This window comes from Musca autumnalis, unplaced genomic scaffold (assembly GCF_047663935.1).
Source record: "Musca autumnalis isolate F117 unplaced genomic scaffold, ASM4766393v1 scaffold_1, whole genome shotgun sequence".
NCBI lineage: Eukaryota > Metazoa > Arthropoda > Insecta > Diptera > Muscidae > Musca > Musca autumnalis.
The window spans coordinates 207,326,951-207,615,308 of record NW_027411644.1 but is presented as its reverse complement, the minus strand read 5'-3'; the positions used below and the strand labels follow the sequence as shown (position 1 = coordinate 207,615,308).

Here is a 288,358-nt window from a genome sequence, read left to right as displayed (position 1 = left end):
ATTTAAATATATTCTATGGAGAGGTTACCTTTTAGAGGTCTTCTATGGAGAGAACATCTTTTAGGCGTCTTCTATAGAGGGAAGAACTTTTAGAGGTCGTCTATGCAGAGTCTTCTCTCTAGAGGTCTTCGTTTTAGACGTCCTCTGCACAGAGACCACCTTTTAGACGTTTTCTTATATAGACCTTTTAGAGGTATTCTATAGAGAGTAGATCTTTTGTAGGTATTCTGTTTACGGAAGAATTTTTAGAGGCATTCTATAGAGTGAAGACCTTTTAGAGGTCAGAGGAGGCCTTTTAGATGTCTCTATAGTGGTCTTCTTTAGAGATAAGTCCTTTCGGAGGTCCTCTTTAGAGAAAATACCTTTTAGAGGTGTTCTTTAGAGATAAGGCCTTTCGGAGGTCTTGCTCAGAGATAAGGCCTTTCGGAGGTCTTCTTTAGAGAAAAGACCTTTTAGAGGTCTTCTATAGAGGAAATACCTTTTAAATATATTCTATAGAGAGAACACCTCTTAGACGTCTTCTATAGAGAGAAGACCTTTTAGAGGTCTACTTTAGAGAGATGGCCTTTCAGAGGTCTTCTTTAGAGAGAATACCTTTTAGAGGTATTCTATAGAGAAAATACCTTTCAAATATATTTTATGGAGAGGATAGCTTTTAGAGGTCTTCTATAGAGAGAACATCTTTTAGACGTCTTCTATAGGGGGAAGACCGTCTAGAGGTCTTCTATGGAGAGTCTTCTCTCTAAAGTTCTTCTTTGTAGACGTCTTCTACACAGAGACCTTTTAGAGGTCTTCCTTAGAGAGAAGAACTTTTAGAGGTCTACTTTAGAGAGATGGCCTTTCAGAGGTCTTCTTTAGAGAGAATACCTTAAAAGTCTTCTATAGAGAGAAGATCTTTTGGGCCTTTTAAAGGTCTTCTTTAGAGAGAAGACCTTTTAGAGGTCTATTTTAGAGAAAAGGCCTTTCGGTGGTGTTCTTTAGAAGGAATACCTTTTAGAGGTCTTCTATAGAGAAAATACCTTTTAAATATATTCCATGGAGAGGAGACGTTTTGGAGCTCTCCTATAGAGAGAACACCTTTTCGACGTCTTCTATAGAGAGAAGGCCTTTTAGAGGTGTTCTACAGAGAGTCTTCTTCTAGAGGTCTACGTTTTAGACGTCTGCTATACAGAGACCACCTTTTAAACGTCTTCTATGGAGAGAAGACCTTTTATATGTCTTCTGTTTATGGAAGAAACTTTAAGATGCATTCTATAGAGAGAATGCCTTTCAGAGTTCAGAGGAGGCCTTTTAGAGGTATTCTATAGAGGGCTTCAGTACAGAGGGCTTCAGTTTTGAAGTCTTGTATATAGTGAACACCTCTAAGGCGTCTTCTGTAGTAGGAATACCTCTTAGAGATCTTCTACGGAGAGAAGAATTTTTAGAGGTCTTTTATGGAGAGAAGACCTTTTAGAGGCCTTCTTTAGAGAAAAGACCTATCAGAGGTCTTCTATAGAGAAAATACCATTTAAATATTTTCTATAGAGAGGAAACCTTTTAGATGTCTTCTATAGAGAGAACACCTCTTAGACGTCTTCTATAGATGGAAGATCTTTTAGACGTCTTCTATAGAGACAGAAAGCCGTTTAGAGGTCTACTTTAGAGAGAATGCCTTTTGAAGGTCTTCTTTAGAGAGAATACCGTTTAGAGGTATATATAGAGAGAAGACCATATAGAAGTCTTCTGTAGGTAGAAGACCTTGAGACGTGTTCTATAGAGACCACCTTTTAGACGTTATCTATAGAGAGAAGAACTTTTAGAGATCCTTTAGAGGTCTTCTTTAGAGAGAGGGCCTTTTGACGGTCTTCTTTAGAGAGAAGACCTTTTAGAGGTCTATTTTAGAGAAAAGTCTTTTCGGAGGTCTTCTTTAGAGAGAATACCTTTTGGAAGCCTTCTATAGAGAAAAGACCTTTTAGAGGTCTTGTATAGAGAAAATGTCTTCTAAATATGCTCTATGGAGACGAGACCTTTTAGAGGTCTTCTATAGAGAGAACATCTTTTAGACGTCTTCCATAGAGAAGACCTTTTAGAGGTTTCTATAGAGAAAACAACTTTTAAATATATTCTATAGAGAGGAGACAGTTTAGAGGTCTTCTATAGAGAGAGCACCTTTTAAACGTCTTCTATAGAGAAGACCTTTTTGAGTTTTTTTTTAGAGAAAATACCTTTTAAATATATTCTATAGAGAGGATGCCTTTTGGAGGTCTTCTATAGAGAGATCAACTTTTAGACGTCTTCTACAGAGAAGACCTTTCAGAGGTTTTTTTATAGAAAATCTACCTTTTCAATATATTCTATAGAGAAGAGACCTTTTAGAGGACTTCTATAGATAGAACACCTTTTAGACGTCTTCTATAGAGAAGACCTTTCAGAGCTTTTCTATAGAGAAAACACATTTTAAATATATTCTATATATAAAATAAATAAATATATTCTGTGGGGAGGAGATATTTTAGAGGTCTTCTATAGAGATAACACCTCTTAGACGTCTTCAATATAGACGGCTTCAATACAGAGGTATTCAGTTTAAAAGTCTTGTATAGAGTGAATACCTCTAAGAGGTCATCTGTAGTAGGAATACCTATTCGAGATCTTCTACGGAGCGAAGACTTTTTAGATGTTTTTTACGGATATAAGACCGTTTAGAATTCCTCTATAGTGGGAAGACCTTTTGGAGAATTTCTATAGAGAAAATGCCTTTTAGAGATCTTCTACGGAGAGGAGACCTTTTATAGGTTTTAAAAAATCTTACAGATATAGCTTCTTTGAAGCATCAAATCGGCCGATAATATTTGGGTATATGGGAGCTACATATATCCAAATATAATTTGGTGAATTTTTTTCTAGAACAAATTGTCAAATTGTCACCGATGTCAATATAATTAGCAAACTTATTTCTAGACCGAATTCTGTCATATATTCCAAATTTCATCACAAGTGGACATACATATATAGCGTGTTTGTTACAGTGCCTATGCTAAAGATCTCTAGTGGTTTGATAAACGTACATATCCCTTTCACTTTAATCATTTCAGTATTTGTTACTACACTATAACCTACCTACTACACTATAACCTGAAGAATTCACTTCTACCTCATCTCTATCAGAATTGACCTAAAGATTCCCGATTAGAGAAAATACAATTCCAATGTTTGCGTTTTCATTGCAAGGAAGAAACAATAGCATAGATAAAGGTTTTGATGCATACCTCCTACAAGAGTAAGTGTCGAATTAAATCAAGATTTAGTTTCCTGTATTGGTATTCAACATTCTCTTAGCAATGTACTATATATAAATTTCATTCCATGCCTCAGAATGCTTTATATCGGTCAGTAGATCAAATTAATCATTCCCAACACTTTGACCTTAGGGATAATAAATTAATATACCATCAAGTCAAAAGTTATTCTTGTTATTTTAAAAGGCATTGTCTTTAAAATATAATTAGGTGAAATATCATAAATTTATTTTTGATATGTTTTTAATTATGGACAATTTTCTTAAAATTAAACAACATTGTAATTAAATTATTATCTAAGTTTTTCTTGGTTGGCCGCTTAAAGTGTGGGTGTGTCTGTGTCAGCCTGATTAATTCCACAAAAGACCACAATAGAAGCAAAAACACGTTCCGTTTTAAAACAGACAACTCAATTCCTTCCTTAACTCCCGCCTTTATGGTTACCGGGTTCAACAGAATCATAGAAGAAGCTATTAAAAATTTTATTATATTTTTATGGCTGTTTTTACAATAATAACAAAAACAACATTAAAGTAGTCAGTCGTAAGGCTGACAGACTGACTGACAGTCAACATCCTTATTTTATTTGGTACAATGTCAGGGTTGCATCCTGTTTTAGAGAATGTGAATAGTATTAAGCAAGCGAGCGAGAGATGCTTTATGATACTAACTAACAATGCCGGCTATTTCAACATTTGCATTCAGCTTGTCTTCCGTGTTTAGCTTTATATTTATTAAATTTCCTTTTAACAAAACGTTGTCCACCGCAATAGACGTTAAAATGAAAACCACCACACTTGGTTGGGATGCTACCGTGAATGTTTGTGTGTGTATGTGTGTGGGAGGCTGAATGTATATTCTCCATGGAATGTTGCTTGTTGATGGCCTGTTGGCTTATTGCCTTGCCGTAAATGTGTTTTGTGGTGTTTCTTGTTTCGTTGGGAATGGTAGTGGTTGGTCAGTTTACTACTTTGGTATTCATATACTGCTCACATCTTCATCGTCGTTATCGTCAACATCGTCATCGTTATTGTGGTCGTTGTAGTTCTTTGGTTGCACATTACAGTTGGAAGGGCTTCTGTAAAATTTCATCCACTTCGCGTTTGTGCACTTTGCCAATGCCAGTTGCAGATGTTGGCGCTTCAACACGTCCACAGTATACAAGCTGTTGGAGAAAAAAAAATAGGAAAAATAAAGGAAAACAAAATGAAGAAAATCAAAATAATAATTAAATACATGGAGAAAAATCCATTCAAATTGATCTGGTGAAGGTAGAAAAAATATTTAAAAAATCCCCGTCTATTGGTGATGGTAGAAAAAATATTTAAAAAAAAATCCCCGTCTATTGGTGATGGTAGAAAAAATATTTAAAAAAAATCCACGCCTATTGGTGATGGTAGAAAAAATATTTAAAAAATCCACGCCTATTGGTGATGGTAGAAAAAATATTTAAAAAAATCCACGCCTATTGGTGATGGTAGAAAAAATATTTTAAAAAAATCCACGCCTATTGGTGATGGTAGAAAAAATATTTAAAAAAATCCACGCCTATTGGTGATGGTAGAAAAAATATTTAAAAAAATCCACGCCTATTGGTGATGGTAGAAAAAATATTTAAAAAAATCCACGCCTATTGGTGATGGTAGAAAAAATATTTTAAAAAAATCCACGCCTATTGGTGATGGTAGATAAAATATTTAAAAAAATCCACGCCTATTGGTGATGGTAGAAAAAATATTTAAAAAAATCCACGCCTATTGGTGATGGTAGAACAAATATTTAAAAAATCCACGCCTATTGGTGATGGTAGAAAAAATATTTAAAAAAATCCACGCCTATTGGTGATGGTAGAAAAAATATTTAAAAAATCCACGCCTATTGGTGATGGTAGAAAAAATATTTAAAAAAATCCACGCCTATTGGTGATGATAGAAAAAGTATTTATAAAAATCAACGCCTATTGGTGATGGTAGAAAAAATATTTAAAAAAATTCCAAGCCTATTGGTCGTGGTAGATAAAATATTTCAGAAAATCCACGCCTATTGGTGATGGTAGAAAAAATATTTAAAAAAATTCACGCCTATTGGTGATGGTAGAAAAAATATTTAAAAAAATCCACGCCTATTGGTGATGGTAGAAAAAATATTTAAAAAAATCCACGCCTATTGGTGATGGTAGAAAAAATATTTAAAAAAATCCACGCCTATTGGTGATGGTAGAAAAAATATTTAAAAAAATCCACGCCTATTGGTGATGGTAGAAAAAATATTTAAAAAAATCCACGCCTATTGGTGATGGTAGAAAAAATATTTTAAAAAATCCACGCCTATTGGTGATGGTAAAAAAAATATTTTAAAAAATCCACGCCTATTGGTGATGGTAAAAAAAAATATTTAAAAAAATCCACGCCTATTGGTGATGGTAGAAAAAATATTTAAAAAAATCCACGCCTATTGGTGATGGTAGAAAAAATATTTAAAAAAATCCACGCCTATTGGTGATGGTAGAAAAAATATTTAAAAAAAATCCACGCCTATTGGTGATGGTAGAAAAAATATTTAAAAAAATCCACGCCTATTGGTGATGGTAGAAAAAATATTTAAAAAAAATCCACGCCTATTGGTGATGGTAGAAAAAATATTTAAAAAAATCCACGCCTATTGGTGATGGTAGAAAAAATATTTAAAAAAAATCCACGCCTATTGGTGATGGTAGAAAAAATATTTAAAAAAATCCACGCCTATTGGTGATGGTAGAACAAATATTTAAAAAAATCCACGCCTATTGGTGAAGGTAGAAAAAATATTTAAAAAAATCCACGCCTATTGGTGATGGTAGAAAAAATATTTAAAAAAATCCACGCCTATTGGTGATGGTAGAAAAAATATTTAAAAAAATCCCCGCCTATTGGTGATGGTAGAAAAAATATTTAAAAAAATCCACGCCTATTGGTGATGGTAGAAAAAATATTTAAAAAAATCCACGCCTATTGGTGATGGTAGAAAAAATATTTAAATAAAATCCACGCCTATTGGTGATGGTAGAAAAAATATTTAAAAAAATCCACGCCTATTGGTGATGGTAGAAAAAATATTAAAAAAATCGACGCCTATTGGTGATGGTAGAAAAAATATTTAAAAAAAATCCACGCCTATTGGCGATGGTAGAAAAAATATTAAAAAAAATCCACGCCTATTGGTGATGGTAGAAAAAATATTAAAAAAAATCCACGCCTATTGGTGATGGTAGAAAAAATATTAAAAACAAATCCACGCCTATTGGTGATGGTAGAAAAAATATTAAAAAAAAATCCACGCCTATTGGTGATGGTAGAAAAAATATTAAAAAAAAATCCACGCCTATTGGTGATGGTAGAAAAAATATTTAAAAAAATCCACGCCTATTGGTGATGGTAGAAAAAATATTTAAAAAAATCCACGCCTATTGGTGATGGTAGAAAAAATATTTAAAAAAATCCACGCCTATTGGTGATGGTAGAAAAATATTTAAAAAAATCCACGCCTATTGGTGAAGGTAGAAAAAATATTTAAAAAAATCCACGCCTATTGGTGATGATAGAAAAAATATTTAAAGAAATCCACGCCTATTGGTGATGATAGAAAAAATATTTAAAAAAATCCACGCCTATTGGTGATGGTAGAAAAAATATTTAAAAAAATCCACGCCTATTGGTGATGGTAGAAAAAATATTTAAAAAAAATCCACGCCTATTGGTGATGGTAGAAAAAATATTTAAAAAAAATCCACGCCTATTGGTGATGGTAGAAAAAATATTTAGAAAAAATCCACGCCTATTGGTGATGGTAGAAAAATATTTTAAAAAAATCCACGCCTATTGGTGATGGTAGAAAAAATATTTAAAAAAAATCCACGCCTATTGGTGATGGTAGAAAAAATATTTAGAAAAAATCCACGCCTATTGGTGATGGTAGAAAAATATGTTAAAAAAATCCACGCCTATTGGTGATGGTAGAAAAAATATTTTAAAAAAAATCCACGTCTATTGGTGATGGTAGAAAAAATATTTGAAAAATATCCACGCCTATTGGTGATGGTAGAAAAAACATTTAAAAAATCCACGCCTATTGGTTATGGTAGAAAAAATATTTAAAAAAATCCACGCCTATTGGTGATGGTAGAAAAAATATTAAAAAAAAATCTACGCCTATTGGTGATGGTAGAAAAAATATTAAAAAAATCTACGCCTATTGGTGATGGTAGAAAAAATATTTAAAAAAATCCACGCCTATTGGTGATGGTAGAAAAAATATTAAGAAAAATCTACGCCTATTGGTGATGGTAGAAAAAATATTAAAAAAATCTACGCCTATTGGTGATGGTAGAAAAAATATTTAAAAAAATCCACGCCTATTGGTGATGGTAGAAAAAATATTTTGTAAAAAAAATCCACGCCTATTTGTGATGGTAGAAAAAATATTTAAAAAAAATCCACGCCTATTGGTGACGGTAGAAAAAATATTTTAAAAAAATCCACGCCTATTGGTGATGGTAGAAAAAATATTTAAAAAAATCCACGCCTATTGGTGATGGTAGAAAAAATATTTAAAAAAAATCCACGCCTATTGGTGACGGTAGAAAAAATATTTTAAAAAAATCCACGCCTATTGGTGATGGTAGAAAAAATATTTAAAAAAAATCCACGCCTATTGGTGACGGTAGAAAAAATATTTTAAAAAAATCCACGCCTATTGGTGATGGTAGAAAAAATATTTAAAAAAAAATCCAGGCCTATTGGTGGTGGTACACAAAATATTTTAAAAAATCCACGACTATTGGTGATGGTAGAAAAAATATTAAAAAAAATCCACGCCTATTGGTGATGGTAGAAAAAATATTTAAAAAAATCCACGTCTATTGGTGATGATAGAAAATATATTTAAAAAAATCCACGGCTATTGGTGATGGTAGAAAAAATATTTAAAAAAAATCCACGCCTATTGGTGATGGTAGAAAAAAATATTTAAAAAAATCCACGCCTATTGGTGATGGTAGGAAAAATATTTAAAAAAATCCACGCCTATTGGTGACGGTAGAAAATATATTCCTAAAAAAATTCACACCGATTGGTGATGATAGAAAAAAATAAAATTCACGCCTATTGGAGATGGTGGAAAAAATATTTTTAATACTCCACACCCAGCGACATGCTGTGGGTTGCTCCCTTTTCCCAGTGTACCAAAACTATCTAAAGGCTTAACAGATAAAATATTAAATACTTTGGTATAAGTTATTTCTCTGTAAGACAAAGACAGTCGGTCGACTGAGATGCAGTTACCGGAAATGGTAGTGAAAATGTGTTCTCGATGTTGGGCACTGAACATGAGAATGCGTTTACAAGTCTTCAAGTTGTATTCAACAATTAAGAGTGGAAAGTTATTTAAGTTGTAAATGCGATTATGACAAAAGATTAAAAATTGCAATAATTGTTCACTTAAGAGTTTTAAATGTACATGAATGTGAGCAAGTGTGTGTGTGTGCTGTTGAGAATTGCTATACCACTTAAGAAGCAAACATATATCTCCGAATTGACTTTTAATTGAAACACTTGCATTTTGCTAGTTGCTGAAAACTCGTAAATACACTGCAATGCAGTCATAAGAAACATTTACATGAAATATTGAAATGGATGAAATAAGTTTGTTTATATTGGAAGAGAGGAAGATAAATCTAAAGAATGAATATCGAAACATGTCCTCAATATGTTCTTTTGGAAGACCACAACGTTTTTCTTTTTTCGGACCAATTATCACAGCTCTAAACCGTGTATTTTTAAAAATTTGTCCTTCTTTGAAACGCATTTTTAAAAATATTTTCAAACCAAATATCACAGCTTTAAAACGTGGATTTTTAAAAATATTTTTACACCAACTTTCACAGCTTCAAAACGTGGATTTTTACAAATATTTTTACACCAATTTTCACAGCTTCAAAACGTGGATTTTAAAAAAAAAATTCAGACCAACTATCCCAGCTTAAAAAAAATTGATTTTAAAAATATTTTAAGACCGACTGTCACGGCTTCAAAACATGGATTTTTAGAAATATTTTAAGACCAACTATCCCAGATTCAAAACGTGGATTTTTAAAAATATTTTCAGACCAACTATCCCAGCTTCAAAACATTGATTTTTAAAAATATTTTAAGACCAACTATCCCAGATTCAAAACGTGGATTTTCAAAAATATTTTCATACCAAACATTACAGATTCAAAACTTGGATTTTTGAAAATATAATAATAATTAGACCAACGTGGGTCTTATTTAGCAGATCACGAGATCTTCTTATAGCAGACCACGAGACGAGGTCTTCTTAAAGAAGACGTTCTAATAGACGTCTTTCAATTTCTATATACATATGTATGTATGCACATTACCTTTTGTCCCAGCAAATTTTTAAAACGTGGCTGAACAAATGTCCAGGCTCCCATGTTGCGATGTTCCTCTTGGGCCCAAATGAAAGCTGCAATTTAGATATTGTTAAAACAAAAATATTGAAATAGATTTTAGTTTTACTTACTTTTGGCATTTTTATATTTTGCCAATTCCTTTTGCAGTTCATAGGTGGGGAAGGGACACAATGACTCCAGTCTTATAATGGCAGTATCTTGTAAATTCTTTGCTTGTCTTACGTCATCCAGGGCATAGTAGTGTTTGCCGGAACATAGAATAACACGTTTAACAGCATCCGCTTGGAGTGTGCTACTAGTATCACCCAAAACATTCTGGAATTGTGTACCAGGTTCAAAGTCTTTATACGAAGAAGTGGCTGCAGATAAACGTAATAAAATTTTGGGAGCTACCACAATGAGGGGTTTACGGAAGTTGCGGACCATTTGACGACGCAAAACATGGAAATATTGTGCCGGAGTTGTGGGATTAACAATTTGTACGTTGACATTATCGCTATCGGGGGCAGTTTCTCGGGAATCACATAGCTGTAGGAAACGTTCAATGCGACAGGAACTGTGCTCGGAGGCAGCACCATCGTAGCCATGGGGCAAAAGTATTACCAAGCCATTGGAGTCCATCCATTTTGCTGAAAAAATAATCATTTTTAAAAACTTTTAAAAATTTTATATTTTATGTTTTATATTTTATTTCTATATTTTACATTTTAAATTTTAAATTTCAAATTTTAAATTTTAAATTTTAAATTTTAAATTTTAAATTTTAAATTTTAAATTTTAAATTTTAAATTTTAAATTTTAAATTTTAAATTTTAAATTTTAAATTTTAAATTTTAAATTTTAAATTTTAAATTTTAAATTTTAAATTTTAAATTTTAAATTTTAAATTTTAAATTTTAAATTTTAAATTTTAAATTTTAAATTTTAAATTTTAAATTTTAAATTTTAAATTTTAAATTTTAAATTTTAAATTTAAAATTTTAAATTTAAAATTTAAAATTTTAAATTTTAAATTTTAAATTTTAAAATTTATATTTTAAAATTTAAATTTTGAATTTTAAATTTTAAATAATTAATTTTAAATTTTTAATTTTTAATTTTAAATTTTAAATTTTAAATTTTAAATTTTAAATTTTATGTTTTGTATTTTATATTTTAAATTTTTTACATTTTATATTTTTTTTGTATATTTCATATGTGATATTTGATTTTTTCTATTTTATACTTAATATTTCATATTATATATTTTATATATTATATTTTATACTTCATATTTTATATATTTATATTAAAAAACTTTCTGCAATAGCCACCAACAAATTTAACAACCTAAATTTAAAACACTTACATACAAACAAATATATTTAACAATACAATACTCACTTTCACCCGAAATAATAAAATTGTCAATGATTATCTGTGCCCCATTGGCAAAATCACCAAATTGTGCTTCCCATATAATCAGATTATCGGGATTATCAATGGCCATGCCATATTCGTAGGCCAACACCGCCTCCTCGGAGAGAATACTGTGTGCCACTTCCAATTTACCCGATTTCCCTTCGTTTAAACTATTCAATGGAATAAACATTTCATTGCTTTCCTGATCGACCAACATGACATGACGATGTGAAAAGGTACCCCTTCCAACATCTTCCCCACTTATGCGTACATTATAGCCCTGATACATAAGGCTACCCAAAGCCAATGCCTCAGCAGTTGCCCAATCGATTTTTTGGCCTTCATTGAGTTTTTTGCGGCGACCATCGACATGGGTTTTCTTGAGGTGGGGATGGACTTTCTGCAAAAACAATAATAAAGCAAAAACAAAAGAGACGGAGAGCATGAATCAAAAGACGTTTTTAAATATCCATTAATCATTATCATTAATTAGTTCGGTTTTTGTTATGCCAAATCATTGTTGTTACCCAAGTGTCACTTACAAAGCCCTCTGGATATGCCACACTCTGCTGTCCAATGTAATTGAGCAGACCATAATCCAACCCGGTATCCCAATAGGTTATCAAATCACTTGGTGCTGTGGTTATGTGTTTCCATTGTTTTTGGAAATAGCTCGGCTCTGGCTTGTATTTTGGCACCAGCGACAATTCTTCGTTAAGATGGTCCATATATTGTGAACGTATTTTGCCTGCCTCCTCTTGGCTTAGTATTGATTGTTGTATTAATTTTTCTGTGTACATGTCTGGAACGGATCTGGATGGTGGTTTGGGAAGGGGTGGATAGGAGAAAGATTTTAATAAAATAAGAAATTTAGTGAATAACAATATTCAGAATTAAAAATATGCAGTTATAGCATATTTGTCGTATACTTAATATGAAAGTTTTTAATTACTAATACGCCACATGAATCTAACTTGTGACAAACTTGTTCGAAGGGAATGGTGTTATGGATTCCATAAGTCGAAGGTCACAATAGAGTGGTTTCATTGAAACTTTTAGGTATTTATAGATCGAGTTCCCCACTACAACAACTTTATGATATCACTCTACTGTGAAACTCGGCCTAGGAATCCTTGTTTCCATGAAAGACCTTCGACTACGAGGAAAGGAGGATGTTGGAAATAAAACAAATTTATGGTCTAGAATGTAAAAGCTTCAGTGTCGGCGAGTGTCGTTAATCTACACAGTAGCTACGCGTCATTATACAGCGAGCGACATTCTTTCACAGAGATGATTGCCGTTGCTTTTGTGATTTAAATTAATGAACAAGCAAACAATCAGCAAGATAAAGGCAAAAGTTCCACCTAGATCTCTCCCTCAGATTTTGGAGATAAAAACACTGAGTGTTCTTTCACATTTAAAAGGTTTATTGTCGTTAGAAGACCTTTAGAAGGCTTCTATCTATAGACGACCTTTCGAATGGCTTCTTTCGTTAGAAGACCTTTACAAGGTCTTCTGAATATACAAAATTGCTATATGGTTTACTTTCTATAGCATATTTTGAGAAGGTCTTCTGTCTATAGACGACCTTTAGACAATTTTAGAAGGTCATATGCCTACAGAAAACCCTTATAGGTTTTTTGTTTATAGAAGAGGATTAGAAGGTCTTCTGAATATAAAAGATCGTTATATAATATTCTTTTTATAGAAGTCTTTAAGAAAGCCTCCTGTCTATAAAACACATTTGGAAGATATTCTGTCCATAGAAGTCTTTTGTCTACGAAATTACACTTAGAAGGTCTTCAGTCTATAGAAGACTCTTAAAATATCTTTTACCTAAAGAAGACCGGTAGAAGCGGATAAAACCGCTATTAAAATTTGAACCATAAGCAGGATGATAGCGAAAAAGTTTTGAAATTTTGCGGAGGGGGGTACCTAAAAGAATAAACTCAATCCCACGCTGGCGGGTGTTTAGATACCGGATTGACCCAGAACCGGCGAGCTTCTGCCACCTCAGTGTACCCATGTTTGTATTTGTATCGTTTTTCTGTGTTCGGAGCGGCATATCCCGGAATGCCTCGGATTCTGTGTGTCCGTGCCGCGTCTGAGTAATACCCAGGACCAATATGGATGAGCTCAATTTGTCACATCCGCATCCACCACGCTCAAACTTCAGTGAGACGCAATAGATGTCGGGTGCACCTCAGGTGTTGTTCTGGACTCGTCCCTTTGAGGGACTACGACATGGACTATGTTGCAGCATGCTGCGTGAACACAGATCCCAGTGAGTCTTCGTCATCAGGATATGAAGCTGGAACTGGTGAGTAGTTGATTAAGTATACATCCCGAACTTGGAAGAACATAACCGTCTAAGGGGACTTCAATGCTCATCACGAGTCGTGGCATTCTGTACTCGGAAACGACCAGAGGGGTATAGTACTGGCTGAGCATATTGAAAGCTCTTCGTTTTGCACAGTCAACGAGGACTCCCCTACCAGAATTAGCGCAGAGTGTCACAGTTGGCCAGACATAATCGTCGTGTCACATGGTCTGACAAACCGGTCGTTTCTCTTTGGTCAGACCATCTCCCTATAATTGTCCCCATCAGCAGACCCCCCGATTTTTTCACCTCTAAAGACCGCGCTTTCATCAATCATGGCAAAGCTAATTGGCCTGGATTCAGAGAGTTCAGTTAAAAGAAAGGACGTTCCGAGATGTCATCACTGCTGCAGCCGGTCGTCATATACCTGCTGGTCGATTACCCGAAGTGAGACCAAATTTTCCAGCAGAAGCGGTGGGATTAGCAAAAGAGTGTGATGAGCTTCGCAGTATCATCCCCAGTAATAAAAATCAGGGAGCTGACACTGGAAGTTAACAGGATGGTCGGCGGGCAGAAGCAGAACAGGTGTCTAGATCATCCGAAGAGTTGCAACATTGGTGCCGGAATTAGTGAATTGTAGGCAACGTTTAAGTCACACTCGAACCCTGGAAAAAAGGAAGGTAGGACATCAGTCACGTTTGGCGACGCTACCCTGAGTGATCCGAAGAGGTGCGTCCTGTAGTGACAGATTGAAGAGAAGAGAACTACGTTGCACACAATGAATGATATTGCGAATGTCATCAGGAATGCTAAATCACCCAAAACGTGGGGCCTTATTGAATCTTCATGGTAATGCTGAAACAACTGGATGAACCGGGATTTGAGTATCTCACTAAAGTTCCCACCCAAAGTCTGGAAAATGGGCAGGGTGGTCCAGGCTACTGAAGCGAGGCATGGATGTCAGCACAAGTGAATCATACAGACCGATTTAGCTTTTGTCGTCAGTAGCAAAGACCCTTGAGGTTTAATTCTCCCCAGAGTCAGATATAGCTATCCTCTTGCTGATCATTAGCACGGGTTCAGTAAACAGCACAGCACGACAACAGCGCTGCACCCCATCTCCACACATATTAGTCGAGGACTCAACCAGAGCAACCCGTGTGACAGAACAATGATGATGGCGCCCGACTTATAAAAAGCCTTTGATACCGTCAATCACTAAATGCTTTTTGAAACGTTGTATAATAAAATATATGTGTCTGGGCTATAGTCCTATGTGGAATTAACGAACAAAAAGTTGAATGTCCGTAGAGTGAATCCGAGAGTCCCCTAGGTAGGGTAATATCCCGCAACTGTTTAACCTCTGCCTCTCCTGAATTCCGCCTTGCGGATGATTGTACGATCTTGGCGTCAGCTACCTTCCCTGATTACATGTGTGAAAGACTGAACTCCTATTTAACCGAACTTTTTCAACTCGGGGAATGTGCAACTATCCGCGACTATTGTTCACCACATGGACGGCATAGGTGAGTACAGAGTTGAATGTCATTGTCGATGGCAGCAGAATTCCAACTACCAACTACCCCAAGATTCTAGGGGTTACATTCGATAGTATGTTCACTTTGTCAGTGCATGCCAGAGCTATCTGCGACAAGCTGAAATGTAGGAAGAAGGTATTCAAGTCCCTACCCGCTAGCATATGAAACCTTGTTGACCACATATAACGCAATAGGTCGGTCTGTTGTAGTCTATACTGCGCCAGTCTTGTCCGCGAATATACGTGCAACGGAATGGAAAAATATTCAAACCTGTCAGAATTTCGCTCTTAGAACTGCAACAAGGTTCCTGCTTATGTCTCCAGCACAGCATCACAATGACATGCTTCTGTTGCAGTTTTTCTCGGGTGTTACAACGAGAGCCCTCCACCCAGGCATGTCAGGAGGGATCTTCATGATCTAGAAGGAGAGGTCCAACGTTACAAGAGAGGACCCCTAGATCAAACCAGATCTAGTAACTTTGACTCAACTACGTTCGTCTAAATTCGTATAGGGCAAGGATCGATAAAACCGTGGGAAAACACCGGCCCACTTCAACTGCCCTGCCAAACCTACTCATCTAACTCCAGTAGCTTTGTAGCCATCGAAGCAGCCACATTTTTAGAACTGGTTACAGACCCAGAGCCCGTTTAAACAGAAAAACGAACTTACAAACTGTTTCAACAACAACTCTTAAAAAAGTCCGGACATTCCAGGTGCTGATCTTAAAATGGGTTTGTTTTTCGTTTTTTATATCCTCAGCCTTTAGGATAAAGAGGAAATGTATACCTTGATACGACCAAAAATGTGCCTCACTGAAATAATTAGAATCCAAGTATGTTTGGACAAAATCTGTCGCTCTGTCTGTCGTCCGTCTATCTGGCTCCCTGTTGCACACGATAACTCTTGATCGAAGATACCGATCGGGTCCAAAGTTTGGCATTCGTATTATTTTGTCCAAACTCAGTTTAAGTTCAAAGATGGGCCATATCGGTCCATTCCTGCCGTTACCTCCCCCATAAAAATTAAAACATGTAGGTAAAATGGTGTGCACGAGTAATCGAATTGGTCAAAACTTTGAATATGTTAATATTACTTTCAGTCGAAGATCGGGTTCGAATATGGACTACATCGGTGCAATCCTTTGGGTACCTCCCACACAAAATTCGGAAAAAGTGAGCTCCTCTGGGATCTTTCTGCATTTTTATTTCAGCAGATTGTACTTGTGGCCCTCTTTACGACAGTACATTTTTTTCGGGGGCAACTAAAATGGCAAATACGTAAGATAGACTCTCGCAGGGATTTTCTGATTGGTCTAAACTTTGCACATTGTACTATTTCATCTTCTCATGTATCAGGTTGGAATATGGAGTAAGTCGGTCCCGTCCTTCAGATACCTCCCACACAAAATTCGGAAAAGGTGTACTTTAACATCTCATCTCCGATCGTTTTGAAAAATGTTCCAAAAGGTTCTACTTGCGAGCCCTGTTACGACGGTACAATTTTTTTCTGAAGCAAGTGCACACTTCCTGAGATAATGACCGAAAATCTCCGAAAAGCCTGCCGATACCAACTAAATTGGGTAGTACGTAAGGTAACCGTCGAAGGTACGTAAGGTAACCTGTAAAATTGGCCTAAAAACTAAAAAAAAACTATAAACGTAAGTATTGTGTTTGCTTCTTTTCTTTAGGTCCGAGGCTGAGGGCACAACTGACTCATACTTTCGTACTTGTTTTTTCATATATAATATATAATTGATCCATAAACATCCCAGAAAGGGACAAGGGATACTTCTCTCATATCAATCAGTGCCCCCCAATTCATATTAGCTCAAAAATATGGGACCTACTGTTTATCGCCGAGTCCGAAGGGCGTGTCTTACGCGAGAAGTTTTACACACCTGAAATACTCAGGTAATTCGCCAACATTACTGAGGGGTATTTTGCCAACGTTTGATGTTGCCTGGCCGGGGAATCGAACCCACATTGCACCACGGTTGCATATTATAATGTTTTTTAGTGTCCACTTTGGATGAAAGAGGTACCAAGATAAGTTCTGGACTTTGTTAAGTACAGTTACCTTTTATGTAAGATTTTATCTTACCCAGCAAAATTTATTTGAAGTTGTTCCTTGTGAAGTAGTGATTGAATAGCTTTTTAGGAGCAGTCCATGCAGAGTCATGAAAAATACATTTCGTTCTTCACATTTCGACAATGTCCGATTTGAATCCATTTCATAAAATTTTCACATTTTAACAATGTTTTCATTTATAACAACTTTTTGCAAATAAAATACTTAATAACACAAAAACAATTTATTTTACATTTTAATTAACCAGCAAAATGATTTGTATCCAAAAAAATTAATCATGAGTGCAAGTGATTGCGGACTGCATCGTTGTTTTTAGCCAAAAATGTAGTTGAATCATGAGTGCAAGTGACTATATCAGACTATGTGAAAGAAGCAATGATCTTTACAAGGGCATGGTGCAGTGAGGATGCTGTCTATTTTGCATCTTAATCACGTCTGTTGCAGTCCATAAATGTAAATTAAATGTTACCACAACTCTTTAATATAAATTTTCCAAATGGCCCTGATGTCTTCAAATCACTGAAAGTCCTATCCTCATTCAAAATACATTCCATAGAATATAATTAATTATACCCTACACCACTATGTGGGGAGGGTATTATAAGTTGGTTTTGGCCAAAAAGTTTGTAACGCATCGAAATAATGGTCGTAGACCCACACTTATATATATATCAAAATGAATGTCTCGACGAGCTGAGTCGATCTGGCTATGTGCGTCCGTCCGTCAGTCAGTCCGTCCGTCCGTCTGTCCATCTAAACCTTGTAATCACGCTACAGGTCGCAATTTTGATCGGATCGTCACGAAATTTTGGATGTTGATGGGGGTCCCGGAGGGGAAGAAGCCTATTGGTTTTGGTGATGGTCGGATAATATTTAGGGGTCGGAATGGGCAAAAAACTTATGTGGATAAAAAGACAACGTTTTTTTCCAAAGCGAATATCTCAGCTTCTATACGGGGTATACCAAAAGCAGAACCTGACAATAAAAGTAGAAAATATCGCCTTTCTAATGATGTAAAGTAGGTTCTCGTAGGTGATCAAACAACGAAGATATCACAATAGTCGCAAATAAAACCCAAATTTTCATTTTTGCAATTTTAATTATAATGACGAATATCACAGCTTTGGTTGGGGACTTTCCAAAAGTAAAGCCTGGCTGTGAAAGTAGAAGATCCCATCTTTACAATGATGTAAACTAGGTCGGCGTAGGTGACCATATAACGGAGATATCGCAATAGTAGGTAATACATCTCATTTTTCCACTTTTTTGGAAATCACGCTACAGGTCTCAATTTTGATCGGATCGTCACGAAGTTTTGAGGGTTAATGGGGGTCACACAGATGAAGAAGCCTATTGATTTTGGTGATGGTCGGATAATATTTAGGGGTCGTAATGGGCAAAAAACGTATGTGGATAAAAAGACAACTTTTTTTCCAAAGCGAATATCTCAGCTTCTATACGGGGTATACCAAAAGCAAAACCTGACAATAAAAGTAGAAAATATCGCCTTTCTAATGATGTAAAGTAGGTTCTCGTAGGTGATCAAACAACGAAGATATCACAATAGTCGCAAATAAAACCCAAATTTTCATTTTTGCAATTTTAATTATAATGACGAATATCACAGCTTTGGTTGGGGACTTTCCAAAAGCAAAGCCTGGCTGTGAAAGTAGAAGATCCCATCTTTACAATGATGTAAACTAGGTCGGCGTAGGTGACCAAATAACGGAGATATCGCAATAGTAGGTAATACATCTCATTTTTCCACTTTTTTGGAAATCACGCTACAGGTCTCAATTTTGATCGGATCGTCACGAAGTTTTGAGGGTTAATGGGGGTCACACAGATGAAGAAGCCTATTGATTTTGGTGATGGTCGGATAATATTTAGGGGTCGTAATGGGCAAAAACTTATTTGGAGAAAAAGACAACGTTTTTTTCCAAAGCGAATATCTCAGTTTCAATAGGGGGTATACCAAAAGCAGAACCTGGCCATGAAAGTAGAAAATATCGCCTTTCTAATGATGTAAAGTAGGTTCTCGTAGGTGATCAAACAACGAATATATCGCAATAGCCGCTAATAGAACCCAACTTCTTATTTTTGCGATTTTAATAATAATGACGAATATCACAGCTTCGGTTGGGGATCTTCCAAAAACAAAGTCTAACTATGAAAGTAGAAAATCCCATCTGTACAGTGACGCAAAGTAGGTTGGCGTAGGTGGCCACATAACGGAGATATCACAATAGTCGGCAATACATCCCATTTTTTAATTTTTTTGTAATCACGCTACAGGTCGCAATTTTAATCGGATCGTCAAGACAATTTTGGGGGCTAATGGGGATCCTACAGAGAAAGAAGCCTATTGATTTTGGTGATGGTCGGATATTATTCAGAGGTCGGAATGGGCAAACAACTTATTTGGAGAAAAATTCAACGTTTTATTTCAAAGCGAATATCTCTGCTTCTAAAAGGGGTATATCAAAAGCAAAACCTGCTGATGAAAGTAGAAAATATCACCTTTGCAACGATGTTACGTAGGTGGTCAAACAACGAAGATATCGTAAAAGCCGCTAATAGAACAAAACTTTTCATTTTTGCGATTTTAATAATAATGACGAATATCACAGCTTTGGTTCCGGACCTTCGAAAAGCAAAGTCTGACAATGAAAGTAAAAAATCCCATCATTACAATGATGTAAAGCAAGTTGGCGTAGGTATCCAAATAACGGAGATATCGCAATAGTCGGTAATACATCCCATTTTTCCACTTTTTTTGGAAATCACGCTACAGGTCGCAATTTTAATTGGATCGTCACGAAATTTTGGGTGTTATTGGGGGTCCCACAGAGGAAAAAACCTTTTGATTTTTGATAATGGTCGGATATTATTCAGGGGTCGGAATGTGACAAACAAAAATATTTGGAAAAAAGGGCAACGTTTTATTTCAAAGTTAATATCTCCCTTCTGTAGGAGGTATATCGAAAGCAAAACCTGACAAGGAAAGTAGAAAATATCGCCTTTACAACGATGTAAAGTAGGTTGTCATAGGTGGTCAAACAACAGAGATATCGAAATAGTCGGTAATCCATCCCTTTTTTCCATTTTTGTGCAATCACACTACGAAATTTTGATCGGATCCTCACGAAATTTTGGGGGTTGATGCGTTTAAAAAAATTGACCTGTGTTAATGTAGACATTCAGAGCAAAGGCGCTAAGCTATCCCAATTTTAATATTTTGAATTGTATTAGTCAAAAGCTTATGAACAGGGGTAGTGGTGTAGGGTATCACATAGTCGGCGCCGACCCGACAACTTAAGATGTTTATAATAAGGGAGGAGACGAGAGTGAGAAAACTCACGGTGAGATGATGTTTATGATTGGGCTGTATATTTATTCACTACAAAGAACTAATGCAAAAAGTGTGCTTAAGAAGCAAATTAGACAGTATCCTCACTGCACCATGCCCCTGTAAAAATCATGAATTCTTTCACGTAAAAAGATGTAGTGCGAAATCACTTGCACTCATGATTCAACTACTTCTTTGGCTACAAACATTTTGCTGGGTATCTACATAAATAAAAATCAAATGTCCCTTGTTGGTAAAGGTATCAGTTGAGAACGGCTGGATCGATTTTGATATTTCTTTTTTTTTTTTAAATGTTCGTCATAACCCAACTTAGGTTTTTGTGCAAAGACAATTTGACCACGCCCACTTTTTCAATTTTTATCTTTTCTACAAAAACTACTGAACTGATTTTCCTGAAATTGTCAGGGAATGTACAGGGATGGCCCCCGGTTAAAATAGGCTACATATTTAGTTTCGGAGGGGGCGGGGTATTTCCCATATACCCTATTTTTTAAAATGCTATATCTACAGTAATTAGTAATAATGTATCGGTTTGGTAATTAATTTGCCAGGTAATTGTGGTTGTGTCTCCGCCCTTAGCTACTTTTTTAGGATCCAAAAACTTGAGCATGCCTACTTTTTAAAATATGTTACATCTACAAAACTACTGAACAGATTTTCCAGAAATTTTCAGGGATGGCCCCTGGTAAAAATAGGATGCATATTTTCTTGAATTTCGAAGGCGGCGGGGTACTTCCCTTTGTCATATTTAAAAAAAACGCCATATCTTTATGAATAAAAATCAAATGCCGTCATAACACAAATAAGGTTTTTATGGAAAGAAAATTTTCCCACGACTACTTTTTTCAAAAACTACTGAACCGATTTTCCTGAAATTGTCAGGAAATATACAGTGATGGCCCGCGAAAACAGGCTACATATTTTATTGAATTTCAGATGGAGCGGGTACCTCCCCTATGCGATATTTTAAAAAAACTCTATATTTGCAAAAATTACGCATGTATCGGTTTAAACATTTACGGATTACTCTACAATCTTGGTATATCTTTGGGACCTAAAGACCCGACCACGACTTTTTGTTTATACCTCAGTCTTTACTCTACAATCTAGGTATATCTTTGGGACCTAAAGACCCGCCCACGCCTGTTGGTTTATACCCTCAGCCTTTAGGCTACAATATACACTTTGTTACCACCAAAAATGTGCCTCATCGAAATAACGGGTTTAGACCCTAAGTATGCTTAGACGAATTTCGTTTCAGACAATATGCAGTCGATTTAGCCATGTCCGTCCGTCCGTCTGTCTGGCTGGCTGGTGCGCACGATAACTCTCGAACGAATCAACCAATTCGAACCAAATTTTAGCTATCGTAATCATATCGTACCACTCCTTCGGTTACCTCCCCCACAAAAGTTCAAAATTTTTCTGTAAAATGGTGTGAACGATAACTCTCGAAAGGAACACTTGATTTTGTCCAAACTTTGCACATCGTATTGTTCCTTCCAGATATATATGGGACTCGAATCGGTCCACTCCTTCGGGTACCTCCCACACAAAATTCGGATAAAGTACATTTTAAGAGCGCCACTCGGATCGTTTGAATTTTTTTCAGTAGGTTGTCAATGCGACTCTCTTTATGACGGTACAATTTTTTTTTCTTGCGCTAGACCATAATTCTTGAGATGTTTGCCTAAAAGCTCCAACAAACCCTGACGGCACCAACCAAAATGGCAAATCCGCAAGATAATCCTCGCAGGGAATTTCTGATTGGTGCAGGCTTTGCACATCGTATTATTTTATCCAGTCATGTATCAGATTGGAATATGGATTGTATCGGTCCACTCCTTTCGAGTACCTCCCACACAAAATTCGGATAAAGTGAAGTCGAAGAGCTCCTCACGGATCGTTTTGAAATTTTTTTCAGTTAGTTTTTTTGTGGTTCGCTTTACGGCGGTACATTTTTTTGCAAGGAGTAAGTCAATAATTCCTGAGATATTGGCCTAAAAGCTTCAAGAAACCCTGACGGCACCAACCGAAATGGCAAATCCGCAAGATAATCATCGCAGGGAGTTTTTGATTGATGCAGGCTTTGCACATCGCATTATTGCATCCAGTCCAGTATGGGATTGAAATATAGACTATATCGGTCCACTCCTTTGGGTACTGTATTTTTTTCAGTAGGTTGTCCATGTCCATACTTCTTGAGATATTAGCCTAAAAGCTCCATGACCCTTACGGCACCAAACAAAATGGCAAATGCGCAATATTATTTTCGCAGGGAGTTTCTGTTTGGTACAGACTTATCACATCGTATTATTTCATCCAGTTATGTATCAGGTTGGAATAAGGACTATGCCGGTCCACTCCTTCGGGTACCTCCCACATAAAATTCGAATAAAGTGACGTTTAAGAGCTCCTCTAGCATCGTTTTGATTCTTTTTTTCATTAGGTTGTTCTACCGGCCTCATTTACAACGGTAATTTTTTTACGGAGTGAGTCAATATTTCCTGAGATAATGACCCAAAAGCTCCAAAACCCTGCCGGCACATACTAAAATGGCTTTTGTGCAAAATAACTCTAAAACTTTTTCAAATATTTCTTCCAAACTTAGTTTAACGTAATTTAATATTTCGCGTCCTTTATGAAGTAATTTGGAATCCGACAAAGTCCGTAAGAGAAAAAGTTGTCATTTTGAACTCATTACGATGGGCCAGCAACGCGGACCGGGGTCTGCTAGCCTTAAATAAAAATGTATCAGAATATGATACAGGGATGTGAGGCTCTATATATATTATAGGGTGGGTCTCTGACGAATATTTCGATTTGTATTTTTCGTTTGTATTATTAAGTATACCACCTCTGAGCAATGCATATTCGATATAGTTAACTTTTCGTTTATACTTACTTGCGATTATTAATAATACTATAAACTTTGGGATTTGTAAATGTAGGATCATCCAGCTCATTGTGGCCCCAACGACGGAAACAATTCATATCGATGAACACATCTTTGCGGAATTGTCGCTGATAATCGAATGCCAACTTTGTGACTAAGGCAACCATTTCAGGATCATCACCATTAACATGAAAGACTGGAGCTTGTATTGTCTTGGCCAAATCCGATGAATAGTCTGTGGAGCGTCCCCTATCACCGGGTGTGGTGAAACCAACTTGATTATTGACAATCAAATGAATGCTGCCACCAATTTCGAAATGTGGTACATAGGCCATGTTCAGGCATTCTTGATTAATGCCTTGGCCAGCAAAAGCGGCATCACCATGCAATATAACATTCAAGGCCGATGAGGCAAAAGGTTTCTCAGCCTCTTCACTGAAGGCACCATCTTTAAGGGTTTGTTGTTTGGAACGTGTCTTTCCCATTGCCACTGGATTGGCAGCCTACAACAATAGAACGGAAATTGTTAGAAAACATCAATCAAGTTGCTGGGTTTTGTTGTTGTTGACCCACCTCTAAATGTGAAGGATTTCTTACCATACTAAAATGTATGGTCTTACCATCGATTTGTAAATCTTCGGAGATATCTGTTTAAAAATTCCAAACGCATAAAAACACACATACACAGATACAATAATATATCATTATTAGCGATGCATATAACATATTTTTCAAAATAAATTTTTGGGCAATCATAAATCATTTGCTCTACTGTTCGGATAGACTAATAGAAAATAGAAAGAAACGTGTTCATAAAAATACTTACGAAAATGACTTATTACATCGGACATGGCTTGGCAACCATCTGGAAATTCTGACTCGCCACTGAGTTTATGGAAAACTTTTACCGGTCTCATTTGCAGGAGTATGGTTTGCAATGCTGTACGTCCACGATGTGGCATGGCGACCACAATGTGTTCCAGATCATCTGTGTAACGAAATAATATTGTATCGTTGAGGGGGGCTTTTGTGGTGGTGGGGTTTTTGTGGGGGGAATTTCAGGTGAATTTTTAATTTGATGTTTTCGCTACTTAAATGATTAATGTTTGGCGTTATGATGTTCAACTATTAAGCTTGGAATTTGCAAATTTTAATTACGCATTTAGATGTGTGTGTGCGGGATATGCTAAATTAGTTTTACACGAGGTCACATGATATGAAAAGGATAGATGATGGATTGAGATGCATAGCAGTAGAGAGAATTAATGGTGATTGAGGAGAGGAAGAATACAAATATTGTATACATTTCAGAAACAGTGATTTACAGATATGGCAGTCCTATATGAAGCCTTAAGAGGCTATATAAGAATTCCCTTTAGAGGTATCTTTATGAAATCTTCTACAGACCGATAGGATGTATTTTTATACCCTCAGCATTTATGCTAACGATAATATATACATACACTTCAATACGGGCAAAATGTGCCTCATTAAAATAATGGTTTTAGACCCCAAGTATGTTTGGACGAAATCCGTTTCAGACAATTTGGAGTTGATTTAGCCGTGTCCGTCCGTCTGTCTGGCTGGAGCGCACGATAACTCTCGAACGGATCAACCGATTCGGTCCAAAATTTGGCTTTCGTAATATTTTGTCCAAACTTAGTTCAAGTTCGAAGATGGATTATATATGTCCAATCCATCCGGTGCCTCCACCACAAAACTTCCAAAATGTTCGGAAAATTTGTGCGCACGATAACTCTTGAAGGGAGTAACCGATTTGATCCATATTTTGCACATCGTGAAATTTCAACCAGACTTAGATGAGGTTCCAATATGGACTCAATCGGTAAACTTCTTCGGGTACCTCCCACACAAAATTTCGGAAAAGTTAAGTTTAGGACCTGCTCTCGAATCGCCTTGGTAACAACTTGTATTCACTGTCCCCCATACGAAGGTGCAAGTTTCATCAGGGGCAACTCCATATTTCCTGAGAAAATAACCTGAAAGTTGAAAAAACCCCTATGTGTAGTGGTTGGAGCACAAGCTAATTCTCGAACGAATATGCCGATTCCGTCCAAAATTTGGCGTTCGTAATATTGTGTAGTTTAAGTTCAAAGATAAGCCATATCGGTCCACTCCTTCAGATACCTCCCCCACAAAAGTTCAAAAATTTTCGGAAAAATTGTGCGCACGACAACTCTTGAAGGGAGTTGCCGATTTGTTCCATACTTTACACATTCTAATATATCTACCAGATATAGATCAGGTTCGAATATGGACTATATTTGTCCACTCCATCCGGTATCTCCCACACAAAATTTTGTATAAGTTCACTTTAAGACCTGCTATCGAATCACTTTGATTTTTGTTGAAGCAACTTGCATTCGCTGCCGCAATTACGATGGTAAAAGTTTTTTTCCAGGGGCAAGTCCATACTTCTTGAGAAAACAGCCCGAACGGTGTAAAAACCCCTTATGGCACCCCCATGGTCTATGTCGGTCCATGCCTTTAAGTACCTCCTCCGCAAAACTTTTGAACTTTAATCCTAATCAAAATTTTTGTCGGTTCATACGCCCAAAATTTTTAAACCCCCTAAATACATAAGTTTTTTTGGGAAAAAAGTGTTTCAATTTGCACAGGCTGAGGGTATATCTCTGTCGGCTAATCCGACTGAAACATTTTTTGCTTGTCTTTCTGAAGTCTTCTTCTATCTGCAAAAGACCTTTATGTGGTCTTGTTCAATCGGTGGAAGATCTTTACGAAGTCTTCTTTTATCTCTGAAAGACCTTTATAAGGATTCTAGCTTTGGAGGTCTTCTTCTATATGTGGAAAACCTTTATAAGGTCTTCTATCAGTAGAAGACTTTTATGAAGTTTTCTTCTACCAGCGAAAAACCTTTATGGGGTCTTGTTGTATCTGTGGAAGACATCTATGAGCTTCTTCTACCTAAGAAAGACCTTTACGTGGTCTTCTATCTGTGGAAGAACTTTATGAGGTCTTTTCTATCTGTGGAATACCTTTATGAAGTCCTCATCTACCTGTGAAAGACTTTTATGAGGTCTTGTACTATCTGTAACCTTTAAGAAGTTTTCTTCTATTTGTGAAAGACCTTTATAAGGATTCTAGCTGTGGAAGACCTTTATGATGTTTTCTTCTGTCTGTGAAAGACCTTTATGAGGTTTCTTCTATCCGTGGAAGACCTTAATGTAGTATTCTTCTACCTGCGAAAAATCTTTATGAGGTCTTTTTCTTTCTGTGAAAGACCTCTACGGGTTTCTTCTATCTGTGAAAGACTTTTACGAGGTATTCTATATGTAGAAGAACTTTATGAATTCTTTGTATATCTGTGGAAGACCTTTATGACGTCTTCTTCTACCTGCGAAAGACTTTTAAGGCGTCTTGTTCTATCTGAAGAAGACATTTATGAAGTCTTGTTATATCTGTGAAAGGCCTTTATAAGGTATTCTATCTGCGAAATACTCTATGAGGTGTTTTATCCCTGAAAGAACTTCATGAAGTCCTTTACCTGTGAAAGACCTTTATAAGGTCTTGTTACATCTGTGGAAGAGCTTTAGGAGCTTCTCCTACCTGCGTAAAATGATGTATTGTGATGTATTTTACCTGTGAAAAGCTTTTATGAGATCTTTTACCTGCGACAAACCTCCATAAAGGTAAAGCTCTTTTACCCGCGAAATACCTTTGGGAGGTTTTGTTATATCTGTGGAAGATGTCTGTAAGCTTCATCTACCTGTTATACCTGAGGCAGACCTTTATTAGATCCTTCTACCTGCAAAAACCTTTTGAGATCTTCTTCCATATGTGGAAGACCTTTATGAAGTCGTCTTCTTCATGAGAATGATCGATATGAGGCCTTCTTCTATCTATGAAAGACTTTCATGAGGGTTCTTCTATCATTGAAAGACCTTTATGAGGACTTCTATCTGCTAAAGGTCGTTATGAGGTCTTCTTCTATCTACGGAAGACCTTTATGAGGTCTTCTATCGGTGAAAGACCTCTATGAGGCTTTTCTGTCTGTGAAATACCTCTATGAGGTCTTCTTCTATCTGCGGAAGACCTTTATGAGTTCTTCGTCTGTCAGTGATCAGGCTTTTATGATGTCTTCTATATGTGAAAGACTTTTATGATGCCTACCTTTGTAAAACATTTGTGGAAGAAAGACTTTTATGAGGTCTTATTTTGTCTTTGTGGTAGTATTCTGTCTGTGAAAGACCTTTATGAGGTCATCTTCTATCTGTGAAAGACCTTTATGAAGTCTTATATCTGTGAAGACTTTTATGTGCTGGTGCGGCTGCTGTTGAAGGAGTGCGGGGAGTCGCGTATTTGATGACCAGGTCCTCTTTTCCGTGGAAAACCTCTATGAGATCTTCTTCTATTTGTGGAAGGCCTTTATGAGGTCTTCTGTCTGTGGACAAAATTAATGAGGTCTCATTCCGTCTGCGAAAGTCCTTTATGAGTTCTTCGTCTGTCAGTGAAAGATTTTATGGGGTCTTCTATCTGTGGAAGACCTTTACGAGGCTTCATTCTATTTGTGAAAGACATTTATGAGGTCTTCTACTATCGGTGATTGATCTTTATGAAATCTGCTATCTGCGCAGTACATTTATGATGTCTTTTTCTATCTGTGGAAGACCTTTAGGAGGTCTTCTTTTATCTTAGAAATACCATCATGAGGTCTTTTTCTATCTGTGAAAGATTTTTATGAGGTCTTCTATCTGTCGAACACCATTATAAGGTATTCTTCTATCTGTGAAAGACCTTTATGATGTCTTCTATCGATGAAAGGCCTGTATGAGGTCTTTTTCTATCTTTGAAAGAATTCTATCACGTCTTCTTCTATCTGTGAAATACCGTTATGAGGTCTTCTTCTATCTGCGGAAGACCTTTGGGAGATCTTCTATCGGTGAAAGACCTTTATGAGGCATTTTTCTATCTGTGAAAGACCTTTATGAGGTCTTCTTCTATCTGCGGAAGACATTTATGAGGTCTTCTATCGGTGAAATACCTTTATGAGGTCTTCTTTTATCTGCGGATGACCATTATGAGGGTTTCTTCTATCTTTATGAGGTCTTCCTCTATCTCCACAATGTCTTTATGGCGTCTTCCTCTGTATGCGAAAGTCCTTAATGAGGTTTTCTTCTATCTGTGAAATACCTTTATGAGGTCTTCATCTATCTGCGGAATACCTTATGAGGTCTTCTTCTATCTTGATGAGGTCTTCCTCTATCTTCACAATGCCTTTATGGCGTCTCCCTCTGTATGCGAAAGTCCTTTATGAGGTTTTCTTCTATCTACGGAAGACCTTTATGAGGTCTTCTATCGGTGAAAGACCTCTATGAGGCTTTTCTGTCTGTGAAATACCTCTATGAGGTCTTCTTCTATCTGCGGAAGACCTTTATGAGGCCTTTTTCTATCTGCGGAAGACCTTTATGAGGTCTTTTTCTTTCTGCGGAAGATCTTTATGAGGTCTTCTATCGGTGAAAGAGGTGAGGTCTTCTACTATCTGTGAGTGATCTTTATTAAATCTCCCTCTATCTGCGAAAGACCTTTATGACTTTTTCTTCTATCTGTGAAAGATCTTTATGAGGCCTTCTTCTATCTACGAAATACCTTTAGGAGGCCTTCCGCTATATGATGAAGACCTTTATGAGGTTTTCTGTCGGCGAGAGACCTTTATGAGGTCTTCTTCTATCTGCAAAAGACCTTTATGAGATCTTCTTCTATCTGCAAAAGACCTTTATGAGGTCTTCTTCTATTTGCGAAAGACCTTTTTATGAGGTTTTCTATCTATGGAAGACATTTATGTGGTCTTCTCTCTGCAAAAAAACCTTTATGCGACCTTCTATTTGTGAAAGAACTTTTTGAAACCTTCTATCTGCAAATGACCTTTATCAGGCCTTCTAACTAACAAAAGACAATGATGTGGTTTTCTATTTGTGAACGACCTTTATTAGGCCATCTATCTTTAGAAGACCTTTATGAGGTCTGCTATCGGAAGAAGACCTTTATGGTGCCTTCTATCTGCGAAAGACCCTTATGAGGTCTTCTATAGAATCATTTATCCATAGAATACCTATGAAACGCTCTTTTCAAGTCGTCCATCAATAGAACACATTAATTAGTCTCTAGTCTTTTATTACTATGCAATTTTGGATCCACATTATTGTGATGTTGTTTATAATTTGAACACCATGCTCATATTTGCCTCCAAGTTGGAGGTGTTATATTATTGTTGTTGTAAGGATAATTTATTGCACTACACCCTAAAAGAATGCTTAAAAATAATTGCTTAATTGTAATCTACAATCAAACTTTTTGAAAAATTTATTAATCTATAAAACAAGCCTGAGGCCTGGCTATAAACCGGGCTATTATGTTGGCCATAAAATAAACACTTAAAAATAATGAAAGTTCGTTGTTTAACAAAATGTCCACTGAAGAGCAATAATCTTTGACGTTAAAGGATGGATGGAATGTGGAATGACATTATCAGCATCATCATGGCATGGCGATGCTTGAAGCTCAAATGATAGCCATTTTTATAATTAGGCCACTTTGGTGTTAACAAAAAAATTATTCAATTACAGATAACAAATAAGCCAAAGTGGTGGAACTAGAAAACGAAAAGAAGAAAAAAAAACAGAGCAAAATTGCAATGAAATTAAATATTCATACTCTTTGATATGTATTTTTAATGTTTCCTCCGTTGAAAAAAAAAACAAACAGAGACACAAACAAAAAGAAAACGAAATATTTGTATGGACACCATGTTGAAAGGGCTGCAAAGAAACAACAAAAAAATTCGAAACCCAGCATATTCTCTTTTCGGTTTTCTGGGTTCTTATTTTATTTCCCTTATCGCTATGGCAAAAAGTTTGTTTCACTATTTTTTTGTGTTCATTTATCTTCATTAAATTTGTATAAGCAAATACTTGGTTGGACAAAGGACCAAAACGGACTGAAAAGGGATAAGGAGATAAGGAAGCGACCCACGAAAATAAGGGGAATGGAAAAAAGTTTCAATCCCTAACCCATTGGCATTGAATTGAGAATGTGCCGGATATAAGCACAAAATAAAATACAAATTATGAGGTGATGCTAATGCTGAGCTGGCAAATAATGTGAAATGGAATACCAGGTTAAAGGAAAGTGAAAATGGAAAATGGGTTGTCGGAAAAACTTACCTTGCACACTATTGCGCAATAATTGCCAAAAGAATGCTAATAAACTTTCGGCACCCTCACCGCCATAACGTTTAACAGTTGGAAATTTTGTGGCCATAAAATTATCCCATGCCTGCGACTTAATTAATAATTCAGCGATTTGTTTGCGATTGTCATTGCTTAGATGTTGCTGGCACTCAGAACGTAGCCGTTCAAAATGCAAGGCCAACCATTCACGTTCCTCCAAGTTCTGAAAAAATTAAAGAAAAAAGGTCAAGTTTAATGGCATTTAAATTATGAACAACATTTGGTCTTAAAAATTAATTATTATGGAGTTGAGGGTAGCATTTAAAATTTACTTAAAAAATCTATGCTCAAAGAGTTTAAATTTACTTTAAAAATCCACGTTTATGGAGCTGTGGGCCTTTGAAATTCACTTAAAAAATTCATGCTCAAAGAGTTGAAATTTACTTAAAAAATTTACGTCTATGGAGCTGTGGAAGGCCTTAGAAATTCACTTAAAAAACCCACGCCCCAGGGAGTTGTGGAAGGCCTTTGAAATTCACTTAAAAATCCACGCCCCAAGGAGTTGTGGAAGGCCTTTGAATTTTAATTAAAAAAATCCACGCCCCAGGGTGCTGTGGAAGGCCTTTGAAATTTGTTTAAAAAATCCAAGTCTATGGAGCCTTGGAAGGCCTTTGAATTTTTTTTTAAAAAACCCAAGTCTATGGAGCCGTGGAAGGCCTTTGAATTTTTTTTTTAAAAAATCCAAGTCTATGGAGCCGTGGAAGGCCTTTGATTTTTTTAAAAAAAGTCCAAGTCTATGGAGCCGTGGAAGGCCTTTGAAATTGACTTAAAAATCCACGCTTATGGAGCTGTGGAAGGCCTTTAAAATTTACTTAAAAAATCCACGCCTATGGAGTTGTGGGTGGCCTTTGAAATTTATTTAAAAAATCCACGCCTATGGAGTTGTGGGTGGCCTTTGAAATTTACTTAAAAAATCCACGCCTATGGAGTTGTGGAAGGCCTTTGAAATTTACTTAAAAAATCCACGCCTATGGAGTTGTGGGTGGCCTTTGAAATTTATTTAAAAAATCCACGCCTATGGAGTTGTGGGTGGCCTTTGAAATTTACTTAAAAAATCCACGCCTATGGAGCTGTGGAAGGCCTTTGAAATTTACTTAAAAAATCCACGCCTATGGAGCTGTGGAAGGCCTTTGAAATTTACTTAAAAAATCCACGCCTATGGAGCTGTGGAAGGCCTTTGAAATTTACTTAAAAAATCCACGCCTATGGAGCTGTGGAAGGCCTTTGAAATTTACTTAAAAAATCCACGCCTATGGAGCTGTGGAAGGCCTTTGAAATTTACTTAAAAAATCCACGCCTATGGAGCTGTGGAAGGCCTTTGAAATTTACTTAAAAAATCCACGCCTATGGAGCTGTGGAAGGCCTTTGAAATTTACTTAAAAAATCCACGCCTATGGAGCTGTGGAAGGCCTTTGAAATTTACTTAAAAAATCCACGCCTATGGAGCTGTGGAAGGCCTTTGAAATTTACTTAAAAAATCCACGCCTATGGAGCTGTGGAAGGCCTTTGAAATTTACTTAAAAAATCCACGCCTATGGAGCTGTGGAAGGCCTTTGAAATTTACTTAAAAAATCCACGCCTATGGAGCTGTGGAAGGCCTTTGAAATTTACTTAAAAAATCCACGCCTATGGAGCTGTGGAAGGCCTTTGAAATTTACTTAAAAAATCCACGCCTATGGAGCTGTGGAAGGCCTTTGAAATTTACTTAAAAAATCCACGCCTATGGAGCTGTGGAAGGCCTTTGAAATTTACTTAAAAAATCCACGCCTATGGAGCTGTGGAAGGCCTTTGAAATTTACTTAAAAAATCCACGCCTATGGAGCTGTGGAAGGCCTTTGAAATTTACTTAAAAAATCCACGCCTATGGAGCTGTGGAAGGCCTTTGAAATTTACTTAAAAAATCCACGCCTATGGAGCTGTGGAAGGCCTTTGAAATTTACTTAAAAAATCCACGCCTATGGAGCTGTGGAAGGCCTTTGAAATTTACTTAAAAAATCCACGCCTATGGAGCTGTGGAAGGCCTTTGAAATTTACTTAAAAAATCCACGCCTATGGAGCTGTGGAAGGCCTTTGAAATTTACTTAAAAAATCCACGCCTATGGAGCTGTGGAAGGCCTTTGAAATTTACTTAAAAAATCCACGCCTATGGAGCTGTGGAAGGCCTTTGAAATTTACTTAAAAAATCCACGCCTATGGAGCTGTGGAAGGCCTTTGAAATTTACTTAAAAAATCCACGCCTATGGAGCTGTGGAAGGCCTTTGAAATTTACTTAAAAAATCCACGCCTATGGAGCTGTGGAAGGCCTTTGAAATTTACTTAAAAAATCCACGCCTATGGAGCTGTGGAAGGCCTTTGAAATTTACTTAAAAAATCCACGCCTATGGAGCTGTGGAAGGCCTTTGAAATTTACTTAAAAAATCCACGCCTATGGAGCTGTGGAAGGCCTTTGAAATTTACTTAAAAAATCCACGCCTATGGAGCTGTGGAAGGCCTTTGAAATTTACTTAAAAAATCCACGCCTATGGAGCTGTGGAAGGCCTTTGAAATTTACTTAAAAAATCCACGCCTATGGAGCTGTGGAAGGCCTTTGAAATTTACTTAAAAAATCCACGCCTATGGAGCTGTGGAAGGCCTTTGAAATTTACTTAAAAAATCCACGCCTATGGAGCTGTGGAAGGCCTTTGAAATTTACTTAAAAAATCCACGCCTATGGAGCTGTGGAAGGCCTTTGAAATTTACTTAAAAAATCCACGCCTATGGAGCTGTGGAAGGCCTTTGAAATTTACTTAAAAAATCCACGCCTATGGAGCTGTGGAAGGCCTTTGAAATTTACTTAAAAAATCCACGCCTATGGAGCTGTGGAAGGCCTTTGAAATTTACTTAAAAAATCCACGCCTATGGAGCTGTGGAAGGCCTTTGAAATTTACTTAAAAAATCCACGCCTATGGAGCTGTGGAAGGCCTTTGAAATTTACTTAAAAAATCCACGCCTATGGAGCTGTGGAAGGCCTTTGAAATTTACTTAAAAAATCCACGCCTATGGAGCTGTGGAAGGCCTTTGAAATTTACTTAAAAAATCCACGCCTATGGAGCTGTGGAAGGCCTTTGAAATTTACTTAAAAAATCCACGCCTATGGAGCTGTGGAAGGCCTTTGAAATTTACTTAAAAAATCCACGCCTATGGAGCTGTGGAAGGCCTTTGAAATTTACTTAAAAAATCCACGCCTATGGAGCTGTGGAAGGCCTTTGAAATTTACTTAAAAAATCCACGCCTATGGAGCTGTGGAAGGCCTTTGAAATTTACTTAAAAAATCCACGCCTATGGAGCTGTGGAAGGCCTTTGAAATTTACTTAAAAAATCCACGCCTATGGAGCTGTGGAAGGCCTTTGAAATTTACTTAAAAAATCCACGCCTATGGAGCTGTGGAAGGCCTTTGAAATTTACTTAAAAAATCCACGCCTATGGAGCTGTGGAAGGCCTTTGAAATTTACTTAAAAAATCCACGCCTATGGAGCTGTGGAAGGCCTTTGAAATTTACTTAAAAAATCCACGCCTATGGAGCTGTGGAAGGCCTTTGAAATTTACTTAAAAAATCCACGCCTATGGAGCTGTGGAAGGCCTTTGAAATTTACTTAAAAAATCCACGCCTATGGAGCTGTGGAAGGCCTTTGAAATTTACTTAAAAAATCCACGCCTATGGAGCTGTGGAAGGCCTTTGAAATTTACTTAAAAAATCCACGCCTATGGAGCTGTGGAAGGCCTTTGAAATTTACTTAAAAAATCCACGCCTATGGAGCTGTGGAAGGCCTTTGAAATTTACTTAAAAAATCCACGCCTATGGAGCTGTGGAAGGCCTTTGAAATTTACTTAAAAAATCCACGCCTATGGAGCTGTGGAAGGCCTTTGAAATTTACTTAAAAAATCCACGCCTATGGAGCTGTGGAAGGCCTTTGAAATTTACTTAAAAAATCCACGCCTATGGAGCTGTGGAAGGCCTTTGAAATTTACTTAAAAAATCCACGCCTATGGAGCTGTGGAAGGCCTTTGAAATTTACTTAAAAAATCCACGCCTATGGAGCTGTGGAAGGCCTTTGAAATTTACTTAAAAAATCCACGCCTATGGAGCTGTGGAAGGCCTTTGAAATTTACTTAAAAAATCCACGCCTATGGAGCTGTGGAAGGCCTTTGAAATTTACTTAAAAAATCCACGCCTATGGAGCTGTGGAAGGCCTTTGAAATTTACTTAAAAAATCCACGCCTATGGAGCTGTGGAAGGCCTTTGAAATTTACTTAAAAAATCCACGCCTATGGAGCTGTGGAAGGCCTTTGGAATTTACTTAAAAAATCCACGCCTATGGAGCTGTGGAAGGCCTTTGAAATTTACTTAAAAAATCCACGCCTATGGAGCTGTGGAAGGCCTTTGAAATTTACTTAAAAAATCCACGCCTATGGAGCTGTGGAAGACCTTTGAAATTTACTTAAAAAATACACGCCTATGGAGCTGTGGAAGGCCTTTGAAATTTACTTAAAAAATCCACGCCTATGGAGCTGTGGAAGGCCTTTGAAATTTACTTAAAAAATCCACGCCTATGGAGCTGTGGAAGGCCTTTGAAATTTACTTAAAAAATCCACGCCTATGGAGCTGTGGAAGGCCTTTGAAATTTACTTAAAAAATCCACGCCTATGGAGCTGTGGAAGGCCTTTGAAATTTACTTAAAAAATCCATGCCTTTGAAATTTACTTAAAAAATCCACGCCTCTGGAGCTGTGGAAGGCCTTTGAAATTTACTTTAAAAATCCACACCTATGAAGCTGTGGAAGGCCTTTGAAATTTACTTAAAATATCCACGCCGATGGAGCTGTGGACGGCCTTTGAAATTTACTTAAAAAATCCACGCGTATGGAGCTGTGGAAGGCCTTTGAAATTTACTTAAAAAATCCACGCCTATGGAGCTGTGGAAGGCCTTTGAAATTGACTTAAAAAAATCGACGCCCGTGGAGTTGTGGAAGGCCTTTGAAATTTACTTAAAAAATCCACGCCTTTGGAGCTGTGGAAGGCCTTTGAAATTTACTTAAAAAATCCACGCCTATGGAGCTGTGGAAGACCTTTGAAGTTTACTTAAAAAATCCAAGCCTATGGAGCTGTGGAAGGCCTTTGAAATTAACTTAAAAAATCCACGCCTATGGAGCTGGGAAGGCCTTTGAAATTTACTTAGAAAATCCACGCTTAGGGGTAGTTTACACTATATGTAAATGTCATATGACATGAAATTTTCCATCGTTATATATTCGCTAATATGTGTAATATTGGAGATTTTCCTTACGCCATTTATTCTGTGCGTCCACACCAGCCAGAATGTAAAAAACGACGTCTCCACATTGCCTCCGTGGGTAAATATGGAATGTTTTTATTTCGTGTCATATGACATTGATAGATAGTGTAAACTACCTCTTATGGAGCTGTGGAAGGCGTTTGAAATTTACTTAAAAAATACACGCCCATGGATTTGTGGAAGGCCTTTGAAATTAACTTAAAAAACTCAACGGCTATGGAGTTGTAGAAGATATTCATCGTTCAACTGACTGTCATAAATTTATCTCTTATCCTCTATGCCACTTATAGTTCAACAAATTTACGTATAAAGCTATACACAGCCTAAAACACATTCATACAAGCATACAAGAAACAAATAAAACATAAACTTACCTCCACATATCCAAATTCTGCACTCACTGTATTGCCGCAGTATATTTCTTTCAGTAATCTCTCCAATTCTTCTACCGTCGTTGTATGACTAGCCAATTCCGGTGCATTTAATATACCCTGTGGTTTGACCGCCTCTTTATTTTGTAGACCATAAAATACTGGATTTAATTCTTCCAATAAACTGTGGAATAAAATTGGACATAAAAGGAGGGTTAGGTGAATTATTAAAAAATCGTTTGTTTGGGTATAACATGAATCGTTTTGTTTTAATGATAATATACAAAATTCAAATTCCAGTGAAGAACATTTATAAGATGACATTCAAAATAGGAATAGAAATTCGGCTGCCATTTCAGAATACACTTGTTTGGATTTGTATCGTTTTTCTGTGTTGGGGGAAGCATATCCCGGAATGCCTGCTCCGAATTCTTTTTCTCCGTGCCGGAACGGAGGAAAACCTAGGACAAATATGGATGTGATCGGTTTGTCAGATCAGCATCCACCACACTCAAACTTTGGTGAGATGTACGTTGCGTGAACACAGTCGCCAGTAAGTCATCGTCGTCATCAGAATACGAGACTTCCCGGCAGTCCCCCCAAGAGCAGCCGCACAAGCGCCATTTAACACCAGCCGTTGCTGTCCCAGTCAATGAAAATACATACTTTTTAAATTTTGTTGCAATGGACTCTGGAAACCATGCTCAACAACTGCAGTTTACAGCGTTGTGGTGGTAACAACGTTCTGAGGAAGGATCACATCAGAACTGTAGGTGGGGGGATTAGCTTTCTTATTGCACTAGTTTGTTCAATTCAGACCTATCTCGCTTGAGCTTGGCTCTAATGACCCATTCATTCAATGTATGGGGGTAGCAGTCAGTTGTGGAACTGCCAAGGTAGAGTTGCTGAAGGTACCCAACCCGCCGATAAATAGCTGTACTCCAGGTTATAGGCCCAACATTAGTCCGTTTTTGGAAGGTCATAACCGTCTGGTCTAGGGGGACTTTATTGCTCATCATGACATATGGCATTCGGTCCCCTGTCAGAATTAAACGAGATGGCCACACTTTCCCAGATACCGTGTCAAACGGTCTGGCAAATGACGTCAACTGAAAACCCGTTGTTTTCTTCGTTCAAATCAGGTTAGACCATTTTACCTCTGAATGCCGCACTGCCATCAACCATGGAAATGCTAAATGGCTTAGTTTAAGCTCGCCAATCGCCGCTTCAGATATATGTCCAAACCTTTTAATGTAAGGGTAACAGAGATGATGATCCGAGACTAGTTAAATATCCGAAGTGAGACTAAATTTCAAAGCATAGGCGGCGGGATTAGTAAGTGAGCCATCAAGCCTACTCCAGTGACCCCAGGATCAGAGAACTGACACTGGAAGTTAACAGGTTTGTCGGTGAGCCTAAATCATCTGAAGAATTAAAACATTGGAGCCGGAATAACTGAATTGTGAACAACGGTTAAGAGGGGCGCAAGATTTTTTAATCGACAGTTGTCGTGCACCCCGGGAGAGACAAGGCAAAGAGAAGAGTACTAGATCGCATTAGATATCTTCCTGCCGATAAGAAACAACCACAATTTACAATGGATGATGTTGCGAATTCCTTCAGGAATGCTAAATCATCCAAAGCGTTGGGTCCTGATGCCACAGCTATCTGTGACAAGCTGAGATGTAGAAACAAGGTCGTCAAATCCCTAGCCAGCGGTACTTGGGGTACAGATAAAGAAACCTTATTAACAACATATAACGCGATGAGTCTGTGCTAAGCTACGCAGTGCCAGTGTGGTCAGCGAATATAAGTGCAACATGGTGGAAAAATATTCAAACCTGCCAGAATGCGCTCTGACAACCACAAGAGGTGCCTCCTCCTCATATTTTCCTTCAGTGGACCATCTACACGAGGAGACAAAGCTTCTTCCGGTACAGCAACACAATGGCATGCTTTAATTGCAGTAATTGCTCAGGTGATACCGTAAGAGCCATCTTAATCACCATATGCATGTCAAAACTTGGTCAATGGGATAATAAATAATGCAAGTATTTCATGGGTTTTCAGTACTTTTCATCCTTTCAAATCACTTCCACAAAGCTTGGCCATTTATTCGGATGAATTCAAAATGGTAGACGGAACTGCGACGGGACTTCTTTACGAGGAACTCGATTTCAGGCTTTATATATGTTAAATCTGTCCGTCTTCCAAGCGGTAATGCTAGCTAGGGCTGATACAAGTCAACATAAGTGGCTCTGAAAGGCCAGAGTTGGTATATGTCGACAGCCAGGCGGCACTCTTGACACTCAAATCTGATAGGAAGGTTACAGAATGAAATCACTTTCTGCTGGGTACCGCTACACAGTGCCATTGACGGAAAGGATATTGCAGAGGAGGCATCACTGTCTTCAAATATTACAATTGAGGAAGCTGGAATAAACTCGGCAACTTCTATACAAATCTAACTGTTCGTTATTGATAGAACGAACGTGGTTTCAGAGTTTCGAGGCCTCTTTGACGTAGAACTTCTTCCTTATTTCTACTTAACAAGGTCGAGATTAGAATTGCTGTAGGGGTCATTACGGGACACTGCTATGTAAGATTAAGAACATGTTGGTTGGATGAAAGCAATGCCGATGACCGCAGCCAATGTGAGAATGAGGAAGAGACAGAGGCCATCGGGCGCCTAATATACCAATGTCCAATGGTTGGTGATTATGAGCACTCGTCTGTCCCATAGTTATCAGACTTGGACCCAGTACGTAGTGTCCTTTTCTCAAGAAGCCTTATATGGCTATAGGGAAAGTACTCAGAGCGTCTTTGGAATTTAAACTAAATTACAATCAACTGGAGGCTTCCTCTTTGAGGTCCTACCTATCTTTCCTAACTACTTGCCATCTAAACTTTATTTTTTAATACCACGCTTCCATTCTATCTTTTTTTCTTCCACCCACAGGATGAACACATTGGACCCAATGGACCTTTGGTCTCGACCTTAGCATAACCTAACCTAAGTTCGAGATAATAAGTACAAAATTATCAGTCAGCTTTGCTGAAAGAGATATATACGCTCAGCCTATGTGAATTGAATCTTTTATCTACGGGCAGACCGAATATCGAACCAAAATTTCTTTCCGCAAAAATTATGTATTTAGGGGGTTTCAGAATTTTTTCGCCCTTTTCGGTCATTTAACTTGCCGACAAAAATGTGGATTAGGATTAAAGCTGAAAAGTATTGCGGGGGAGGTATTTGAGTGAATGGATCTACGTAGTCCATTTTGGAAGTGTATCTTATTTTGGGTGTCATTTCTTTTCGATAATATCGCGCCCACCAGTCATTTCAGTTGGTCGCCGTATAACTTAGAGCTTTAAAACAAACAAATCGGTCGTACCAAGGATACACGCAGAAAAATATATTTTAGAAATATGTTTGGATCCAAACAAATATATGTTTGGATCCAAAAATCGGAGGTACCTATGGACCTTTTGTTGACAGTTTTTCGAATTACACATAGATCGGTTAAAAAACCGAAAATGGGGAGGTACCGTCTTAGGGAGGCTATACAAAAACATGGACCTATGTCATGGGTGACCAAGAAGAGAACAGACCAAAATGTGAATGTATTCAAACGATTGGCAACTTATGACTGTGTGTTAGTGTGTTTTTATGCACGCACGCTACAAAACAAAAACAAATCAAAACATTATCCCTCATTCGCACGCTCTTTCTATGCATTCGGGTCATATGTGTGTAAATTGCCGAAAATCTTCGGCACCGCCGTGTCAAAGAAGAACACATTTGACCTATGTTGACAATTTATATAGGGGGGCTATACAACAACATGGACCTACGTTGACAGTTTTTGGTGGAGATGTTGCGTGACCACTGGGAACCTCAAATGTTGACTTACAAATAGTTCGGTCGAAAATATTTAGAGAGTTTTGAAAATGTTGGGCGTATGAAACGACAAAAATGTTGATTAGGATTAAAGGGCAAAAGTTTTGCGGAGGAAATACTTAAAGGAATGGATCGACATTGACCATTATGGAAGTGGATCTCCAGCCACTACATATGGTGCCATAGGGGGTTTTTACTCCCATCGGGCTGAAGTGTGGATTTGCCCCTAAAAAACTTTTACCATCGTAATTGAGGCAGACGATGCAAGTTGCCTCAACAAAAATCAAAGTGATTCGATAGCAGGTCTTAAAGTCAACTTATCCGAAATTTTGTTTGGGATGTACTGGATGAAGTGGACAAATATAGTCCATATTTGAACCTGATCTATACCTGGTATATATATTAGGATGTGTAAAGTATGGACCTATTCCGCCACTCCCTTCAAGAGTTACCGTACGAACAATTTTTCCGACAATTTTTGAACTTTTGTGGCGGAGGTACCTGAAGGAGTGGACCGATACGGCTTATCTTCGAACTTAAACTATGTTTGTACAAAATATTACTAAGGCCAAATTTTGGACCGAATCAACAGATCCGTTCGAGAGTTATCATGCGTTCCAACCACCTCACACGGTGTCGTAGGGGTTTTCTTGCAACTTTGGGGCTATTTTCTCAGGAAGTGTGGACTTGCACCTGATGAAACTTGTACCGTTGTATGGGTGACAGTGAATACAAGTTCCTGAAACAAAAGTCAAAGCGATTCGAAAGCAGGTCCTAAACTGAACATAACCCAAATTTTGTGTGGGAGGTACCCGAAGGACTGGACCGATTGAGTCCATATTGGAAATTCATCTAAGTCCGGTAGACATTTCACGAGTTGCAAAGTATGGTTGCTCCCTTCAAGAGTTATCGTACGTACAACTTTTCCGAACATTTTCGAACTTTAGTGGGGGAGGTACCGGAAGGAGTGGACCGATATGGCTTATCTTCGAACTTAAACTAAGTTTGCACAAAATATTACAAAGACCAAAATGTGGACCGAATCGGCAGATCCGTTCGAGATTTATCTTGCGGTGCAAACACTACACACGGTGTGATAGGGTTTTTTGCACCTTTCAGGCTATTTTCTCAGGGAGTATAGACTAGCCCCTGATGAAGCTTGTACCGTTGTATGGGGGACAGTGAATACAAGTTGTTACAACAAAAATCAAAGCGATTCGAGAGCATGTCCTAAACTGAACTTTTCCCAAATTTTGTGTGGGAGATACCCGAAGGAGTGGAACGATTGAGTCCATATGGGAACCTCATCTAAGTCTGCTAGAAATTTCACGATGTACAAATTATGGGCCAAATCGATTACTCCCTTCAAGAGTTATCGTGCTTTTGTGGGGGAGGTACCGGAAGGAGTGGACCAATATAACCCATCTTCGAACTTAAACTAAGTTTGGGCAAAATATTATATATATACAATTGTTCCACAAACATCCCTGAAGGGACAAGGGAGACTTCTCTCATATCAATGAGTGCACCCCGATTCATATTAGCTCAATGATATGGGACCTACTGTTTATCGCCGAGTCCGAACGGCGTGTCTTAAGACACCACTTTGTAGTGAAGTTTTACATGGCTGAAATACTCAGGAAATGTTGCCAACATTACTGAGGGGTATTTTGCCACCGCTGAAAAATGTTTGATGTTGCCTGGCCGGGGAATCAAACCCACGACCTTCAGCGTACCATTGCACCACGGTGGCACCCAAATATTACGAAAGCCAAATTTTGGACCGAATCGATTGATCCGTTCGGGAGCTATCGTGCGCTCCAGCCAGCCAGACAGACAGACATACGGACGGACATGGCTAAATCAACTCCAAATTGTCTGAAACACATTTCGTCCAAACATACTTGGGGTCTAAAACCATTATTTCGATGAGGCACATTTTGCCCGTATGAAAGTGTATATACCCTCGTTAGCATAAATGCTGAGGGTATAAAAAGAGCTACTTATGCTTCCCCGGTCCTACTCCCTAATATATAGTGGGTTTTTGTAGAGAACCACAGTTTCCTACAAAGTTATTTCTTACGGTAAGTTTGTTTGTTAAATAAAGAAATTTTGATGTGCTAGTAGCTAATTGCAGGGGTAGTGGTATAGGGTGTCACATGGTCGGCCCGGCCCGTCCGACTATAACATTTGTTTACTTGTTTTTATTTGTTTTCCTTTCTAAAAGTTTTTGTATTTGGGATTTTGTATGTACCTATGTGTCTGTTGTTGTTTTTGTGTTTGTTATTTCTAATAAAAGAAAAACCACCACCATTTATAAATGTGTGTGTATGTTTTTTGTGGCTTTTGGGTTTGTTTTCACCCAAACATATATTTGTTTGCAGGACCCAAACATATGTTATATTTGGGACTGTTGCAAACATATATATGTTTGCTGCAAGATATGTTTGGGACATATTTTAGCCTAAAGGAATAAGGCTATGTTGTCGTTCTCATCAGTCATTTCATTTGGTGTCAGCATTAGTTTTAGAGCTGTTGAACTATTATCTCTGGAAGTATGGACTTATCCAATACTTTTAGGAAAAATCCAAAACGATTCTATTTGGAAAAATCCATGTTTGGAAAAAATTTAACGATGTACAATGTTAGCACCAAATCGTTGACTCCCTTTAATACTTATTATGTTATCCAGCCAACAGCAGCGACAGATGGATGGAGAGCCATAATTAGATCAATTTCAAAATGTCTGAAGTGGATTTGGTCTTATCATATGTCTTAACATATGTGGTACTTAAACCTTTATATCAATGAGACACATTTCTCGTGAACATGTATCTATACCCTCTGTACCCCCAAGGCTGTCTTCCTCCATATCAATGGGTATTCTGTCCATAATCAACGTTGATTTGAATTAACATAAAAAAGATTAGGAGATTTTTATTTGTAACTCCAATAATTAGTTCTTAAATAAGCTTAAAACATAAATCCGACCAACCCTAATAATGACAAGTGTATAAAGACCACAAATCTCTTCTTTTATTAGCCATTTCAGTTTTGTCCAAATAAATGTAACGGATAACTGAACAAAGCAGAAAGCAATACCTTGTTCAGATGGAAAATGAAAAGAAAAAAAGGGGAAAAGTCTCGTTGTTAGGAAATAATGAATGTTAGTAGAATGCCTGTTAGCAAAGTTGGCGGATGTTGGCCTATTGTTGTAGTTTCGTTTTTGGCGTTGATTCGTCATTTATTCTCTGAATGTTGGGTTATATTTTGAGCTTTGTTAAATAATTCGAGGTTTTTTTGTTTGTGAAATTTCTATTCCCTATTATTCTTTTGTGTTTTTATTTTGTTTTGCTTTGTTTTGTTCTGTTATTTTTGCTTTATTACCTTTGTTGACTTTTAATGCTGATGGGATTTACGGCTGCCAATTTGTGGCCATATTTGCGATAAGCCTCTACCCAACGGTACACATTACCTTGGGCATTTCTTGACTGGACCACTTCCTCTGGAACTACACACACAGATGTAGGTATTATGTGTTTTGTTTAGCCAGTAGCCATCATCCATTCATTCATCCATTGTTGGTTGGTTGGAAAATATGCAAAAACGGGGGAGAAAAAAAAACATGAAAAGAAAAACCATAAAATATATGTTTGTAATCGTAAATTGGTGTAATGTTATGTTACTAACTCTAAGGTTAAATGCTAATAAATATTCGGCTTATGTTGCCCTAGAATTTGCTTAGGATTTTGTATGGTCATGCAATTTGTAAATAATATATACTTTGCTTGTTGTGCAAAGTTCATAAAGCCCAAGCAATTATGTATTGCTATTAAAAAAAGTATAAATTAAAGTTGTTTTGGACTAGAATGGGGGAGTATAATGGTTGTATATGGAGCATACACTTAAATTCAAAGGCAGTTTATTTGTAAGAAATTGTAATGAGAAAATATTTCTTAGAGAAACTTTTCTAAACAATTAGATTTTTCCGAAAATTTGTTTTGGATTACTTTAGGGGTGATTTATAAAACAAAATAAAAACAAGTAAAAAAGTGTTAGGTTCGGCCGGACCGAACATTTCATAGCCTCCATCATGAAATACATATTAGTTAATTTTCCTTCCTGTACACAATTTTAAATAGATATATTTTGTGACCACGGAAACGAAAATGCTCTACAAAGTCAGAAAATGTATCGAAATATTTCTTCAATCGGGCGCCACCTTTTTATGAGGGCTATATCAAAGTATGGACCTATGTTGCCAATTTTGGTGGAGATATTTTGTGACCACTTTGAACGTCAAATGTCAAATAACAGGTGGTTCGATCATAAAGTAGTTAAAATTCTCAAAACACATAAATTCGGAAGATATCGTGATATGAGAGCTATACCAAAAATTTCAGTGTAAAGTTGTTGTGACCACTAGGAACCTCAAATGACAATTTACGGCTAGTTTGGCTAACAATTCTAGCTGAAATTCTCAAAATAAATTCTCAATAACAATTATACCAAAACGTGAACCTATGTTGACAATTTTTGATGGAGAAGATTTTTGAGCACTGGGATCCTCAAATGTCAAATAACAGGTAGTTCTGCCAACAAAAAGTTAAAATTCTCAAAATATCTATAATTGGGAGGTACCGTTACATGGAGGCAATACCAAAACATGGGCCTATGTTGACAATTATGGATGGATACGTTTTGTGACCACTGGGAACCTCAACGGGAAGCCTTAAACGTCAAAATGCAGATACTTCTGTGAAAAATGGTAGCTAAAATTCACAAAATAATAATATCGGGAGGTGCCGTGTCGACAATTTTTGATAGAGTTGTTTTGTGACCTCTGGGAACCTCAAACGTCAAGTTGTAGGTAGTACAACCAAAAATCTTTAGCAGAAAACCCTCAAAACACCGAATATCCGGAGGTACCGTTATACGGGGGCCGTACAGAAAAATGGAACTACGTTGAAAATGTTTGGTGGAAATGCTTTGCAGCAGCTGGGAACCTCAAATATTAAATTGCAGGTAGTTCGGTAAAAAAATAGCTAAAATCCTCGAAATACCGATTATCGGGAGGTACCGTTATATTAGGGCTATACCAAAACATGGACCTATGTTAACAATTGTTGGCGGAGATGTTTTGTGACCTTTGGGAACATTAATCGTCAAATTACAGGTAATTCCACCAAAACATGAAGTTAGAAGCCTCAAAATGCCGAAAATCGGGAGGTACCATTATATGGGGACTATACCGAAACATGAATCTATGTTAACGATATTTGGTGGAGATATTTTGGGACCACTTGGAACCTCAAATGTTAAATTACAGGTAGTTCGACCAAAAAGTGTAGCTTTAGCCCTCAAAATACCGAAAATCGGGAGGTACCGTTATATGGGAGCTTTACCAAAAAATGAACCGATATAGCCCATCTTCGAACTTGACCTGCCTATGGAAAAAATACACTGGGGTGCAAACATATAGCGTTCTAGCTCAATTATTGCGGACGCTAGACTGATTACCACAGACGGACATTGTTATATCGACCAAGGATATATATACTTTATATGGTCGCTAATGATTATTTCAATGCGTTATAAACGGAAAAACAATCTTAATATATCCCCCATACTATGGTGGGCGGTATAAATACTGCACTCAGTAGCTATAATATGTCAAATCCTACGGCTTCGTTGTATGTTTTTATCATGTCACATGGAGAGCTAGTTAGTCGGAAGTTGGAAAAAGTTAGTCTTTAATAAATACAAAAGCCTCTTAGGCATGGCATATGATCACATTATCTTTCGGTCTAATCTAGAGATATCACCTATGACGACTCTGATTCAGAGGATGAAAGATACCAATAAACGGCCCTTATATGCTTTAACATGGCAAAGGCAAGAACTTATCATGGGCCCTTCTTCATCTCATGTAAACACTGACCTAAAACCCAAACTCTCTAAAGTTGACGACTCCATATTAAACACAAGATTTTGAGGTATTTTTGGTTGTTATTTATTTTTGTTTTCAAAAGTTTAAAAAAACATGACGTGCACCTCGAATATTTGTACTCTTTATGGAAAAGGTGAAGTTTACGTACGCTCTATCGAAGTTACTTGAAACTTACAAGGTCGATATTAATGCCATGCAGGAAATACAATGGATTGGGAAAGGTGTCACAACAACACCTTAAACTGACCCACTGTTTGATTGCGGATTTGTAGTTTATCGGATGTTAAACCATCTGGTTTTCTGCGCCTAGAATATGACAGTCGGGAAATTCAGTCTCCACTGTGAAACATCTGACAATGGAGTGAGGCTGATAGGCTAGCAACAACTAAAAAAGTAGCAGTCGACTTTGTCGACAGAGATACGAGTATACCCTCAGACTATGTGAATTGAAACTTTCATTTACGGAGAGATCGAATACCGGAATACCACAATCAAAATCATTTTCACCAAAAAATATGTTTTCAGGGGATTTCCTGAATTTTGTAGCCCTTTTGGACGACGACAAAAATATTGATTTGGATTAAAGCTCAAAAATGTGTTGCGCAGGTGATACCTGACGGAATGTACCACATTGTCTGATTTTATTTTGGGAGTCATTCCTTTCGATAGAAAGCGCGCCCACCAGCCATTACGTTTGGTCATCTTATAACTAGAGGTCTTGGACCACTATGTCGGTAGCAGCGGTATAATTTTCCAACGGATCTTCGAACACTTAAACGAAAATGTTGAACTTTTATTGAAATATTAGGAGATCCAAAGTTCAACAGATATAGCGCATACCATTTAAGTGATATTTTTAACCAAGTTTGGAATATTACGAAGACCAAATTTTGGACCGTAGGTCCACGTAGCCACATTATAAATTATTATATGAGGATCACTCTTGCCTAGTTATACCCTCAGCCTTTAGGCTAACGAGGGTATATACACTTTGATACGATCAAAAGTGTGCCTCATCGAAATAACGGTTCTAGACCCCAATTATGTTTGGACGAAATTCGTTTCAGGCAATTTGCAGTCGATTTAGCTCCGTCCGCCTATCTGTCTGGCGGGTGCGCATTTCGTAATATTTTGTCCAAACTTAGTTTAAGATTTATTATATTAATCAAAGGCTTTAATTGCCAAAAGAAAATTTGAACTGCCCCAATTTTGATGTGGCTTTTGTTTCACACTGTATTTGGTCTTCAAATTTGTTGTAAGCTAAGCCAATATGTTCACCATACACAAAATGTGTTGCTTTATAAAGCAATTGTTAAAGTTATAGCAAACACACGCTTTATCATATTAAGGGGACATATTTACAGGTCACACACTTGTTCATATTAACAGGACATATTGTGCTCAATTTCAACAATAATGCCTTGTGTTCAATAAACAAGGTATGGATTAATCAGAAGCTATTGCAACGCCACAATTGTTATGTCAAGTGTGTTATTAAGATTACTTTGAACATATGTATGTATATGTACCATGTATACATAGATTCTATAATGCATACACACAGACAATATTTAGATTATTGAAAGCTTGTTAAAGATGTCATAAAAAATCATAACATTATTATTTAAAAAACTGATAGTTGGGTCTTAAGGAATAAGTTTAAAATGGATAGTACTAGAATGTAGTTCGTACTTAATTGATATTTTTATAAAGATTGGAGTTTTGGGTGCAATTCGACGACCCACAGGATATACTTATTCCTTTAAGGCATCCAATACCACCCTAACGCAAATACATACATATGTATGTAAATAGGTTTTCCCTCTTTTAATCTCTTCTTGTGTCCACTCAATGTCTAAAGCAAAATGCATTAAAGCAATCTTGTCGACACATGCGGCATGTCATGGTCATTATGTGGACATAAAGAGGCTATCTGTTGTCTATAAAAGAACTCTTGATGTCTTTTGAAGGGAACAGAAACGTCTCTTAGGGGAGAACTTGACATAAGAAGTTTTGAGGACTTCTACAAACAAAAGAAGTCCCATTTAGACCATTTGTATATAACAGAACCCACGGTTAAGTCTTCTGTATACATCAGTAGTGGAATTCTCTAACACATTTTTTGAGTTACCGACAAAAATCAGTAAAATAAAAATCCAAAATTATGAATGAAAAGTGTCAATAAAAGTTGACAAAACTGTTGCTATCGGTAGGACTTTGCGACAGCTTTATGTTGGTGGTTAACCTACCGAAAATTTACGTATATTACCGAAATTATAAGCATTTTAATTTTACCGATTTTTGTCGGTAAGTCAAAAAATGAGTTATAGAATTCCACTACAGATAAACTCTAGAGGTCATCTTTAGACAACAGAAGATCTTTTGAGGTCTTTTGTAGAAAACTGGAGATCTCTTGAGGTTTTCTATTTTTTAAAAAAATATTTTTCAGTTTCCATCAAAATCGTGAATTTAAAAAAAAAGAAACTTCCAATAAAAGCGTGAACTAAAATTATAACTTTCAGCAAAAGCGTGGATTCAAAAAAGAAATCAGCTCCCAGCAAAAGCGGGGATTTTTTAAAAAATATTTTCGATATACCAACACAAGCGTGGATTTTTTAAAAAAATATTTTCGATATTCCAACACAAGCGTGGATTTTTTAAAAAATATTTTCGATGTTCCAATACAAGCGTGGATTTTTTAAAAAATATTTTCGATGTTCCAATACAAGCGTGGATTTTTTAAAAAATATTTTCGATGTTCCAATACAAGCGTGGATTTTTTAAAAAATATTTTCGATGTTCCAATACAAGCGTGGATTTTTTAAAAAATATTTTCGATGTTCCAATACAAGCGTGGATTTTTTAAAAAATATTTTCGATGTTCCAATACAAGCGTGGATTTTTTAAAAAATATTTTCGATGTTCCAATACAAGCGTGGATTTTTTAAAAAATATTTTCGATGATCCAATACAAGCGTGGATTTTTTAAAAAATATTTTCGATGTTCCAATACAAGCGTGGATTTTTTAAAAAATATTTTCGATGTTCCAATACAAGCGTGGATTTTTTAACAAATATTTTCGATGTTCCAATACAAGCGTGGATTTTTTAACAAATATTTTCGATGTTCCAATACAAGCGTGGATTTTTTAACAAATATTTTCGATGTTCCAATACAAGCGTGGATTTTTTAACAAATATTTTCGATGTTCCAATACAAGCGTGGATTTTTTAACAAATATTTTCGATGTTCCAATACAAGCGTGGATTTTTTAACAAATATTTTCGATGTTCCAATACAAGCGTGGATTTTTTAACAAATATTTTCGATGTTCCAATACAAGCGTGGATTTTTTAACAAATATTTTCGATGTTCCAATACAAGCGTGGATTTTTTAACAAATATTTTCGATGTTCCAATACAAGCGTGGATTTTTTAACAAATATTTTCGATGTTCCAATACAAGCGTGGATTTTTTAACAAATATTTTCGATGTTCCAATACAAGCGTGGATTTTTTAACAAATATTTTCGATGTTCCAATACAAGCGTGGATTTTTTAACAAATATTTTCGATGTTCCAATACAAGCGTGGATTTTTTAACAAATATTTTCGATGTTCCAATACAAGCGTGGATTTTTTAACAAATATTTTCGATGTTCCAATACAAGCGTGGATTTTTTAACAAATATTTTCGATGTTCCAATACAAGCGTGGATTTTTTAACAAATATTTTCGATGTTCCAATACAAGCGTGGATTTTTTAACAAATATTTTCGATGTTCCAATACAAGCGTGGATTTTTTAACAAATATTTTCGATGTTCCAATACAAGCGTGGATTTTTTAACAAATATTTTCGATGTTCCAATACAAGCGTGGATTTTTTAACAAATATTTTCGATGTTCCAATACAAGCGTGGATTTTTTAACAAATATTTTCGATGTTCCAATACAAGCGTGGATTTTTTAACAAATATTTTCGATGTTCCAATACAAGCGTGGATTTTTTAACAAATATTTTCGATGTTCCAATACAAGCGTGGATTTTTTAACAAATATTTTCGATGTTCCAATACAAGCGTGGATTTTTTAACAAATATTTTCGATGTTCCAATACAAGCGTGGATTTTTTAACAAATATTTTCGATGTTCCAATACAAGCGTGGATTTTTTAACAAATATTTTCGATGTTCCAATACAAGCGTGGATTTTTTAACAAATATTTTCGATGTTCCAATACAAGCGTGGATTTTTTAACAAATATTTTCGATGTTCCAATACAAGCGTGGATTTTTTAACAAATATTTTCGATGTTCCAATACAAGCGTGGATTTTTTAACAAATATTTTCGATGTTCCAATACAAGCGTGGATTTTTTAACAAATATTTTCGATGTTCCAATACAAGCGTGGATTTTTTAACAAATATTTTCGATGTTCCAATACAAGCGTGGATTTTTTAACAAATATTTTCGATGTTCCAATACAAGCGTGGATTTTTTAACAAATATTTTCGATGTTCCAATACAAGCGTGGATTTTTTAACAAATATTTTCGATGTTCCAATACAAGCGTGGATTTTTTAACAAATATTTTCGATGTTCCAATACAAGCGTGGATTTTTTAACAAATATTTTCGATGTTCCAATACAAGCGTGGATTTTTTAACAAATATTTTCGATGTTCCAATACAAGCGTGGATTTTTTAACAAATATTTTCGATGTTCCAATACAAGCGTGGATTTTTTAACAAATATTTTCGATGTTCCAATACAAGCGTGGATTTTTTAACAAATATTTTCGATGTTCCAATACAAGCGTGGATTTTTTAACAAATATTTTCGATGTTCCAATACAAGCGTGGATTTTTTAACAAATATTTTCGATGTTCCAATACAAGCGTGGATTTTTTAACAAATATTTTCGATGTTCCAATACAAGCGTGGATTTTTTAACAAATATTTTCGATGTTCCAATACAAGCGTGGATTTTTTAACAAATATTTTCGATGTTCCAATACAAGCGTGGATTTTTTAACAAATATTTTCGATGTTCCAATACAAGCGTGGATTTTTTAACAAATATTTTCGATGTTCCAATACAAGCGTGGATTTTTTAACAAATATTTTCGATGTTCCAATACAAGCGTGGATTTTTTAACAAATATTTTCGATGTTCCAATACAAGCGTGGATTTTTTAACAAATATTTTCGATGTTCCAATACAAGCGTGGATTTTTTAACAAATATTTTCGATGTTCCAATACAAGCGTGGATTTTTTAACAAATATTTTCGATGTTCCAATACAAGCGTGGATTTTTTAACAAATATTTTCGATGTTCCAATACAAGCGTGGATTTTTTAACAAATATTTTCGATGTTCCAATACAAGCGTGGATTTTTTAACAAATATTTTCGATGTTCCAATACAAGCGTGGATTTTTTAACAAATATTTTCGATGTTCCAATACAAGCGTGGATTTTTTAACAAATATTTTCGATGTTCCAATACAAGCGTGGATTTTTTAAAAAATATTATCGATGTTCCAACACAAAAGTGGATTTTTTAAAAAATATTTTCGATGTTCCAACACAAAAGTGGATTTTTTAAAAAATATTTTCGATGTTAAAACACAAAAGTGGATTTTTTAAAAAATATTTTCGTTGTTCCAAAACATGCGCCGATTTTTCTAAAAATATTTTCGATGTTCCGACACATTCGTTGATTTATTAAAAAATATGTTCGGTGTCCGAACACAGGCCTGGATTAAAAAAAAATATTTTCGATGTTCCAACACAAGCGTTGATTTTTTAAAAAATATTTTCGGTGTTCGAACACAAGCGTGGATTTTTTAAAAAATATTTTCGATGTTCCAATACAAGCGTGGATTTTTTAACAAATATTTTCGATGTTCCAATACAAGCGTGGATTTTTTAACAAATATTTTCGATGTTCCAATACAAGCGTGGATTTTTTAACAAATATTTTCGATGTTCCAATACAAGCGTGGATTTTTTAACAAATATTTTCGATGTTCCAATACAAGCGTGGATTTTTTAACAAATATTTTCGATGTTCCAATACAAGCGTGGATTTTTTAACAAATATTTTCGATGTTCCAATACAAGCGTGGATTTTTTAACAAATATTTTCGATGTTCCAATACAAGCGTGGATTTTTTAACAAATATTTTCGATGTTCCAATACAAGCGTGGATTTTTTAACAAATATTTTCGATGTTCCAATACAAGCGTGGATTTTTTAACAAATATTTTCGATGTTCCAATACAAGCGTGGATTTTTTAACAAATATTTTCGATGTTCCAATACAAGCGTGGATTTTTTAACAAATATTTTCGATGTTCCAATACAAGCGTGGATTTTTTAACAAATATTTTCGATGTTCCAATACAAGCGTGGATTTTTTAACAAATATTTTCGATGTTCCAATACAAGCGTGGATTTTTTAACAAATATTTTCGATGTTCCAATACAAGCGTGGATTTTTTAACAAATATTTTCGATGTTCCAATACAAGCGTGGATTTTTTAACAAATATTTTCGATGTTCCAATACAAGCGTGGATTTTTTAACAAATATTTTCGATGTTCCAATACAAGCGTGGATTTTTTAACAAATATTTTCGATGTTCCAATACAAGCGTGGATTTTTTAACAAATATTTTCGATGTTCCAATACAAGCGTGGATTTTTTAACAAATATTTTCGATGTTCCAATACAAGCGTGGATTTTTTAACAAATATTTTCGATGTTCCAATACAAGCGTGGATTTTTTAACAAATATTTTCGATGTTCCAATACAAGCGTGGATTTTTTAACAAATATTTTCGATGTTCCAATACAAGCGTGGATTTTTTAACAAATATTTTCGATGTTCCAATACAAGCGTGGATTTTTTAACAAATATTTTCGATGTTCCAACACAAATTGGATTTTTTAAAAAATATTTTCGATGTTCCAACACAAAAGTGGATTTTTTAAAAAATATTTTCGATGTTAAAACACAAAAGTGGATTTTTTAAAAAATATTTTCGTTGTTCCAAAACATGCGCCGATTTTTCTAAAAATATTTTCGATGTTCCGACACATTCGTTGATTTATTAAAAAATATGTTCGGTGTCCGAACACAGGCCTGGATTAAAAAAAAAATATTTTCGATGTTCCAACACAAGCGTTGATTTTTTAAAAAATATTTTCGGTGTTCGAACACAAGCGTGGATTTAAAAAAAATATTTTCGATGTTCCAACACAAGCGTGGATTTTTTAACAAATATTTTCGATGTTCCAATACAAGCGTGGATTTTTTAACAAATATTTTCGATGTTCCAATACAAGCGTGGATTTTTTAACAAATATTTTCGATGTTCCAATACAAGCGTGGATTTTTTAACAAATATTTTCGATGTTCCAATACAAGCGTGGATTTTTTAACAAATATTTTCGATGTTCCAATACAAGCGTGGATTTTTTAACAAATATTTTCGATGTTCCAATACAAGCGTGGATTTTTTAACAAATATTTTCGATGTTCCAATACAAGCGTGGATTTTTTAACAAATATTTTCGATGTTCCAATACAAGCGTGGATTTTTTAACAAATATTTTCGATGTTCCAATACAAGCGTGGATTTTTTAACAAATATTTTCGATGTTCCAATACAAGCGTGGATTTTTTAACAAATATTTTCGATGTTCCAATACAAGCGTGGATTTTTTAACAAATATTTTCGATGTTCCAATACAAGCGTGGATTTTTTAACAAATATTTTCGATGTTCCAATACAAGCGTGGATTTTTTAACAAATATTTTCGATGTTCCAATACAAGCGTGGATTTTTTAACAAATATTTTCGATGTTCCAATACAAGCGTGGATTTTTTAACAAATATTTTCGATGTTCCAATACAAGCGTGGATTTTTTAACAAATATTTTCGATGTTCCAAGACAAGCGTGGATTTTTTAACAAATATTTTCGATGTTCCAATACAAGCGTGGATTTTTTAACAAATATTTTCGATGTTCCAATACAAGCGTGGATTTTTTAACAAATATTTTCGATGTTCCAATACAAGCGTGGATTTTTTAACAAATATTTTCGATGTTCCAATACAAGCGTGGATTTAAAAAAAATATTTTCGATGTTCCAACACAAGCGTGGATTTTTTAACAAATATTTTCGATGTTCCAATACAAGCGTGGATTTTTTAACAAATATTTTCGATGTTCCAATACAAGCGTGGATTTTTTAACAAATATTTTCGATGTTCCAATACAAGCGTGGATTTTTTAACAAATATTTTCGATGTTCCAATACAAGCGTGGATTTTTTAACAAATATTTTCGATGTTCCAATACAAGCGTGGATTTTTTAACAAATATTTTCGATGTTCCAATACAAGCGTGGATTTTTTAACAAATATTTTCGATGTTCCAATACAAGCGTGGATTTTTTAACAAATATTTTCGATGTTCCAATACAAGCGTGGATTTTTTAACAAATATTTTCGATGTTCCAATACAAGCGTGGATTTTTTAACAAATATTTTCGATGTTCCAATACAAGCGTGGATTTTTTAACAAATATTTTCGATGTTCCAATACAAGCGTGGATTTTTTAACAAATATTTTCGATGTTCCAATACAAGCGTGGATTTTTTAACAAATATTTTCGATGTTCCAATACAAGCGTGGATTTTTTAACAAATATTTTCGATGTTCCAATACAAGCGTGGATTTTTTAACAAATATTTTCGATGTTCCAATACAAGCGTGGATTTTTTAACAAATATTTTCGATGTTCCAATACAAGCGTGGATTTTTTAACAAATATTTTCGATGTTCCAATACAAGCGTGGATTTTTTAACAAATATTTTCGATGTTCCAATACAAGCGTGGATTTTTTAACAAATATTTTCGATGTTCCAATACAAGCGTGGATTTTTTAACAAATATTTTCGATGTTCCAATACAAGCGTGGATTTTTTAACAAATATTTTCGATGTTCCAATACAAGCGTGGATTTTTTAACAAATATTTTCGATGTTCCAATACAAGCGTGGATTTTTTAACAAATATTTTCGATGTTCCAATACAAGCGTGGATTTTTTAACAAATATTTTCGATGTTCCAATACAAGCGTGGATTTTTTAACAAATATTTTCGATGTTCCAATACAAGCGTGGATTTTTTAACAAATATTTTCGATGTTCCAATACAAGCGTGGATTTTTTAACAAATATTTTCGATGTTCCAATACAAGCGTGGATTTTTTAACAAATATTTTCGATGTTCCAATACAAGCGTGGATTTTTTAACAAATATTTTCGATGTTCCAATACAAGCGTGGATTTTTTAACAAATATATTCGATGTTCCAATACAAGCGTGGATTTTTTAACAAATATTTTCGATGTTCCAATACAAGCGTGGATTTTTTAACAAATATTTTCGATGTTCCAATACAAGCGTGGATTTTTTAACAAATATTTTCGATGTTCCAATACAAGCGTGGATTTTTTAACAAATATTTTCGATGTTCCAATACAAGCGTGGATTTTTTAACAAATATTTTCGATGTTCCAATACAAGCGTGGATTTTTTAACAAATATTTTCGATGTTCCAATACAAGCGTGGATTTTTTAACAAATATTTTCGATGTTCCAATACAAGCGTGGATTTTTTAACAAATATTTTCGATGTTCCAATACAAGCGTGGATTTTTTAACAAATATTTTCGATGTTCCAATACAAGCGTGGATTTTTTAACAAATATTTTCGATGTTCCAATACAAGCGTGGATTTTTTAACAAATATTTTCGATGTTCCAATACAAGCGTGGATTTTTTAACAAATATTTTCGATGTTCCAATACAAGCGTGGATTTTTTAACAAATATTTTCGATGTTCCAATACAAGCGTGGATTTTTTAACAAATATTTTCGATGTTCCAATACAAGCGTGGATTTTTTAACAAATATTTTCGATGTTCCAATACAAGCGTGGATTTTTTAACAAATATTTTCGATGTTCCAATACAAGCGTGGATTTTTTAACAAATATTTTCGATGTTCCAATACAAGCGTGGATTTTTTAACAAATATTTTCGATGTTCCAATAGAAGCGTGGATTTTTTAACAAATATTTTCGATGTTCCAATACAAGCGTGGATTTTTTAACAAATATTTTCGATGTTCCAATACAAGCGTGGATTTTTTAACAAATATTTTCGATGTTCCAATACAAGCGTGGATTTTTTAACAAATATTTTCGATGTTCCAATACAAGCGTGGATTTTTTAACAAATATTTTCGATGTTCCAATACAAGCGTGGATTTTTTAACAAATATTTTCGATGTTCCAATACAAGCGTGGATTTTTTAACAAATATTTTCGATGTTCCAATACAAGCGTGGATTTTTTAACAAATATTTTCGATGTTCCAATACAAGCGTGGATTTTTTAACAAATATTTTCGATGTTCCAATACAAGCGTGGATTTTTTAACAAATATTTTCGATGTTCCAATACAAGCGTGGATTTTTTAACAAATATTTTCGATGTTCCAATACAAGCGTGGATTTTTTAACAAATATTTTCGATGTTCCAATACAAGCGTGGATTTTTTAACAAATATTTTCGATGTTCCAATACAAGCGTGGATTTTTTAACAAATATTTTCGATGTTCCAATACAAGCGTGGATTTTTTAACAAATATTTTCGATGTTCCAATACAAGCGTGGATTTTTTAACAAATATTTTCGATGTTCCAATACAAGCGTGGATTTTTTAACAAATATTTTCGATGTTCCAATACAAGCGTGGATTTTTTAACAAATATTTTCGATGTTCCAATACAAGCGTGGATTTTTTAACAAATATTTTCGATGTTCCAATACAAGCGTGGATTTTTTAACAAATATTTTCGATGTTCCAATACAAGCGTGGATTTTTTAACAAATATTTTCGATGTTCCAATACAAGCGTGGATTTTTTAACAAATATTTTCGATGTTCCAATACAAGCGTGGATTTTTTAACAAATATTTTCGATGTTCCAATACAAGCGTGGATTTTTTAACAAATATTTTCGATGTTCCAATACAAGCGTGGATTTTTTAACAAATATTTTCGATGTTCCAATACAAGCGTGGATTTTTTAACAAATATTTTCGATGTTCCAATACAAGCGTGGATTTTTTAACAAATATTTTCGATGTTCCAATACAAGCGTGGATTTTTTAACAAATATTTTCGATGTTCCAATACAAGCGTGGATTTTTTAACAAATATTTTCGATGTTCCAATACAAGCGTGGATTTTTTAACAAATATTTTCGATGTTCCAATACAAGCGTGGATTTTTTAACAAATATTTTCGATGTTCCAATACAAGCGTGGATTTTTTAACAAATATTTTCGATGTTCCAATACAAGCGTGGATTTTTTAACAAATATTTTCGATGTTCCAATACAAGCGTGGATTTTTTAACAAATATTTTCGATGTTCCAATACAAGCGTGGATTTTTTAACAAATATTTTCGATGTTCCAATACAAGCGTGGATTTTTTAACAAATATTTTCGATGTTCCAATACAAGCGTGGATTTTTTAACAAATATTTTCGATGTTCCAATACAAGCGTGGATTTTTTAACAAATATTTTCGATGTTCCAATACAAGCGTGGATTTTTTAACAAATATTTTCGATGTTCCAATACATGCGTGGATTTTTTAACAAATATTTTCGATGTTCCAATACAAGCGTGGATTTTTTAACAAATATTTTCGATGTTCCAATACAAGCGTGGATTTTTTAACAAATATTTTCGATGTTCCAATACAAGCGTGGATTTTTTAAAAAATATTATCGATGTTCCAACACAAAAGTGGATTTTTTAAAAAATATTTTCGATGTTCCAACACAAAAGTGGATTTTTTAAAAAATATTTTCGATGTTCCAACACAAAAGTGGATTTTTTAAAAAATATTTTCGATGTTAAAACACAAAAGTGGATTTTTTAAAAAATATTTTCGTTGTTCCAAAACATGCGCCGATTTTTCTAAAAATATTTTCGATGTTCCGACACATTCGTTGATTTATTAAAAAATATGTTCGGTGTCCGAACACAGGCCTGGATTAAAAAAAAATATTTTCGATGTTCCAACACAAGCGTTGATTTTTTAAAAAATATTTTCGGTGTTCGAACACAAGCGTGGATTTTTTAAAAAATATTTTCGATGTTCCAATACAAGCGTGGATTTTTTAACAAATATTTTCGATGTTCCAATACAAGCGTGGATTTTTTAACAAATATTTTCGATGTTCCAATACAAGCGTGGATTTTTTAACAAATATTTTCGATGTTCCAATACAAGCGTGGATTTTTTAACAAATATTTTCGATGTTCCAATACAAGCGTGGATTTTTTAACAAATATTTTCGATGTTCCAATACAAGCGTGGATTTTTTAACAAATATTTTCGATGTTCCAATACAAGCGTGGATTTTTTAACAAATATTTTCGATGTTCCAATACAAGCGTGGATTTTTTAACAAATATTTTCGATGTTCCAATACAAGCGTGGATTTTTTAACAAATATTTTCGATGTTCCAATACAAGCGTGGATTTTTTAACAAATATTTTCGATGTTCCAATACAAGCGTGGATTTTTTAACAAATATTTTCGATGTTCCAATACAAGCGTGGATTTTTTAACAAATATTTTCGATGTTCCAATACAAGCGTGGATTTTTTAACAAATATTTTCGATGTTCCAATACAAGCGTGGATTTTTTAACAAATATTTTCGATGTTCCAATACAAGCGTGGATTTTTTAACAAATATTTTCGATGTTCCAATACAAGCGTGGATTTTTTAACAAATATTTTCGATGTTCCAATACAAGCGTGGATTTTTTAACAAATATTTTCGATGTTCCAATACAAGCGTGGATTTTTTAACAAATATTTTCGATGTTCCAATACAAGCGTGGATTTTTTAACAAATATTTTCGATGTTCCAATACAAGCGTGGATTTTTTAACAAATATTTTCGATGTTCCAATACAAGCGTGGATTTTTTAACAAATATTTTCGATGTTCCAATACAAGCGTGGATTTTTTAACAAATATTTTCGATGTTCCAATACAAGCGTGGATTTTTTAACAAATATTTTCGATGTTCCAATACAAGCGTGGATTTTTTAACAAATATTTTCGATGTTCCAATACAAGCGTGGATTTTTTAACAAATATTTTCGATGTTCCAATACAAGCGTGGATTTTTTAACAAATATTTTCGATGTTCCAATACAAGCGTGGATTTTTTAACAAATATTTTCGATGTTCCAATACAAGCGTGGATTTTTTAACAAATATTTTCGATGTTCCAATACAAGCGTGGATTTTTTAACAAATATTTTCGATGTTCCAATACAAGCGTGGATTTTTTAAAAAACTATTTTCGATGTTCCAACACAAATTGGATTTTTTAAAAAATATTTTCGATGTTCCAACACAAAAGTGGATTTTTTAACAAATATTTTCGATGTTCCAATACAAGCGTGGATTTTTTAACAAATATTTTCGATGTTCCAATACAAGCGTGGATTTTTTAACAAATATTTTCGATGTTCCAACACAAATTGGATTTTTTAAAAAATATTTTCGATGTTCCAACACAAAAGTGGATTTTTTAAAAAATATTTTCGATGTTAAAACACAAAAGTGGATTTTTTAAAAAATATTTTCGTTGTTCCAAAACATGCGCCGATTTTTCTAAAAATATTTTCGATGTTCCGACACATTCGTTGATTTATTAAAAAATATGTTCGGTGTCCGAACACAGGCCTGGATTAAAAAAAAAATATTTTCGATGTTCCAACACAAGCGTTGATTTTTTAAAAAATATTTTCGGTGTTCGAACACAAGCGTGGATTTAAAAAAAATATTTTCGATGTTCCAACACAAGCGTGGATTTTTTAACAAATATTTTCGATGTTCCAATACAAGCGTGGATTTTTTAACAAATATTTTCGATGTTCCAATACAAGCGTGGATTTTTTAACAAATATTTTCGATGTTCCAATACAAGCGTGGATTTTTTAACAAATATTTTCGATGTTCCAATACAAGCGTGGATTTTTTAACAAATATTTTCGATGTTCCAATACAAGCGTGGATTTTTTAACAAATATTTTCGATGTTCCAATACAAGCGTGGATTTTTTAACAAATATTTTCGATGTTCCAATACAAGCGTGGATTTTTTAACAAATATTTTCGATGTTCCAATACAAGCGTGGATTTTTTAACAAATATTTTCGATGTTCCAATACAAGCGTGGATTTTTTAACAAATATTTTCGATGTTCCAATACAAGCGTGGATTTTTTAACAAATATTTTCGATGTTCCAATACAAGCGTGGATTTTTTAACAAATATTTTCGATGTTCCAATACAAGCGTGGATTTTTTAACAAATATTTTCGATGTTCCAATACAAGCGTGGATTTTTTAACAAATATTTTCGATGTTCCAATACAAGCGTGGATTTTTTAACAAATATTTTCGATGTTCCAATACAAGCGTGGATTTTTTAACAAATATTTTCGATGTTCCAATACAAGCGTGGATTTTTTAACAAATATTTTCGATGTTCCAATACAAGCGTGGATTTTTTAACAAATATTTTCGATGTTCCAATACAAGCGTGGATTTTTTAACAAATATTTTCGATGTTCCAATACAAGCGTGGATTTTTTTACAAATATTTTCGATGTTCCAAGACAAGCGTGGATTTTTTAACAAATATTTTCGATGTTCCAATACAAGCGTGGATTTTTTAACAAATATTTTCGATGTTCCAATACAAGCGTGGATTTTTTAACAAATATTTTCGATGTTCCAAGACAAGCGTGGATTTTTTAACAAATATTTTCGATGTTCCAATACAAGCGTGGATTTTTTAACAAATATTTTCGATGTTCCAATACAAGCGTGGATTTTTTAACAAATATTTTCGATGTTCCAATACAAGCGTGGATTTTTTAACAAATATTTTCGATGTTCCAATACAAGCGTGGATTTTTTAACAAATATTTTCGATGTTCCAATACAAGCGTGGATTTTTTAACAAATATTTTCGATGTTCCAATACAAGCGTGGATTTTTTAACAAATATTTTCGATGTTCCAATACAAGCGTGGATTTTTTAACAAATATTTTCGATGTTCCAATACAAGCGTGGATTTTTTAACAAATATTTTCGATGTTCCAATACAAGCGTGGATTTTTTAACAAATATTTTCGATGTTCCAATACAAGCGTGGATTTTTTAACAAATATTTTCGATGTTCCAATACAAGCGTGGATTTTTTAACAAATATTTTCGATGTTCCAATACAAGCGTGGATTTTTTAACAAATATTTTCGATGTTCCAATACAAGCGTGGATTTTTTAACAAATATTTTCGATGTTCCAATACAAGCGTGGATTTTTTAACAAATATTTTCGATGTTCCAATACAAGCGTGGATTTTTTAACAAATATTTTCGATGTTCCAATACAAGCGTGGATTTTTTAACAAATATTTTCGATGTTCCAATACAAGCGTGGATTTTTTAACAAATATTTTCGATGTTCCAATACAAGCGTAGATTTTTTAACAAATATTTTCGATGTTCCAATACAAGCGTGGATTTTTTAACAAATATTTTCGATGTTCCAATACAAGCGTGGATTTTTTAACAAATATCTTCGATGTTCCAATACAAGCGTGGATTTTTTAACAAATATTTTCGATGTTCCAATACAAGCGTGGATTTTTTAACAAATATTTTCGATGTTCCAATACAAGCGTGGATTTTTTAAAAAATATTTTCGATGTTCCAACACAAAAGTGGATTTTTTAAAAAATATTTTCGATGTTCCAACACAAAAGTGGATTTTTTAAAAAATATTTTCGATGTTAAAACACAAAAGTGGATTTTTTAAAAAATATTTTCGTTGTTCCAAAACATGCGCCGATTTTTCTAAAAATATTTTCGATGTTCCGACACATTCGTTGATTTATTAAAAAATATGTTCGGTGTCCGAACACAGGCCTGGATTAAAAAAAAAATATTTTCGATGTTCCAACACAAGCGTTGATTTTTTAAAAAATATTTTCGGTGTTCGAACACAAGCGTGGATTTAAAAAAAATATTTTCGATGTTCCAACACAAGCGTGGATTTTTTAACAAATATTTTCGATGTTCCAACACAAGCGTTGATTTTTTAAAAAATATTTTCGGTGTTCGAACACAAGCGTGGATTTAAAAAAAATATTTTCGATGTTCCAACACAAGCGTGGATTTTTTAACAAATATTTTCGATGTTCCAATACAAGCGTGGATTTTTTAACAAATATTTTCGATGTTCCAATACAAGCGTGGATTTTTTAACAAATATTTTCGATGTTCCAATACAAGCGTGGATTTTTTAACAAATATTTTCGATGTTCCAATACAAGCGTGGATTTTTTAACAAATATTTTCGATGTTCCAATACAAGCGTGGATTTTTTAACAAATATTTTCGATGTTCCAATACAAGCGTGGATTTTTTAACAAATATTTTCGATGTTCCAATACAAGCGTGGATTTTTTAACAAATATTTTCGATGTTCCAATACAAGCGTGGATTTTTTAACAAATATTTTCGATGTTCCAATACAAGCGTGGATTTTTTAACAAATATTTTCGATGTTCCAATACAAGCGTGGATTTTTTAACAAATATTTTCGATGTTCCAATACAAGCGTGGATTTTTTAACAAATATTTTCGATGTTCCAATACAAGCGTGGATTTTTTAACAAATATTTTCGATGTTCCAATACAAGCGTGGATTTTTTAACAAATATTTTCGATGTTCCAATACAAGCGTGGATTTTTTAACAAATATTTTCGATGTTCCAATACAAGCGTGGATTTTTTAACAAATATTTTCGATGTTCCAATACAAGCGTGGATTTTTTAACAAATATTTTCGATGTTCCAATACAAGCGTGGATTTTTTAACAAATATTTTCGATGTTCCAATACAAGCGTGGATTTTTTAACAAATATTTTCGATGTTCCAATACAAGCGTGGATTTTTTAACAAATATTTTCGATGTTCCAATACAAGCGTGGATTTTTTAACAAATATTTTCGATGTTCCAATACAAGCGTGGATTTTTTAACAAATATTTTCGATGTTCCAATACAAGCGTGGATTTTTTAACAAATATTTTCGATGTTCCAATACAAGCGTGGATTTTTTAACAAATATTTTCGATGTTCCAATACCAGCGTGGATTTTTTAACAAATATTTTCGATGTTCCAATACAAGCGTGGATTTTTTAACAAATATTTTCGATGTTCCAATACAAGCGTGGATTTTTTTAACAAATATTTTCGATGTTCCAATACAAGCGTGGATTTTTTAACAAATATTTTCGATGTTCCAATACAAGCGTGGATTTTTTAACAAATATTTTCGATGTTCCAATACAAGCGTGGATTTTTTAACAAATATTTTCGATGTTCCAATACAAGCGTGGATTTTTTAACAAATATTTTCGATGTTCCAATACAAGCGTGGATTTTTTAACAAATATTTTCGATGTTCCAATACAAGCGTGGATTTTTTAACAAATATTTTCGATGTTCCAATACAAGCGTGGATTTTTTAAAAAATATTTTCGATGTTCCAATTCAAGCGTGGATTTTTTAAAAAATATTTTCGATGTTCCAATTCAAGCGTGGATTTTTTAAAAAATATTTTCGATGTTCCAACATCATGGGTTTTTATAAGACAACCGAAGACCTCTTAAGGTCTTATTTAGACAATGGAAGAACCCCTAAGGTCCTCCATTGACAACAGACGGACCTTGAGGTTTTGATGTGTTTCTTTTTGAGGTTTATTTGGACATAAGATAGTCTCTAGAGGTCTTCTCTAGTATCAGAAGGCCGCTTGAGGTGAAAGTCAACGGAAGTCCCTTTTTAAAAAACTGAAGACCTATTGAGATCTTCCATTAACATAGGTGGCCCTTTGAGGTATTCTTTAGACAACAGATTAAGGCATATTTGACAACATAAGCCCTCTTGATGTTTTCTTTAGATAAGAGAAATATCTTCTAAGTAACAGAACTTGTTTAGTTCTTCTAAAGTCAACAGAATTCCCATTTAGATCTTATATATACAAGTTTTTACGTCATCTTTAGACATCAGAAGACCTCTTGAAGTCATCTATACATTACAGAAGACAACAATTGGACTCTTGAGGTTTTCTTTGGACAACACATGGCCTTTTGAGGTCTTCTATAGGCAACAGAAGACTGCTTGAATTTTTCTATAGATCACAGAAGACTTCTTGAGGTATTTTATAGACAACATATAGGCTCTTTTGTCTTCTATAGAAAATTGAAGACCACCTGAGTTCTTCTATAGACAACAGAAGTTCACTACAGGTGACTTATTGAGGTATTCTTAAGAATACCTCCTAAATGCGTCTATAGACAGAGTAACTCTTGTGGTCTTCTATGAACAATAGACTTGTTAAGATCTTCTATAGACAACATAAGACCTCTATAATCATCTAAACCCAGTAAATCTCTTGAGGCCTTCTATAGACAATGAACATCTTGAGGTGTTCTAGGCAGGAGACCTCTTGCCTTAAGATGTCACCTTTTTATAAAAAGACCTTTAGAAGATAACATCATTGTGTCACCTGAAGATCTTAATTTAACACTTGCAACTACAATAAGTGAACATGTGTTTCATTCGTCCACCTTTAAAAAAGTCGAGAAACAAACTGCTGATGTTGATATCCAAGCGCAAAACGTGCACATGGAGCTTTTAAGGGAAAAAGTCTACAGAAAAAATCGAAGTCGTATGAACTGAGAGCTAAGGTTATGCTGCCCAAGTCCTGTCGTGAGATTAGTTGGAATTACTCGACATAAAAAGGTGTTTGAATATGAACTGTTGCTTGTTGCAAACAGGCAGGCGAAAACTCCGATAGAAAGCTAAAGTAAATAGGGATACTACGTAACTTGGTATTAAAGGTTGGGTTAGTGGGTTGGGTTTTCTCCCTGAAGTTCATGAACGTGTTAGTGGATATCATACCATACACCAATTTGAACCAATGATATGCTATGATATCATATGAAAAATTAAAGGTATTTATAGCAAACTTCAACAAAAATGTAATTCCTTCAGTTAGTTATTTATTGATTCCAACTACTATGTTGGCGTACACATCTCTATTTATGTGTGTGTGTGCGATTGTTGCTCCGTTGGTATATAAACAAATGGAATGCTGAAGTATGTCAATGGAATATCTATCTTCAATTGTAGATTGCAGTCTTGGAGTGGTGAAGAGACCAGTATAAGACAAGTGCTGGTGATATTTGTGAAAAGTCGAGGTTAAACAGTTATGCATGCATTTGAATTTCTGATTACACACACAAACACACACTTTTACGTATTAACAACAATCTATTGATATTTCACTTAAACTATTCCAACAAATGCCAAGTGTAGTGTTTGTGGTAGAAAATAAGTCTATGCATTGATTCTACATGTCCTTAAGGACAATGGTATTTACTTTGGGTGTGCTTGTCCGTTTCTATGTAGTAAGCATAACATTATCGGTAAGCATAGAACCACTAACACAAACAAACAATAGATATTTTATAATTCGTACATATGTTGACATAATTTATATTGCATTTTGTAAGATAAGAGAAAAAAAGTTTTTTTCTTTTAGAAGTTTAAACGGGAGAGAAAAGTTAAACTCAATTATCAATTGGAGAAATTAAATTATATTTAAATGTTCCTGTATCGACAGAATACCTTAGAGGGTCTTCTACCCTTAGAATTTCTTTAAGAGGTCTTCTAACCGTAGAAAAGCTTTAAATGGTCTTCTGTATTTAGAAGATATTTTAATTTCTGTCCATAGAAGACATTTAAAGGCATTTAAGGGTAAAGGGACTTCTTTGTAAAAAAAGGGTCTTCTGTAAATAGAAGATTTTTAAAGTGTACATAGGGGAATTTTTAAGGAATAGGAATAATTTTTAAGAACATCCTTTAAAGTTCTTCTATGGACAGAAGAGCTTTCTAAGGTCTTCGATAAACAGAATACCCTTTAAAGGTCTTCTATGGGCAAACCATTAAAAGGTCTTGTGTCCATAGGGTCTTCGGTCCATAGAAGACCTTTAAAGGGTCTTCGGTCCATGGAAGACCTTTAAAGGGTCTTCTGTGCATGGAAGATCTTTAAAGAGTTTGCTATCCGTGAACGATCTATATAGAGTCTGCTGTCCTTTAAATGGTGTTTTGCCCATGGAAGACCTTAAAAGGATCTCTTGTCCATAGAAGACCGTTATAGGGTCTTCTGTCTATGAAAGAATTTAAAAGGGACTTCGGTAGATAGAAATATTTTAAATTGTCATTTGCCCACTGGAAATTTTTAAAGGGTATGATGGCCATGAGAGTCCTTCAAAGGGTCTTCCGTCCATGGATTACCTTAGAAGGGTCTTCTATCCATAGAAGTTAATTAGAGACTTTTTAAGAGTCTTCTGTCCATAGAAGAGTATTAAAACGTCTATAGAGGACATCTAACGACAGAAGATCTTTCAGTGATCTTCTATCCAATCCCATGCGGCAATCCCACGGCTGCGGTTTCTTCGATATGTTATTGAACTGGAACCAAACAACAGCGGCTGCCACCTCAGTGTAGAAATGTTTGTATTTGAATAGTTATTCTGTGTTGGGAGCAGCATATCCCGGAATGCCTGCTCCGGATTCTTTTGGTCCGTACTGGGACAGAGGAAAATCCAGGACCAATATATTTGTGCTCGGTTTGTCACATCAGTATCTTCGCCCAAACTTGATCTTCGGTGAGATGCAATAGATGTTGGGAGTGGGTGCATCTAAGCGGTTGTACTGGACTTGTCCATGCGAGGGACTATGATAAAAACTATTTGCTGCATGCTGCGTGAACACAGCCCCCAGTGAGTCGTCGTCAGATTACTCGACTCCCCCGCAGTCCCCCAACATCAGTCGTTCACGCAGCATTAAACACCAGCCGTTGTTGTTCCAATCCCGAGCTAAAATCGAGGAAATAGTGGACTTCCTGAGTCGGAAGAATATCATGGTGGCGGCGGTGTAGGAAACCAAACAACTGCAGCCTACAGCGTTGTGAAGGTTACAACGTACTGATAGAGGATCGCAACAGAAGTGAAGGTGGGGGATTAGCTTTCCTATTGTATCAGTCTGTTCCATACAGACCTATCTTGCTTGAGCCTGGGTCATACATTGAAAGTATGGGGGTAGAACGTAGTAGCGGAAACTGCCGAGGTGGAGTTGCTGAACCCATACATCTTGCCCATAAATAGCTGTACTCCTTGTTATAGACCCAACATTAGCACACCGTCTGTTCCCGGGGGACTTTAATGTTCATCACGAATTGTGGCTTACTGTCCTCGGAAACGACCAGAGGTGTATAGTAGAAGCCCTTTAGAGGGTCTTCTGGAGACTGGCTGAGCAGATTGATAGCTCTGGAGGAGCAGATTGTATTGGCTGACCAGATTGATAGGTCTACGTTTTGCATGGTCCATTAGGATGTCCCTACCAGAATTAGCGGAGAGTGTTACATTACGCCAGACAGAACAATCGTGTCACCTGGTCTGACAAATGACGTCACCTGGCAACCCGTTGTTTCCCTTGGATCTGGCCATCCTCTCACAATTGTCTTTATAAGCAAACCCCCGATTTCATCACCTTTGAATGCCGCACTTTCATCAATCATCGGACGGCTAATAGGCCACTATTTTCAAAGAGATCTTTAGAGATCTGTCAACCCTTCTGATGTTCGGGTAGCAGAAAGGACGTTCCGAGACATCATCACTGCTGAAGCCGCACGATATATACCTGCTGGTCGAATACCCGAAATGCGACCAAACTTTCCAGCAGAGGCGACGGGACTGACAAATGACGTCACCTGGCAACCCGTTGTTTCCCTTGGATCTGGCCATCCTCTCACAATTGTCTTCATAAGCAAACCCCCGATTTCATCACCTTTGAATGCCGCACTTTCATCAATCATCGGACGGCTAATAGGCCACTATTTTCAAAGAGATCTTTAGAGATCTGTCAACCCTTCTGATGTTCGGGTAGCAGAAAGGACACATTGACATCATCACTGCTGAAGCCGCACGATATATACCTGCTGGTCGAATACCCGAAATGCGACCAAACTTTCCAGCAGAGGCGACGGGACTGTCAAATGACGTCACCTGGTAACTCGTTGTTTCCCTTGGATCTGGCCATCCTCTCACAATTGTCTTCATAAGCAAACCCTCGATTTCATCACCTCTGAACGCCGCACTTTCACCGATCATCGGACGGCTAATAGGCCACTATTTTCAAAGAGATCTTTAGAGATCTGTCAACCCTTCTGATGTTCGGGTAGCAGAAAGGACGTTCCGAGACATCATCACTGCTGAAGCCGCACGATATATACCTGCTGGTCGAATACCCGAAATGCGACCAAACTTCCCAGCAGAGGCGACGGGACTAACAAATGAGCGCGATGAAGTTTCATCACTGCTGAACAAGTGGTTAAATCATCTGAAGATTTGCAACATAGAAGCCGAAATAAATAAATTTGGGGACAACGGTTAAGCCAGTCTCGAACCCTGGAAAGAAGGAAGATAGAACCTCAGCCACGTTTGACGACATTAATTGACAGTTTGTCGAGCATATGGGAAGTGACAGGACGAAGAGAAGAGTACTAGGTCGCATTAGATATCTTCCTGTCGAGAATAAACCACCACCGAATGTCATTAGTAAGTTATGCAAAGAGTTAGTTGCACGAATCTACATACAAAGATTGCGTTGGCTTGGCCACGTCATAAGAATGAGTGCTGATGAATCCGCCTAAAAGGCGTATAAATATGGGCCGCATGGCGGGACACGCAGAACTGGAAGACCAAGGCGTCGTTAGAGCGAACAAGGGAAACGCGACATCAGTAAACTCCATATACCAGATTGGGAAAATACAGCAGGTTTATGGAACAAATGTTCTGTAAAAAGTCATCTAAGCAAGTAAATAAAGATTTTCGTTAGATATAAAGCCATTCAACAGTATTCTAAAGCTCTTCTAAGGGTAGAAGGCCTTTTCTTCTATGGAAAAAAAATTTTAAATTATAGCTCTCTTAAACGGTCTTTAAAAAGTTTTCTCTACATCAAGGCTGCTCAAAGGGCGCCCTTCTGCTGTCTGTGTGTGTCAATTTGCTCACACACACAATTTTAAAAGAGAGCTTTTGTTTTTGAAATGAGAATTTTCAATACACAATTTGTTCCATTACACAAGACAACCCAACAAACCAACATTACTCGAAAAATCATCATATTTGAATTATAAATTCTTGTGTAGCCACTGGAGAATAAACGAAACGTGATTCTTTTCAAAATAATGAATGTTTATGCTAATTATTAGCTTATCCGTGTAATTGAAGAATGTATTTAAACGAATTATTTTTCGTAAATTTTATAAAATCAGGCTGAACGGTATGTTGAGAAACTATCAAAATGTTTGTGTTTCAAAACCAACACAATTACAAAATATGTTTGTAGTTGTATGAGCAGCCCTACTCTACATCAACATTTAAACAGAAATGTTCAATTTTAATAACTTCAATTTGCACAAAATATTTCTTCATATTTTTTTCTTTCTTTTACCAATCAAATTCTTTTGTTTCAATGTTCAGTGTGGGTGTGTTCGAGCTGATAAAAGTTTATGGCTTAAATTGAAATTTCATCTCGGATGTTTTATTTAGTTGAAAGAGTTTTCATTATCCTTGCTTTCCGGTTTGCTTGTTATTGTTCTATAGTGTGTTCTTCAGTTACTTCAGGCTATTTTTGCCCACACAAAATAAACAACAACAACTTAAAACTATGGAAGAAGTCAAAAAGGAAATTGTTGTTATTTTTCTTTGAATTCATCAATAAGAATGTTGTGCTGCTTTCATTCATTTCATGTTTTTGTTGTCCAAATATAGTTTTTGTAGTCCAATGTCTGTTTTACTGTGTGACTGTTGCTGTTGTTCCAGCTACCATTGCTGCAGAGCAAAAGAAATAATCCCAAAAAGGGAATCCATGGTTTGTGGCATCAAAGGTGGTGAATTTATCCTCCAGGCTTTGGTAGATTTTTTTGGGTTTTCTGTTTGTTATTTTTTCTTCAGGGGAGAGGCTTACATTCTGGCTTTCCGTACTAATGGCATTGAACACTTGTCCCCCGGTGCATATTGCAGGATAGTTTTATTGTTGTTTTTTCCAAATATTTATTTAAATCTTTGTTGTTGTTGCTGAATTTTTGCGCTTCCTTCCCAGTTGGAATTTTGTGCAGAATTCTGTTGTATTGAAATATCCTTCAAATGGTTTGTTGTTATAGATTGTTTTAGCCCGGCTATTGAAAGTTTTGTATTCTCCACCGGATATTCAATTTGTTGCTTTATTCGATGTGTGTGTTTACTGTATTGTTCTGAGCCATTTGGTGGTAGGTTTCCAAGGGATTTTATTACAGGGAATTTTCAATAAGCCAAGGATTTCAAGTTTATCGTTTGTTTTTTTTTTGCAGCTTTGACTAACTTTAACGGTAATAAAAATAATCATATTTAAAATTCAATGGATATTAATATGGATTTTCCAAAGCATATTTTTTAACAGAAGTCAAAAACGTAGCTATTGTGGGGTCAGATGTTTTTGGGGGAATATAGTGGACATTTAGTCATCAATATTTTATAAATTATTTCTTCTAATTATATTATATTTTCATTTCCTTTTTTCCGTGATTTAATTTTCGGTTTAGGTTTAGTTCTCGAAATGCAAGGCCATCAACTACTCTGAGGTATTTTTTTCACTTTCATTAATCAGAGGTTCCATATAAAATGCACCACTCATTGTTGACTTTGCAAATGAAGAGATAAAAACACTTTTTATTATTCTAATCATTTGTCACAACAAAATATAACAATATTGCCAACAATGCGGCGATAAGAAAGATTTAGTAATTTAGAGCCGGTAGGTAACAAATGATACAAAGTTACTCGAATCTAATCAAATATTTGTTGCGATATGCCTTTGGTTCAAAACCAGTTAATGAGATTCAGATTTAAGTATATTTTGGTTTAATCTCACGATTTTTAATCTGTTTTTGAAATATTAACGATTATTCAATCGCACCATACCGAATTTTAAAAATCGCAAAATCTTATCGTTTCGATAGGCCAAGTAAAGTGGGCTTGTCCTCCTTGTACTGAAAAACATTGTTATCACTATAACTTAGCCATTTGTTAACCGGTCACTCAAGAGGAAGCTTTTTCGAAAGATATCCCTCTAAAAGGGAAAGGAAAAAAAAGAAATCCGTTGTGAAAAAAGAAGTTATGCGCGTTTAAACTTGAAAATCTTAGAAACTCCGTTTTCACTACATTTCCCGTTATAAAACAAAAAAAAAAAAAATGAACTGACCCAATAGAACCAACCACCTATGAACATTTTCCGAAAATTGTGCACTTTCTCAATGCCAAAACTGCCTGAAGAAGCGTTCCAATTCTTTTGCGATGTACTAGACTGTTCTTAATTATTGCCTTATTGTCACAATGGTTTGGCTGCTATATGCCAAAATATCCACTGTATCGACACCTCCAGCTCCGTTGGCTGAGGTTAGCTCGCGGTCGAATTCGTCACAGAAATGTATTTCTTTCAGTGACAGGAATAAAGAGAGTTAGATTTATAGGGGTAGAGTAACCTGGTTTATTGGAGATTATCATAAGATGTAGACTTAGTCCTGAGCTAGTTGGTTTCCGTCGGGGAGTCTTCTCGGGGCCTCCGGATCCCCGTTCTCCTGTGACATGGCTTACGACAGGCGGCGTGGGAAACTCACCTAGTTGGGATCTATTGAGGGTTCTGATTGAGGATGTAGATTGAGGTGGCGTGGGAAACTCACCTTCGTCTTCTTGTACAAGGGTACTCTAGGTGGCTACTCACAACTCACCGGGTCTCGGGTTGTACTAAGGAGGTGGCTCAAGGAAACTCGTCTTCTTTGTCGGGGTTTGAGGCTCCAGGTTTTCTTCTGATGCTGGCTAATAAAAACTCACCAGTGCTCGGGAGGTTTACGGAAACTCTCTTTATACGCCGTTCGCACTCAGTCCGCACAAATTGTCAGTCGGTTCACTTCGCTTTCCACTCTACTCACCTGGATTTTCTCTGGTTTCTCGTTGTTACTTCTTCACACGAGTTAATCCGAGAGTGTGTTTTCGCGGGCCACTGGCTCCGAACGGTGTGCAAGTTAACCCGAGAGTATGTTTTCAAATGCCACTCGCTCAAAACCCAGTGACTTATTCCGCGAGAGTGTGTCTTCGAAGGCCACTTAGTGACATTCCGGGAAGTAGGTTTCGCGGGAGTGTGTTCCCGAAGACCGCTCGCCGCCAAAAAGGCGTCTAGTGACATCTGTTGTCTATAGAAGACCTCAATAGGTTTCTGCTGTTGTCCTCAAGAGATCTTCTGTTGGCAGATCTAAAGAGGTGTTATCTGTAGAAGGCCTTTATAAGTTTTTTGTTGTCTGTGCAATACCTCAAGATGTTTTCTGTTGTCCGTAAAAACCTTAAAGGTCTTCTGTTATCCATTGAAGACAGCAAGAGGTCTTCTGTTGTTTATAGAGGACCTAAAGAAGTTTCTGTTGTTTATAGAAGACTTCTTCTGTTGTCTACAGAAGTCTTCAAGAGAACTTTTGTTGTCTTTAAAAAAAACTTCAAGATGTTTTTTTTTTTGAAATAGAAGGCCTCAGGAGGTCACCTGCTTCATACAGAAGACCTAAAGAGGTCTTCTCTTGTCTATAGAAGACTACAAGAGGTCTTCTCTTGTCTATAGGAGACTTTAGGAGGTTTTTGTTGTCTAAAGAAGGTCTCAGTTGGTCTTATGTTGCCTACAGAAGGCTCCTAGAAAGTCTCATGTTGGATACAGAAGACATTAAGAGGCCTTCTATTGTCTAGAGAAGACGTCAAGAGGACTTCTGTTGTCTAGAGGAGACCTCAGGAGTTGTCCTGTTGTCTTACTTCATGAGGTCTCCTTTTGAGTATAGAAGACTCAACAGGACATCTGTTGTCCATACTTAAGATGACATTTGTTTTCCGACCTCCAGAGGACTTCTTTTACCCAGTGACTTATTCCGCGAGAGTGTGTCTTCGAAGGCCACTTAGTGACATTCCGGGAAGTAGGTTTCGCGGGAGTGTGTTCCCGAAGACCGCTCGCCGCCAACGGTGGTGAAATATCCCAAGAGTGTGTTTCTCATGCCACTCGGGTGAACCTGAGGATAGATTGTATCCCCACGCAACTTTCGAGGTCTAGTCGCGGCTTCCGATCCCATCCCAGCGTGTTGCCATAGGCCGCTGTTACCCCGGATAGTGATTTCCCGAGTACCACACGTACGGATTGTGTCCGATCAGGCGGTACGAGTGTGTTACCTACGCCACTCCAGAGGACCGTTGGCATTGCGATCTGTAGTGTAGTGTACGGACATCGAACCTGGACTCCAAGCCATGCGGAAAGCTGGCGTGTTTCCCCAGGACGCCGACAGCGACTTAGAACAGACCTAGATTTCCAGGAATTGTATGCCCAGTAACTAAATAAAACGGAAATAGTCTCACAAAACACATCCTGTCCTGAGCTTACGCCAGCGGACGAGCCAAATAGTATCGTTACATAAAAAAACTTCAAACAAAATTGGGAGGCTCGATTTTTACCGTAGACATATACTGCAGTGGACTTTCTTGCTAAGTAGTAACATTGTTTGCTAATTGCGCTCCGTTTAAGGTTTTTTCCTTCCATTGTCTGTTGACTATAAAAGGCCTCAAGAGGTCTTCTGTTGCCTACGGAGGACCTCAAGAAGCCTTCTGTTATATAAAGAATGCCTCAATAAGTTTTATATTGACCTACCCCTGTCTATAGCCTATAGAAGACCACAAGAGGTCTTCTGTTGCCTATAGAAGACCACAAGAGGTTTTTTTGTTGACTATAGAAGACCTGACTTCTGTTGCCCGTAGAAGACTAGAAGGGTTTTCTGTTGTCCGTAGAAGGCCATAAGGGGTCTTCTGTTATCTATACAAGACATTAAGACGACTTCTCTACGTAGAATACCTCAATATGGGTTTCTTGACCTTAAGAGGCCTTTTGTTGTCTTAACTCAGAGACCTTCTGTTTTTTAAGAAGACCTTAAGTTGTTGTTGTCTTCACTTTATAAAAGGTATCTAGTGATATCTGTTGTCTATAGAAGACCTCAAGAGATATTCCGTTGTTTGACCCCAAGAGATCTTCTGTTCTCAGATCTCAAGAGGTGTTATGTTGCTTATAGAAGACCTCAGGAGGTGTTCTGCTGTCTGTAGAAGGCCTCAAAATGTTTTTTGTTGCCTATAGAAGACCTGAAGGGGTCTTCTGACCAGAAAAGGCCTTCTGTGGTATGTAGAAGAACAAAAGTTGTCTTCTGTATCTATACAAGTCATCAAGAAGACTTCTATCCGTAGAAGACCTCAAGAGGGGTTGTTTTACCTTAAGAGCCAATTTATAAAAGGCGTCTAGTGACATCTGTTGTCTATAGAAGACCTCAATAGGTTTCTGCTGTTGTCCTCAGGAGGTGTTCTGCTGTCTGTAGAAGGCCTCAAAATGTTTTTTGTTGCCTATAGAAGACCTGAAGAGGTCTTCTGACCAGAAAAGGTCTTCTGTGGTATGTAGAAGAACAAAAGTTGTCTTCTGTATCTATACAAGTCATCAAGAAGACTTCTATCCGTAGAAGACCTCAAGAGGGGTTGTTTTACCTTAAGAACCAATTTATAAAAGGCGTCTAGTGACATCTGTTGTCTATAGAAGACCTCAATAGGTTTCTGCTGTTGTCCTCAAGAGATCTTCTGTTGGCAGATCTAAAGAGGTGTTGTGCTATCTGTACAAGGCCTTTATAAGTCTTTTGTTGTCTGTGCAATACCTCAAGATGTTTTCTGTTGTCCGTAAAAACCCTTAAAGGTCTTCTGTTATTGATAGAAGACATCAAGAGGCCTTCTGTTGTTTATAGAAGACCTAAAGAAGTTTCATGAAAACTTTTGTTGTCTTTAAAAAAACTGTTTTTTTGCAATAGAAGGCTTCAGGAGGTTACCTGCTTCATACAGAATACTACAAGAGGTCTTCTCTTGTCTATAGGAGACTTTAGAAGGTCTTTTGTTGTCTAAAGAAGGTCTTATGTTGGTCTTATGTTGTCTACAGAAGGCCCCTAGGAAGTCTCATGTTGCATACAGAAGAGCTTAAGAGGCCTTCTGTTGTCTAGAGAAGACCTCAAGAGGACTTTTGTTGTCTAGAGAAGACCTCAGGAGTTGCCCTGTTGTCTGACCTCATGAGGTCTTCTGTTGAATATAGAAGACTCAACAGGTCTTCTGTTGTCCGTACTTAAGACGTCATTTGTTTTCCGACCTCGAGAGAACTTCTGTTACCTGACCTCAAGAGATGTTCTTTTATTCATAGACGACCTCGGGAGGTCTTCTTTTGTCCATAGAAGACCTCAAGTGGTCTTCTGTTGTCTATGGAGAACCCTCCTGATGTTTTTAGAATACTTCAGGAGGCCTTCTGATGTCTTTCGAAGACCTCTGTAGGTATTTTGATGTTTATAGAAGAAGTCTTCTGTTGTCCATAGAATACCTAGAGGTCTTCTGTTACCCATGGAAGAACGCAAGAGGTCTTCGATTGTCCATAGAAGAACTCAAGAGGTCTTCTGTTGTCCATAGAAGACCTCAAGAGGTCTTCTGTTGTCCATGGAAGACCTCAAGTAGTCTTCTGTTGTCCATAGAAGACTTCAAGAGGTCTTCTGTTTTCTATAGAAGACAACAAGGGTCTTTTGTTTTATAGACAACAAGAGAAATTTGTTTGTCTATAAAAGACTTCAAGAGGTCGTTGATGCCAATATAATGCCTCAGGAGGTCTTCTGTTAAGAGGACTTCTGTGGTTTATAGAAAACCTCAGAAGGTTCTGTTGTCTAACTTCATGGGGTCTTCTGTTGAGTATATAAGACTTCAAGAGCCCTTTCTTTGTCTGGCCTCAAGAGGTTTTCTTGTGTCCTCAAGAGACGCTCTATTATCTGACATAAAGAGGAATTGTGTTTTCCAGCCTCAATAGGCCTTCTGTTGTCTGACTCAAGAGGACTTCTGTTGTCCGACCTTAAGAAGACTTCTGTTGTCCGACCTCAAGAGGACTTCTGTTATCTGACTTCTAGAGGTCTTCTGTTGTCCATAAAAGCCCTCAAGAGATCTTCTGTTGTTGAATGAAGTCTTCAAGTGGTCTTCTGTTTTCTATGGAAGACCTTAAAAGTTCTTCTGTTGTCCGGCCTCAAGAGGCCTTCTGTTGTTAACCTCAGGAGGACTTCTGTTGTCCGACTTCAAGACGTATTCTGTCGTTCCACTTTAAGAGGACTTCTGTTGTTCGACCTCAAGAGGCCTTCTGTTGTTAACCTCAGGTGGACTTCTGTTGTCCGACCTCAAGAGGTCTTCTGTCATCTGATCTCAAGAGGACTTCTATTTTCTGGGCATAAGATGCCTTTTGTTTTTCTGACCTCAAAAGACCGTCTGTTTTCTGCCCTCTAAAGACCTTTTTTAGTCTGTAGAAGACCTCAATAGAACTTCTGATATCTGTGAAAGACCTCAAGAGGTCTTCTGTTGTCAATAAAGTGTTCGTGTTGAGACCGTCTGTTGTCTGTAGAAGACTTCAAGAAGTATTTTGTCTATCTGTGGGTCAATAGGGGAACTCACAGGACGTCACTTCTTTATAAACGTTAAGACGTCTTTTGTGTACAGAGATGCCATCTATGCATGCAGGGAGATGTCTTCTATCTATAGGAAACCTCAAAAGGTCTTCTGTTGACTATATAAGACCAAAAAGTTTTTCTGTCTATAGAACTCTTCAAGAGTCTATAGAGAACCTTAGGAGGTCTAATGTTTTCTATAGAATTGTGTAAGGGGTCTTCTGTTGTCTATTGAATACGACAAAAGAACTTCTGTCTATAGATGACTTCATGAAATCTTCTGTGTATAGAACACTTCAAGAAGTCTTATGTATATTGTAGATTTCAAGTGGTCTTCTATCTATAGAAGATCTCTAGACATATTGACGTCTGCTTATATATATGGCCTTAAGACGTCTTCTCTCTGTAAGGTTCGTGCCGATCAAAATTAAATTACCATTGGTGCTCGCTTCCTTACGGTAGCGTAAAAACAAACCACACGTATTCTCCCTTTATTTTTAATTTGCCATTAGCAATGGGGACAGTGTCTTACCACTACTAATACACCAACAATTCTGAGCACCCCTGGTTTATACAAGAACCGCTTAGGAACCCAGTTGGAAGTTGTCTGCTATGTGTCTTCAAAGTTGTCTCAAATCCATTGAAGACGGCTCGACGACAGCCCTTTGCGATCATCGACGAAATTTTCACACAAATGTCGAGAAACTCGTGCACGATAAGTTGAGCGACAAGGTAAGCGAAATTGTCTTCAGAGACGATAGAATGAACGTTTACTCGTATCAAGGCACATTGCAAGACATTTTCGTTCAGAATGTTACACATCGCACATGGAAGAGTGACAAATTTGGTGACACTGTCTTATTTAAAGACAATTTTGAAACTTTTCGTTGATGAAATGGTCATCGCAGATTCAATTTCCTACTGAGAATCTATGTGTTTGCATCATTTCAGATTGCATGCAGTAAATGCCATACACTATTGTCTCTCTGTTAGGTCCGCTTGATATCAAACATGTCAATATTTGTGCTATCGAAAACTAGGCACAACATCGAGACCCAACTCTATATGAGTCTCATTCTCACAATTTCTCCAACTGAAGGCGAATTGTGCAAATATAACATGAAAATAAACCAACAATGCATCAAATCATTGAGAGATAACAATAACAACAATGCAGCCGGCAACAAATTTTTACTTGTTTTGACAAAATAACAACAAATGTGACAGTGGGGGCAAACAATAACTAAGCGCGTAAAACAATCTGATCAAATTGATTATCTTTGAAATACTCGAAAGTCCATGAGGGACTGAGGGACATACAGAGAGAAAAAAATATGTATTTATGATTGCATGTACCTACCCACTTGATTATTTACTGATCTCTTGTTTATTATTAAAACCCCCCTCGCCCCTTCCATCATAAAAACGATAGCTGCTTTGCGTGCAACTAAGTGAAAGATTATGAGTGAAATAAAAATATAGCAGAAGCTTATCTTCGATTAGTTTTTCTTTCTAATGTTTGTTTCTTAGTTGGTTAGTGGTGTTAAAACGATGTTATCTCTCCATTCTCTCTTGAGATGTTTATAGAGGTTCTGATTATTTTGACACTTAGATTAGGTGACACCTGCATAAATCTTATTTTAATATGGGGGATTGGGGATATTGAAGTGGTTCTTTTTCACCATTTCTGTGGAATTTTACCTTTGAATTCTCGTTGCTTTCTTGGCCTATAGCCGAAGACACCTTTTTCACTGTGATAGCAACAACGTTGTTGCCACTGTTGCATGAACAGTGTTGATGCACGACCGGCCGAGGATGGTTTATTTCTTAAATGACGTAGCATTATGTTTTTGATATTTTTTAATGTATTTAGTTAATTTATTTTCTGCGATAAATCTACACAATACTTGAAAAAACCAAAACAAAATTTGTCAATTTATTTAACTCAATTAATATGTGCGTTCGTTCTATTTGTTTGTATATGCAAATTTATACAGCTGATCTCCGCTTGTCACTCCACACCACAACGATCCCCACTGAAACAACTCGTTATAACACTTTCACTATCGTTCCGCAAACCGCACTACGCTAAAGTCAAACGCATACTGGACAGAAATCGCATTCATGGTGACCGTCCCCCCAACGTAGCTGATGTTTATTTTGCTTTGTTGCTTGTTGCTGATAAGGAATCGAGTCGGCGGCCACTTGACAATTGCAAGAGAAATGAGTTCCAAAAACCAAGAAGAGATTCATTCAATATCGATCCAGCGCTAAGAGGAAGGTTTTACTCTTAACAGTGGTGGTATTCTCTTATCAGTGGAATATTGGGGGAATAGCGTTGCCGTTCTGTTTATTTTTAGAAAACAATTTCAGAAATTATTTATTGTTGGAATTTATTTTTTTGTGGAATTTCATAAGAATACATATAGAATATTCGTAAGGACCATTAAGGTGTAGTCTTTTGTAAAAATCATTTTTCAAGGACTACCAATGCGTGTACTATTTGAAGGACTGTTAAAGCGAATATATTAAGAATATTTTTTCAATGATTATCTAGGTGTGGACTATTTTAAAATTACTTTTTCAAATAAAAATAATAATAAATCTATATAAATAAAAATCAAATGTCGTTCGTTGGTAATGGCATCAGTTGAGAACGGGTGGACCGATTTGGATAATTCTTATTTTTTAAATGTTCGTCGTAACCCAACTTATGTTTTTATGCAAAGAAAATTTGACCACACCCACTTTTACGCCCACTTTTTCAATTTTCAATTTTAATCTTTCCTACAAAAACTATTGAACTGATTTTCCTGAAAGTGTCAGGGATGGCCCCCGGTGAAATTTAGTTTGAGTGTGGCCGGCGCACAGTGTTGCCGCTTCCATACAAATGTGGACAAAAATAGAAGGCGTTGACCTAGGTTGATGAATTTTTGCACAAGTACTTATGAGGGTACAGGAATGAAAAATATTAACTTTGGTCCATATCGGTTCAGATTTGGATATAACCCCCATATATATCTTTCCCCGATTTTGCTATAACTCGGTCAATTTTAATCGAATAGCCTTCAAATTTAATATGTAATAAAGGGTGTTTTTTAAGCTAGATAGAACTTTAAATTGTAAAAAGTAACACAAAAAATTAAATTTTGATGAAACTCTTTTTTTATTTGTTTCAGTATACTCTGACAAATCATCATGAATAGACTCACGCTTGAACAACGCTACGAAATTATCCAAATTTACTTTGAAAATCAGTCGTCGATTCGCGCAACTTATAGACGACTTCGTCATTTGTATGTCGTACATAATCGTCCATCTGAACAAGCGCATTTTTGGCTTAACGGGTTTGTTAATAAGCAAAATTGTCGCATATGGAGTGAGACCAATTCACAAGAGACCCTACAGACTCCATTACATCCAGAAAAATGCACCGTATGGTGCGGTTTTCACGCTGGTGGCATCATCGGACCTTATTTCTTCAAAAATGAGGCCGGAGCTCGCGTTACGGTTAATGGAGATCGTTACCGCACCATGATCAATGATTTTTTGTTTGAAAATATGGATGACATTGATCCGGAGGAGATGTGGTTTCAACAGGATGCCGCTACGTGCCATACGGCGAACGCAACCATCGACTTATTGAAATCAAAATTTGGCGATAAGTTGATTTCGAGAAGTGGACCTGTCAATTGGCCTCCAAGTTCGTGCGATTTGACACCTCTCGATTATTTCCTGTGGGGCTACGTGAAGTCACTGGTTTATGCTGATAAACCAGCAACAATTGATGCCTTGGAGGCCAGCATTGTTCGTGTTATTCGTGACATACGGCCAGCAGTGCTCGAAAAAGTGGCCAAAAATTGGACGTCCAGAATGCACTTCGTCAAGAACAGCCGCGGTGCCCATATGCCCGAAATCATTTTCAAATGTTAATGTCACGTATTGATCTTTCGAATAAAAAAAAATTTGATTACAATTTAATTTTTTTTTTACAATTTCAAGTTCTATCGGGCTTAAAAAACACCCTTTATTTTCTTAGGCTCCTGAGTAGTTTCACCGATTTTCGGTTCAAAATCGGTTCAGGTTTGGATATATGTAGCTCCTATATATATCTTTCCCCATTTTTGCTATAAAGCGCTAAATTTTTGATGATTAGTTTTCAAATTTAACATGGGACGTTTGCCCAGGCCCCTGTTCAGTTTTACCGATTTTGATTTGATTTCGTAAAAAGCGGTACATATTTGGATATAGCCTCCACATATATCTTTCACCGATTTTGCTATAAATCGGTAAATTTTTGAAAAATAACCTTCAAATTTAACATGGGATGTTTTCTTAGGCCTGTGCCCCCCTAAGTACTTGTGCAAACATTCATCAACCCTGTTTAACGGTAAAATTGAACAGGGGCCTGAGGAATCCCATGTTAAATTTGAAGGCTATTCATCAAAAATTGAGCGAATTATAGCAAAATCGGAGATTTGTGCCTGAGTGCAGTTTGGGGTCTGTTCGAAGATCCTTTGGAAATGTATACCGATGCTGTTCATTGTGGTTTTGCTTACAGCCATATTATGTTTTTCGTGGACAAGTCCATGTTTCCTGGCATACTGGTCCAAAAGTTATACGATGATCCACTGAAATGATTAGTGGGCGCGATATATATCGAAAAGATATGACTCCCAAAATAAGATCCACTTCCATATTGGACTATGTCAGTCCAATCCTTCAAGTACCTCCTCCGCAACTATTTTGAACTTTAATATTAATCCACATTTTTGTTGGCAAGTTCAAATCTCCAAAAAGGGCCACAAAATTCTGAAAATAGCCTAAATACATTCGTTGATGAAAGTTTCAATTCACATGAGCTGAGGGTATATCTCTCTCGACAAAACCGACTGACACTTTTTTACTTGTTAATATTTTTATTTCACCTTCGAAATTTTGACTTTGACTTCGAATTATACCGCGTTAATCTCATAACAACAAAAGGTAAAATTTAAAAATAAATGGTTTGATAAAGAATGTCTACAGGCAATGCAATGAAATATTTTAATACATATCGTACCACAATGTGACAGAACGAAAACGTAGCTTACGATAAGCAACGGAAAGGAGGTCAATATTTCTGTAAAAGGAAGCAAGTGCAGTACTACAGTGGTTGTCACATAACAGCAGAGTCTTTAAAAGTATATTTTGAGTCGGTACTTAATATGGATATCCAAGCTTTCGTTTTACCTTATGTGCATGTGCATACTATAGATGAAAACCTGGATAGTGAATTTACATTATCGGAACTCAGGAAACAACTTGGCAAATCAAAAGAAAAAATCTCGTGGAGAAGATCGGATAAGCTACGAGTTTTTATCAATGCTCCAGATGATTTTTTATTCGCATTCTGTAGGTGCTTCACACAAATTAAATATTGACTTATTGGCTGATGATATTGATACATTGCAAAAAATTCTAAACAAACAAGTAAAAGAGGGCTATATTCGGGCAGGGCTGACCATGTGATACCCTACACCGCTTCCCCTGGGCACTAGTTTTTCGTGGAATTTATTTATATGATTGCGAAGTCTCCCTTGTTCCTTCGGGGATGTTATTGGAATATAAGTATGATTGGAATATACATGTATGATTGCGACACGTTATATATTATTTTTGTTATTTCGTAATAGACAGATGGTCCATTTTGGCTACATATACAGCTGTGTTCAAAATAATAGGAGTGCTCATTCACACCAAGGGAATGGTCGAATAAACATTGTTAAACTTACCCATTTTGGTTTATTTTGAATTTGTTTAACATTGTTGACATCCCAACAGTTAATTCATCAGCAGAAATGTGGCAATCTGTTTTAAATTATTTACTGTTTACACCAACATTATAAATCGCCTTCAAATTTGTTGTTCAAAAAATAGGAGTGCGGAAGAAAAAGGACAATAAAAATATTTTTAGTTGAGTTTAAGATCAAAATTGTCTATATTTTAGTTGACAGTAGTGAATCCAATAGATTTTATGAGATTTGATGACTGTTTGAAAACAAAAGTTCTTTTGGAGGTAGCCTAAAAACAGGTGATTGTCCTTGCAGCCATTTTTTCCATAAATTGAGCACTTATTGGGTAACTCAATGGATTTTGTAGACATAACTTTTGTGATTAGAGTTTTTTGATGCTCTAGCTGTTATCTCGAACAATATATAATGATCCTTGAGCCAAGTTAAAGCCGGTTTCCATTAACTCTTTACGTAAGGATCGGTTAAAAAAGCGTATCTATAAGGCATTAATTTCTCGATCAAATGATATTTTGAGGTCCTTAGCATCTTAACTGCACGCAGAATTCATTATATGGTTCATTTTTGAATAATTGGATGATTGGCACATATGAGACATTTTTCAAATCGCTTTGTTGAGAAGGAGACTTTAAAGACGAACTTTTGAAGTTGGCCTAAGATTATTTTTATTAGGTTTTGCATCGTATAATAAACAATTTTCTAATGAAACTAACCTAAATTAAGTATTTTTGAGTGAAAAACGTAAGTTTATATTGAAAAATATATTACGGCGTATACCAACCATAGTGCAATCCCAGCATGCCTATCACTAAATGGTTCAAAGTACATTTCAACCGTTCACATTTTAAACATTTTTTTAATAGAAGCGAAATTGATTGCATACACAAGGTTAGCATCCTAAGGACTTCCAAATATTATTTGGTTGGGGAAAACAATTGCTTATAGATACGCTTTTTTGGCCGATCCTTACCTTAAGGACTAATGTAAACTGTCTTAAACTTGGCTCAAGGATCAAAATACACACATTTATGGGATACCAATCATTATATATTGTTAGAGATAACATCCATAGCATCAAACAAATCTAATCGTTAAAGCTTTTGCCTACAAAATCCATTGAGTTGCCCAATAAGTGCTCAATTTATGGAAAAAATTTCTGCAAGGACAATCGCCTGTTTTTTGGCTGCCTCCAAAGGACTTTTGTTTTCAAACAGCAATCAAATCTCACAAAATCTATTGGATTTACTACTGTTAACTAAAATATTGACAATTTTGATCCTAAACTCAACTAAAACTATTTTTATCGTACTTTTTATTCCCCACTCCTATTTTTTTGAACAAAAACATTAAACACGATTTATAATGTTGGTGTAAACAGTAAATAATTTAACACAGATTGCCACATTTCTGCTGATGAATTAACTGTTGGGATATCAACAATGTTAAACAAATTCAATATAAACCAAAATGGGTAAGTTTAACCATATTTTTTGACAATTATCTTTTTTTGTATAGGCGCTCCTATTATTTTGAACGCAACTGTACATACGAGTACATACATATTTCTTAAAAAAATAAATAAAAATTTGTATTAAGAAAGAAAAAATAACAAACACATTTAGAAATGGCTCTTGGTGACTTTATCCGATTCGATCAATGAAAGAGATCAATATTTCGAGGTTTTACAATACTTCTAATGAAAGGTAGCATAAAAACTTCAAAACCCCTTACAGCGTCGTAATTTCCATCAATTAAAAAAAAACTGGGAATTTTAATACTTTTCTATGATGATTGCGAAATTTTGTAGCATGGAAGGTTTTACCTCCAACAAAGGCTAAATGCCAAATTTCAGCCATTTCGGTGGCCACAACCTTCAAGATGTCGAAAATCGGGAGTTACCGTTCTATGGGTGCTATATGAAGGCGTGCACCTATACCGATGAATTTCAGTAAGAAAGGCGTTTACTTCCAACAAAGACTAAATATAAAATGTCAGCCATTTCGGTGTGATAATAAGGCTTAAACCTTCAAAATACCGGAAATGGGGAGGTACCGTTGTATGGGCGTATACTAAGGCGTGGACCTATACCGAAAATTTTCATATAGAACGTTTAATACACCAACTGAGGCCATAACCTTCAAAATACCGGAAATCGGGACGTACGTTCTGTGGGGGCTATATGAAGATGTGAACGTATACCGACAAATTTCTAGCGAAAGTTTTGTACACCCAGTGAAGACTAAGAACCAAATTTCAACCATTTCGGTGTGAAAATGAGGCTAAAACTTTCAAAATACCAAAAATCGAGTGTTACCGTTCTATGGGGGCTATACTAAGGCGTGGACCTGTACCGACAAATTGCTGGAGGAAAGTTTTATATTCCCAACGAAGGTTAAATACCAAATTTTAACCATTTCTGAGGAATATAGAAGTTGAAATTGGGACAATGAACTGATTGTATCGCCTCCTTACAAACAATGTCATGCACGGTGCGTTTAGTCCCATTTCGATAGGGCTTGCGGTTTCCAATTAAAATCCTGAAAGACCTAAAAAGCCCTAAAAATGTGTCCTTTGACCGCGATTTATTTCAAAATCCCTTCGTCGATTTTTTCTTGTTTTTGGATTTTTCACATCTAAGAACATTGTAGATTCAGAATTTTCAAAAACTTCCCGGGTATAAGCAATTTCCACTTAAAGTTAGTTAAGGCGCACCGTGCATGACATTGTTTTATAAGGAGGCGATACAGTATATCTCAAAAATGGTAAAACCTAGGAAAAAGGTCAATCTTGTAGAGAATTTTCATAGCTACAACATTTAATCTAATTCCATTACAATAGGACTTGCGGTTTCCAAGTGAAATCATGAAAGCCTAAAAACCCTAAAAATTTGAACTTTTACCGCGATTTTTTGTAAAAATCCCTTCGTCGATTATTTTTTGGTTGTTTTTTATTTTTCTCATCTATGAACATTGTAGATTCAGAATCTGCAAAAACTTCCCAGGTGTAAGTGAGAGGTCAAGAGTTGGGTTTCCAGTTTAGTTTTCGTAAGTTGTCCGAATATGCCCCATGAATTTAAATTAATGGCTAAAAATTAAATTTTGGTATTTTTCCCAAAAAAGTTACAGTCAAATTTACATGCTAAATACTATCCGATCGTTATCAACAATTATTGGCACTATCGTTAAACAAAACTTTTACCTTTTGCAATAATTTGTCAGTATTGAAACATCTTGTTTTCGCATTCGATTTCAGTGTCAATATATCAATCAAGAACCGTAGCATCACTCACTATTTTTTGGATAAAATGGATACTGCTCTCTCTCTCTCTTATCGGTAAAATTTTTTCAATGTAATTTTTTCATTGTAGTGGATATGATCCGCAGAAAACGCGATTAAATACACGATATTTTCAGAAACAATAGCTTAAATCCCAATGCATAACTTTATGTTAGTCTCAATTACAGAGAGTAATGTTTACAAAACGAATTGACAAGCATTGTAAAATTAGCTTATCGATGATTTCATCCCGCAAAGGGAATTTCAAAACTTTTCAGTTTTTTTATTTGATGGTTTTTGGTGAAAACCGAGCTCTTTATTTTTCCCCCCAAAATTCATGTAAAACCGCATAATATTCGCCGTAGACTCTACTTGTGGTTACCAAAACTCATATCTAGACGACATAAAGCGATTTTGAGATGTGTGTCCGTCCGTCCATTAAAAATTGTAATAAAACTCCAGGCCACAATTATGATCAAATCGTCAATCGAAAGCGATTAGTTTTTGGTGATGATCGTAAAATATTTAGGGGGTGAAATGGACCAAAAACAACAATTTTTTGTAGCGGCTCGACATTTAAAATAAGTTTTAGGTTTACGACGAAGAAGAAGCTTGCAATTTAACATGATGATCAGATAATATTTAGCAAGTAAAATGAACCAAAACTTTTGTGTGAAAATTGTTTAAATTTTTATTATACACTTACAAATTTTATTATGCATTTCTTACCTGAGTTATATTTGGAAGACGATTTCTTGAGCTTTCCATTGATGTCATTTATGTTGATGTACGTGGTCAGATAACCGAGTTACACCCTATTTGCACGAGGTAAGAGCTTTGTTCAAGGGGTAGTGGTATAGTGCCCGACTATAGCCCTCTCTTACTTGTTTTGATACCCTCAGCATTTATGCTAACGATGGTATATACACTTTCATACGACAAAATGTGCCTCATCGAAATAATGGTTTTAGACCCCAAGTATGTTTGGACGAAATCGGTTTCATACAATTTGAAGTCTATTTAGCAATGTCCGTCCGTCCGTCTGTCTGCCTGGCTGGAGCGCACGATAACTTTAGAACGGATTAACCGATTTGGTTCAAAATTTGGCTTTCGTAATATTTTGTCCAAACTTTGTTTAATTTCGGAGATAGGCCATTCGGTCCACTCCCTCGGGTACATCCCCCCAAAAAGTTCAACATTTTTCGCAAAAAATATGTGTATGATAACTCTCGAAGGGGTTTACCGATTTGATCCATGCTTTGTACATCGTAACATTTCTACCAGACATAGATCAAGTTCGAATATGGACTATATCGGTCCACTCCTTCGGGTACCCCCTAAACAACATTTCGGAAATGTGCAGTTTAAGACCTCCTCTCAGATCGTTTTGATTTTTCTTGTAACAAATTGTATTCGTCGCCCCCTTTAATACGGTACAAGTTTTTTTCAGGGCCAAGTCCATACTTCCTCAGAAAATGGCCCGGTTAAGACGCCATGTGTAGTGGAGGTAGCTCACGTTAACTCTCCAACGTATAAACAAATTCGATCCAAAATTTGGCATTTGTAATATTTTGAGCAAAATTAAAATAAGTTCTAAGATGGGTCATATCGGTCCACGCCTTCGTATACCTCCCCCACAAAAGTTCAAAACTTTAGCTAAATTGGTGCGCATGATATCTCTCGAACGCAGTAACCGATTTATACATACTTTATACATACACATCGTAATATTTTTACGAGACATAGATCCGGTTAGAATATGGACCAAATATGTCAACTCCTTCGGGTACCTCTTCTACAAAATAGTTTTAATTTTTCTTGCCGCAGGTTGCACTCAAGGCCTCTATTATGATGGTATAAGTTTTTTAGTGACAAGTCCATACTTATTGAGAAAATACGTCGAAATAAGTCTCCACCAGCCACGCACGACAACTCTCGAATCGAATACTGCGTTGGTCCACACTTTGCATATCGTATTTTTCTTTGTTAAATAAAATTCGAAGGTTGTGCTTATAGGTCCACTTTTCCCACTAAAAAATCGAAAATAATACACGCGATATCTCGTAAACGGAGCAACCGATTTGGTCCAAACTTTGCATTTCGAAATATTTTGTTCAAACTTTATTTATGTTCAAAAGTGGGCCCTATCGGTCCACTCCTTGGGGTACCACATACACAAATGTTCAACATTTTTGTGCGGTTAAGAATCTGTTCGAGGATCCTTTGGTTACAGCGATATTATGTTTTTCGTGGGCAAGTCCATGTTTCCAAAATTCTAAATTATATGGTTACCAACTGAAATAACTGATAGGCGTGATATCTATCAAGAAGAATGTCTCCCACAAAATTGACTATGTCCGTCCATCCCTTTAGGTACCTTCCCCGCAAAACGTTTGCGATTTAATCCAAATCCCGCAAGTTCATACGCCCAAAGTTCAGAAAACCCCGTAAATAAATATGTTTTTTGGGAAAGAAGTATTTCATTCAATTAACACAGGCTGAGGATATACCTCTGTCGGCAAATCCGACTGATACTTTTGACTTGTTTTTTTTTAATTTTTGGATTTCTCGCTACCGGAGTTTTAGTGAATGGATTTATTAGATCGTGAACGCAAAAAAACTAAAATATCTCCGAGTACAAGGTCAATCGAATGTCCATTGTAAATATTAGGCCCGAAAACTCGAATTTAAGAAAAATGTTCGCACAAATTTTCCGTATTTGGATGCAGATTTCTGTGAAGCTGTGCAGTTTACATTCACCATACACATATCAAATAACTCAGAATCGCGAGTTCTACAATCCTATAAATGATTTTTTGAAAGCCCTGTTTGCGTAACGCGACTAGAAAAGATATAAAAAAATAATAAAATCTGGATTCCAAATGTCAGCATCATTTAATTAATTTTGAAAAGTTAAACATTATTGATATGATACTTATTTAGTTTACTTATACTTTTACAGGAAAATCGTGAAAATGTGGTCCAAAGTTTGGCTTTCGTAATATTTTGTCCAAACTTAATTTCAGTTCGAGGTTGGGCAATACGGGTCCACAAATTTCGGTCCACAATATTTAAAAAATGTCACTAAAATCTTGAACGGGGCAACCTAATTGGTCCAAACTTTGGATCTCCTAATATTTTGTCCGAATTTAGTTTAACTTCTAAAATGGCCCATATCGGTCCTCTCCTTAGGGTACCTCCTCCACAAAAGTTCAACATTTGTGTCTAAGCGCAGTTTAGGGTATGTTCGAAGATCCTTTGAAAATGTATACCAATGCTGTTCGTTGTGGTCCGTGGACAAGTCCATTCTTCTTGGCATACTGTTCCAAAAGTTATACGAAAATATATGACACTCAAAATAAGATCCACTTTCATAATGGACTATGTCGTTCAATCCTTCCAGTACCTCAACCGCAACTCTTTTGAAAAGTAATCCTAATCCACATTTTTGTCGGCAAGTTCAAATGTCCAAAAAGGGCCACAACATTCTGAAAAGACTCTAAATACATTCGATCTGTCCGTAGATGAAAGTTTCAATTCAAATTGGCTGAGGGTTTATCTCTGTCTGCAAAGCCGACTGATACTTTCTTACTTGTTTTCTATTCTTCTTATCGTTTAGGTCACTGCCTTTGACGGTTGTAGCTCCTTATACCACATTAATAAATTCAATATAGAATTTCTATGATGATTTTGTGTTGTGATATTCTATGATTTATATGTATATTTAAAACAAAATATTCTTTAAAATAAATCGTTAAATATTTTACGCCTTCAATTTTATGAATGAATTTTAATTTATATGAAATTCATTCACAACTTTTGCAACTGAATTTGGCGCAGCAGGTGATTCACACATCTACTATCTGAAATAAATATGCTTTAAAATCCTCAAAAAGCCGGAAATAAATGCAGGGATAAAGAAAGCAGCAACCCGAGTAAGGGGAAAAAATACTGGGAACAGTTTTCACAGTCAGTACAAAGAAATGCGTACTAAAAAAATATGAAAAATTACGCTGCTTTCATACCATATCATAACGAAGATAAGATATGGAATAAACGAAGCTACAGGTGGACTTGTAGGCTTCTAGCAAAGTTTTCGACAACGCCCCGACTTTAGTCTAAATTGAATGTTGGAACTGTGTTAACGTGTTTTCCGAATAAACGGTAAAGTGCTGAAGTGTGAACAAATAATAACTTGAAAACAAAAACAACACAAACGACCATTTATATTTTTTGGTTGATAACAAAGATATTTTACCAAAACCCCATTAAAGGCAGCCAAATGATAAGAATTTTGTATTGGAGCTAAAACTGATAAGACGATAGATATCGAAGTGAACAAATGGTTTATTGTTCATTGATGTGTTACGAAAATGTTTCGATGAAAACTAAAGAAAAAATAAAAATGATGTCATGAATTTACAACACAGTTTTTCGAGTTTTGTGAAATTAAATTAATTACAACAAAATAATAATAAATTGGTTTTCTTTTATTTCAGTGAAAAAAGTTAGCATCAGTTTAAAAACAAATAACTAAAAACACTTTTTTAACGAAACAAAAACGAAATTTATAAAAACGACAAATCTAAAAATTTAAGTGAAAACAATGCGTTTTAAACTCTTCTTGGCCAGTTTACTGGCATGCGGCTTCATAGCCTTTGTTATTGCCAATGAAAACATCTCCGCAGAAACCGAAAGTGTTTCTCACAAACAAGATAAGAATGTTGTCGCAAGTACAGTGCTGGACAAAAATGAAGCCGTTGAAATGATTGAAATTTTACCGCCACAACAACACCAACAACAACATATTGCTGGTAACATGTCGCAACCTTCTGGCGCTATACAAATGCCCGATTTCTATTTGGGTGAATTGGGTTATGATATTGTCAATGACAATGGTTATAATTGGGGTAAGTTTATACTTTAATATTGTACATAAATGCAAATATACCTATTTATGTATGTAGGTATGCATGATTAATATGAAGCTTTTATCCATCACAGTTGCATACGCATTTATTATTACTGTGTGGACACCAAGGAAACTTAATTTTATTATCAGAATATAAATTAAAAAATATTTCAAAAACCAATTCAAGACTTCCTTCTATGACTTCATGCCGATTGTTTTTTAGGTCAATGATACCACCTATAATCAACCAGCGTGGTTCATATTTTCCACCAACAAAAGATTGGTCCATAGTTGTTTTTGTTGTTAAAGTGCGCTCCGCTCGTGCAAGTAGTTATTAGGGTAATGACTTTTTACAAGCTCATATCTCTGTATCATATTTTGATGACTTTTTATTTAAAATTAGATATAATCTTACATATAAGGGGATTCGAGAAAAAACCAAAGGCAAAAAATAATTTTAAAATGTTTTTTATATTATTTGTGAAATTTGTCACTGTAAGCAAATACATAGAGGGATTTCTGATAGAAATCGGAACTTTTTCAAGACAAGAGTTTTGATTTACTTTATTTATTGCTGTGGTGACGCTGCTCATCAACAAAAAATTTGGTATATTTTCAGAATTTTTTGACTAACGGTTCCAGAGATATCGCTCCCTTGAAAAATTTAGATTCTATAAAAACTATGCGCAAAGAAATACTCATAACTTCTTTAATTTTGGTCCAAATAGATTTTTTGTATTTTTTATTGTTTTATTAGCTAACTAATAAAAAATATAAATATAATTGCACAGTGGGCTTGGGTGCAATTTTCGCGATTTAAAATTTAAAATCAATTTTTATCAATAATTCTACTCTTCGATTTTCTTGAAATTTTTTGGCTAGAATGTCACTGGAGTTCAAGCGTGCATTGCAAATATTTGGCATCTGCTAAAACTTAACAAAAAATGATCTCACTTCTATCACTGACGTGGCGGAAGAGAAAAACAAGTAAAAAGGTATCAGTCGTCTTTGTTTTTATTTATTTATTTTTATTTTATTTATTTATTCATTTATTCAGTCTATGGAAATACAATCCTTACAGACTAGAAATTATTACAGTAATATAAATCTAAACAATCTTTAAATTTATCAAAAGCAAATGTAAAATCCAAGTTTACTCTCATATTTATCACATTAAATTCACTTAATATTCTTGTAATTGGTTCATATTGAGCATAGTTGCTTCTATGAGTTGTTACATTAAAAAATTCAGCATATCTCAAATATCTTGATGACACTTTGAAACCAAGCAATCCAAGTAATTCCGGACAATCTATATATCCACAAATCAATTTATAAAGAAACATAATACCCATTTTTGACCTACGATCATTAAGTAAATCCAGATGTATCAGATTACACCTAGATTCATATGATGGCAATGGATGTGAAAAATCCAATGAATATAAAGCAAAGTTGATAAATTTTTTTTGAAGTCTTTCAATGCGATTTATATGTACAGCGTAATACGGATTCCAAACTACTGACGCATAATCCAGTTTAGATCGAACGAAAGTTGTATACAATATCTTACGAGTATATGGATCGGAAAATTCTCTACAGTTACGTCTCAAAAAGGCTAACGCCGAGTACGCACTAGGCAAAATATAATCAATATGATATTTGAACGTAAGTTCTTCATCAAATACCACACCAAGATCAACTTTAGTACTCACTTTTGTAAGTATAACATTATCAATATGATAATGAGTATTTATCATTTTAAAACGCCTTCCAAATGGAAGGTGTACACATTTAGAAATATTGAAATTAAGCTTGTTTAATTGACACCAGGAAAATAGTCGATCAATATCAGCTTGTAATAACTCAAAGTCATGAAGACTAGAAATTCTAGAGAATAGTTTAATATCATCCGCATAGAGCAGATATTTACCAAAATGAAAACAAGTGTCAATATCATTTATAAACAATATAAAAAGCAATGGACCTAAAATACTTCCCTGTGGAATACCAGAAGTAGCAACAAAATGATCTGATTTATAACTGTCAACAACAACAAAACAAAGCCTATTAGAAATGTATGATTCAATCCATTTTAGAAAGTAGGAATGAATGCCAATTTTATGCAATTTAGCCAATAGAATTTTATGTGAAACTCTATCGAAAGCTTTACAGAGATCAAAGTATATAGAGTCGACTTGAAATCCTTTTTCAAAACTGGAAATGCAGTAGTTTGTAAAAAGTAAGAGATTAGTTATGGTTGATCGTTTTCTAATAAAACCATGTTGAGAATTTGATAAAAATATATGAATTGAATAATAAAGCTTTTCAAAGACAATATGTTCAAAAAGTTTAGAAATATTTGACAGTTTAGAAATAGGTCTATAATTTTTTATATCATTCTTAGGGCCCGACTTATGCACAGGCGTAACAGACGAAATCTTCCATCTATTCAAGAATAAACCCTTGGATAAAGAAAGATTGTAAATATGCAACAAAGGAAAACAAATAGATGCACTGCATTGCTTTAAAAAAAAGGCCGATATTCCATCAATATCAATCTTGGTTGAATCTTTCAACATTTTCAAACCACTAACAATATCGGATTCACATAATTTTATAGAACCCATATTAATAAAAGGCTGTACGGAATCTAAATACAAATTATCAATAACTTCTGTAAGTACAAAGTTTGATTTGAAAAATTCAGCAAAAAAATTAGCTTTATCTTTGAAGGAGGTTGCACGTTTACCATCAAAATACATTGGCGTTGGAAAATCACTTGAAGCCTTTTTCTGCTTTATAAAAGACCAAAAAGACTTCGGATTGTTATTAATTTTCGATTCAAAATCTAGAATATATTGTTTATATAGAAATTTGTTGAGGAATGAGAATTCTCTACTATAATGCATATATAAATTATAGCTGTCAATAGAGTTTGTGGATCTATAGCGTTTATAATATTTATTACGTAAGTTCTTTAACTTTTTCAATCCAGGAGTATACCATGGAATTTTATATGATTTAGGATGCAAAGTAGACACATGAACTGAGCATATCTCTTTTATGTTCATAAGAAATAAATCAAAACATTCGTCAAGAGATTTATTGACGAATGTATTATTCCAATCAAAATTAGCAATAGTTTCATTTAATAGATTGTAATCACATTTTCTGAAATCAAAATGTGTACTATCATCATTAGCAGAATCAAAGGTGTAAAATTCTATTGTAACAACAAGAGCAACATGATTAATATCAACATTACATATCGGACGTTCTATGCTATCAATTTTAAAATAAACATTCTTACTCAAATAAATTAAGTCCAAAAATCTATTTAAAGCATTAGGGAAACAATTCACTTGAACTAAGTCAAGGCTCATCATTGAATCAATAAAATTAATTTCATGAGATAAATTAACATTATTTGCATACATAAATGAAGAATCAGGATATGTGGACCAAACCAGCTTACATAGATTAAAATCACCAGCAATGAAACAACAGTCATCAACTGCGTCAGGAACAATATTAACAATATTTTGAATATGTGCATCATATAAACTATAGGAGGATTTTGGTGGGATATATGAAACCAGAACATATATTGAATTTTTAGCACCAATAATACGAATACACAGCTGATCCAATAAACTATCATTATTAGGCAAGTCTATTAATACTGCATTGAAGCGTTTATTAATAGCGATTAACACACCACCACCACGAGAACAGCCAGTTTTATGTATGTCTCGATCTTTGCGATAAACTTTATAAAGACGTGTATCAAAAAACTCTCCATCATAAAAATCAGCATTAAGCCAGGTTTCTACAAAAATAAAAACATCATAATCGCATTGGGATGTTGCCATAAAAATTTCAGAGGATTTGGTTCGGATACCAGACATATTTTGATAATACATTTTAAGACAGGTAAGATTTTGGCAAGTTACACTGGAGGCCGTTCGTGTTGAACATTGGGAAAATTATGAAATGGCCTCACTTTTACAAAAGAGGGCCATAACATTGGCTTGAAAATTTCACTATACAAATCTGCTGTAACGCCCAATTTAAAATTAACGCTTCGCAGTTCATCAAGATTTGCATCACTTTTTACAAGCTTGTAGCAAACTAAGTTGTTTCTGTTTACATTAGAATGCTTCAACACATACGATATTATATCTTCTGGAACAACCGTTGGCTTAAAAGATGATAAATGAATCCATTTTTTATGAATAACTACATCCAATTCATTGTTGTCATTCTGACCAAAAATTGGTTTATTACGCTTTTTCGATATAACTCCATCAAAATTGTTTGCTGTGTTAACATTATCTGAAGAGACACCTTGCAGAGAGGCACTAGTTGACATACCTGCTCTCTCAGAGCAACCCGCAAAATCAACAACTCCGTCACTACCACCATTGGCATTAGATAAATGAGAAACCTCACTGATATGCACTCCACCAACAACAGGTTTATTCACAGAAACATTTGCATTCTCATTGCTCACAGATAAATGAGACAAAACATTGCTAGGAGCCGCATTAACAACAACAGCATTCGTTGACACGTTATTCTGAATAGGTTGTGAAGAAAAAACAGGAGCATCATTGGCAGCAGCAACAACACCAACAGTTGAGTTGTTAGATGAATGTTGATTATCTAATAGAGAAATAGGCATTCGATCGAGAGCAGCAGTTTGGTTTCCTTTATACAAATCAATTTTGCAAATTGCATCTAACAGCATTTTCTTAAGCTCTCTAACTTCAATAGAGAGCATTGATACAGAAGAGACCAATTCTTTCGATATGGTTATGCATTCGTCACAATTGTAAAATATATTTTTGGATCTTTTAACAACCTCAAATATATTTACATCATCTATTTCGGTGCAAAAATAATGAAATCGAAAACCGCAAATGTTACATCTTATGTACTTATCAGCATTCAACGATTTAAAACACTTAGCACACAGAGATTTGGGCGTAATAGATGCCATTGCAAAAAAAGACGTCAGTTTCGAGCAAAGGTCACTGAGGTCGAGCAAAGGTCTCTTTGCCGGCAGAGATATACTATCAATCTATGTTAATTGAAACTTTCATCTACGACAGATCGAATGTATGTAGGTTCTCTTTGGAATTTTGTGGCCCTTTTTCGACATTTGAACTTGACGACAAAAATGGGGATTAGAATTAAAGTTCAAAAATTTGGCGGAGGAGGTACCTGAAGGAATGGGCCGACATATCCCTGGATATTACTTTGTCATATCTTTCGATAGATATCGCGCCCACTAGTCATTTCAGTGGGTCATCGTATAACTTTTTGACCAGTATACCAAGAAGCATGAACTTGTCCACGGAAAACATAATATCGCTGTTAAGAGGACCACAACGAACAGCATCGGTATACAATTCCAAAGGATCTTAGAACAGGGCTGTTTTAGCGGGCTATTTCTCAAGAAGTATGGAGCTGTAATGGAATTATGTATCTAATTTTTCGAGTTACCGACAAAAGTCGGTAAAATTAAAATGCTTATAATTTCAGTAATTAACGAAATTGTTCGGTAAGTTAACAACCAATATAAAGTTGTCGCTAATTCCTACCGATAGCAACAGTGTCGTCAACTTTTATTAATACTTTTTATTCATAATTTAGCGTTTTAATATTACCGATTTTTGTCAGCAACTCAAAAAATGAGTTACAGAATTCCACTACAGGTCTTAAAGTGAACTAATCCGTAATTTTGTGTGGGAGGTACCCGAAAGAGTGGACAAATATAGTCCATATTCGAACCCGATCTATATCTGGTAGATATATTAGGATGTGTAAAGTATGGACAAAATCGATCCCTTCCTTCAAGGGTTATCGTGCGCACAATTTTTCCGGTCATATTTGAACTTTTGTGGGGGAATTGCCTGAAGGAGTGGACCCATATGGCTTATCTTCAAACTTAAAGTAAGTTTGGACAAAATATTACGAAGGCTAAATTTTTGATAGGTTCGGCAGATCTGTTGGAGAGTTATCTTGCGCTCCAACAACTACACACGGTGTCATAGGGGGTCTTTTTGCACCTTTCAGTCTATTTTCTCAGGAAGTATGGACTTGCCTCTGATTAAACTTGTATTGCCGTAATGGGGGCAGCAAATACAAGTTGTTACAACAAAAATTAAAGCGATTCGAGAGCAGGTCCTAAGCTGAACTTTCCCGAAATTTTGTGTGGGAGGTACCCGAAGCAGTGGACCGATAAAGTCCATATTGGAACCTCATCTATGTCTGATAGAAATTTCACGATGTGTAAAGTATGGACCAAATTGGTTACATCCTTTATGCGTTATCTTTCGCACAATTTTTCCGAACATATACGAAGGGGGGAGGTACCTGAAGGAGTTCAAAATAATGTTTGCGTTTTGCTAATAAATTTGATTCGGATTAAAGAGCAAAAGTGTTTACATTTTGTGGAGTAAGTACCTAAAGGTTGGGCCAACGTAGTCCATTTTGAAAGTGGTCTTATTTTGCGATCCATTCCCTTCTTATTAATCGCGGCCACCAGCCATTTTAGCTGGTTACCGTAGGATTTAGAGCTATTGGATCATATTGGTTGATATGGGTTGCCCACGAAAAACACAATAACGCTGAAAACTAGATCACCAGGAGTATCTTCGGTAAAACATTTCAAAGCGATTTTAGATAGCATTAAACTTCACTAAAGTGAAATATTGAAGGGGGTATTCGAAGATGTCGTCCAATATAGACCTTCTGTGACATTGGTGTACATTTTGAAGAAATTTTACGATATGCAAAGTTTTGTTTTATACAGCTTTTGGTCCGTTATCTAAGGAAGTATGGATTTGCCCTCGAAAAAGAACTGTAACGTCATAATGAGGAATTTTGGGTGGAAGGTAACTGAAGGAATGGACCGATATAGTGCAAAGTTTGGAACAAATGAGTTTTTAACTTTTGTGCAGGAGTTGCCCCAAAGAGTGAACCGATATGGCCCATCTTTGAACGTACACAAAGTTAGGTGAAAATATTTGGAAGTACGAAATATGGACCCAATCGGTTACCCCGTTCGAGAGTTTTCGTTCGCTCCGACCAGCCAGACACACGGACAGACAGGACTAAATCGACTCAAAATTGTCTAAAACTGAATATACATATATGGAATCTAAAACAGTGCAGAACAGCCATTTCTCGCTGGTCACGAAGTTTTTCAGCAATTCACACACACTCGACCCGAACGCAAAGAAAGAGCGTACAAGAGAGAGCAAATGTTTTGATTTGTTCTTGTTTTGTAGCTTGCGTGCGCACAAACTTATTAACACACTGTCATAAATTACCAATGTTTTGAATACGTTCTTCATTATCTAAGATTTGCAAATATATTACTTATGGACCAATGCTTTATATGCTTCGAAAGCTGTCGCGCGCACAAGCCCCTACATATTATGGCAGTATGGCAGCCAAGATCACCCATATACGTTAACGTGACAGTAACAACAATCTATGTTCTCTTTATTCTCTTATGTCGAGGTTTAGCAAAGGATCGCTCAGAGAGATTTTGAGCACCACCGCTTTAGGAGTTTTTAAACAGATTTTGGGTCATTTTCTCAAGAAATTTGGATTTGCGCCCCATAGAAAACTTCGCACCGTCTTAATTATGGCAGAGAATGAGTGGACCGATATAATTCATATTCGAATATGTAGTGCGATTCTGTAACTCATTTTTCAGTTATCGAAAAAAATCGGTAACATTAAAACGCAAAATTATGAATAGTTCAAATAAAAGATGACAACACTGTTGTTACTATTTTTTACTATTTTTATACCCTCCACCATAGTATGGAGGGTATATTAAGTTTGTTTTTCCGTTTGTAACGCATTGAAAAACTCATTTGCGAGCCTTTAAAGTATATATATTCTTGATCAGGGTAAAATTCTGAGTCGATCTGTGCACGTCCGTCCGTCTGTGGTAATCACTCTAGCATCCACAAAAATTGAGACAGATAGCTGAAATTTTGGGAAAATGCATATTTTGTTTGCAGGCAGGTCAAGTTCGATGATGGGCTATGTCGGTCCACGTTTTGGTATAGCCCCCATATAACGGTACCCCCCGATTTACGGTATCTTGCCGTTTTTAGCTACATTTTCAGACCGATTTAGCTATAATTTGACATTTAGGGTTCTTAAGTGTCAATAAACTTATATAACAAAAGTTGTGGACATAGGTCCACGTTTTGGTATAGCCCCCATATAACGGTACCCCCCGATTTATGGTATTTTGACGTTTTTAGCTACATTTTCAGACCGATGTACCTATAATTTGACATTTAGGGTTCTTAAGTGTCAATAAACTTATATAACAAAAGTTGTGGACATAGGTCCACGTTTTGGTATAGCCCCCATATAACGGTACCCCCCGATTTACGGTATTTTGCCGTTTTTAGCTACATTTTCAGACCGATTTAGCTATAATTTGACATTTAGGGTTCTTAAGTGCCAATAAACTTATATAAGAAAAGTTGTGGACATAGGTCCACGTTTTGGTATAGCCCCCATATAACGATACCCCCCGATTTACGGTATTTTGCCGTTTTTAGCTACATTTTCAGACCGATTTAGCTATAATTTGACATTTATGGCTCTTAAGCGTCACTAAACTCATATAACAAAAGTTGTGGACATAGGTCCACGTTTTGGTATAGCCCCCATATAACGTTACCCCCGATTTACGGTATTTTGACGTTTTCAGCTGCATTTTCAGACCGATTTAGCTATAAATTGACATTTAAGGTTCTTAAGTGTCAATAAACTTATATAACAAAACTAGTGGACATAGGTCCATGTTGTGGACTAGCCCCCATATAACGTTACCGCACGATATCAGGTATTTTGACGTTTAAATTCACATTTCTAGACCGAATTAGCTATAATTTGATATTTAGGGTTCTTATTGACCAAAAAACTTATATTCGAAATAATTATGAACGTAGGTCCATGTTTTGGTATAGCCCCATATAACGGTACGTCGATATAATGGATTTCGGTATCCCCATATAACGGATTTTCGGTATTTTGAGAATTTTACCTACAAGTTTTAACCGAATTATCTGTAATTTGAACATTTGACATTTGAAATTCTTAGTGGTCACCACACCTCTCCACCAAAAATTGTCAAGAAAGGTCGATGTATTGATAAAGCTTCCATATAAAAGTACCTCCCGATTTTCAGTAATTTGATGATTTCAGCTACAATATGAAACCGAACTAGCAGTAATTTGGCATTTGATGTTCTTAGTGGTCACAACTCTTCTTCTTCTTTATTTGCGTATCCGATATTCGGATGTAAAGCGATCATACAATAGTATTGTTTACATATTCAAAAATATATTTCAAAATATAGATATTATCTAAGTGTATGTAAGCTCTCGATTTTTAGCGGCATATAGTAAGTTGGTTTCATCTCTGTATCCCGTCCAATCTAGAATATTTTTTAGCCAGTATGTCTCCCTCCTGCCTCTGTTTCGGTTTCCTTCTATTTTGCTTTTTATAATGTTTTGTATAAATTTGTATTTTTCATTTCTCATTAGATGACCTAAGTATGAGATTTTTCGCGATTTAACAGTATGCAGGAGTTGTCTGTCATGGTTCATTCTTCGAAGAACTTCCTGGTTTGTTATATGTGCAGTATATGGTATTCTTAAAATTCGTCGATATATCCATATTTCGAAAGCTTCGAGTTTCTTCTCATCTGCACTTTTAATAGTCCAGGTTTCGACTGCATATAGTAGCACTGACCAAATGTAACATTTCACAAATCTTATCTTTGTTGCTAAGCTTATGTCATGATTTGTTAGCACGGTTTTATATTTGAAAAAGGTATCTCTAGCCATCTCCACTCGACGATTGATTTCATTTGAATTATTCCAGTTGTCGTTTATTAGGACACCAAGGTATTTAAATGTTTTTACACGCTCAATTGTCTCGTTCTTTATTTTTAGTGTTGTATCAAAAATGTTATTATCTTTTCTACTGATCACCATGTATTTTGTCTTTTTTATATTTATATTGAGACCATATATTTCGCTTATTTGTGTCAATATGTTTAGTAGATGTTGTAGATCAGACATACTGCCAGCAACTATGGTGGTATCATCGGCGTATCGTATATTGTTTACCATCTTGCCGTGTATTTTTATACCCATGCGTTCTTTTTCAACTGACTCACAAAATATTCGCTGAGAGTATACATTGAAGAGGAGGGGTGATAATATGCAGCCTTGTCGAACACCTTTGGATATGGGGACTTCGTCTGTAACTTCACCATTTATTTCAAGTCTTGCGGTTTGGTTCCAATATAGATTTCTTATACACCTAATTTCCTTTTCTTCTATCCCAATATCTCTTAGTATGTTTATCAGTTTATCATGTTTGACAGTGTCGAAAGCCTTTTCATAGTCTATGAAACATATGAACACATCCTTATGAACATCTCTACATTTTTGTACAAGTATTTGAAGAGATAGTAGAGCTTCTCGGGTACCCATACCTTCTTTGAAGCCGAATTGGGATTCCCCCATAGCAGTTTCACATTTGCTGTATATTCTCGTATGGATTATTCGAAGGAAGATTTTTAATATATGGCACATGAGACTAATAAGCCTGTATTCACAACACCTTTTTGCATTCGATTTTTTGGGTATCGGAATAAAGGTAGATTTTAACCAATCGTAAGGGTATTGACCAGTATCATATACACAGTTAAATAGGCGGACAATCAATAATACGTTGTCTCCATCTATAAGTTTTAAAATTTCAGATGGAATTTCGTCAGGTCCAGTTGATCTCTTATCTTTTAATGATAAGATCGCACGTTCCACTTCCGATTTCGTGATAGGGGTTCCAGATATATCAGCACTTACATTATGTTGGTATATTGAACGTCGGTCGTCGGTAAATAGTTGTTCAATATAGTTTTTCCATATATTCTTTATATGTTCTGTCTCAAAAATTGGTATATTGTTGTCATCCATGAGCAGTGTTGATGTTGTTCTTCTATATATCCCAGCGGTTTCTTTTAGCTTTTTGTGTAAGTTAAAATCGTCATGGATATGTTGTAAATGCTCGATCTCTTGGCATTTTTGGTTTAGCAGAGAATTTTTGGCAGCCCTGATCGCTGTTCGAATTTCTTTATTTATCTCCCAGTAGCGTTCATAATCAACATTTTTGTATTTTCTTCTTTCCTCTCGAAGTTCCATTATCTCGTTGTTCATCCACTCCTCTTGGGTTCTTCTTGTTTGGTTTCCAATGTAGTTTTTTGTTACTTTGCATATTGCATCTTTCACGTTGTTCCATATATTGTCTGCATCGTTTGTATCAATATCTCCAAGTTTGTTGTTTATTTGTTCTTTTATTTCGTTTCTGATTGTTGTATTTTTTAGTATTTCCGTATTTATTTTATGTGATTTCCTTTTACGTTTTTGGATTCGGGCCAGTTTAATTCCAAGATTGCACATTAAAAGATTATGATCGGACGGCACATCAGCTCCTGGGTATGTTGAACATTTGGTCACACAAGTCTTAAATCTGCTGTTGATCATTATAAAGTCTATTTGATTTCGTACGACATTTCTTCCATTATCCAATGGTGACTTCCATGTGTATAGGCGTCTGGGATGTAGTCGGAATACTGTATTTGTTAAGGTCATCTTAAATTCTTGGCAAAATTGAATTAATCTGTCTCCTCTCTCATTTCTTTCACCAAGCCCATATCTTCCTGTTACACCATTTACTTCTTCATTACCCACTTTGGCGTTGAAATCGCCTTGAATTATTGTTATTTCATGTGATTTCGTCATTTTAAGCAGCTCACATATTTCTTCATAAAACAGTTCAATTTCGTCATTGTTTCCATCACATGTTGGGGCATATACCTGTATTATGTTCATATTTAGGGGCTTTGCTGAGATTTTAATCATCATAGTTCTCTCTGACATCGGGACATATCCAACTACACAATCTGCAATGTTTTTCTTGACAATAATGCATACTCCTCGTCTGCGGATACCTCCCATATTTCCAGAATGGTATACTACTACATTTTGAGATTCAAATTTGCCGCTTTCTGTCCACCAAGTTTCACTGACACCTAGTATATCAATTTTAAGTCGATTCATTTCATTAATTGTGTTGTTTAATTTACCGACTTCGTATAAACTTCGGACGTTCCAGGTTCCGATGTTTAGTTTTTGGTTGTTTTTACCTCCGGGGATTCTTAGCACCCTCGTTTGGCCGGAGACTGAGGGCCGTGTGTTTTGGTTTGTATTGTTCATATTGTATGATTTTCAAGGGAGATTACTTCAGTGGTTTCCCGTTGCCTTGTGGTCACAACACCTCTCCATAAAAAATTGTCAACATAGAACCATGTTCGGATATAGCTCCCATTTAACGGTACCTCCCAATTTTCAGTAATTGGCAATTTTAGCTACAATTTGTAACCGAACTAACTGTAATTTGACATTTGAAGGTTGTAGTGGTCACCACGCATCTGCATCAACAATTTTCAACATAGCCCCAATAAAACGATACTTCCCGATTTTCGGTACTTTGCGGATTTTACGTAAAATGTTTAACCACGTAGGCCCATGTTTTGGTATATCCCCAAAACAAACGTCCCGATTTTCCGTACCTTAGCTTTATTTTTTTGGACGAACTTTCTGTAATTTGAAATTTAAAGGCCAACAAATATTCTGCAACAAAAATTGTTCATTTAAGTTCATATTTTCGTATAGCCCACATACCTTCGAACTAGCTGTTAATGACATTTGAAGTTCCCACGTTATTTACCGATTTTCGGTATTTTGAGAATTCTAGCTACAAATTTTAACCGAATTAGGAGTTATTTGACATTAAAGGCTCCCATCAAAAACTGTCAACATAGGTCCATGTTTTATTATAACCCCTATATAACGGTACCTCCCAATTTCTCGCCCACCAAAAATTGTCAACATACATAGTTATATATAGGCACCATAAAAAAGGGCCTCCCGAATCAAGCATTTTATTTACATTATCTGACATTTTAACGGGACAGGAATGAAAACTAATTATTCCATTTTAGTTCAGAATATTTTATGGTGGAGGGTATGAAAAGTTCGGCCCGGCCGAACTTAACGCTTTTTTACTTGTTTATTGGTAGCTTAATTACAAAATAACATAATTAATTACCGAAATTATGAGTATTTCGATTTTACCGGTTTTAGTCGGTAACTAAAAAAATGAGTTAGAAAATCGCAATACTAGTCTATATCTGGTAGAAATTTTACGATATGCAAAGTTTGGACCAAATGGGTTATTCCCTTCGGGAGTTATGATGCTCACCATTTTAGCGAAAACTTGAACTTGATCTAAGTTTGGACAAAAAATTGGGACCCATTCGAGAGTTATCATGCGGATATTGCTAAATCGACTCCCTATTGCCTGAAACGGATTTCGTTCAAACATACTTGGGTCTGAAACCATTATTTTGATGTGACACATTTTGCCTCTATGAAATTGTATATACACTCGTTAGTCTAAAGACGGCGTTTACAAACGACAATTTTGGACAGGCAATAGCAAAAGTACAAACCTTGGTCACCAATACATTTACAAATTTTTAAATATGTATTGAGAAAAGTATAAATGTATTCGTGAAAAAGGTTTGTAACTATGCTATTGTCTGCTTAAAAGTGGCGGTGTGTAAACGCCAGGTAATGCTACAATATTGGTATTAAATCCTACGATCAATTTAGCGTAACATCAGTACTTCTTCACAATCGATAGGGTCAATTCTGGAAACTTAAATCATATTAAATGGGACAGAAGCGTAAAAAATTATTTTTATGAAACCAAATGACAAAATAATTAACCCCACTTTACAATTTTTTTTTTCGATTTAGCTGATATCGAAAATTAAAACTGCAACACTATCCAATACTTTGATGTGTGCATTATACCACGGATATGGGTTAAAAAAAAAAACATATAAAATAATTCGAAAATTAAAAGTAAAACATTTTTTTGTGGATAGTTTAATACACGAATTTCAAAATGAGTTGATTTTTAGTGTCCCGACTCTCTACTCGATTGAGAAAAATATTTGGAAGCTTAATTTTCCAATATACAGTCAAGTTCATATCCCATAAATAAATTGTCAATTTGCGATAAAAAATGTTTAAAAGTTATACGTAAATGTTATCCAAGAGCAATGTTTAGAATATCAAAAAAAAAAAAAAAAAACAAAAAATACCAACGAAGGCATAAAATTTATTAGAAGAGTGTAGTTTTATAGATGCAACAAGTTCTGTGCGGTTGTAAAGCGGGAAAACTTCTCCAGATGATCTTTTCTTCCAAACATTTTTATGGGGAGCTTTTCAGAACAAGCGGCGACATATTTTGTACCACAGTTGTACAGAACCCGCTAAATATATTCTAAATCGATTGCAGAATTCAGCTGAAACTAGGAATATGCACAAGGATTAATTATATTAACAAATACATTGTCTTTATAATTGCTGTACGACTTTCGGTTGGTGCTAAAATTCGTCGTATTTTAGCTAATTTAATTTTTTAACAATGTAAACGGGGATTATTATTTTCTTATTTCGTGTTTTTAAATTGTCGGCCAAATGGACGCAAAAACTGCGTAGATACTTTCTTCATATCTCCTTTTGTGTCGGAAATATTAGTCAATGAAATAAATTTCTTTCGCTTGCACCCACAGAATATTCCAACCAACAAATTTTAAATCTGTTGGTAGCATTCTATGGGAACAAGAAGTATCGATAAATTAGTCCATATAACATTTAGAAATGCCTGCGATATTATCATTAACAATTTATGGCACGACGCATAAATACATAAGCATATTGATTACATTTTGTAATTGAAATTCCTTAAGATTTCATTAATTTCAATAACACCCTGTATTCAAACAAATAGATTCTTTCTTTTCTGGTTGGAAATGACCTAAATCCAATAAGAAGCACCACTTTTCTTACGAAAAACTACAAAAAACAAACTAAATTGTGAAGTGTGTACATAAAAGTAAACATGCATACATACATCTAACTTTATACATAAATACCGACAACGACGACGAAATTTAACAGAGGAAAGAAAACGAGTCATCGGTGTTATCTTATCATTGGTTCACCTGTTGATATTTAGTTTAGAAGTACACCTACAACATACCTACATACCATACAAGAATGACTATGCCAATAGATGGATGGGTGGTTGGGTTGGACTGGTTGGCTTATACATTACAATGATTGTAGGTAAACATACATACATACAAATATTAAGCTTTGAAGTTGATTCTATGTTGAGACGTTTTGCTATTGTTGTCGCTTTATTTTGGGAGGGTTCTTTGGGTTCTTTACTGTGTAATCAGTTTTTTGGTCATTAGTAATAATACGTTAGGTATCTCGCAATCACTATCACTATCTTATCATAAATTTCTTGTGTATCCGTGTGTGTGTGATAAATAAGAAGTGATTAAATTCTTGTTCAATTTAGCGGCCAGTCAGTAAGTTTATGAATTTGTTTGTCTGTTTATGAATGTAGGTATGTAATTTATGTGTTCGAATTGAATTGCTATTAAAAGAAAATATACAATTGCAATGTTTTGAAATTTCAAGGGATGAGTAATTTTATTTCGTTAATGTGAATCATTCACACACAAAAACAAAACAGGTGAATTGTTTTATTTTTTTATTTATTTATGAGGGGAAGTAATTCTCGGAACACTCTGGCAATTGTAATTGTCATAACAGTAACATCAAAGAATGTTACAGAAGACGAATTACAAATTGTTAAAAAAATGTGGAATTTTCCGATATAAGCTAAATTGTATCCAAACTTTCCAACAAGAAAATACGGGATTAGATGTTTTTGCATCCGAATAACTCAGAGTGTAGCTGATATGGTCAATAGAATTACCCTTTTCTTTGGAAGGGGTCAATAGAATTACCCTTTGCTTTGGAAAGGGTCAATAGAATTACCCTTTCCTTTGGAAAGGGTCAATAGAAGCGCCCTTTCAATTGGAAAGAGTCAATAGAATTACCAATTCCTTTGGAAACAGTCAATAGAAGCACCCTTTCCATTGAAAAGGGCCAATAGAAGCACCCTTTTCATTGGAAAGAGTCAATAGAAGCACCCTTTCCATTGAAAAGGGTCAATAGAAGCACCCTTTCCATTGGAAAAGTTCAATAGAAGCACCCTTTCCATTGGAAAGGTTCAATAGAATCACCCTTTAGATTGGAAAGAGTCAATAGAAGCACCCTTTCCATTGGAAAGAGGCAATAGAAGCACCCTTTCCATTGAAAAGAGTCAATAGAAGCTCCCTTTCCATTGGAAATCGTCAACAGATTTACCATTTCCTTTGGAAAGGGTCAATAGACGCATCCTTTCTATTGGAAAGTGTCAATGGAAGCACCCTTTCCATAGGAAAGGGTCAATGGAAGCACCTTTTCCTTTGGAAAGAGTCAATAGAAGAACCTTTTCCTTTGGAAAGAGTCAATAGAAGCACCCTTCCCATTGGAAAGAGTCAATAGAAGCTCCCTTTCCATTGGAAATCGTCAACAGATTTACCATTTCCTTTGGAAAGGGCCAATAGGCGCATCCTTTCCATTGGAAAGTGTCAATGGAAGCACCCTTTCCATAGGAACGGGTCAATGGAAGCACCTTTTCCTTTGGAAAGAGTCAATAGAAGAACCTTTTCCTTTGGAAAGAGTCAATAGAAGCACCCTTTCCATAGGAAAGGGTCAGTAGAAGTACCCTTTCCTTTGGAAAGAGTCAATAGAAGCACCCTTTCCATAGAAAAATAGAAGCAGCCTTTCGTTTGGAAAGGGTCAATAGAAGCAGCATTTCCTTTGGAAAGGGTCAATAGAGGCAGCTTTTCCTTTGAAAAGGGTCAATAGAAGCAGCCTTTCCTTTGGAAAGGGTCAGTAGAAGCACCAGTTCCTTTGGAAAGCGTCAATAGAAGCAACCTTTCCGTTGGAAAGCGTCAATAGAAGCAACCTTACCGTTAGAAAGCGTCAATAGAAACATCCATAGGAAAGGGTCAATAGAAGCATCACTTCCATTGGAAAGTGTCAATGGAAGCACCTTTTCCTTTGGAAAGAGTCAATAGAAGCACCCTTTCCATTGAAAAGGGTCAATAGAAGCAGCCTTTCCTTTGGAAAGGGTCAATAGAAGCAGCCTTTCCTTTGGAAAGGGTCAAAGAAGTAGCCTTTCCTTTTGAAAAGGTCAGTAGAAGCACCAGTTCCTTTGGAAAGCGTCAATAGAAGCAAACTTTCCATAGGAAAAGTTCAATGGAAGCACCTTTTCCTTGGGAAATAAGCACCCTTTCCATAGGAAAGGGTCAATAGAAGCACCTTTTCCTTGGGAAATAAGCACCCTTTCCATAGGAAAGGGTCAATAGAAGCACCCTTTCTATTGAAAAGGGTCAATAGAAGCACCCTTTCTCTTGGAAAGGGTCAATAGAAGTACCTTTCTATTGGAAAGGGTCAATAGAAGCACACTTTCCATTGGAAAGGGCCAATAGAAGCACACTTTCCATTGGAAAGGGCCAATAGAAGCACACTTTCCATTGGAAAGGGCTAATAGAAGCACTCTTTGAATTGGAAAGAGCTAATAGAAGCTCCCTTTCCAATAAAAAGGGTTCATAGAAGCACCCTTTCTATTGGAAAGGGTCAATAGAAGTAACTTTCTATTGGAAAGGGCCAATAGAAGTAACTTTCTATTGGAAAGGGCCAATAGAAGCACACTTTCCATTGGAAAGGGCCAATAGAAGCACACTTTCCATTGGAAAGAGCCAATAAAAACACCTTTTCCATTGGAAACGGTCAATGAAGGCACCCTTTCCTTTGCAAAGGGCCAATAGAAGCACCCTCTCCTTTGCAAAGGGCCAATAGAAGCACCCTTTCCTTGGAAAGGGTCAATAGAAGCACCCTTTCTTTGGAAAGGGTCAATAGAAGCTCCCTTGCTTTGGAAAGGGTCAATAGAAGCACCCTTTCCTTGGAAAGGGTCAATAGAAACACCCTTTTGTTTGGAAAGGGCAAATAGAAGCACCCTTTCCGTTAAAAAGGGTCAAAGAAGCACCCTTTCCATAAGAAATGGAAGCACCCTTTCCATAAGAAATGGAAGCACCCTTTCCATAAGAAATGGAAGCACCCTTTCCATAAGAAATGGAAGCACCCTTTCCATAAGAAATGGAAGCACCCTTTCTATTGGAAAGGGTCAATAGAAGCACCCTTTCTATTGGAAAGGGTCAATAGAAGCACCCTTTCTATTGGAAAGGGTCAATAGAAGCACCCTTTCTATTGGAAAGGGTCAATAGAAGCACCCTTTCTATTGGAAAGGGTCAATAGAAGCACCCTTTCTATTGGAAAGGGTCAATAGAAGCACCCTTTCTATTGGAAAGGGTCAATAGAAGCACCCTTTCTATTGGAAAGGGTCAATAGAAGCACCCTTTCTATTGGAAAGGGTCAATAGAAGCACCCTTTCTATTGGAAAGGGTCAATAGAAGCACCCTTTCTATTGGAAAGGGTCAATAGAAGCACCCTTTCTATTGGAAAGGGTCAATAGAAGCACCCTTTCTATTGGAAAGGGTCAATAGAAGCACCCTTTCTATTGGAAAGGGTTAATAGAAGCACCCTTTCTATTGGAAAGGGTCAATAGAAGCACCCTTTCTATTGGAAAGGGTCAATAGAAGCACCCTTTCTATTGGAAAGGGTCAATAGAAGCACCCTTTCTATTGGAAAGGGTCAATAGAAGCACCCTTTCTATTGGAAAGGGTCAATAGAAGCACCCTTTCTATTGGAAAGGGTCAATAGAAGCACCCTTTCTATTGGAAAGGGTCAATAGAAGCACCCTTTCTATTGGAAAGGGTCAATAGAAGCACCCTTTCTATTGGAAAGGGTCAATAGAAGCACCCTTTCTATTGGAAAGGGTCAATAGAAGCACCCTTTCTATTGGAAAGGGTCAATAGAAGCACCCTTTCTATTGGAAAGGGTCAATAGAAGCACCCTTTCTATTGGAAAGGGTCAATAGAAGCACCCTTTCTATTGGAAAGGGTCAATAGAAGCACCCTTTCTATTGGAAAGGGTCAATAGAAGCACCCTTTCTATTGGAAAGGGTCAATAGAAGCACCCTTTCTATTGGAAAGGGTCAATAGAAGCACCCTTTCTATTGGAAAGGGTCAATAGAAGCACCCTTTCTATTGGAAAGGGTCAATAGAAGCACCCTTTCTATTGGAAAGGGTCAATAGAAGCACCCTTTCTATTGGAAAGGGTCAATAGAAGCACCCTTTCTATTGGAAAAGGTCAATAGAAGCACCCTTTCTATTGGAAAGGGTCAATAGAAGCACCCTTTCTATTGGAAAGGGTCAATAGAAGCACCCTTTCTATTGGAAAGGGTCAATAGAAGCACCCTTTCTATTGGAAAGGGTCAATAGAAGCACCCTTTCTATTGGAAAGGGTCAATAGAAGCACCCTTTCTATTGGAAAGGGTCAATAGAAGCACCCTTTCTATTGGAAAGGGTCAATAGAAGCACCCTTTCTATTGGAAAAGGTCAATAGAAGCACCCTTTCTATTGGAAAGGGTCAATAGAAGCACCCTTTCTATTGGAAAGGGTCAATAGAAGCACCCTTTCTATTGGAAAGGGTCAATAGAAGCACCCTTTCTATTGGAAAGGGTCAATAGAAGCACCCTTTCTATTGGAAAGGGTCAATAGAAGCACCCTTTCTATTGGAAAGGGTCAATAGAAGCACCCTTTCTATTGGAAAGGGTCAATAGAAGCACCCTTTCTATTGGAAAAGGTCAATAGAAGCACCCTTTCTATTGGAAAGGGTCAATAGAAGCACCCTTTCTATTGGAAAGGGTCAATAGAAGCACCCTTTCTATTGGAAAGGGTCAATAGAAGCACCCTTTCTATTGGAAAGGGTCAATAGAAGCACCCTTTCTATTGGAAAGGGTCAATAGAAGCACCCTTTCTATTGGAAAGGGTCAATAGAAGCACCCTTTCTATTGGAAAGGGTCAATAGAAGCACCCTTTCTATTGGAAAGGGTCAATAGAAGCACCCTTTCTATTGGAAAGGGTCAATAGAAGCACCCTTTCTATTGGAAAGGGTCAATAGAAGCACCCTTTCTATTGGAAAGGGTCAATAGAAGCACCCTTTCTATTGGAAAGGGTCAATAGAAGCACCCTTTCTATTGGAAAGGGTCAATAGAAGCACCCTTTCTATTGGAAAGGGTCAATAGAAGCACCCTTTCTATTGGAAAGGGTCAATAGAAGCACCCTTTCTATTGGAAAGGGTCAATAGAAGCACCCTTTCTATTGGAAAGGGTCAATAGAAGCACCCTTTCTATTGGAAAGGGTCAATAGAAGCACCCTTTCTATTGGAAAGGATCAATAGAAGCACCCTTTCTATTGGAAAGGGTCAATAGAAGCACCCTTTCTATTGGAAAGGGTCAATAGAAGCACCCTTTCTATTGGAAAGGGTCAATAGAAGCACCCTTTCTATTGGAAAGGGTCAATAGAAGAACCCTTTCTATTGGAGAGGGTCAATAGAAGAACCCTTTCTATTGGAGAGGGTCAATAAAAGCACCCTTTCTATTGGAAAGGGTCAATAGAAGCACCATTTCCATTGGAAAGGGCTAATAGAAGCACTCTTTCAATTGGAAAGAGCCAATAGAAGTTCCCTTTCCATTGAAAAGGGTCAATAGAAGCACCCGTTTCATTGGAAAGGGTCAAAGAAGCACCCTTTCCATTGAAAGGGGTCAATAGAGACACCCTTTCCATTGAAAAGGGTCAATAGAGACACCCTTTAGATTGGAAAGGGTCAATAGAGGCACCCTTTCTTTTGGAAACGGTCAATGAAGGCATCCTTTCCATTGGGAAGGGCCAATAGAAGCACCCTTTCTTTGGAAAGGGTCAATAGAAACACCCTTTCTTTGGAAAGGGTTAATAGAAACACCCTTTACATTGAAAAGGGTCAATAGAGACACCCTTTAGATTGGAAAGGGTCAATAGAGGCACCCTTTCCTTTGGAAACGGTCAATGAAGGCATCCTTTCCATTGGGAAGGGCCAATAGAAGCACCCTTTCTTTGGAAAGGGTCAATAGAAGCACCCTTTCTTTGGAAAGGGTTAATAGAAACACCCTTTCCTTGGAAAGGGTCAATAGAAACACCGAATGTTGGGCCTATAGGCTGGAGTAAAGCTTCTTATAGGCGGGGTGTTTAGGTTCAGCAACTGTACCTCGGCAGTTCCACACCTGACAGCTTCCGCCTTACACGCCATGTACGGGTCATTATAGCCAGGCTCAAGCGAATAGGTCTGTATTGCACAGACTGGTGAAATAGGCCAGCTAATATGCCACCTCTACTTCTGGTGCGATCTTTGCTCAGTACGTTGTTGAGCTTGTTTTCCTGCACTGCCACGACCATAATATTCTTCTGACTCATCTAATCCACCATTTCCACGATCTTACCTCGGGGTCCATTGCAATTAAATTTCAAAATGAATAAATTTTCGGGTATTGAAATAGCAGCGGCTAGAGTTAAGTGCTGAGCGATTGCTGTTTGGGGGTATTAAGAAGGAGTCTCGAGTTCTGATGACGAAGACTAAGGCTCACTGGGACTGTGTACACGCAGCATGCAGAAACATGGTCCCTGTCGTAGACCCTCACATTGGAACAACCCCTGAAATGCATCTACTCCCAGCTCCATTGGATCTCACCAAAGTTTGAGTGTGGTGGATGCGGATGTGACAAACCGAGCACATCCCTATTGGTTCCTCCGTCCCGGTACAGACCATAGAATCAGGAGCAGGCATTCTGGAATACACAGCAACCGCTGGCCGGAACACAGGCGTTGTGTAGTTCCAGGTCAATCCGGTATCGAAGAACTCGCCGCTGTGGGATTGATTTCGAGGGGTAGAGTTTATCATTTTGTGTTAATAGCATATTCAAAGTGCCGAATAATATCAAATAAATTTTCATTCACAATTATTTTTCTTCGATTTCGTAACACTGTGCCGAGAAAACTAATTAACACCATGACATGTAACATGCCTGCATTACACAAAAATCGCGCTGAATAACCTAAACCATCAAAATTTTTTGTCGGTAATGGTAACAGTTTGTCTGATACTAAGGAGAAAATGGCATTTGTGTAATGTGTCCTGTGTCGTTGTTGTTGTTGCTTTCGGTTACGTTTAAGCCCATCATCAACTGCCGTCTCATAGAAAATTGTGGCATTGAGACCAACTACCTGACTACTAGAGTGCAGTCAGCAGTAACATGACTATGCTAAGAGAGAGGGGTTTTATGGCCTCTACTTAAGTGTCACCTACAATATAGGCAATTATGCAGGACAACTGTGAATACGTAGAGATACACGCACACAACACCCAACCACCCACATCGGATCATAAAACCATGCGACAGGCAAAAAGTTTTAAATGAGATTTATGTTACATGATAAATGTGACAAAAAAGGATTAGCGAATACTCCCAATTTGCCATTGTGCGCGTGTGAGCATGTGTGTGCATTGTTTGATTCATAAAAAGATTAGCGAACGCTTAACATTATGAGCGGATATTTCAACATTGAATTATTGTCATGTGAAGTAGCAGCAGCAGCATCCTTATGAATTATGTGTTGGTGTGCATGTGTGTGGCGCTGACGCATACCTACCAACGCCTGGTGCACAACAACAAATTGCGTGGGTGTTTAGCGACAGTGGTAAGACCAAATAACGGCAGCAGCTGCAATTTGAAAACTTTTCAAATCCATCGGATTAACGTTTTAAGTAAAAAACAAAAATCCAACAACAAAAAAGGAAATCAACATCGCATAACTTCAAGCAAAAAGGCAACCCAACGAATATGAAAGTGGATTTAATTTTTGCAACAACTTCGTTGTCGTTTTTTTGTTATTTTGTTTTGTCTTCATTTCGAGAAAAACTGTAACGGTTGTTCAATTCCCAGTAATAGGGGTTTTTAAGGCGAAAAAAAAAACAAAACGAAACTAAATCAATGGAAAAATCCACAAATGTTTGCAAGGATTCACATTTGTCATATTACGACCACTTTATTGTTGTTGCTGTTTTTTATTTTTCCCAGATAATCTGAATTTAATTATGGAAATGTTTTGCATTTGTTTTTGTTATTATTTACCATCCATTACAGTGTGTATGGAAGCATGTGCAGGATCGTATCCTTTTCATGAAATTTTGTATAGCCAATAGCATTCGAATTACATCTTGGTGGCCAATTGTGATCACTTTTTCGAGTGATAACACGGTCTGGAAACTTTCTCCGTAAAAGAGTAATGGTTTCGTTGCTTGTGTGGAACGTAGCGCCGTCTTCTTGAAAGTAAACGTTGTCCATAGCAATACCATCTAACTCCGACCAAAAAAAAAAAAAAAAATCAGTAATCATCTGTCAATAGCCACACTAAGTGTTGATGTAACCACATTTTCAAAAAAATAGGGTTGAATGGACCTTCCGGAACATTAACTGCACCAAACAAACACTAGTGGAGGATAGGGAGGCTTCTCAACAATAGCACGGTGCTCTTGAAGCAACTTTATATGAAAGGAGCGCCTTAAGTAGTCCTATCGAAGTGGGACTAAAGAAAAAGTTGAAGGTGTGAAAATTCTCTAGAGGATTGACCGCTATGATTCGTTGCTAGTTCTTTTTTTGAGATACAGAAGTTCAGGTCACATTTTTAAGTTTTTTTTATGTTTTCACGATTTGCTTGAAAACGGTAAGACCTATCAAAATGGGACTAGAGAAAATCTTATAGCTTTGAAAATTTTAAAGAAGGTTGGCTTTTGTAATTTTTCCCAGGTTGTACCATTTTTGAGACATATAAGTTTAATTTGGGAAATTGCAGTCATGACATTGTTTCATAAGGAGACGATACAGTCAGTGTGTACAAGTTCCGATACAGGCGTATGGACTTGTAGGGGTTCTAAATCTACAGAGTAGTTTTAGAGCCGAAATTAATTGTTGTCCAAAGACGAACAACAACAGCACTTCAATGAATATAGACAACACAACAAGTATTCAGGCGATACTTACGTGTTGCTATTAGGAAACTGGTGGTTTAGGTTAAATGAAACACTTAGTTTAATAGACGCAAGCGGTCTGAACTTTGGTTTTATTTATTTTATAATTAATTCTTTTGCGGCAAAGTTGCTGCTTCTGCTTCAAAGGTTAACAGATGATTATTCTCTTTGATTTGACGTTGATGACATTTTATATGGCGCCAATAAATACAAATTGTCGAGGTTTTTGACAGTCATCGGAAGTAATGTCATATAGGCTCCAAACCTCGACACAGTGAATTGTCCCAATTTGAACTTCTATATCTCAAAAATGGTAAAACCTACGAAAATATCATCGAGGACAATCTTGTAGAGAATTTTCACTGCTACAACATTTTCCTTTGTTCCATTTTTAAAAGGGCTTACGGTTTCCAACCAAAATCGTGAATACCTAAAAAACGCTAAATATGTGAACTTTAACCGCTCCGGGGATTTTTTTTGATTTTTCTCATCTATGAAAATTGTAGTTTCAGAATCCGCAAAAACTTCCCAGGTGTAAGCTCCTTTCATTTAAAGTTGGTTCAAGAGCACCGTGATAGTTCTTGTGCTTTTAGGGCCCCAGATGCAACATTTTTGATTGTCGGCATAGCCAACGAATTGGAAATGAGACTCATCAGATAAAAGGATTTTCGATGGAACCCCGGGTCAATGACCCAACGAATCGTTTATCGCTCCATTTCTACTTTAATCGAATTTTCCCTTAGAATATGTCCACCAAAAGCAGACATAACCATATTGAAAAAAATCCACAAATTGATTGACGATCGATTTACCACCCACTGTAACCTATTTTGCATCCTATTTGCATTGTCACCCATTTCTTTTGGATTACTCCTAATAGAAGCGGAAATATTCGCCTGAGAATAAAACGTTCACTTTTTTCCACAAAAGTGTTTTTGCCCATTGCGACCTCTGAGTATTTTCTGACCATCATCAAAATCTAAAAAAAAAGATTTAAATGGACAGGCGGACAAACGGAATGATCGATTCAGTTCTTCGAGAAATTCAATTTGGTATATATAAAGGTCGGCATACAACCATTATTTCGATGTGTTAAAAACTTTTGAGCCAAAGCCAAATTAAAATACCCTCCCCACATAGTGTGGTATAAATATCATTCAGATTAGCCGATCATTCAGATATACTCAGCCTGGAAGATATATCCTGCCACTGTTGAATATGTGATGTTGCTTGGCCTGGAAATCGTATAGGTGTGAAGAGTGCAAGGCGTCTGCTCATACCATTGCACAAAGGTGGCACCATATCGATCCAAAAAATTCCAAAATTTCAATAATTTCCAGTCGTCCATCAATTTCCAAGGAGGTCTATATCGTACAGCAACTTCTGGTGCCTCCCTCAACAAAGTACACAATTTTCCCATATTTTTGAAAATTTTGCCGAAGGTTTTGTTTACCACAACAAAGTATGTTTCGTGGGCAAGTCAATGCTTCCTAAGTCCATATTTACAATTGTCAGTTTGTCGGTGAGAGAGGGTGTTGAGTGACAAAGGGTTTCCATATACCTGACCCCTCTCTCCATCAAACTGACAATTGCCGCAAGGAAAATTGCCTATTATGGACTAACATCCCAGCAAAATTTGAAGGAAGGGGTTCCATACGATGACGTGATTTCATGGCATATTTTGCATTGGTTCAAACGAATTCATGAAAGATCCGATCTTTTCATTAACATTTGAACCAACGCAAAGGAAGTCGTGAAAGATCCGATCTTTTCATTAGCATTTGAACCCATGCAAAGGAAGCCGTGAAAGATCCGATCTTTTCATCAGCATTTGAACCCATTCCATCGATCCAATAGAGATGAATTTTGTGTTTTTATTTATACAGATTTTTCTAAATATATAAGATTAATTATTTACAATAGGTTTGATGTTGTCGGAGACTCGAAATCACAACCAACGTTGTTAAAACTCTCGGCGCAATGATAATTTCATTGCAAAGGGTTGGTGAAAATGACATGCCAAAGCATTGGTGAAAATTACATGTCAAAGCATTGGTGGAAATGACATGCTTTGGATCAAAAACTGAATAGCATCTTTTGGGGTCCACGCTCATATAAAATTCATCGATGAAGATGCTAAAAAAATGACATGCCAGATCACTTGCACCCATGATTGAATTGCATCTTTGGCATCGAACATTTTGCTGGGATAGTGCTCCAAAAGCTTTAAAGAATTTTAGGGTGACCATAATATATTTTGTTTTACTTAACATAAAATTCGAAGATACTCCTTCTGGTACCTAGCTCATAAAACTTCAAAATTTTCGCTTAACTGCAGTTTAAGGACTGCCAAGGATTGTTTTGAAATGTTCATCGAAGGGTTTTCGAGGCTAAACCCTTGCTTCCTGACATAATGACCCAATGCTCTAAAAAACCTTACTAGAGCCAATTAAAATAGATGGTTGGAACGATAGCTGTCAAAAAAAAATTACTCCCAAAATTAGATCCTCTTCCATTTCTTCAGGTACCTCTTCCGCAAAAGTTCAGCACTTTGGAGCTTTAATTTATTAATTTATTAGTAAAACGTGCACATTTATTCGGAACGTCCATAATCCTTAAGATAAATACACCAAAAGTTTCTATATTTTTGTAGTCATGATCACGATAACTTACGAATTGAATATTCGATTATGTCGATACTTTACACATCGTAAACTGGATTTCAAAAGTACATCAAGTTTCAAAAAGGTGTATATGGTACAACAGCTTCAGGTGCCTCCCTCACAAAAGTATACAATTTTCACTTATGTGCAGATTAAGCCAATTTGTGTCCAACCTTACGTACTTATTTGGGAATAAAAGACTTGACCACTCCCACTTTTTAAAATATGTTACATCTACAAAACTACTGAACCGATTTTCCTTAAATTTTCAGGGAATGTACAGGGATAGCCCGCGGTGAAAATAGGATGCATATTTTCTTGAATTTGGAAGGGGCGAGGTATTTCCCTTTGCAATATTTAAAAAACGCCATATCTTTATGTATAAGAATCAAATGCCTTCATAACCCAACTTAGGTTTTTATGGAAAGAAAATTACACCACGTCCCGACCACCATTTTTATAACTTTTATAATTAGATCGCTTTAGGATAAAAACAGGGAACATGGACGATAATTAATCCGAAACAGCATCAATGGGCGAAAAAATCCGACAAAGTCCATAATAGAAAATAAATGTTACAGACAAAATCTGTTGATAAATTTAAAATCCTCCTCGGTTTGACAATGGACCGAAGAATTGTCAAAGTCGATTAAAAGTTGTCACCAAAACTTACTACGTCGGACCAACAACGCGGAGCGGGGTCTGCTAATAACTGATAATTATTACAACAAAATGTGAAAAATAAACGTATGCAAGCTTTAACACTACTGTCAGCTATATTTGTGTAACATTTCATGCCGATATGATAATTTATTATGCCAGAATTTAGGCTTTTTATTTTCAACACAAGTGTAAATCGTCTCTCTTACGGAAAAAATAGTGATGATGTCAACGTTATTTCATTTGTTATAGTAAAGCACAGTCTAAAGAGAACATTGACATGGCAATTATTATAAACTATTTTTAATTTTGCTATTTTTTGGGGACCAACTTTACGAACTACAAAAGTATAGGTGTTCCTATAGTCGGCATGGGTGTGGAAAGCATAAATGTACTCGATTAGTATTAGCTCAACTTGACTTAAAATTGAGAATAGCGTTAAGTAGTTACTCTAAAGGCAGATTAAAAATTAGTTTTGAATAAAAAAGTATTTACCGTGTTTCAATCCAATAGAATGCATGGTTTGGCATTATTCCGTCATAATTGGCCGACTATTGGTGCAATAATTTTTGATAAAATCGGCCACTTAAGAATGTCATTAAGCTAATTAATTGATTTAAGATAAATCTCTATATTCTGTTAGATATTTGACACACTATGAATGGAAACATGTATTGTTTGTGAAAAAATTGTTTACTTTTAAATAAAAATAACGAATTTTATCAAATATAGGTCTAGTGGCCGACTATAGGTATATATCATGGCCGACTTTTGGTATATAGTGGTCGAATATTGGTAAAAGGCACTTTTTTAAAAAATCAATTGTCACAAATATAGGAAAAAAATAATTTCAAATGTACTTATTAAATCTAAGTCCATATTTACATTAGGCAATTTTCCTTGCGGCAATTGTCAGTTTGTAGGAGAGAGAGGTGAGGCATATGGTAATTCTTAGCCTCTCAACACCCTCTCTCACCAACAATTTAAATATGGACTAAAACTACACACAATTTCGAGGCATATCAACCTGGCTTCAAGATAATTGGACACTTTCACTCGGAGAGGTTAAAGATTGAAAGTAAGAAAATGCTTAAGAGGCCGACTATTAGTACACTTACCCTACATAGGATCACATTTTGGTATAACCCCCTTCCCGACCGAAGGTACTGTAATTTCATACAGCGGGTTCTCAGAGTCATAGGTTAAGTCTTTTAAAAAATGTTTCTACTGAAGTGCCTGTAACTTGGTATTTCGGATTCTCAATGTGTAGAAAACCTACACGCATCAATATAGGATCATATTTTGGTATATATCCCATATATACCACAGTATCTTCCGAGTTTACGTATTTTAAAGGTTGTACACTAGGTTGTACACATTTAAATAATTTTTCTACAGAAGTGGCTGTAATTTGGTATTTCATATTCTCATAGGTGAATTTTCAGAAAATCACCATTTTTTTTTTTTGCTAAAAAACTAATTCTATAAAAATTTATGAAAATCGGGCCAAATATCAGGAAAATTCACCTTCGGCCCACACACAAATTATGTCAGGGGGAATCGTTAACCGATTATCATACATTTTCGTAAAAATCGTTTAAAGTCACAACAATGAATTGGTAAAGTCTCTTCAGCGATTGACCCATAAATACGGCCCTTAGAGTATTTTCGTGAAACCTCACTTTTGGTCCTATACAAATTACTATGGAAACAAAGATCGCTCGGGTGGACCGATCTGTAGAAAATTTCATATACCATAAGGTTTTTGAATCAAACGAATAAAAATAGGGGGTAGGCCTTTAAAAAGTTTATTCGTTTTTTGGGCCGCCCTATTGTACACACATCGCCCAAATGTAATGTTTAGAAGAAAATTATATTCTTCAGTTAGCATATTCAACTTCCACTAGGAATAAACCGAAGTAAAATAATTCTATAATATCGGTTGTCAAATAAGATTCGATATTTCGTGATGCACTTATACCAATGGCAAGTGCATATTTAACGGGAATTGCCATAGGACGTTAAGGTATGTGTATATATTAAGTTGGACAATATAAAAAACCAAAAAAAAAATAACTAATAACATATACAAATATTCGGTAACATGTATCGGTCACACCGCTCACACAAAATATCGGATAAGATTTATCCGATAAGTTCACTTTAAGACCTTCTCTCGAATCACTTTGATTTTTATTGAAGCATCATGCATTTGCTGCCTCAAGTTGTAAAAAGCCCCTGTGGCACCATATGTATTGGCTGGAGAGCACGATAACTCTCGAACTGATCAATCGATTTGGTCCAAAATTTGGCCTTCGTCATATTTTGTCCAAATTTAGTTTCCTTCCCCAATATTTAAAAAGTAACGGTTTCAGACCCCAAGTATGTTTGGACGAAATCCGTTTCAGACAATTTGGGGTTGATTTAGCCATGTTCGTACGTCTGTCTTGGTGGTGCGAACGTATTAACCGATTCGAACCAAATTTTGGGTATCGTAATATTTTGTCCAGACTTAGTTTAAGTTCGAATATGAACTATATCGGTCCACTTCTTCGGTTACCTCCCACACAAAATTCGGATAAAGTGAAGTTTAAGAACTCCTCTCGGATAGTTTTGAAAATTTTTCAAAATTTTCCTTGCGGTTCCTTTTACGACGGTACAATTTGTTTCGGGCGCAAGCCAATACTTCCTGAGATAATGGCTTAAAAGCTCCAAGAAACCTTGACGGCACCAACCAAAATGGCAAATTCGCAAGATTACTCTCGCAGGAAAATTCTGGTTGGTTAAAAACTTTGCACTTCGTATTATTTCATTTGAGGTGCCACGGTGGTGCAAATGGTATGCACGCCCGCCTTGCACGAAGATTGTCGTGGGTTCGATTCCCCGACTAGGCAACATCAAATTTTCAACGGTGACAAAGAAAACTCCCTTGTTCTGCCTGGGATGTTTTTGGAACAATTAAAATTAATTAATTATTTCATCTAGAAATGTATCAGGTCGGATTATGGACTATATTTTGCACTTTTATAGCTCGTGTCTGATCATTTTGATTTTTCGCAGAACATTAAAAAAGGCTGCCGGCACCAACTAAACTGGGTAGTACGTAAGATAACGTTCTATTTCGTGTACCTCCCATACAAAGTTTGGAAAGAGTGCAGCTTAAGGACTTGTCTGGTCGTTTTTAAATTTTTGGTAGCATGGTTCCTTTCTTTATGTCCGAGGCTGAGGGTATATCTCAGTCGGCACAGCTGACTGATACTTTCTTACTTGTTCTCTTCTCATAGCTGACTGATACTTTTTTACTTGTTCTCTTCTCATAAACGAAACAATAAAACTAGGATTTTTTAAAGATTTTTTTATTAAAGAACATTTTTCAACGACCTTCAGGTTAAAAAAATATTTGTTTCAAATTCACCCTTTGTCAGAATAAAATTGTTAAAGAATTTTTTTCACCCATCATCAGCCTAACAACGATTTTTAAGGAATTGTTTCATCGACCGCCAACGTATAAAACCTTCAGCTTGAAAAAACGTGGATTTAAACATTTTTTTTTTTTCACCCGATGTTGGCCTAAAACGTGGAGTTTTTTAAGAATTTTTTTTTACCCACCGTTGGCCTTAAAAACGTGGAGTTTTTTAAGAATTATTCGGGTTTTAAAAAGTAGATTTTTTCACGATTATTTCTAACCATTGCCAGCTTAAAAAGTGTGATTTTCTAATGAATTTTTTTACCAACCTTCAACCTATGAAATGCGGATTTTTAACGATTTTTTTGTCATACTCCGTCATTATTGATTTGAATAAATTGATTTGAACCAATTGATTTTTATTAAAAAAGTATGTTTCACCCTTCTCTAATATTTTACAACGCTTAATCCCATGCCTCCTTATAGAAATTTAAACATTTAAGTGAACTTGTCGCCGCTAAATCCGCAAATTTTACAAATCCAACCAAAGTAGGGGAAAATACTAATTAAGCTAATTAACAAAAATTTCCCTACATTAGAAATACCTTAAAGTAAGCATCAATTATATCACCTGGCAAAGGTGACTTAAACCCTGATCAATGTTTGTTAAATATTTGGCAAAAGCCAACATATTTCGTTACACCAAAGAAGAAGCTCAAAGGTCCTGCAGCCATTTATAAACTGTAGTTAATCATATTAAAAATTTAAGGATGGTAATTAAGAATAGACTTTACTTTACAAGAGGAATAAAATCATTGAGTAGTTAGTTAGTTACTAGTGGGTTGAGAAGTTTCACATAGGTGTGTGAGATATTTCATCCTTTCACTACGTGTGTGTGAGTGTATTTGGGTCTCTTAACAGGTATGCAAATTTTTAATAAGAAAGACCCAAAAAGTGTGTCATGCAAGGATTAAAATGTAAAGGACTTAAAAAAAGGTGTTTTTCATTGTTTGCCTACTTAGAATGGAATACGTGAGAATAAGAGAAAGGGACAAGAGACGTAGTAACAGGTAGTTGGCCTAACGGGGATTAGAGTGTCTTATTTTTTAGAGCGGCTTGTTTTGCTATAAAAGGCAACACGACAGCCGTGACAAACTCATTAAACACCTTCTTTCACAACAAGCAGCAACGTGACAAGCATTACAACAAATATTTTTAGTTCAAAACTAAAAAACTCGAAAATTTTCATTATTCGTGGAACCTTTATTTCAAACGAAAAACATTGAAAATGAGTCTGAGTGCCTATACTTTTCAATTTTATTCATACAATATGCCCTCGTATCGACCCGGAGCCATCATACACAATGACAGCATGGATGTTGATGACATTGACTTGTCACATCCCCCACCGAAACCACCAAGAATGGCAGCATTGCAAAATCAATTGGCAAATAATAACTGTAACGGCAAAATCATCAGCAGCAACAACAACATTGGTGGCATTTCAAATATCAATAGCCAGCCGGCCATCTGTTATACACCAACATCGGCAACACAACCCACAACTGCACCCTTAAACTACTTCAGAGATGTTAATGAAACCCCAAAATCAATTTACTCAAGTGGTTTGGGTGGTGCAACAACATCGACGGCACCTGTAACTGGTGAAATGCAATTACATACACGTCGAAGTGTTCCACAAAAGCAACGTTGGTCTCATGAACTACGGGCCAAGGCATTGGAAATGTCAAAACACAGTTCGGGCAGCAGTGGTGATAACTGTTCCTCAGCCAGTGAGGATAGTGAACCAGAAGAAGAGCACACAAAACCACAAACAATGGTTGGCCACAAAAGTTGGTCATGCCAAATCAAGGAAAAAGCATTGGAAATGTCCAAACGGAATTCGATTAGATTTGAGCAAGAGGCCAATGAAGGGGAGGAGGAAGTTGTGCCCAACCCAGCAGACGGCCAAGCAACGGAAATTACCTCAAACAATCTAAGCAATGCAACATTTGCTGCCAACAACACATCCATCATGAGCGGTAATGCCAACAGTACCTTTGGCAGTTCCATGGGTAACATTAGTCTCAACAGCAGCAACAACACCTGCAACACCTATAACAGTAATGATAATTTATCACAAGGCACGTTGAGATCTGTTAAGGAACGCATAAGCTACTTTAATACCCTAACCACGGCTGGCAACAACACCTTTATAAATCTCTTGAAAAATTCCAAAACTCAGGTCAGGGCAACGCTGAATAATACCACCAGCAGCACACAGAGCTTGAATACAAATTTTGCAGCACCAGCTAAACCCAAACGTTGGTCCACCCATATAAATTTGCACCTTGAGCAGCCAACACCAGTGCCGGAGGCATTTGGCGGCAAGTCATCAAAATGGCAGGCAAATGGTTCGTCATTGTCTTTAGCCGGTGTATCATCAGCATCATCATCAAACACTGGATCCGCTTCATTCTCCTTGTTCACACCACAAACACCGCCAACTGGGGAAAGCAGCCAACAATTGTCGGTTGCATCGGCTGCAACATTTTCATTCCAGGAGCCACCAAGCAACACCATCAGTTCGCCATCCTTTGCTGCATTCAATGACTTGGCAGGCAATTGCCCGGCGGCACCACTCTCCACCTCCACTCCCATCTTTAATAATAGCTCCTCAATCCAGCGTAAAAATTCTTTGCGTCGCAAACCCTCCATAGAGAAATCACGACGACCCATACAAAGGCAAAATTCAACGGCTGGCTCGAATGGTGGTACCAAACCGCAAATGCATGCCGTTATGGAAGACTTAAGTTTGGTAATGCCCGTTAAATTACGTGTAGCAGAATACGAGCGTCGAATTATGATGGAAAGCTAAAGAAACAAAACGGGAAATCAAAGGAAGGAAGTTAGTTACATTTTACAAGCGTTTTCTCCCCTCCCCTTGCCATGACAAACGAAAAAGCTGGTGTGACCAGCCAACAGCTACTAACTAAATTGTTTTCCACTTGTGATGTTTTGAGTTAAGCTGCCACGATTTGGTACAAAAAAGAACTAAGAAGCATTTAGCCTAAAGTAGTTTTGGATTTTCATAACTGACAGGCAGGAGCGAGCAGCAGCATCAAACAACGTGGCCAAAATCCCAAAAGCCATACACCGTCAAAAAGATTCTACAGTGCTTTTGTGGTTTCGCTTTCACACAACCCTCTCCTCTCCTCTCCCTCTTCTATCACTTAAACATTACCTTGAGGATAGTCCATACATTGATATAAGTTTGAAACTTTTGCTTTACCTCTTCGTGGGGGAGAGAAAAAAAAACAACGATATCTCTCCCCCAACTTGCCTTTGTGTTAAATACTTTATTATTGCCAGTTAACTTTTTTTATTTAGTATTTAGTTTTAGTTAGCCTTAGTGTTTAAGTAAACTTATAGTCTCTAAATGTTTATGAGTGTGTTAGTATGTAAGCATGTCCATGTGTACTTAGTACATAAATAGTTTAAGAAAAAACAAACCCACTTAAAGTATAACTTTAACAATATCAATAAAATTTTTATATTTTTGAAAACAAAAAGAAAAGCGATGGTTTCTCTGTGGGGAGGATATTTTTTGTGTAAATATTATTTGACGTTTTTGATTTTTATGGGCAAAGTTTGGTGTTTAGTTTAAGATGGGGTCACTACATCGTTTGTTAACATCCACAGGGAAGGAATGCCGAACATAAGAAAAATTAAAAAGGAAAGAACGATCACACAGTGGTGGCACTTACAAGGAAAGGTGCAACAAAAATACTTCTAGATAATATAAAGAACTGACAATGGGTCCTAGTGACCTAAAAACCCTCCCATGTAACGAATCATCCTGAAATAAGGGGTTATCCCTAGTTGTGCAGACCAAAAAACTCATTTTTCATAATTTTTTTTTCAACGAAACTACCAATATATTTAAATCGTTCTTACTTTCATCTGATAGAGCATATCTTATAATACTTTTGGAATTTTTGCTGTTGGAAAATATTGCATAGTCTTGTGGTAAATGGCTACCTTCGAAACCCTTTTTCTGTAAAAGCGTTTTGCGGTGCCAACGATAGCTCGAAAACGGATGGGCTGATCTTGGTATATTTTTGTGGGCGTTAGGTTCTTAAACTAATAATCTTGTCTTTTAGCGAAACAGAATTTGAAAAATTTGATTTAAAAAAAATTGTGAGCTGCAAAGTCAAAATTTCGATTTGAACGAAAAAATTGACCTTTTTTGTCCAAAAATCGGGCAAAAAATGAAAAAAACTGTCTCGCTTAAAGACAAGCTTTTTATTTATATAATGAGCTCACCAAACCATATGAAGATCGGTCGATTCGTTTTCGAGCTATCGTTGGCACTGACATCAAGAATGTCATTTCGAGAAACATGCGTTTAAAGTTTCCATGCTACATGCAAATCACAATAAGTTGTTCAGGCAATTTTGCTCCGATCGACTTGAAATTTTATACTACCTGTACTTCAAAATAAGTCAATAATATTTTTTTCGATTTTTTGAAAGTGACAACTAGAGGTAACCAACCCCTTAAAGTATTTTACCATTGTTCAACCGAATTTGCTGTAATCCGGTACCAGGAGTTCTTATTGCATAGTAAACCTCAGTATTGGTTCATGATTTGGTATACTCTTTATATGAATTATATATTATATTTCGGCAGATGTTAACCAAATATTCAAACCGAATAGGTTTTAATGACAAAATCAAATTAATAACAAAAGCTTGGCAAAATGATCCCTTTTGCCAATTTTAGTTTGTTTAGGCAAAAATTCATGTAACACCTCGAAATATTCGTCGGAGACCCCCCAATGTGGTATACCAATCTTCATATCTCGACAAGATAAAGCGATTTTGAGATATGTGTCCGCCCGTCCGTCTGTCCATTATAAATTGTAATCCAACTCCAGGCCGCAATTATGGACTGATCGTCGCGAAACTTTACATGGAAGTCGGGTTCAGACCAGAATAGACACCTATTGTTATTGGCCCAAAAACATAATTTTTATCCAATTTTGTAGCGGCTCTGTTGGTCACAATAACAGTCCAATCGCCTGGGAATTTTAAATAAGGTAAGAGTATTTGACAAAGAAGAAGCTAGCAAATTGAGATTATGATTAGAGGATTAAATGAACCACAACTTTTGTGTGAAAATTGTTAACATTTTTAATATACAGCTTAAATCTTTATTTCTGCAAGACACATTTCGCCCACATGAGTTATATTTGGAAGACGATCTCTCGACCTTTCCATTGATGCCAATTATGTTGATGTACGAGGTCAGATAACAGAGCTACAGCCTATTATTTATGTTGTTTATGTTATTTGTTTGTAGTGTAATCATAAATCTCTCTATAGTCACGAAATTTTGCACGAGGTAATAGTTCAGCTCGAAGAAGATGCCTACAATTTTGGACGATGATCTGTATTATTTAGCGCGTGAAATTGACCATTATTTTTGAAAGATATAAAAATGTAATTTTGGTCCATATTTTAATTTCTGAAGGGCATACGAGTGCCACTAAAATATCTTCTGGCCTAGGCAACACGCAGTATCGCCAGGCGTCATTTGAAATTTTTTTGGAAAGTTTGACAGTTTCTAGCCTAAGCGTACTTAGGACAGTTTGACATGCGTCCATGTGTTGCGTTGTTTTCAGTGGCTTGATTGAGAATCATCCAAAACATGGTTTTTGAACGCTTTTACAGCATCTTCTGGCGACGAAAGTCGTTGACAACGCCGTTTTTTCTTGATATGCTGAAATCAAATAAAATAGTCAAATCCGAAGTCAGGGCTGTACGGCGCATGGCCCATCAATTCCACGTTTTGTCCGGTCAAACAGGCGCTGGTTTGAATCGATGTGTGAGAGCTCGCATTGTCATAATGCAGAACGATTCGAACGGGTGAACATTTTAACAATTCTTCCCAATTCCAGTTAGGTCAAATACGGTAAACATTCTTGAATCCATCGTCGCCACCAGCCGTCTTTGAATTTCTTCCTAACTTTTCTTTTGCAACGCCACACAAATATTTCGTCGGTAACTCTTTACCGTTTTCTGAGTTTCTATAAAAGGCTGTTTCCACCAATTTTCTTCAATGTCATAATAGAAGTCCGGTATTTTTGCCACGTACCATCCGGGTTGTATTTTGCAGTAACTTTGCTATGGTTGTTTCGTCCGCAGGATTCTCGTTGTAGGGTATCCAATGTCATTGTTCTAATAGTCCGGTCAAAATAGACATTGAAATAGCAAAAATTCCCACAGAGCTGAACTTTGTTGGAGAGCTAGGGTTTGCCATTAGAAGCAATGTCCTAAAAGTCCCCATCGATACCATGTGTGCAAAAAAAATAATTCGAGGTCAAAGGTCAAATTTTAAGGGTTTTTAGGTTTTCGGATTTATATTTTGAAAACGGTTGATCTAATCAAAAAGTGACTAAAGTAAATATTGTAGACAGAAAAATTATCTACAAGTTTGAACTTTATAATTTTTTTTCTAGAAGGAACCATTCTTCAGATATATCTGTTCTAAAAACACATGATTTTTATGCACTTATAAGGGAAATATGCAAATATTCAGACGAACCGGCTAAAATAAACGAAGTAATCGAGTCTGTCCCACAAAAAATATATATTATCTTGAAGAGCGAAATTATAGCTATCTTCTAAAAAAATTTCCAACAAAATCGGAGCGTGTTTAGTAGAGTTATTCAATGTTAGAGTCATTTTATGCAAAAATAGCCCATTCAACCCACATGTATAATCGAAAGCCCAACGGAAACGACCCCAACGAAAACTCTCCGATTTTTTTCAAGTTTTGTCCGAAGGTAATTTTCAACGGTTGCGGATCCGGTTCGCCGGTTATTCAACCAGAAAGGCCAAATTTAAAAAACCGGGTTAGACCTGGTTCTACTGAACCGATTACTGCAAAGTGGATATCGTTTGAAAGCTTACGGAAGTATCTAACACATAGTGTCGTTACTTTAACCGGTTCGCCTCACAATGTACTTACGTGGCTAATTTTTTAGTTGACCTTTAGATCGCGATATCTCGAAAATGGTAAGTCTTTTTTGAAAGTCATAAAGACCACTCTTGTAGACAATTATTAAATCTACAACTTTTACTTTAGCCGGCTTTTGCTAAGTCTTACCGTTTTTGAGAAAAATTAAAAAAACTGAATAATGCCTCCAAAAATGACCTTTGACCCCGAATAACTTGTTTTGCACACATTGGATCGATGGGGACTTTTAGGACGTTGCTTCTAATGGCCAACCCTAGCTCTCCACCAAAATTCAGCTTTGTGGGAATTTTTGCTATTTCCCCCTTATACGCATGTCTATTTTGACCGGACTATAATTCTACTTGACTCCAACATATCAGATGCTCTGTTCGCCACATATGGTATGTAGCAGCGATAGTCGGATCGTATCCAAACCTTTTTTATACCCTTTAGCCTTTAGGCTAAGGAGGGTATATACACTTTGATACGATGAAAATGTGCCTCATCGAAATAATGGTTTTAGACCCCAAGTATGTTTGGACGAAATGTGTTTCAGACAATTTGGAGTCGATCTAGCCATGTCCGTCCGTCTGTCTGTCTGTCCTGCTGGCTGGAGCGCACGATAACTCTCGAACGGATGAACCGATTCGGTTCAAATTTTGGCTTTCGTAATATTTTGCCCAAACTTAGTTTAAGTTCGAAGATGAACTACATCGGTCCACTCCTTCCGGTACCTCCCCCACAAAAGTTCGAAAATGTTCGGAAAGTTTGTGCGCACGATAACTCTTGAAGGGAGTGACCGATTTGGTCCATACTTTGTACAGCGAAAACTTTCTACCAGAGTAATATGAGGTTCCAATATGGTCTCAATAGGTCCACTCCATTGGGTAGCTCCCACACAAAATTTCGGAAAAGTTCAGTTTAGGGCCATCTTTCGAATTGCTTTGATTTTTGTTTTAGCATCTTGTATTTACTGCCCTCCATACGACGGTACAGGTTTTATCAGGGGCAAGTCCATACTTTCTGAGAAAATAGCGTGAAAGTTGCAAAAACCCCCTATGACACCGTGTAAGCGCAAAATAACTCTCGAACGGATCTGCCGATTCGGTCCAAAATATGGCCTTAGTAATATTTTGTCCAAACATAGTTTAAGTTTGAAGATAAGCCATATCGGTCCACTCCTTCAGTTACCTCCCCCATAAAAGTTCAAAAATGTTCGGAAAAATTGTTCGTACCATAACTCTTGAAGGAAATGGCCGAATTGGTATATACCTTATACATCCTAATATATCTACCAGATATAGAACAGGTTCAAATATGGACTATATTTGTCCACTCCATTCGGTACCTCCCACACAAAATTTCGGATAAGTTCTCTTTATGACCTATTAACGAATCACTTTGATTTTTGTTGAAGCAACTTGCATTCGCTGCCTCAATTACGATGGTAAAAGTTTTTTAGGGGCAAGTCCATACTTCTTGAGCAAACAGCCCGTATAGTGTAGTGTGGCTGCAGATCCACTTCCATAACGGTCAATGTCGATCCATTCCTTTTAGTATCTCCTCCGCAAAACTTTTGATCTTTAATCCTTATCAACATTTTTTTCGGTTCAAACGCCCAAAATTTTTAAAACCCCCTAAATACATACGTATTTTGGTAAAAAATTGTTTCAATATAAACAGGCTGAGGGTATATCTCTGTCGGCAAAGCCGACTGATTCTTTTTTACTTGTTCTTTCTTTCTTTCGGACAACCTTTAATCTTTTCATAATGATTTTTCGCATATTCTGGATCATTCAACATCAGTCGTTTACCAGCATTTGGATAACTGTTCGGAATACTCGAAGCACGTCTATCCTCCTCTGACGTAAGCGTTTTAATATCAGATTTCACTCTAACAGTTGCCATAATACTTTTCATACCTTTCTCCAATCGATTAGGCATTAAAACACTTTTAAAGGATGCATATGCGGGCTAATTTTTGGGCCCATAAACGATCCATCCCAATTTTGTGTTCACTCCCATTAGACCAGAATTGGGTGAAGTAACTGGAGTTTCTAAAGGAGTTGTCAGAAATGCGTGATTTAGGCTAATAATAATACGGGGGCTTGCCCCACGATAACTCTCATATGGTATTACTTCAAGATGCGACTTGTCACTCGACCAAGTTTTATCTAAATTTTGTTCTGGTAGCGAAAGGTTCGACGAGGTGCACACATTTGATATCGCATATATTTCTGCTCCTTCATAAGTACCACTTATTCCCAACTTAATATTTTCGCAGTCCTCTCGCGAAGTTTGCTTATTCAACCGCTGGATGTTCAGAGAATCTTTCTCGCCTTTTATGCCAAGTTCATTAACCGATACATCGATAATAGTAGCATCCGCCCCTTCATCCACAAACGCAAATTTTCTTACTATTTTCTTTTTACCATATAAGATAACTGGAACCACTTGAAATAAAATAGCTCCTCGGTCATACCCAACGTGACAGTTGCGCATCTCGGAATTGTCACTTCTATTTGGCTTATCTGGGTGAAGTAAAACATGATGCACCTCGTTGCATTGTTGACATCTTACCTTCTTAAAACACCGTGAAACTCTATGGCCAACCTTGAGACAACTAAAGCACATTCCTAATCGTTTCACTATCTCGGTGCGTTTACCAATGTGGGAATCCAAAAACATTTTACTTAGATCCGCTTGTTTGCAACTTCCTCCAAAAAGGCGCACGCATTGACTGTAGTTAGTGCATGGTGTACTTTCTTAATGTCACTATATCGTTGGCATTTCGAATCTGTTACAGGAAGTGAATCGATGACTACGTGTGCAACTTTGCGGACTGCGATTAACCATGCACTAAAATCTGCAACAGTTGCTGGTTCACTCAATGTTAAACATTTCTCGGCTCATTGTATCTACCGACTTTGTGGTAACTTGGTAACGAGTTCGCTTAACAGTGATGGGTTCGACATATGGTGTTCTGCTTTAGCGTTACGTAAGAACGTTACCATATTTATTACCTTGTTCGCAAAAATCACCAAACCCTCCATATCATCATCAACTGGTCTTATTTTTCTAATATTACAATTTTGGCTCTTTATCAGCAACTCCGGACGACCGAACGTCTCTTTTAACATATCTATTATGTCATCCACATTCGGCGAATTGGTCAAAAGTGCTTCCACAGTTTCCTTGGAGCGACCCTTCAATGAATCACGTAACCGCATTAGGTTCTGCAGTGGTGAATAGCCAAATTCCCGCGTGAAATACTTAAAATACTCTATGAATCAATCAATTCTGGCTTCCAAACCATGACTGATACCAATGTTCGAATTATCGATGGCATCTTGAGCCATACTTACGATTGAATCTTGAATATTCTGTACAGAATCACTATGTTCTTCGGAATTTTCGTTCAACTGATTTGCATTTTCTCTTGATACTTCTTGAATTTGTTCATGAGTTCCTTCAAACGTTTGGTTTGACGTCTTCTTGCCTCCTCTTCCTCTCTTGGGAGTTCGATAGGCTGGCATCTTCAATTATTTATTGATTTAGCTGACAATATCCCGACCTACGAGCAAAATACGGACTCAGGTCCACAGGATCTTAAAAACAGCTCCAAATTGTTTAAATAAAAAAATTTGTTGATTGCCTGCGGGGTCTTGCGTTCACAAAACTCCAGTTTATTGTTAAAAAACTACGTTTTATTCTAAGGAAAGAAAAATTACAATAAAATTGGTATACATATTCAATATATGACAAATAAAACATACGAAACAATTTACCCCGTTCAATACTAAATACAATTCAACAATGAAAAACAAATAAAACTATTTCTAAAGGTACAGTTACATTAGGCAAATATTTGCTCCAGCGACCGGCAGTGTGCGCTTACTGAGAGAAAGGGAGCATAAATTCAATGTATTATAACACTCACTTGATCTCAGTAAGTGCACAATGCCGGTCGCTGGAGCAAATATTTGCCTAATGTGACCTTACCTTAATTACATTCAAATTCAAGGCAAATATTAAATCTCAAAGCATGGTATTACCCAAAGAAGTATTCTACTCGCACATTTTACAGATTTTAGAGAAATAACGGGCTCCTAAGCATATGTCCAAGATTCGTCGTCTGTTACGATCTTATAAATGTCGTTTGAAGCACTGCGATAGTTTTTATTATACACAATTTTTTGGAACAAATCCAAAAGAGCCTTTTTTTTGAGCGATTGACCAATTTTTCTGGATCCAGCGAGAAAAATCCATTTTTGTGGCCAGATGTTCATCAAATCTTACTTGGTGGAAGAAATGCCCAACGATGCCTCTATTTCACGGCATAAAACATGGCGATCTTTCATTATCCGTTCACGCAAGGCTTATTTTTTTCTGGCACAAGGGCCGATTTTGGTCCACCCTCAACGACCTTCGTTTTTGCGAGTGTTAGCCACGATTGAATTCATTAAGCCAGTTTTTCATAGTGCTATAGGATGGCCCTTTATCGACATACACAGATTTAATTTGATCGATGCACTCTTGCCGTGATCATCCATGTCGACATTTGTGAAAAATTATAGGACGAAAATGTTCACAAGAAAATTCCATTTTTTTTTTGCAAAGTGATTTTTTGAAGTCACTGTAAACAACACAACACATGGTCGTATGTCAAACTGTCTTGAGTACACATAGGCTAAAAACTGTCAAACTTTCCAAAAAAATGAAATGATGCTTGTCGACACTGCGTGTTGTCTAAGCCAGAGGGCCCTCGTTTACCGGCAAACTAGCCTACATATGAAAAAAGAGCTACTGACGCTTCCCCTGATGCAAATTGCGATAATGTGTCTGCTAGATAGCGGGCATACTCCCTAATATATATTGGGTTTTTCGTTGAGAACCACAATTTCTTCCCATGCTACAGATTGTCTCTATTATGACAGAGAAATTCCCAATTCTGTCATTATTGCAAATTACGTGGAGCCTCAGCGTATTAATTGTCCAATTGGCGTTTTATACATATATTACAGCATGGGGCCGATTAGCCACTTTTTGCAAATGGCAAAGGCACCCACAGCATCCTGACCTATAATTGAAAATGCATTTTTCCGGCCAGGCAAAATAAAATGTTCAACACACTTAGCGCCAAAAATTTTTTTGCGAGAAAACTTGACATTTTTTATGAAAATTATATTTTTGAGACTTTCTAAGCATTTTCTCAAAAATGCATGCTCTCAAGTCCCTGGGCGGCAGCACTTGTTAACCACATAAAACCCGTTAGGTCGGTCTGTGGTAAAATATGCGGCACCAGTGTGGTTTTCCAACGTAAGTGAAACCGAGAGACTTTTTTATTGAAAAAAGACTTATTAAATATATAAAAAAAAGTAAAAAATTATCAGACAGAAGTATACCCTCAGTCTGTGTGAACTGAAACACATTTTTCCCAAAAAACGTATGTATTTGGGGTCTTCAAAATTTTGGGCGTATGAATTTGCTGATAAAGATATGGATTAGGATAAAATCTCAAAAGTTTTGCGGGGGAGGTACCTAAAGGAATGGACCGACATAGTCCGTTTTGAAAGTGTGTCTTATTTTAGGAGTCATTCCTCTCGATATGACCATTATATCAGGAAACATGGACTTGCCCACGAAAAGCATCATATCGCTGTAAAAATGGCTACTAGGAGTACCTTCGGTAAAAATTTCCAAAGAATTCTCGCACAGACCCTTAACCGCACTTAAACAAAAATGTTGATTCAATCCCATGGAAAGGGGTTCTTTCGTACCGGATTGAGCCGAAAACATAGTGTTTCGGCCAGCGGCTGCCAATCCAGCATCAAACCTATGTTGCTGCGTAGGTTTTTGTGCAGCTACAACAACAACAAAATTTGAAATAAGTGCAGATCTGGATTTAGCTCGTATATTTTTTTGGCCAATTTGAGGTAATTTTGATGACATTTAGAAAATGTGATGCAATTTTGCAAAATTATATTGAAATGATGGCGGTATAGGGTATCATATAATCTGTTCAGCCGACTTTGATCATATCCTTTCTGTTGTTTATTATTTGCTTCTTTTATGTATTTTAAATTATTTTATTTGATACATATGTACTGACATTAACTTCATTTAATCATTTTCTTTTAGATCCCAACAATCGCATGGCACCACCAACAATGCCATCACATGCGTTGACCGGTGGCTATACTATCACCCCACAACGTTTGGCTGAAATCCGTTCATATTTCATGTATTGGTATTTCGATCAGGATTACTATGGCGGACGTGGTGATTATCAATTTGATATTCATGCCTCAACAACACAGATTCATAAAAATTTAAATTTCCAATTGCCATTCTTTGGTTTCCGTTTCAATTACACCAGAGTAAGTTCTAGAATATTCATTGAAATATGTATTCGTTTTATTAAATAACTATTTTCGTTAACAAAATTCCTCCATCTTCCCAGGTGTCACTCAATGGTTATTTGGAATTCTCCGATCCACCAGAGTATTTCACTTATCCTTTGGTGTTTCCCGTTAAGGATTGGCCCAAGAAAAATGATCCCTCATTTATTGGTATTTTCTTTTCGAAATGTCGTGTTGGCCGCATCTATCCCACAGATATTGATCAACGTACACCAGGTGTCTATTTCCGGTAAGTTTTATTCATTTTCCAACACACACAAACAAACTCCCTGGTGAGTTATTGTATTAATTGAGTTTGGGTGTGGCGAGTGTACAAGTGTGCGTGCGTCCGATTGGTCCGGTAATTCATGGTTATAACAGCGTTATGATGACACACACATAAGTGGGCATTGAATTGTATTTTATATGAATTTGTACATTTGTTGCTATTTGTTCATGTTGTATTCGATTTTAAGTAAATAATTGCAATTATATTGGCCAACAATATCAACATTGTGACAATATGTTTGGCATTAAATTGGATTATACATGGACAAACTACGTACGAGTGTGTATGTATCGAATGCATGTGTGAATATTTATTTGAATCAGACATCAATAATGAATGCATTTCATTGTTAGACAAATATTATTTCTCTGTTTTTCAATGTGAAATATGTACGTGAAAAGTCATTTCATAGGCGGCGAGAGAGGAAGAAAAAAAAATACTGAAATTTAATATTCCGATTTAATTTTATGGATTATAATTTTAAGAACATAATAATTCATTGGATTATAATATACATATAACAACATTTATTAAGTTTTAATGAAGTGTTGTATTTAATGTTTGCTATGCAAATAGTTTTAATGGCTTTTTGTGTAATTATTACGTATGTATTTCAAACAATAATGTATAGAAATGGAATTATAATGACGATACAGTGCTAAAAATATTTCTGTAGGGGGTTCTCCCTACACAGAAAAAAATTTAGTCATTTGATAGAAAAATTCAAAGATTCAATCAAAAATTTATCGATTTTCCGCCGATAAAAAAATTGTCGTATTGACAAAATTCGATAAAATTATTTGATCACAAAGTAAAAATACAACTGATAAAATATTGCACATATTGACAAAAATATTTATCAAAATATTCCACATTCTGCTTGATAAAAACCAAATATTTTCTTGATGAAGAAAATTGTTGAATATTTTTTTTTTCAATCAAAAAAAAAAATGTTCATATTTACAAATATTTTGTTGTTTTTGTTAAATACAAACCCAAAAGCCAAATTGGTCGAGCATGGTTCCATATTGATTTTAAATTAGATTAAATTCCGTAATAAGTTATTACGGAAAGCGTATATGTAGGGTTTTGGGTAGGGAAATCCCGCACCGGGAATTCCCGGGAATTCTCGGTTTTTTGATTACGGGATTTTCCCGGGAAACAAAATCATATTTCCCGGAAAATCAGGAAATATCTTTTTACATTTATCACAACTAATATTGAATTAATGAATAAACTATGCCCTTCAATTTTATACCATAGAATCAGAATTCGATTAGATTTTACAGAATCAATAAATTACAAAATATTTGAAAATAACTTTAAACTACAAAAGTGTTTTCGGGGAAAAAGTTATAAGAGCAGCACCAAAGTGCGAAAGAGTATTTTTTATTTTAAAGACCCATTTTTATACCCTCAGCCACTGGGCTAAAGAGGGTCCGGCTTGCTGGCTGGTTCGCACGATAACTTAAAAATTTGGCATTCGAGATTTTTTTCAAACTTAGTTATAAGTTCGAAGATGGACCATATCGGTGGTCTACTACTTCCGCTACCTTCCCCACTCTTGAAGGGAATAACCGAATCGGTCATAATTTTGAGTATGGTAGGTAATATTAGTTCCAGGCATAGAACGGGTTTGACACAAAATTCGGAAAAAGTGAAGTTTTAGAGCTCTTCTCGGGTCGATTTGAAAATTTTTCAGCAATTTGTCTTTACGGCCCTCTTTACGACAGTACAAATTTTGTTGGGGGCAAGTCCATACTTCCTGAGATAATGTTTTAAAAGCTCCAAGAAACCTTGACAGGAAGTTTCTGATTGGTCCAAACTTTGCATATCGTATTATTTCATCTAGTCATGTATCAGGTTAGAATATGGACTATATCGGCCCAGCCCTTCGGGTACCTCCAACACAAAATTTAGGAAAAGTGCACTTTAACAGTTCATCTCGAATCGTTTTGAAATTCTTTCCAAAAAGTTCTACTTGAAGGCCCTGTTACGACGGCGCAACTTTTGTTGGGAGTGCATGTCCACTCTTCCTGAGGTAAAGGCACAAAATCTCAAAAAAGCCTGCCGATACCAACTACATATATTGGGTAGTACGTAAGATAGCCGTCGAAGGGAGAAATCTCCCACACTCTCTCTTTTAAATGTTTGGCAACATGTTTTGTGGCGACCCTAGTTAAAACGGTACACTTTTTTTGGGGCAAATCCATACTTCCTAAGAAATTGGTTCAAAAACTCAAAAAGTCCCTAGAAACGTCAAAAGTATTGTGTTTGATTCTTTCCCAGGCTGAGGGTATATCTCAGTCGCCACCGAAATCTTAAGCATAAGAATAAAGCATACGATTTTCGAGGAATATCTGATCAATAACTTCATTGTTTGAGCCAAATCACTTTGCATAGAGCGATTTCATTAGCTTTGAATAATGGAAATGGCCAGTGTGGGCAAAATACGGGCAACATGGTGCATTTTTCCATATTTTTTCGTTTTTAATCGATAGAGCGGAAACGTGTCATCCATTTTTGAGCCCGCAACTCTTTGAAAATATTGTATTTCATATAAGTTACTATGAGAAGATAAAAAAAATCACGGAAATATTGATCCACTCTCGTATTTTAAAATTTCCCGGGAAATCCCGGATTCCCGGGAATGGCGATTTTTTGATTCCCGTTTCCCGGGAATGATAAAAACCGGGAAAACCCAAAACCCTACGTATATGTCATTTTAACAAATAAAATTAAATAATGCATTATTGAACTTCAATGCATTTGGTACGAAATCTTTTTTCGCGATAGAGAAATAATGACACAATATTTCATGGTATTTTTTTCGTGCTCTACGCGGCTATGCGGTGGTATTTTTGATATTTGTAAAAATTGATACATATGTTTATCAATATGTGAAATATTTTATCAGTTCAATATAAAAAAATCGATAAATATTTTAGTCAATTTTTGTAATATTTTATCGGGTGTATTTTTACTTTGTGATCAAATAATTTTATCGAATTTCGTCAATATGACAGTTTGTTTATCGCCGGAAATCGAATTGTTTTTTTTTCTGTGCCGATATGTTTATAACCTCAGAATTGATGATTCTCTATCAAACTTTCGAACCGAATAGACGTATTTTTTGTGTCTTCCAATAAAATACATTATAAAAATAAAACAAAAAAACCTATTCTGAAGTTTTAACAATATCAATATAAAAGACCCAATTCCCGTGAAGGAATAGACTCCATCGGCAAACGTGCCACCTGATAAATCTGTGGATACAAGAAAATCAAAGAGAATCGCTATCAGACTCTTCTAAAGAGGATTCAATGGATAATTCCGAAATTTTCCTTAACAATTCAAATGCTAACAATAAAACTATTGATGAAAGAAGATTCTGTGACGACGCTTGTCAAAATGAATTTTCGACGATGTGCCATAATGAAAACGTAACTAACACAAGTTCTGTGCTGGCGATTACGAATACCAATGAATGTAGCCAATCTCAAACCAAACGGCCGAGAATGTGTGAATCCACCACAAATTATTAGCTTCAAACCCAGATTCTCAAAACCGTTTTGCTCTTCGAACCATCTATTCCAAGGGCTCAGCAATCGCAACCCCTTGCAGAAATCAATCCAAATACAGAAACTTGCAACGCTCCTAGACATGAATTCTCTACCAAAACGGTAAATAATATTAAAGGTTTTTGCCCCCCGATTTTTATACCCTAAACATTTATGCTAACGAGGGTATATACACTTTCATATGGGCAAAACGTGCCTCATCGAAATAATGGTTTTAGACCCCAAGTATGTTTGGACGAAATGTGTTTCAGACAATTTGGAGTCGATTGAGCAATGTCCGTCCGTCTGTCTGGCTGGCTGGAGCGCACGATAACTCTCGAACGGATAAACCGATTCGGTTCAAATTTTTACTTTCGTAATATTTAACCCAAACTTAGTTTAAGTTCGAAGATGGGCTATATCGGTCCAGTCCTTCCGGTACGTCCCCCACAAAAGTTCGAAAATGTTCGGAAAATTTGTGCGCACGATAACTCTTGAAGGGAGTAACTGATTTGGTCCATACTTTGCCCATCGTGAAACGTGTAGCAGACTTAAATAAGGTTTCAATATGGACTCAATCGGTCCACTCCTTCGGGTAACTCCCACACAAAATTTCGGAAAAGTTCAGTTTATGGCCATCTCTCGAATCGCTTTGATTTTTGTTTTAGCAACTTGTATTCACTGCCCTCCATACGACGGCACAAGTTTCATCAGGGGCAAGTCCACACTTCCTGAGAAAATAGCCTGAAAGTTGCAAAAAACCCCTATGACACCGTGTGAGGTGGTTGGAGCGCAAGATAACTCTCGAACGGATCTGCCGATTCGGTCCAAAATTTGGGCTTAGTAATATTTTGTCCAAACATAGTTTAAGTTTGAAGATAAGCCATATCGGTCCACTCCTTCAGGTACCTCCCCCACAGAAGTTCAAAAATTTTCGGAAAAATTTTTCGTACCGTAACTCTTGAAGGGAGTTTCCGAATTGGTCTATACTTTACACATCCTAATATATCTACCTGATATAGATCAGGTTTAAATATGGACTATATTTGTCCACTCCATCCGGTACCTCCCATACAAAATTTCGGATAATTTCACCTTAAGACCTGCAATCGAATCACTTTGATTTTTGTTGAAGCAACTTGCATTCGCTGCCTCAATTACGATGGTAAAAGTATGTTTAGGGGCAAGTCCATACTTCTTTAGCAAACAGCCCTATTTTCTTAAGAAGTACGAACTTGCCTCTGAAAAAAAAACTTTACCGTCGTAATTGAGGCAGCGAATACAAGTTGTTTCAACAAAAATCAAAGTGATTCGAGAGCAGGTCTTAAAGTGAACTTATCCGTAACTTTGTGTGGGAGGTACCCGAAAGAGTGGACAATATAGTCCATATTTGAACCCGATCTATATTTGGTAGATATATTAGGATGTGTAAAGTATCAGAGAAGTACGGGGGGGGGGAGGGGGGGGGGTGTTGCCGGGCCACCGCCTAAAATGTTTTGAGCTACTTTAAGAAATTATTACGTTTTTTTCACTAAAATCATTTTTATTTTTGGAATTTTCAAATGAAAATTTAGATTGTTCTGAATGTTATGTACTAAAAATGTACTTTATGAACAATTTGTCTAAGAAATATTTAAAATTTTTTTGTTTGAATACTCTGTTTGAGAAAACTTCCAGTGAAATCTGAATTACGTATTTTTCTTATGTAGTTTCATTATCAAATAATAGAGTCGAGGAATTCTATAATGAATATAAAGGTCTTGAGGCTTTAAACTCATTCTGTATTCAAAAAATTACGAGTTTAGTATTGTGCGGATTGAAAGTGCATGAAATTACATTTTTACTGGACAAAATGTACGATATATCAAGTGTTTTCCGAGGAGTATATCCCTAAAACCAATAAGAAAATTGATTTACTGCCTTAATTTTTTTAATATTTATTTAATGGAAAAAAAATTATTGTTGTGCGACATAAGGTTCTAATATCTGCTATAAGTAGCATACCCACCTGAATTTTTTCCTATCATTAACAAAGCTGTACCTAAAACAACCGCAAACAAAATTAATGCTCAAACATTGGTTAAATGGTATTAAAATCTGCTGTAATTTCAGGCGTTAGGCTAACGATAAAAATCTACTTATTTATTATGGTTTTTGATTGTTGACCTTTGATATCTAAGTTTTTCTTTTTATCTTTGTTCGGCTTCAGGTCCTTGTAATAAAACAAACATTTATTTTGTTTTATAATTGCATTTATTTCCGATACTTCGATTGTCTTCGACAATCATCATCAGGGAGATTTTTCTTTAAATAGAGAAAACAACAAACGACATTTACTTATATGTAAATATAAACAAAAATATTTTTAACAGATATGTAATAATTACATTGTTACAAATCAATCGATGACCACTTCAACCTTCTTTCTTAACAACTGACTTCTAACTAAAGCTTTTTTACATTTTTATGTTTTTCTATGACGTTTCTATATATTTGCGCGCAATTTTCGGTGTCCGTTTTAAAATTCATCCGTTTTTCCGTCGGCACATTAATAATGTGGAGCATTTCAAGCATATATCTCCTTTTGTAATTGCTTTCTTGTGTCAAAATCTGCACTTCCTTAAAATTAGGTGTATGACCAGTTGAAGCGCAGTGTGCTGTAAGTGCAGTTTTTTGTTCTGGCAGTTTGTTTTTTACCTTTTGGTCGGATTTGTGTGAGCTCAGTCTGGTTTTTAGTTTTGTTTTAGTAGTACCAATGTATACCTTTTGGCATACATTGGACTTGTCTCCATTGCATCCAATTTTATAAACGACATTGGACTTGTCGTCATTCGCTACTTTAGCTTTAGTCTTGCTGAAAAAGGTTTGGTTTGTGTTGCAGCTTTTTAATGCCAATTGGTAATTATCCTTATTGTATAAGTTCGACCTGTAAAATCTTTCTGAAAACCCTGGTATATATGAAGATCTTTTATATACCTTCGGTTCTCGATCATGGCTATCAGGTTTATTGGTTTTGGTTTGTTTTAATAATTCATTAATGGTTCTAACAGGAAAATCATTCTTTTTTAAAATGTCTCTTACTTTCTTTTCATTCTTCGCGTGGAAGATGCTGTCGCTAATATTGAAAACCCTATGTATGAAGTTTTTCGCAGTATTCATTTTTATTTGCCAGGGTTGCTTCGAATGAAAGTTCACGATTCTTCCCGACGCCGTGGGCTTTTGAGAAGACTGTATTCAGACGTTGGAGAGTAAAGAGAAACAAGAAAATGCAAGGATTAATTTCGTCACTCTTATAAATGATCATATGCGGAATACTAAGACGAGTAAAAGAGATAAATTTATATTAGACACAATGGGACAAACAACCAAAGTCCTGAAAAATAATAAACATATTCTTATTCTAAATGCTGATAAAGGCGGAAAAACTGTAGCGATGACAAAATCAGATTATGACCTAAAAATGAATGATATTCTCATGGACTGGTGCACATACAGACGGTTAAAGAAGGATCCAACATTTGGATTACAAGAGAAAAACAATAAGCTGGTTATGCGACTGTTTGAATTAAAATTAATCAATGAATTTGAAAAGAATAAATTGATAAACAAAACTTCTGTTGCTCCTCGTATATATGGACTTCCTAAAATACACAAGGAAGGTATCCCCTTACGTCCGATCTGTTCATGTATTCATTCTCCAACATATGAATTATCCAAATACATGGCAAACATTTTGAAAACCCTAACTAAAGATTCTAAATACAACATTAAGGATGCAGTTGACTTTAAAACTAGAGTCAACAAACAAAATATTGACGATGATGAACTACTAGTATCCTTCGATGTAGTCTCATTATTTCCTAGTGTGCCAGTAAATTTAGCGATTAACACGATTAAGAACAAGTGGACTTCCATTAAAGAAAATACAAAAATCCCAATGGATTTATTTATTGATATTTTAAAAATATGCATCAAAGATTCCCGATATTTTGTGTATAACGATAGAATATATGAACAGCAAAAAGGTATGCCAATGGGATCCCCTATCTCCCCCATAATTGCAGATATAGTCATGGAAGAACTTCTTGACACAACAATGCAAAACTTAAATATCCAACCAAGAATGTTAACCAAATATGTAGATGACATATTTTGTGTTGTTAAGAGAAATGAAGTCGAGAATACATTGAAAGTATTAAATCAGTTCAATAGCCAATTGAGATTCACAATGGAGTGTGAATCGAACAACCAGCTTCCATATCTAGATGCAATAATTCACAAAAAAGAAAACTCAATCTTACTAGACTGGTACCAAAAGCCCACGGCGTCGGGAAGAATCGTGAACTTTCATTCGAAGCAACCCTGGCAAATAAAAATGAATACTGCGAAAAACTTCATACATAGGGTTTTCAATATTAGCGACAGCATCTTCCACGCGAAGAATGAAAAGAAAGTAAGAGACATTTTAAAAAAGAATGATTTTCCTGTTAGAACCATTAATGAATTATTAAAACAAACCAAAACCAATAAACCTGATAGCCATGATCGAGAACCGAAGGTATATAAAAGATCTTCATATATACCAGGGTTTTCAGAAAGATTTTACAGGTCGAACTTATACAATAAGGATAATTACCAATTGGCATTAAAAAGCTGCAACACAAACCAAACCTTTTTCAGCAAGACTAAAGCTAAAATAGCGAATGACGACAAGTCCAATGTCGTTTATAAAATTGGATGCAATGGAGACAAGTCCAATGTATGCCAAAAGGTATACATTGGTACTACTAAAACAAAACTAAAAACCAGACTGAGCTCACACAAATCCGACCAAAAGGTAAAAAACAAACTGCCAGAACAAAAAACTGCACTTACAGCACACTGCGCTTCAACTGGTCATACACCTAATTTTAAGGAAGTGCAGATTTTGACACAAGAAAGCAATTACAAAAGGAGATATATGCTTGAAATGCTCCACATTATTAATGTGCCGACGGAAAAACGGATGAATTTTAAAACGGACACCGAAAATTGCGCGCAAATATATAGAAACGTCATAGAAAAACATAAAAATGTAAAAAAGCTTTAGTTAGAAGTCAGTTGTTAAGAAAGAAGGTTGAAGTGGTCATCGATTGATTTGTAACAATGTAATTATTACATATCTGTTAAAAATATTTTTGTTTATATTTACATATAAGTAAATGTCGTTTGTTGTTTTCTCTATTTAAAGAAAAATCTCCCTGATGATGATTGTCGAAGACAATCGAAATATCGGAAATAAATGCAATTATAAAACAAAATAAATGTTTGTTTTATTACAAGGACCTGAAGCCGAACAAAGATAAAAAGATAAAAATCTACCTCATCGAAATAATTTCTTTTGACTTCTCATATGTTTCGACAAAATCCGCTTCAAATAATTTGATGTCGATTTAGCCCAGTTCTTTCGTCTGTCTGGCTCGAGCGCATGATAACTCTCGAACGGATAAACCGAACATTAAGTAATATCGGTCCATTCCTTTTTTCCCACAAGTCCACAAAATGTTTCACTAAAATGGTGCCCACAATAACTGTCGAAGGTCCAAATCGATTTCTTCGTGACATAGATTAGGTTCGAATATGGATTATATCGGTTCACTCCTTCAGGTACCTCCCATACAAAATTTCAATATTCGATTTCACCGAAACTTTGAACATCCTAAAATTACTTCCGGACGTACATATGTATATCAAGTACCAAGAGGGTCTATATGAGACAATATCTTCGGATACTTCCCTCACAAAATTTCAAAATAAGTGCACTATACGGGCTGTTCGAGAATCCGTTGGAAATTTTTGCCAATGCTACTCCTTGTGGTCTTGTTTACAGCGATATTCTATTTTGCGTAGGTAAGTCGATGCTTCCTGACATAACGGTTCAAAAGCTCTAAATCTTACCATGACCAATTAAAATGACGGCTTGACACCATAACTATCAAAAGGAATGACTTCCAAAATTAGGTCCACTTCCAAAATGGACCATTCTTGCAGGTATCTTCGACTCCTGTTAAAAATGTTTTCTGTTATAAATGCCTGTTCCAGAACCTGCAAGAATCTACACATTTTTACTACTGAAAATGAGTAGATTCTTGCAGTACTGGAACAGACCATAAATATAATTTTTTTAATTTTTTAGTTGGCTTGCATGGACTCTATAACTTCTGGTAAAATAGTAAAGTTTTCGTGTTTTTATGACATGAAAGAATATTATTTTCTTACAATAGCTGGCAATGTTTGATTGGAATTGTTCGGTACAAGTCTAATCTGCACTCGGGGATTCGAGTTATTCTTTTTTGGAGTTATTTATTTCAATTAACTAATAGTATACAAATATCATTAATAGGTTTTTAGATAGATCTTCTTATCAGAATCAGTCCTCGCGATAAAAATGTGTCCAATTGATAACTTAATATGGCAAAAGTAACACAAAACTTGTTTAATGGGACTGAAGTTAATGTGTGATATATGGATATGTACTTTGAAGAATAAGAAATACTGCAAATCTTTGAAATAGAATCGAAAATGCCAAATAAGAGCTACTGTGGTTAAACATTCTGGGATACACCAAAACGTAAACCTACATGTCGACACCTCCAAATAATAGTATGCTAAGTCTGAAAAGTGAGTTTTGCAGGAGAAGCTCTCAAAGTTTACAGTTTTCTTTGACCTTCACTACTATTCTGAGTAAACATTTGTTTATAACTTCTGTTCGGATTGACCGATCATTACCAAAATTTGACAGAATTTAAGTTAAAGGACGTAAAATGTAAAAATGTAAAGAACTTGAAAACATGCTAAGTCGACTTAGCATACTATTGTTTGGAGGCGTCGATGTGTAATATTTATTTGAAAGCTTTTTTAGTTATTGCGTCAATTCTGTTAGAGAATTTGGTTAAAAACTCCAAAATACCAGGCAAAACTTTTGTATGGAGACTATACTGAACGTATTATGATATGCTTCATTTTACTCTGTTCCAAATTTCAAACTTATATCTATAATATTGTAAACTCTCTCTATTGAAATTATATACTTTGTGTCAATATTTCATATAAAATCAACTAAAAACCCTTTAAAATAGCTTTATGTAACGCTAAACAACATTTTTTAATTTCATGATGACTTTGGACCAAATCGACAGATCCGTTCGAGAGTTATCTTGCGTAGCAGGTCCTAATCTGAACTTATCCGAAATTTTTTGTGTGAGGTACCCGAAGGAGTGGACCGATTGAGCCCATATTTGAACCTCATCTATGTCTGGTAGAAATTTTCGATGTGCAAAGTTTGGATCAAATCGGTTCGTCGCTTCAAGAGTTATGGTGCTCACAAATTTTCCGAACATTTTCGAACTTTTGTGGGGGAGGACCGGCAGGAGTGTACCGATATAGCCCTACTTCGAACTTAAAGTAAATTCGGACAAAATATTACGAAAGCCAAATTTTGGACCGAATCGGTTGATCTGTTCGAGAGTGGTCGTGCGCTCTAGCCAGCCAGACAAATAATGGAGATATCGCAATAGTCGGTAATATATCCCATTTTTTAATTTTTTTTTTTGTAATCCCGCTACTCGTCGCAATTTTGATTGGGTTGTCACGAAATGTTAGGTATTAATGGGGATCCCAGAGGGGAAGAAGACTACTGATTTTGGTGATGGCAGGATAAAACTCAGGAGTCGGAATGGGAAAAAACTTATTTGGAGAAAAAGTCAACGTTTTATTCCAAAGCAAAAATCTCAGTGTATACTAAAAGCAAAACCTGAAAATGAAAGTAGAAAATATCACCTTTCTAACGATGTTAAGTAGGTTGTCGCAGGTGTTTAAACAACGAAACTGTCGCAATAGTCGCTAATTAAACCCAACTTTTCATTTCTGTGATTTTAACTATTATGATGAATATCACACCTTTCCAAAAGCGAAGGCTGGCTATGAAAGCAAAAGATCCCCTCTTTACAATGATGCAAAGTAGGTTGGCATAGGTGGCCAAATAACGGAAATATCGCAATAGTCGGTAATACATCCCATTTCTCCATTTTTTTAATTACGCTACAGGTCGATTTTGATCGGATCGTCACAAAATATTGGGGGTTGATAGGGGTCCTGGAGGGGAAGAATATTATTGATTTTGGTGATGGTAGGCCCCGTCCCGACTATAGCCTTTGCTCACTTGTTTCTGTTCTTATTTATCATGGCACAATTACCCAGGTAGTGGTATCACACCAGCTGTTCGAATATGAAAAGTCAAATCCCTTTATAAAAAATTATATTTGTTGTAATTTCCCCAACACAATAAAGAAAGTTTTGACATAACATATTCAAAATTTTACGATGCCACTACCTGGGTAATTGTGCCATGGTATTTATAAGATTGACAAAACAATGACATTTTTCACAAAAATACAATTTCAAAGTGGACCTTTTTCAATGTCTAATATTATTAATATTATCAATATTAAGCATAAGTTCGTTCATTCATTCTATGAAAAAAATCGAAAATTCATCACCCTATTCTACATTCACTAGCAATACATAGTGTTTTGGTCATGGATCATAAAAGTCATATATGTACATATTTAAATTCCTAATTCTCTTATTGTCATGACAGCAATAAAACGTATACCCCATCACACAGATAATTATAATATTCCCTTTAGTTTTTCATTCAAATATTCTCATTATTATTTAGTGATAATCATTAATGCAATGCCTACTATTATTGAATATTTGTTTCATTTAAACAAAATAATTTATAGTGCATTCAGAAAACTCTCGTGTACAATACGTCCATAATGGTTAAGCTCTTTATATGGGAAAACAAAAACAAACAAAAAACTCACATACATATAAAGTCATTTGTGTGAACTGTATACATTAGTGCATCCCCCCAAATGCTAAACACATTCATTGCATTTCAATGGAAAATGAGAAAACATCCTTTGCTTTTCTAGCTCCTCTCTGAACATTATGATGAACAAATTGCAAATGCATTATCCATAAATGCAATACAATGCAAACACATACATTTGCATACACGCATAAATAGTTTTTATTTTATGGGCTTATTGTCACTTAGGGTCAGAGCGAAAACTACAAATAGGGGATTCTCCAACAATTTCAAATGCAAATCTGTACTATTGAACAACAAGTGAAATATGGGAATATGAATTTTTAAATAACCCCTATATACATAAATGCAGAAATGCGACTTCGAATCGCCCTCCAATATAATCAGGGATGCCAAATTGGTGATTTTCCCCCTAATTGTGGTGATTTTTCACGTACAAAAGCCGCTGTTTAAGCAGGGATACCAAATGTTCCGAGGTAAAAATCACTACAGATTTATGATCTCTAGCGATTTTTACCTCGAAACCGTTGGCATCCCTGAACATAACCACATTTGCTTTCAATGCATTTTAATATAAATCGACGAGGCCTTTTGTTTATACAATTTGAATTCAAAAATCCCTTGGATTATAATATTTGTCATGGATTGACATTGGCATGTGTACATACATATTTACGCATACATACATATATAGAACTGCATAGAATTCTTATTAAAGTTTTTCTGCTGCGTTATGATTTTACGCTGTTTTCTTTTTTCTTCTTTTATGTTGCATAAATGATTTCTATTCAAAATTCATTATGTATTTATTTAGTTTCACAAATACACATGGGAATATACGTATGTATGTTCTTAGTTTTATGAATAGTTTATTGATATTGCTGTGTGTATAGATCATATAATAAAAACCATTTTTATTGAACATTTTCTCAGATTAAATCCATATAAGAATATTATAAAACTTTTTTAATTTAATAAAATTAACATATAATTTTATATTTGATTCAAATTCGCTAAAATAATTAGAAAGATTCGAGGGTGGGCGATAACCCCCTTTCAGGTATAATGGAAATTATTTTATTATTAACAAAAGCTCCTTTAGCACGGTGCTCTTAAAGCAACTTTAAATGGAAGGTGCCTACACCTGGGAAATTTTTGCGGATTCTGAAACTACAATGTTCCTAGATGAGAAAAATCAAAAAATAAAAAAACCGCAGGGGCGCCTTTTAAAATAATCGCGACTCAAGTTTAAATTTTTAGGGATTTTTAGGTTTTCACGATTTTGCTTGGAAACCGCAAGTCGTATGAAAATGGCACTAAAGAAAATGTTGTAGCTATGAAAATTCTCTACATGACTGATCTTTATGATAATTTCGTAGGTTTCACCGTTATTGAGATATAGAAGTTCAAATTGGGGCAATGCATTGACTGTATCTTACTTACTTGGCTTTTATACTAGACAGAACGTCTTGTTCCATAAGCCGAACTAAAAATAGATTTCCAAACGCACCGATCTTTTACTTTACTTCTCCAATTTTGGATGACATGTTTTGTGATATCTTCTTCAACTTGGTCTTTCCATCGGAGTTTTGGCCTTCCCTTGGGGCGTATACCGTCCAGGGGCTCGTATTCAAATGCCTTTTTGGCGGGGGCATCTTTATCCATCCTGCTGACATGGCCAAGCCAACGCAATCGCTGTAGTTTGATACGTTTTACTATATCGATGTCGGTCGGCTGGTATAGCTCGTGGTTCATACGACGACGGTATTCACCGTCAACGCATATTGTTCCATAAATATTTCGAAGAATTTTTCTATCAAACGCACCAAGTTCTGCCTCATCTGCTTTCGCAAGTACCCATGCTTCAGATCCATACATAAGTACGGGTAGTATCAGTGTCTGGTAGAGTGTAAGTATTGTTTGATGAGAGGTGGTTTTACTTTTAAACTGTTTAATTAGACCAAAGTAGCATCTGTTGGCCAATATTATTCTTCTTTTGATTTCAAAACTGATGTTGTTCGTTTTATTTATGGCGGTACCGAGGTAAATAAAGTCATTTGTAATTGTTCCACAAACATCCCATACGGGACAAGGGAGACTTCTCTCATATCAATGAGTGCACCCCGATTCGTATTAGCTCAATGATATGGGACCTACTGTTTATCGCCGAGTCCGAACGGCGTGTCTTAAGACACCACTTTGTAGAGAAGTTTTACATGGCTGAAATACTCAGGAAATGGCGCCAACATTACTGAGGGGTATTTTGCCACCGTTGAAAATTTTGATGTAGACTGGTCGGGGAATCGAACCCACGACCTTCATCGTGCAAGGCGGGTGTGCATACCATTGCACCACGGTGGCACCCAAAAATAAAGTCATTTACTACCTTAAAATTGTAGTTCTGAACATCAAAAGTTGACCCGAGTCTACTAGACGTCTTGCGTGTGGATACCATAAACTTTGTCTTATCGCCGTTGACTGCCAGACCCACTTTGGCAGACTCTTTTTCAATTTTAGCAAAGGTGGCTGTTATGGATCGAATTGATCGACCTATTATATCAATATCGTCTGCGTAGGTCAGTAACATTATATCCTTATTGTATATAGTGTTATTTTTATCTCTATCGGTATATACATCCGCTTCTCGTATGACCTTTTCCAATAGAATGTTAAATAGGTCAAACGATAGGCTGTCACCTTGCCTGAAAACTCGTTTTGTTTCAAAAGGTTCCGAGAGGTTCTTTCCTACTTTAACAGCTGATCTTGTATTAGCCAATGCCATCCTGCATAATCTTATAAGTTTTGCAGGGATACCAAACTCAGACATGGCTTGAAACACCTTTCATCGAATTGGGCTGTCGAAGGCGGCTTATAGTCGACGAACAGGTGGTATGTGCCGATCTGTCTTTCGTGGGTCTTCTCCAGTATTTGATGCAGTGTAAAGATTTGGTCATCTGTCAATTTACCAGGTCTAAAACCGCATAGGTATGACCCGATTATGTTATTGACCATGGGTTTTAAACGAACACACAGTCTTGTCTCCTTTCCTGCCAAATTTCGGTAATTAACTGATGCATACTCCTTATCATCATTTCGCCACCGGTCTTGAACAGTTTAGCGGGCAGCCCATCCGCTCCTGCTGCTTTATTTGTTTTCAGCCGATTAATTGCTGTCATGACCTCGCTTTGGATAGGTGGAAGACATTAAATGTCGTCGTTTGCGATTGGTTCTGGTTTATCTTCATCGCCGCTCATATTCGATACTAAGAGCTTCATGAAATGCTCCTTCCAGATCCTCAGTACGCTATCTGTATCAGTTACCAGATTCCCTTCATGATTTCTGCAGGAGAATGAGCCTGCACCATACCCTTCAGTCTGGCGTTTAACACTCTGGTAAAATTTGCGGACTTCATTCCGACTCCTGAACATCTCGAGTTTCTCACGCTCACGTTTTTCTTGCTCTTTCTTTTTTTTCTGAAAATACACTTCTCCTCTCTCTTCTTATCCCGATATTTTTCTTTCGCGCTTCGTGTTGCTACTGAATGCAGGTTTCCTCCGCATGCCGCGTTCTTCTCTTCAGTAGCCTTACGGCACTCCTGATCGTACCATAAATTTTTTGGTGGTGGTTTTTGGTACCCAAGCACAGATTTTGCGTCAGTTTGAAGTGAGTGGGCTATTCTTTGCCACTGCGCTTCCACATTATCGGGACAAGAAGTTCCGCCTTCCAGCATGTGAGTCAGTTGAGCGGAATAGGATTGTGCTATCTGTTGTGTTTGCCGCTTCTCGACATCCAGCTTCCGTCCTGTGTTAGATCCCAGTTTTGCCACAACATTAAGGCGAGTGTGTACCTTTGCTGCTACAAGGAAATGGTACGAATCGATGTTCGCACCTCGAATCGATCGGACATCTAACACACTGGACTAGTGTCTTCCGTCTATCACAACATGATCAATCTGGTTTCTTGACTGTATCGCCTCCTTATAAAACAATGTCATGTCTGCAATTTCCCAACTTAAACTTATATATCATGAAAACGGTACAACCTAGGAAAACCTAGAGCATTTTCACAGCTAAAAGATTTTCTCTAGTCCCATTTCGATACGACCTATCGTTTTCAAGCAAATAGCGAAAACCTAAAATAAACCTAAAAATGTGAATTGTGAACGCGATTTATATAAAAATCCCTCCAGCGATTTTTTCTTGTTTTTGGATTTTTCTCATCTATGATCATTGCTGTTTCAGAATTCAGAAAAACTTCCCCTGTGTAAGCGGTTTTCATTAAAAGTTAGTTAAGGCGCACCCTTCATGACATTGTTTTATAAGGTAGCGATACAGTCAATGCATTGTCCCAATTTGAACTTCTATATCTCAATAACAATAAAACCTATGAAATAACATATAGGTCTCTCTTGTAGGGAATTTTCATAGCTACAACATTCTTTTTAGTTCAATTTTGATAGGACGTGTGGCGTCCAAGCTAAATTGTGAAAACCTAAAAAACCTCCAAAAATGTCGACTTGAATCGCGATTTATTTAAAAAGCGCTCCGGCGATTTTTTTTATTTTTTTTTATTTTTCTCATCGATAAACATTTCAGTTTCAAAATCCCCAAAAACTTCCCAGGTGTAAGCACCTTCCATTTAAAGTTGGTTCAAGAGCACCGTGTTACCCGTTCGTAATATATTTACTTTATTTTCCCTCTAAAAATTTAAAATTCTTCTTGTTTGCAAATATTTCATATTGTGTGTTTTTATTATTCGAAAACATTTTCATTTCAATTTTCACAATACAAATAACGAATTGAATAATATCAATCAATGTTCAATATATTTTCTATTATTTCACTTCATTCAATCTGCACGATTTCGATGACCTTTTCAGTTACGTTTTTCTTTTTTTACTGACACTGTTTGAATATCATATCGACAGCAAACAAATACCAACAACAGCTATCACAAAACGAAACGAATACAATTACACAATGAAAAGTTAAAGGGCACAAAGGACCGCGATGTCAACAGGAAATGCCGCATTGCTACCAATGGGGCGTATAGAAAAGACCGACCTTTGTCTCTTTTTTTTGTTATTTAAAAATTCATGAATGATGAATTCAAATGTTTCGATTTGAAATGATTCAGGCGATGAGTAAATGAACCATTTTTGGGATAACATTATGAGATTTTTGGAGTAAAACGGTATAAAAAGTTAATTTCTTTGACCTTAACCCTTCACGTCGCCTACATAGCAATAGGAAATTAAATATATATTCTTTATCGCACGACATATTTCTTTATTTTTTTACAAAATATTGAAAGTCTCTTTAAAATATTCTTCCATTTTTATGAAATTTGAATACGTCTCTGCATGCAAAAATGATAGAATATGACATTCAGGAAATTTTCTTTATAATTTTTCACTTTCCTTAAGTGACAATTTCAATACTTTTCCTTTCGTTTGCAGCTGGTTTTTCTTCATCATGTTCATTTTTTTTTCTGGGTGTTAATGTCAACTCGTTTAGTATGCTCCCATTTTGGCCTTTATTTCACTTTTTTCACGAAAACTTACATACATACATATGCATGCATGTATAAACATTTGTACATTATGTGCGGGTTTCAGTGGATTATGCCCTGTTGACAAGTGAAAAATGATATTCTCTGGCCTTTTTGGCAGAGATCACTTTATTCGTTTTCTTTTACCTAGCCAGTGTCTTGGTTAACATACTTAAATGCACATACGAGTACATACATACTTATATACATATGTACATAATTGTCGGGTTAGTATGGAAACATATGAGCTATAGAGGTGTATTATAGATTTGGAAATTTTTACAATATTGACCAGTAAGGAAAAGATCAAAGTGGGGCAGGGCCGATTATATGATAGTTCTTCTCAAGATTTTCTTTTCTATGAGAAGACTTTGTCTTTAATGAGAAGAGTTTGTCTTCTTTGAGAAGACTGTCTCATCTATGAGAGAAGACTTTGTCTTCTATGACAAGACATTGTCTTCGATGAGAAGACTTTCTTTTCAATGAGAAGACCTTGTCTTGTATGAGAAGAGTTTGTCTTCTTTGAGAAGACTTTGTCTTCTATATTAAACAAGTGAGCAAAGGCTATAGTCGGGACGGGGCCGACCATGTGATACCCTACACCACTACCCCTGTGCATACGCTTTTCACTGGTAAACATTTCTTTTAGGGAATATAATCCGACTTGCACCAAACATAATATGCCTCTTTTTCTCTGGGACCCCCATAAGCAACCAAAATTTTGTGACCACGACTTCCTTTGCATGGGTTCAAATGCTGATGAAAAGATCGGATCTTTCACGACTTCCTTTGCATTGTTTCAAATGCTAATAAAAAGATTGGATCTTTCACGACTTCGTTTGAACCAATGCAAAATATGCCATGAAAACACGTCATCGCGTGCAACCCATTCCCTTAAATTTTGCTGGGTACTTACGCCAACATACTTTGCATCAGTATAAAGGAGATAATTTCTTCTTCCATTGGCGGGCTTCCCTTTTGGAATACTCCTACCAGAAGCGGAGATATTCACATAAGAATAAAATGTTGACTTTTATCCACATAAGCTGTTTGCTTATTGCGACTCCTGAATATTATCCGGCCGTCACCAAATTTAATAGGCTTCTTCCTCTTTGGGCCCGCATCAACTCCCAAAAAATTCCTGACGATCCGATCAAAATTCAGACCTTTAGTGTGATTGCACAAAAAATGGAAAAAAGGGATGCATTACGGACTATCGCGATATCACTGTTGTTTGACCTCCCATGACGACCTACCTCACATCGTTGTAAAAGTGATATTTTCTACTTTCCTTGCCAGATTTTGCTTTCGATATACCTCTAACAGAAGAGAGATATTCGCTTTGAAATAAAACGTTGGCCTTTTCTCCAAATAAGTTTTTTTTACATTCCGACCCCTGAAGACGGACACACATAGCCAGATCGACCCAGCTCGTCGAGACAATCATTATTTCGATGCGTTACAAACTTTTTGGGCAAAACCAACTTATAATACCCTCACCACATAGTGGTGTAGGGTATAAAAAGACCTATTGTTCTACTATTAAAATACCTTGTTTTCTATGGGAAGACTTAGTCGTCTATAAGATTATGTCTTCTTTGAGAACATTTTGTTTTTCATGAGAGGACTTTGTCTTCTCTGAGAGGAATTTGTCTTCTCTGAGAGGACTTTGTCTTCTATGAGAAGACTTTGTCTTCTATGAAAGAAATTGTCTTTTATGAGAAGACTTTGACTTCTAAAAAATCCTGTCTTCTATGAGAAAATCCTATCTTCTATGAAAAGACACAGTATTCTATGCGAAGATCTTGTCTTCTATGCGAAGACCTTGACTTCTATGAGAAGATCTTGTCTTCTATTCGAAGACCTTGACTTCTATGAGAATACCTTGTCCTTTATAAGAATTTTGTTCTCGTAATTATTTGTCTAAACTTAGATCGGTCCGTTTCTGTGAGTAATTTTCGGTGGGAATAGTCGATTTGGTCCAAACATTATATATATAATTGTTCCACAAACATCCTTGATGGGACATGGGAGACTTATCTCATATCAATGAGTGCAACCCTATTCATATTAGCTCAATGATATGGGACCTACAGTTTATCGCCGAGTCCGAACGGCGTGTCTTAAGACACCACATGTAGAGAAGTTTTACATGGCTGAAATACTCAGGAAATGTCGCCAACATTACTGAGGGGTGCCACCGTGGTGCAATGGTATGCACACCCGCCTTGCATGCTGAAAGTCGTGGGTGCGATTCCCCGGCCAAGCAACATCAAATTTTCAACGGTGGCATAATATCCCTCAGGTCCAAACATTGTACATCGAAATATTTCCTCCAGGCATAGATCAACTTCGAGTATGGACTATTTCGGTCCATTCTTTCGAGTGCCTCCCACAGAAATTTTCAAAATGCACTTTAGAGAATCTTGTCGGATCGGAATGACATTTTGCGCTGAGTTGTACCCGAGGCCCGTTTTACACTGGTACCATTTTTTCGAGGGCGATACTTCCTGAGATAAAGTTCAACATCACTCTGCCGGTACCAACTCAAAGGACTGATGAGCTCGAAAACATACGAATTGAGTATCCGAACGTTTCACATCGAATTTTTTTTTCAAATGGAAAAAATTTAGCGGAAGGCGTTAAAAAAACTTTGTCATTTTTTGGGCCGTCCTAATGTCCATGCCTTCTGACATAATGGTCCATTTTCCTTCCTGTACAACATTCTCAACTGGCTTTACTTTTTTATTATGTCACAGACAGAGAGTATATATCTGTCGGCAAAGCCGACTGACACTTTTGTACTTACTTTATGCCCTCTGCATTTATGCTAACGAGGGTATGTACTCTAAAATCCGTTTTAGACAATTTGGGGTCGATTTAGCAATGTCTGTATGTCATGGAAGGCTGGCTGGAGTGCACCATAACTTTTGAACAGATCAGCCGATTCGGTCCAAAATACGGCCTCCGTAATATTTGTTCAAGCTTAGTTTAAGTTCGAAGATGAGGTCCCCTCCTTGTGGTACCCCCACCCCCCCAAAAGTTTAAAAAATTTCAAAAAAATTGTAAGCACAATAACTCTTGTATGGAGTAACCGATTTGGCCATACTTTGCACATCCAATATGAACTCTATCGTTTTAATCGTTCGGGTACTTTCCACACAAAATTTCGTATAACTTCAGTTTAAGACCTGCTCGCGATTCCCTTCTGTTTTTATACCCTCAGCCTTTAGGCTAAGGAGGGTATATACACTTTGATACGATGAAAATGTGCCTCATCGAAATAATGGTTTTAGACCCCATGTATGTTTGGACGAAATGTGTTTCAGACAATTTTGAGTCGATCTAGCTATGTCCGTCCGTCTGTCTGCCTGTCCTGCTGGCTGGAGCGCACGATAACTCTCGAACGGATGAACCGATTCGGTTCAAATTTTGGCTTTCGTAATATTTTGCCCAAACTTAGTTTAAGTTCGAAGATGACCTTCATCGGTCCACCCCTTCCGGTACCTCCCCCACAAAAGTTCGAAAATGTTCGGAAAGTTTGTGCGCACGATAACTCTTGAAGGGAGTGACCGATTCGGTCCACAATATGGCCTTAGAAATATTTTGTCCAAACATAGCTTAAGTTTGAAGATAAGCCACTCCTTTGGGTACCTCCCACACAATAAGTCGGAAAAGTTCAGTTTATGGCCATCTCTCGAATCGCTTTGATTTTTGTTTTAGCAACTTGTATTCACTGCCCTCCATACGACGGCACAAGTTTCATCAGGGGCAAGTCCACACTTCCTGAGAAAATAGCCTGAAAGTTGCAAAAAACCCCTATGACACCGTGTGAGGTGGTTGGAGCCCAAGATAACTCTTGAACGGATCTGCCGATTCGGTCCACAATATGGCCTTAGAAATATTTTGTCCAAACATAGATTAAGTTTGAAGATAAGCCATATCGGTCCACTCCTTCAGGTACCTCTCCCACAAAAGTTCAAAAATGTTCGGAAAAATTGTTCGTACGGTAACTCTTGAAGGGAGTGGCCGAATTGGTCTATACTTTACACATCCTAATATATCTACCAGATCAGGTACCTCCCACACAAAATTTCGGATAAGTTCACTTTATGACCTAATATCGAATCACTTTGATTTTTGTTGAAGCAACTTGCATTCGCTGCCTCTATTACGATGGTAAAAGTTTTTTAGGGGCAAGTCCATACTTCTTGAGCAAACAGCCCGTATAGTGCAAAAACCCCCTATGGCACCATATGTTGTGGCTGGATATCCACTTCCATAACGGTCAATGTCGATCCGTTCCCTTTTGTATCTCCTCCGCAAAACTTTTGATCTTTAATCCTAATCAACATTTTTGTCGGTTCAAATGTCCAAAATTTTTAAAACCCCCTAAATACATACGTATTTTGAGAAAAAATTGTTTCAATATACACAGGCTGAGGGTATACTTACACTTACACTACACTTTTTTACTTGTTATTGTAAAATCGTACAATTTTTTTAGGGGAAAGTCCATACTCTTGAAGGAATCCGTAGATTCCGTCCAAACTTTGGGCTTCTGAGGATGAGGGTGTATCTCTGTCGCCAAAGCCGACTGATACTTTTTCACTTGTTTTTTACTAAACTCGCTAATATTGTGGGACAAGATTCTCTGATCTTCTGATCTAAAAAGAGAAGTAAAAAAGACCTACATGTCTTCTGTATGAATGTCCAATTTTCATTTATGTTTTATGAGAAAACCTGGTGGTCGTCCATGAAAAAAATGAGCGGCTTTTCTGTTAGAAAGTCCACACATCTTTTAGTAGAAAGCCCACTAGCATTCTAGGAGAAGAGCTACAAGTATTAGAGATTAGATTTTCTTATTGGCTTGTAGTTAAGAAAGTCTAATAGTTTTCTATCAGAAGATTCAATTGTCTATGAGAAGACCAACTGGAAGTATTGATTGACTTTTGTGGGAAAACATAACAGTCTTCTATGAAAAACAACACCAATGGTCTTATTTAAAAAGTAGGTCGTGTTCTATGTGACCAGTGATCAGTGATCTTTCGTGAGATTTTCTATTGCTATTCTATGAAAAGACATGCTGGTCCCCTATGATAATTCTTGGATGTATTTCATGGGAATATCTACTGTGCTGACAAATTGGTCTTCTATGAGAAGTCCACTGGGCTTCTGTGAGAATCACACTCCTTTTTTATGAGAAGCCCATTGGTATTCTATAAGAATTGTTAGTCCCTGAAAGAACCAACTTTTGTCCATTTGTCTTTTATGAGTAGACCCAGTGGTCTTCTATGATAAGATAGTAAGTCTTCCAGAATCAGGTCAACCTGTTTTCTTAGATTTCTGGAAATTTTAATGAAAGTACTATAGGCATGCCCTAGTGGTCTTCGCTTGAAATATGAAGAGTCTTCTATTAGAAGACATTCGGGTCTCTTATAAAAATGTTTCATGTCTTTGCTATAAGAGAAACCTCATGAGAAAACTTTTTGGGTTTTTCTGTGTTTGTAAATGAGAACATTCATTTATTTTTTGGTTTTAGGGCTCACACAGACTTCTTTGCCTTTTATTAGCGGATTTCCTTCTTGTCCCCGAATTTATGTCGAAAAATTTCCCAAATTACTCATACATTTTTCGGTATACATATAAATAACCTTAAACTACTGGAAATGTGCATTGAAAGAGAGTTCTTAAGTTGTTCGTTTTTTATCTGTGTCGCCATCTGCTTGCATTGTAAAGAAGAAGTTGTTGTTGTTTTCTTTTCTCTATGCTCTGGTAGCCCACATAAGTCTATAGTACCGGTTGAGTTCTAGCAGTATCATTATCATCTTGTAAGTGTGTGTGAATACTGGGCGATATGTCACTGAAATGAAAAGAAAACAGACAAAGAAGAGTCTGCTTTTCATGTTTTGGACATGAAGCATGTTTGGCAAGTCCTTTGCATATGAATAAAGGGGAGAGGATATTTCTATATATCCTAAGAAAATGGGTGGGTAAATTATGTAGAAAGTTTACAGCTAACCCCGAAATCGATTAACATGTTAACCCTTAATAAAAATTAATAACTTCTTAAAATATCTGTAGGCTAATGTTGAATAGTCAATCAATGGTTATCGTTTTAAAATTATTGTTTTACCTGGCGTTTACAGTTTTTGACAGACAATTGGAAAAATACAAACCTTTTTTACCAATACATTTATAAATTTTTAAATACATACATATTGAGAAATTTATATACATATATGTATTGGTGAAAAGGTTTGTATCTTTGCTATTGTCCGCTCAAAATTGTCTGTGTGTAAACGCCAGGTTAAGTAGTTTTTAAACCCTGAAAAGAACAAAGTTCTTTCTGTGGTTTAAGGGTTAATGCCGAAACAAACTGACACGGTAGGACAGGGCGAAGAGAATCCAAACGATTTACCATAGAAACATTAATTAAAGTGATACATTTAGTATGACTGACGAACGGAATGAATGAATGAACGAATGATGTTGATTGTGTGCTTATCTGCATTGAGTAGTGTGGCTTTGCTGTAAAGTGCCCTTGATAAAAGATGTCCTACATCAGGCTTCATTTACAAAATTTAAATATTAAATTGTCCAACATTAATTTCCCAATGCTTGACGATACAAAGAAAATCCATTGCAAAGAAGAATCACATTGAATCACTGGCTTCCTCTACATTTCATTATGTTGAGAAATAAAAACGAAGTGATTTTGAATTTATGTTTCCAATTACGAGATTCCATTCCATTCGAAATGATTTAAATTTAAATAACAAATGTGAATACTTATTAAGTTAAATTGCATGTACGGACGGCCCGGCCCGGCCCGTAAGACCATTTACTGCTTTGCTGCTGCATTACACATGACAGCAACAGTTAATCTTTATAAATAGCAAACCATTTTTGGCTTTAAGGGATGATGTCTCGCCTTTGCTAATGGCCAAATGTTGGGTTTACCACAACAAATTCGATAATGCCTAGCAGCCGTAAAATGTTTTTCGGTGCTTAAAATCTGTATTCTTTTTAAATAGTTTTGTGGTTTAAAGTTGTTTTTTTATTCATGAATTTGGGACCACAAATGTCTGCTCTTTGGTTAATTTAAGATTGAGATAAGTTGTCTCATTAAGAACGGCCAAAGGCCGGGGGCAGTGTTGAAAGGTCATGTTATGATGAACTTCGGTTGGGTGCGTTTCTTTTTTAAAATGTGTCTGTGCACAAAAATAAATTAAGGTTATTTTCAGTCATCAAGTTTTTATTAGAACGAAGGACGTTAAATGAGAGCTAAGTATTGTAAGGTCAACTATATTTGAGAACATCTTCTTAACATGAAGGGGCTAAATTGAATAGCATTTTCGAAACTTTATACCCTACACCACTATGTGGTAAGGGGTATTATGTCTTTGTGCATTTGTATGTAACGTGCAAAAGGATGCGAGATAGACATATAGTTCCTTTGAGGGATATACATAGAATCACTTTCTGAGTCGATTTATGCATGTCCGCCCGTCCGTCTGTCTGTCCAAGTATTTTTGTTCGCAGCCTAGAGGTCGCATTGTTTGTCCGATTCAGCTGAAAATTGGGGACTACAATTTTTTAGCAATAGGAAGAACGCTATTGCTTTTGGTGAAAATTAGTTCAGATTTGGATATAGCTCTCATATATATTTTCGCCCGATTTGGCGTATTTGATGCACCAAACACGCTATATACGTGCAATTTTGATAAAACTTTGCTTGTGTGACTGAATTCGGTCTACAAATAAGTGTGCCAAATTATATCGAAATCGGTTCAGATTTGGATATAGCTCCCATATATGTTTTCGGCCGATTTCACGTATCGTTTGTACCACATACGCTATATATGTCCGATTTCGATGAAATTTGGAATATGTGACTGAATTCGGTCTAGAAATAAATGTGCCAACTTATATGGAAATCGGTTCTGATTTGGATATAGCTCCCATATATATTTTCGCCCGATTTCACGTATTTGCTGCACCAAACACGCTATATACGTCCGATTTTGATGAAATTTGGAATGTTTGACTGAATTTGGTCTAGAAATAAGTGTCCCAAATAATATCGAAATCGGTTCAGATTTGGATATAGCTTCCATACATATTTTCGGCCGATTTCACGTATTTTCTGTACCAAACACGCTATATAGTTTCGATTTCGATGAAATTTGGAATGAATGACTGAATTCGGTCTGGAAATAAATGTGCCAAATTATATCGAAATCTGTTAAGATCTGGATATAGCTCCGATTTATATTTTACATATTCACAGTGGTGTAGGGTATCATATAGTCGGCCCCGCCCGACTTTGATCCTTTCCTTACTGGTTTTCTTTTGTAAACATTTCGTTGGTTTTCTATGCTAAAACAACCAAGAAACTATCAGTCAGCTGTGCTGACGGAGATATACCCTCAGCAACTAACAAAAAAACAACAACAACAAAATCGAACCAAAAACAATAATCATATTCATTTTGTATCACGAGTTTGCTTTGTAATATGTATGTACCGTAATGGGGCTATGCCAAAAATTTTTAGTAACCAAACTTCTTCATAAAATACTCGAAATATTAAATTACGTTTGAAAGAAATTTTTGAAAAAGTCTTAGCGCTATCTTGCAAAATAGCCATTTTAGTATGTGCCGGCAGAGTATTGGATCTTTTGGTCCATTATCTCAGGAAGTATTGACTTTCTCCGGAAAAAAATTACCGTTGTAAATGAGGCCGCTCGAATAACCTACTGAAAAAGAATCAAAACGATGCGAGGGGACCTGTTAAACTTCACTTTACCCGAATTTTGTGTGGTAGGTTCCGAAGGAGTGGACCGATATCTAAAGAAAAAAATTGTACAGTCGTACAGGGAGCCACAAGGAAAATTAACTGAACAAAATTTCAAAACAATCCGAGAGGAGCTCTTAAACTTCACTTTATACGAATTTTGTGTGAGAGGTACGCGAAGGAGTGGACCGATACAATCCATATTACAACTTGATGCATGGCCGGATGAAAAAATACGATATGCAAAATTTGCACCAATCTGAAACTCCCTTTGAGAATTATCTTGCGGATTTGATAATTTTGTTGGTGCCGTCAGGGTTTCTTGGAACGTTTAGGCCAATATCGCAGGAAGTATGTACTTGCGGGAGCCGCAATGGTAAATTACTGAAAAAAATTCAGAACGATCCGAGAGGAGCTCTTAAACTTCAGTGTATCCGAATTTTGTGTGGGAGGTACCCGAAGGTGTGGACTGACATAGTCCATATTCGAACCCGATCTATATCTAGAAGGAATAATACGATGTGGAAAGTGTGGACCTAATCGGTCCCTTCGTGAGTTATCGTTCACAGTTAGGACACCCAAATTGGTTCGTGCGCACCAGGCAGGATATTGCAAAATAGACCCCAATTGTCGACCAAACATACTTGGGGTCTAAAACCGTTATTTCGATGAGGCACATTTTTGGTCGTATTAAAGTGTATATGGGCAAAACTGCCAATTATTTCATATTCCATTTCCAAAAAATTGAATTTTTTCTTTTCGCGCTACATTAACGATTTTTGGTACATAGATTAAGAAAAAATTCCCCAGTACAAATCCGCTCGCGAGCAAATTTTTGGTTGTTGCGGACAAATGTTATCGTGGTTTTACTTCTGCTTTTAAGAAAAAATTATTATAAACACGCAAATTATTTTATTGAGCACAATTGTCACTAAAAAGTTATCACGAAGTGACGTCATTAAGTAGATTGCATAATACTTGTAAAATGTTTCTCAGCATTCGCGGAATTTACAAAAAATTGACAAAATTTTAAATGTAATCCGAATGTTTTGAAAATATAGCTCCATATACCCGTCAAAAATTACAAAAAAGTAACAGTTTTAAATAAAGACTTCACGGGGAATCAAATGAGACCAAACTTATAATCATCGGGATAGTAGTTAGGATATTATAGCCAAAATAAGCACATATTTGTGTTACAAAAAACTAATTTTGGTTTGGAATAATAGTTTTCACACGCATTCTAGAGTCGAAAATATTGGAAAAATTCTATAAGAGTACTTCTTTTATTTTTCTTGAAACTCCCAAGAAAATATGTGGATTTAGCTTTATCTACATTCACATAGAAGGTTTCCCATTGAGGAAAGTTATCGGGTTGTTGAAATAAATCATTAGACTTCTTAAACGGAAACAGAGTTCAAATAAACCGCTTTAACTTATATGCATTATTAAAATATGTGTAAATCGCGTAATTATCAAAATCGTTTTGTCCGCATGTGATTTTCATGTACAGCAAGACCATATCTTTTAATTTGTATATATTTTTCGAAATATAATTTGGACGCTAAGATGTAGCATCGGCTGCATCTTTGCATTAAAAAACCTATAAAACATCGTTAATTTTCCCAAAGTTCATACAATTTCGTTCCGCATCCGGTTTTAGTGTCACCATGAAAATCTGCATCGATATATACCTATTTCAAGGCAATCAGTCAAGAACCGTGGATGTAGCATCACACACTATTTTTGGGATAAAATGAATGTAGTTCCCTTATCAGTGAAGTTTTTAAATCTTTGTTTCCGCAAAAAGGAAGATCCTGCACTAGTTTTTTCATAGCAGTGCAAGCTGCCGACAGAATACGCGATAAAATGCGCGATATTTTCAAAAACAATATTAGGTGATTTTCCTACCTAGGAATTTCTCGTATCTCGCGTTTTAGTAGATGGAATTTCACGAGTATTGATTTATTAGATCCGCAACGTAAAAATCAAAAATTTGCAATCAAGTACGAGTAAATCGAATGCCAATTGTAAAAATTGGGTCCGAAAAATATGATTTTTAGAAATTTGTTCACACAAAATTTTCGTATTTGGATACAGATTTCTCTGAAGCTGTGTAGGCTACATTCACGACACATATATCAAATAAATCAGAATCGTGAGTTCTTCATTCCTATATATGATTTTTTGAAAAACCTGTTTGCGGAACGAAATTATAAGAAAATTTCAAAAAACACTTAAAATCTGGCTTCAAAATGTCAGCATCATTTAATGGTAGACGCAGATCCAATTTTGAGAAGTTATACACTAGTGAGATGATCCTTATTTAGTTGCCTTCTACTTTCACTTTAACGGGAAAATCGTAAAAAGTGTGGTTTAATCACAAATCGAGAGAAAACAAAAAAAGACACGTTGGCTTCAACCCATTTTTACCCATTTTTTAACATAAATATAGCCACAGCTTCCACGCAAATCAACTTTGAAACCCAATATTTTTTGCCAAGTCTAAAAACATTTCATTTTATCTAAAAGCATTTAAATTGTACAATATACAACCACTATTCGCGAGTTATAAAGGGGAAAACCTTGGCTTCAACGATGTTAAATTTTCAATAATATTGCCCATATACCCTTTCTAGCCTAATGGCTGAGGGTATAAAAAGCTGGCCTTCTGTGAGATGATTCATTTGTCTTCTAAAAGAAGGCCTATTGGACTTTTATGAGAAGATCTACTAAACTTTTTTTAGATGGCCTACAGAACTTCTGTCATAACACATATTGGTCTTTTATTAGAAAAATTTATGGTTAGCTATTAGAAGATTCTAAGAAAAAACTTATTTTTGTTGTAAAACCCTCTGCTCTTCTATTAACAGAAATATTAGTCTACTATGAGAAGACCTATTCACCTTCTTTGAGAAGACATATTTCTCTTGTATGAGTCTTCTATGAGAAGACCTTCAGAGAATACCAACCTATTGGTCTTCTACTAGAATATTTATTGTAATTCTAAAATAAGACCTGTGGGTCTTCTATGGGAATTCATACGAATCTTCAATGAGAAGTCCTATTGACTTTCTATGAGAAGACTTATTTGTCTTTTTTTTGAAAACCTGTTCGTCTTCTATGAGAAGAACTACTGACCTTCTTTGAGTAGACCTATTGGCCTTTTAAATGAAGGTCTATGGGTTTTCTATGAGAAAACCTACTGACCTTCTTTGAGCAGATCTATTGGTCTTCTAAGAGAAGGCTTTTTGAATTTTATGAGAAGACCTACTGACCTTCTTTGAGAAGACCTATTAGTTATCTAGGAGAGAACCTATTGGTATTCTAGATGAGGACCTATTGGTATTCTAGATGAGGACCTATTGGTCTTTTATAAGACCCGTTTGTCTTCTGTTAGAAGACCTATTTTCTTTTGTAAGAAGACCTATGAGTCTTCTAGGAGAGGACCTTTTTGTCTTCTTTATGGAGACCTATTTGTCTTCTATGAGAAGACCTATTGACCTTCCATGATAAGATTGATTTGCCTTTTAGGAGAGGACTTATTAAGAGGACCTATAGGTCTTCTTGAAGAGGAAATATAAGACTTCTATGAGAAGACATATTGGTCTTCTAGGAGAAGAACTATTAGTCTTGCATGAGAAGACCTATAAGTGGTATATGAGAATAACTACTGACCTTCAATGAGTAGACCTATTGGTCCACTATGAGAAGACCCATTAGTCTTATATGAGAAAGCCTATTGACTTTCTGTGAGTCTACATGTTGTTCATGAGAAGACCTATCAGTCTTCTATAAGAAAGCCTATGGCTCCTCTTTGAGAACACCTATTGGCCTTCTGTAAGAAAGCCTAAGGGTCTTTTATGAGAAGACCTACTTATCTTTCTTGAAAAGTCATATTGTTCTCCTATGAGAAGACCTATTGAAGATTAATTAGTCTTTTTTAGTCTTGGTCTTCTAGAAAAGGACCTATTATATCGACGCCTCCAAACAATAGTATGCATGTTTTCAAGTTTTCAAGTTCTTTACATGTTTATATTTAACGTCCTTTAACTTAAATTCTGTCAAATTTTCGTAATAATCGGATAATCCGAACAGAAGTTATAAACAAATATTTACTTAGCATAGTACTGAAGATCAAAGAAATTTCCAAACTTTTAAAGCTTGTCCTGCAAAACTCACTGTTCAGAATTAGCAAACTATTATTTGGAGGTGTCGAACGTCCTTTAACTTAAATTCTGTCAAATTTTGGTAATGATCGGTCAATCCGAACAGAAGTTATAAACAAATATTGACTTAGCATAGTACTGATGTTCAAAAAAATGTCCACACTTTGAGAGCTTCTCCTGCAAAACTCACTTTTTAGACTTAGCATACTATTATTTGGAGGTGTCGATATGAGCATAACTATTTTATATGAGATTAACTATTGGTCATCTATGAGAAGACCTGTTAATGAGATGACCTACTGACCTTATAGGAGAAGACCTATTGGTTTTCTAGGAGAGGACCTATTAGGAAGGCCTATTGGTCATTTATGGGTGCCACCGTGGAGCATGGACACTCGCCTTGCACCCTGAAGGTCGTGGGATCGATTCCTCGGCCAGGCAAAATTACAACAGTGGAAAAATACCCCTCTGTACGGTAGGCGACATTTGCTGAGTATTTCAGCCATGTAAAACTTCTATACAAGTGGTGTCTTAAGACACGCCGTTCTGACTTGGACTAGTCATCTGTGAGAGGAGCTACTGACTTTTTATGAGAAAAACCTATAAGTCTTATATGAGAACACATACTAACATTTTATGAGAAGATCTATTGGTATTCTATGACAAGACCTATTGAAGTTCTATTAAAATAACTATTGGTCTTCTGTGAGAAGTCCTATCGACGTTCTATGGCCTTCTGTAAAAATACCTACTGATCATCTATTGCTTTTCTGTGAGAAGATGTAGCGGACTTCCATGAGCAGACCTATTACTCTTTCTCGAGAATAAGCACTGGTATACTATGAACAGAACTACTGGTCTTCTCTTAAAATATCTACTGATATATTGGAAGATGACTAGCCTTCTATGAGAAGACCTGCGGTTTCTTATGACAACCCCTGTGACATTTTCTATATATTCTATGGAAAGGCCCGCTAATCTTTTCATTTGGTCTTCTTAGAGAAGACATATTTGTCTTCAAAAATAATGCCTTCTTGTCGTCGTTGAATTTCAGTGAGCAGACCTATGAATCCTTTAAGAGAATGCACACTGATATACTATGAGAAGATCCATTGGTCTTCTAAGTGTTGACCTCCTGGCCTTCTATGGGATGACTTATTTTTTATACCCTCAGCATTTATGCTAACGAGGGTATATACTAGGCGGGGGCGATTTGAAAACCTTAATGAGCCCTTAGCGTTTTTGATTCCAGGGATTGAACAGAGCAAAATATACCATTGGACGATATGTCTACGATGAAAATCAAGCCTCCAGATTTTGACTTGAAATTTTTATTGACGTCTTTTAGATATTTTGGCATATAACCATTGAGATTTGCGATACAACACAATGTCGAAGATTGTAGCCAACACAATAATTAAGAACTTTGTGGTACATCGAAAAAGTATGGGAATGCTCCTTCAGGCAGTTTTGGTCTTGAGAATGTTCACATTTTTCGGAAAATATCGATAAATGGCACCGTGCTATAAAAGTTGACCAGAAAAATATTCAAGCGTTCTGTTACAAAATTCTATCGTGTTGGGTTTGTTCGTTTGGGTCAGATTGTTTTTGGTAAAATTAGTGAAAATCTTACATTTTCAAATTTAAAGGGACATATCTTCCTTTTTCACAACGGATTTCTATTGATCCTTTTTCCTTTTAAAGGGGTAAATAATATCTTTCAAATAAGCTATTATATTTGTTCAAATCGGTTAATAAATGGCTAATTTATAGTGTTTTATTCATACCAAAAAAAAAAAACAAGTAAAAAAGTATCAGTCGACTTGGCCGACAGAGATATACCCTCAGCCTGTGTATATTGAAACAATTTTTTCCCAAAAAACATATGTACGTATTTAGAGGATTTTAAAAAAATTTGGCCGTAGGAACCGACAAATATGTTAATTAGGATTAAAAGCAAAAGTTTTGCGGAGGAAATACTTAAAGGAATGGATCGACATTGACCATCATGGAAGTGGATCTCCAGCCACTACATATGGTGCCATAGGGCGTTCTTACACCCTTCGGGCTGTTTGCTCAAGGAAGTGTGGATTTGCCGCTGAAAAAACTTTTACCATTGTAATTGAGGCAGCGAATGCAAGTTGCTTCAACAAAAAACAAAGTAATTCGATAGCAGGTCTTAAAGTGAACTTATCCGAAATTTTGTTTGGGAGGTACTGGATGAAGTAGACAAATATAGTCCATATTTGAACCTGATCTATATCTGGTATATATATTAGGATGTGTAAAGTATGGACCAATTCGGCCACTCTATTCAAAAGTTACCGTACGACTAATTTTTCCGAACATTTTTGAAATTTTGTGGGGGAGGTACCTGAAGGAGTGGACCGATATTGCTTATCTTGGAACTTAAACTATGTTTGGACAAAATATTACTAAGGCCAAATTTTGGACCCAATCGGCAGATCCGTTTGAGAGTTATCTTTCGCTCCAACCACCTCACACGGTGTCGTAGGGGTATTGTGCAACTTTCAGGCTATTTTCTCAGGAAGTATGGACTTGCCCCTGATGAAACTTGTACCGTCGTATGGGGGGCAGTGAATACAAATTGCTAAAACAAAAATCAAAGCGATTCGAGAGCAGGTCCTAAACTGAACTTATCCGAAATTTTGTGTGGTAGCTACCCGAAGGAGTGGACCGATTGAGTCCATATTGGAACCTCATCTAAGTCTGGTAGACATTTCACGAGTTGCAAATTATGGACCAAATTGGTTACTTCCTTCAAGAGTTATCTTACGTACAAATTTTCCGAACATTTTCGAACTTTTGTGGGGGAGGTACCGGAAGGAGTGGACCGATATAGCCCATCTTCGAACTTAAACTAAGTTTGGGCAAAATATTACGAAAGCCAAAATTTGAACTGAATCGGTTCATCCCTTCCAGAGTTATCGTGCGCTCCAGCCAGCCAGACAGACCGACAGACAGACAGACAGACAGACGGACGGACATTGCTCAATCGACTCCAAATTGTCTGAAACACATTTCGTCCAAACATATTTGGGGTCTAAAACCATTATTTCGATGAGGCACATTTTGCCCGTATGAAAGTGTATATACCCTTCATAGCCTAAAGGCTGAGGGTATAAAAATACTTTGTCCAAACTTTGGATCTCCTAATATGTTGTCCAAAATTTAGTTTAACTTCTAAAATGGTTCATATCTGTCCTCTCCTTAGGGTACCTCCCCCACAAAAGTCCAACATTTGTGTCTAAGTGCTGTTTAAGGTCTGTGCGAAGATCCTTTGTATATGTATACCGATGCTGTTCGTTGTGATCCTGTTTACAGCGATATTATGTTTTCCGTGGACAAGTCCATGCTATCTGGCATACTGGTCCAAAAGTTATACGATGACCCACTGAAATGACTAGTGGGCGCGATATTTATCGAATAGATGTGACTCCCAAAATAAGATCCACTTGCATAATGGACTATGTCGGTCGGTACCTCCTTAGCAACACTTTTGAACTTAAATCCTAATCCACATTTTTGTCGGAAAGTTAAAATGTCCAAAAAAGGCCACAACATTCTGAAAAGACCATAAATACATTCTAACTGTCCGTAGATGAATGTTTCAATTCACATAGGCTAATGGTATATCTCTGTCGGCAAAGTCGACTGATACTTTTTTATTTGTTTGTATTGAAAGTCATAATTGCCTGCTACGAGAAGATCAAGAGGCTTTCTATGTACACACGGGTCTTCTGCGAGAAGACCTACTTTTATGCTATGAAAAACCTCTCTTTTTTGTTTTTTTTACTTCTCCCATTTGGGGTACCGTGTTTTTTGTTCTTGTCTTCCAGTTGTTTACTCTAAAGAAGACTTGGTTTTCCAGTTTTGCGTTTACCGCCATGTGACCCGTATTCATACGTGTCTTTAGTGGGAACTATGGGTGTAGTTACAAATTTTCCTCTGTGTCTATAACAGTAAGAGCTAAAGAAACTCCGTTCCTAACAGTAAGTATAGCGTCGTAATTTTTATACCCTCAGCCTTAAGGCTAGAAAGGATATATACCCTTTGATACGACCAAAAATGTGCCTCATCGAAATAACGTTTTTAGACCCCAAGTATGTTTGGACGATATTCGTTTCAGAAAATTTGTCTGTCTGGCTGGCGCGCACGATAACTCTCGAACGAATCAACCGATTCGAACCAAATTTTAGGTATCTTAATATTTTGTCCAAAATCAGTATAAGTTTGAAGATGTGCCATTTCGGTGCACTACTTCGGGCACCTCCCCCACAAAAGTTCTAAATTTTTCTGTAAAATGGTGTGAACGATAACTCTCGAAGGGAACAATCGGTTTCGTCTAAACTTTGTACATCGTATTATTCCTTCCATACATAGATCGGGTTTGAATATGGACTATATTGGTCCACTCCTACGATTGCCTGCCACACAAAATTGGGATAAAGTGATGTTAAGGAGCACCTCGCGGATCGTTTTGAATTTTTTTCAGCAGGTTGACCTTGCGGCTCCCTTTTCGACGGTACATTTTTGTCGGGCCCAAGTTCAGACTTCCTAAGATAATGACCAAAAATTCCAAGAAACCATGACGGCACCAACCAAAATGACAAATCCGCAAGATAATTCTCGCAGGGTGTTGTTGATTGATCCAAACTTTGCACATCGAATTATTATTTCATCCAGTCATGTATCACATTAGAATATGGACTATATCGGTCCACTCCTTCGGGTACCTCCCACACAAAATTCGGATAGAGTGAAGTTTAAGAGCTCTTTTCAAATCATTTTGAAATTTTTTCAACAGGTTGTCCTTGCGGCTCCCTTTACAACGGTCCATACTTCCTGAGATATTGGCCTAAAAACTCCAAGAAATCCTGACGGCACGAACCAAAACGCAAATCCGCAAGATAATTCTCGCAGGGAGTTTCTGATTGGTCCACACTTTGCACATCGTATTATTTCATCCAGTCATGTATCAGGTTGGAATATGGTCTATATTGGTCCACTCCTTCGGGCAACTTCCGCACAAAATTCGAGAAAAGCGAAGTTAAAGCTTTGTGATTGTTGTGATTTTTTTGTCAGTGGCTGAGGGTATATCTCCGTCAGCACAGTTGACTGATACTTTCTTACTTGTTAAGCACATTGTTAACACTATCAATGTTTTGGTTTGATGATCTTCTTGACAAATTTAATTAAATATATTTATTTGAGACATATTTGACAACTAATATCCCCGTTCAAATTCACTAAATTCATATGAAATTCTTTTTGCGTAGAATACATAAACTTAACACCCCCACCCCCTCATTTTATCATCAGGTTTTTTTGTTGAGAACAACCACATATATTAATAGAACCACAAATGAAACAAAATAACGCATTTATCATTTGATAATAAAGCCCTATGTTCTGCTCCATAAATAATCCATCTATTCAAATAAACAGGAAAGTAACAATAATTCCTTTTACAAGAAAATATTGTATGGTTCACCACACGACATGTGTGTCCGTTACTAGTCCACCTAATACACCCCTCTGCGTGTCACTTTGTTTTTTTCTCTTTTATTTATTGTTACATGGGTCATTATGTCACCCAGAAGCACGTTTGACCACTACCATGGGATACTTGTATGTGTGGAGGTATGTAAAAAATGCTTGTGTGTCTGTGTGTGTTGGAAAACATCATTTGGATTCTCAATTCTCAAACAACAATTGAAGTATAATTCACTTGATGCCATATTTCATTGCTGTGTGTCATAATAAATTACTTTTCATGCAACTCTGCTCTGTTGTTTGTGCTTCTTCTGGTTTATTTTCATTCACATGGATCTCCTTCTCTTTCTCCTGTGAGTTTTTTTTGGTTTTCATATTGCTTTATTGAACTTTATTTCCTTTGGTTTCTAAATCAATTTCAAATTTGCAACAGCAAAAAGGAAGGTAAAGGCTATACTGTTGTTCGTTCGTTCCATATACATACCTGACTTCTGCAATTTATTGCCAATATTTTGTCTTTAAGAAAAAGAAAATAAAAATGAAATCAAAAAACAACTTTGAAACATTGTTTTAATGGGACTTTTTAAGGAATTTAATTAATATCAACAAATCAAGAATGAATGAATGTAAATGATTTCAAATAGATTTTAGTTTAGTTGCCGAAGGGGTTTAATCTATTTTCAGCACATGACAAAAATAAGGGTAATCATCTGCATCTTCTAAATGACATTTTAACACCCTCCACCATAGTATGGAGGGTATATTGAGATTTTCCTTTTCCTTTTGTTACGCATTATATATTCTTGATCAGGGTAAAATTCTGAGTCGATCTAAGCGTGTACGTCCGTTCGTCCTTCCGCCTGTGATAAACTGTAGCACAAAAAAAAAACTGATAGGACGCTGAAATGCCTCTTTTGTTTGCAGGTCAAGTTTCATTTATATGTATCCATATATATCCCATATATCGGTCAACTTTTTGGTATAGCCCCCATATAACGGCACCACACGATTTCAGGTATTTTGACGTTTTTAGTCACATTACCGAATTAGCTTTAATTTGACATTTAGTGTTCCTAGTGATCAACAAACTTATATTCCAATAAGTAAGAACGGCGTTAGGTTCGGCCGGGCCGAACTTGTTGTACCCTTCACCACTAGTTATATTGAAGTAAAATGGACATTTTGTTTATGAAGAAGACTAACGAAGACTAAATATCAAATTTCATTAATTTCGGTGGAATATTGAGGCCACAATTACACTGTGCAACATTTTTAAGGTGATCTTGTGCAAACAATTCGAACTGAGGATTTTTTGAAAGTACAGACCCAAACGGCAAGAAACCCTAGTTTGGTTTTGTTGTGTCAGATCCAGCTCGGATTATATGGCCCCATCTAAACATGGTTAAATATTGAGTTTTTAAAGAAATTCGGGGCTATATCTCTGAAACCAATGCGAATCTTCTTCTGACCTCTAAAGCAAATTTGTAGATAAGGACAAGAATAAAATATTTGGAGAAATAATGAAATCGAAAAACTACACTTATTGCCTGAAATTTCAAAATATATGCAAAAATTCCACAATTTTTATACATTTCGCACCGTATCTCCAAAACCGTTAATTTTTTCTGAATATTTTCTTTTGGAAAAATATTCCCTGGAATGTAATACAAAACTCTTCAGAACATGTCATTGTTGTAAAATGCCTCTATGCCGTTGTTTTCAGTACATTTTGCAACGACGATTTAATAAAAATGTCAAAAATGTAGTGAAATCCGAAATGCGAGAATAAACAGTTGGTGTGAGCTGTGTTTGAAATACGTGTTGTAAAAGATATGATGCAAAATACCGCTGAAACAACATGAAGTAAGCATTTTAGAGTTTCAGAATGTTCTAAAGAATTGTTGAGAAGTTTATTTGGAAGATTTTTGCAAAGGTTACTTGGCTCAACTCCTAAAAGTTTAGCCGATACTGACTAGAATTTCAGTAATTATGTAAAATTTTCTATATTATAGATTTTGATGCCCTAGAGGAGTTTTTGTTATGTGGTTTTTTCGAAAGATGAGTTCTACTAATTTAGGGCTACAATATTGCTAAAGACAGCAAGGCCAAATTCCTATTCGTTTCTGAGATAAAGGCCTGATAAAGCAAAAAAGTGTAGATTTAGCCCGGTTTAGAAGAGGCCATAACATCCGAACTGGATCTGACAGGACAAAACCCTACTAGGGTTTTTGTTGTCTAAATATGTACTTTCAAAAAATCCATACTAGAATTTGTTTGCGTTTTCAGTGTTGCATAGTGTTATCAAAATACCGGAAATCGGGAGGAACCCTTCTATGGGGGCTATATGAAGGCGTGGACCTGTACCGACAAATATCTGGGGGAGAGTTGTATACCCCCAACGAAGACTAAATATCAATTTTCAGCCATTTCTGAGGAATATTGAAGCCACAATACCGGAAATCGGAAGGTACCCTTCTATGGGGGCTATACTAAGGCGTGAACCTGTACCGACAAATATCTGGGGGAGAGTTTTATAACCCCAACGAAGACTAAATATCAATTTTCAGCCATTTCCGAGGAATATTGAAGCAACAATTATCAAAATACCGAAAATCGGGAGGTACCGTTCTTTGGGGGCTATATTAAGGAGTGGTCCTACACCGACAAATATCTGGGGGAGAGTTGTATACCCCCAACGAAGACTAAATATCAATTTTTAGCCATTTCGGTGGATTATTGAGGCCACAATCTTCAAAATATCGAAAATCTGGATGTACCGTTCTATGGGGGCTATATTAAAGCGTGGACCTGTACCGGAAAATTTCTGTGAGATAGTTTTATACGCCCGAAGAAGACTAACTAATAAAATTTCAGCTATTTCGGTGTGTTAATGAGGCTAAACCCTTTAAAATACCGAAAATCGGGCGGTACCGTAATATGGGGGCTATATCAAAACGTGGACCGAATAGTCCATTTGCAATACTAAACATACTAGGAGTAATAGAAACTTCTATACCAAATTATAAAGCTCTATTTTAAAAATTGCGAGCTGTATCTTCATTTCAAAAGTCGGACGGATGGACAGATGGACACGGTTAAATCGACTTAGAATTTTACCCAGATCAAGAATATGTATAATTTATAAGGCTCCGATTAATATTTCGATGTGTTACAAACGAAATGACAAATTTAATTATACCCTCCATATTATGGTGGAGGGTATAAAAATTATGGACATAGGTCCATGTTATGGTATGGCCCCCATACAATTTTCGGTATTTTGAGGAGTTTAGCTACAATTTTTAATCGAACTAGCTGTAATTTGATGGTCCCACCGGGTTGCACTCAAGGTCCCTATTACGATTGTGCAAGTTTTTTCAGTGGCAAGTCCATACTTCTTGAGAAAATGACCTGAAAAATGTAAAAACTTCTACGGCCAGCATGTGGAGTGGCTGGTGCGCACGACAACTTTCAAACCGAATACTGCGTTGGTCCACACTTCGCATATCGTAATATTGCTTCGAATATTAGATGAAATTAGAAGATGATGCTTATAGGTCCACTCTTTCCGGTACCTCCCCCACCAGAAGTGCAAAAATATCCGCTAAAATGTTAAGCGCAATATCTCATAAACGGAGCAATCGATTTGGCCCAAACGTTGGACCTCGAAATATTTTTTCCAAGCTTAGTTTATGCTCAAAAGTGGGATTTATCGGTCCCCTCCTTAGGGTACCACCCACACAAAAGATCAACATTTTTGTTGTTGTAGCAGCATAGAAACCTACGTAGAAACATAGGTTTGATGCTGGGTTGGCAGCCGCTGGCCAAAACACTGTGCACGGTGCTCTTGAACCAAATTTAAATAAAAAGTGCTTAAATCTAAGAAATTTTTGCGGATTCTGAAACTACAATGTTCATAGAAGAGAAAAATTAAAAAAAAAATCGACGGAGCACTTTTAAAGTTGACATTTTTAAGGGTGTTTTAGGTTTTCAAGATTTTGCTTGGAAACCGCAAGTCTTAACGAAATGGTACTAAAAAACATGTTGTAGCTATGAAAATTCTTTACAAGATTGACTTTTATGATATCTTCGTAGTTTTTACCATTATTGAGATATGGAAGTTCAAATTAAGACAATGGATTGACTGTATCGCCTCCTTATAAAACAATCTAATGACTGCAATTTCCCAACTTAAACTTATATATCTCAAAAATGGTATAACCTACGAAAAAATTACAGAATTTTCGCAGCTACAACATATTCTTTAGTCTCGTTTCGAAAGGATTTGCAGTTTTCAAGCTAAATCCTGAAGACCTAAGAAAAAAAAAATCTGAAAGTTTGATCTGAACCTCTATGTCTCGAAAATGGTAAAACCAAGGAAAATATGAATCAGCCAATTTTGTACAGAATTTGTACTGCTACAACATTTTCCTTTGTCCCATTTCAATAGGACTTGTGGTTTCCAAGCAAAATCGTGAAAACCTAAAAAAAACCTAAAATGTGAACTTTGATCGCGATTTATAAAAAATCCATCTAGCGATTTTTCTTGTTTTTTAATTTTTCTCATCTATAAACATTGCTGTTTCAGAATCCGCAAAAACTTCCCTGGTGTAAGCGGTTTTCATTTAAAGTTAGTTAAGGTGAACTGTGTATAACATTGTAACATAAGGAGGCGATCTATCTACATATATATTTCAATAACGGTAAAAACTACGAAGATATCATAAAAAACAAGCTTGTAGAGAATTTTCATAGCTACAACATTTTCTTTAGTCCCATTTCGATAGGACTTGCAAAGCAAAATCGTGAAAACCTAAAAAATCCTTAAAAATGTCGACTTGAATCGCGATTTATTTAAAAAGCGCTCCGGCGATTTTTTTGTTTTTTGATTTTTCTTATCTATGAACATTTTAGTTTCAGAATCCGCAAAAACTTCCCAGGTGTAAGCACATTCCATTTAAATTTGGTTCAAGAGCACCGTGTGCGGTTTCGGGTCAATCCAGTACGAAACAAGCCGTTTAAGTGCGGTTAAGGGTCTATGCGAGAATCCTTTGGAAATGTTTACCGAAGGTACTCCTAGTAACCCTGTTTACAGCGATATGTGGTTTTTGTGGGCATGTTCCTGATACAACGGTCCTATCGAGAAGAATGACTCCCAAAATAAGACACACTTCCAAAATGGACTACGTCGGTGAATTCCTTTAGGTACCTCCCCCCGCCAAAAAAAACTTTAGAGATTTTAACGTAATCCATATCATTGACGGCTAGTTCATACGCCCAAATTTCTTCCCTTAATAAATAAGTTTTTTGAGAAAAAAGTGTTTCAATTTACACAGGCTTAGGGTATACCTCTGTCGGCAAAACCGGCTACTACTTTTTTACTTGTTTAGATTCGATTAGATCATTTTGGCATTTGAGGTATACGTGGTGGAAACATTTTTGCACCTAAAATTGCAGACAGGAAAGGAAACTAATTATTCCATTTTAGTTAAGAATAATTTATTCGACCAGGCCGATCTTACTGACTTTTTATTTTTTTTTGTTTTTGCTTTTTAATAGGATTGTGTTATTAACCCGACAAATAAATTTTTATTGTTCTTAAGGGTGAACGCCTGACACATGTTAGTTCAGTACCTTTTATGTGTATTAAAGCACGGGGTGGTGAGTGTCCACATGAGGTATAAGAGTGGTAAATAAAAGTCCTCAGCTTTGCCATGCAGCCCATATATAAAGACTCTCTTCTGTTCTTGTATCTAGACACCGTTCAGCTTGTCTATTTAAATTTTCATCATCGGGTCCATAAGACTCCTTTCCGCTCCTCTATAAAGACTTCCTTTATCTCCTCCATAAAAACTGTCCTCTGCTTGTCTATAATAACTTTGGCTCCCATTTGCTCATTTATAAATAATACCTTCTGTTCGTTTACACAGGCTCCCTTCAGCTCGTCTTCAAGTACTCCTTCCTGTTTGTCTTTAAATATTCCCTTCAGGTCTTCTAGAAAGACTGCCTTCAGCACGTCTATAAAGATACCCTTCAACTCGTCTACAAAGATTCCACTCTGCACCACTATAAAGGCCCCCTTCTTCTTGGCAATAGATAGACTTCCTTCAGCTAGTCCATAAAGACTCCGTTCAGCTGGTCTATAAAAATTAGAGTTGGGTAATCTAGTTCCTAGTTCACGGTACTAGTTCCAATGCATATGAGTAACTTCATAAAATATAACATGTGATATTACGTATACACAGTTTGTTCATATAAACTATGTGGGCCATTGGAACTGCGTTGTGAGTTGGGTAGATCCATTCAGTTCATTTGGCACAACTCTAAAAAATGGACTTTAGCTCATCTATATAAACTCCCTTTAGCTCGCCTAAAAAAATGTAAATGTCATATATGTCATCTTACTCTGAGGGTATATTAGTATCAAAACCACAAAGTAACACGTGTGTCACTTGATTTTTTTTTTGCTTTTGGTCCAGCATAGCAAAAAATAAATAACAGATTGTGGTTTAAATTTCCATAACTCCAAATGCCTGGTACATGTTCACTCTGCTGGAAATTGTACTATACTCACGTATACATATCACTAATATGCTCTCATCAAGTATACGCACACAATGACTATCGATTATCCTCCGTCACGAGTAGCATGTGACATGGTGGAAAAAAGTTTTAAATACAAAATATCATTGTTATTATTTTGAATATCTATCACCATGTAAACCATTTGCACATATTGCGTTATTCGTTGTTGTTTTTTTTTTTTTGGTTCGGTTTTGTTCACACACAACAACAATTTCATGCTTCAATGAATCATAATCATTTATCTTCATTTTTAATAATACTGTCAAAAGTTGAACATATAAAACAGATATGCACGCGCACGCACATACACACACACACTTATAAACTTCCAGTGCATACATCTGGCTTGCATGTTTGCTATGCTGTGTGGACTTAGTTACAACCCAGCTAGAAGGGTGCTCCTTCAAAACATGAAGACAGCAAATCATTTGGGAATCCTGCGTTGTTATGCTCCCAACTCTCTCTCTCAGACACACAATTCAATGTTTTGTGGTGAATGAAAGAAAAAAAAACACCTTACACAGCATGTAAAACAGCATCCTCTTAGCATGTCAAAAATTTGTAATTTATCCTTTTGCACCACATTTTGGTGATGTTGGTACCTATCACCTAACATGGGGGATTTCATATTTTTTGCTGAGTACTCGTATTAGAAAATCACATACACATTTTTCCTTTTTAAGATTGTTTTTGTAACATATTTTGTTTTTTTTTTCTTGGAATGATCCATATTTAATATTTATTCTTCTTTTTTTCTTTTTTCTTTGTTTTTTTTTTAGTATGGAACGTGATTTAATGACTCGTACCGACAGATTCGGTGTTGAAGTACGTGAACGCACCATGTGGGATATTCGTGACGGTGTTGTGGGCGCTGAAACTTTTGTACCAAAACATGTTGTTATTACGACCTGGAAAAATGTTTCGTTCGCTGGTGGCATTGATAACTCGCTATTCACGGTAGGTGGCATGTCACTGTGTTATTGATTATGGAGTAGTTTGTAAGGTTTGGAAGATGGAGACAAGTTTTTTTTTTTTTGGATATTGATACTTAAGGAGTCGAATATATTTTCAGATTAAATTAAGACGACTCAAATTTTTGAGGGGAGAACGTGACATTATAATTATCAAATATGTTTACTCAATAATGTCTTTGTAAGCTGTTTCTTTAGATTTCTTCGTAGTTGCATGTATCGTTCTCTTGATAAACCAGCCTTAATCGATTTAAAACTTCCCAGCGAAAAGTTTGCCTCCAAAGAGGCAGTTAAATGATATGTACAAGTGATTTGGAAGTGCATCAAATTATGCATTTTCACTCATGATTTTTACAAGGGACTGACCCCGGAAAGAGGCACTCCATTCCACCGCATTTTAACTGACCCTTTGGCATTGCATTTTAACTGAACCTTTGGCACTGCATTTTAACTGACCCTTTGGCATTGCATTTTAACTGACCCTTTGGGGTAGAATTGGAGGCAGTCCAGAGCACGTGTTTTGAATAACAAAATAAAATGCATTTATTATTTGTGTAAAACAAAAATATTAATACCTTTATTAAATTAACACAAATTATGAAAATTCTCTATTGAATTCAATCGCAAACATGTGTGTTTCCTCCGCTCTTCATTTAATCCAAGCTTAAGTACTTTTGCTTCATCTGCTAAATGGGTTTGATATTGTCTTCCCATCACCAGTTAAGATTTCGACATGTACTCCAACAGCACTCCATTGGGAAATTTTCTTCTCGTGAGTTACCGGAAAAATGTTCACAAATTAATTATTATTTAAAATAATATTTAGTTTGTATTAACAAATGTTTGGAAATGTTAACACGATTATCTCTTTTTGGAAATGTATTCCGCTGCCTGTAGAGATGTACAAACTGATTTATGTACAGGTAGGGATCTCTAACAACTGCTAATAAAATGTAGTGAACGGAGTGCCTTTTTCACGACTCCGTTTGCACTGCATCCGGATGCTGTTAAATTGTGAGGAATTGGAGTGCCTTTTTCACGACTCCGTTGAACTGCCTCCGGATGTTGTTAAAATGTGACAAATGGATGTGATTCTTTGGATTGCATCCAAATGCGGTTAAAATGTGAGGAATGGAGTGCCTTTTTCACGACATGCCGTGAAAGAACTAGTCCACATTGCACTACTTCCAATTTATTTTGCTGGGTTGGAAAAAAATGATGGGATTGTACATATATTCGAGTTCGGGGGAGCCATAATCCTTCTCCACATCATAATTGAACTGTTTTAAATGTTTGCAACACCTCAGATGGTTACGTTATGTGTGATATTTAATAAAATGAACTTTAATGTCGGCTCCATAGCTTCTTTAGAGTAAAATGTTCCCTTTAAAATTTAAAACATTTCAGAAACCCCCTCAGCGCTCTCAAAGTATGGGGAACTTCATGTTTTTTATTAAATACACATTGATGTAATTCCACAACTCTTTGTACAACTGTATCTTTTATTATTTTTTATGTTAACGAACTACCTCAAGTACTCCGTTTCCAAGTAAAATTCCCATAAAAGTTTCTTGCGAAAGTAAATATGTACATATGTACCGTACTAACGTAAATATTCATTGTATGTCATTAATTTATATTTACATAGTTTATTGTTGTGGTCAATTTAAACGATGACTGTCATTTGCATGAGCAACATAAGCCCACACATACACATAATACATACATATGTAAGTGTATATGTTAAAATGAAATTGTCCTGAATTCACGTCAATATTCATATCGTTGAATATTAATTCAGTTCTTAAGAGAGTTATGGCATTTGTCACATTTATCCTTAATATTCCGCAGCAGGAGGAAGAACTCAACATATCATTCGAAACGAAGTGTTTACTTAAGTAAATGGGGAGGACAGGACATTTGAATATTTACCGACAATAAATGCAAATATTCATACACCCACACAGAAAGAGATTGCTAGCGTTGACACACACATATTGGAGTTTATGTATATTGTGAGTGACGGGAAAGTGACTATTCTGTATATGTTACTTATCACACAATATATATTTTAAAAGAAGATACCATGTGTTTTACAAGAAAATGTCATGGTATTCTACAAAAAGGCTTTATGGTCTTCTACGAGAAGGAAACCTTCTTAGAAAAACTTGTGGTCTTCTCTATGCAGATTTCAAGGTAAAAAAGAACTCATGATCAACTTCAAGAAGACCTCACCAACTTTTATCAGAAGAACTCATATTCTTTCATTAAAAAGACCTCAGGATTTCTTTTAAGAAGTTCTCAGGGCGTTCTTTAAGAAGCCCTAAAAGGTTTCTTAGGGTCTTCTATAAGAATACGTTATAGTGTTCTGAAAGAAGATCTCATAGTTTTCTATTAAAAGACCTCTTGGTGTTCTATAAGAAGACCTCGTGGTCTTCTATAACAAGACCTGATGGTATTCTTTAAGAAGACCTCACGGTCTTTTATAAGAACAACACATGGTCTTCCATTAAGAGATCATAGACTTGTTCTATAACAAGTCCCTATGGTGTTCTGAAAAATAATTTTGGGTTTTCAGAAAGACGACCTTGTGGTTTAAAGAAAGAAGACCTTATGATCTTCTATAAGATCTCTGGGCTTTTTTAAAGAAAACCTCAGGGATTTCTTTAAGAAATCGTTACGATTTTCTATAAGAAGTTTTCATGATATTCTATAAGAAGACCTCATGGTCTTCTATAGGAAGATCTTATGTTGTTATATAACAAGACCCCGTGGTGTTCCATAAGAAGACTTCAGGGTTTTCTTCAAGACGACTTCATGATTTCCTATAACGAGGTATCATGGTATTATATAAGAAGACTACATGTTCTTTAATAACAACGCCTCAGGATCCTCTGTAAGGAGACCTTGTGATCTTCTATTAAAAGACCTCATGGTTCTCTGTTAGAAGACGGAAACTCCATAATCTTCTGTACGAAGACCCTATGGCCTTCTATGAGAATACCTCATGATCTACTATAAGGAGACCTCATGATCTCCTATAAGGCGATCTCATGGTCTTCTGTAAAAAAACCTTAAAATATTTTTTACGACGATCTTCTATAGAAGAGATCATGGTCTTCTGCATGAACCTCATGGTCTTTTATAGGAGACTTTATGGTCATCTATAAGAAGACCTTATGGGCTTCTATAAGAAGACCTTATGGGCTTCTATAAGAAGACCTCATGGTCATCTATAAGAAGACCTCATGGTCTTCTATAAGAAGACTTCATGGTATTCTATAGGAAGAACTCATGGTATTCTATAAGAAGACCTTATGGTCTTCTATAAGAAGACCTCATGGTCTTCTATAAGATGACCTCATGGTCTTCTAAAACCAGACCTTATGGTCTTCTATAAGAAGTCTACATGGTTTTCTATAAGAAGAGCTCATGCTCTTCTATAAGAAGAACTCATGGTCTTCTATAAGAAGACCTCATGGTCTTCTATAAGAAGACCTCATGGCCTTCTATAAGAAGACCTCATGGTCTTCTATAAGAAGACCTCATGGGTTTCTATAAGAAGACATCATGGTCGTTTATAAAAAGTCCTCATGGTCTTCTATAAGAAGACCTCATGGTCTTCTATAAGAAGACCTCATGGTCTTCTATAAGAAGACCTCATGGTCTTCTATAAGAAGACCTCATGGTCTTCTATAAGAAGACCTCATAGTTTTCTCTAAGAAGACCTCATGGTCTGCTATAAAAAGAAGACCTCATGGTATTCTATGAAAAAGAAGTCCTCATGGTCTTCTATAAAAAGAAGACCTCATGGTATTCTATGAAAAAGAAGTCCTCATGGTCTTCTATAAGAAGAAGACCTCATGGTCTTCTACAAAAATACCGCATGGTCTTCTATAAGAAGACCTCATGGTCTACTATAAGAAGACCTTATGGTCTTCTATAAGAAGACATCATGGTCTTCTATAAGAGGAAATCATGGTCTTCTATAAAAAGACCTCATGTAATCTATAAGAAGACCTCATGGTCTTCTATAAGAAGACCCCATGGTTTTCTATAAGGAGAAGACCTCATGGTCTTCTTTAAGAAGAAGACCTCATGGTCTTCTATACAAAGACCTAATGGTCTTCTATAAGAAGACCCCTTGGTCTTCTATAAGGAGAAGACCTCATGGTCTTCTATACAAAGACCTGCTGGTAGACCTCTATAAGAAGACCTCTGGTCGTCTATAAGAAGACTTCATGGTCGTCTATAAGAAGACCTTATGGTCTTCTATAACAATACTTTATTGTCTGCTATAAGAAGACCTTATGGTCTTCTATAAGAAGACCTTATGGTCTTCTATAACAAGACCTTATGGTCTTCTATAGCAAGACCTTATGGTCTTCTATAGCAAGACCTTATGGTCTTCTATAAGAAGACTTTATGGTCTTCTATGGCAACAACTTCTCTCATGGTCTTCTATAAGAAGAAGACCTCATGGTCTTCCATAAGAAGAAAGCCCCGTGGTCTTCTATAAGAAGACCTCATGGTCTTCTATAAGAAGAAGACCTCATGGTCTTCCATAAGAAGACCTCATGGTCTTCTATACAAAGGCCTAAATGGTCTTCTATAAGAAGACCTTATGGTCTTCTATATGAAGATCTCATGGTCTTCTATAAGAAGACCTCATGGTCTTCTATAAGCAGAAGACCTCATGGTGTTCCATAAGAAGAAAACCTCGTGGTCTTTAATAAGAAGAAGACCTTATGGTCTTCTATAAGAAGAAGACCTCCAAATAGTTCCTTATAGAAGACATAATGATCTTCTGTTGGAAGACCTCTATAAGGAGACCTCATTGTCGTCTATAAGAAAAACTCACGGTCTTCTATAAGAAGAAGACGTCATGGTCTTCTATACGAAGAAGACCTCATGGTCTTCTATAAGAAGACCTCATGGTCTTCTAGAAAAGGACACAATGAAGACCTCTATAAAGAGACCTCATTGTCGTCTATAAGAAGACATCACGGTCTTCTATAAAAAGGAGACCTCATGGTCTTCTATAAGAAAAAGACCTCATGGTCTTCCATAAGAAGAAGACCTCATCGTCTTCCATAAGAAGAAGACCTCATGGTCTTCTAAAAGAAGAAGACCTCCAACTAGTTCCTTATGAAGACCTCATGGTCTTCTATAAAAAGACATAATGATCTTCTTTTGGAAGACCTCTATAAGGAGACCTCATTGTCGTCTATAAGAAGAACTCACGGTCTTCTATAAGAAGAAGACCTCATGGCCTTCTATAAGAAAAAGACCTCATGGTCTTTTATAAGAAGAAGACCTCATGATCTTCTATAAGAAGAACTCATGGTCTTCTATAAGAAGAAGACCTCATGGTCTTCTATAAGAAGAAGACCTCATGGTCTTGTATAAGTAGAAGACTTCATTGTCTTCTGTAAGAAGAAGACCTCATGGTCTTCTATAAGAAGACCTCATGGTCTTCTATAAGAAGACCTCATGGTCTTCTATAAGAAGACCTCATGGTCTTCTATAAGAAGACCTCATGGTCTTCTATAAGAAGACCTCATGGTCTTCTATAAGAAGACCTCATGGTCTTCTATAAGAAGACCTCATGGTCTTCTATAAGAAGACCTCATGGTCTTCTATAAGAAGACCTCATGGTATTCTATAAGAAGACCTCATGGTATTCTATAAGAAGACCTCATGGTTTTCTATAAGAAGACCTCATGGTCTTCTTTAAGAAGACCTCATGGTCTTCTTTAAGAAGTCCTCATGGTCCTCTATAAGAAAACCTCATGTCTTCTATAAGGAGACATAATGGTCTTCTGTTGGAAGACCTCTATAAGGAGACCTCACGGTCTTCTATAAGAAGACCTAATGGTTTTCTATAGGAAGAAATCATGGTCTTCTATAAGAAGAACTCATGGTCGTCTATGATAAGACATCATGGTCTTCTATAAGAAGATCTCATGGTATTCTATAAGAAGACCTCATGGTATTCTATAAGAAGACCTCATGGTCTTCTATAAGAAGACCTCATGGTCTTCTATAAGAAGACCTCATGGTCTTCTATAAGAAGACCTCATGGTCTTCTATAAGAAGACGTCATGGTCTTCTCTAAGAAGGCCTCATGGTCTCCTATAAGAAGACCTGATGGTCTCCTATAAGAAGGCCTTATGGTCTTCTATAAGAAGAAGACCTCATCGTCTTCTATAAGAAGAAGACATCATGGTCTTCTATAAAAGGAACTCAAGGTCTTCTGTAGGAAGACCTCATGGTCTTCTATAAGAAGAAATCCTTGGGTCTTCTATAAGAAGAAGACCTTATGGTCTTCTATAAGAAGAAGACCTTATGGTCTTCTATAAGAAGAAGACCTTATGGTCTTCTATTAGAAGAAGACCTTATGGTCTTCTATAAGAAGAAAACCTCGTGGTCTACTATAAGAGAAAGACCTCATGGTCTTCTATAAGAAGAATACCTCATGGCCTTCTATAAGAAGAAGACCTCATCTTCTTCTATAAGAAGAAGACCTCATCGTCTTCTATAAGAAGAAGACCTCATGGTCTTCTATAAGTAGAAGACCTCATGGTCTTCTATAAGAAGAACACCTCATGGTCTTCTATAAGAAGAAGTTCTTATGGTCTTCTATAAGAAAAAGACCTCGTGGTCTTCTATAAGAAGAAGACCTCATGATCTTCTATAAGAAGAAGACCTCATGGTCTTCTATAAGAAGAAGACCTCATGGTCTTCTATAAGAAGAAGACCTCATGGTCTTCTATAAGAAGAAGAACTCATGGCCTTCTATAAGGAGAATACCTCATGGTCTTCTATAAGAAGAAGACCTCTATAAGAAGACCTGATGGTCTCCTATAAGAAGACCTGATGGTCTTCTATAGGAATACATCATCGCCCTATCGTTTCTATAAGAAGACATTATGACCTTCAAGAAAAAGATTTCATGGTCTTTAAGAAGAAGATTTCATGGTCTTCTATTTGAAGACCCCTTTGTCTTCTACAGGAAGACAACCCCATGGACTTGTACAGGAGGATACCAGGACCTTCCAAATGAAGACTGCATGGTCCTCTACATTAAATCCTCATGTTATTCTATTTAGAAGTTGTTATGGTAATCCATAGGCGGACAGTTTTGTCTTCTTTAAGTTGAACTCATGGTATTATATAAGAACGTCTGATAGTATTCTGAAAGATCTCATGAGTTAAACTTATAGAATACCAGTCTTCTTGGATCCATTCTTATAATCTTCTGTGTATTATCAGTTCACAACTAGTTCCTCGACCTAGTGTATAGTAAAACAGCTGTCAAGGAAATGTACTCACACACGTACATACGTATGTTTGTATATTGCAATGTATGCAGAAATACATAATTAATACCATTTGCAATGTTAATCAAATAGCGAAGTGTTCAAATAAAACTCATAATTAAAGTGTCTGTTATTTCATTTGAAATGCAACACACAGCGAAATTGTAATTATAAATTGTAAATGTGTATTTATGCAAAACACACACATATATATTCATATATTTATAACCAGCGAACCAAAAATATATCAAATGAGATCTAAAATAACATAAGAAATTAGCAATTCAGTTTAAAGACGTTAAAAATATATATTCGTCTGATTTTAATATCATTGTTTTGTGTTTTAAGATCCTACCATAACATGGAACAGTATAGACAATTATCCTTTAGAAGGTTTACCATCAAATCAGATCCGTAGATTCATCATTCCGGTCGATTGCATTGGTCTGAAATAGGGTTACTTAAGGGAATGCACTTAAAATACACCCTTCTCCAAGTTTTTATTTATTTATTATTTTTTTTTTTTTGAAAAGTCATTCAAGAGAGCTGAATTCAAGTTTTGCTCGTTCAATTTCTGATCACAACGTTTGTTGGGTATAAATTTGTCTCTTCGAAAGTTCAGTATTGTAACGAAATACCTTGGTATTGTTGTCGCGCACGATTACCTTGTCAGACTAACTGTACTTCATATTGAAAATGTGTCTTATTTAATTATGCCATTATTTACTGCGAAATAATGTCATGTCATTCTGTTGTCCAGGATAATGATAATTTTCCTCATTACATAAGTTAATAATTACAATACGTTTGTATTTCATAGAATTGTGCAATGCTCTGCAAATTCTGATGTCCGAAGTTTACTCAGAGGTTCTTTAATATTACGTTGTAGTATGTGTTATTGTCCTTTTGTGGTCAGTTTTGGGAATAAAAACTCATGCATGTTAAGAGAAATAAAATACTTCAAAAACTAAATATGTATGTAAGTCTTTTGCCGATAACACACATACATATGTATTTAGTTCCAGAGATTTTCTCATACTTAAATCATACAAACATTATTTATGTAATTCATGGAATACCTGTAATTAATATAATTGGTCATAATATATGTATGTGTTATTTAAAAGGATTTTAATATTTTAATTGAAAAAATATTCATGACACATTTAATATTTATTTAATCATTCTGTACTTTGTTTTTCTTTACAGACCAACACATTCCAAATGGTCTTGGCCACCGATGAAGTTTACACCTATGCCATTTTTAATTACGATGTTATTAATTGGTCAGCCCATACAGAAGCCGGCGGTGATACAACACATGGTGAAGGTGGTGTTCCAGCTTTTGTAAGTATTAAAAACCGTTAATTTTCATGCTATATTTTATTGAAGTGGGAATACGAGAACATTTATTAAAGTACACAGTTGATACAGAAAGCAAGTAAAAAAGTATCACTCAGTCTGCTTGTCTGTCTTCTTGTTTAAAACCTCTGTGGGTATTGAACTGTCCGGAAAGGTTCTTTCATACTTTATGGCTATTCTACACGATATGTTTTTTACATATGTTTTGTCACTTTGTGTATATATTATGTATACCCAAAGTGACAACATATATGCAAAACATTTGAAAAAAGACGTGTGAGCTTTGGTTGGACACCAAATTCAGACGTGACTTGGGATAACTTTGTGCGTAAGGGGCTGTCATAGGCTGCTATATAATAGACACAAAAATGGCAAGTTCGATCTGCAAGAGTCTTTTCCAAGATTTGTCTTAGGGTAATTATCTGGTCAATGGTTGAGTTGCCAGGTCTAAAGTCGCATTGGTATAGCCCAATTATTTCGCTTTTCTGTTTCTCACTTTTTATACCCTACACCACTATGTGGGGAGGGTATTATAAGTTGGTTTTGGCCAAAAAGTTTGTAACGCATCGAAATAATGGTCGTAGACCCATACTTATATATACCAAAATGAATGTCTCGACGAGCTGAGTCGATCTAGCTATGTGTGTCCGTCCGTCAGTCCGTCCGTCTGTCCGTCTGTCCATCTAAACCTTGTAATCACGCTACAGGTCGCAATTTTGATCGGATCGTAACGAAATTTTGGATGTTGATGAGGGTCCCGGAGGGGAAGAAGCCTATTGAGTTTGGTGATGGTCGGATAATATTTAGGGTCGGAATGGGCAAAAAACTTATGTGGATAAAAAGACAACGTTTTTTTCCAAAGCGAATATCTCAGCTTCTATACGGGGTATACCAAAAGCAAAACCTGACAATAAAAGTAGAAAATATCGCCTTTCTAATTATGTAAAGTAGGTTCTCGTAGGTGATCAAACAACGAATATATCACAATAGTCGCAAATAAAACCCAAATTTTCATTTTTGCAATTTTAATTATAATGACGAATATCACACCTTTGGTTGGGGACTTACCAAAACCAAAGCCTGGCTGTGAAAGTAGAAGATCCCATCTTTACAATGATGTAAACTAGGTCGGCGTAGGTGACCAAATAACGGAGATATCGCAATATTAGGTAATACATGCCATTTTTCCACTTTTTTGGAAATCACGCTACAGGTCTCAATTTTGATCGGATCGTCACGAAATTTTGAGGGTAAATGGGGGTCACACAGATGAAGAAGCCTATTGATTTCGGTGATGGTCGGATAATATTTAGGGGTCGTAATGGGCAAAAAACTTATTTGGAGAAAAGACAACGTTTTTTCCAAAGCGAATATCTCAGCTTCAATATGGGGTATACCAAAAGCAGAACATGGCCATGAAAGTAGAAAATATCGCCTTTCTAATGATGTAAAGTAGGTTCTTGTAGGTGATCAAACAACGAATATATCGCAATAGCCGCTAATAGAACCCAACTTTTTATTTTTGCGATTTTAATAATAATGACGAATATCACAGCTTCGGTTGGGGATCTTCCAAAAACAAAGTCTGACTATGAAAGTAGAAAATCCCATCTTTACAGTGATGCAAAGTAGGTTGGCGTAGGTGGCCACATAACGAAGATATCACAATAGTCTGCAATACATCCCATTTTTTAATTTTTTTGTAATCACGCTACAGGTCGCAATTTTGATCGGATCGTCACGAAATTTTGGGGGCTAATGGGGATCCTACAGAGAAAGAAGCCTATTAATTTTGGTGATGGTCGGATAATATTCAGAGGTCGGAATGGACAAAAAACTTATTTGGAGAAAAAGTCAACGTTTTATTTCAAAGCGAACATCTCTGCTTCTAAAAGGTATATCAAAAGCAAAACCTGCTGATGAAAGTAGAAAATATCACCTTTGCAACGACACAACTTTTCATTTTTGCGATTTTAATAGTAATGAAGAATATCACAGCTTTGGTTCCGGACCTTCCAAAAGCAAAGTCTGACAATGAAAGTAAAAAATCCCATCATTACAATGATGTAAAGCAGGTTGGCGTAGGTATCCAAATAACGGAGAAATCGCAATAGTTGGTAATACGTCCCATTTTCCACTTTTTTGGAAATCACGCTACAGGTCGCAATTTTAATTGGATCGTCACGAAATTTTGGGTGTTATTGGGGGTCCCACAGAGGAAAAAACCTTTTGATTTTTGATAATGGTCGGATATTATTCAAGGGTCGGAATGTGACAAAAAAATATTTGGAAAAAAGGCCAACGTTTTATTTCAAAGTTAATATCTATCTCCCTTCTGTAGGAGGTATATCGAAAGCAAAACCTGGCAAGGAAAGTAGAAAATATCACCTTTACAACGATGTGAAGTTGGTTGTCATAGGTGGTCAAGCAACAGAGATATCGCAATAGTCGGTAATGCATCCCTTTTTCCATTTTTGTGCAATCACACTACGAAATTTTGATCGGATCCTCACGAAATTTTGGGGTTTGATGGGGGTCTAACGCAGAAAGAAGCCTATTGATGGTTGGCATACATCCCACTTTTCCATTTTTTATTTGGTTTGTGGTGTGGATGCACTTAAATGCGTTTCAAATAAATTTACCTGTGTTAATGAAGTCATTCAGAGCAAAGGCGCTAAGCTATCCCAATTTTAATATTTTGAATTTTATTAGTCAAAACTTATGAACAGGGGTAGTGGTGTAGGGTATCACATAGTCGGCCCCGACCCGACTATAGCCTTGGCTCACTTGTTTCTGTGAAAAATATGTTTTTCCTCTCTCATTTTCTCTCGATATCTCGCTCGTGCTCTGCACCTTGCTACTGATAGTAGAGTTGTCCTATATGTCGCATTCTTCTCTACGGTAACAGCACGACACTGCTGGCAATTCCATGGGTTCCTTTGTGGAGGTCTCTGGTATTCAAGTATGGAGATTGCAGTTTTTTACATGGAGTGAGAAATACTTTGCTTCTTTGGTGTTATGTTATCGCCACGTAGAGTGCCTTCGTTAAGCACTTGGGTCATTTGAGTGGAATATGCTGTGGCGATCGAATATCCAACACTCCCGATGACATAGGATCATTAAACACACATGAAAGTTAAATGTTTACGAATGAAATCAGTGAGAGGTTGTTCTTCTTGCGACAGGAAAGTACTTCTTTAGGCCCTGTTTACAGTGTCCCAAAAAAAAATCTAAATCTAAAACAAGTCAAGAAGCATTAAGTTCGTCCGGGCCGAATATTTTATACCCTCCACCATGAAATGTTCTGCCCGTTATATGGGGGCTATTTTAAAGCATGGACCGATATAGCCGATCTTCGAACTTGACCTGCCTGCAAACAAATGACGCATTTTTCTCATTTTTCTCTCTCTTTAGCGTACGAACATTCATTGATCGACTCATAATATTACCCTCATTAAGAATATCTTTTGCTGTGGCGATGCTGCTTATGAGCAAAACATTTCAGTATATTTTCAGATTTTTTTTTGACTAAAGGTTCCAGAGACATCGCACCTTGAAAAACTATATGCAAAGAAATGCTCATGACTTCTTTAATATTAGTCTAATCTGAAAAATCGTTTTTTCAAAAATCAAATGTTTCACACTGGTATAAATAAAAAATTGTATTCACAATTTTTAAAAAATTAAGAAAAATTAGTATTCGTTCGAATCCCACTACCAAATAGTACTTAACATTTTTATACCCTACACCACACTGCGGTAAGGGGCATTATGTCTTTGTGCATTTGTATGTAACATACAAAAGGAAACGAAATAGACCCATAGTTCCTTTTGGGGATATACATATAATCACTTTCTGAGTCGATTTATGCATGTCCGTCCGTCTGTCTGTCTGTATGTCTGTCCGTCTGTCCATGTATTTTTGTTCGCAACGTACAGGTCGCATTTTTTGTTCGATTCAGCTGAAAATTGGGGAGTACAACTTTTATAGCCATAGGAAGAACGCTATTACTTTTGGTGAAAATCGGTTCAGATCTGGATATAGCTCCCATATATATTTTCGCCCGATTTCACGTATTTTCTGCACCAAACACGCGATATACGTCCAATTTTGATGAAATTTTGAATGTGTGACTGAATTCCGTCTAGAAATAAGTGTGCCAAATTATATAGAAATCGGTTCAGATTTGGATATAGCTCCCATATATATTTTCGGCCGATTTCACGTATTTTCTGTACCAAACACGCTATATATTTCCGATTTCGATGAAATTTGGAATGTGTGACTTAATTCAGTCTAGAGATAAATGTGCCAAATAATATCGAAATCGGTTCAGATTTGGATATAGCTCCCATATATATGTTCGCCCGATTTCACGAATTTGCTGCACCAAACACGCTATATACGTCAAAATCGGTTAAGATCTGGATATAGCTCCGATTTATATTTTACATATTCACAGTGGTGTAGGGTATCATATAGTCGGCCCCGCCCGACTTTGATCCTTTCCTTACTGGTTTTAATTGGTGGTAGTTTAATACAAAACAAGTAGAAAAAGCGTTAAGTTCGGCCGGGCCGAACTTTTTATACCCTCCACCATGAACTGTATTGAAGTGAATAGGAACAATTTTTTATTACAGGAGTAGTAAATATATCTCAACTGATAATACTACCTTCAAAACAGCTCATATGGGGCGACATTTTTGTTCTTTCCAAAACATGGTCCAATATTTACAATTTTCCGAATTGAGCAAAATACATAAAGTTGGGCAATACCGACTAGACCTAAACCTGGATTCTCTGGATTTGGATAGTTAACAACATCGGGAGTACCGTTCTATGGAGGCTGTATAAAACGTTGAGGAAAGAAAGAGGAAAATTTCTGGAGGAAAGATTTGTAACTCCAGCGAAGACTAAATACCAAATATCAGTTATTCCCGTTGAATAATGTGGCTAAAACTTTCAAAATACCGAAAATTGGGAGGGACCTTTCTATGGGGGCTATATAAAAACATGGAACAATACCGGAAAATTTCAGGTGGAAAGTTTAATAACACCAACGAACTATTAAATATCTTCCGTTTCGATGGGATATTGATGACACAACCTTCAAAATACCGAAAATCGGGAAGTACGCTTCTATGGAGATTTTTTGGAGAAAAGGGCTTATACTGATAATTCTCTTCTGCAATATTTTATATACTCATGGCAGTTTAAATACTAATAGCCTGTTTCTCTAAAACGATTCGAATTCGTTCGAAGAACTACAAAACAACTGTTTTTGGGAAGATTTTTTTGTTTGATTTAAAACAAAATCAAATCATTTTTTTTTTTCAAAAAAAAAAAAAAAAAAAACAGAAGTTTGGTCGTAGTTCGATCGAATTGAATTCGAATCGGCCATAAATTTCAGTCATACCGGTGGTATATTGAGGCCACAACTTACAAAATAACTTAAATCGGGAGGTACGGCCCTATGGGGGCTATTTGAGGACGTCGACCTATACCGGCACATTTCGGGTGGAATGTTTCATACCCCTATCAAAAACTTAATACCAAATATCAGATATTTTGGTGGGGAACGTAGACTAACTACCAAATGTCAGTCATTTCGAGGGTATATTGAGCAACAACCTTCAAAATACCGAAAATCGGGAGGTACCGTTCTATGGGGGCTATATGAAGACATGGACCTATACCGACAAATTTCAGGTGGAAAGTTTTATCCCCTTAACGAAGACTAAGTACCAACTTGCAGCCATTTCGGTGTTATAATGAGGCTGAAACCTTCAATATACCGAAAATTCGGGTATACTGTTCTATGGATGGTCCATCAAAACGTCGACGTAAAACGACAATTTTCTGAGGGAAATTTTTGTAGCCCAGAAAAATGCTAATGCTGGTTTAATGTGGCCACAACCTTCAAAATACCGAAAATCGGGAGGAACCGTTCTATGGGGGCTATATGAAGGCGTGGACCTATACCTACAAATTTCTGGGGAAAGTTTTATACCCCCAACGAAGACTAAATACCAACATTTAGCCATTTCGGTGTTATAAAGAGGCTAAAACCTTCAAAATACGGAAAATCGGGAGATATCGTCCTATGGAGACTATATAAAAACGTGGACCTATATAAACATTTTATTGTAGAAATATTTCTTAGCCTCTGGAAACCCAAAATACAAAGTTACAACCGATTCTGTGGTCAAATGAGACTAATACATTCAAAATATCTTAAAGTGACGCGTACTATATATGGGGCGTTTTATGTGGGGGCTGTACCAAAACGTGGACCTATATAAACAAAGTTTGGTAGAAATGTTTTTTACCAAATTACAACCAATTCGGTGGTAAAATGGGACAAATATCTTAAACGCGTGACTCTGTATGGGGGCTATACGGAAACGTGGACCTACATAGCCCGTCTTCAATACTAAAAGTCCTACGTACATATAATAGAGTGTACCAAAATTGCATCCCCCTACTTCAATCCGTGCGGACGTTAGAGTGATTTCCACAGACGGACGGACATGGCTATATCGATGTAGAATTGCACGCTGATCAAGAATATAAATAGTTTGTGGGATCTACAATGATTATTTCGAGTAGTTACAAACGGAATGACAAACTTAATATACTCCCATCTTACGGTGGAGGGTATAAAAATTTCAAGAAAATCGATGAGTACAGTCATTGTTAAAATTTGATTTTAAATATTAAATCGTTAAAATTGCATCCAAGCCCACTGTGCAATGTTTTTATACCCTCCACCATAGTATGGAGGGTATATTAAGTTTGTTTTTCCGTTTGTAACGCATTGAAATACTCATTTGCGAACCTATAAAGTATATATATTCTTGATCAGGGTAAAATTCTGAGTCGACCTGTGCACGTCCGTCCGTCCGTCTGTGGTAATCACTCTAGCATCCACAAAAATGGAGATAGATACCCCCCGATTTACGGTATTTTGACGTTTTTAGCTACATTTTCAGACCGATTTAGCTATAATTTGATATTTAGGGTTCTTAAGTGTCAATAAACTTATATAACAAAAGTTGTGGACATAGGTCTACGTTTTGGTATAGCCCCCATATAACGGTACCCCTCGATTTACGGTATTTTGACGTTTTTAGCTACATTTTCAGACCGATTTAGCTATAATTTGACATTTAGGGTTCTTAAGTGTCAGTAAACTTATATAACAAAAGTTGTGGACATAGGTCCACGTTTTGGTATAGCCTCCATATAACGGTACCCCCCGATTTACGGTATTTTGACGTTTTTAGCTACATTTTCAGACCGATTTAGCTATAATTTGAGATTTAGGGCTCATAAGTGTCAACAAACTTATATAAGAAGACTTGTGGACATAGGTCCACGTTTTGGTATAGCCCCCATATAACGGTACCCCGCGATTTACGGTATTTTGACGTTTTTAGCTACATTTGCAGACCGATGTAGCTATAATTTGACATTTAGGGTTCTTAAGTGTTAATAAACCTATATAACAAAAGTTGTGGACATAGGTCCACGTTTTGGTATAGCCTCCATATAACGGTATCCCCCGATTTGCGGTATTTGGACGTTTTTATCTACATTTTCAGACCAATTTAGCTATAATTTGAAATTTAGGGCTCTTAAGTGTCAATAAACTTATATAACAAAACTTGTGGACATAGGCCCACGTTTTTGTATAGCCCCCAAATAACGGTACCCCCCGATTTACGGTATTTTGACGTTTTTAGCTACATTTTCAGACCGATTTAGCTATAATTTGACTTTTAGTGCTCTTAAGTGTCAATAAACTTATATAACAAAACTTGTGGACATAGGTCCACGTTTTGGTATAGCCTCCATATAACGGTACCCCCAAGTTCGATGATGGGCTATATCGGTCCACGTTTTGGTATAGCCCCCATATAACGGTACCCCCCGATTTACGGTATTTTGCTGTTTTTAGCTACATTTTCAGACCGATTTAGCTATAACTTGACATTTAGGGTTCTTACGTGCCAATAAACTTATATAACAAAACTCCACGATTTGGTATAGCCACCATATAACGGTACCCCCCGATTTACGGTATTTTGACGTTTTTAGCTACATTTTCAGACAGATTTAGCTATAAATTGACATTTAGGGTTTTTAAGGGTCAATAAACTTATATAACAAAACTAGTGTACATAGGTACATGTTTTGGTATAGCCCCATATAACGGTACCTCCCGATTTTCGGTATTTTGAGATTTTTACCTACAAGTTTTAACCGAATTAGCTGTAATTTGAGCATTTGACATTTGAAGTTCTTAGTGGTCACCACACCTCTCTACCAAAATTGTCTGAAATTTTGGAAAAATGCGTCTTTTGTTTGCAGGCAGGTCAAGTGGTGGGCTATATCGGTCCACGGTACCCCCCGATTTACGGTATTTTGACGTTTCTAGCTACATTTTCAAGCCGATTTAGCTATAATTTACAATTTTTAACCGAAGTAACTGTAATTTGACATGTGAAGGTTGTAGTGGTCACCACACATCTGCATCAACAATTTTCAACATAACCCCAATATAACGATACTTCCCGATTTTCGGTACTTTGAGGATTTTACTTAAAATATTTAACCAAACGTAGGTCCATGTTTTGGTATAGCCCCAAAACAAACCTCCCGATTTTCCGTACTTTAGCTTTATTTTTTTGGACAAACTTTCTGTAATTTGAAATTTAAAAGCCAAAAAAAAATTGTTCATTTAAGTTCATATATTCGTATAGCCCACATACCTCTGAACTAGCTGTTAATGACATTTGAAGTTCCCACGTTATGTACCGATTTTCGGTATTTTGAGGATTCTAGCTACAATTTTTAACCGAATTAGAAGCTATTTGACATTAAAGGCTCCCATCAAAAACTGTCAACATAGGTCCATGTTTTATTATAACCCCTATAGAACGGTACCTCCCAATTTCTAGCCCACCACAAATTGTCAACATACATAGTTAGATATAGGCACCATTAAAAAGGGCCTCCCGAAGAAGCATTTTATGTACATTATCTGACATTTTAACGTACCCACTCAAAGCTGGGGACAGGAATGACAACTAATTATTCCATTTTAGTTCAGAATATTTTATGGTGGAGGGTATGAAAAGTTCGGCCTGGCCGAACTTAACGCTTTTTTACTTGTTTTTTTTTTTTTAAGTAGCTGGTAAAACTGATATGGAACAATCAAAACGTGACAATATTGATTTCTTGGATATGGGAAACCTACATATAATTTTCGGTGGAACGTTTTTGTAGAAAATTTCATTTTGTCTTACTTTTTGAGTTCAAGAACAAAAAGAACATGGAAGGAACTGAGCTACAGGGGCAGCATATTCGACATAAAGGTTCCTCATTCTATTTAACTGAAAACATGTAATCTAAAAATGATTAAACAATATCTCCAAACAGATATATAAAGTTATTTTCTCAATGACTGATGGGGGTCAATCAAAAAATTCATTATGTCATAACTCAGAAATATCAGCTATGGGATCCTTTGGGGTTCTTAATTGGGACTTTCATTCCGAAAAGTAATTTTTCCACTCTCAGATCTGGACTTCCATTTTGTCTCACAGGTTATGCAGTAAGATTTCCCATAGGGACCGCAATGTCTTTAATAGAAGACAAGGATGACTTCTCAATGACCAATAGACCTTTGTGAGAAGACCAGTAAGATCTGACAAAAGAGGTTAAAGATCCAATCGTAATTCGATTGTCCTAGAACTTTACTTTTTTTGGCAAAAATGTAAAGAATCCATTGGATTAACAAAATAGGAATGAATGGACTACACTTCAGAGGATAATAAATATCCTGTGGATTGTCCTTTAACTTAGTATTAAATACCATTCTCATATATGTTATTTTATAACTTTCTTTTAAAATAAAAAATGATTTTTAAAAAATGTTCTTGTTTCAAATTTAATGTAATATTTCTATAGCGTGGAAAAAATTTTGCCCGGAGTCGGAGTCGAGTTATTTTTTTCGACTCAGATTCCGACTCCGACTCCAGCAAAATTGCTCGACTTACGAGTCGGACTCCGACTCCGACTCCGAAACCCTGTTCTTGATATTTTGTCATACTTTCAGTTCGAAGATAGGCAATACCGGCCCACAACTTCCTGTAGTTCCTCCGAATATTTAAAAAAATGTCACTTTAATGGTATGCACGATATCTCTTGAACAAATTTGGTCCAAACTTTGGATCTCCTAATATATTGTCCAAATTTAGTTTAACTTCTAAAATGGAGGTACCTTAGGGAACTCCTCCAGAAAAGTTCAGCAGTGGTGTTTAAGTGCAGTTTAAAGTCTGTTAGAAGATCCTTTGGAAATGTATGCCGATGCTGTTCGCTGTTGCCCTGCTTACAACGGTATTATGTTTTCCGTGGACAAGTCCATGCTTCCTGGCATACTGGTTCATAAGTTTTAGTTTTCAATTTTCCTTAACCATTAACAAATTCTTAGTTATGTTCATACCTATGTTGTTGGATGCTATACGACAGATAAATACTTAAGAACTTATTTCATACTTAATTCCTTTTTTTTGTTCGGTTGCTAAACAGTGGGACGTGAGTAACATTTGTAGGCTGAAATTTGGTAGAAACAAAAATCAAACATTAACCTAGAAGGATTCACACCATAGGCAACCTTCCTTGGGCATCATCTGCACGAGTGAATAAGTAAATATTCTGACATGGATGTACAATGTACATATGTATGTATGTGACACATACATGTGGCACGTGTATGCCTACACTAGTATGTAATCCTTAGTTGTATTGAATAAAGTGACGTGTGTATAATCACTAAATAATACCCACGTTCTTTTTACACGAAGTGAAAGAAAAACAGTAACAACAACAGCAACATAAACTATTAAGAAGATTAAACAGAATTCTTTACTTTTGCGGTACCTTGGGCTTGGCTTCATATCAAAAGTTTCTTTTAAGAAAATGAACTTTGATATGTGCAGGAGAGTGTGTGTGTGTGTTTTGCAAACCAAAAGCTAAAAATAAACTAAAGAAGGTAGAAAACATACACTTAATTTTGAGAAAATTACTTAAGGCCTACTTTTAAGAGCTCGTTGTAGATAAAACACTCTCACACACACACGAAAATAAATCTGTGTTAATTTGAAGTGAAGTGTTTAAAATGTTACAAAACTTACACGCGTCTTTCGTATCTGTTATACTCTTATGAGTTTTTTGCTCATTTTAAATGTGAGAATATGTGAGCAAGTATTAAAGTTTTACAAGTATTATAATACCTTTTGTAGGTTGTCTAGATGGCATAACACTTCCAGGAAGCCACTTATCAGTGTATAGTGTTTAGTTTGGCATTCTTGCTTCATACATTCTACATTCATTTTCCCTTTTCAATTTGAATATTGTAATAAATATCTATGTGCAATGTGGTGTCATTATCAAAATATGAAATATGCCAACATTATCACACATCACTACTGACTAACCCTAAATAATTTCTTTCTATTCATTTCATATTTCATTTAACATTTTTCGATAATTTTCACTGAACTCTCGGTTATTGTGATTGGTTTGTTATGCCATATGTCACGTTTGTTTTACTACTTGACATGCAAAATTTCCGAATATACATATTTCTAGTTGTTGTTTGGTTTGTGTGTACATACACATATGTATATATCGACACCTCCAAATAATAGTATGCTAAGTCTAAAAGGTGAGTTTTGCAGGAGAAGCTCTCAAAGTTTGGAAATTTTTTTGTACTTCAGTACTATGCTAAGCCAATATTTGTTTATAACTTCTGTTCGGATTGACCGATCATTACCAAAATTAGGCAGAATTTAAGTTAAAGGACGTTCGACACCTCCAAATTATAGTTTGCTAATTCTGAAAAGCGAGTTTTGCAGGACAAGCTCTAAAAGTTTGGAAATTTCTTTGACCTTCAGTACTATGCTAAGTAAATATTTGTTTATAACTTCTGTTCGGATTGTCCGATCATTACCAAAATTTGACAGAATTTAAGTTCAAGGACGTTAAATATAAAAATGTAAAGAACTTGAAAACATGCTAAGTCGACTTAGCATACTATTGTTTGGAGGCGTCGATATGTACATATGACAAATCCGCAAATATCACATATCACATTTTTGTGAAATATTTGCTCTTCATTTATTGCGAATAAATTACAACAAGCCAAATGTGACGCTATGTTAGTTTTTGTGGCTTGCGATGAAATATAAAATTTAAATTGGGAAAAATAGTTTAAATTTATAATGTTTTGCGACAGATGTAAATTATTCTAAATGAATAATCTTTAAAATAAGTAAAAAAAAGCATCAATCGGCTTTGCCGACAGAGATATACCCTCAGCCTGTGTAAATTGAAACAATTTTTTCCCAAAAAACGTATGTATTTAGGGGGTTTTAAGAATTTTGGGCGTTTGAACCGACAAAAATTTTGATTAGGATTAAAGATCAGAAGTTTTGCGGAGGAGATACTAAAAGGAATAGATCGACATTGACCGTTTTGGAAGTGGATCTCCAGCCACAACATATGGTGCCATAGGGGGTTTTTACACTCTTCGCGCTGTTTGCTCAAGAAGTATAGACTTGCCCCTAAAAAAACTTTTACCATCGTAATTGAGGCAGCGAATGCAAGTTGCTTCAACAAAAATCAAAGTGATTCGATAGCAGGTCTTAAAGTGAACTTATCCGAAATTTTATGTGGGAGGTACCGGATGGATTGGACAAATATAGTCCATATTTGAACATGATCTATATCTGGTAGATATATTAGGATGTGTAAAGTATAGACCAATACGGCCACTCCCTTCGAGAGTTACTGTACGAAAATTTTTTTCGAACATTCTGGAACTTTTGTGGGGGACGTACCTGAAGGAGTGGACCGATATGACTTATCTTCAAACTCAAACTATGTTTGGACAAAATATTACTAAGGCCATATTTTGGACCGAATCGGCAGTTCCGTTCAAGAGTTATCTTGCGCCCCAACCACCTCACACGGTGTCATAGGGGGTTTTTGCAACTTTCATACTATTTTCCCAGGAAGTATGGACTTGCCCCTGATGAAACTTGTACCGTCGTATGGAGGGCAGTAACTACAAATTGCTAAAACAAAAATCAAAGCGATTCGAGAGATGACCCTAAACTGAACTTTTTCGAAATTTTGTGTGGGAGATACCCAAAGGAGTGGACCTTTTGAGACCATATTGGAACCTTATATTACTCTACATTACTTACATTTTCGAACTTTTGTGGGGGAGGTACCGGAAGGAGTGGACCGATGTAGCTCATCTTCGAACTTAAACTAAGTTTGGGCAAAATATTACGAAAGCCAAAATTTGAACCGAATCGGTTCATCCGTTCGAGAGTTATCGTGCGCTCCAGCCAGCAGGACAGACAGACAGACGGACGGACATGGCTAGATCGACTCCAAATTGTCTGAAACACATAATAAGTCGGCTTTGACGACAGCTGTATACTTTCAGCCTACAACGGTACAAAAACAAAACAATAACATGAGTGGTGGACCTAAAAGTATTTTCAACAGATCTTTATTTTTCTAAATAGAGTTTTTGTAGGTGAAACAAGTAAGAAAAGCGTTAAGTTCGGCCGGGCCGAAATTTTTATACCCTCCAACACGAACTGTATTGAAGTGAATAGGAACAATTAGTTTTATTTTTATGAACGTACTGGAGGAAAGTTTCGTAACTCCAGCTAAGACTAAATACCAAATTTCCCATTGAATATTGTGGCTAAAACTTTCAAAATACCGAAAATTGGGAGGGATCTTTCTATGGCGGGTATATAAAAACATGGAACAATACGGGAAATTTTCAGGTGGGATATTGATGACACAAACTTAAAATACCGAAAATCGGGAAGTACGCTTCATGGGGTTATTTGAAGAAAAGGGCTTGTACTGATAATTCTCTTCTGCAATATTTTATACACCCATGGCAATTTAAATACTAAATTTCAGTCATATCTGTGGTATGTTATGGCCACAACTTTCAAAATACCGTAAATCGGAAGGTACGGTCCTATGGGGGTATTTGAGGACGTCGAAATATAGCGGCACATTTCGGCTGGAATGTTTCATACCTCTATCAAAAAGTTAATACCAAATATCAGCTAGTTTTATGGAGAACGAGCTATTTAATTTTTTTTTTTAATTTTTATTTGACAAACACAGTAACCTAGCCCATAGGGCCATGAGCGGTTCCAAAAACAGCTATACAATAACTACTCTCAGATACTTATATCTAACAATATTTCTTAGCATATCATGAATAGAATTAAACATAAATAAAAGCAAAAGCATGTAAATTAAGAAATGAAAATATATAACAAAATAATCATTAATAGAATCAGCTATGCAACAATATATCATTACAAACTAAGGTAACATTTGTGAACGCTGTATTTGATTACGATTAAAATGAGCACATAATTTATTCTTGTAACATTTTAAGGAGGAATTAAATGTCTTGAGACATGGTGGCAGATTGTTATAAACACGCGAAATTCTAAGATAAAACGATTTTTCCAAAAAAGGAGTCAACTGCGGAACAATTATCTGTTTGTTCCTCTCAGAACGAGAAAACGTGAACAGACTCAACACACATAAAGGGGTCTTCAACATAAAAACCTTATAGAAGAATAACATAGACCGCAAACTCAAAAAATTTTCAAACGTGCAGCCAAGAAACTCTTTCACATAAGGAGATATATGATCACGACGTTTAACACAGAACACATATCGCATAACACTATGGAACAAAAGTTTCAACTTACGCAAAGCACAACCCGGACTACCCCCAAAAATCTCAACACAATACAAAAAGTGAGGCATAATCAGTGCATGGACCAACTGAATTCTAATGCTCTTAGGCAGAGCTAAGTCCAAACAGTACAACTTCCTTAGAATAAAGTTCACCTTGGACACCAAAGAATTCACATGCACATCAAACACCAAACCACTATCAAGAAACAAACCAAGACATTTCATAGAGCTTACAACATTTATAGGAGTACTATAGATGGAAACACTTATTGAATCCTCTTGCATGTTTCCGAAAAACATAACTTTAGTTTTCTGAGTATTGATGGAGAGTCCATTGCAAGACAACCAAGTAACCAGCATATTCACAGTAAAATCAATCGACGACTGCAAAACATCCAAAAACACAAATTCTCCTTTAAACAAAATTTGCACATCATCAGCAAAAGCAAACGACATACAATTCCTACTATTAATACAACTCAACAAATCATTGACATACATCACAAACAACAGCGGGCCAAGAACAGACCCCTGAGGAACACCACTACTCACTGGAAGCATACGAGAAACATTATTTTTACAACAGACGTACTGACGTCTATTGAACAAATAAGAAAAAATTAACTTGCAAGCCGAGGACGAAAAGTTATACAAACTATACAGTTTGCTAACCAATTTGGCATGATTTAGTTTGTCAAAGGCCTTTTCCAAATCCAGTGACAGTAAAACACAACACCCTCCAGCACTAACTGTATTCCTTATATTGTCAGTCAAACCAACAAGAAGTGATGTCGTGCTACGATTACTCCTAAATCCATATTGACTCTCATGTAACAACGAATTCTGATTAATGAAGCCAAGCATTTGATCTTTCATAATATATTCAACCATTTTTGAAAGAATTGGCATTATTGATATAGGCCTGTATTCACCAGTATCGCCACTTTTGTGAATAGGCACTATCTTGGATATTTTCCACACCTCTGGAAAAACAGACACTGTTAACATTGTATTGACAACATGTAACAAAAATTGACCAACAACGGGAAACACAAGCTTAAGAAACTTAAGCTGAAAGCCATCATAACCTACAGCTTTCGACTTTATTTTATTAAAAGCTAGTTCCAATTCAGCACAATCAATGCAACGAAACGAAAAACCACCATAAGCATCCACAGGAATACAAGAAACATCAAAGATATCCATAGACTGGTTAGAAACAAAATCCGCATTCAATCTCTCAACATCCACACCCTCAACTTCACTCTCCGAATCACTCAAACCATTCTTACTTAATATGGACCACACTTCCTTTGTGGTTTTATTTACAAATATATCCTTATGTGCAACAAATTTCAGCCTCCTTATGATTTTCTTAGCTCGATTTCTACAACGACAAAATATATTCCAATTTTCGATATTTTTATCACGAAGGTATGGGCTATATGCAACATCCCTAAGTGAAAGGTGATATCGGATATCTGGAGATTTAAACCAGTCGAAATTATTAATTTTACAATATTTTCTTCTAATAGGGACAACACTTTGCAAACATTGAAGACCATAATTTAGAATATTGACCTGAGAATCAACATCCGTCAGTGCATATATTTCATCAAAGCTGCACAAACCAAAGGCCTCAGAAAGAGCTGCAGGGTCAACAGAACTATAGTCTGCATACTCATAAAATTTACGAGAACAATACCTAGGTACATTAAAAGAAACAAATAAAAACGAGTGGTCAGAAATTCCAGGACACGAAAATTGATTCGAGCATGCTAACAAACTCGAACACGAAACAAAAAAACAATCCAACAAAGAGGTGGAAGCATGCGCAACATCAACACGCGTTGGCATTGAATTGTGCACAACAGACAAATTCAAACGATTACAAACTTCTCTTACTATTAAACTCCGGGACAGGTCAAACATGTTATTATTAAAGTCTCCCATAATAATAACATTAGAGTACTTGACCACCAAGTCAGATATTTCATACTCCAAGGCCACAATATCACCATGTGGTAAATAAACTACACCAATAAGAAACACAATATCATTTACAATTACCTCACAAAAAATGTATTCGACAACACCATAAGAACTCCCCCTACAAATAAGTTTATGTCTCATGTCATGCGCAAGGTATAAAACAACCCCACCTCCTCTACACTCAGGACGATCACTCCTGTAACAAATATAACTCGGTATTTGTATTGCTTCATTAGAAACTGTTGGCTTTAACCAAGATTCTGTCACACCAAAAATGCTTAAATTATTCCCCTCTAAAATGTTCCTTAATTCATGGATTTTAAAAGTATTCTTGCATAAGTTATAGCTTCTAATATTAACATGACCTACATTGAGATTGTTTCTAAAATTGCATAGCTGATTCGACAAAAAACTATTGTCACTGATAACATCACCTAAATTGGTGGCAAAGTTCATAATATATCACAATCGAGAAATCAAGAATAAAAATTAATGAACAAAATAGAATTGCAATAAGGAAAAAAATAGAAAATCGGGAGGTACCGTTCTTGGGTGGCTATATTAAGATATGGACCTTTACCGACAAATTTCAGGTGGAAAGTTTTATACCCTGAACGAAGACTAAGTACCATCTTGCAGCCATTTCCGTGTTATAATGAGGCTAAAACCTTCAATATACCGAAAATTGGGATATACCGTTCTATGCGCGTATACCGACAAATTTCTGAGGGAAATTTTTGTAGCCCAGAAAAATACTAAATACCAAATTACAGCTATTTCGGTGAAATAAATACCGATAATCGGGAGGTACCGTCCTTTCAAAACGTTGACCTGTACCGACAAATTTCTGAGAGAAATTTTTGTAGCCCGGAAAAAGACTAAATACCAAATTTTAGCCACTTCGGGGGAATAATGAGGCTAAAACCTTAACCAAAATATCAAAAATCGGGCGGTGCCGTTCTATGGGAGCCATATGAAGACGTTGACCTATACCGACTAATTTCAGGTGGAAAGTTTTATACCCACAATGAAGACTATGTACCAAATTTTAGCCATTTCGGTGTTATAATGAGGCTAAACCCTTGGGGTGTACATTAAAGCGTGGACCGATACAGATAAATTTCTGGGAGAAAGTTTTGCATCCCAAAAGAGGACGAAATGGTAGTATAGTATATCTAAAACCTTCAACAATACTGAAAATTGGGAGATATCGTCCTATGGGGACTATATGAGGGCGTGTGACATATACCGACAAATTTCATATGGAATGTTTTATACCCCAAATGAAGACTAACCACCAAATTTCAGCCATTTCGGTGGAATATTAAGTCCACAACCTTCGAAATACCAAAAATCGGGAGGTACCGTTCTATGCGGGCTATATGAAGGCGTACACCTATACCAACAAATTTCATGTGGAATGTTTTATACCCCAAATGAAGACTAACCACAAAATTTCAGCCATTTCGGTTGAATATTGAGGCCACAAACTTCAAAATACCGAAAATCGGGAGGTACCGTCCTATGGGGGCTATATGAAGGCGTGGACCTATACCTGTAAATTTCCGGGGGAAAGTTTTATACCCCCTACGAAGAGTACCAAATTTCAGCTATTTCGCTGCAATAATGAGGCTAAAACCTTCAAAATACAGAAAATCATGAGATATCGTTCTATTGGGGCTATATCAAAACGTGGACCTATATAAACATTTTTTGGTAGAAATATTTCTTAGCCTCTGAAAACACAAAATACAAAGTTACAACCGATTCTGTGGTCAAATGGGTCTAATACATTCAAAATATCTTAAAGTGACGCGTACTGTATATGGAGCCTTATATGGGGGCTATACTAAAACGTGGACCTATATAAACAAACTTTGGTAGAAATGTTTTTTAGCCTCTGGACACACAAAATACAAAATTACAACCAATGCGGTGCTCAAATGGGACTAATACATTCAAAATAACTTAAAATGACGCGTACTATACATGGAGCCTTATATGGGGGCTATACCAAAACGTGGACCTATGTAAACATTTTATGGTAGATATGTTTCTTAGCCTCTTGAAACGCAAAATGCAAAGTTACAACCGATTCTGTGGTCAAATGGGACTAATACATTCAAAATATCTTAAAATGACGAGTACTATATATGGGGCCTTATATGGGGGCTATACCAAAACGTGGACATACATATGTAAACAAAATTTGGTAGACATATTTTTTAGCCTCTGGAGACACAAAATTCCAAATTACAACCAATTCGGTGGTAAAATATCCTAAAATTTCCTTAAAACGACGTCGCGTCATTTGTATGGGGGCTATATGAAAACGTGGACTTACATAGCCCGCTTTCAATACCAAAAGTTCTACATACATATAATAGATTTTACAAAAATTTCATCTACCTACATACTTCAATCCGAAGCTAGATTGATTTCCACAGACGGACGGACATGGCCATATTGATGTAGAATTGCATGCTGATCAAGAATATATATAGTTTGTGGGGTATACAATGATTATTTTGAGTAGTTACAAACGGTGGAGGGTTTGGGAGTTTTCTGCCTAAATTTGTAAGCGTTTGTGGGATAGATGTCATAATCATTATTCCCGTGAAGCACAAAATCAACACAGAATAAAAGATAATTTTAAAGCTGTACAAATAATGGATACAACTTTTTCAATATCTGCCGCGGTATCATCTTTGTGTGGAGTGTTGGAAAGTTTATAAATCCTTTATAAACTATTCCCACTTCGTTTTTGGGATTGCTGAAACATTTAATTGGCGTTGATTTTTCAGATATGTTGAACAGTATCCAATCCTATCCAATTATCTATTTCGATTTGTCGTCTATCGGATACTTGAGTGAGATAAATGCCCTACTGCCACGCCTAAAGTTATCCGAAATTGGTACTTCTATTGTATATTTTTAAATTGTTAGTACTGAAATCTACACTGGAGGGTCCTTCGAAAGCTTTTTTTGATCATATGCGACAAAAAAGATCGGTAAGCGAGAAAGACTCAACTAATGGTCTTTCCTGTCCGAAATTTTAGGCGGAGATATTTTGTGACCAAATAAGGTAAAAAATGCATATAAAAAATGTCTTCAATCGGTCGGCATTTTTATATGGTGCTAGATCAAAGTGTGGACCTATGTTGACAATTTTTGGTGGAAATGTTTTGTGATCACTAGGAACCTCAACAATCAAATAACAGGTAGTTCGGTCAAAAAATGTAGCTACAATTCTCAAAATACCGATCATCGGGGGGTACCGTTATATGGAGGCTGTACCAAAACGTGGACCTTAGACTGGTTTTAGCTAAAGGGAAAAATCGATGTTGTATTTTTTTATGCGGCACCCTAATAAAATATTTAGTTTTGTTAAAAAATAAGATTGCCTAAGTTTGAGCTCAATCGGAATATGTTAACACATGCCACTGGGGCCTCAAAGTTTCCATGGGCCCGCTATATAGCTAATATTAAAATCTGACCCGATTTTCAAAAATTTTTGTAGGATTACTTGTTTAGGCACTACAAAGAACTGGTCCCATACAAATTCTTCTTTGGTCCCATACGAATTTTAAAGAAATCGATCTACAGACCACATTTATTGTGAAAAAGTTGCATGACGATTGATAACCTCAAATGTCCGGAAGTTAGGTAAAAAATAGCTAAAATTCTCAAAATATCGAAAATCGGGGGTACCATTATATGGGGGCTATACCAAAATGAGGACCTATGTTGACAGTTTTTGATGGAGATCTTTTATGACCACCGGGAATCTCAAACGTCAAATTACAGCGGTTAAAATTGTAGCTAAAAACAACAAAATACTGAAAATCGGGAGGTACCGTTATATAGGGGCTATACCTAAACATGAACATATGTTTACAGTTTTTGGAAGAGTGGTGTTGTGGCCTCTTGGAACCTTAAATGTTAAATTTAATTTTTAAATGCGTTACAAACGAAAAAAGAACTTAATATACCCTCCATAAATCGCCTCACCTTAACAACAGCTAAGAAAGTTAAACCATTCTCCAAACTACATAAATATTCTATATTTGGGATGAGCGATATATATTGATCTCCATTCGATCCATGCGGACTTAAGATTTTAACTGTGCCGAAGAACAAACAGCTCGTTTCCCAATCCATCTTCAGCATTTTTTTTAAGGTTCCCGACAAAAATCTTTAAAATTGCCAATAAAAGTTGACAACACTTTTGCTGTCGGTAGAACTTAACGATAACATTCTTTTTGTTGTTAGCTAAGCGACAAATTTCGTTAATTACCGAAATTATAAGCTATTCAATTTTACCGATTTTTGGTGGTAACTCGAAAAATGAGTTAGAGAATTCCACTACAGGACGTTCTTTACGTCTCATACCTGTATATGACATTTTCGATATTCACAACTTTTTGAAAATGAAATTATTTAAAAATTTTGGTAGAATATGAATAAAAAAATAAATAATAGCTGGGTCTTTTTACGTGATTATTAGTAATAATTATAACTAATGTTGCAGATTTTGACAGTTGTTTAAAGGAAAAGTTGCTGAAAAAATGTTTCAGCAACATTTAGTAAGTAAAAATACACACATAATTAAGAAAATATGTTACAGTGTTTCATTTATAAATGTATTAAAAACAAGTAAGAAAGTATCAGTCAACTGTGCTGACGGAGATATAACCTCAGCCACCGACCAAACAAAAAAAACCAAACCAAACACAGTAATTATGCCGTATATAAAATATATTCATTTTGTTTACTTTAAAATCTGTAAACTAAACTAAACAGAATTATTAGAGTTATCAGCGCAATAGTCATTTTAGTATGTGCCGGTAGGGTTTTGGAGCTTCGACCATTATCACAGGAAGTTTTGACTTTCTCCGGAAAAAGATTGTACCGTTGTAAATGAGGCCGCTAGAAGAACCTACTGAAAAAAGAATATAAATGATGCGAAATGAGATCTTAAACTTCACTTTTTTCGAATTTTGTGTGGGATTTACCCGAAGGCGTGGACCGATATAGCCAATATTCCAACCTGATACATGATTGGATTAATAATAGGATGTGTAAATCTGTACCAATCAGAAACTCCCTGCGAAAATTATCTTGTGGATTTGTTATTTTGGTTGGTGGTTGGTCAGGGTTGGTCAGCGTTTCTTGGAACATTTAGGCAAATATATTAAGAAGTATGGACTTGCGCAAGAAAAAAGTTTTACAGTCGTAAAGGGAGCCGCAAGGACAACTTACTGAAACAAATTTCAAAACGATCCGAGAGGAGCTCTTAAACTGCACGTTATCCGAATTTTGTGTGGGAGGTACCTGAAAGAGTGGACCAATATAGTCTATATTTGAACGCGATCTATATCTGGAAGGAATAATACGATGTCCAAAGTTTGGATAAAATCGATTGCTCCCTTCGAGACTTATTGTTCAGCCAATTTTAAAGACAAATTTTGGACTTTTGTGGGAGAGATACCCGAAGGAGTGGACCGAACTTAAACAAAGTTTGGACAAAATATTACGATACCCAAAATTTGGTTCGAATCGGTTGATCCATTCGAGAGTTATCGCGCGCACCAGCCAGACAGACAGAGAGAGACAGACGGACGGACATAGCTAAATCGACTCCAAATTGTCTGAAACGAATTTCGTCTAAACATACTTGGGGTCTAAAACCGTTATTTCGATGGTGCATATTTTTGGTCGTATCAAAGTGTATATGTATACCCTTTCTAGCCTAAAGGCTGAGTATAACTAGAAAAAATGTGTCTCTTAACATCAATAAGTACATTCTTCTTCATGATGGGATGTATCAAATAAAACACTTCGTCGGTGTCGTGCTTAAGGGTTTCATACGCCATTTTTGACTTTTTGAGATATAGGTGCTCTTTCGGAATTTATGGCCGGCTTTTTTCTATCTGCTCTAGTTTCCGCGATATCTACGTTTCGGTCCGAAAGCATAAGTTCTTTTCAGGAATGACGTTAATATTTTATTAAGGTACAAGTTTAAAAACACATTCCAAAAACCAGAGCTTTAATTTTCGATTAAGAAGGTTTGAATTTATTGTGGCAAAGATGGAACAATTTTTCTGTTACTTTGTTCCATGTGATTTACAATATTTTGCATTTGTGTCATAAAAAAATTCTGTATAGATATTTTAGTCCAATATTCTTTTAACTTTTGTCAAAGATATTCTATATGCTATTACTAACAAATTTAGTCAAAAATATAAATATTTTCTTCAGTCAGATCCAAGTAGTTGTGACACAAGAAATTAAATGCGATTATCTCAAAACGAGAAAACTTCTTCTTTTTTTAAATTTTTTTTTTCAATGCATGTATTGTCATCCAAAACTGAAAAGTGTAATTTTCCCTTCATGTGCACATCCTTTAAATATAACCTAAATCCTCGTGTTCATTTTTATTTTTTATACATTTTTCACCAGCGATATGTAGTAACAGTTTTTAATCATTTTAAGTAAAATTTTCTTTTTTTGACACATTATTTGAATGTGCAAAACTTCTTAATTTCATTTCACTGAAATCCTTACAACATAACACAATTTCCCGCTAACTCAGCACAAGCTACTTTGGCGGATATAAAGTAGATTTTAATTCTTTGTTAGAGATTTTATCCTCTCAAATTTTACGTAGGGCAGCAAAGCAAGTTTTCAAAGTAATTTCGATTTAGTTGCAAACTATAAACTTGAATTTCCTTGGAGGATGTGATGTTTTTTAAGTGAAATCAGCATGGAAAAATTGTATACCGTACATCCACAACTAAGGAAGATAGAATAAATGTTTAAAGCAGTAGAAGAAGAGATGCATGATTAATAAATGCAGTTACAATAAAAGAGAATACTCGCTAGATAAACATTATAAAATACTGTGTTGAGGATAAACTACAGGTTCGAAGATATGCAATGTGTAAATTTTTAAGAAAACATTTTGATTGAAAACAACTTTTTGTAAATAAAGTTTGAAGCTTTTTGACATATTTTTCGTTTTGTATTAACTCCTTTGTTGTAATGCAAATTTGTGCACCCACAATTCAATCAATTAAATGACACAACTCAAATAAATATGTTTTCCTTTCCTGTTCGGTCATTTGCACGTAATACATTATCGATGGTTTAACTAAATATTTACATTTTTTATTGCAATATTTTACATTTTCTTTTTTTGTAAAATACCAGATTTTTATTACATAAATTCAATTTAATCTTTACTATACCGAAGGGTAGAAAAACAAACTATGTAAATTAGTGGTTGCCCGGAAACAGATGACTATCCACCAAAAAACCTATTTACATGTTTTAAGTTTATGGTCAACACAGTAAATAAAATATTTTGTTATGGTTTACCACACACAATGTACATAGCAACATGTCACACATTTATGTACAGTAGGTTGTGGATATAATAAATGAGAGAACTCCCGTGTCCCTTCGGTGATGTGTATGGGAACATATGTATGTTGGAACAGATTTACCAAAGCACCGAACTTATACATTGTTTATCCAATTTCGGATGTCATGTTTTGTGATATCATCTTCAACTTGGTATACCGTCAAATGGCTAATATTCATATGCCTCTCTGGCGGGGGCATGTTTATCCATTCTATTGACGTACTGCATCCAAAGTAGTCGTTATAGCTCGATACGTTTTGCTATATCGATGTCGGTCTGTTGGTAGAACTCGTGGTCCACACGACGCACTGTTTGTGAAATTCAAATCTAGCGGGGAAAAAGTCAGAAAACTGACCAAGAGATAATTTGCTCTAATCCCATTTCGATAGGGCTTGCGGTTTCCGAGCAAGATCGTGACAACATAATAAAGCCCTAAAAATTTGAACTTTGACCGCGATTTATTTGAAAATCCTTCCGGCGATTTTTTTCGTTTTTTAATTTTTCTAATCTATGAACATTGTAGTTTCAGAATCTGCAAAAGATCCTAGATAGCAAATTAATGCAAAATTGACAGTAAAATGTGGTCTCAATAACCAAAATATCTTATATGTGGAGGTACTGTTATGTGGGGGATATGCTCTAACGATGAGCTATATTCGCCATATTCAGTATAATAATACCTATACATACAAGTAAAATTTGTACCAAATTATAACCGCTTACCTCAACTAGTTTAGGAGTTATTTATTTTTCCCCGCTAGATTTGGATTTCGCCCACAGTGCGACACCGGTATTGACCGTCAACGCATTTTGGTTCATAAATCTGTCGACGAATTTTCCCAATCATCTCACCATCATCTGTTTTCTATACATAAGTAAGGGTAGTACAAGGGCAGTGTTGTTAACAGTGACATGAAAAAAAAACACTTTGCAAAAAAAAAAACAAGTAAAAAAGTATCAGTCGGCTTTGCCGACAGAGATATACCCTCAGCCTGTGCAAATTGAAACACTTTTTTCACAAAAAACTTATGTATTTAGGGGGTTTCAAAATTTTGGTCTCGTATGAAACGACAAAAATGTTGATTAGGATTAAAGTTCAAAAATGGACCGACATAGACCATGGGGGTGCCATAGGGGGTTTTTTCACCCTTCGGGCTGTTTTATCAAGAAGTATGGACTTGTCCCTGAAACAACTTTTACCATCGTAATTGAGGCAGCGAATGTAAGTTGCTTCAACAAAAATCAAAGTGATTCAATAGCAGGTCTTAAAGTGAACTTATCCAAAATTTTGTGTGGGAGGTACGGGATGGAGTGGACAAATATAGTCCATATTCGAACATGATCTATATCTGGTAGATATTATGAGAATCTGTAAAGCATGGACCAAATCGGTCACTCCCATCAAGAGTTAACGTGCCCACAATTTTTCCAAATATTTTTGAACTTTTGTGGGGTAGGTACCTGAAGGAGTGGACCGATATGGCTTATCTACGAACTTAAACTAAGTCTGGAAACAATATTACGAAGGCCAAATTTTGGCCGGAACCGGCATTTCCGTTCGAGAATTATCTTGCGCTTCCACCCATAAACATGGTGTCATAGGGTTTGTTTTTCAGCTTTCAGGCTATTTTTTCAGGAAGTATGGACATGCCCCTGAGGAAACTTGTACCTTCGTATATGGGACAGTGAATACAAGATGTTATAACAAAAACCAAGGCGATTCGAGAGCAGGTCCTAAACTGAACTTTTCCGAAATTTTGTGTGGGAGGTACTCGAAGGAGTTTACCGATTGAGTCCATATTGGAATTTCATCTAAGTCTGGTAGAAATTTCATAATGTGCAAAGTATGGACCGGGAATCGACCGTGTAGGTCTTCGAGTGCGAGCCAGTAAGAAACACTTCGAAGCAAATGGTTCCCTGTTTCTTCGGCAAAACTGGCTGTGAAAATGTAGGAAGTTTAATTCTGAGTGGTACACTACAATTTGATTACCTGAAGTCTCTTGAGAAACTCGAAAAATGAACAAGAGGAGACGAATCGTTCTGCATCATGACAATGCGAGTTCGCACACATCGGTTCAAACCAGCGCCTGTTTGACCTGAGAAAACGTGGAATTGATGGGTCATCCGGGGATGCAATGATTTCATTTGATTCCAATATATCAAGAAAAAAAACGGTGTAGTCAACGATTTTCGTCGCCAGAAGATGCAGTTGAAGTTTTCAAAAACCATGTTTTGGAGGTCTCTCAATCAGAGTGGAACAAGTGATTGAACAATTGGTTTGAGCACTTAAAAAGTATATAAATGATGCTGGAGACTACTTAAGAAAACAATAAAGTTATTTTTGATCGCAAATATTCGCGTTTTCATTGTTAGGCCAGATAGTTATCGGCAGTCCAACAAAAACCATACTCTACCAGACACTGATACGAGTGTCTGGTAGAGTATGGTTTTTGTTGGACGAACGGTGGTTTTGCTTTTAAACTACCTCAACATTTTATTTTATAATATCCACATTTGGTCAGACTCTAATCGATACCATAAACTAGGTCTTATCGCTGTTTACTGCCAGACCCACTTTGACGGTAAAAATTTGGCTAAACAACGTAAAACTTCTTCCGAACTTACCTCAAGTTTCAAGACGGTCTATATCGGACAACATCTTTGGGTATCTCTCCCACAAAAGTTCAACATCTAAGATTAAATGCAGGTTAAGGGCTGTTCGAGAATCCTTTGGAAATGTTTACCGAGGTAAAAGCTCCAAATCCTACGGTGACAAAAATGACTGGTGGATGTTATCGCGCCCACAAGGGAATGGCTTTACCTCCAAAATGGAATATGTCGATACATTCCTTAAGGCACTTACTCCGCATTAATTCAACACTTTTGCGCTTTAATCTATTTGAAATTTATTAGAAAAACGTAGGCATTTATTCGGAAAGTCCACATTCGTACGTCTAAAAAAGGCCACTCTATTCTGAAACTCCCCTAAATACATACTTTTACGAGAAAGGGATTCCGGCTGTGTAGCCGCTATTTGATCTGCCTACGCGGAGGAAAAAAACGGTCTCTCTGAAATATGTCCCAAACGTTTTTTACAGCAAACATATATATTTTTGCAACAGCTCCGAACGTAACTGGGTGCAAACAAATATATGTTTGGGTGCAGATAAATAAATAAATGTTTCGTTGGAAACATACACATACACACATTTATGAATGGTGGTGGTTATTCTTTTATTTTAAGTACCAAACGCAAAAGCAACAACAGACGGATAGGTACATGCAAAACTCCAAATGCAAGAAATAGTGTCACACTTTTAAGGCCTGGGTACATAAGCTGCATAGCCTGGTTGCCTTGCTTCCCTGCTTCATTTCTGACATAACAAAAATAAAAGAATAAAGAAGAAAAGGGCAACATAGTTCGAAATTGACTCGGCCTTCTTTTATATTTTATGTTATGTCAGATTTGAAGGAGGAAAGCAAGGCAAACAGTCGTGGCAGCTTATGTACCCAGGCCTTTAGAAAGAAAAACAAATAAAATCTATTTATTATAAAGTATTTTGTTTTTCAAAATAGTCAGGCTTAATCCCATAGTCGTGTTTTAATATTTTATTAAAACAACTTTAATTTATTAGTGGAAAAAATGGCGATGTTTACCAAGGGGGTAAGGCAGGGAAGACTATAGTTTCAGATCTCGCCACAGATCTTCATTAGTTCCCTTGTTTCTTGTTTTTTTAACAAGAAACTTTTTATACCCAAGTGTCAATTGCCCGCTCAAATAGATACGTGTGCAAAGAAACACTCTGATCGAGAATTTCTTTGGCCTACCTAAACTCGAGCAACTTCACTTGCAAACAAAACCAAATCTTTCCCACTAATTGTGAGACCGGGCACCGTCAAAATGTTGTTTATTGCTGTAGTATGCAATTCCAACAAATTAGTTATGTGTTTTTTCTTCGAGAATCGACGAACGCATAGCAGTGGGAAAGATTTGGTTTTGTTTGCAAGTGAAGTTGCTCGAGTTTAGGTAGGCCAAAGAAATTCCTTGTCTGAAACCTCGTTTGATATTAAACGGCTAGAAGAAATTCTTTCCTATTTTAACAGCTGATCTTGTGTCAGTTAATGTTATCCTGCATAATATTATTAATTTTGCAGGAGTACTTAGACAAGGCTTGGAACAGCTTTGACCTTATTCGAAGAACTAGTGGTATGTGGCGATCTGCTATTCATGGCTAAAGGGAAGATTTGTTTTGTTGTATATTTGCAAGATTGACCACAGTTTTTTGCCTTTTGCACAATATGATCGACAGCAGTTTATATGCCGTTTATGAGAGATACATGCCTCTGCAATAAGGCCAAACGGTATTGTAAACAGAACATAGCAAACTATAGTTCAAATCACTGTGAAAGCATTCCATCAGCCAAATTTCGATATTCTTCTTATTAGTATGTCACCACCGGTCTTGAATAGTTCGACAGGCTGCCTATCAGCAGCCTTATTTTTCTGTAAATTAATTACTGTCATAACCTCACTTTGGCTTCATGCCGTCATTTGGGATTGGTTTTTCATCTCCGCCCATGTTTAGTAGCAAACTCGTGATAAAATGCTTCTTCCACATCCTCAGTACGATATCTATATCAGATTCCCTTCATTATCTTTGCAGGAGTATGTGCCTGCACCATACCCTACATCTCTTGTTTTATCTCTGGTAACATTTTAAGACTTCATTCTGAACGTCTCGAGTTTCTCGCACTTCTTCTAAGCTTTACTCCGCTTCTCCCGATATTTTTCCTCTTCGCTTCGTGTTGCTACTGACTGTATTGCCACTTTATTCTCTTTAGTAGCCTTAAGATGGCTTCTTTATGGTCGTTGCTGTTGCCAAGGAGCCACAGTGGTAAAGTTGTAGGCACGTCTGCCTTGCACTCAGAAGGTGTGCGGTTCAATTCCTGACAAGAACATGAACAATTTTCGATGATGACAAATCCTCTCAGCCATGTAGAACGTCTCCACAAGTGTGTAAGTATAGGGCTATTCTTTGCCACTGCGCTTCCACGGACAAAATTTGATGGTTTGTGAGTAAAAAAAAAAAAAATTACCATTTCGTCGGTGTTTCTGATCTCTACGTCGATCCGCATCTCGATTCCTGTAATCTTATTTTCGAACATAGACGTTCCAAGAGGCTACAACGTCTCGACCACTGTGCAAAAAAATCTAAGCAAGTTTGTTCCAGTGGAACCGGAATAAGAATCTTCCTGCTATAGCCATCAATGACACCCTCTGTTCAGATGGCAAAAAGTGTGCTACACAGTTCTGAATGCAGGTTATTGGGCATCCAATTTAGCAGCACAGCTCCATGCGAGCCTGGAAGCGGTAGGTTTGAATTACTTGACAAAAGTCTGTCAATTTCTAAATCGGTATTTCCGGATATTTCGAAGGTGCTTACGTAGTTCACATTCTAAAACCAGACAATGATGAATCGTACTGCCAGAACTTTCTTCTTTCACTTGTAGTAAAAGTTTTAAATTTCCTATTACTTTCACCCTGAAACAGAATTTCCGCTTTGGTTTCGTGGAAGCAAACACAACTACAGCTTTGCAAGAAATAACCACTGATATTACCAATGGCCTAAATCAACGACGACCACCCGTGCAGACCATTATGGTAGCACTTGATCTGTCCAAGTCATTCGATACGGTAGACGATTCGATGCTGTTTGCATCTTGAACTCCACTCTTCCTAATGATGTCAAACATTGAATTTGAAACTACCAAAGAATAAAATGGGAGTACCGTAAGCCGGAATTCTGCACCCATTTTATGTAGACGACAGAATTCCCAACTCTATTGTGCAAGAAATAACCACAATGACTGCGAATTGCTTAGCGGACAATTGCGGCAGCACTTAATCTGTCCAAGGAGCTCGATACGTCAACCACTCAAATAAAATGGGAGTACCGTAAGCCGGAACTCTGCACCCATTTTATGTAGACGACAGAATTCCCAACTCTATTGTGCAAGAAATAACCACAATGACTGCGAATTGCTTAGCGGACCATTGCGGCAGCACTTAATCTGTCCAAGGTGCTCGATACGTCAACTACTCAAATCTGATTTCGGACTGTGTGACCTCCACTCTTACTCATGAATGGTACGCAAGTCTTTGTTTAATTCCGGTGCCAAGAATCCAACTTACACAAGATTTAAATGGGAAAACCGCAAGGTGGTGTGGGAGTACCATCTATCTTGCAAATCTCCAACCCCACCTGCAGATATTTCGGTAGTGTCGAATGCAAATGACAGCATAATAATTTAATCCGGCGCCTAAATCGGCAACATAAATCACAAATTTCTGTTGGGAGCGGAATATAAAGTTATCTCCAGCCAAGTCTACAGTTTGGCTATTCACTTTCTGGACGAGAGAAGTCAACACACAGATTATTATTTTCATCGATGACTGGCGTATCCCACTATCCATAATCCATAGACTCTTGAGGTAGTCTTCGACAATCACCTTCACTACTCTTCGCACGCCACCCACATCAACCAGAATGTGAAGTCCTCAAACAAAGTCCTAAAAGCATTATACAATTATATTGTTGTAATCAGTACCACAAGAAGTACATGGGCGAATATTTGTATATGTAGGTACCTGAAGAAGTTAACCGATCTAGTTCATTTTCAAACTTGATTTAAATTTGAGAGAAATTTTACAAGGTCCATAGTATTAAATTTAGTTCGTAGCCGCGGGGTTTTTAGTGCTTTATGACCACTATCACGGGAAGTAAGGACTTAATCATGAAAAAATATATCTTTGTAATCAAGACTACAAAATTACCTTCAGTAAAAAATTACAAAGGAACCTTGAAGAGCCCTTAAACTGCTCTTAATCGAACCTTTATGAAATTTTGTGGGGACCAATTTAGTCCATCTTCGAATTTATATTAAGTTTGGAAGAATTATTTCGTGCTAAGTTACTTACAGACAAAGCAAGATCGACTCCAAATTCTCTGATATGGATTTTGTTCTTCCCTATGTGGGGACTAAAACCATTATTTCAACGAATCACACTTTTAACATTTAAAGTAATCAGTTCCCTCCACTTGTTGTCCTCTTGTCCAACAAACTCAAAACCACTTTGCAAATAATCTACAATTGTGTTTCTTTTATAGGTTGGCTTTAATGCTGGTAACGGTACACGATCTTACGAATACAAACCCTACAGTCAAAATATGGTGATACGTGATTTGACGGGACGAGGTTGGGGCAATGGTTTCCCTGGACGTCACATTTTCCGTTTAGATGAACAGATTTTAATTGGGTCGTGTAACAAGGATATTGGTAAGTTTTTCGTAATGTTTTCCCCTAGTCACAGACATTCATTAAGACAAAAAAAACAGTGTGAAAAATGAGGGTAATCAAGTAGAGTAAGACGGCAACGCCATATAATCCCTCCGCCTGTCACTCTGTTTTTTTTTGAAGTGTTATGCCTAGGATTTTTTTGGTTGTTGTTGTTGTGAGCATAGATTAACCTTTATTTGTTTTCTTTGTTTTTGTTCTTGTTTTATTTGAATACAACTACAGACGCTGCCATCTTACCTTTGACCTTTGCTCCTGAATCCGGCAACATGTTGGGTGGTACCGTTGTCAACATCACCGGTCCTTGCTTTGATCCCAATGTACGTGTTATGTGCCACTTTGATACGGAAGATGTACTTGGCCAATATGTGGACAGAAATCGTGTCATCTGTGTACAGCCATACCTTAAGGCCGAGGGCTATATACGTTTTGAAATTTCTGTTGGTAATGAGCGTTTTAAATGGCGTGGCAAATACTTTGTAGGTAAGTGGCATTGCTTGGTGACGAAGCTTTGTAAGCAAAAAATTGGGAAATGGGTGGGGGAATATAAACAAAATACTAAATCTCACAAAACAAAACACAGATGTTTTGTTGGCTAACTAATTTGTTATGTGGAGCTTATTTTCTTTTCTTCTTGTGTTTTTTTTTGTCAATTTATCTATAATTTATTCTCTACAACTTTCCGGCCAAAAATAGAAACACCTGCCGCTGCCACCGAGAAAATTTTCTTTGAAACTGATGACGTACACAAAAAGGCCCCCAAGGAAATACGCATCAACTGGAATGCCTACAATTTAACCTCAAACGCAAATGCCAATATTATGATATCCCTGTGGGGTTATCGTGAAACCACAATTCAGTAAGTTAATCAATTGTCACAACACAACAAATGCAACTATGCAAACTATTAACATTTACCACATTTCGTTCTGTCTCTCTCGTATTTTTCTGTCTTTAGTCCCCAATTGGAATATATTGATGTAATTGAGGCTGCTGCCAGTAATACTGGCCAATATATTATATCACCACAAAACTATATTAACCGCAATAACATTAACAACGATCTACAATTTGGTTTCATACAAATCAATTTAACTGATCCCCAGCAATATAATAATTTGAAAATCAGTCCGTAAGTATTGAACGTTAAATTATGTAGGCCTAAATATGTATATGGCTAAATGTACCTTACACGCACATTGATTCATTGCTCCATTTAAAAATTTTTAAATTTCATTTCAATTGAAAAATCAATTTTCCTAATGGAATTGAAATTTGTATACAAAAATGTGCGTGCGACTGTGTGTGTCAGAGGATTTATGTGGCTACTTTGTGAATTTTATTATGAGGTTTATTTTTTGCCTCCCAGGTCCATTGCTCATTGCCAAATGTGGTTAGATTGAATGAATATTTTGTTGGAAGAATTCTATGAATATCGCATTTGTTTTAAATAATATTGCGATAAATGCCTAATGTAAAACATTTCGGGGTAGTAACAGAATAAACATTATGAAGTACTGCAATCTGTTCATAAAATTCCCTTAGTTATTTTTTATTTGGTTGTAAGTTGTTGAAATTGTTCCTATTTATATAAATGAAAATGCATCAGGATATGGAGTAATGGCAAATATTTGGTGTGGTAAATTTTCATAGAATAACATTTGTTTGAAATTTAAATTTTCGTATATTATTTGAGAGTGGAAAAACATAAATTGGTCAATCTTGTTATAATCTCCACTATAGTATTGAGGGTATATTAAGTTTGTTTTTCCGTTTGTAAAGCATTGATCCTATAAATTATATGGCAAAAACCAAAATTTCTTTACAATTCCATTTGAAAAAAATTAAAAAAAATTTCCGAGCACATCTAGACGTTAATCTGTTCAAATCCTTTGCAATTCCATTTGAAAAAATTTAAAAATTTTTTTGCGGGCACATCTAAAATTTTTGGTATAGAGGCTAAGGAAAAAATGCTTCAAATCTGTATGCGTTCACAAAATTGGACGATGCGCGCAAATGTTATAACGGTTTTTATTCTCATATAAAGAAAAAATATTTAAAAAAATCTTATTTATTGTTATGAGAAAATTTATGCATAAATCGTTAACAGCATTCCATATGTATTCGTAGATGTTTAAAATTTTTTTAAATTTATTATTATTTTCGCAGAAAATCAACAAATAATAAAACAAGTAAAAAAGTGTCTGTCGGCTTTGCCGACTGATAAATACCCTCAGCCAATGCGAAGTGATACTTTCACCTACGGACAGATCGAATGTATTTAAGGTCTCTTCAGAGATTTGTGGCCCTTTTTGGACATTTGAACTTGCGGACAAAAATGAAGATTAGACACAAATATTGAACTTTCGTGGCGGAGGTACCCTTAGGATGGACCGATATGGGCCATTTTAGAAGTTAAACTAAATTTTGACAAAATATTAGGAGATCCAAAGTTTGGACCAAATTGGTTGCCCCATTCAAGTGATATCGTATTAGCATTTTAGTGAAATTTTTTAAATATTGGGGAAAAGTACCGGAATTATGACGAAGACCAAATGTTGGACCAAATCGATTGAACAGTTCGAGAGTTATAGTGCTCTCCGACCGCCACATGTGGTGACATAGAGTTTTTTTACACTTTTCCCTAAGAAATATGGACTTGCCCCTGAAAAAATTTTACCGTTGTAATGTAGGTAGCGAATGCTAATAGCTTCAACAAAAATCAAAGTGATTCGATGGCAGGTCTTAAAGTGAACTTCTCCGAAATTTTGTGTGGGAGGTACCGGATGGAGTGGACATATATAGTCCATATTTGAACCTGATCTATATCTGATAGTTATTTTAGGATGTGTAAAGTATGGACCAATTCGGCCACTCCCTTCAAGAATTACCGTACGAAAATTGTTTCCGAAAATTTTTGAACTTTTGTGGGGGAGGTACCTGAAGGAGTAGACCGATATGGCATATCTTCCAACTTAAGCTATATTTTCACAAAATATTACAAAGGTTAAATTTGGACCGAATCCGCAGGTCCTTTCGAGAGTTATTTTGAGCTCCAACCACCTCACACAGTGTCATAGGGGTTTTTTTGCAACTTTCAGGCTATTTTCTCAGGAAGTGTGGAATTGCCTTTGATGAAACTTGTACCGTCGTATGGAGGGCAGTGAATACAAGTTGCTGAAACACAAATCAAAGCGATTCGAGAGATGACCCTAAACTGAACTTTTCCGAAATTTTGTGTGGGAGGTACCCGAAGGAGTGGACCTATTGAGACCATATTCGAACTTCATATTACTCTAGTAGAAAGTTTACGCTATACAAAGTATGGACCAAATCCGTCACTCCCTTCAAGAGTTATTGCGCGCACAAATTTTCCGAAGATTTTCGAACTTTTGTGGGGGAGGTACCGGAAGGAGTGGACCGATATAGCCCATCTTCGACCTTAAACTAAGTTTTGTAAAATATTACGAAAGAAAAAATTTTAACCGAATCGGTTTATCCGTTCGAGAGTTATCGTGCGCTCCAGCCAGACAGACAGACGAACGGACATTGCTCAATCGACTCCAAATTGTCTGAAACACATTTCGTCCAAACATACTTGGGGTTTAAAACCATTATTTCGATGAGGCACATTTTGCCCGTATGAAAGTGTATATGAAGAAAAGACAAAATTTTTTAGTTTTCCATAACAAAAAATTAAAAATTTTTTTTTAAGCTACATGAATGATTTTTGGTACATACATTGGGAAAAAAATCCCATTCTTAAATCTGTTCGAGATACTAATTTTGGTTGTTGCGCGCAAAAGTTATGGCGGTTTCAATTCTGATAAAAAGAAAAAACTCCAGACTTAGACAATCAAAAGAAAAAAATCTTTAAAAGACTCTAATCATTATATTGAGAAACTCTCTTAATTAGGGGCTCCCTACATACTATATGGTTACTGAGGTCCCATAACTTTAGTGAAAAAGTTGTAAATTTTCGCGAAAATTAGGAAAGCATTCAAAACAATTGGTAGTTTACAACTTGTTCTAATAAAATTCAAGCTGTTTATGCATCTGAAAAATATATAAAAAATATGTACGTAATCTAAATATCGCGAAGATTCAAAAGAAACCAAAACTATACAAATCCGTTTAGCGGTTTGCATATTATAGCAAAAAACAAAAAATATATTGAGGAAATTTATAAAATTTTTGTAAGAGAAAATATTTATTAAAATTTATTTTGTGAGTTAGTTGAACAAAATGTAAGAAAAATAGGTCGGAGTTTTTCTTCTATTTTAGTTAAATTCCACGCAATAAATCACATTTTTTATTCTAATCACTTCTAGAAAACACGCTAACATCTAGCAGAAGATATGGATATCTTTCAAATAAATGTTGGGTTCCTTTAAATGGGGTATAATCTTGAAATAAAATTGTATCAGGTAATGTTCATTTTGAAATGCGTGTAAATAGCGAAATCCTCAAAATCACTTGATGCGCATGCGGTTTACCAATACAGCGAATTCTTCTCTTTTAATTTGTACACATTTGCCAGGATTTACTTTGGCCGCTAAGATGTAGCATCGTCTGCAGTTTAGTGTGCAACAAACTGTATTACGCTTATATTTTGCACAAAGTGCATACACTTTTTATGCGCATCCGATTTCACTATCAACCGTGAAAAAATACATCGATCTAAACATATTTCAATAAAATCCATCAAGAACCGTGGATGTAGCATCACACAGTATTTTTTTGGATAAATCGGATACAGCTCCCATGCCACTAAATTTTTCAAACCGCTGTTTTCGCACAAACGCGAATGATGATTCACTTTCTTCATTGAAATGGAAACGATCCACATAAAACGCGAATTAGTCAGCGATATTTTGAAAAACATTTTTCGCAAATTTTTCAATTTTTGCAGTAGCCATTTCCGCCGTTCTAGTAGATGGAATTTTACGATCTGTGATTCATATGATCCGGATCGTCGAAAAACTAAAATATCGCGGGGTACCAGCACACTCAAAACGATATTGTAAATACTGTACCCAAAAAATAGGTTTTTTAGAAAAAATATCGCACTAAATTTTGGCCTTTGGCAGTAGATTACTCTGCTGCTGTGTGGGCTACATACTTAATATACAAATCAGATTATGCGAAATCGCGAGTTCTTTAGTCCTATAATTGGTTTTTCGAAATATCCGAATGCGCGTCCCAGTTACATAAAAAATACAAAAAACACCTGAAATCCGGCTTCAAAATGTCTGCATCCATAAAAGGTGGATGCAGTGGAAATTTTGAAAAGTGATACATTAGAAGTGTAATCTTCATTTTGTATTCTCCAACTTTTACTTTGGACAGATGTCCGTCATTTGAATGGTTTAATCAGAAATCAAATAGCAATGTAAAAAACCTGTTTAGATTCAACGTGTTTTTAACTATGGTTTTTCCTTTACGCGGTCGTAACTACCACGTAAATTATTTTTTTTTGCTAATTTTTTGAGCTTTGTACAAAAACATCTAAATTAATCCAGCAATAGTCATAGTTACTGGCAAACTACAATAGTTCGCGTATTATAATAGTGCAAACCTTGGCTTCATGGAAACTAAAAAATTTTGACTTTTCCTCATATATAGTTTGTGGGGTCTACAATGATTATTTCGAGTAGTTACAAACGGAATGACAAACTTAATATACCCCCATCCTATAAAAATATATGCGGAATCTAGACAATGTGTAGAAAAATACGAAACCAAATTTATAGAGATTGGGTAAATAAATTGCATATTATAGCAACAAAAAAAAGAGAAAAACTTATTGTTGGAAAATATTGTTCCAAATATATTTTTTGGTTCAATTAGAAAAATTAGAAAAAAACAAGTAAAAAAGTGTCAGTCAGCTTTGCCGACAGAGATATACCCTGTGAAGTGAAACTTTCTTCTACGGCCAGATCGAACGTATTTAGGAATTTTGTGGCCCTTTTTGAACATTTGAACTTGCCGACAGAAATGTGGATTAGTAATTAACTGCACTTAAACACAAATGTTGAACTTTTGTGGGGAAGGTACCTTTAGGGAGGACCGATAATGGCCATTTTAGAATTGGATGACCAATTCAATTCAATTTTTTTTATTGAGTCTTTTCGAAAAATATTAAGAAGTTCACAATTGCATAAAAAATAATAACTTAAAACTATTACGTGTTGTTTTAATTACAATAAGTGAATGTAAAATAATCATTGCAGCAACTAGCTTATTTTATAAACTGCGGAAACATGTTAAATAGAAACTGTAATGGTATACCGAGCTTGCTCCCGGCTCTTTCATATCTAGAGTTGGTTGACCAATTCAAGTGATGTCGTCCTAGCATTTTAGTGACATTTTATTGGGGGAGAAGTACCGGAAGTTGTGGTCCGGTCCGGTTTTACACCTTTCGGGCTGTTTTCTCAAGAAATATGGACTTGCCCCTGAAATAACTTTTACCGTTGTAATGGAGGTATGTAGGTCTTAAAGTGAACTTATCCGAAATTTTGTGTGGGAGGTACCAGAAGGAGTGGGCAAATAAAGTCCATATTTGAACCTGATCTATGTCCGGTATATATAATAGGATGTGCAGAGTATGGATTATATCGGTCACTCCCTTCAAGAGTTATCGTACGCACAATTTTTGCGAACATTTTTGAACTTTTGTGAGGGAGGTACCTGAAGGAGTGGACCGATATGGTTTATCTTCGAACTTAAACTATAGCTCTGTTCCAGAACTAAAAAGTTTTTACAATTTTTACCACTTTTACACATTTTGCGTTCCCGTACACAAAATTTATATGAAAATCGTTTACGACTTTTACAACTTTTACGAGTTTTACCACTTTAGAAAGTACGGGAACAGGCCATATGTTTGGACAAAATATTACGAAGGCCAACTTTTGGACCGAATTGGCAGATCCATTCGAGATTTATCTTGCGCTCCAAACACTTCACACGGTGTCATAAGACAGTGAATACAATTTGTTACAACAAAAATCAAACCGATTCGAAAGCAGGTCCTAAACTGTTCCGAAATTGTGTGTGGGATGTACCTGAAGGAGTGGACCGATTGAGTCTTTATTGCAACCTCATTTAAGTCTGGTAGAAATTTCACAATGTACAAAGTATGGGCCAAATTGGTTACTCCTTTCAAGAGTTATGGTGCGCACAAATTTTCCAAACATTTTCGAACTTTTGTGGGTTCGAACTTAAACTAAGTTTGGACAAAATATTACGAAAGCCAACTTTTGGACCGAATCGGTTGATCCATTCGAGAGTTATTGTGCGCACCAGCCAGACAGACGGACGGACATGGCTAAATCAACTCCAAACTGTCTGAAACACATTTCGTCCAAACATACTTGGGGTCTAAAACCATTATTTCGATGAGGCACATTTTGCCCGTATGAAAGTGTATATACCCTCGTTAGCATAAATGCTGAGGGTATAAACATGTTCTGGGGACGTTAAACCAGGCTCGAAAGATGAAAACACAAAGAGCTTCTACCGCCTCTTGTTCTTGGGAAGCCAGCTGGGAAGTAGTTTTAAAACATTCTCGCCTACATCGAACTTGGATTTGTCAATCGCAGACTATTCTTATAGAAATCGCGAGAATATGTTTGGTTGATGTCCGGATGTGCTGCCAAACTTGCAGTCAAAAATCCCTCTCAACAATACTTCTAATAAGTCTGTACGCAGGTACAGAAGCTCTCGACCTAACATCTGCTCAAGCTGGTGAGACCCCATTTTTCTAGGCATTCGTACACTGCTAGATCTTGTTTCTCCCCTGAGCTACTCTCAGTTTCAGAACGCCCAGGAGTTGTTCTTTACCCCCATACCAGATGATACCAGAACAGCAACCCGTTCTTTCTGCTCTGTTTTGAGAATACCTGGTAATAGTTTTCCATGCAAGTGCACGCAAATAGCCTTGTTTTGGGGTATCTTAACCATTCCTTGAAGTTGTTTCGAGTATTTTTCACTGTTTATTCTCCGTCATAAACGGATAAGGCTTCTAAAGATCTTATACTTGTTGGGTTCCTCTTCGAGAGCTTCTACTGCAGTTAAAACAATTTCATGGTTAGGAGTTCTTGTTGAAGCCGCGCTTGATTATTTTCGGGACAGATGGTTCTTCAGATTCAACGAAGCGTTTAGTATCAAAACAAGACGTAGACATCATTGAAAGTCTATTGAAATACGAAAACATAGACAAACTAGTATCAGAAAAAGGAAATAACAAAATGATAAATCACCTGTGGTATCTTAGTCCTGAACTTGTTGGCTTGGCATTGTTTGATCCGACAAACTTGCAAAAGAACAACTGTCGAAATTCCTAAAAAAGGTTTACCCGGCGTAATTAAAAGTGGGACTTCTTGTTGCTCAAGAGATTAAACATTAACTCAAAATCGAGCTCACCATAGATTACAACCAATTAATTACAAAGGACTAACAACTAAAACAATGCGTTCTCCAAGTAGCCGGCTGTACCCAGATAGGCTCCATTTTCGCCCTAAGGCGTACGTAGTCACGTTTTTGGGGACACTAGCTTTCTATCTCGAATTCAGTAATACTTAAGTCTTTTGTTTTTGAACATAAAATGAACAGAATGGCCTTTAATTTAGTGCATAACTTATTCCAATTGTCCTCAATTGGCAATCTTAGTCTTAAAATCTATCTAAAATCTAATTTACAGTTTAAGCGGCACCCCCCGCCTTAAAAAATCCGACATCGATTTCTTCCCTTTGAGTTAAAACCTGCCTAATGCTACAAATTAAGACAAAGAAAATATTGAATTTACATAAAATGTTTGATATTATATAAAATTTTATATAGTTTAATAATAAAAAATGGTATTACAATGCCATATTATTATACCCTACACCACACTGTCGTAAGAGGACGCAATGACATAATAATCTGCTAAAAAATTGACGTTAAATGTCCAAAAATCTTAATTTAGGACACTTTGACGTTTTTTTGATGATTTTTTCAACTATAATTGTCAATTTTACGACTTTTATGACGTTTTTCGCCCAAGACTGTTTGCATATTTTTTGCATATTTTACATATTTTGCATATTTTTTGGCATATTTTTTGCATATTTTTGATATGACCCCAAATATCGAAAAATTTACCCTTAAAACGCCTAGATCCAAAATTTGAGTCCAATCGGATAAGAAATAAAAAAAATGCAAAAATCCGATGTCTACTCATAAGAAAAATCCCATCTAGGGCATCAAAATATAGAAAATTTTACATAATTGCTGACATTTTAAAGTCTTGGGAGTTGAACCAAGTAACATTTTTCAAAAATCTTCCAAATAAAGTTCTCAACAATTCTTAGAACATTTTGAAACTCTAAAATGCTGACTTCTTGTTTTTTCTGCGGTACACACCAACATTTTATTCTCGCATTTCGGATTTCACCACATTATTGACATATTTATTAAATCGTAGTTGAAAAATGTACTTTAAACAACGGTATAGATGCATTTTACTACAATGACAAGTTCTGAAGAATTGTGTATTACATTCCATGGAATATTTTTCCAAAAGAAAATATTCAGAAAAAATTAACTGTTTTGGAGATACGGTGCGAAATGTATAACAATTGTGGAATTTTTGCATATATTTTAAAATTTGAGGCAATAAATGTAGTTTTTTTTATTTCTCCAAATATTTTATTCTTTTCCTTATCTACAAATTTGCTTCAGAGGTCAGAAGCAGATTCGCATTGGTTTCAGAGATATAGCCCCGAATTTCTTTAAAAACTCAATATTTAACCATGTTTAGATGGGGCCATAAAATCCGAGCTGGATCTGACATAACAAAACCCAACTAGGGTTTCTTGTCGTTTAGGTCTGTACTTTCAAAAAATCCTCAGTTCGAATTGTTTGCACAAGATCACCTTAAAAATGTTGCACAGTGTAATCCTATTATGAGTTTTAAATATTGTGAATTTAAAATATTTCTGCACGTCCGGCTTATTAAAAAAAAAATTAAAAAAAAAACGACGTTCCGGCTTCAAAATGTCAGCATCAATTTTAGGTGGATGCAGTGGATATATCGAAAAATGATAAACTAGCATCATGTTGCACATGGAGTATTCTTTAAGTCTTTTTTTTGGGCATAGGCCTATAAAATGTAAGGTTAAACCAGAAGCCATTTTTACCCATTTTTCTACATTGATGCCAACACAGCTTCCGCGTAAATTAATTTTAATGGTCGACATTACTGTAAAGAATATATTAACAGTTCGCGAACTCTGAAAGGGTGAAACTCGGATTCATCGATTGTAAAACATTTTTGGTTTTCACCATATACACTCTCATACGGGCAAAATGTGCCTCACCGAAATAATGGTTTTAGACCCCAAGTATGTTTTGAAGAAATCCGTTTTAGACAATTTGGAGTTGATTTAGCCATGTCAGTTCGTCTGGCTGGAGCGCACGATAACTCTCGATCGTATCACCCTATTCTGTCCAAAATTTGGCATTCGTAATATTTGGTCCAAACTTAATTTAAGTTCGAAGATGGTTTATATCGGTCCATTCCTTCTGGTAGTTCCAGGAGAGCAGGATAGCTCTCGAACTGATCAACCGATTTGGTCCAAATTTTGACCTTCATCATATTTTGTCCAAACTTAGTTTCAGTTCGAAGATAGGCAATACCGGTCCACAACTTCCGGTACTTCCCCCGAATATTTAAAGAAATGCCACTGAAATGGTATGCGCGAACGGGATAACCAATTTGGTCCAAACTTTAGATCACCTAATATTTTGTCCAAATTTAGTTTATCTTCTATCCACAAGTTCAACATTTGTGTCTAAGTGCAGTTTAGGGTCTATTCGCAGATCCTTTGGAAATGTATACCGGTGCAGTTCGATGTGGTCCTGTTTACAGAGATATTATGTTTTCCGTGGACAAGTCCATGCTTCCTGGCACACTGGTCCAATGGTTATACGATGACCCACAGAAATGACTAATGGACGCGATATCTATCGAAAAGATATGACTCCCAAAATATGATCCACTTCCACAATGGACTATGTCGGTCCATTACTTTAAGTACCTCCTCCGCAACTCTTTTGAACTTTAATCCTAATCCACATTTTTGTCGGCAAGTTCAAATGTACAAAAAGGGCCACAAAATTCTGAAAAGATCCTAAATACATTTGATCTGAAGGTAGATGAAAGTTTCAATTCACATAGGCTGAGGGTATATCTCCGATACTTGTTTTGGTTGTTTTAATATAGTATATAGGCTTACCGTTTTCCTTCATGGTTATGTTTTCGTTAGCGTAGGATTCTTGTATTATGCCTATTTTTATATCTTCCCTGTCCAGAAAGATCCACAGGTTAGCTGAAGTGACTCTAGAGTGTTTTAGATTGATCTGCACGATATTAAGAATTATTCAGCGTGCATGGCGGGTAAGGTAACCGTAGCTTACTTAGCTGGCCCATTACAGAACATTTGTTAAATAGACCGAATTAAGAAAATACCTCCAATTCTCTTTGTTTATTGCTTCGCTTTCTGCAATACCGCGCCTTGTCATCTCTTCATCCACTTGTTTGCGCCATCTACTCTTTGGCTGCCAATTCTGCGTGCACCGCCATGCGGCCCGAATTTATATGCCTTTTTAGCGGGTTCATCATCGCTCATTCTTATAATATGGCTAATAGTCCGGTCAAAATAGACATTGAAATAGCAAAAATTCCCACACGGCTGAATTTTGGTGGAGAGCTAGGGTTTGCCGTTAGAAGCAACGTCCTAAAAGTCCCCATCGATGCCATGTGTGCAAAAAAAGTTATTCGGGGTCAAAGGTCAAATTTTAATGGTTTTTAGGCTTTCGGATTTATTTTTTGAAAACGGTTGATCTAATCAAAAAGTGACTAAAGTAAATATTGTAGACAGAAAAATTATCTACAAGTTTGACCCTTACAATTTTTTTCTTAGAAGGAACCATTCTTGACATATAGGTGTTCTAAAAAACACATGATTTTTATGCACTTATAAGGGAAATATGCACATATCCAGACGAACCGGCTAAAATAAGCGAAGTAATCGGGTCTGTCCCCCAAAAATATATATATTTTCTTGAAGAGCGAAATTATAGCTATCTTCTAAAAAAATTCCAACAAAATCGGAGTCTGTTTAACAGAGTTATTCAATGTTAGAGTCATTTTATGCAAAAATAGCCCATTTAACCCACATGTATAATCGAAAGCCCAACGGGAACGACCCCAACGAAAACTCTCCGATTTTTTTCAAGTTTTGTCCGAAGGTAGGATTTGTTGCGCTGATTACGGAAATATATAATTTTCAACGGTTGCGGATCCGGTTCGCCGGTTATTAGACCCGAAAGGCCAAATTTAAAAACCGGGTTAGACCCGGTTCTACTGAACCGATTACTGCAAAGTGGATATCGCTTGAAAGCTTACGGAAGTATCTAACACATAGTGTCGTTACTTTAACCGGTTCGCCTCATAATGTACTTACGCAGCTAATTTTTTATTTGACCTTTAGATCGAGATATCTCGAAAATGGTAAGTCTTTTTTAAGAATCATAAGGACCAATCTTGTAGACAATTATTGAATCTACAAATTTTAATTTAGCGGGCTTTTGCTAAGTATTACCGTTTTTGAGGAAAATTAAAAAAACTGAATAATGCCTCCAAAAATGACCTTTGACCCCGAATAACTTGTTTTGCACACATGGGATCGATGGGGACTTTTAGGACGTTGCTTCTAATGGCCAACCCTAGCTCTCCACCAAAATTCAGCTTTGTGGGAATTTTTGCTATTTCCCCCTTATACGCATGTCTATTTTGACCGGACTATAAGCCAACGCAATTGCTGCATCTCGATATGTTTATCTATACCACTATGCAACACTGAAAATGCAAACAACTTCTAGTATGCATTTTTTGAAATTACATATTTAGACTACAAAAACCCTAGGTTTTGTCCTGTCAGATCCAGTTCGGATTTTATGGCCTCATCTAAACCGGGCTAAATCTACACTTTTTTGCATTTATCAGGCCTTTATCTCAGAAACGAAAAGGAATTTGGCTTTGCTGTATTTAGCAATATTGTAGCCATAAACTAGTAGAACTTATCTTTTGAAAAACCCACATAAGAAAAACTCCATCTAGGCAGCAAAATCTATAAAATATAGAAAATTTTACATAATTGCTGAAATTCTGCTCAGTATCGGCTAAACTATTGGGAGTTGAACCAAGTAACCTTTTGCAAAAATCTTCCAAATAAAGTTCTCAACAATTCTTTAGAACATTCTAAAACTCTAAAATGCTGACTTCATGTTGTTTCAGCAGTATTTTGCATCATATCTTTTACAACACGTATTTCAAACACAGTTCACACCAAGAGCTTTTTCTCGCATTTCGGATTTCACTACATTATTGATATTTTTATTAAATCGTCGTTGAAAAATGTACTGAAAACAACGGTATAGAGGCATTTTACAACAATGACATGTTCAGAAGAGTTGTGTATTACATTCCAGGGAATATTTTTCCAAAAGAAAATATTCAGAAAAAACTAACTGTTTTGGAGATACGGTGCGAAATGTATAAAAATTGTGGAATTTTTGCATATATTTTAAAATTTGAGGCAATAAATTTAGTTTTTCGAGTTCATTACTTCTCCAAATATTTTATTCTTGTCCTTATCTACAAATTTGCTTCAGAGGTCAGAATTCGCATTGGTTTCAGAGATATAGCCCCGAATTTCTTTAAAAACTCAATATTTAACCACGTTTAGATGGGGCCATAAAATCAAAGCTGGATCTGACACAACAAAACCAAACTAGGGCTTTTTGTCGTTTGGGTCTGTACTATCAAAAAATCCTCAGTTCGAATTGTTTGCACAATATCACCTTAAAAATGTTGCACAGTGTACTTATGTCGTTGTATAGCTGATACAGCTCGTTGTTCATGCGACGTCGTATTCACCGTTAACGCAGATTGGTCCGTAGGTCTTTCGAAGAATTTTTCTCTCAAACACGCCAAGCACTGCCTTATCTGCTTGCGCAAGTACCCAGGCTTCTGAACTATACATCAGCACGGGTAGTATTAGTGTTTTGTAAAGCGTTATTTTCGTTCGACGAGTTGTGGCTTTGTTTCTAAAGTGCTTACATAAGCCAAAGTAGCATCTGTTGGCCAATACAATTCTTCTTTTTATTTAACAACTGATGCCGTTTGTTGTGTTTACGCCGGTGCCGAGGTATACGAAGTCTTTTACTGTCTCAAAATTATAGGAACCAACTTCAACAGTTGGTGCGAGCTCAATGGACGCATTGCGCGTGGACACCATCAACTTGGTCTTCTCGCCGTTAACCGCCAGACCCACTTTAGCAGATTCTCCTACGACCTTCATAAATGTGTCGGTTACTTCTTTTACTGATCGTCCCATGATGTCTATATCATCAGCATAAGCAATTAACATGTGGCTATTGGTGTAGATTGTGTCACTTCTTTTGACGTTTGCTCTCGTACAACCTTTTCTAGCAGGATGTTGAAGAGATCAAACGAAAGGCTGTCTCCTTGTCTGAAACCTCTTTTGGTACAAAACTCTTCGGAGAGGTTCTTTCCTATTTTAACTGAAGATCTTGTGTCAGTTAGAATCATTTTACAATGAGCATTGCGGGGATACCAAATTCAGGTATGGCCTGGAATATCTTTGAACGGAGCGGGCTGTCGAAGGCTGCTTTATAATCGACAAAAAGGTGGTAGGTGTCGATCTGCATCTTTTGGGTCTTCTCCAGGATTTGCCGCAGGGTAAATATCTGGTCGATGTTGGACTTGCAGGTCTAAAGTCACATTGGTAAGGTGCGATTATTTCGTTGACCATGGGCATTAGTCGTTCGCACAATAAGGTAACCATAGCTCCACTGTTTAAATATGTGGAAATGCACACAGTTGTTATCATTTTCGATGAAAAGAAAAAATCCATATATTTTGTTTGTCTGATCTGTTCCATGTTGAAACAAATGGAAACCCACGACCTTGTCTTATTGCCGTAAAATAATTGAATTAATTACAAACTTCTTATTTCGATTAAATTGTTGCATATTGACTTTTTTCTCATTGCATTGGAAACTTTACACTCAATTAAATTAACTATCCGATACACCCACACACATTTGATACGTAGTTTTCCATGTAGACGTCAGTCGTGCTGTCTGCCATTCACTTCATTTTCCAATGAAACTGCTTAAGCGGCTGAACATTGAATAACCTTGAAATGAAATGCATCCCTGTCATATTTTGTTCATCCTCTTAAATGATTGAAAACACTTCTATGCAGATACTTGCTGAGAATATTCACTCGGTAGTTAGTCAGTCAGTCAATAGAAAATTTTCAAAACATTTAATTTAACGTACTTTTAATGTTCAGCCGGATGTTAAGAGAATTTCCTTATATAAGAAAATGTCGATGGTGCTGCTGCTGATGACGATGCTGTTGATTATAGCGGCGGCAAAGATTGCTAGGAAATAAACGCTTTCACAGTTGCTATTGTTGTTGTGTTAGATGATTTGCTGTTTGTTATTATTGCAGTTGCAGCTCATTTACAGCTTACATTTAAGTCTGTCATAGTTTGTAGCATTAATGACGATAACAAGGATGATGATGGTGTTGATGATGATGATGGCATTGTCAATGTCGATGACACTGTTGATGGTGATTTAATTCAATTTCAAATCAATTGTTTGTGAAAAAAGAAAATGTTTGTAAAATAAAAATGTATGTATGAAGAGAAAAGCAAACAAAATCTATCGCCAATTTACAGACAAAATAGTGAAAATGTCATTCAGTTTCCTCCTAATGGCTTAGATATGCAAATAAGTGGCAGAGTTTTTTATTTGGGTCAAAAAAAATTTGTTAAAATTTTTATTCTCTGTGGGGAGGTTTAGTTGGTGGTTGAATGTGGCTTAGGAAACGGTAGAAATTCTAGTTGAAATCTATGTCAAGAGTTCTGAGTGTGTGTGGTTGGTTTTATTTTATTTAATTGAAAATTCGTGTTAATTTTCAAAAGTGTTACAATCGTTGCGGTTGAGGAGAAGTTTTTCTGTGGATCTGTGTAAATGTCTGTATGTAAAATTGAACACATTTACAGATGTATCTATAATAAAAATTGAACTAGTTTTGGTCAAGCATATATATAAACAAATATACAAACCTGTGTATTTTATCCTTTCACACAAGAACGTGTACCAATGAATTTTGCGACTCTTCACCCTTTACCTTTCCATCGTGTCCACCTCTAAAACCATAATCCTGAGTAATCCAGTTTGGTCAACAAATTAAGAAATTTTTTCTAACCCTAAATGCACCCACATGACAGCCAATCAACAACAACGATGACTAAACTATGTGTCCGGTATTTGTTTAACAGTACCAACACTATTCATCCTGGCAGAAGAATTTTTTTTAGTTTTTTTTATGTTTATTAAAGGTAATTCGCATTATTATCTATGGCTGGTCTGTGGTAAAGTTTTGAAAACTTCTGTAAATATTTCATAAGTCCATAATGATGCTATAATGCAAATGACAACTTTATTCTATTTTATGTGGCAGCCAACAAAAAAGCTGGAAACTTTGATAACAATCAGCTCACGTTGGTCAACATGATTATAAATGGCATCATGACATGCTTCCCTTCTGCCGATGTGCATTGCATGTAAATTTCTTGACAGTGAAGTGAAAATCTCTTTAATATACTTTGTTGAACTTTTAATGAATTTGTAATAGATTTCCCTCTTCTCCTGCTTATGAATTTTAAATAATATCTAATTCTTAGAAATTGTGGAAGAGTAACTAATGCGGTTATCGCACTTGCTGCGCATATTAATTGATGTAACCATTATGATAATCATTTAATTATGTGTTGATCTTCAGGTACTTTAGACCTTTACGGAAGAAGGAATTAGGACAGAGAAAAATCTCCTATGGAAAATCTTTAAAAATTCACGTCTATGGTGGTCTATGATTGCTCTTTAAGAAATCCACCCTTATGGTGGTCTTTTGTTGGCCCTTAAAATCTTTAAAAATCCAACTCTACGGTGGTCTTTGGTATCTCAAAGTCTACGGTGGCCTTTGGTTGCTCCTAAAAATCTTTAAAAAAAATCTACATTCGACCACCATGAACGCTGATTTTTGGTTGCTCCTAAAAATCCACGTATATGATGATCTCAAGATGTTCCTGAAAATCATTAAAAATACTACGTTTATGGTTGTCTTTGGTTCCTGCAAAAAATCCCTAAAAATCCACGTTCATGTTGGTCGCTGGCTGCTCCTAAAAATCCTTAAAAAATCCACGTTTATGATGGTCCTTGGTTGTTCCTAAACTTACTTAGCTGGCCCATTACAGAACGTTTGTTCCATAGACCGAACTAAGAAAAGATCTCCAATTCTCTCTGTTTTTCGCTTCGCTTTCTGGAATACCGTGCCTTGTCATCTTTTCATCCACTTGCTTGCGCCATCTATTCTTTGGCCTGCCAATTCTGCGTGCACAGACATGTATTCATACGCCTTTTTGGCGGGTTCATCATCGCTCATTCTTATGATATGGCCTAGCCAACGCAATCGTTGCATCTCGATACGTTTAACTATATTCATGTCTTTGTATAGCTGATATAGCTCGTGGTTCATTAGACGTCGATATTCACCGTCAACGCAAATCGGCCCGTAGATCTTTCGAAGAATTTTCCTCTCAAACCCACCAAGCACTGCGTTTTGTATAGTGTTATTTTTGTTTCACGAGATGTGGCTTTGTTTTTAAATTGCTTACTTAAACCATAGTAGCATCTGCTGGCCAATACAATTCTTCCTCTTATTTCACAACTAAGGTTGTTTGTTGTGTTTATGGCAGTGCCGAGGTAGACGAAGTCTTTAACTACCTCAAAATTATAGGTACCAACTTCCACAGTTGGTCCGAGCTCTAGGACGCTTTGCGCGTCGACAACATCAATTTCGTCTTTTCGCCGTTTACCGCCAGACCCACTTTCGCAGATTCTGCTTCGACCTTCCCAAAGGTATCAGTTACTTCCTTCCTTCAGCATAAGCAAATAACATATGGCTTTTGGTGTAAATTGTGCCTTTTCTTTTGACATTTGCATCTCGTATTACCTTTCCAAGCAAAATGTTGAATAGGTCACACGAAAGGCTGTCTCCTTGTCTGAAACCTCTTTTGGTACTGAACTGTTCGGAGAGGTTCTTTCCAATTTTAACTGAGGACCTAGTATCAGTTAAAGTCATCTTACAAAGACAAATGAGCTTTGCGGGAATACCAAATTCAGACATTGCATGGAATACTTTTGATCGGTGGGGACTGTCGAATGCTGCTTTATAATCGACAAAAAGGTGATATGTGTCGATCTGCATCTCTTGGGTCTTCTCCAGGATTTGCCGCAGGGTAAATATCTGGTCAATGGTGGACTTGCCAGGTCTAAAGCCACATTGGTATGGTACAATTATTTCGTTGACCATTGGCTTTAGTCGTTTGCACAATATCCCTGACACTATCTTATAGGCAATAGGGAGAAGACTTATGCCCCTATAGTTGGAGCATACAGTCTTATCTCCTTTCTTGTGGACGGGACATAGGATTCTCAGGTTCCAATCGTCGGGTAATCGTTCTTCCTGCAAGATGGTGCTAACTAGCTGATACAAACGTCTCCAGCTCGGCTGCTAAGCCATCGCCTCCTGCTGCTTTATTATTCTTCAGCCGGTTGATTGCTGTTTTTACCTCATCTTGGCCGGGCGGTATACGTTCTATACCATCTTCTGGGATTGGATCTGTGGTATCATCGTCTTCGCTACTATTGGATACCAGTAGATTAGAGAAATGTTCCTTCCATATCCTGAGCACACTATCTGTATCTGTTACCAGATTACCTTGCTGGTCTCTACAGGAAGATGTGCCTGTACCAAATCCATCTGTTTGATGATTCACTCTTTGGTAGCATTTTCGGACTTCATTCTGGCTCCTGTACATCTCGATTTTTTCACACTACCGCTTTTCCATTTTTCTCTTTTTCTTGCGGAAAAGACGTTTTTCTTCTCTGCTTTTCTCCTGAAATCTCTCTCGTGCGCTACGCGTTGCTACTGATTGTAAAGTAGATCTATATACCGCATTTTTCTCTTCGGTAGCAGCACCTCCTTTGTGGAGGTCTCTCGTATCCAAGTATGGATTTTGCGGCTGTTTGCATATAGTGGGTAATATTTTGCCATTGTCGGAACAAGGAGTGCTCTCATTAAGCAATTGGGCTAGTTGAGTGGAATATGCTGTGGCTATCTGTTGTGTTTGCAGCCTATCGATGTCCAACTTCCACGTTGTGCTTTATTTGCAACGTTTAGACGGGTACGTACTGCTGCAAAAAGGTAGTAATCCGAATCAATGTTTGCGCCTCGGAACGATCGTACATCCAACACGCTCGATGAATGTATTCCATCTATCACAACATGATCAATTTGATTACTTGTTCTTTGATCTGGAGACAGCCAGGTGCCCCTATGGATATCGAGATGATTAAATCTGGTACTGCTAACTACCATGTTTTTTGCAGCTGCAAAGTCTATCAGCCTCATACCATTGTCAGATGTTTCACTGTGGAGACTGAAATTTCCGATTGTTGGGACAAAGATATTCTCCTTTCCAATTTTGCCATTAAAATCGCCTAGAATAATTTTAATGTCATGGGCAGTGCAACGGTCATATGTTTCTTCTAGCGCTCGTAAAATATATCTTTGGTCTGTTCGTCCTTTTCTTCAGTGGGAGCATGAGCGCAAATAAAACTGTTGTTGAAGAATTTAGCTTTTATTCGAATTGCATTCACTGGGGTGAAGCTGGATACAAGATGTTTTAGTCTCCGACTAACTACAAATCCGCAACCAAACTCATGCTTTACGTCATGGCAGCTATAATACAGTGCGCCACCTTTAGGTGTTGTTGTGACGCCTTTCCCGTTCCATCGTATTTCCTGTATGGCAGTAATGTGGGCCTTGTACTTTTCAAGTACATCTGCCAATGCGTAAACTGCACCTTCCCTATAAAGAGTGCGAACATTCCAAGTGCAGATTCGCAGATCATGGTCCTTAAAACGTTTGCGGGGTTCGTCAACTTTAGAGGCACATGAACGCGCGGCACATTTTAGCTCACTACCTTTAACGGGTGTTAAAGGCAGTTCCCCAGGTGACACCACGGGGAGGTCAGTGTCCACTTGAGAAGAAAGAGGGACCAAGATAAATCCTGGGCTTTGCCACGTTAAAACCGGTCAGGACCGTTCCTTGGTGTCTTCCATCCCCTACGTTGTTCCTAAAATTCTTTATAAAATCCACGTATATGTTGGTCTTTGGTTGCTCCTAAAAACCTTTAGAAAATCCAAGTTGTTGTTTGTCTTTGGTTGCTCCTAAAAATCTTTAAAAAATCCACCTTTCTTTTGGTCTTTGGACAAAGATCTTTGAACAATTCACGTCTATGGTGGTATTTGATTGCCTTTAAAACGCTTAGAAAAACACGCATATCGTGGTCATTGGTTGTTCCTTCAACTCTTAAAAAATCCTCGTCCAAAATGCTTTTGGTTTTTAAATCATTAAAAATTCCACGTTTCCCCCTCTTCCAACATCTAGAATCCGTTTCGTTCCTCGTTTTCATTTCATAAAAAGAAATACAAATTTACAATAACATTTTATTGCCATTCAATAAACATAAAATGACTTCAAAACGCTTTTTCCACAATAAAAGAAGATGTGACCATGACTTTGGTGCTAATGGGAATGGCCGTAGTAGCTTTCGCATAGTCATCATGGATTGAATCATTGATGAATACTCCATCTATTATTCTGCGTGGTCAAAGTAATTTCAAAATGTATCTAGAGGCCTTATTTTAACATTTGCGGAATAAATTCTGGTCCCCCACCTCATCTTTGCTTCGGTTACAGTTTGTGTAAGCGTTAATGTTACCTTTGGGTATCATTAGGATTGGATCTTAAAACTTGGTGAATGTACATTGAATGGTGTTGATGATAGTATAAATCTTCAAAAGCATTTGGTCCATGACCATGACATAATGTGCGTTATTTAAACTGTTCATTGGGCTTTATTTGAGAAATTTGTTTAAAGTTTCGTTTTTGTTGAAGTTCGGAAAGAATTAAATCAACATTTTTGTAATGTTAAAAACTCAATGTATAGAGGAAGAGGATTCAATCAGACTGATATCCAAAATTTTGTTTTAATTGAAAAACATTATTGGGTTCAGTATTTTAACCAAAAATTCTCTAAAGATTCTACTTAAATCCTCCCAAATAATGCAATATATTAAAGTCCAACAAAAAATGTTTCCATTTAATTAAACTTTGGTAATGGACCAATTACTTGTTCACGCACATAGCCACAGGTCACACACACACACACTCATAATTATTATAATTAATATGCAATAACCATTCATTATCATTACATCTCATCTCATTACAATCGCTCATCATCCATATGCCACCACAAACAATATTGAAATATCCATCTATTCGTAATTAAATACATTTTCAAATAAACCATTTTTTTCCATTACAGACTACTATGGTCGAGACCCATACCATTGGCTTGGTACTTTGGACCACAATGGGAACGTAAATATGGTTATAAGTGGCCTCGAGCTTTATGCGATAATTGGATACGTAACGATAGGTTTTTGAGGTAAGTGAAAAAACTAGGTTCTAGTGTATTATTTTGTATGTTTTGTTGTTGTTGGAGTTTTAGATTGTTACCGTTTTACTCTGTATGTGTAACTGGTGACCTAAAAAAGAGTTAAAACAATATTACAAAACAGAAAATATCAGAAGAAGAAAGACAAGACAGTGAAAGAAATTTTGGGGGAAATCTCCAAATATAGCACCTGAAGCAAATGAATAAATTTTAAATCTCTTAAAGGGTCATTTAAGAAATCAATTTGATAAAAACTGGATTTTAAAAAATCAAATAACCGCAAAATCTTCTGCAATGCCACAGGAACTGTTAAAGAGGATCAAATTTAAGAGGAAAAAATAGCCCTGTTGGAAATTATTCATTGATTTCTTACTTACCAGGCGTTAACTGGATCACATTAGAAAATTACCAATACCATCGGAACCATACCGTACACGGTGCGCCTGAACTAACTTTAAATGAAGGTTGCTTACTTACTTAGTTGGCCCATTACAGAACATTTGTTCCATAGACCGAACTAAGAAAAGATCTCCATTCCTCTCTGTTTTTCGCTTGACTTTTTGGAATACCGCGCCTTTCCATTTCTTCATCCACTTGTGTGCTCCATCGAAGCTTAGGCCTGCCGATTCTACGTGCACCGCCATGTGGCATGTATTCATACGCCTTTTTAGCGGGTTCATCATCGCTCATTCTCATGATATGGCCTAGCCAACGCAATCGTTGCATCTCGATACGTTTAACTATATGCATGTCTTTGTATAGCTTATATAGCTCGTGGTTCATACGACGTCGATATTCACCGTCAACGCAAATCGGCCCGTAGATCTTTCGAAGAATTTTCCTCTCAAACACACCAAGCACTGCCTTATCTGCTTGCGCAAGTACCCATGCTTCGGAGCCATACATTAGCACGGGTAGTATCAGCGTTTTGTATAGTGTTATTTTTGTTTGACGAGATGTGGCTTTGTTTTTAAATTGCTTACTTAATCCATAGTAGCATCTGTTGGCCAATACAATTCTTCTTCTTATTTCACAACTGATGTTGTTTGTTGTGTTTATGGCAGTGCCGAGGTAGACGAAGTCTTTAACTACCTTAAAATTATAGGTACCAACTTCCACAGTTGGTCCGAGCTCTATGGACGCTTTGCGCGTCGACACCATCAATTTGGTTTTTTCGCCGTTTACCGCCAGACCCACTTTTGCAGATTCTGCTTCTACCTTCCTAAAGATATCAGTTGCTTCCTTTACTGATAGTCCCATGATGTCTATGTCATCACCATAAGCAAGTAACATGTGGCTATTGGTGTAAATTGTGCCAATTATTTTGACATTTGCATCTCGTTTTACCTTTTCCAGCAGAATGTTGAATAAGTCACACGAAAAGCTGTCTCCTTGTCTGAAACCTCTTTTGGTACTGAACTGTTCGGAGAGGTTCTTTCCAATTTTAACTGAGGACCTAGTATCAGTTAAAGTCATCTTACAAAGCCGGATGAGCTTTGCGGGGATACCAAATTCAGACATTGCATGGAATACCTTTGATCGGAGAGGACTGTCGAAGGCTGCTTTATAATCGACAAAAAGGTGGTAAGTGTCGATCTGCATCTCTTGGGTCTTCTCCAGGATTTGCCGCAGGGTAAATATTTGGTCAATGGTGGACTTGCCAGGTCTAAAGCCGCATTTGTATGGTCCAATTATCTCGTTGACCATAGGCTTTAGTCGTTCGCACAATATCCCTGACACGATCTTGTAGGCAATAGGGAGCAGACTTATCCCTCTATAGTTAGAGTGTTCAGTCTTATCTCCCTTCTTGTGGACGGGGCACAGGATGCTCAGGTTCAAATCGTCGGGTACGCGTTTTTCCTGCCAGATGGTGCTTACTAGCTGATGCATACACCTTATCACAGCGTCGCCTCCGGTTTTAAACAGCTCGGCTGGTAAGCCATCGGCTCCTGCTGCTTTATTATTCTTCAGCCGGTTGATTGCTGTTTTTTTCTCATCTTGGCCGGGCGGTATACATTCTATACCATCTTCTGGGATTGGATCTGTGGTATCATCGTATTCGCCACTATTGGATACCAGCGGATTGGAGAAATGTTCCTTCCATATCCTGAGCACGCTATCTGTGTATATTACCAGATTACCTTGCTGGTCTCTACAGGAGGATGTGCCTGTATCAAAGCCATCTGTTTGATGTTTCACGCTTTGGTAGAATTTTCGGGCTTCATTCTGGTTCCTGTACATTTCGATTTTTTACACTCCCGTTTTTCAATTTCTCTCTTTTTCTTGCGGAAAAGACGTTTCTCTACTCTCCTTTCCTCCCGATATCTCTCTCGTGCGCTACGCATTGCTACTGATTGTAAAGTAGCTCTATATGCCGCATTTTTCTCTTCGGTAGCAGCACGACGCTGCTGGTCATACCATGAATTCTTTGTGGAGGTCTCTGGTATCCAAGTATGGATTTTGCGGCTGTTTGCATGGAGTGGGCAATATTTTGCCATTGTGTTGTTATGTTATCGGGACAAGAAGTGCTCTCATTAAGCAATTGGGCTAGTTGAGTGGAATATGCCCCGTATGTTTGGATGAAATCCGTTTCAGACAATTTGGAGTCGATTTAGCAATGTCCGTCTCTATGTTTGGCTGGAGCGCACCATAACTCTCGAACGGATGAATCGATATTAATCGATAATATTTTGTCCAAACTTAGTTTAAGTTCGAAGATGAGCCATTTCGTTCCGCCAGTTCAGGTACCTCCTTCACAAAATTTCGAACATGTTCGGAAAAATTGTGCGCACGATTACTCTTGAAGGGAGTAACCGATTTGGTCCATACTTCGCACATCGTGAAATTTCTACCAGACATAGATAAGGTTCCAATACGTACTCTATCGGTCCACTCCATCGGGTACCTCCTTCACAAAATTTCGGAAAAGTTAAGTTTAGGGCCTGCTCTCGAATCGCTTTGATTTTTGATTAAGCAACTTGTATTCGCTGTCCCCATTACGACGGTGCAATTTTAATCAAGGGCAAGTCTATACTTCCTAAAAAAATAACCCGAAAAGTGTATTAAACCCCTGCGACCCCTATGTGTAGAGGTTGGAACGCACGATAACTCTCGAACGGGTCAGTTAATTCGGACCACAATTTGGTCATCGTAATATTGCAAATTTAGTTTAAATTCGAAGAAAAGCCATATCGGTCCACTCCTTCGGGTACCTCTACCACGAAAGTTAAAAATGTTCGGAAAAATTTTGCGCATGATAACTCTGGAAGTTGACGACCGATTTGGTCTATACTTTATACATCCTAATATATATCTGTCAGATATAGATCAAGTTCGAATATGGACTATATTTGTCCACTCCTTCAGGTAGCTCCCACACAAAATTTCGGATAAGTTCACTTTAAGACCTGCTCTTGAATAACTTTGGTTATTGTTGAGGCAACGTGCATTTGCTGCGACGGTAAACGTGTTTTAAGGTGCAAGTCCATACTTCTTGAGAAAATAGCGCGAAAGGTGTAAAAAACCCCTATGGCACCATATGTAGGGCCTGGAGAGCTCGATAACTATCGAACTGATCAACCAATTTGGTTCAAAATTTGGCCCTCGTCATATTTTGTTAAAACTTAGTTTCAGTTCGATGAAATATATTTAAAACATTTTCACTAAAAAAATGTTCACTCTTGAACGGGGATCTTTGGATCTCCAAATATTTTGTCCAAATGTAGTTTAACTTTTAAATGGTCCATTTCTGTCCTCTCCTTCGGGTACCTCCCCCACAAAATTCCAAAAATGTTCGGTCAAATTGTGCGCAAGATAACTCTTGAAGTTGGTGACCGATTTCGTCGATACTTTACACATCCTAATATATCTACCAGATATAGATCAAGTTCGAATATGGACTATACTTGTCCACTCCTTCGGGTAGCTCCCACACCAAATTTCGGATAAGTTCACTTCAAGACGTGTTCTCGAATCACTTTGATTTTTGTTGAGACAACTTGCATTCGTTGCCTCCATTACGACGGTAAAAGTTTTTACAGATGCAAGACCATACTTCATAAAAAAACAGTCCGAAAGGTGTAAAAATACCCCTATGGTACCATATGTAGGGTCTGGAGAGCTCGATAACTCTCGAACTGATCAACAGATTTGGTCCAAAATTTGACTTTCGTCATATTTTGTCCAAACATAGTTTCAGTTCGACGATGGGCAATACCGTTCCACAACTCCCGGTACTTCCCCTCAATATTTAAAAAAATAATCACTATAATGGTATGAACGATATCTCTTAAAGGGTCAACCAATTTGGTCCAAACTTTGGATCTCCTAATATTTTGTCCATATTTAGTTTAACTTCCAAAATGGGTCCTCTCCTTAGGGTACCTCCTATACAAAAGTTCAACATTTGTATCTAAGCGCAGTGTAGGGTCTGTTCAAGAATCGTTTGGAAATGTATACCGATACTGTTCGTTGTGGTCCTGGTTACAACCATATATTGTTTTCCGTGGACAAGTCCATGCACAGTGGTCCCACTTGTATGGGAAGGTGCGACAAAAATATTTATAATAATCTATGCTAAAAATAAGTAACAAATAGTTTAGCCAAAAAATCATCAATATGGTTCCAGCTTTTTCTATAGCCCCCATTTAGCGGTACCCCCTGATTTCAGGTATTTTGAATCTTTTATCTACATTTTCGGCCCTAATTGGCTGTACTTTGGTATTTGGGGTTTCTAATGATCAAAACCCTTCTGCGCCAAAAGTTGTGGTCTTAGGTCCAGGTTTCGGTATTAGCCCTCATATTACGGTACCTCCCGATTTCAATTATTTTGAAGATTGTATCAATATTTTCGGCCCGAATTGGTTGTAATTTGCCATTTGGGATTCTTAGTGGTCAAAAAACGTCTCCGATTGGTATGGTTGACAGGAAAGGAAACAAATTATTCCATTTGAGGTCAGAATATTTTATTGTAGGGGATATAATAAAGTTCGGTGTGACCGAACTTTACTTTTTTATTTGTTGTAGCATCATACATATATCAAAAATATACAAATATATAAAAAAATACTCTCAGAAGTAGATCCCAAAACAAAGAGATCTGCTTAAATGTCAAATTCTTCTGTTTTGTTTTTTTTAAATACCGTTATAAATTACAAAAACAGTGCTGTAATATTAAAATATGATAAGTTTAGAGACAATTTGTTGAATTGTCGCAGAGATTTGCTGATATCGATTTTTGTCGCAGGTTGGGACCTGTGTGCCATGCTTCCTGGCATAGTGGTTAAAAAGTTATACGATGACCCACTGAAATGGCCAGTGGGCGCAATATCTATCGAAAAGATATGACTCTCAAAATAGGATCCACTTCCATAATCGACTATGTTATTCCATCCTTTAAGTACCTCCTCTGCAACAAAATTCTGAAAATACCATTAATACATTCGATCTGTCCGTAGATAAAAATTTCAATTCACATAGGCTAAGGGTATATCTCTGTCGGCAAAGCCGATTGACACTTTCTTACGTGCTTTTGTTAGGTTTTCACGATTTTGCTTGAAAACTGAATCTTTTTTTATTTTCTCATCTATGAGCATTGTAGTTTCAGAACCCGCAAAAACTTCCCAGGTGTAAGCTCCTTTCATTTAAAGTTGGTTCAGGCGCACTGTGAGTAGCATAAGTTATATCACAGTCATGCAGAGTGTACTTGATTAATATTTCTATTTCCAACACTATATTTTGTTCAGTGCATTACAAATTGACCAGTCAGTTGTGCGGTAGTTGGTTTGTTGGCTTAATTAAAAAGTGTTTGAAGTTTGGTTTTTTCTATTTCCATTAGGAGATGATATAAAACTCCAACTCTGGCAAAAGCAACATAATGCTCATATACATACATATGTAGGTATGTGTGGACTGTACATCTGAAGCATTGGTATTGTAATTATTGCAGTTTTAGCATCTTCTGTTTGGCAAAGTTATTGTTAACGTTGCAATTTTACATAGCTATGGTTGCAGCAGTTAATTATGTTGTGGCAGAGGAAAATGTGCGGTTGGTTGAACAAACAAAAAAATAACAACAATAATAAATGATTGTGAACAGTTACTACGAAGAAGAAGAGAATGATTCTTTACAATAAAAAAATATGTTCAATTGTTTGAACAACATTTTGCATTTTTTCACTTTTTGCAACAAATTACCATGATTTGCATGCCATTGACTTGTTGTCAAGAGTTTGTATTTAATGTCTTAATCTTGTTTGTTATTGTCGCATTTCTTTGTTTACTTTCCCCTTTCTTTTCTTTATATTTTTAGAAACTTTGCTTCTGATTTACCCTTGTGTCCTTGCACTTTGGAACAGGCCATCTACGATAAGGGTCGTTACAGGCCAGATCGTGACTGTGACAAGGATTCAAATCCAACATGTTTACGTCACAAGAATGCCATTCATTGTGTGGTCAGTGGAACACCAACGTAAGTAGAATTTGAAATATATAATTGTGAATGGTTGTTAGGATAACAAAATTATACGATAACAACTTTTCATGGAATGGATAAAGTGGAAGTTTGGAAGAAGTATGTATGTCGTTTGAATAACGTGGAGAACTGGAAATATAAATATTCACGTTATTTGCATAACGTAGATAATTTAGTCAGTTATTTTGATAAGGCGGGTAACATACTCGGGTTATTTGTATAACGTCGATAACATATTTACTTTATTTAAATAACGCGGATAACATATTCACGTTATTTGGATAACGTGGATAATTTATTCATTTCATTTGGATAACTTGGATAATATATTCACTATTTACGTTATTTGAATAAAGAGGATAATTTATTCATTTTATTAGGATAACGTGGATAATATATTCACGTTATTTGAATAACGTGGATAACATATTCAAGATATTTGGATAACGTCGATAATATATTTATTTGGATAACGTGGATAACATATTCAAGTTATTTATATAACGTGGATAACATATTCAAGCTATTTGGATAACGTGGATTAGATATTCAAGTTATTTGGATAACGTGGATAACATATTTAAGTTATTTGGATAACGTGGATAACATATTCAAGTTATTTTGATAACATGGATAACATATACAAGTTATTTGAATAACGTGGATAACATATACGTTATTTCGATAACGTGGATAACATATTCAAGTCATTTGGATAACGTGGATAACATATACGTTATTTCGATAACGTGGATAACACATTCAAGTTATTTGGATAACGTGAATAACATATTCAAGTTACTTGGATAACGTGGATAACATATTCAAGTTATTTGGATAAAGTGGATAACATATTCAAGTTATTTGGATAACGTGGATAACATTTTCAAGTTATTTGGATAACGTGGATAACATATTCAAGTTATTTGGATAACGTGGATTACATATTCAAGTTATTTGGATAACGTGGAAAAATATATTCAAGTTATTTGGATAACGTGGATAACATATATAAGTTATTTGGATAACGAGGATAACATATTCATGTTATTTGGATAACGTGGATAACATATTCAAGTTATTTGGACGTGGATAACATATTCAAGTTATTTGGATAACGTGGATAACATATTCAAGTTATTTGGATAACGTGGATAACATATTCAAGCTATTTGGATAACGTGGATAACATATTCAAGCTATTTGGATAACGTGGATAACATATTCAAGTTATTTGGATAACGTGGATAAAATATTCACGTTATTTGGATAATATGGATAACATATTCAAGGTATTTGAATAACGTGGATAACACATTGAAGTTATTTGGATAATGTGGATAACATATTCAAGTCATATGAATAATGTGGATAACATATGCAAGTTATTTGAATAACTTGGATAACATATTCAACTTATTTGGATAAGGTGGATAACATATTCGACTTATTTGGATAACGTGGATAACATATTCAACTTATTTGGATAACGTGGATAACATATTCAACTTATTTGGATAACGTGGATAACATATTCAACTTATTTGGATAACGTGGATAACATATTCAACTTATTTGGATAACGTGGATAACATATTCAACTTATTTGGATAACGTGGATATCATATTCAACTTATTTGGATAACATATTCAAGTTATTTGGATAACGTGAATAACACATTCAAGTTATTCGACTAACGTGGATAACATATTCAAGTTATTTGGATAACGTGGATAACATATTCTTGTTATTTGGATAACGTGGATAACATATTCAAGTTACTTGGATAACGTGGATAACATATTCACATTATATGGATAACGTGGATAATATATTCAAGTTATTTGGGTAACGTGGATAACATATTCAATATACTTGGATAACATGGATAACATATTCAAATTATTTGGATAACGTGGATAACATATTCAAGTTATTTGGATAACGTGGATAACATATTCAAGTTATTTGGATAACGTGGATAACATATTCAAGTTATTTGGATAACGTGGATAACATATTCAAGTTCTTTGGCTATCGTGGATAACATATTCAAGTTATTTGGATAACGTGGATAACAGATACAATTTATTTGGATAACGTGGATAACATATTCAAGTTAATTAGATAACGTGGATAACATAATCAAGTTATTTGGATAATGTGGATAACATATTCACGCTATTTGGATAATGTGTATAACATATACAAGTTATTTGGATAACATGGATAACATATTCAAGTAATTTGGATAATGTGGATAACATATTTAAGTTATTTGGATAACGTGGATAACATATTCAATTTATTTATATAACGTGGACAATATATTCAAGTTTTTTGGACAACGTGGATAACATATTCATGTTATTTGGATAACGCGGATAACATATTCAAATCATTTGGATAACGTGGATAACATATTCAAGGTATTTGAATAACGTGGATAACATATTCAAGTTATTTGGATAACGTGGATAACATATTCATGTTATTTAGATAACGTGGATAACATATTTAACTTATTTGGATAACGTGGATAACATATTCAAGTTATTTGGATAACGTGGATAACATATTCAAGTTATTTGGATAATGTGGATAACATATTTAAGTTATTTGGATAACATGGTTAACATATTCAAGTTATTTGGATAACATGAATAACATATTCAAGTTATTTGGATAACGCGGATAACATATTCAATTCATTTGGATAACGTGGATAACATATTCAAGGTATTTGAATAACGTTGATAACATATTCAAGTTATTTAGATAATGTGGATAACATATTCAAGTTATTTAGATAACGTGGATAACATATCCAAGTTATTTGGATAACGTGGATAACATATTCAAGTCATTTGGATAACATATTCAAGTTATTTGGATAATGTGGATAACATATTCAAGTTCTTTGGCTATCGTGGATAACATATTCAAGTTATTTGGATAATGTGGATAACATATTTAAGTTATTTGGATAATATGAATAACATATTCAAGTTATTTGGATAACGCGGATAACATATTCAATTCATTTGGATAACGTGGATAACATATTCAAGGTATTTGAATAACGTTGATAACATATTCAAGTTATTTAGATAATGTGGATAACATATTCAAGTTATTTAGATAACGTGGATAACATATCCAAGTTATTTGGATAACGTGGATAACATATTCAAGTCATTTGGATAACATATTCAAGTTATTTGGATAATGTGGATAACATATTCAAGTTCTTTGGCTATCGTGGATAACATATTCAAGTTCTTTGGCTATCGTGGATAACATATTCAAGTTCTTTGGATAACGTGGATAACAGATACAATTTATTTGGATAACGTGGATAACATATTCAAGTTAATTAGATAACGTGGATAACATAATCAAGTTATTTGGATAATGTGGATAACATATTCACGCTATTTGGATAATGTGTATAACATATACAAGTTATTTGGATAACATATTCAAGTAATTTGGATAATGTGGATAACATATTTAAGTTATTTGGATAACGTGGATAACATATTCAATTTATTTATATAACGTGGATAATATATTCAAGTTATTTGGACAACGTGGATAACATATTCATGTTATTTTGATAACGCGGATAACATATTCAAATCATTTGGATAACGTGGATAACATATTCAAGGTATTTGAATAACGTGGATAACATATTCAAGTTATTTGGATAACGTGGATAACATATTCATGTTATTTAGATAACGTGGATAACATATTTAACTTATTTGGATAACGTGGATAACATATTCAAGTTATTTGGATAACGTGGATAACATATTCAAGTTATTTGGATAATGTGGATAACATCTTTAAGTTATTTGGATAACATGGTTAACATATTCAAGTTATTTGGATAACATGAATAACATATTCAAGTTATTTGGATAACGCGGATAACATATTCAATTCATTTGGATAACGTGGATAACATATTCAAGGTATTTGAATAACGTTGATAGCATATTCAAGTTATTTAGATAATGTGGATAACATATTCAAGTTATTTAGATAACGTGGATAACATATCCAAGTTATTTGGATAACGTGGATAACATATTCAAGTCATTTGGATAACGTGGATAACATATTCAAGTTATTTGGATAATGTGGATAAGATATTTAAGTTATTTGGATAACATGGTTAACATATTCAAGTTATTTGGATAACATGGATAACATATTTAAGTTATTTGGATAACGTGGATAACATATTCAAGTTATTTGGATAACGTGTAGAACATATTCAAGTTATTTGGATAACGTGGATAACATATTCAAGTTATTTGGATAACGTGGATAACATAAAATAAAATATTCCTGTTATCTGTATAAATGGGATAACATATTTACCCCATTTGTAAAACGTATTCCTGTTATTTGGATAAATTGGATATCATATTCATGTCAGTTGGATAACGTGGATAGCATATTCCCGTTATTTGGATAAATTTGATAACATATTCACGTCATTTGGACAACCTGGATAACAGTATTCCCGATATTGGGATAAATTGGATAACATATTTACGTCATTTGGATAAATTGGATAACATATTCACGTCATTTGGATAACGTGGATGACATATTTACTTTATTTGGGTAATGGGAATAACATACCCACGGTATTTAAATAACGTCGATAGATTGGACAATAATTTAAATTCGGAGCGTGTATAACATATTCACGTAATATTTTATGTGCATATTTGGATAAATTATATCTCAATATACCCTATCCTAATCCTTTAAACATCTTCCCCTATTTGCAGAGCCCAAGGTGCCGAACAACAATGCTGTTACGATCGTTACGGATTCCTTATGTTATCTCAAGATCAGGTATGGGGTTCACGTCCTCGTCGTATACATAATCTGGGTAAAATGCCATGGAACGAAGCTAGCAAGGTACCGACACTGTCTCAATGGTTCCACGATATTCGCCCTTATTATTCGTGCTGTTATTGGCAAGAAGAACAGGCTGTCGGTTGTGAAACATTCCGTTTTGAACGTCGTCCTTCACAGGATTGTGTTGCCTACCAGGCGCCTGGTGTTGCCGGAGTCTTTGGTGATCCTCACTTCATAACATTCGACGGTACTCAGTATACATTCAATGGATTGGGTGAATTTGTACTCTCCCGTAGTGTTGATGCTGATAAACGGTTTGAAGTACAGGGACGATTTGAACAAGTTCCAAATAATGTTTATGGTCCTGTACCGGCTACCCAATTGACTGCTTTGGCTATGCGTGGTAATACCACCACAACTATTGAGGTTCGCATACGGCCACAACATGCCCGTTGGCGTTATAAATTGGATGTTCTGGCTGATGGTCGCCGCGTCTATTTCGATCGTGAATCTTTGAAATTCCAACATTTTGACGGTGTTACTGTTTATACACCCACCTATTTGTTGAATCAGTCCCAGGTGGTGGTAATGTTTGATTCGGGTATTGGTGTGGAGGTGATTGAAAATGAGGGTTTCATGACGGGTCGTGTTTATTTGCCATGGAACTTTATTGTGAGTTTTTACTCTTTATAAGTGTAAATAATATGAAACCTATAAAAATTACCTTTCATTTTAGAATAAAACCGCTGGCCTCTTTGGCAATTGGAGTTTTAATCCACTGGATGATTTTACTTTACCCAATGGCCAGGTCCTAAACATTAATCCAACGGACTTTAAAACGGTGCACAATCAATGGGCCATGAAATGGATGTTAGCCGATCGTGATTTGCCTGGCCTGGGTGCTGCCCTGTTTACCAGAGAATTTGGTCGTACGGCCAGTTACTTTTCAAATGCTTCTTTTGTTCCCAATTATATACAAGAACCGGCGAATTTCTTACCAGCAAATAGATCCTACGATGTTGAAAAGGCCGAAGATCTGTGTGGAGAATCGTATCAGTGTCGCTATGATTATGGCATGACGTTAAATCGAGATTTGGCCCATTTCACGAAGAATTATTATGACAGTTTGATCAACATTCGGACATTGAATTCTGAGTATGTTCAAAAAAGTTGTAGCGTAGAACTGTTTGGAGAAACATTTTGAATATTGGCTCTGGCTGTGACTCTATTTTTACTTTTTTACTGTATCTTTATAGACGTGTGGTATCATGTGGTGTCTTGGAAACACCTCGTTTTGGCCGTAAATTAAGTTTCAATTTCATGCCCGGCGCCAAGGTATCGTTCGAATGTAATGAAGGTTTCGTTTTAATTGGTGATCAAAGACGTGAATGCTTGGCGAATGGTTTGTGGAATATGCCGGAATATGGTTATACTACTTGTCTACGTAAGTTGTTTTTTGAATATTGTTTTTTTTTTTGTTTCTTTTTAAAACAAGTTATTGGCAGAGTTGTAAATTTCAAGGGGATATTTTTAAGGTAGAATCTGGATTGAATGACCCGATGGGAGTGTTTATCAAAAACTTCGAAATGTTATTTACGTTTCTTGATTAAAATCGATAAACGTTTTAGATTAATTAGAATTATAAGTAGAAGGCTTAGTATATTTGTATGACATTATCAGGATAAGATGGATAGATTTTTGTCTAAGTTGGATAATGTGGATAATTTATATTAATTTCATAACATGAATAATCTCCTAAAGTTTTTTTTTTTTTTTTTGCAAAACTCAAATAAACTATGAACGTTATTTGCATAACTTGTTCAACCTTTTTAGATTATATAACGGGGATAACTTTGTCAGGTTATTTGAATAATGAGGATAAAGTTTTTTAGGTTTTTTTGAATATGTGAATAGCCGTTTTAGGTTATTTGAATAACTTTTTCAGGTTACTAGAATATCGCGAACAACTTATTAGGATATTTGAATAATGTGGATAAACTTTTAGGTTTTTTTAATAACGTGGATGTCATCTTTATATTATTTGAATATCGTGGATAAACTTTTAGTTTAGTAGAAAGGCGTGGATACATGTTTCAGAGTATTTGAATATCGTGAATGACTTTTTAAGTTAATTGAAGAACGTGGATGGCATTTTTAGGTTATTGAAATACTGTGTATTGATGTTTTCGGTTGTTTGAATAACGTGGATGAACTTTTTAGGTTATGAGAATAACGTGTATGAACTTTTTAGGTTAACCGAATAACGTGGATAAATGTTTTATGTTGTTTGAATAACGTGGATAACCTTTTTAGGTTATTTGAATAACGTAGATACCCTTGTTAAATTATTTGAATACCGTGGATAATCTTTTTACGTTAATCGAATAACGTGGATAAATGTTTTAGATTATTTGAAAAACGTGATTACTTTTTTTTGGTTTATTGACATATCGTGGATAACCTTTTTAGGTTATGAGAATAACGTAAATAATAAATTCAAGTTGTTTGAACGTCACGAATTAACCTTTTTAAGTTATCCGAATAACGTGGATAAATGTTTTAGATTATTTGAATAGAGTGGATGAGCTTTTTAGATTATGGGAATAATGTGGATAAATGTTTTAGGTTATTTGAATAACGTGCATAAGCTTTTTGATTGTTTAAATAACATAGGTAACTTTTTTAGTTTATTTGAATTCCGTGTACAGATTTGCTAGGTTAATAGAATAACGTAGGCAACAATTTTGGGTTATTTGAATACCGTTGGTGACCTTTTTAGGTTATCCGAACAGGTGCATAAATGTCTTACTTTATTTGAGTACGTGGATGACCTTTTCAGGTTATTAGAATAACATGGATGACATATTTAGATTATTTGAATACCGTGGATAAACTTTTTAGATTACCCTAATAACGTGGATAACAATTTAGGTTATCCGAACAGGTGGATAAATGTTTTAGATTATTTGAATAACTGGGTGACCTATTTAGGTTATTGGAATGACGTGGATAAATGTTATAGGTAGTTTGAATAACGTCGATATTCTTTTAGTTTTTTTGACAAATTTGGATTGCCTTTTTAGGTTATTTAAATTATGTGGATAACATTTTTAAGTATTTGAATATCGCGTATAGCCTTTTTAGCTTCTTTGAATGCCATGGATAACTTTTGGATAACATTTTTAGGTTATTTGAATACCGTGAACAACCTTTTGAGATTATCCGAATAACGTGGATAAATGTTTTTTGGTTATTTAAAAAACGTGGATAACCTTTTTAAGTTATTGGAATAACGTGGATAAATGTTTTCGTTATCCGAACGTTAATAACTGCTTTAGGTTATTTGAATAATCGGAATTACCTATTAAGGGTATTTGAATAACGCGGATAACTTTTTAGGTTATTACAATAACGTGGATAACAGTTTTAGGTTTTTTTAATACCGTGGACAACCCTTTTATGTTATCCGATTATTGTGAATAAAATATTAATGTTATTTGAATAAAGTGGATGATCTTTTTAGGTTATTGGAATAACGTGAATAAATGTGTTAGGTTATCCGAATAACGTTTTAGGATATTTGAATATCCGGGATAAAATTTTGAAGATATTTTAATACAGCAGATAACTTTCTAGGTTTTCAGAATGCTGTTAAAATTTTAAGATTGTTTGAATAGCGTGAATAACCTTTTTTGGTTACTTGAGTAAGGTGGATAACCATTTTAAGTTATTCGAATAACATGGGTTACTTTTTTTTGGTTATCAGAATAAAGTGGAAAACATCGGGTATTGTCCTTATATTCTCTAATAAATATTCGATAAAAATTAACGAGAATTGTTCTGATATTCAGTGAAAAATATTGTCCTGATATTTACTGAAAGATATCCTTTATAAAAAAATGTACTTATTGTCCTGGAACAATTTTCCTTAAAAAATACACAATTAAAAATACACGAGAGTTGTCCTGAAAAGTAGTCCTTAAGATCCATGGGAATTGAAATCTTTACAAAATCCACGATAATAGTCCTGAGTTTTGCTAAAAAATATTTCCTAGAAAATTCGCGAGAATTATCCTATAAAATATTCCTTAGAAAATCCCCGATATTCCTTAGATTGGCTGAAAAATCCACGAGTATTAATCTGAAAAAATTCCTTAGAAAATCCACTAGAATTGTCCTGAAAAATATTGTTTGGAAATCCACTAGAATTGTGCTGAAAAATATTTTTTGGAAATCCGCGAGTATTGACGTGATATTCACTAAAAAGATTCCTCAAAAATCTACCAGTATTGTTGCGATATTCGGTAAAAAATATTCCTTAAATGTCCTGATATTTCCTAATAAAATATTGCCCTGATATTCGCTGAAAATATTCCTAAAAAATCAGAAGCAAATTGCTGATATTCACTGAAAATAATCCGTTAGAAATCCATGAATATTACCGTGATATTCGCTGAAAAATATTCCTTAAAATTCAACTAGAATTGCTAAAAGATATTCCTTAAAAACAATCACGATAATTGTCCTGAAAAAATTCTTAAAACTCCACGAGAATTGACAGAAAAATATTCTGTAAAAAATCACGAGGATTTTCTGAAAAATATTCCTTAAAAATCCAGGGGAATTGTCCTGATATTTGCTGAAAAATATTCCACGAGTAGTGAAAAATATTCAGACTTAAGGTTTCTTTATGTGCACAGAAAAAAAATCCGGCGATAAAAAAAAATTTTCATATTGACGAAATTCGATAAAATTATTTGATCACAAAGTAAAAATACAATTGATAAAATATTTCATATATTGACTAAAATATTTATCGATTTTTTATACAATTTTTTTCATCAAGAAAATATTTTTTTTTTCAAGCACAATGTGGAATATTTTGAAAAATATTTTTGTCAATATGTGAAATATTTTATCAGTAATGTGGAATATTTTGAAAAATATTTTTGTCAATATGTGAAATATTTTATCAGTAATGTTTACAAAACGCAACATTACTCTCAAAGGAAATGATGAAGTTAAGCCAATGGGGGAATACTCCAGACTTAAGCAATCATATGATTGAATCTTCAACTAAAACAAAACAAACAATTAATTTTTTAGCTAAATTAGTGGCATTTAAGTAAACATTTAATTGATAGTCATAGATTTGGTGTCAAAAGTTGTAACGAAATATAAAATGACAGTTTCGGTAACAAAGGTAACTAATGATCAGATATTGCTGGATTTATGTGTTTATTTTTTAACAAATTAATATCAAAATACTGAAAATGCCGTAACGCACAATGTAGAGAGAAAATGTGATATTGCAGTTGATATTGATCGTTGCTCTCCGGTAAATAGGACAGAATTAGAAACCTAGCTTAATTTTGCACAAAAATCCCCATCTTCGGAGCAATTTCGATGTGAAAACAAGCTCTCTATTAAAACTAGAACCTCTAAACATTAGAACAAAATTAATTTGAAGTCATATTTTGATATTCCACTCTGTTGACAAAGCATAGCTACAAAAAATGTCAATTAAATTTTCAACAAAAATCATTTACTTATTTGAAAATTTTGCCTTTTTAGGCGAAGATCATTTTTAGTAGTAATTTTTAATTAATTTCTCGTTGGAAATCGAGCTTTATGATCAATAATGCATCTGAAAAAGGAAAGCCGACGACTCGAACCCACACACCCACCACTATGTGACATGACATGTTTCGCCTTTGGTAATGAAGGCTCCTCAGACAAATTGGATGTGGGACGGCTTCGCTATCATCTAATTTTTACTCTTTCAAATGCAATTTGTTTTTTACAATGCTGAAACTTTTTTTCAGTCATTGCATGGCTTTCATGACAAACGCTTATTACCGTCGTCTTTGAAAGTTATGAGTTTTGGCTCTGAACACTAACACTCCGTGACAACACTTTTTTCCTTGTGTTTTTCAAGGACGTGGGTTCAAATCCCAGCCTGGCTCAGCTGATTTTTATTTATTTAAAAATTTTGCCTTTTTAGGCACATTCACACATTCATTGTGGCAGAGCATATTATGTACAGATAAAAATATATTTGAACATAATTCATCTTAAAATATACCTTTTGCGAAGCTTGAGTCAAAACAACACAAAAAAGTTGGATATCTTTGTGAAATAAATGTCCTTCTGATGCTATTTCCATGCCCAAATGCTCCCAGGCATTAGGGTATTAGAGATATTTGATTTTAATCGTTAATGCTGTGGACTGGAATGGTAGTAAACGGATCGAAATGTTATGTATTTATTTGCAGAACACTTCTACTATGGTAAGGCTGATTTTTATGGAACAGGTTTGGAACGTATTTCGGGTTCAATTTTAAAATTATTTTCTTCACATATCACATTTGCAATAGAATAAATGTTCTTAATCTCATAAAAGGTCGAATTTCTCAAAATATTCTGAGATAATGGGAGAAAACCATCGAAACTGTTGTCTAATGATAAATCTCTTGAATATCCTTATATCCTTGAAATATCCACCCGTAAACTGATAATAATCAAAAGTATAAAGGAGACTTTTTAAGAAGATTTTTAATTGTTGAGGTCTAAAAAACAATAGAACAATTTTGCCACGCAGTGAAATTTTATTTCCATTACAAATGTACAAGCCGTACATTTGAATTGCTTTAAATTATTAGTACTTTTAAGTTCGCTAGTAAACGACTAGCCAGAATATTTTTCACTTTTTTGTGGAAGACTAATCTGGTAAAAACCCCAGCACATAATTTTTTCAAACTTGTCAAAATAATTATGCCAGGCACTGTATGTTATGTAAACTCAAAAGAAAGCTACGATAATGTCAAGATATAAAATACTTTTCTTTGGCCTATGGCGAAAATTTTCGTTTTGGGTTTTTATTATACTTACAAGGGCTTTCATCCCCAAGATGACTTTTCCACCACACACAAGTCTTGTTGCACGTTGTTATTATTTATTTATTTATTTGCCTAGTTTCAAAACTCTCGATTTTCTGACTGAACAGTCATCTTTTTATCTTTTCGTTACTAATTATTTTGTAGTTAGTAAAATATGTATGTGCTTTCGCCTTAAATTGTACTAAATAACCCACTATTTTTGAAATAGTGGTAATGTAGAAGGCTGCATGTTTTGCATTGGTTATTCGACTGATGTGGTTCCCGATTTTTTGTTGTTCTTTTTAATTGCCGAAAAACTTTGTAGGTTTTAAAACAGCAGTGGATGAACAGAGGTGGAATAGAATAAGAATAAGAATATACACGAATTTATATGGTAGAAGTTTATCCTCTTCGTTACTCCCTTAGCGGGTAGTATTTTAAAGTAGAGTATGGTATCTCTTTGACTAACTCTGTCAATAACTTATTTATTATAATTTGTTTCTTTCCTGGTTTTTTCGGAATTTTCTTTCTAAAAAAATCATTCACTAATATTCTATTTTCTGCTACTCCCACAACAAAACCCCCCACACAAACTAAACTCAAAACAAAACAGGTGAAGTTTACTATACCCGACGTGTGGCTTTCATAGCAATTGGCATTATCATAGCTGTTATTCTACCCTTGATGTTGTGCATTGTTTGTGGTGTCTATCGTTTCCGTCAAAAGCAGCTGAAGGAGGATCCCCAATGGCAGATGACGTTGCCACGCTCCCGTGCCTCATCGCGCACCAATCTTAGGGCTCTGAACGCCAACGGTGACTATGACAGCGATACGGATGCAACGGGAACACTAAAGAAAAGTAGGTCATATGATAAAGTTTACCGTACGAATGAACCACTACCGGGAAAACCACGTATTGATTTTCCAGCTAAAAAATGGGATCTGGACGATGGGGATGTGACATCATCAGAAGGTAGTGAAAATAAAGATACTAAAGTAGCTAAGGATATTGAATACATTAATAAAACAGGTGAGAAGCCAAAGCAGATGGGTCGTCGTTCGTTGCGTGGTGTTTCTGGATCGGATCAGGATCAAGTTCCGGAGCATGAACATGATGAGGGGGCCGGTACCGCTGTGGATCATGATGAACATGATGATGTTGGTGTACAACATCCACCCGGTTATCATCAACCACCATCACCTGAAGTCGATGATCATGATGAACATGGTTTGCCCTTGCATCAACAGCCACATCCAGCCAGTGGCCAGGCTCAATATAGTCCAACATTTAGTGGTGCCGATAGTAGTTTCAGCGGAGAAAGTTATCATCCCAATAATCCACCACAGACACGTTATGGTGGTGTACCAGTTTTACCCAACGCCAACAGCCAGTACTTTAACAGGCCACCATCCAGTATGCCGGCACCAACTCCCGTTCGTCCGGCCCCCATTGTGGGTACACCTTTGACCCAAGATAATGGTTTGCCTTCACCTCCCCATGCCGCCTCACCTACCCCATCCGCCCTTAACCAAAGATCCACTGAAGTCTAACCCACTCTCACTAAACAATGACAAGTAAAAAATAGAACTAATCCCACATTAAAACCAACATCCCATCCACATAACCTATCCAAAAATAATTAAGCAGCTACTACAAACCGGCTCAAACAAATTCATTTTAACTACCGTTTCGTTTTGGCTTTGGAAATAGTGCATTACCAAAATAATTTCTCGCCAAATCATGGGGTATTTTTCATGCAGTTAACATTTCTCTCCACCCACCACAACAATAACTAAACCGACCATTATCAAAAGCTATTGAGTTCAAATTGTAATAACAACAAAAACAAAACATTTTATCATTTATTTGTTTAAACAAAATTCGTATATATATATTTTTAATTTTTTATGTATTGTTTCCTTAGAAATCATAAGTTTTAATAAACAACAATAACATTCATTCTAACATTAAACATTAAATGTTGGTTTCAGAGGAAAGCTAAAAAAATTTGTTATTTTTCATTGTAAAATCCATAAAATAATTTATGCATTCCGCATTCCAAGGGCTTTTTTATCACATTAAATGGGAAATCAGAGAACCTGTTTCTAAATGTCAAACAAAAATTGCAAGAGAATGCAATGTATCTAATTGTAGTGAATAAGTTAAGTTAGCATGTTCGACTCCCTTGGCATAGACATTCAGAAACGGGTACACTGATCAAATCGTGCTCATAAAAATAAATTACATTCTTTTGTATATGGAGGTCATCATTAAATTGTTTTGCCTTATGATTTTGTCCGATATATTTCATTTGCTTCATTATATCCTATGTTTATAAAGTTTTTTTGTATTTTATTAATTCCTCAATTCCCTATATAAATTAAACAAATTGTAAGTTTTTAAACAATTTTCATAGCTTAAATATATATTGCAAAATTTTCTTTTTGTTAATGAAATTTTGTTTTGCTTTATTGCCTACCTTTCTTTTTCAGCAAAAATATCGGGGACCTATTTTGAATGTAAAGTTCAATCAATTTAACCTAATACGCTATTAATGCGAAAAAGTCACCCAACAAAAACGTTCGGATCCGTGACTACTTACAAATTAACGCGCTAACTTATTATTAAATTGAGAGCCTGTCGCACCAAATGACCGATTAAAGTCCATCAATACGCTAAAAATATTTATGTTTAGGTAAATTTATGTTGGCCACACTCCACCTTTCGATTTTTTCCGCATCTGGGATTGAACTTGCGAACTTCTGATTTATAGCTAAGCATACTACACAATAGGCTATGCACACGAACCTTGGGGTTTGTTTAAAGTTTTAACAGTTTTAAACAGAGTTTAAATTTTCAACTCTTCAGACAACAACTCTACGTATTTTTGCTAACAAAAAACATGTTTGCTGACGCACAGTGGTCGCTGCCATTAGCCAAAATTAAAACAATTAAAGTCTAATTTTTGATACCAAATGTTTTCATATCTACTCCTAACATTTTAAATTTTTCTAAAATAAATTTGTTATGGATTACTTCTTACTGTACTCTTTGAGAATAGCATCAAAAAGAGAAAATTTAAGAGGTTGGATTTCGAGGTGAATTTAGTGCAGCAGTTAGTTGAAAGTTAAATATTAATATCAAACTAATTAAACTCGTGTTGGTGTATTTTTAGCTTTAAGGCCCTTGAATTTTTAGCAAATAAAACATCATTATTGAATAATTGTGTTGACAGAAGGACTTTGGCAATGTCATTTGAAGCCCGAATTGGCTATAATTTGGCACTTAGGGTTTCTAGTGATCAACAAACTTATATCCCAGAGGATATGGGCATAGGCCCATGTTTTGGTATAGTCCCCATATAACGGTACCTCCCGATTTTCGGTATTTTGAGAATTTTAGCCACAATTTTTAACCGAACTATCTGCCATTTGACAGTTAAGGTTCTCAGTGGTCATGAAACATCTCCACGACACATCGTCAACATAGGTCCTTGTTTTGGTATAGCCCCCATATATCGGTACCTTCCGATTTTCGGTATTTTGAGAATTTTAGCTAAAATTTTTAACCGAACAAGCTGTAATTTGCCATTTGAGGTTCCCAGTGGTCATGAAATATCTCCACTAAACATCGTCAACATAGGTCCATATTTTGGTATAGCCCCCATATAACGGTACCTCCCGATTTTCGGTAATTTGAGAATTTTAGCTACAATTTGTAACCGAACTATCTGCAGTTTGACAATTGAGGACCTCAGTGGTCATGAAACATCTCCACCAAACATCGCCAACATAGGTCCATGTTTTGGTATGGCCCCCTTATAGCCGTACCTCCCGATTTTCGGTATTTTGAGCATTTTAGTTACAATTTCTAACCGAACTAGCTGTAATTTGACATTTGAGGTTCTCAGTGGTCATGAAACATATCCACGAAACATCGTCAACATAGGTCCATGTTTTTGTATAGCCCCCATATATCGGTACCTCCCGATTTCCGGTATTTTGAGAATTTTAGCTACAATTTTTAACCGAACTAGCTGTAATTTGCCATTTGAGGTTCTCAGTGGTCACGAAATATATCCACCAAACATCGTCAACATAGCTCCATGTTTTGGTATAGCCCCTATATAACGGTACCTCCCGATTTTCGGTATTTTGAGAATTTTAGCTATAGTTTTTAACCGAAATAGCTGTAATTTGACATTTGAAGTTCTCAGTGGTTATAAAACTTCTCCAACGAAACATCGTCAACATAGGTCCATGTTTTTTGGTATAGCCCCTATATAACGGTACCTCCCGATTTTCGGTATTTTGAGAATTTTAGCTGCAATTTTTAACCGAACTAGCTGTAATGATCGGTATTTTGAGATAGGTCCAATATAGGTCCATGTTTTGGCATTTCCCCCCCTATAACTGTACCTCCCGATTTTCGGGAATTTTCAGTGGTCACGAAATTTCTTCACTAAAATTCGTCAACATGGGTCCATTTTTGAAGGTTTACATTGTTTCGATGAAACTACCCTCAATTTGACTCTTGAAGTTCCCTGCAGCTATAAAACTATTCCACTAAAAATTGATATAGCCCCGTAGGTGGTACATTTCACCTAGCCGAACACATTTTTTTAGATTAGATTAGATTAGATAACACTGTGCAACAAAATGGAGGTGAAAGTCTGGGGCACGGAAAATTCCTCTTGGGGAAGAAAGGCCTTGGTGAGTATATTATGAACCCCGAAGGACAGATACGCCGTGAGTCGAACTTCCGCGTTATGGCGTGATGAAATTTTTGTTAGAGACCCTGTGGGCCATCAGGAATTAGCGTTATATCTTTGTTCACTGTTGCTTAAGTGCTCTACAAAAACAACAAACAAAGATATAATGCTAATTCATGATGGCCCACAGGGTCTCTTACAAAAATTGTATCACGCTATAACGCGGAAGTTCGACTCATTTTTTTAATATACACACACCAAGGACTTTCATCTCCAAAAGGAATTATCTCTGCCCCAACATTTGTGTTCACAGTGTAATTTAAGCAATAGTGGGAGGCAGTAGGAATCTATCCATTGCACAGTGGATCCACCCATTGGCCAAAAATAAAAAAATGAATGTCAAAATTTTGGTACAACATCTGGCAACTCTGACAGCTATGACATGGACCTTTTTAAAAATATATTAGTTTTTATTTCATTCGAACGCGATCTTCTTAAGAATAGCTTCAAAATTCGGAACATTTGACTAATATTTTTTGTTGTGTGCACAAACCATATTTTATGATCAAGTAAATATATTCAAAATATCGCGAAACTAATACGTATAGCAAAATATTATAGTGGATTTTGAAGGAGGAGGTAATAGCTTAATTTTCATTAAAAAATATTGTTTTAGCGTGTCGTGCAATTCTAGTTAGCTACATATTTTCTTAGTGTATTTTGTAATGCCAATTCGATCAGAAACTTAAATTTGACCTAAGGTTTTAGTCATGTTGCCCACCAGTGCCCACCTCGGGAATAATTTTCCAAAGTAGGTCATGGGTTTAAGAGTACTCAGTATTAAAATCAGCTGCCATCTAGTGCCAGACTATAAATGGTGGGCCGCTGACTAAAGCTGCCCTAGAATAGGGTTTCTATGGATATATTCGCGTATAACTCTGTTATCTGACCATGTACATTATCAGTGTACATACATCAGTGGCAAGATGAAGAAATCTTCTTCCAAATTCATCTTACGTTGTCGTTGCGTGCCTGTCAGGAAGAACACTATAAAATCTATATGAAAAATTTTACAAATTTTCAGACAAAAATGTTGATTTTTTTAATTCGCTAAATTGGTTGGATTTTATGTTGCTTAGGGGATTGTTTTGTTTCCCCAAGCCTATTTTTGCATCATAACATAATCGCGACCTTTGTTCATGTCATTTTGTATTAACAGCATAAAACAATTCTCACCGTATACCCCCTCCAGAGGGGAAAGGGGGGAGAATGTTACGCTCGTGGTTTCTTAAAAAACTCTTCGCAGCAGCACAAAGCTGTAGACGGCGCATTGGTTTGATTTTTCTATTCTAAATATTTTTGGCCACTTTCTCCATACAAGTGGATCCACTGTGCATTGTCGAAAAGTTGTTCCACCTAACATTTTCCATTTTTTTTTTTTTTTTTTTTTTTTTTTTACTTGTTAAATATATAGAAGAGACATTGTGCGGTCCAGTCATATGAAGGATACATCAAAATGTGGTCCTCAATGTAAAATTTGAAAAATTCAGCCATTTTGATTGATTATTACGGCTAGAACCCTAAAAATACCGAATATTGGGCGGTACTGATTTATAGGGCAACATCAAAGGGTGGACCTATATTTATCGACAATTTTCTGGCGGTAGCCTACCTCCAGGAAAGATTAACTGGCATTATGGCCACTTCGAATTAATAATTTATACAAAACCTTCAAAATCCCGAAAATCTGTCGGAACCTGTCAAAACGTGGACCCAATTTAAACATTATTTGCAAGAAGTTTTTCTAACACTAGGAAATACCGATAGCCAAATTTTAGCCAATTTCATTGAAAGATGTGGTCAAAATTCCCAAAATGCCCGAAATCTGTAACGTTCTATGGGGGCTATACCTAATGGTAGACCTATGGACATTTAGTTCAAATTTAGTAGCTCATTTTCCACACAGTTGCAGTTGACCAATCGAACTAAAACTTTGCACACTTTTCAGATTTGGATGACAATACATGAATATGAAACCAACACCAATATGAGTCCGTTTTTTTTCCTATAGCCCCCATATAGCGTGCCACCCGATTTAGTTCAAATCTAGTAACTCATTTTTAACGCATTTTCAGTTGACCAATCGAACTGAAACGTTGCACACTTCTCAGATTTGGATGACAATACATGAATATGAAACCAAAATTAAGATGTGTCTATTTATTCCTATAGCCCCCATATAGCAGTACCACCCGATTTCAGGTGTTTTGAAGATGTTGTCTTCATTGTTAGTCCGAATTGGCTGTAACTTGGCATTCGGATTTCCAACCAAATTAAAATTTGGTCCTTAGTATGCACTAGGAGTGTGAAACCTTTCTTCAAAGAATTGTCGGTATAGATCCACGTTTTTTAAAGGCCCCAATTGTAGGTATTTTGATGATTTTGGTCACATCATTCACTATACATTTTGGTATTTAGTCTTCACTAGGGATATAAAATATTCCTACAGGGGTTTTTGGTAAAGGTCCACGTTTTGATATATAGAACGGTACCATCCGATGTTCGAATGTTTTAACCAAATTATTTAACCAAAGTAGCTGAAATTTGATGTTAAGTCTTCACTAGGGGTATACAATATTTCTATGGAGAAGTGTGGTACAAGTCCACGTTTTCTTATCGCCTCCATAGAACGGTACCCACCAATCGTCGGTATTTTGAGGGTTTTATTCCACAGAAATACAATTTGGTATTTAGTCTTCGCTAGGCATATAAAATATTCCTACTGCGAATTGTCGATAAAGGTCGACGTTTTGATGTAGCCCCATAGAACGATAGGGTCTGAAGTTCAGTAGTTTGAAGGCATTTACCATATTATCCAACCAAAGAATCTGAATTTTGGTGCTGCAGCCAGCAATACAGGCGGACGGACAGGACTAAATCAATACCAAATTTCGTTGAAACGTTCAATCATACTTATTTCTCGTTAGGCTAAATGCTTAGGGTATAAAAAGACATTACGGTGGGAATTTTAGAAATTTAGAGCCATTGTGTTCTCGCTTGGCACAGCGGTGCCGATGTTTTTTCCGCAATTTACACACATACAACACGATTGCCAAGAAAGAGCATAACAAAGAGAACAAATGTTTTGATTTGTTGTTGTTCAATATCGTGTTAAACTTGCCAGTTTACTAATACATTTGCAATAATTGCTTTTTGTACAATACATTCTCATTTTAGTCGTTCTCTTTTGATCACCTATGCTTTAGAGAAAGCGATACCCGAAAGACCGATCGATGTCCATTATCGAATTTTGTCTAAGATTTGCATAAATATTAGGTTATGCAAAGTTTGAAGCTACGCAGTATCCGGTTGAAAAGTTTTTTTGCACACCAGCCACTACACATGGTGGCCGTATGGGGTTTTTACAGATGTTTGACAATTTCTCAGGAATTATGTTCTTGCTCTTGAAAGAACTTGTACAGTCGTTTTGAAAGTAGGCCGTAAATTGCACTTTTCCGAAAATTTGTGTGGGAGGTACCCGAAGTTGTAGAGCGATATAGTCATATTCGAACCTGATCTAAGCTTGAAAGAAATATTACGAATGTCCCAAATCGTTTACTCCCTTCTTGAGTTGTCGTGCACATCATTTGTACGAATAATTTTGAATATTTGTGGGGGAGATACCCGAGGGAGTGGCCTTATATAGCCCATCATCGAATTCAATCTTTGTTTGGACAAAATATTACGAGCGCACTATATGATGACCAAATATGAGTTTTTGGAAGCAAAATGTTCGAAAAAAACCGTTCATTCCGGGGAGGGCCGGTGCATCAGAGCAGATATTGCATCGATAAAAGACATCAGGAAATTCCCTGTTGCGGTTCTCAGGGCTACATTCTTGCAAGTTTGCAATTTACCAGTGCCACATAGCTTGCCACAGACCGAACTATCGAGCTGTATATGATTAACATGGTTTCTTTATCTGCTTCTAAAGTGTTGCCGACTAGGGACTTGATATGGCTTGCGAGGACGACTTGTATACGCTATTGAATGCGACCTAGGACTTTGGAGTAGTTAGTGCTCGGAAATATTGACCCATCCTTCAATGGGAACTTAATTTCTGCAGTCCATGTGGTGAAATGTGTTTACTTCATATTCCTCGCGTGAAAGAACTCAATAAGATCAATGAGATAGCCGTAGGGCCTGATACAAATGTTATCAACGTCATAAGCGTGCAATTATTATATTAATAATTATCTCAATGCTATCGTGGAAAAGGTAGAGGTTAAATATTTCCGGAGATATCGCCCCTCATTGGGGAACTCCCTGTTTTGCTCTTTGGATATGAAGTTCTTTCTGAATTCCACGTATGACCGACGACCACACTTGTACATAGTTGGTGACCCAATGTTTCAAACATGGGCGAAGGGTGGCATTCTCGACATCATCGAACAGCTTAGAGGTAGTTTACACTATCTATCAATGTTATATGACACGAAATAAAAACATTCCATATCTACCCACGCAGGCAATGTGGAGACCTAATTTTATTACATTTTTGCTGGTGTGGACGCACAAAGTAAATGGCGTAGGGAAAATCCCCAATATTGCACATATAAGCGACTATATAATGATGGAAAACTGTATGTCATATGGCATTAACATATAGTGTAAACTAACCCTTATCATGGCTGACCGTATGAAAAGCTTTAGTCAGTCACTTTTCTGTGGCACATCCTTTTCTGGTTGAGACCTCGCCTAATACATATGAGTGGAAATGGTTTGCAGTACTACGCTGCTTCCGGAACACGTTCCCCGACTAATCGATTGACTATTGACTATTGTTAGGGTTCGTACGACGAAGCTCATCCCGTCGCCTCTGCTGGGAAATTAGGTTTTATTCCCGGTATTCGACCAGAAGGAAAATAGGTTAGTGATTATGTCTCGGAAATTCATCTCTTCCACAAACATCAGATGGATTGGACACTTCTCTGAAGTGTTGGTTGGTGAATTCTCTGAATCATTATCAATTGCTTTTCCTTGGTAAAGGAAAATAAGACGTTCTTTTGATGGAGTTGCGGATAGCAAGTTTGTCCGACCATTTGACAGGTTGCCAAGTCACTATGACAGTCTTCTCTAATCCTGGTGTGTGCGTCCTCGTTCACGTTGCAAATAACTCATGATGGACATTAAAATCTCCTAAGACCAGCCGCTTATCACCTTCCAACAGTGACCAAATATCAGGCGAATAACGCAGGGCACATTAATCAGCGGGATATAAACATTTGGAAGTTCCATCTCGGCGGTTCCACAATTTATAGCTACTCCACTACACTCAAAGTATGGGTCAGTAGAGTAAAGCTCAAGCGACATAAGTCTACACTGGATATAATGGTGCAATAAGATTGCAAGTCCATCACGTCCACTTCTTGTGCGATTCAATCGAAGTACGTTGTATCCATAACAACTCTGATGACTAAAAGTGTTGTTAGCTTCTTTTCTTGAATCGCGGCGGCCATTATATGTACTACTCCAACTTATAATATTCACAATCTCAATGATCTTGCCGCGAAGACCATCACAGTAAAACTGCAGCTATGCAACATTGTCAAGAACTGGAAAAGCAATACGCGGTGTTCAAGATTGCGACTGGTACCGCTCTTGGGGAGATGCGGGGGAGTTTCATAATCCGTTTACGACGGCGAAGATTAACCGGAAATCATGTTGGCGCAGAACGAAGAAATATAATCCCTTTCACTATACTCTCTCAGGTTGGTCAGGCTTGACCAATTCCTGAATTGTACCCATTCACGTTATTCGTTGCATCACACCGACACTGACCTATGGTAGATGGGACGATGACAAACATAGAAAGCTATGGTACACGGTTAATCTCTATCCCGGCACGGACCAGAAAAATTCGGAGACTATGAAAAGCCCTCCACCGATTTGAAGAATCCTTCAATTGATATAACTCCTCTAGACATATACATTACCTCAATTTTCTTCATATGGTTGAGCTTTAGCCAATTTTCCTCTTTGGTATCTACGACGGGCCCTTACCGAGTGTAATCAAAAGTCTCCCTGAATATGCTATTTATACCCTACACCACACTGTGGTAAAGGGTTTTATATCTTTGTGCATTTGTATGTAACACAAAAGGAAACGAGATAGAATTAACATAGAATTACTTTCGGAGTCGATTTAAGCATGTCCGACCGTTCGCAACGTGCTGGTGTAAATGCGACCTGAAGATTCAACTCAATATTGGGGAATATAATTTTTTAGCCATAGAAAGAACGCTATTGCTTTTGCTGAAAATCGGTTCAGATTTGGATATAGTTCCCACATACGTATATTTTCGGCCGATTTCACGTATTTGCTGCACCAAACCTGCTATATACTTCCGATTTTCATAAAATTTGAAATGTGTGACTGAATTCGGTCTAGAAATATATGTGCCAAATTTTATCGAAATCGGATCAGATTTGCATATAGCTCCTGTATATAATTTCGGCCGATTTCACCGAACGCGCTATATACTTCCGATTTCATGAAATTTGGAATGCGTGAATGAATTCAGTCTATTGTTTTTTTCGAAGTCTTTTGATTTTGTCTTTCAGTGGGGTATATTTCAGTTTATTCAGGCTCGTGCTCTTGGAGAGCGTCTGTCGTCATGGCCTCTTGGCGTCCATGTCAATTTTGGTTATATACGAGTTTTTTTTCCTATTATACATCCCTGTAGCCAATACCAGCTCTGTACTTATATTAATCTCTATATTGAATATTTTATTTTGAAAGACTCTTTATGGACTTATTTTAATACATATACATAAGTAAAATAAAAAAATAAATGCATAGAAAATATTTGTTTTTTTTTTTTCAATTAATTCGATAATCCTCGACAAACAAACACTTTACCTAAAACAAACATAAATAGCAAAATAAAATGTAAATCTATTTATGCTTGTGTGTTCGTGTTATTGGTATTTTTAATTAAATATTTAATTGTTTACTTTGTATAATTGTTATGTTTATAGTTTTTCATTATTTGCCAGTTTTTTTACAGCTCTGATAATGCCAATTGTTACACAAACGCCTGCAAGTCGTGGTTTTTACACCTACAAATTAATTTCAATTAAATTTATTGTTGGCGAGAGGGTGAGAGAAAGAGCGATAGATTTGTGTGAGTGTGCGTTCTCTTGATATCGTCATCACCTTGAATTATTTGTTTTGTTTTGCTTTTTGTTTGTTTATTTTTATTGAATTGAAAAAAAATTCAAAAAAGGACGAAAACAATTTTTATGGGAAATTAAATTGGTTTTTTATTGCGACTTTTGTGTAACAAATTGGCATTACGTTCAATAAAATGTCGTTAGGACTCTTTTCTGTTTGTTTGAGGTCCAAATGAAATTCAGGTTTGGGTTTTATTTTTTCAGTTGGCCGATATTTCATTTTTGATTTATGATGATTATAAAATAGGTAAAGCATTTTTTTATGATTTTAAAATATGTTACATCTTCATGTTGATTGCATCAAAAATGTGGCTACTGATGAAAGGGAAAGGTTTAACAACCTTGTGTTACAAATTACTCTGTGCAATAAAATCGAAACAGAGCATTTAAAATTGTTGTGCATAAACGTAATAAAACAATAGGTTCGTAATATTTCAAGCAATTTCCAAAAACAATAATCGATGAAAGAACAATACCCAGCAAAATGTTCGATACCAAAGATGTCATTCAATCATGGGTGCAAGGTCATCTTTTTAGCATTTTCATCGATGGATTTTATATGAGCGTGGATCCCAAAAGATGCTATTCATTTTTGATTCTAAACCATGTCATTTACACCAATGCTTTGACATGTCATTAACACCAACCCTTCGCAATGACATAATCATTATGACAAGAATTTTAACAACGTTGGTTGTGATTTCGAGTCTCCGACAACATCAATCGTATTGTAAATAATTAATCATATATGCGATGATGTGATTTCATGACATCTTTTGCATTGGTTCAAACGAAGTCGTGAAAGATCCGATCTTTTCATCAGCATTTGAACCCATTCCATCGATCCAATAGAGATGAATTTTGTTCTAAATATATAAGTTTAATTATTTACAATAGGCTTGATGTTGTCGGAGCTCACAACCAACGTTGTTAAAACTCTCGTCGTAATGATAATGTCATTGCAAAGGGTTGGTGGAAATGACTTGCCAAAGCACCGATTATGTTATAATTTTTTTTAATTTTTGAGTAAAATTTTAAATTGTTTTAATATTTTCAAGAAATAGTTTAAATATTTGGAGGATGTATTATAGAGAATTATTTATCTACATTAGTACGCTTATTGGCCAACATATTTGAAAGCATAAAAATAATGAACACGTTAGGCTATTTGATCAGTTTTCTGCATAGTTGTTGTTAAGGTTTAAGGTGTTGTTTAAGCGTTTAATCGTAATTTTAGGCTGACTGTAAGTGTTACTGAGTTCAGAACAAAACGTCTATTTTTATTTATTGAACGTTTGTAGCATATTACGTCCAATACTTTGGCTTATAAACAACATTTAGAAAAAAACATTCTTGCGATATTTTGTTTGTGAAATTTTTGATAAGAGCAATTCAACAATAAAAGACAAAATCGTTGCTCAATCTTTGCGGTTTTAATTGGTCGTATATAGTCTCTAACACGTTTTTGTACATCATAGCAATTACAAATTCTCTATTATGTTTGAAATTTACAAAATTTCTGTTTCACTGCAGTGTTGTCCGTTTAGATTATTTGAAACTGGTCTCTTGCTACAAATTAGTAATTTTTTTTATACCCTCAGCCTTTAGGCTAAAGAGGGTATTTACACTTTGATACGACCAAAAATGTGCCTCATCGAAATAATGGTTTTAGACCCCAAGTATGTTTGTACGATATCCGTTTCAGACAATTTTGAGTAGATCTAGCAATGTCCGTCCGTCTGTCTGTCTGTCTGTCCGTCTGTCTGTCTGTCTGTCCGTCTGTCTGGCTGGCTGGTGCGCACGATAACTCTCGAACGGATCAATCGATTCGGTTCAAATTTTGGGTATCAAAATATTTTGTCCAGATTTGATTTAAGTTCGAAGATGGGTTATATCGGTCCACTCCTTCAGGTACCTCCCCCACAAATGTTCAAAAATTGTCGCAAAACTTGTGCGCACGATAACTCTTGAAGGGAATAACCGATTTGGTCCATACTTTGCACATCGTGTAATTTCTACCAAACTTAGATGAGGTTCCAATATGGACTCAATCGGTTCACTCCTTCGGGTACCTCCCACACAAAATTTCGGAAAAGTTTAGTTTAGGACCTGGTTTCGAATCGCTTTGATTTTTGTTTACGCACGTTGTATTCACTGTCCTCTATACGACGCTGTAAGTTTCATTAGGGGCAAGTCCATACTTCCTGAGAAAATAGCCTAAAAGTTACAAAAAACCCTATGACACCGTGTGTAGTGGTTGGAGCGCAAGATAACTTTCGAACGGATCTGCCGATTCTGTCCAAAATTTGGCTTTCGTAATATTTTGTCCAAACTTGGTTCAAGTTCAAAGATGGTTTATATCGGTCCACTCCTTCCGGTACCTCCCCCACAAAAGTTCGAAAATGTTGGGAAAATTTGTGCGTACGATAATTCTTGAAGGAAGTAACCGATTTGGTCCATACTTTGCACGTTATGAAATTTCTACCAGACATAGATGAGGTTCCAATATGGACTCAATCGGTAAACTCCTTCGAGTACCTCCCACACAAAATTTAGGAAAAGTTTAGTTTAGGACCTGCTCTTGAATCGCTTTGGTTTTTGTTGTAACATCTTGTATTCACTGTCCCCTATACGAAGGTACAAGTTTCCTCAGGGGCAAGTCCATACTTCCTGAGAAAATAGCCTGAAAGGTGCAAAAAACCCCTATGACACCGTATGTAGTGGTTGGAGGGCAAGATAATTCTCGAACGGATATGCCGATTCCGGCCAAAATTTGGCCTTCGTAATATTGTTTCCAAACTTAGTTTAAGTCCGTAGATAAGCCATATCGGTCCACTACTTCAGGTACCTACCCCACAAATGTTCAAAAATGTTCGGAAAAATTGTGCACACGATAACTCTTGATGGGAGTGACCGATTTGGTCCATACTTTACACATTCTCATAATATCTACCAGATACAGATCAGGTTCGAAATGGACTATATTTGTCCACTCCATCCGGTACCTCCCACACAAAATTTTGAATAAGTTCACTTTAAGACCTGCTATTGAATCACTCTGATTTTTTGTTGAAGCAACTTATATTCGCTGCCTCAATTACAATGGTAAAAGTTGTTTCAGGGGCAAGTCCATACCTCTTGAGAAAACAGCCCGAAGGGTGTAAAAACCCCCTATGGCACCCCCATGGTCTATGTCGGTCCATTCCTTTACGTTCCTTATACGACCAAAATTTTGAAACCCCCTAAATACATACGTTTTTTGTGAAAAAGTGTTTCAATTTGCACAGGCTGAGGGTATATCTCAGTCGGCAAAGCCGACTGATACTTTCTTACTTGTTTTATGTTTTATTCGACCTTTCGAATGTTAATAAAATCAAGATTATTGGAATTGATGCCAATGTTTATATTTTATTTATTGCATATTATTTCCAATAATTCAAAATTACATTGAATTTCATCTTCAAGGATTTTTCTTTGTTTTGGGAAGTACTTTGAATGGATGCACATTTCTAGAAATGTTCCTTTTTCCTTCTTCGGCAAAGGAATTTGTGACGACAAACGAAATCAAAACAAACAAAGAAACTGATCGGAAACAGATTCTTCTTCGTCAAAATCTCAAGAAGTATCAGTCGGCTTTGCGGACAGGAATATACCCTGAGCCTGTATGAACTGAAACTTTTATCTATGTACAGATCGAATAGCGGATACACAACTAAAACCCTTTAGGAGATTTTCAGAATTGTGTAGCCATTTTCGGACGTATGAACTTGGCCACAAAATGTGGAGTTTATCATTGATCATTGCTGCGGAGGAGAACATGAAGAAATGAACCGGACCGACATAGTTCATTTTGAAAGTAGATCTTATTTTGGGAGTCATTCCTTTTAAAAAATATTGAGCCTACCAGTCATTTCAGTTCGTCACAGTATATTTTTCAGTTTTTTTCATGAATTATTGTTTTGCCCACCAACGCAGTATCCGGTTCGAAAGTTGTCGTGCGAACCAGCCACTACACATGATGGCCGTAGGTGTTCTTTACAGCTATCGGGCCATTTTCTGTGGAAGTATGGACTTGCCCCTGAAAAACTTGTATTTTTGTAAAAGGGGCCCCGAGAATACTTGTTTCAAAAAAATCAAAGCGTTTCCAGAGAGGTCCTTTTATTTTTTAATTTCATATTTTTACTTATAACTACATTGTTAGCAAAAAGGAAGTGAAGCCATGACTACTTAGATCGTAAGCTTACACATGTATATTTTCTAATTACCCAGAAAGGTCCTAAATTGCACTTCTCTTAATATTTTTGAAATACTCTGTGGAAGGTTACCGAAGGAGTGGAGCGATATGGTCCATCAGCGAAGTTGATCAAAATTTGGAAAAAATATCACGAAGACCAAATTTTTGACCGAATCGGTTGATCTGTTCGAAAATTATCGTGTTCTCCAGGCAGCCACCCATACGGGCGAACATAGCTAAGTCGACTCCAAGCTTTCTGAAACAGAGTTCTTCCAAACACAATTTGACTCTTAACCCATTATTTCGATGAGACACATTTTGACTAAAGGCTGAGAGTATAAAAAATGTATATTGGGAACAATTGTGTTTATGGATTTTTGCTAAAAGAATGTATAGACCTTGGATTGGGCCCCAGCATTTTATTTTATAAGAACTCAAGACTGGTTGCCAGAGTTTTCCTAGTTCCTGATCAATTTATGAGAAGATCCACGATAGGAAACCATAATTTCTATAAGAGAAATTTGACGCCAAAATTAGTCTATTGACAGATGTACTATTGGGCGACAGAACGTGTCATTTACATACCCGCGATTGGGCGCTAGAATTTCATCATGGATAGACTCACTATTTATTAGCATTAGTGCTCTATGAAGAAAACCACTATCGGCCTTCAGAAATTCTTTATGATAAGATCTCGATTGGACACCAAAATATCTTTAGGGAAATAACTACAATTGGCTTCTTTATGACAATAACAACGATTGCACACCTGAATTTCAGGCCATTTGACCATATTCTGACACCGCAACGTGATAAAAAAACAAAAAAAGAAGACACGTGTCTCGGCGTTTTTTCTTTTATTTATATAACTCCTAAATTCTACCTGTAAATATAAAAAATACTGGTGGATAACGCCATGACATCCAAACGTTACCTCTGCATAAACCAATTCTCTACTAATCTCATTTCCCTTCCATAAATTACTCAATAAAATTGGAGTGGAAAATTGAAGTCCTGATTTTGAACTTTTGTGAAGTAGGAAACAAAGGAAAGGCCCTCAACATTTCATTCTTAGCCTATCAATGAAAGAGAATAGATAGTTTTTCAAAAATATTTTTATTTTTCAATATAATCTCCTGAAACTTCAATACACTTAGTCCAACGCTTTTCTAGCAATTCTATCCCTTGATTAAAATAGTTTTCCTCAAGGTCTTCAAAATAGTGTTTTACAACTGTAATTGCATCTTTATTTGAGGTAAAACGCTTGCCAGCAAGGCTTTTTTATAGATTTGTGAAGAAGTAAAAGTCACTGGGAGCTAAATCAGGAGAATAAGGTGGGTGGTCAAGCAACTCGTACTTTAATTCGTTGATTTTAGCCATTGTTAAAACACTCTTGTGCGCTGGTGCGTTGTCTTGATGAAAAATTATTTTTTCTGGGTTGTAAGCCAGGACGTTTTTCTCGAATTTGTACATTTAATTGATCCAAAAGGTTGCAATAGTACTCTGAATTTATTGTTTTACCCTTTTGCAGATAGTCAATCAATAAAATACCTTTGAAGTCCCAAAAAACCGTTGCCATAACCTTACCAGCCGATTGAATTGTTTTTGCCTTCTTTGGGGCATTTCCTCCAGCTTCAGTCCATTGTTTGGATTGTTCTTTTGTCTCTGGAGTATAGTGGTGGATCCATGTCTCATCAACAGTTATGAAACGACGCTTAAAATCCATTTTATTTCGCTTAAAACGATCCAAACAAGCTTGAGAAATGTTCATTCTTATGCGTTTTGATCGACTCTTAACACCCATCTTGCAGAAAGGTTTTTCATCTGTAGTTCTTCATGCAAAATTAAATGGACTCGATCATTTGAGATGCCCATGATATTAACAATTTCATGCACTTTCATGCACTTTGGCTACAATTTCTGTTGTTGTTGCTGTTTTTGGACGTCCGTCCTCCGAAATGAAATCCTGGCTACGTCCCTGTGCCAAAGCATTGGTGAAAATGACATGTCATAGCATTGGTGTAAATGACGTGCTTTGGATCCAAAAATGAATAGCATCTTTTGGGGTCCACGCTCATATAAAATTCATCGATGATGATGCTAAAAAGATGATCTAGATCTAGACTGTCGGTCATTGGTGCTCAGAAAAGTTGGTGTATTAGTAGTGGTAATATACTCTTTCCATTACTTAACAATGGCATCTAAAAAATAAAGAGATAATACTTGTTGTTTGTTTACACTTTTAAGTATGAAGACGAGCATCGCTGATCTAGAGCAGCCAAGATCACCCATAACGTTAACGTGACTACAACAACTCTTTATTTTTATTTGCCGTGGATTAGCAAAGGAAAGACTCACTCAGAGAGACTAATGCACAAAATATTTTGAGCACCACCGATCTAGAGGTTCTCGTGTGAATCTTTTGACCTCTCTCTCTCTCTCTCCTCCCTGAGGTGCCTGGATGAGGAAAGCCTGTCCACTAGATTGTGACAGGTATGTTCATGACGATAACACCCATGTAGATATGCATCGACAACATCTTGTTGTGTTGATACCCCGGTAAAATTTACTTGTCTTTATGAAGGTGGTGCACTGGTGTCATAAAGAGGCACCCTGTTGATTATTCTTTCACTGTGTAAGGTTAAATTTGCATACCACTGACGCAGCATAGCTTACCAGAGAGGTCAAACATGTTTTTTTGTCAGCACTCCAAGTGCTGTCGGCCAGAGTCTTGAGGTTCTTGTCCCTACTTTTGATCTTGTCCCAATACTAGCTGGGGTTTGCGCGAGCGCCTTTAACATACTATCGAACGTTAATCCCAATATCTTTGGGTAGTTAGTTGTCGGAATCATTACACATCGACCAGTACATTCAGGGGGAGTATCATTACCGCCGTCCACGTAGTGAACAGTGTGGCAGTTATATGATATAGCGATGGGTAGTCCCATATATGTACATACCTCGGGTGCCACCATGGTGCAGTAGTAAGCACCTCCGCACATTGTATGCCCGGGTTCGATTCCCGGCCATGCAACATCACATTTTCTACGGTGACAGAAATACCCCATAGCGTAATATTACATGGTGCTCTTGAACCAACTTTAAATTCTGAAATATCATCCCTCCAGCGATTTTTTTTTCTTACAGCCTCATCTATGAACACTGTGGCTTCAGAATCCGCAAAAACTTCCCTAGTGTAAGCGGTTTTCATTTAGAGTTATTAAAGGTACACCGTACACAACATTGTAATATAAGGAGGCGATACTGTCAGTCCATTGTCCTAATTTGAACTTCTATATCTCAATAACAGTAAAACCTACGAAAATATCGTAAATGCTAATCTTGTAGGGAATTTTCATAGCTACTACATTTTCTTTAGTCCCATTTCGATAGGACTTGCGGTCTCCAAGCAAAATCGTAAAACCTAAAAACCCTTAAAATGTCAACTTGAATCGCAATTTATTTAAAAAGCGCTCAGGTGATTTTTTTTTTGTTTTTTGAGTTTCATCATCTATGAACATTGTAGTTCCAGAATCCGCAAAAACTTCTCAGGTATAAGTTCCTTCCATTTAAAGTTGGTTCAAGAGCACCATGATTAGCAACATTTCCTGAGTATTTTAGCCATGAAAAAATTCTTTACAAGTGGTGTCGTAAGTTCGGTCACGGCTATCAACATACCCTCCGGGGATGTTTTGGGAATATATTTATGTATGTAGTTCCATAGTCTTCAGATAGAAGAACTGCACTAAGTCTGCCAGCCATATGTCATCGTTTAGGACCCGACGCCATTATTGTGCAATCATCTGCATATATTAGGATCCCTATGCCATCTGTAGGTTGTGTAATTTGATAAAGGTAGAGACTAAACAGTTCCGTAGATATCACCCCGCTTAGAGAACAACCTGTTTAACTACGGGCCTTAGACTTCTTATTTCTGAATTTTACGAACGACATACAACCAAATACGGTTAGAAGGAAGGCTTCTCTATGTCCTCGAACAGTTTGGAATGGTTGAAAGTACCGAAGGCTTTCGTTAGATCAAGAGCCACCATGACTGTTCTGTCGCACGGCCTGTTCCGGCATGTAATGCTGTTGTGGTACTCTGCATTTTCCAGAATCCATGTTGATGTTGGGAAGCTGTTTCTTATCATAGGGAGCAGTAGTACCTTTGGCAACTTCGCTACTGGCAACAGAAGGGAAAGCGGCCTTATATGGCTTCAGTAGCGAGACCACTGTGCCAACTTTCTGGGCTTCTGGTACCATATGTGTGTCTAACGACAAATTGAGGACCCTAGTCAAACACTCAACTCCGGATGCATTCAGTTGCTTAAGCAGTACCTTTGAAACTCCGTGTGGGGCTAATGCTTTGAATGATTTCGCGATTCAATTGAAATCGGAAACATCGCTCATCGTTAAATGTGTTGGTACATCATCGGCTTTTCGCCCTATCACTCTGGGGGTGCTCTATAAATTGCGAGTTAACACGTGCACCTCTTCGGATATGTCACTGTCAAGCCACTTTTTATCCCTACAACCTACAAACAAGCAATTAGATTATTGCTACAGTTTTAAAGGGGGCAATTATTGATTAGGGTTATGACTTTTTGACGTTTTTTCTGAAAAATGATTTCCTGTAGTGAGAATGAATAAACTTTTGTCTACTAATGCCTAAAATAACATTCATTCCATTTTATTATAAAAAGAGGTTCCGCACAAACAACATTGATTTTTTTTTTTCGAAAAATTAAAATGAAAGGCAAAAATTTTTCTCAAAAAATTATTTCCTGTTGCAAGAATGAATGACCTTTGCCTTTGAGTGACTGACATAACTTTTATTTTACATAAACATTGAAAAAGGTCCCGCACAAACCACTTTTAATTTTTATGATATATGAAATAATGTTATATATAATACAAAATTATATATGTAATAATACGACGATAAAATAGTGAGAAACCAACGGTTATGTCATATCGGTTATGTTGTGTGCCCCTATACCTTGTTTTCAGTTAAATATCAGCTTTTTCAAATCTTTTTGTGGGGAAGCTTTGTTTATGGAATCACTTTGTAATTAAAATTTTAAGTAATTTTACTTAGAAACTCATCACGCTATGATAAAGGGATATGAGTTTGTAAAAAAGTCATAACCCCAAATGTTGATCCATTTCTCATTTATCCGATACACTTCCCCAAATCTGTTGAATTGTTCCCTGCTTTCTATTTAATGTGCAGCCACCCTTCTCCACTATACGCATCAACCTGTGGATATGCCTCCCCGTAAGGCTGTTAGATTTTAATTTAATATAAACAGGATTGACCTCGAATACCCTCAACATATCATATTACAAAATTAAATGGCATTGTGGCATTCAATTGCCCCTCCCTCCAAGCACCGCCTACTTTACCACACAAAACATTAATTGTCTATTTTGCCAAAGGTCATAAGAAATAATTTGTGGTTTCGATACACCGAAACTGAAACTATTTGCAAAACATCAATCATTTACATATTTTTTCGCAGAACAACAACTTTTGACATGTCATCAACAATATACGGCTAATGTTGATGGTGATCTGAGCGGTTGACCATGCGGTTGACCATAATGAAAATGTCACCGTCATCAAATAGATAAGCATAAATATTTGAAATTCCCACATTTAGGTCATGAGTTATACAGGCAATTAAATCTAGCAGCGGTGGTCAGCTCTACGAATGTGAAAGCGACATAATTTAATTAAAGCCTTATTTGATTAACTGCCAAATGATGATGGAAAATGTTTTGGGTTTATTTGTAAATTGCAAGCAGAAAAAAATCTTTTCACATCTTTTTAAATATTTGCACTTCATTTTCAATGATAATTTTTTTCCTTCTCCCCCTTTAACTATCTCTCTCTCTCTGTCCGTGACCTTTATGTGTAAAATATATTTACACGGTCACCGACCAACGTTAATTACATTAATAGGTAATGAGGAACATCATGCCCGTGTTGCCAGTGTGTCTTTGGGTTTGGTTCTGTTGATTTTGATACCCTCTCTGCTGCTGTTGGTTTGTGCTGCACACTATTGGATTCGAGAGAAAATTGCCCAGGAAGAAGAAGAAGCTGCTGCCGCATTAATACCCAGAGATAATGCTGCCAAGAAGCTGACATAACGGAATTTCAATTCCATTAAGGAGGGTTATTGTCATACAGCGTGAAGGACAGCAAGAAATAATGAAAAAAAAACTCACACAGATAGATACTAAGTAGTTGAAAAAAAAAAACGAGTGGATGATAATCGAGACGATGAAAGATTGTTAAATGAAGTTGACGTTGGATGGCATCATCATCATAATTTTAATATAAACCGGAAGTGAATAAAAAGAGCTTAGTAATTTTGTTGTTATACCTTTACAAATATATTTTATCAGTTTATTATCTTTTTTTTTTTCAAAAATATACTTTTTAATGTTATCATCAGTATTTTTTCTCTGCAATTAAAAAATCTCTTAAAAAATTATAATAAAAATTAAAGATAATCTCGAATATTTCATTTTATCTAAAATGGTAATTTTCTATGGAATTATATTTCAGAAAGGTAAGTTGAATTCATTAACTAACGGTTATATGAAGATCTATACCGACAAAAATCAGTAAAATTAAAACACAAAATTTAAAATAATTTCTACTTTGTTGTTTTTTTGTTTTTCAAAATAGTCTGGTTGTTGTTTTAATATTTTAAAACAACTTATTTATTATGATGTCATTACCAAAGAACGATACTTGATACTAGTTTTCGTCATAACCCAACGTATGCTTTTATGCAAAGAAACTTTGACCCTGCTCACTTTTTCAATTTCAATTTTAATATTTTCTACAAAAACTACTTTTTTCCTGAAGAGGAGGGGAACTTCCGTTATACCCTATTTTTTTAAAATGCTATATTTAATTTGCGAGACAATTATGGTTGTGTCTCCGACCTTACCTACTTTTTTAGGACCCAAAGACTTGACCACGCCCACTTTTTAAAATATGTTTCATCTATAAAACTACTGAACCGATTTTCCTGAAATTTTCAAGGAATGTACAGGGATGGCCATCGGTGGAAATAGGATGCATATTTTACTTTCCTTGCCATATTTTAAAAACGCTATATCTTTATGAATAAAAATCAAATGCCGTTATAACCCAACTTAGGTTTTTATGGAAAGAACATTTTACAGCACCCATTTTTTTCAATTTTCATATCAATTTAAAGTTTTTCTGCAAAAACTACTGAACCGATTTTCCTAAAATTTTCAGGGAATGTACAGGGATGGCCACCGAAAAAAGGCTACATAGTTTAATGAATTCCAAAGGGGGCGGGGAACCTCCCCTACGCGATATTTTTTAAAAAAAGACTACACATATTTGCAAAAATTACGCATGTATCGGTTTAAAAATTTACGGATAAATCTACAATGCAGGTACTTCTTTGGGGCCTAAAGACCCGACCACGCCTGTTTTTTATACCCTCAGCATTTATGCTAACGAGGGTATATACACTTTCATATGGGCAAAATGTGACTCATCGAAATAATGGTTTTAGACCCCAAGTATGTTTGGACGAAATCCGTTTGGAGTTGATTTATCCATGTCCGTCCGTCCGTCTGTCTGTCTGGCTGGAGCGCACGATAACTCTCGAACGGATCAACCGATTCGGTCTAAAATTTGGTCTTCGTAATAATTTGTCCAAACTTAGTTTAAGTTCCAAGATGGGTTATATCGGTCCACTCCTTCCGGTACCTACCCGACAAAAGTTCGAAAATGTTCGGAAAATTTGTGCGCACGATAACTCTTGAAGGTAGTAACCGATTTGGTCCATACTTTGCACATCGTGAAATTTCTACCAGACTTATATTATGTTCCAAATGGATGCAATCGGGCCACTCTTTCGGGTAACTCCCACACCAAATTTCGGAAAAGTTCAGTTTAGGACCTGCTCTCGAATCGGTTTGATTTTTGTTGTAGCAACATGTTATCACTGCCCTCCATATGACGGTACAAGTTTAGCCTGAAAGTTGCAAAAAACCCTATATAAGCATGTGTAGTGGTTGGAGCACAGTATAACTCTCGGTCCAAACTTTGGCCTTTGTAATCTTTTGTCCAAACTTAGTTTAAGTTCGAAGATAAGCCATATAGGCCCCCTCCTTCAGGTACCTCTCCACAAAAGTTCAAAATGTTCGGAAATATTGTGCGCACGATAACTTTTGAAGGGAGTGGCCGATTTGGGCCATACTATACACGTCCTAATGTATCTACCAGATATAGATCAGGTTCAAATATGGAATATATTTATATACTCCTTCGGGTACCTCCAACACAACTTTGAATAAGTTCACTTTAGGACCTGCCCTCGAATCACTTCGATATTTGTTGAAGCAACTTGCATTCGCTGCCTCCATTACGACGGTAAAAGTTTTTTCAGGGGCAGATCAATACTTCTTGAAAAAACAGCCCGAAAGGTGTAAAAAAAACCCTATGGCACCACACGTAGTGGCTGGAAAGCACGAACAGATCAACCTATTTGGTCCAAATTTTGGCCTTCGTCATATTTTTTCCAAACTTAGTTTCAATTCGGAAATAGGCAATACCGGTCCACAACTTCCAGTACTTCCCCCCAATATTTTTAAAAACTTCAAAGCCGACTGATACATTTTTACTTGTTTAAATGAAATATCTCCAATACTACTGAACCGATTTTCAAATTTGCAGCGAAAACTCAATGTTTGCCGTTGTTATGTACATATATTTTATGCATTTTGGAGGAGGTGGGCAACCTTCCCTAGGTCTTTTTTTTAAACGCTATATGTATGATTAAGATTATATCGGTTTCAGCAAAAATTTTGGGAGGCAATAGCGTTGTGTGTACCCTAGGTACATAGTTGGAGCCAAAAATACCGTAGCACGGACCACCCACTTTTTTAAACATGTTATATCTTGAAAACTGATGACAACGACCATTCTTTTCAATACATTATTTTTTTTCCAAAACTACTGAACTTAATTTCATGCAATTTTCAGCAAATGTTCAGCAATATCCCGTGGTCCAAAATGCAATATGTTTGTAGACGAATTTCGGGGCTTTTTATTTTATAATCGTTATATTTGCTAAAGTTATGAGTGCATCGGGTTGCAAATTAATTTTCGAGACAACGTTGTTTGCGTCCCCGATCAAGAAAAATGATATATTTAAAATTTTCCTTAAATGTTGAGGTTACACAGTCCATCAGCCATGAAAAACTGAAACATATAAGTCTCAATAAACGGGAGAACTCGACTTAACTTACCTTTTATAATTAGATCGCTTTAGGATAAAGGCAGGGGACATGGACGATAATAAATCCTAAACAGCATCAATAGGCGAAAAGATCCGACCAAGTCCGTAAGAGAAAAGGAAGGTTACAAACAAAATCTGTTGGTAAATTTAATATCCTCCTCGGTTTGACAATGAACCGAAGAAGTGAGGTAGAAAATACCTACTTTTGAATTGTCTAGCATAAAGTCCATAAAAAGTTGTCATTAAAAGTCATTACGACAGGTCAGCAACGCGGACCGGGGTCTGCTGGTATCTAAATAATACCACTGTGTGACAACAAAAAAAATTACAGGGAAAACTGAGTAGATTATGAAAGTAGAGCTAAAAAAATATGAGACACGTGTATTGGCGTTTTTAAAGTTTACATCGGAAAGTAACCAAAGTAGGCGGGCAAGTTCCGCCCATTTCTAGTTTTTTTTTTCGATTTTTCACCGTTCGTGAGTTATGTATGTTCGATTTTCGCATTTGTATACCCTAAGTATTTAGCCTAAAAAGATTATATATACATATTCATAAGACCAAAATGTACCTAATCGAAAATAATGGTTTTAGACCCCAAGTATGTTTGGACGAAATCCGTTTCAGACAATGGCCGTCCGTCTGTCTGTTGGTCTGTCTGGCCCGATAAGGCTCGAACCGATTCGAACGAAATGTTTAACTTCCTAATATTTTGCACAAGCTTAGTTTAAGTTCGAATATGGACCATATCGTTCCACTCCTTCGTGTACCTCCCCCACAAAATTTCAAAATTTTTTGCTACGGTACGCTCGATTAATCGATGCGGTCCATATTTTGTACATGGTAATATTTCTACTAGACATAAATGAGGTTCGAATATAGACTACTTCGGTCCACTTCTTAGGATACCTCCCACACAAAATTTCTGTTCCGTACAGATTAAGATCTCCTCTTGAACAGTTTAAAATTTTTGGCATCAAGTTGTGGTCGAGTTCTCTATTACGAAGGTACACAATTTTTCGGGAGCAAGTCCATGCTTCCTAAGAAAATCACCTGAAAGCTGAAAAAATCCCTACTTTCAAACCGGATACTGCGTTGTTCCAAAGATAGCATATTGTAATGTTTCTGCAAATCTTAGACAAAGTTAGAGGACTTATCGGTCCTTTCTTTCCGGTACCTACCCCACTAAAGTTCAAAAACATTCCATAACATGTTACGCGCAATATCTCATAAACGGAGCAACCGATTTGGCACAAACATTGGATATTGGATAATATTTGCTGCCAAGTGTGGAACTGCCGAGGTAGAGTTGCTGAACGTATACATCCCGCCGTTAAGCAGCTGTACTTCAGGTTATAGGACCAGCATTAGCTTGATTTTACAGGGTCGTAGCCGTCTGGTCTTGAGGAGAATTTATTGCTCATCATGAGTTGTGGCATTTGGTCCTCCGAAATGACCCGAGATGTATAGTGCTGGCTGAGCAGATTGATAGCTCTAGGTTTTGCACGGTCAATGAATTAACGGATAGTATCACAATTCGCCAGACATTACCATCGTGTCACCTGTTCTGAAAAATGACGTCACCTGGCAACCCGCCATTTCTCTTGGCTCTGACCATGTCTCTATAATTGTTTCAATTAACATACCACCCGATTTCATCACCTCTGAACGCCGCACTTTCATCAATTATGGGAATGCTAACGGATCTAGTTTCAGATACATCACTAATCAATGCTTAAGAGATCTGGTGATCTTATGTTCCCGTAGGAAAAACACGTTCAGAGACGTCATCAATGCTAGAGCCGCTCGCCTTAACGTGCTGGTCGAAAACACAACGTGAGACAAATTTGCATAAAATTTGGACCCGTCAGTCTGGTTGCTTGGAGCGCACGATAACTCTCGTACGGATCAAGCGATTCGGTCCAAAATTTGGCCTTCGTAATATTTTGTCCAAACTTAGATCGAGTTCCCCCACAAAACTTCAAAATATTCTCTATTATAATGCGCACGATAACTCTCTAAGGGAATAACCGATTTGGTCAAAATAATATTTCTACTAGACATACATTAGGTTCGAATATGGAGTATATCGGAAAACTTTTTCTGGTACCTTCCACATAAAATTTCGGAAAAGTGCAGTTTAAAACATCCTCTCGATTCGTTCTGATTTTTATTGTAACAGGTTGTACTCGAGACTGCTATTACGATGGTACAAGTCTTTTGAGGGGCAAGTCCATACTCCTGAGAAAATGACCCGAAAGCTTGTACGCATCATAACTCTCGAACCGAACTACCGTAGGTGGGTCAAGTTCCGCCCATTTCTAGTTTTTTTTTTCGAATTATTCGAGTTAAGATATATTGAAATCCTTGAATTTTAGGTACATATATGTAGGAACTGGTTACGCATGCTTACGTTTGTGCGCCTGCATTGCTCAACACAACCATAAATATAGGCGAAGACGACATTGCACATAACGAAGGAAAGCGAACTTCACATAAACACAAATGAGTGCAGAGAAACGACGATCATGACCAGTCGCTAACTACAGTGCCCGAAATAAACATAGGTTCACATGTAAATTTCTATTTTTTTCATAATTCCGATGACTTTTATAGGATTTTATAATTTTGTATTATGGAGTTGGACACTCCCCATGATATCAATATATCAATTATTTGATTTTGCGACAAAATAAAAATTTGTAAAATTTTAAAATTTTTTCCTTTATTTTTGGTGGAAATAATGATAGGTTCAGGGCAATTATTGGGGATTTACAGGTATAAATTTGAGGAAAACTTTTTACAAATCGTTGTTTTTTTAGATCGCCGATGTCCAACGAGTAATTTAGTTTAGATGTTCTCCGCGAATTATATTTAAAATGCAGATTTGTTCAACGATTTAAAGCAGTTTTTAAGAAACAAATTTTTAACGTGGGAAGGAGGTGAATCTGTTGTTGTCAGAGGCAAGGCTCATTTCAGATTGCATGAAAAGAGTAT

At 36.1% G+C, this 288,358-nt stretch overlaps 3 protein-coding genes across 11 annotated transcripts; 2 read left to right on the top strand and 1 right to left on the bottom strand.

The window, feature by feature from the left end:
• Positions 1 to 3,472: 3,472 nt before the first annotated feature.
• Positions 3,473 to 79,245, bottom strand: LOC141389004 (probable 2-oxoadipate dehydrogenase complex component E1 homolog). Of its 2 annotated transcripts, XM_073959980.1 has the most exons (13): positions 79,043 to 79,155; positions 78,749 to 78,953; positions 43,602 to 43,725; positions 36,317 to 36,497; positions 30,545 to 30,773; positions 24,169 to 24,330; positions 23,916 to 23,989; positions 23,352 to 23,845; positions 11,673 to 11,943; positions 11,113 to 11,530; positions 9,840 to 10,358; positions 9,697 to 9,782; positions 3,473 to 4,443 (listed from the first exon to the last, which is right to left on the bottom strand). In XM_073959980.1, exons 2-13 carry the CDS (start codon positions 78,888 to 78,890, stop codon positions 4,339 to 4,341), a joined length of 2,805 nt encoding a protein of 934 aa, XP_073816081.1. In that variant the 5' UTR covers positions 78,891 to 78,953; positions 79,043 to 79,155; the 3' UTR covers positions 3,473 to 4,338. The 2 variants fall into 2 exon arrangements, with proteins under 2 accessions (XP_073816081.1, XP_073816080.1); XM_073959979.1 differs by having other exon boundaries at positions 78,749 to 79,245.
• A 10,831-nt stretch (positions 79,246 to 90,076) lies between these two features.
• Positions 90,077 to 262,340, top strand: mesh (sushi domain containing 2 mesh). Of its 8 annotated transcripts, XM_073959976.1 has the most exons (18): positions 90,145 to 90,279; positions 90,615 to 91,025; positions 135,046 to 135,284; positions 135,368 to 135,555; positions 179,431 to 179,608; positions 188,154 to 188,291; positions 219,718 to 219,886; positions 220,130 to 220,387; positions 220,601 to 220,763; positions 220,863 to 221,036; positions 241,514 to 241,636; positions 247,956 to 248,114; positions 252,933 to 253,677; positions 253,742 to 254,160; positions 254,262 to 254,449; positions 260,497 to 260,742; positions 260,812 to 260,856; positions 260,914 to 262,340. In XM_073959976.1, exons 2-18 carry the CDS (start codon positions 90,722 to 90,724, stop codon positions 261,432 to 261,434), a joined length of 4,257 nt encoding a protein of 1,418 aa, XP_073816077.1. In that variant the 5' UTR covers positions 90,145 to 90,279; positions 90,615 to 90,721; the 3' UTR covers positions 261,435 to 262,340. The 8 variants fall into 8 exon arrangements, with proteins under 8 accessions (XP_073816078.1, XP_073816077.1, XP_073816075.1 ...); XM_073959977.1 differs by having other exon boundaries at positions 90,077 to 91,025; XM_073959974.1 differs by having other exon boundaries at positions 260,812 to 262,340.
• Positions 123,170 to 124,759, top strand: bnk (bottleneck). The gene is made up of 2 exons (XM_073963742.1): positions 123,170 to 124,365; positions 124,555 to 124,759. The coding sequence occupies exons 1-2, from the start codon at positions 123,170 to 123,172 to the stop codon at positions 124,757 to 124,759; spliced, it is 1,401 nt and encodes a 466-aa protein (XP_073819843.1).
• Positions 262,341 to 288,358: the final 26,018 nt, after the last annotated feature.

What these genes read in the sequence shown, in the direction of transcription:
- LOC141389004 (XM_073959979.1), bottom strand. Translation starts at nt 78,890, where the DNA reads ATGCTACGTCATTTAAGAAATAAACCATCCTCGGCCGGTCGTGCATCA. An exon ending in TTTTATTATTTCGGGTGAAA is followed by an intron (nt 10,359 to 11,112) that starts GTGAGTATTGTA and finishes TTATTTTTTCAG; the next exon opens with CAAAATGGATGGACTCCAAT. An exon ending in AAAATATAAAAATGCCAAAA is followed by an intron (nt 9,783 to 9,839) that starts GTAAGTAAAACT and finishes TCTAAATTGCAG; the next exon opens with CTTTCATTTGGGCCCAAGAG.
- mesh (XM_073959970.1), top strand. Translation starts at nt 90,722, where the DNA reads ATGCGTTTTAAACTCTTCTTGGCCAGTTTACTGGCATGCGGCTTCATA. An exon ending in TATCGTGAAACCACAATTCA is followed by an intron (nt 220,764 to 220,862) that starts GTAAGTTAATCA and finishes TTCTGTCTTTAG; the next exon opens with TCCCCAATTGGAATATATTG. An exon ending in TGGTTATACTACTTGTCTAC is followed by an intron (nt 254,450 to 260,496) that starts GTAAGTTGTTTT and finishes AAAACAAAACAG; the next exon opens with GTGAAGTTTACTATACCCGA.
- bnk (XM_073963742.1), top strand. Translation starts at nt 123,170, where the DNA reads ATGAGTCTGAGTGCCTATACTTTTCAATTTTATTCATACAATATGCCC. An exon ending in GGATCCGCTTCATTCTCCTT is followed by an intron (nt 124,366 to 124,554) that starts GTTCACACCACA and finishes CTTTAATAATAG; the next exon opens with CTCCTCAATCCAGCGTAAAA.